This window comes from Nycticebus coucang, chromosome 7 (assembly GCF_027406575.1).
Source record: "Nycticebus coucang isolate mNycCou1 chromosome 7, mNycCou1.pri, whole genome shotgun sequence".
NCBI classification, from domain to species: Eukaryota; Metazoa; Chordata; class Mammalia; order Primates; family Lorisidae; genus Nycticebus; species Nycticebus coucang.
In genome coordinates this window covers 66,025,627-66,313,984 of record NC_069786.1, presented here as the reverse complement: position 1 = coordinate 66,313,984, position 288,358 = coordinate 66,025,627, and the positions used below count along the sequence as shown (strand labels likewise).

Here is a 288,358-nt window from a genome sequence, read left to right as displayed (position 1 = left end):
GTTAGAGTTTCTCTTATAAATTGAGGTGCATTCTGGTTGGGTGCATAGATATTAATAATTGAGATCTCATCATATTGAGTATTACCCTTAACAAATATGAAGTGACCATTCTTGTCCTTCCTTACTTTTGTTGGTTTAAAGCCTATTGTATCTGCAAATAAAATTGCAACACCTGCTTTTTTCTGATTACCATTTGCCTGAAATATGGATGACCATCCTTTCACCCTGAGTCTGTATTTGTCTTTTAAGTTAAGATGTGACTCTTGTATGCAACAAATATCTGGTCTGAGTTTTATATCCAATCAGCTAACCTATGCCTCTTTAGAGGACAGTTTAAGCCGTTCACATTAATGGAGAATATTGATAAGTGTGGTGAAGTTTTGGGTATTGAGTTTTTCAAAAGTCCAGTGGCCATTTTTAATCCTTTCGCCAGTGTGGAAATTGGAGTTTGATCCGAAGTTTCTGAGTGAGTTTACTTTTGTGATATAGGATTGGGTTGGTCATTATGGAAGATAGGTCTGAGAATATCCTGAAGAGCTGGTTTTGTTATGGCAAATTTCTTCAACATATGAATGTCATTAAAGTATTTAATTTCTCCATCATAAATGAAACTCAGTTTAGCTGGATACAAGATCCGGGGTTGAAAGTTATTTTGCTTTAGGAGATTAAAAGTTGGTGACCACCCTCTTCTGGCTTGAAAAGTTTCAGCAGAGAGATCTGCAGTCATTCTAATATTCTTCCCTTTGAAGGTAATGGTTTTCTTTCTCCTGGCAGCTTTGAGGATTTTTTCCTTCATATTAACTTTAGTGAAGTTAATTATGATATGCCTGGGGGATGTCTTATTGGGGTTGAGTCGTGCTGGGGTTCTGAAGCTGTCTGCTATCTGAATTTCAGAATCTCTAGGCATGTCTGGAAAATTCTCTTTCATAATTTCATGCAGAAGGGCCTCTGTGCCCAGCGAGGCCACTTCATCTGTTTCTGGAACCCCTATGATTCGGATATTCGCCTTCTTTGAATTATCCCAGAGCTCTCGAAGAGAGTGATCCGTTTTTGCTCTCCATTTCTCTTCCTCTTTGAGAGTTTGGGAGCATTCAAAGGTTTTATCTTCGATGTCAGAAATCCTTTCTTCTGCTTGCTCCATTCTGTTGCTGAGGGATTCTACTGTATTTTTCATATCTTTGAGGGCTGCAAATTCTTGCTTCAGTGTGTCTAAGTCTTTGGTGGTTTTGTCTTTAAATTCGTTAAATTCTTGAGACAGCTTTTGAATTTCTCCTCGAATTCCTAATTCCACTTTGTTAATCTTGTCTGCAATCCAAATTCTGAATTCGATTTCTGACATCTCAGCCAGTTGTTTATGAATGGGATCTTCAATTGCATCTGCCATATCTTTCCTTGGGGGGGGTTGATCTATTCTGGTTATTCATGTTACCAGAGTTTTTCTGCTGATTCCGCCCCATGGTTGTTTTACTCCCTCTGATTTTTTCCCCTGGAGCTTTGTCGAGGGCCCATACAGTGTTGTGGCCTGAGAAACTGGGGCCCTGTCTGGAGTGGTGGGGCTAAGTGGTTCTGTCTTATTTTCAGCTGGTTTCTGTTCCACCCTAGTGAAACAGATACTTTGGATTGAAGTCTCAGCTGTGGAGAAATATCAGCAATTAAGTCACCCCGCCCCCCCACCGGCAAACAATTGGAGAAGAAAAATCAAACCTTCACCGTGCACCCAGGGCACCACCTGATTTGTCCTCAGGCAATTGGTTCAGTTCAAAAAGGTCCAAATCAATTGTTTCAGTCTGCACCTGTCTCGGGTGAGAGAGTTTAAGAGGTCTCTGGGAACTGGATCACAGGGGTCTGGTGACTACTCTGGTGTGGCTTGCTCCAGTGCTGCGTGGAGTCAGGAGAAGCCACCCAACCAATAAATCAGTCTGGGAAGATTGCTGCCTCCTTCACCACCTTGCACCACTTCACATCCAGTCACTGATAGCCCTGCAGTTGGCTGACCCAGTTGCCTGTAGTGAATCGGTACTCCAGGAGTTTGTACCTGCCTGAATCACAAGGAAGTCTGCCAGGCCGCTGCGCTCTGCCTCTCTCCAGCAGGAGGAGGTGAGGCCTGACAACCTCGGGCACTTGATGAAGGTTGAGGGGTTTTCACTCAGGTCCAGTCTCGCCCCTGATTAATGTTACTGACAGAACAGAAGAGAACAACTCTGCAGTTCCCCTGCAGAAGAGAAGCTGAATTGAGCTCCAAATCAGCTTGTCTTTGCTCCTGTATTGTCTATAGGCTGACGATCCCCTGATGGCCAGGTGCATCTTAGGTTTAGTAAAGCGGACCTCTGGGTCAGCCCCACCCTGGGAGTTTCCCTGGTTTGCAAGCTGGAGTTGCCTCAGGCAAACTCAGAGTCTCTGGTTGCCCAGGGAGACAGGGGGTGTGGCTTCAGAATATCCGGTAGTGAGCCATATTGCTAGCAAAAGAGGGCCGCTGCCCCATGGCTCAGGCAACGGCCGCTCCAGTGTAGCTCCCCTCCAGCCAACTGTCCTCTCTCCACTCCCGTACCCCAGAGTCTGCACCGACAGGCTGCAGCCCAGCACTGTCTACACCCCTCAAACAATCGCCCAAGAGTCCGAACCCCTGGGGGACAGGCCTCCAGACCTTGGAGCGACAGCAGAGGGGAGTGCGGGGAGCGCTGGGAGCCTGGGGCTGCGGGCAGAGAACACACAGAGCTTCACACAGTTTTATGCCTGGCCATATTGTCACCAAAAGACGGCTGTCACACTGTGCCTCAGGGAACTGCCACTCTGGTGCAGTCCCGTCTCCGCCAACCGACCAGGACTGGCCTCCAGACCCCAGCGTGAGCGAAGGGGAGCGCTGGGAGCTCAGAACTCCAGGTAGAGACTATATGCAGTTTATACAGTTTTATGCCTGGCAGGAGGATGCCGTGGCACCCTAGTAGGGGAAGTAGGTCCAGTTTTTAGGGGGTCTCTCCCGTGGAGTGTAGTGGGAGGACCTTTGAACTCTGACCGGTTGTTTGTGGGGCACTCTGAGCCATTCCCATGGAGGAGGAGACTCCCGTCGGCTTGGTGATGGATTTTGTACCTTTTGTTTGTATCCTTGTGGTCGCAGCTCGCCTCAGCGGGGTTGACGTGCGTTCTACAACCTTCTCTCTTAGTGCAGCTCAAATCCACCAGGTTACTTGCTGAATTTTTATCCTTTAACTCTCCTTCTGGATGGGAGCCTCTGTGGAAAGCTGGCTTCAGTCAGCCATCTTGTCTCCTCCCCTCCACATATCTTATTTTGAAGTAAAAAACAAAATGGGAACAAATACAAACACACCGCCTCATGTGGCCCACGGGCTGCAGTTTGAGGACCCCTGCTCTAGATTCTGTATTGTTAAATATTACTACAGGCTGTACATTTTTTTAATGACAGGAGAAGTAAAGATTTCCCCTATTCATCCTATCTGGACAGACTATTTCCCTTTATTTCCCTCTTGTGTCCTGTGTCTCTAGGCACATAGGAGCTACTGAAGAAATATTTATTGGCTGAGTGAATAAAAGAATGGATGGATGGATGGACGGACGGACAGATGGATGGACAGAAAAATTCTCTGCACTGTTGCCTCCCAGGGCACCTTCCCAGCTTGCCAGAGAACCCTCACAGTGCTTCTTGGCAGCTCTTCTTTGGGGACCTATCAAAGGGGCATCTCTTAAGCCTATTGGAGGTTCATACTATAGAATTTAATAATGAATACTCTTTTGTTTGCTTCCTTGCTTTGTTTTGCAGAAGAGCTGGCTCCCTGGGTCCTGAGTAGATTTCTCAGTGACTGGTTGGACAGCTTTGTGTTTCCAGCACAGCTTAGTTCTATCAGGCCCCTTGGCATCCATTCGGTCCTGGAACGGCTGTGCAGTTTGGGGTCTAGACAAGCAGTTCAAGTGGTTCCTCAGAAACAAAGTTGTGGCTTATTCCTCTTTTTCATAAGCTGTGGAATTTTGTGGTCTTTTTAAAAAGCCTTGCCTGTTGCTGGCTCCACTCTAGAGGGTATGCTCCCTTAGATGTTCTGGGAGGCTTCTGCCCGCTGAGAACCCTACAAAGACAAGAGCTGACCTCAGTGTGGGGAGCCAGGGGCTCGGCCTCCCAGAACAAAGCCAAGCTTCACTGGTGTGACTCAGTGGCTCTAACTTCCCCAACGTCCCAAGCCCTCTAATCTGTTTCTCTCTGTCCTGAAGCAGAGCCAAGCTTCTGGGAACAGTTTCCAGTCTCTACGGCACCCTCTAATTGACATTTCTTTTTCTCTGCTTTTCTCTGCTCCAGTTCCATCTACATCTTCCTAATCACAGCTTTAGCAGCCTCAGATCTGATCCTGCCCCTTACGCAGCATACCCAAGAGAGAGCTTCAGGCCAAGGGAAGATGGGTTTACAGTCATGAGAAACAAAGGACCTTTCCTAGAATGAAAAGAGGACACATTTATAATGCATAATTCATGGCTCAGGAAAGGTGCTCGTGCAGTAGATGCTGCTAAGCTATTTGCATAGACCTAAAGTGACTCCCTATTAGCTGCTTATCTGTTGTGAGGGAGAAAAGAAAAACAGAAGTAACCAAACAATGGAAAAATTGCACGATACTTTGACCAGCTGATCAAAATAAGCCTCATTTCTGCAAAACAGATGACATAACTGGCTCCTGATGTGATATCTTGGACAGAACACACATCACCTGGACAGTATTTGGACTGAGATTGCACAACCTCAGTATAAACATGAGGAAACATCAGATAAACACACACAGAGGAATATGCTATTCAAACAAAAAATGTGGTGCCCTACTCACTTTGGCAGCGCTAAAATTGGTGTGATAAGAGAAGATTAACTTTGCCCCTGCACAAAGATGACACAAATACATAAAGAACAAAATAAGGCATGGTGTGGGCTGATGGGGATCAACACCCTAAAGGCCAGATCAAAGGGAGCAAAAGAGGCATAACAAGTGCAAGGCCTGGCCCTGTGCTGATCCTGTGCTGAAGGTGAAAACATGCTATACAGACGAGTACTAAGCTAATTAACAGAAGAGCATATGGAGGGTAGGTTAGATACAGTACTTTGTCAAGCATTATGCTTTTGTATTAGGATATCCCTCTTAGGGAATACACACTGAGCCTTGTAGGAGGAGTAAAGGACCGTGAAGCATGTAACTCACCCTCAAATGGTCAGAAATGAATTACATCATAGATATGTGGATGTGGACCAAGTGAGAAACACACAAATAATAAAAGTGGAGTAAAATGATGATGATATAAGTGTTCAGTGTCCTATTTTTATTGTTGCAAATTTTTTGTAACTTTGAAGTTATTGTTGAAATAAAAAGTTCAAAAATATAGCTGCAGTTATGCCATTTCTCATGTATTCTTCAAGTCTGAACCTTCTGAACCAGGGCAAAGATGCTAGGAGGCCATACCTCTGTGAAGCTTATAAAGTGCCATGAGCTGAGGAGTAGTTTGAACTTGCCCATAATCTGAAGCCAATGCTCCACCACAGCAACCATTCTGGGGCCGTTGGAGGCCCTCAGACTAAGGAGGGCGGAAAACAGGGTTAGAGCATGAAAATAAATAAGCTTGGCCCAGGCTCAGTTTTGCCCAACACCAGGTCAGGACAAGGGATTTAGAGGATGAACTCCAGACATGACCCCATCCCAAATCCAGTTCAGAAAACAAATGATGCCCCGCTGTAATCACTTCAGTTCATAAACTCATTTATTGACCTGAGTTTGAACACTTAGTTAATGGAACAGACTTCAGACACAGCAGAAAATTCTCCAAAAATATTTTGTAATGGGCGGTATATTATAAGGTGTCTCTGTCTTTTGGAAAGGATGGAAGACGATAGCCTGCCTTTTGCCTGAGAAATCATGCGGATTAGTGGCAAAGCTTGGCTAATGGGGCCTTTTGTGAACACTCTCCCTAAATAAGAAACCTTCAACTTTTCACAAAAACTCAATCCCATTGTGCTGCTGATTCCTAATATTTCTAAGTAAATGCTTAGCCTTGGGACTTTCGCAGTCAAATAACCCAAATCAAACCCAGCTGCTCTGTTTTGGGAAAAATTTGTTTTGTTTCAATCTACTGGAAAAAACTTTTTGAATCAGTTTGGAATCACCATAAGCAAACACTGGCCGTAGCTTAGTCTGCAGCAAGTTTCATGGGCCTGGGGTTAGAGAGGTGTTTATTCCATTGGGGCTGAAATGGCATATTGATGTGCTCAAACAGTAAATGATGGCATGTTTCAGAGTTCACAGTTCGCAGGAAGCAGGCTATTCCCCTGACCCCAAGTTGACTGCCACACGTAGAAACAGGGTCCGTGTTCGTGTCTCAGACAGTGGAGACAAAGGTCAAGGAAGCCAGTTTCCTACCCTGCATCGACTTGAAAGGAGGCAAAAATCCCTCAGGAGGGGAAGAGGAATTTGAGGTGTGGGATACCCCAGTGATGACAGGGTCACCCTCCTGCAGGAGGCCATTTGAAGAGAGAGTGAAACAGACCCGTAGCTGCTAATGGGACGTTAGAGGGGTGGGCAACTAGGCATGGCAGAAATCTTGAGAGGAACCCCAAAATGATGACACACAAAATCAATTGGAGGAACTGCTCCAGCAGAATCACCAGTGACCTTGAAGGGGGTGTCTGAAATATTCTACTTCATCGTCCTTTCTTCACAGTTCCTCCTTATCAAGGCCCTTCACAGAACAACTCTTGGAAATACAAGGTCAAAATGGAACTTTGGAACGCTGGGTGCCTTTGGATTCCTTTTGCAATACTAAATGGCATTGACATGCCTCCTAGCTGAGCCTGAGCTCTTCCCTTATTTTACATTCACCAGTTCCACTGGCTCTTTCCAGAAACCTTGAAAAGAAATGGTTGTCTGCCCCATAGAGGCTTGGGACATTCTGGGTCACCAGTCTGTGCTGATTGAGGAATGGAAAAAATCCTTCACTTATTTTAGTAAAGACACCATTTAACTTAAAAACAACAACAACAACAAAAAACATTTGGTAGAAAACTTTAAGAGGATAACACAAGGAGGGAAAGAAATGGTTTCAGGACATAAGGACAATAAAATTGTAATGGAAGTGTTTGGGGAAAGGTAGAAACCAGCAGACCCCAGTCTTTCCCTCTTCTCCACCTGGCCTACAACATCCTGGCCAAAACCTTCTTTTAAAATCCTTCGGCATCTCCATTCTCCCATTTCACTGTTAGCATAGGTGCCTCCCCTGTAGCAAATAAGCTTATGTAGGGGCCTCAGTCACCACATGAAAGACTACACAGGCCATTATAGGTCCTTGCCTAGGCACAGAAGAAAGCAGTGCCTCACGTCTCAATGACCGTGGTTCTCAAATTGTATGCATGAGAATCAGCTGGGGGACTTGAGGAAGGGTGTCATATTCCCAGGCTCCTCTTACAGATTCAGGAGATCTCGGGTAGGGCTCAGGCAACTCCAATGCAGGTATTAAGAAGACACTTCTGAAAGACTGTAGGGCTGTATCAACACAATAGCAAAGTCTTAGAGAACTGGAACCAACTCCTAAAAGGAGTTCCCTCCACTTCTGTAGACTGGAAAGGAGTTATCCCCAGGACCTGGACACTCAAAGGTCCACCAGGTTCAGTCCTCCCCAAGGAGAACACTCTGTGAGTCTGTGTTGCCCACAACAGCTCCTGCTTTTTTCCAAAGATCATGAGGGAACAAGATTCCACAGCCTGCAAAATCATTGCAGCGTTTATTGCCCTTCAGTTAAGAAGTTTTTCCTAAAACATTTAATCAATTATCTCCTTGCAAGACTCATCAACTCTTGCTCTATTCTCTGTGGAGATGGAACAATAGGAAGTTACTGTGAGATTTCTAACCTTTTATTGAATCACAGAATTTAGAGTCTCTTTTGGCAAGTTTGCAGATATTATCAGGCACCACCCCCATGTTTTGCCTATGAAAATGCTTGTCCCATGATACGCACATATTCAGTGGGTTTTACTTTTCAGTACCTGCAAATCATCTGAGGGAGGCTGTGTAGCAGGTAGGTAGTTGGCTACCTGCTACAGGGCCTCATACTGTGCACTTTTTAGTCTACTGTCTTACCTTAATTTGGGGGTAGAGATGGAAGCATCTTCTTAGCCTTCTCTTTTCCACAATACATATACACATGAACTCCTTTATGATTCTTCCAAAAAGCTATGTTTTCCATTCCTGTAATTATCTTGCTTTACCAAATAAAATCACAAGATGACTAGTTAAATTTGAATTTAAGATAAATAATAATTGTTAGCAAATATTCCCCTAGAATCTTGGCAGTTTATAAACATTTATATGTTATAAATATTATTGGGGAATATTTATAAAGTATAAAAATTAATATTTTTTACACTAAAAAATTGTTTATTTGAAATTCAAAGTTAACAGGATATCCCATATTTAATATGACAACACTCATTTTAAAACATTCTAAAAGGGTATCAATTAAAACTCAATATAGGGTGGCACCTGTGGCTCAGTGAGTAGGGCGCCGGTTCAAACCCAGCCCCGGCCAAAAAAAAACTCAATATAAACAACATATCTTTGGAAGTTCCTCCTACTCACTAAGGAAACTCCCACCTCATGATCTTTATAATTGAAGCTGCCTTTACTAGAATGTTCTCCCCCCAAAAGTAGCCTGATCCCTCACTTCAGGTCAGTACTCAAATTTTTATTTATTAAGGAGGTGTTTCTTGGCTATCTCATAGAAACCCCACTGTCACTTTTCAACTTCTTGCTCTAAGTTTTCTTTCAGCACTTATTGCCATTTGACCGAGTATATATTTAACTATTGTATATTCTATCTCTTCCCTTAAAGTAGAATAAAGCCTGCATGACATAGGCACCTGACTATACTCACTGCTGTATCTCTAGCATGCAGGCATATAATAAGCCCATCTATTAGTTATGCTGCATAGAAAATAACCCAAAGTTTAGTGGCTTAAACAGCAGTCCTTTATCATTAATTATTAAAATTATTAATATCTCTTACTGTTCCTTTGGTCAGGAATTCAAGAGTTGCTTGGTTGGGCAGTTCCGGCCAAAGATCTCTCATTAGGTTTCAGCTGGATGTTGGCTGGGTTGCAGACTTCAGAAGACTTACTTGTTCAGGGCTGGAGGATCTCCTTCCATGGTGGCTCACTCATACGACCAGAAGACAATGCTGGCTCTTGGCAGCAGGATTTAGTTAGCTCCTTTCCAAGCCAGACTCTTCACAGGGCTACCATGATGCTTATGTGATGCAACCTTCACAGTCACACATTGTCCCTATGTTTTGGTCACATAGGCTGGCAATAATTTAATTTTGGAATTTTCTATTGCTGCATAACAAAATACTACAAAATCAGTAGCATAAAACCACACAAATCTATTATCTCACAGTTTTATAAGTCAGAGGTCTGGACAGAACTCACCTGGTTCTCTTTTCAGGATCTCAGAAGACTGAAAATGGAAATAAATATTCATAAACAGAAAATAAATACTAAACTTATGGACCTAAATATGAACATATTAATAAGTACATTAAAGATAATGGTATCAAGATACCAGTTAAAAGGTAAAGGTTGTGGGAATTAATTTTTTTAATGCCCCAACTACCTCTAAGAAGCTCACTTCAAATATTATATATAAACAAAGTAAAAAAAATGAAACAAACATACTACATACACATTTTTTTTAAAAAGCTGAGTGTAGGCCTGGCACTGTGGCTCACACCTGTAATCCTAGCACTTGGGAGGCCGAGGCAGTTGATTGCCTGAGCTCATGAGTTAAAGACCAGCCTGAACAAGAATGAGACCCTGTCTCTAAAAAATAGCCAGGCACTGTGGTGGGCACCTGTGGAGGCCGAGGCAAAAGGATCACTTGAACCCAAGAGTTTGAGGTTACTGTGAGCCATGATGCCATTGCCCTCTACCCAAAGCAAGTGAGACTCTGCCTCAAAAAAAAAAAAATAGTTGAGTGGGAGCCAGGTATGGTGATTACAACTGTTCCCAGGACTTTGGGAGGCCAAGGCAAGAAGATAACTTAAGCTCAGGAGTTAGAGACCAGCCCACCAATATAGTGAGATCCTATCTCTACAAGAAAAAAAAAGAAAAACATTAAAAATTAGCCTGGCCTGGCACACACCTGTAGTCCTTGCTACTTTGGATACTCGGGAGACTGAGGTGGGAGGATCACTGGAGCCCAAGAGTTCAAGGTTGCAATGAGCTAGGACCAGGCCACTGTACTCCAGTCTGGGCAACAGAGTGTCTCAAAAAAACAGAAAAAGAAAAAGAACCTGTCTCAAAAAAAGAAAAAGAACAACCCTACCCCCAACACCTCCCTAAGTGGCTATATTAATAACAGGCAAAGAAAATGACCAGGTATAAAGTGGAACATTCAACCATGATACAATGGTCATTTCACCAAGAAGACATAATAATCTTATATGTGTAGGCACCTAGCAATGGAGCTTCAAAGATGAAGAAAAAAGTAACAGAACTGAAAGGAGAAATATATAAACCCACAGTTATAGTTGGAGATTTCACACTCTTTGCTCAGTAATTAAAAGAAGTAGCACACAAAAAATCAGGAAGGTCATAAGAACTGAACAGCTGAACAGCCAACATATCTCGCTGAAATTTTTAGAATACTCCACCCAACGATAGCAGAATTATTTTCAAGTACATATAGAACATGCACCAAGACAAACGATATTTTAGGCCATAAGGTAAATTTTAACAAATTTAAAATAATTGAAATTATACAATATATAATTTCAGCGTCTCAGTCCCAGCCTTTGGGCAGCTCAGTCACTAAATTACTCAGCCAAGATCTCCCAGTGGATCCCGGCGCTGCAACACGCAGGGGCAGCTCTCCCATAGTAACTATGCAAGCATAATGGAATTAAACTAGAAATCTGACTATAATGGAATTAAACTAGAAATCAACAACTGAAAGAGAAATTAGTAAAATCTCCAATAGTAAATGCTTATGTTAGAAAAGAAGAAAAATAGCAAACCAATAAACTGAGCTTTATCTTAAAGAAACTAGAAAAAGAAGAGTAAAATAAACCCAAAGGAAGGAGAAGGAAGGAAATAATAAAGAGTATAAATTGATAAAATTGAAAGCAAAAACGCAATATGGAAAATCAATGAAATTAAAAGCTAGTCCTTTGAAAATAACAATAAAATTTGCAAAATCTTGACCGAACTAAGATGGTGGCTGAGTAGCAGCGTCTATGCAGTCGGGTTTAGTGAGAGGGGGAGAGAAGACTCCAGGCATCTCTGGCCGGTGGGTTTTGCCCAGAGGCTTCCCTTTGGTGACACAGGAAGCCAGTGAGAGACTTCTAGACCCCACAAGGAGGACAGAATCGGCGGAAAACTGGCAAGTGGTGCGAACGTTTGTTCGGTTGGAGGCTGCCCGCAGCTCTAACCATTGCAACAGCAAGACTGTAAGCAGGAAAAGCTTTACCTGTGGGCTGTTCTGGTTTTCTTGGACTTGGGCTCTGGATTGAACTGCCTTGGGAGACCTTGGGCAGGTGTGCAGATGACTTTGGGCGTTGTCTGGGGCTCTGGACTGAGCTGCTGAGCCGGAGGGGAGCTAATATTGTTCAGCTGTGGGCTGCTTGCATAGTTACTATGGGAGAGCTGCCCCTGCGTGTTGCAGCGCCAGGATCCACTGGGAGATCTTGGCTGAGTAATTTAGTGACTGAGCTGCCCAAAGGCTGGGACTGAGACACTGAGGAAGTGCAGAGATCCAAGTGTTTGGCAGATTAACAGCCTTGACCCTCAGGGACATAGAGGGAGTCTGGATTTGGCGCATTGGATAAGCAGGCAGCCACACCAAAAGAGATTCCAGCGATAAGTGCTCTCCTTGGAAAGCTTCTGCTTGAGCAAAGTTTATAGTTTGGAGTGGCTTTTAAGTGGGCTGAGGAGACTTTTGGGCTCCCAAGCCTGCAGGGTCTGAGAGACCAGCAGAGGCCTCCAGTCTCCATCTTGAACAGCTGTTATTCATATTGCTATCAACATCTCATACTTCAGAAGATCACCTGTTGCCCGGACAATATTCAGCAGGATATATTTACTGTTTGATTGTTTGGTTTGGGGTATTGTTTTTTGTTTTTGTTTTTGTTTTCTTCTTCTTAATTTCAACATTTTTCCTTGACATTTTTTTTTCCTTTTTGCTCTTCTTTCTCCCTTTTTTTCACTATTCTAGTTTAAATACAATCTTCCATTTTTGCCTTCTTTAACAATGAGAATTTTATTTTTTGTCAGTGCTTCTGCCCCTATTATTTGTGTGGGGGGGTTTCTCCAATTTTATCCCATAAGGGTTTTTGCTTATTTGTTTTGGTTTGATTTATAGTATTTTTGTCTTTCCTCTATACCTGGTGGAGGTGGAGTACTGTGTCTGATCAGGCTGGCAAAGAGCTGTTGACCTCGAGGGAACCACCCATCCCAGAACCCCCAGGAGTTGGGGGTTTTTAAGGTCGGGTCACAGTACCCTACTATACACCTATATTACTCCCATTTCCTTCTTTCGGTGCCTTTCTTCTTCTTGTCAATATTTCCTTTTATTCACCCCCTCTTCTTTCTCTTTTTTTCTTTCTGTTTAAAATCTTTTTTCCTTTCTTGCTCTTCAATCTTCTTATCCTTCTGGTCCTGTACCAAAAGGATTCATTAAAACTTTAGGCCAAAGAGCAAGAAGAAGTGAAAGGAAAATTAGGATAAGGAAACAGATACAAGAAAATACTCATGAAGAAGAATCAGCAGAAAAATCCTGGCAACATGAAATACCAGTCCAGAGTAACCCCTTCTAGGGATCGTGAGGTAGCCACAGCAGAGGACTCCTCCTATAAAGAAATGTTAGAAATGACAGAAGGGGAATTTTAAAATACAGATGAAAACAATGAAGGAAATTGTTGAGAAAGTGGAAAATAACCAAAAGGAAATCCAAAAACAGAATCAAATAAGAGATGAAAAATATGAGGAAAATAGAAAGGATATAGCAGAGCTGAAGGAACTAAAGCAGTCAATTAGAGAACTTAAGGATGCAATACAAAGTATCAACAACAGATTAGATAATACAGAAGAAAGAATCTCAGAGGTAGAGGATAAAGCTCTTAAGATAACTCAGATAGTTAAAGAGGCAGAAAAGAAGAGAGAGAAAGCAGAATGTTCACTGGCAGAATTATGGGACTCTATGAAGCGTTCAAATATATGAGTTATAGTTATCCCGGAGGGGGAAGAAGAATGCCCCAGAAGAATGGAAGCCATTCTAGAGAATATTATAAATGAAAACTTCCCAAATATCACCAAAGATTTTGAGATACTCCTTTCAGAGGAATATCAGTCCCTTAGTCACCTCAACTCAAATAGAGCTTCTCCAAGACACATTGTGATGAAACTATCTAAAGTCAGGACAAAAGAAAAGATTTTGCAAACTGCCAGAGTAAGCACCAACTGACCTACAGGGGCAAATCTATCAGGGTGACCACAGACTTCTCTAAGGAAACTTTTTAAGCCAGAAGACAATGGTCATCTACCTTTAATCTATTTAAACAGAACAATTTCCAACCCCGAATTCTATATCCCACTAAGTTAAGCTTTAAAATTGATGGAGAAATCAAATCTTTTATTGATATGCAAACATTGAGGAAATTTGCCACAACAAGACCAGCTTTACAGGAAATACTTCAACCTGTTCTACATGCTGACCATCACAATGGACTTTCAGCAAAGTAAACATCCAGAAATTAAAGGACAGAACCTAGTTTCCACAATGATGCAAAAGACAAAACTAAGCAATAGACTTTTACAAAATAAGCTGAATAGCTCACTACCACACTTATCAATTATCTCAATAAATGTCAATGGCTTGAATTCCCCACTGAAAAGGTATAAATTGGCTGATTGGATTAAAAAACACAAGCCATCCATTTGCTGTCAGCAGGAAACACACCTCACATCAAAAGACAAATTAAGACTCAGAGTTAACGGTTGGCAGTCAATTTTTCAGGCAAACAGAATTCAGAAGAAGAGAGGAGTTGCAAGCTTATTTTCAGATCCATGTGGATTTAAAGCAACCAAAGTCAAAAAAGACAATGATGGTCACTTCATATTGGTCAAGGGAAAAATACAACAAGAAGACATTTTAATTCCAAATATTTATGCACCCAATTTAAATGCTCCCAGATTCTTGAAACAGACCTTGCTTAGTCTGAGCAATATGATATCCTATAACACCATAATAACAGGGGACTTTAACACCCCTCTCTCAGAGCTGGACAGATCCTCTAAACATAAATTAAAGATATTAGAGATTTAAATGAGACCCTAGAACAACTGGTATATAGAATACTCCATCCCAAAGATAAAGAATATACATTCTTCTCATCGTCCCATGGAACAGTCTCCAAAATTGATCATATCTTAGGACACAAAACAAACCTCAACAGAATCAATAGAATTTAAATTCTACCTTGCATCTTCTCAGATCACAAGGCACTAAAGGTGAAACTCAACTCCAACAAAAATGTTCAACCTCACACAAAGGCATGGAAGTTAAACAACCTTCTGCTGAATGACAGTTGGGTGCAGGAAGAAATAAAAAAGGAAATCATTAACTTCCTTAAGCATAACAACAATGAAGATACAAGCTACCAAAACCTATGGGATACTGCAAAAGCAGTCCTGAGAGGAAAACTTATTGCTTTAGAAGTCTACATTCGAAAAACAGAAAGAGAGCCTATCAACAAACTCACAAGCCATCTGATGGAACTGGGAAAAGAAGAAAAATCTAAGCCTAAACCCAGTAGAAGAAAAGAAATATCAAAATTAAATCAGAGATTAATGAAATTGAAAACAAAAGAATCATTCAGAAAATTAATGAAATAAGGAGTTGGTTTATTGAAAAAAATAAATAAAATAGATAAACCTTTGGCCAGTCTAACTAGAAATTAAAAAGTAAAATCTCTAGTAACCTCAATCAGAAATGATAAAGGGGAAATAACAACAGATGCCACAGAGATACAAGAGATTATCTCTGGATACTACCAGAAAATTTATGCCCAGAAATTTGACAATGTGAAGGAAATGGATCAATATTTGGAATCACACCCTCTCCCTATACTTAGCCCAGATGAAATAGATCTCCTGAACAGACCAATTTCAAGCACTGAGGTCAAAGAAACAATAAAAAATCTCCCAACAAAAAAATGCCCTGGTCTGGATGGCTTCACACCAGAATTTTATCAAACCTTCAAAGAAGAGCTTATTCCTATACTGCAGAAATTATTCCAAAAGATTGAGGAGGAAGGAATCTTCCCCAACACGTTCTATGAAGCAGACATCACCCTGATACCAAAACCAGGAAAAGACCCATCTAAACAGGAGAATTTCATACCAATTTCACTAATGAACATAGATGCAAAAATTCTCAACAAAATCTTAGCCAATAGATTATGGCTTATCATCAAAAAAATCATACATTATGATCAAATAGGTTTCATCCCAGGGATGCAAGCCTGGTTTAATATACACAAGTCTATAAATGTTATTCACCATATTAACAGAAGTAAAACCAAAGACTATATGATCCTCTCAATAGATGCAGAAAAAGCATTGATAAAATCCAGCATCTTTTTCTAATTAGAACACTGAGGAGTATAGGCATAGGTGGCACATTTCTTAAACTGATTGAAACTATCTATGACAAACCCACAGCTAATATTTTACTGAATGGAATAAAACTGAAAGCTTTTCCTCTTAGAATTGGAACCAGACAAGGTTGTCCTCTGTCACCTTTACTATTCAACATAGTGCTGGAAGTTCTAGCCAACGCAATTAGACAAGACAAGGAAACAAAGGGCATGCAAATGGGAGCAGAGGAGGTCAAACTCTCCCTCTTTGCTGATGACATGATCTTATACTTAGAGAACCCTAAAGACTCAACCACAAGACTCTTGGAAGTCATTAAAAAATACAGTAATGTCTCATGATATAAAATCAATGTCCATGAGTCAGTTGCTTTTGTATATGCCAACAACAGCCAAGATGAGAGGTTAATTAAAGACACAACTCCCTTCACCATAGCCCCAAAGAAAATGAAATACTTAGGAATATACTTAACAAAAGAGGTGAAGGACCTCTATAAAGAAAATTATGAAACCTTAAGAAAGGAAATAGCAGAGGACTTTAACAAATGGAAGAACATACCATGCTTATGGCTGGGAAGAATCAACATTGTTAAAATGTCTATACTTCCCAGAACAATTTACCAATTCAATGCCATCCCTATTAAAATACCAACATCCTATTTTCAAGACTTGGAAAAAATGATTCTGCATTTTGTATGGAACCAGAAAAAACCCCGTATAGCTAAGGCAGTTCTTAGTAATAATAAAAATAAAGCCAGGGGTATCACCATACCAGATTTTAGGCTGTACTACAAGGCCATAGTTGTCAAGACACCATGGTACTGGCACAAAAACAGAGACATAGACATTTGGAATCGAATAGAAAACCAGGAAATGAAACCAGCAACTTATAGCCACCTAATCTTCAATAAACCTAACAAGAACATCCACTGGGGTGAAGACTACCTCTTCAATAAATGGTGCTGGGAGAACTGGATATCCATATGTAAAAGACTGAAACTGGACTCACACCTTTCTCCACTCACAAAAATTGATCCCAGATGGATAAAGGACTTAAATTTAAGGCATGAAACAATACAAATCCTCAAAGAAAGAATAGGAAAAACACTGGAAGATATCAGCCTGGGGAAAGACTTTATGAGGAAGACTGCCATGGCAATTGCAACAACACCACAAATAAACAAATGGGATTTAATTACATTGAAAAGCTTCTATACAGCCAAGGAGACAACTAAAACAAACAGACAACCTACCCAATGGGAAAGGATATTTGCATATTTTGAATCAGACAAAAGGTTAGTAAGTAGGATCTATACAGAACTTCAATTAATCCACAAGAAAAAAGCCAATAATCCCACACATCAATGGGGAAGGGAGATGAAAAGAACCTTCTCTAAAGAAGACAGATGAATGGCTAGCAAACACGTGAAAAAATACTCTTCATCCCTAATTATTAGAGAAATGCAGATTAAAACCACCCCGAGATATCATCTAACCCCAGCAAGAATGGCCTATATCACAAAATCTCAAAACTGCAAATGCAGGTACAGATGTGGAGAGAAAGGAACACTTTTACACTGCTGGTGGGACTGCAAACTAGTACAACCTTTCTGGAAGGAAGTATAGAGAAACCTCAAAGAACTCAACATAGACCTCCCATTTGATCCTGCAATCCCATTACTGGGCGTCTATCCAGAAGGAAAAAAAGCCTTTTAATATAAAGATACTTGTACTAGGCTGTTTATTGCAGCCCAATTTACAATCGATAAAATGTGGAAACAGCCTAAATGCCCTTCAACCCAGGAATGGATTGGTAAGCTGTGGTATATGTACACCATGGAATATTATTCAGCTATTTTAAAAAATGGAGATTTTGCAGCGTTTATACTAACCTGGATGGAGGTGGAACACATTATCCTTAGTGAAGCACCACAGGAATGGAGAAGTATACACCCTATATATTCAACTTTGATATGAGGACAATTAATGACAATCAATGACATGGTGGGGCATGGGGGAAGGGGAGAGCAGACAGAGAAAGATGGAGGGGGTGAGGGTAAGGAAAAGAAAAAAAAGAAGAAAGAAAACAGTGACTAATTCTCACATAAATTGGATTAGATTTTGACTAAAGTACATTACTTAAACATTAATTTTTACTTCGACTTGTTAATATGTTGTTTAGGATACAGGATACTTCATCCTCATCTAGAAGTGAATTATGTTTGTAATTTCCCCTTTATAATAATACATTTTTTCTAATTTTAATATCAGGTGTATCCAAATTAAGTAGAATGATTTTAAAGTATTTCTTCTTTTTCTATTGTCTATAAGATTTGGCATGATCTATTTTTTTAAATTATCTTTTATCTTTATAAATATGAGTTGTCTATTTTTCGATACTTTGGGAAAAAAATAAGAAAGTAGTTAATTGGTGACTCCATACTGAACCTCAGAGTCAAAGTATTCTATAATAGACATACTCTTATTTGACCATGTGAATGGTACTTTCTTTGCATTACTATTATTATTATTGCTTAATACTTTGTTGCAGCAATCATCTGATTTCTTTTCTGAATGTATTTGTCTTCGTTTGTTCTTTGTGAGGTTTTTGTTTCTGGTCCCTATCTTAAACATTGTTATTGTTGTTAAAGTTTAGGCCTTTTTAATTTTGTGAAGGCAAAAAGTGGAAGCCTAATGAATACATGTATATGTGACAAAAAATTTTGCAAAATCTTGGAAGAGTAAAAAGAAAATAGGGAAAGACACAAATTCCCATATTAGGAATGAGAGGATGCCACTAGGGATTCCATATGTGTTAATAGAATAAAAAGTGAATAAGTAAATAAAATGAACTAATTCCTCAAAACCCTCAAACTAAAATTCACTTTGAATGGAACAAATAACCTATATTGTCCTAAAACTCTAAATAAATTGACTTCATAGTTAAAAATATCTGAAACAGGATCTTGAGGCCCAGATTGCTTCACTAGTAAATTCTACCTAACCTTTAAAGAAGAAATAATGTTAATCTCATTTTATGAGGTCAGTATTACCCTGATAGCAAAACCTGACAAAAACAGAACAAGAAAACTACAATCATTATCCCTCCCAAACATAAATGCAAGGCCCAAGCATGGTGGGCTCATCCCTATAATCCCAGCAATTTGAGAGGTCGAGCTGGGAGATGGCTTGAAGCCGAAAGCTGGAGACAAAGCCTGGGCAACATAGTGAAATCCATCTCTACAAATTTTTTTTTCAAAAATGCAAAACTTCTCAAGTATTTCAAATATCAGTTAATAGGATGCAGCATCATAAAAAATAATATTAGTACACTATCACCAAGTGGGTTGATCTAGGAATGCAAGGCTGATTTCAATAATCAATCAACATAATCCATCCTATCAAAGGTCTCAAGAGAGTATCTATTGATACAGAAAGAATTTGACAAATTCAACATCTATCCATGATTGGAATTCTCAGCAAACTAAAAGTAAAAGGGAACTTCCTCAACCTGGGAAAGAACCACCACAAAAAATCCTACAGCTCACGTTATACTTAGTGGTGAAAGACCGGCCAGTTTCCTCCTAAGACTGGGAACAAGGGAAGGATCTGCTCTCACCACTCTTGTTCAAGATCATACTGGACACTCTCATCAGGCAAGATAAAGTAATAAAAGTCATACAAATTAGAAAGAAACAAAAAAAACCGTCCCTATTCACAGATGACATAATTATCTACATTTTAAATCTCAAGAAGGCTATAAAAAAAATTCTCCTTGAAATAATAAGCAAGTTGATTTTTACATACTAGTGGTGAACAATTGAAACCTAAGATTTTTTTAAAATACAATTTACATAATGAAATCTCAGATAAATCTAATATTTAGCCTTAGATTGTTTTTTAAATTCCTACTATACTAAGGCATAGTTCTAAACTAAAAAAGTTCTAAAGTTCAAAAAGATAAAACTAAACTAGGGTATTAAAAGACAGGAAAGTGGTCATCTCTGGAGAGGAGAAAGGGTATAGCTTTTGGGATAAGTTGCGGGGGACTTCTGATGTTTCTGCTAGTATTTTATTTTTGACTTGGGCAATGATATATTTAATTTGTAATAATTCACCAAAGCAAATAATTATAAATTGTATACTCTCTGAAACTTTGATGCACATCAAAAAAATTTTTTTTGGCTGGGCACATAGCTCACACCTGTAATCCCTGCACTTTAGGAGGTTGGGGTAGGAGGATTGGTTGAGGCCAGGAGTTTGAGACCAGTCTGAGGGAGATCCTGCCTCTACAAGAAAAATGGAAAAATTATTTTGGAATGCTGGTGCACACCTGTAGTTCCAGCTACCCAAGAGCCTGAGGCAGGAGGATCTTTTGAGCTCAAGAGTTTGAGGTTGCTGTGAACTATGATCAGTCCACTGCACTCTAACCCCAGGCTACAGAAAGAGACCCTGTCTCAAAAAAATATTTTAATAATGATAAACATAAAAGAAAATATCAGTGCTATTGTGTCATGAAACATTTGAAACTGCATTTTAAAATCACAGTTTGCATTTGGCATTAACCAATTAAACACTAGCAGAATAATCTGAAAAATGTCATTTAACTTTACCTAATTTACAAGTATCATTAGATCGCTATAACATCTTTTTGTTTCATAAAATTTGCACCAACCTCACTCATATTTTCCTCAGCATTATTGCCTATCACTGGCAACAACTGTTGTCACTCTGGCTAACACCAATTGTCCTTACAAAGAATTGAGGGTTCTTTTCATTCAGGGAGTAGTGGTCTAGCGTCAAAGAGCTGGGATAATCACCTATCTGTCCAAGGTCTATCTTTTATTTTGTTAGTTTTTTCAGCATTCCCAATTCCTTTATTTTTCTTCTTGTCCTCCTTTGCTCCCAGAAAAATGACCTTAAAACGACCCTAGATGTTAATATATTCTTTAACATTACATAGAGCTTTTATGTGTATAAATTTTTTACTTACATACAAGGCTTGTGCTATAGATCTTTTTTTTTTTTTTTTGGCCAGGGCTGGGTTTGAACCCACCACCTCAGGCATATGGGACTGGCACCCTAACCCTTGAGCCACAGGCACCGCCCTGTGCTATAGATCTTATTCTTTCTCTCCTGACACCACGTTTTTGAACGGTTATCTCTGTTGCTATTTGCACCTCTATTTCCGACAGCTGCAGTTTACTCAGTGTGTGCCTACTATTTTTTGTTTTTTTTTTGTTTGTTTGTTTGTTTGTTTGTTTGCAGTTTTTGGCTGGGGCTGGGTTTGAACCCGCTACCTCCGGCATATGGGGCCGGCACCCTATTCCTTTGAGTCACAGGCGCTGCCCCCTACTACTTTTTTAAATCTATCTTTTCCTTTTGTGATGAATAACAAAAAATACTGCAAAGAATATTCTCTCACCTATTCCCCTGTGTAAAAGGTTTATTTGGCCTATATGTGTGCATCCACGACTGGGACAGTGGGGCATTCAGGATGTAGATTTGTCCTTGCTAGGAACTGGCAGATGCTCCCCCAGAGTCTCTCATGCTCTTTGTCTGGACTCCCCTGATTGATCCCCTGATTGTTAGTGAGGTTGAGCATTTCTTGCATAGATATAATAATAATGTAGATTTTTAGTTCTGCGAATTGGCCCATTTATTAATACATCCTTTACCCATTTAGGTTTGCAGGTACTTTTTACTGACTTAACCAAGTCCCCCCCCAAAGCACAAACTATTAACAACTGATAAATTTAACATCAAAACTAAATATTTCTCTTGCATGAATGACACGATAGGCAAACTTCAAAGCAAACAGAAAGATAACCAAATGAGGGGAGATATTTGCAGCAACTATAACATCAAGGGAATTAATTCCTTATTCTACCTTAATTAATCCTCCCAACAACCCCAGGAGGCACTGCCACTGTAATCCTCATTTTATAGGCGAGAAAACTAAGACCAGAGAGGCTAAATAACTTACCTAAGATCAAATAACTAATTAGCAGATGGAAGACAGATTTAAACCCAGATTTAGCTGATGTGAAAGTTTATGCTCATAACGACTGCCCTCTACCTCCTACAGATTGAAAAGAACAGTCCTCCACTCGCCCTCTTTCTCTTGCGTCTTTTGCTCCCTTTTCCCTTTGACAAGGTCTGTACCTGTCAGTGATATCAATGTCTCTAACCCTGGGGCATTTATAGTTTTACACAGTTTTACATTTATAGGATAGCCATGTGTGGTTCATACTATAATTGCTAATTACCTTTTACAAGTAAATTAATGTTTCACCAAGTACAGTATAACCCCCTTTGTACATGGATATTTTACTTATTTTTATTCCTATGAGAACCACCTCCAGAGGGTCTTAAACTTAAAGCCCTCAATAAACTTTAAAATAAAATAAATATGTAAAACATTTCTATATTCCTCTATCCCATTTCCTGTCATCAGTTTCCACAGAGAATAGAAGACAGAAATGCTTGATATTTCTTTTAGGAATGCTGCCTGTTTTCATTTGGTCTTTGTCATAAATATTAGTGAGGTTCTCTCTCTCTCTCTCTCTCTCTCTCTCTCTCTCTCTCTCTCTCTCTCTCTCTCTCTCTCTCTCTCTCTCTCTCTCTCTCTCTGTCTCTCTCTTTTATATGGCTAATTTAAACAGTTACAGTTGAAAGATTTGAAAGATTTAGTGCCATATTGGATTGGACCATTCACTGGATGAACCATCTTAGGAAAGTTCTGCTATTGTTTTAGTTTTTCTTATTGGTAAAATGTAGAAGATTATATTCTTTGAGGTCTTTTGGACAGAAAAACACAAGAACATAGAACCTAAGTAAATAGGGCATATGGCTGAATAACAAAAATAAAAGCCCCTCTATGATAGTCATTGTTAAACCCCTAGACTAATGAATCTTTATTCTGTAAATCTATAGATGTGAACTTATGTAGGTATATCTTCTCTGCCATTATCTTTCTATCTTTTTCACAATGGTGGCATAAGTATACTGGTGGGAGGCAGAGTAGCACCAGCTTCAGAAGTAAACCACTAAAAAAAAAAAAAAAAGAAAGAAATCACTTAGAGCTGGAAACAAGCAGCGACTGAAAAAAAGAAAAATAAACCTTCACTGGCTGATGGTTAAACATGATTAAGGGATATTGAGAAAGGCTCCAACAAATCAAAAACAAGGAGAGATGGACTGTGGAGAATCACTTGGCTTTTTAAAAAAAAGCTTTTTATTAAAAATAATTATAGATTTATAGAAATTTCCAAAGATAGTACAGAGAGCTCCCTATACCCTTCACTATGATTATGAAAGATATTTGCATCTTATATAGTCACAGTGCAACATGAAAACTAGGAAACTGACATTAGTGGAATACGGATGTGCAGTTTGGTGTCATTTTATCACGTGTGGACTGTGGCACTGCTGCAATCAAATGGAGGCTATTCCAAATCACCACAAAGATCTCCCTTGTGCTAGTCAGAGAGAGTGTGCTTTCAAGGAAGATAACAGTAAGTCGAGGGTGAGTTCAAAGCCCAGTCTGTACTCACATACAAGGGCTGCTGAGTGAGAGAAAAGTCAAAAGGAGACAACTTCCTGAACTACCACTAAGCCAAACTCCCCAGCATATCAGAACCTCTCACAATTGTCAATGGTCCTGCTACATTGCCCCCAAATCTTTTGCCTAACCTTCCTTATCTCCTGCCCCACGTCCCCACCAACTTGCCCCATTTGCTTACTCTCTGGTCTCTTGTTCACTAAGAGACCCACTCCTCTAACCAGTACCCCCACCGAAGTATTACACCATAGTGACCATATCCCACATTTCCTTTTAATGGAGGTATTCCCAAGACTGTCTTCTGCTCTCTCTCATTGTTTCTTACCCCACAGTCTCGTGGAAATCATTCCACGGTAAATTGTCTCTAGCTGCAGACAATTTGCTGTCAGTAGCTGCACATGTTATGTAATTAGCACTCTAGACCTATCACAGACTAATATCTAATGAAAATGCTCCCCTTCCATGTTCTCCGTTATGGCAAACAGAACCACTGTCCTCTTAATCACCCAGTGTAGAAGTCTCCATCACTCTCGATTGTCCCATATCCCTTACTTCCAACATCCAACAGATTGGGCTTTTAAGTATCTATTTGCAGTTTCCTAGTTTTTTCCTCACTTCTCTTAGATCCTGATTATTTATTCCACAGCCCACTAAAATAATTTAATTCCTCCCTTACAATGCCACAGCATTCTTTTCCTCAAAACTCAAAATGGACACATCACTCTCCTGCTCAAACACCCAAAATAGCTCTTTGCTTATAAGTTGCGATTCCTTCTTATAGCATCTAAGGACCACCATTTCTTAGATACAGTGTGTGCTCAGAGCCAACCTGCCTCGGGCCACCTGCTGCTTCCTCAGCCTGGAAGTCTCCTTCACCTTTCACCTGTTCAATGTGCATCCTTCAAGGCCACTTTCAAAGGCCATCTTCTTTGTTGAGCCTTTCTTAATCATCTAGATGAAATTAGCCTTTCTTGGTCTTCCTAGCACATGTCATTCTAACAACCAATTAAGTTTGTCTGAAAATAGAGTACATTTACATTTCTAACAACGTAGCCACCTTAGTCATTTTTGATGTAGCAAAATATTGTAAGACAATGGGTTGTAGAGTTGAAACAGGGTTTAAATTTCAATTCCTTTACTATGTGATCTTGTGTCTATTAGCCTTTTTGAGTTTAATTTGTTCACTATAAAATAGGTGAAATAACGTCTGTTCAACAGGGATGCTGTAGGTATCAAACAACATAATGTGGATAAAATATCAACTGCAATGTCTTCTTACTTGCAGCATGTACCCAGAAAATATTAGCTCAATTTTTCACTTTTTATCATCCCTAATACCTATAGCAAGGATTGTTTCTGAGACAGTCTCACTCTCTTGCCCTAGGTAGAATGCTGTGGTGTCATAGCTCACAAAGCAATCCTTCTGCCTCAGCCTCCCAAGTAGCTGAGATAGGCATGTGCCACTATGCCCAGCTAGTTTTTTTCTATTTTTAATAGAAACAGGATCTTGCTCTTGCTCAGACATGTCTTGAACTCCTGAGCACAAGCAATCCTCCCACCTCAGCCTCCCAGAGTGCTAGGATTACAGGCGTGAGCCACTACACCCAGCCTATAGCAAGGCTTTGTAAACAATAAGCTCTTAGAAAATGTTTTTTGGATAAAACTGATAATATTAATGGGAGAAAATTATATCAGAAGAATCTAAGGAATTATAGCTAGAGTTACAAAGTGGTGGAAAAGATCAGGAGAAAATTCTAGAAGAAAGGGAAGATTGAGCTTTAAAGGGAAACAATTTAAAAATAGGGATTCCTGGAAATGGGGTTAATATTAATAGTAATTAAAAAATCAACTTTACTTTGGGGCATCTACTCAAATTGTGTCAATATTCTCAAATACTCAACTCTTCTTTTCTTTCTTCTCTTCCTTTCTCTTTCTTCCTTTTTTTTTTCTTTTTTTTCTTTCTTTACTTTCTTTCTTTCCGTCCCTCCCTCCTTCCCTCTCTCCCTTCCTTCCTTTTCTTTCTTCTTTCTTTCAATAGAATTTCACTCTATTGCCCAGGCTAGAGACAGTGGTGTCATCATAGTTCACTGCAATCTCAATCTCCTGAGCTCAAGGGATCCCTCTGCCTCAGCCTTCCAACTAGCCAGGCCTATAGGCATGCACCACCACACCCAGCTAATTTTTGAAGTTTTTGTAGAGAAAAGGGTCTTGCTATGTTGTCCAGGCTGATCTTGAACTCCTGGGCTCAAATGAACCTCCTGCTTCAGCTTCCCAAAATGCTGGGATTACAAACATGAGCCACTGTACCTGGCCATGTTTTCATCTTTCTATCTTGTCAGAAATGCTGCACAGGACATTTTACTAAATTCTCTTGACTTACCCATTTCACAAAGCAATAAGAACAAGAGCTGTCACAAATGCTTTTCTCAATCATATGGATAATCAGCTTACAAACTTAGCCTTCTTCCCCCACCAACCCAGGATCTTGATTTAGATCTCTCTCTACTACAGCACTGGAGTTGGTGATGGAGTTGATGAAAAGAATTATGAGATAGGCTAGGCGCCTGTGGCTCAAGTGGCTAAGGCGCCAGCCACAAACACCTGAGCTAGTGGGTTTGAATCCAGCCTGGGCCCACCAAACAACAATGATGGCTGCAACCAAAAAATAGCCAGGCATTGTGTCGGATGCCTGTAGTCCCAACTACTTGGGAGGTGGAGGCAGGAGAATCACTTGAGCCAGGAGTTGGAGGTTGCTGTAAGCTGTAATGCCACAGCTATACCCAGGGCTATAGCTTGAGGCTCTGTCTCAAAAAAAAAGAAAGTATTATGAGATAGTTGAGATATGGAAAGTGTACTTCAGTCATAGGATAAATATCTTTGCATTGTAAAAATTCCACCAACTATCAGATGAAATATCAGTGGGCTTATAACACAGGGGTGAGAAATGCCTAAAGGTATGTAAGACAGGAGACCCTTCTGCTAGCTACCATGAAGCCTGAGGGTTTGCTTTTATTTTTCTCTATAAAATCAAATCAGTATTCCCAAGCACCAAAAAGGATAAAAGACATAGAAAAACTCCTTATGAACAGAGGTTATTACAGGTAATAGGTTAGTGTACCTGTTCCAACTTATATACAAATTCAACTTAAGAATAAGCTACAGAACTGATCTCATTTGTAACCCAGGGACTGCCTATATTTAGCCATTCTAGTGGTCTTTTGGGAGACAAGAGTTACTGTATACTAAAAATATCATAGATGAGAAAAATAGGTATTTATTTTATAAATAATTGTGGTAAATTACAGAGAAAGTAATTTATTTGAAGCAGCTATTTCTTTAAATAATCAAGAACATTAAGGAGAAATTGCTTGACTATAATGTCTTTCCAGGTAAGAAACAAATCTGTGTAGATTTGGTGGTGATGAGATCATCTCCACATAATCATTCATCATGGGTATCTTCTTTTGAAAAACTAAAGCAAAGAACACTGATCTGAAGAAATATAAAGGTCATTGAAAAAATTATAATCTGAAAGAACCAAAATGTCATATAAGAAAAGAGAATACTGGAGATAAATTTACATAATTATGATTCTTTTAAAGTATCCACATTATATAGCTAGTTTGGATAACATAAAAACATTAATGACAGGGGGAGCTGGATAATCTTTCTGAGGGTCCCATATGTACTCATCAAAGAAGTGTATGTCTTTTCCTTCCTTATTAATCTGCCTTGCAAAAGCCTTAGCTTGCTGCACTAGTAAAGTACCGCCATTGTTGGACCTCCCAGATACAGCAGTTCAGGGTTAACTCACCAGGGCTCTTAGAAAAGAATTTGGGCAAGAGAACTAAAAAAAAAAACAAGGTCAGAGTTGAGTTCCTACAGCTACCTCCAGGAATCTTGGGCTCTGCTAACTGTGTTTGATCAACCTAATCCTGCCGGCAGCCATAAGTACAAGCAGCAGTGAGACTGAAAACCAGAAAGACCTTACCTGTGAACTGTTTCAGTGTTTTTGGAGTAGGCCTTCAGTTGAACTGCCTTGGGGAGAGCTTGAGCAGGATTGTGGAAAACTTTGGGCACTGTCTAAGGCCCCAGACTGAGCCGCTGACCCAGATGGAGCTAATAGTGTTTAGCTGTGGGCTGCAGGGAGCCATTGTGACAGAAGTGCCCTGGCAATCTCCACCCTCAGGGTCACAGAGCAAGGATCGGCAGGAGCTAGTAACCTAGAGGACTGAGCTTCCTTGCAGCCTTGGCCCTCAGGAGCAGAGTGAGACTGGTTTTGGCACACTGGAGCCTCGGGCTGTTGCCCTGGGTAGAGTGCTGTGGCATCACAGCTCATAGCAACCTCAAACTCCTGGGTTTGGCAGTGCCTGGACCTCCATAAGAGCTGCGCCACAACCCCTGATCCACGACCCTCACCTGCTGGGCCTCCACATGCCCTGACCAGGAACTGTGGGATGCGCGCAACCCTGCATCCTCCCTCCTGTACCCTCCCTGCCTCCACACTGGCCCACTCATCTGGCCAGGGACTGGTAGCCATGTGCCCTCCGGAGCCCTCCCTGTCTCTGTGCAGAGCCCTTCTCCTGGCCAGAGACTGCTGGAGCCTTGGGCTCTCTTTGCCAAAGTCACTGGGCACCAGGCACTCCCAGAACCATGCGCATCACCTCCCACACTCTTGCTGGATCAGGGTGTGTCACACTCCAGAGCTGCTTCCACATACAGAACTCCCTGGCTGGGGAATCCCCAGAGAAACTACACAGGGTCACTCCCTACAAAGATCCAGCAACAATAGATTGATCCTACTGGGGTCTAATCTTGGAAAGACATATCCCCAACTCTGAGGATGGTCAGAGGCAATGGTGAAAAATAATCATGAGGCGAAATCAACAGAAAAACTCTGGCAATATGAACAATCAGAGTAGATCAACTCCCCCAAGTATCAATGGGGCAGACACAGCACAAGATCCCATGCACAAATAAATAGCTGAGATGTCAGAAATCAAATTCAGACTCTGGATACCAAATAAGATCAAATTAGAATTCCAAGCAGTAACCCAAAAGATATCTCAAGAATTCGACAAATTCAAAGACCAAATGGCCAAAGATTTTGACACATTGACATGAGAATTTGCAGCCCTCAAAGATCTGAGAAACACAGTAGAATCCCTCAGTAACAGAATGGAGCAAGCAGAAGAAAGGATTTCTGACATTGAAGACAAAGCTTTCGAACGCTCCCAAACTCTCAAAGAGGAAGAGAAATGGAGGGCAAAAACAGATCACTCTCTCAGAGAGCTGTAAGATAATTTGAAGAAAATCAATATTCATCTTATAGGGATCCCTGAAAGCGACGAAGTGGCTTCAAAAGGCACAGAGTCTCTTCTCCATGAGATTATGAAGGAGAACGTTCCAGACATGCCAAGAGATTCTGAAATTCAGATAGCAGACAGTTTCAGAACTCCAGCAGGGCACAACCCAAACAAGACATCCCCCAGACACATCATAATCAATTTCACTAAAGTTAATACAAAGGAGAAAATTTTGAAAGCAACCACACGAAAGAAAACCATCACCTACAAGGGGAAGAATATTAGAATAACTGCAGATCTCTCTGCTGAAATCTTTCAAGCTAGAAGAGGATGGTCATCGACTTTTAATCTCCTAAAACAAAATAACTTTCAACCCAGGATCCTGTACCCAGCTAAACTGAGTTTTATTTATGATGGAGAAATTAAATACTTCAATGACATTCACATGTTGAAGAAATTTGCCATAACTAAACTAGCTCTCTAGAATATTCTCAGACCTATCCTCCATAAAGACCAGCGTAATCCTCCACCACAAAAGTAAACCCACCCAGAGAATTTTGATCAAATTCCAACTTCCACAGTCGCAAAAGGATTAAAAATGGCCACTGGACTCTCGAAAGGCTTATCAATATTCTCAATTGATGTGAATGGTTTAAATTGTCCTCTAAAGAGGCACAGGTTGGCAGACTGTATACAAAAACTCAAGCCAGATATCTGCTGCATACAGGAATCACATCTTACATTAAAAGACAAATATAGACTCAAGGTGAAGGGATGGTCGTCTATACTCCAGGCAAATAGAAAGCAGAAAAAAGCAGGCATTGCAATCCTATACACAGACGCAATAGGCTTTACACCAACCAAAATAAGGAAGGATAAGGATGGACACTTCATATTTGTTAAAGGTAATACTCAATATGATGAGATTTCAATTATTAATATTTATACACCCAACCACAATGCACCTCAATTTATAACAGAAACTCAAACAGACATTAGCGACTGGATTTCCTCCAGTTCCATAGTAGTTGGAGATTTTAACACCCCTTTAGCAGTGCTGGATAGATCCTCCAAAAAGAAGCTAAACAAAGAAATTTTAGATTTAAACTTAAACATTCAACATCAGGACATAACAGACATCTAAAGAACATTTCATCCCAACAAAACTGAATACACATACTTTTCATCAGCCCATGGAACATACTCCAAAATTGACCACATCCTAGGCCACAACTCTAACCTCAGCAAATTTTAAAAACTAGAAATTATTCCTCACATCTTCTCAGACCATCATGGAATAAAAGTTGAACTCAATAACAACAGGAACCTGCATACCCATACAAAAACATGGAAGCTAAACAACCTTATGCTGAAAGATAGAAGGGTTATAGATGAGATTAAGAAGGAAATCACCGGGGCGGCGCCTGTGGCTCAGTCGGTAAGGCGCCAGCCCCATATACCGAGGGTGGCGGGTTCAAACCCAGCCCCAGCTAAACTGCAACCAAAAAATAGCCGGGCGTTGTGGCGGGCGCCTGTAGTCCGAGCTACTCGGGAGGCTGAAGCAGGAGAATCGCCTAAGCCCAGGAGTTGGAGGTTGCTGTGAGCTGTGTGATGCCACGGCACTCTACCGAGGGCAATAAAGTGAAACTCTGTCTCTACAAAAAAAAAAAAAAGAAGGAAATCACCAAATTTTTGGAACAAAACAACAATCAAGACACGAATTACCAGAACCTCTGGGATACTGCAAAGGCAGTCCTAAGAGGGAAATTTATAGCACTGCAAGTCTTCCTCAAGAAAAAGGAAAGAGAGGAAGTTAATAACTTAATGGGACATCTCAAGCAACTGGAGAAGGAAGTACACTCCAACCTCAAACCCAGCACAAGAAAAGAAATATCCAAACTCAGAGCAGAATTAAATGAAATTGAAAACAAAAGAATTATACAACAGATCAATAAATCCAAAAGTTAGTTTTTTGAAAAGATCAATAAAATAGATAAAACTTTGGCCAACCTAATCAGGAAAAAAAGAGTAAAATCTCTAATTTCATCAATCAGAAATGGTAATGATGTATTAACAACAGACCCCTTAGAAATTCAAAAAATCCTTAATGAATACTACAAGAAACTCTACTCTCAGAAATATAAAAAATCTGAAAGAAATTGACCAATACCTGGAAGTACATCACCTACCAAGACTTAGCCAGAATGAAATGGAAATGTTGAACAGGCCTATGTCAAGTTCTGAAATAGCATCAACTATACAAAATCTCCCTAAAAAGAAAAGCCCAGGACCAGATGGCTATACGTCACAATTCTACCAAACCTTTAAAGAAGAACTAGTACCTATATTACTAAACCTTTTCCAAAATATACAAAAAGAAGGAATATTACCAACACATTCTGTGAAGCAAACATCACCTTGATCCCTAAACCAGAGAAAGACCCAACAAGAAAAGAAAATTATAGACCAATACCATTAATGAATATTGATGCCAAAATAATAAGATCCTAACAAACAGAATCCAACAACACATCAAAAAAATTATACAGCATGACCAAGTGGGATTTATCACAGGGTCTCAAGGCTGGTTCAATATATGTAAATCTATAAATGTAATTCAGCACACAAACAAACTAAAAAATAAGGACCATATGATTCTTTCAATTGATGCAGAAAAAGCTTTTGATAATATCCAGCATCCTTCATGATTAGAACACTTAAGAAAATTGGTATAGAAGGGACATTTCTTAAACTAATAGAGGCCATCTACAGCAAACACACAGCCAATATCGTATTGAATGGAATTAAATTGAAATCATTTCCACTTAGATCAGGAACTAGGCAAGGTTGCCCATTGTCTCCATTGCTCTTTAACATTGTAATGGAAGTTTTAGCCATTGCAATTAGGGAAGAAAAGGCGATCAAGTGTATCCACAGATCAGAAGAGATCAAACATTCACTCTTCACAGATGATATGATTTTATATCTGGAAAACACAAGGGATTCTACTACAAAACTTTTAGAAGTGATCAAGGAATACAGCAATCTCTCAGGCTACAAAATCAACACCCATAAATCTGTAGCCTTTATATATACCAACAATAACCAAGCCAAAAAAATAGTCAAGGACTCCATTCCTTTCACAGTAGTACCAAAGAAGATGAAATATTTGGGAGTATATCTAACAAAGGTCATGAAAGATCTCTACAAAGAGAACTATGAAACTTTAAGAAAAGAAATAGCTGAAGATGTTAACAAATGGAAAAACATACCATGCTCATGGCTGGGAAGAATCAACATTGTTAAAATGTCTATACTACCCAAAACAATATATAATTTTAATGCAGTTCCTATTAAAGATCCATTGTCATATTTTAAAGATCTTGAAAAAATAATACTTCATTTTATATGGAATCAGAAAAAAACTTGAATAGCCAAAACATTACTCAGTAATAAAAACACAGCAGGAGGAATCATGCTACCAGACCTGAGACTGTACTATAAATCAATAGTGATCAAAACAGCATGGTATTGGCACATAAACAGAGAAGTAGATGTGTAGAACAGAATAGAGAACCAAGAGATGAATCCAGCTACTTACTGTTATTTAATCTTTGACAAGCCAATTAAAAACATTCAGTGGGGAAAAGATTCCCTATTTAACAGATGGTGCTGGGTGAACTGGCTGGCAACCTGTAGAAGATTGAAACTGGACCCACTCCTTTCACCATTAACTAAGATAGACTCTCACTGGATAAAAGATTTAAACTTAAGACATAAAACTATAAAAATACTTGAAGAAAGTGCAGGGAAAACTCTTGAAGGAATCAGCCTGGGTGAATATTTTATGAGGAGGACTCCCCAGGAAATTGAAGCAGTATCAAAAATACATTACTGGGACCTGATGAAACTAAAAAGCTTCTGCACAGCCAAAAACATAGTAAGTAAAACAAGCAGACAGCCCTCAGAATGGGAGAAGATATTTGCAGGTTATACCTCTGATAAAGGTTTTATAACAGAGAACTCAAACATATTAGCAAGAAAAGAACAAGTGATCCCATCTCAGGGTGGGCAAAAGACTTGAAGAGAAACTTCTATAAAGACAGACACACAATCTACAGACACATGAAGAAAATCTCATCATCCTTAATCATCAGAGAAATGCAAATCAAAACTACTTTGAGATATCATCTAACTCCAATAAGACTAGCCCACATAACAAAATCCCATAACCAGAGATATTGGCATGGATGTGGAGAAAAGGGCACACTTCTATACTGCTGGTGGGAATGCACACTAATACATTCCTTCTGGAAGGATGTTTGGAGAATACTTAGAAATCTAAAAATAGACCTGCCATTCGATCCTATAATTCCTTTACTAGGTTTATACCCAGAAAACCAAAAATCACAATATAACAAAGACATCTGTACCAGAATGTTTATTGCAGTACAATTCATAATCGCTAAGTCATGGAAAAAGCCCAAGTGCCCATCGACCCACGAATGGACTAGCAAATTGTGGTACATGTATACCATGGAATATTATGCAGCCTTAAAGAAAGATGGAGACTTCACCTCTTTCATGTATACATGGATGGAGCTGGAACATATTCTTCTTAGCAAAGTATCTCAGGAATGGAAGAAAAAGTATCCAATGTACTCAGCCCTACTATGAAGCTAAAGTATAGCTTTCACATGAAGGCTATAACACAACTATAGCACAAGACTATGAGGAAAGGGCCAAGGAAGGGGAAGGGAGGGGAAAGGTTAGAGTGGAGGGAGGATAATGGGTGGGGCCACACCTACCGTGCATCTTAGAATGGGTACAGGTGAAATTTACTAAAGGCAGAATACAAATGTCTACATACAATAACTAAGAAAATGCCATGAAGGCTATGTTGAACAGTTTGATGAGAATATTTCAGATTGTATATGAAACCAGCACATTGTACCCCTTGATTGCACTAATGTACACAGCTATGATTTAACAATAAAAAAATAAATTAATTAATTAAAAAAAGAAACATTAATGACAAATGGCTAGAAAAGAACTATAATTTATTTTTTAAGGAAAAATAGAGTATCTGGGACAATATAATAAAATAAAATAATATCAGAGTAAAATATTTGACCTTGAAAATCTACAAACACTTTAGGCCAGAAGCATTTCATTTCATTTCATCCAAATTTTCTTTTTTTTTTTTGCAGTTTTTGTCCACGGCTGGGTTTGAACCAGCCACCTCCAGCATATGGGGCCAGTGTTCTATTCCTTTGAGCCACAGGCGCCGCCCACATCCAAATTTTCTTATCGACATTTAGTATCTGTGTTACTGGTCTCAAACCAAAGAATGTATTCACGGACCATGAGTAAACAAAAGGTTAGATTTTATTATAGTAAGAGGAAAGAAAACAAAGCCCTCGGCACAGCAGATGGGGTCCCAAGCAGGTTGCTTCTTTTGGTTCTTTGTCTAGGAGTTTTTAAGCTTTGATGTTCTCCTGGTTATTGGTAGCACACTCTGGTTAGCTCTTTCAAATTAAAATGGCTGGTGGTTAATGGCTCCCTGTTCACACCATTGGGCTTCCTTCACCCAGTACCCTTGGGGTCTTTCTTCCTAGTCTGTCCCACCCAGGGGCAACTGTTGACTAATGGCTGTGTAGGGGACACACTGTGGCAGTTATGAAACTTCCTGCGTGGGATTTTCCAGGCCTATTGGCTCTGCCCCACCCCTCTCCTGACCATCCTTCTCCAGGGTCTATTTCTCTACCCCTGCCTAAAAACCTTTTGACTCCTATCACCTGCTTGTATATACTTTACTTACAACTCTCATAATCCTTTTAGAAAAAATATTTTACTTACCCTTGACATTTGCTCTTTTACATTTAATGTCTATAATCCCTTGGGGTTTTATTTTAATGATTAGTTTTCCTTAGCACACTTTGAAAACAGAAATATAAAGTGATTTCATGTATTGATATACATTATAAAAATTTACATGTATTAAAATTTTGTTGAGACAGTCTCTCTAGAAAAGTCTCTTTAAAAATATAACCATAATTATTTTAGATACATGTTGCATGACTGGAGACACAAACGAACAGCAGCTTTGCCGTGGGTATAAACTCGCTCCTATAATTATTAAGTCAAGAAACAGACTACACAGCATGGGATGGTGTGTAACAAAATTCTTTATTCAGGGTTTTTTTTTTTATTGTTAAATCATAGCTGTGTACATTAGTGCAATCACCTGTACCCATTCTAAGATGCACCATAGATGTGGCCCCACGGATTACCCTCCCTCCACCAAAACCTCCCCCCCTCTTTTTTGATTTTATACCTTTCTAGTCACATACACACTTATCTATCATCTGTTAGTTTCACCATTACCTCATTTTACCTATCTGAAATTAACTTGAAAGGAAATATCCTGTTACCATATCAACACAATCACTTTTGCAGTAAACATCGTCTTCTAGACACTGACTAATCTCTGGGCAGGTATCTAAATAAAGATCACAAAGAAGAAAGTAGCCACAGGGGAACAGTGTTAATGGAAGAGTATCTTCAAGCGTTCACTCAGCTTACTCAGTATGAAGTAACGACTGTGCTTTTTCCTCAGGGCAGAGCACCTATAGACCTCTGACAATATGTTATTAACATACGTCAATCCTCTGGCCTCTATCTCTGAGGAAGGGTGGCATGCCCTTTGATCTCAGGCTTCACTGGGCACACAGCTTCAGAGAATGGGCTTGTGGAATTTTTAACTCCAGGCAAGCCAACTCTGTGTGTGTTCCAGGGGTACCAGGTGCCTTAAGCCTCTGGAAAAATAGCAAGCCATTTTAAACTCACACTGAGTTCACTTTGTGTGCTTGATGTAGGATATGTTTATTTCTAAATATTATCTTACAGATGTATCTTTTATAAACAGCATATGTTGGTTTTCTATTTAATCTAGTCAGATATCCTCTATCTTTTAAGGACTTCAAGACCATTTGCAATTTAATGTAATCAAATTGAAAGATTTTTTTTAAAAAATTACTGTTGGTAATTTTTCTAAGGTATAATAATCTTTTTTCATTAAATATGTATGTAGCATCTCCATGTATCAGGTGGAGTAAAAACAACATGGCCAAGAAGGTAAGTAGCAGTCTCTTGTCCTGCAGAGCTTAAATCCAAGCCAACTTCTTTATTTTTTTCTCTTGAAGAATCTCCAGATCTCCCGAGTTCAGACCACTATTTTTCATTATGCAAATATCATGCATTTGTAAATAGAACCAAATATTTTATAAGTTTACTGTAGAGACTGTCAGCTGTTACGGAAATCTTCTTCACATGTTGATTTCTTGGTTCTGGTTCATCATTCCAGAGGACCCAGCTGTTCTGGATCTTCACAAGTATCTTTCCACATATTACACCTATCTTCACAACAACCTTATTATCACCATTACACAGATAAGGAAATTGATTTCAGTGAGACCGATTTTCCCACAATCACATAGCCATTTAGTGGTGGGCTGAATTTGAAACCAGATCTATTTGTCTCTTTTTTTTTTTTTTTTTGCAGTTTTTGGCCAGGGCTGGGTTTGAACCTCTGGCATATGGGGCCGGTGCCCTACTCCTTTGAGCCACAGGCGCTGCCCAATACTTCATTCTTCTTATAGCTGGATAATGTTCCATTGCATGGATATACCAATTTTGTTTATTCATTGGTTGATGGACATTTTTTACTAGTATGACCAATGCTGTCATAAAAAAACATTGTACACAAATTTTTGTGTAAACATGTATTTTTTATCCTCTTAGATATTCAGCCAGGAATGGAACTGCAGGGTCATGTGGGCATTTATGTTTAATTTTTTAAAGCACGTTATCATTTTACATTCCACCAGCAATATATGAGGATTCCAATTTCTCTACATCCTCTTCAACACTTATTGTACTTGTTTTTCTTTTTAGACGGAGTCTTGCTTTGTCACTCTAGTAGAGTGCAGTGGCGTCATCTTAGCTTACATCAAGTTCAAACTCCTGGGCTCATCCTCCTGAGTAGCTGGGACTATGGTTGCATGCCACAATGCCTGGTTAATTTTTCTATTTTTAATAGAGATGGGTCTCATTCTTGTTCAGGCTGGTCTCAAACTCCTGAGCTCAGCAATGCTTCTTCCTTGGCCTCCCAGAATGCTAGGATTATAGGCATGAGCTATCACACCTTACCCCACATTTTTTTTTAATTAAAAAGCCATCCTAGTGGGTGTGAAGTGGTATTACATTGTGGTTTTGTCATGCATTTCCCTAATGACTAATGATATTGAACATCTTATTTGCCATTTGTGTATCTTCTTCAGAGAAAAATATTCAAGTTCTTTGCCTAGTTTTTAATTGGGTTGTCTTTTTGTTGTTGATATGAATTCTTTGTATATTGTGAACATTAAAATCATTATCAGACATATGATTTGGAAATTCTCCCATTTTGTAGGCTATCTTTTCACTTTCTTGATAGTGTCCTTTGAAGCACAAAAGTTTTAAATTTTGAAAGTCCAGTTTATTCTATTTTTCAAAGGGTGAGGAGTTGCTTGTGCTTTAGATATTACATCTAGGAAATGATTGCCTGATTTTCTTTCTTTTTTTTTTTTTTTTAAGACAGAGTCTTGCTGTGTTGCATAGGCTTGAGTGTTATGACATCATGATAACTCACTTCAACTTCAAACTCTTGGGCTCAAGTGATCCTCCTGTCTCAGTCTCCTGAGAAGCTGGGACTGTAGGCATGTATTACTATGCATGCCACCACACTTGGCTAATTTTCTATTTTTTGTATAGGTCTTCCTGTTGCCCGAGCTGGTCTCAAGTTCCTGACATCCCAAAGTGCTATGATTACAGACATAAGCTACCACACCCAGTCTATTCTCTTATAAGTATAGCATTAACCTTTACCTTCTTCTGAGATAATGCAAGAACTTTGTAACATTTCAATTCCACTTAGCCCTGTTAGCTTGTGTTCTCTTGTTGTCACTCATGTACAAACTAAAATCCCATATAATGCATTATCCTATTCATTTTATGCAATAAATATTCATTTAGTCACTCTTACATATTTAACACAATTTTTTTTTTCCATTTCCTGCTGAAATTCAAGCAAATTCCTACTAGGGCTTATTTTCTTTCTGCATGAACAATTCTCTTTGGATTTTCCTTCCTTACAGATGATATTCTGCTGTTAAATTCTCTCCATTTTAACATCATTTTGTTGTCACCATTGAAGAAAATTTGTTGTGTAGAAGATCTCTAGTTAGGAGTTATTTCTTTCAACATTTTGAATATATTTTTTAGGCATGAAACAAAGTTTATTGAGAAAGATTGGTTTACAGAGTAAGAGCAATGTAAGAGACTTACAGGGCAAAACATGGCACCACAGACAGTGATAGGCCACTATTGTTTTGACCAAAAAAAGGCTTTGCACATTCTTTTCTACTGCTTTCTTAAGACAAAAGATTTTTAAGGTAATCCAATCATTTTCCACTGAGCAGTATTTTTTTTCTTTTTTCTTTTTTTTTTTTGGTGGTGGTTGTTTTTTACAGTTTCACTATGATGTGTCTAGGTATGGATTCCTTTCTATTTATCCACTTGGAATCTATCTAACTTCTTGAACTTCTGCCTCAATGCTATTCATCACTTCAGAAAATTGTCAGCCATTACCTCTTCCAGCATTGTCCCTGCCGCATTTTTACTCCTCTTTCTGGGGCTCTAATTACAAGTGTGTTTGATATTCTCACGGTGTCCTATATGTTTTTTATTCATTTTCTGTCTTTTGGCCTTTGTGCTCTATTTTAGATAGCTCCTCCTGATTTCCAATCCAGTCTTACCAAGTCTTTCTTTAGCCATATCTCATCTGATATCCAACAGCTTCATTGAGTTCTTAATTTTGGTTATTTTTTCAGTATTAGAATTTCTAGTTAGTTCCTTTTAAAATTAAAAATATAACAAAATATGTCATATAGCCATAGTATCTTGAGTCCCTGTGATCTGTTTCTATTATTTTTCTATTGATTCTGGCTTTTATATGTTATCTCATCATATTCTTTCACATTATTTGAATTACTTTCAGAAATAATTTGAGAATTTAGATAATGTTGTCATCCTCCTGAGAGGGTATTTCTTTCTTTCTGCTAGGTACTGGAAAGCACTAGAAGTCCATGACCAAGACTTGAGTTTGTTTTAGAGCTGGAGTACAATTAATACCTTCACTTCATCAGTCTTGTTAAAGTTTCCCCCACTTTACATGTGGTTAGATGAAGACAATCTTTTAGTAGATTTTCTCTAGAAAGGCTCACATTTGCATACTTAAAACTATTTTTCTATGCTTGATACTTGAAGACAGCATGACTTTAAAATAAAGTCATTGGGCTACAATTTCTACCCCACTAATAGAATGACAGAACTTCTGCACAGTTTTGTTTTGGTTTGCATGTAGTTTGTGAAAAGTCTGACAGTCTAATTCTCTTGCTTTTCTCAGTTATTTGATCCTTTTTGCCTGTAGGGCCTGAGAAATTTCATCTTCATAGTTGGATAATTTTTCTAATATATGTCTTGAAGTAGACTACTGAGGGTCAATTTTCCTTGTAATCTGTGGGCTCTTTCAATATGAACTCAGGTCTTCTTTTGAGGAAAGTTTTCTTAGATTATAGCTCGTTTTTAAAAACATTCAATTTTTGAATAAATTGTAAATCTATAGCAGAATGACATGAATAATGCAAAGACTTCCTGTATATCCCTCACTCTGCTTTCCCTATTAACTCACATAACCATAGCACAATTATCAAAATCAGGAACTAACATTACTTTAACACTAGCATCTTAACAGACTTTATTTGAATTGTGTCAGTTTTCTCACTAATATCAATTTTTGGTGTCAGGATCTTGTTCAAGATTCCATATTGTATTTAGGTATTTCCTCCTGGTCCCCAATTCTGTAACATTCTTCAGTTTTCCACATCTTTCATCTTGACACTTTTTGAAGAGTACTGGTAAGCTATCTTGTAGAAATGTCCTTTAGTTGGGTTTGTCTGATATTTTTACATAATTGCAATGAAGATATGTAACTTTTGCAGTTATATTACAAAAACAAAGTATACTTCTCAGTTATCATATTAAGGGGTTCATGCAACTTTCACTGATGATTAACCTCAATCACTTTGTTAAGGGAAATTTGAGTTTTCTCTACTATATTTACTACTTTTCCCTTTGTAATTAATACATATCTTAAAGGATATAATTTGACACTATGCAAATCCTGGCTTCTCAACTTTTGGCCACTCATTTGTTTTTTTTTTTTCTTTTTTATCCTCACACTGTTTATACTTTTTTTATTGTTAAATCATAGCTGTGTACATTAGTGCAATCAAGGGGTACAATGTGGTTTCATATACAATCTAAAATATTCTCATCAAACTGTTCAAGGTAGCCTTCATGGCATTTTGTTAGTTATTATATGTAGACATTTGTATTCTGCATTTAGTAGGTTTCACCTATACCCATTCGAAGATGTACCGTAGGTGTGGCCCCACCATTGTCCTTCCTCCACTCTAACCTCCCCCCTCCCTTCCCTTCCCTTGGCCCTTTCCCCATATTCTTGTCCTATAGTTGGATTATACCCTTCATATGAAAGCTATAAATTAGCTTCATAGTAGGGCTGAGTATATTGAATACTTTTTCTTCCATTCCTGAGATACTTTGCTGAGAAGAATATGTTCCAGCTCTATCCATGTAAACATGAAAGAGGTAAAGTCTCCATCTTTCTTTAAGGCTGCATAATATTCCATGGTATACATGTACCACAATTTGCTAGTCCATTCATGGGTCAATGGACACTTGGGCTTCTTCCATGACTTAGCAATTATGAATTGGGCTGCAATAAACATTCTGGTACAGATGTCTTTGTTATATTGTGATTTTTGGTCTTATAGGTATAAACCTAGTAAAGGAATTATAGGATCGAATGGCAGGTCTATTTTTAGATCGCTAAGTAGTCGCCAAACATCCTTCCAGAAGGAACGTATTAGTGTGCATTCCCACCAGCAGTGTAGAAGTGTGCCCTTTTCTCCACATCCACGCCAACATCTCTGGTTTTGGGATTTTGTTATGTGGGCTACTCTTACTGGGGTTAGGTGATATCTCAAAGTAGTTTTGATTTGCATTTCTCTGATGATTAAGGATGATGAGCTTTTCTTCATGTGTCCGTAGATTGTGTGTCTGTCTTTAGAGAAGTTTCTCTTCAAGTCCCTTGCCCACCCTGAGATGGGATCACTTGTTCTTTTCTTGCTAATATGTTTGAGTTCTCTGTGGATTCTGGTTATAAAACCTTTATCAGAGGTATAACCTGCAAATATCTTCTCCCATTCTGAGGGCTGTCTGCTTGTTTTACTTACTATGTTTTTGGCTGTGCAGAAGCTTTTTAGTTTCATCAGGTCCCAGTAATGTATTTTTGATACTGCTTCAATTGCCTGGGAAGTCCTCCTCATAAAATATTCACCCAGGCTGATTCCTTCAAGAGTTTTCCCTGCACTTTCTTCAAGAATTTTTATAGTTTCATGTCTTAAGTTTAAATCTTTTATCCAGTGAGAGTCTATCTTAGTTAATGGTGAAAGGAGTGGGTCCAGTTTCAATCTTCTACAGGTTGCCAGCCAGTTCACCCAGCAACATTTGTTAAATAGGGAATCTTTTCCCCACTGAATGTTTTTAATTGGCTTGTCAAAGATCAAATAACAGTAAGTAGCTGGATTCATCTCTTGGGTCTCTATTCTGTTCCAGATAACTACTTCTCTGTTTTTATGCACTTCCATGCAATACCATGCTGTTTGATCACTACCAATTTATAGTACAGTCTCGGGTCTGGTATCATGATTCCTCCTGCTTTGTTTTTATTGCTGAGTAATGTTTTGGCTATTTGAGGTTTTTTTCTGATTCCATATAAAATGAAGTATTTTTTCAAGATCTTTAAAATATGACAATGGAGCTTTAATACTAATTGCATTAAAATTACATATTGCTTTGGGGAGTACAGACATTTTAACAATGTTGATTCTTCCCAGCCATGAGCATGGTATGTTTTTCCATTTGTTAACATCTTCAGCTACTTCTTTTTGTAATGTTTCATAGTTCTCTTTATAGAGATCTTTCACATCCTTTGTTAGATAAACTTCCAAATATTTCATCTTCTTTGGCACTACTGTGAAAGGAATAGAGTCCTCGACTGTTTTTTCGGCTATTGTTGGTATATATAAAGGCTACAGATTTATGGGTATTGATTTTGTAGCCTGAGACATTGCTGTATTCCTTGATCACTTCTAAAAGTTTTGTAGTAGAATCCCTAGTGTTTTCCAGATATACGATCATGTCATCTGCAAAGAGTGAAAGTTTGATCTCTTCTGGCCCTATGTGCATACCCTTGATCACCTTTTCTTCCCTAATTGCAACAGCTAAAACTTCCATTACAATGTTAACGAGCAATGGAGACAATGGGCAACCTTGCCTGGTTCCTGATCTAAGTGGAAATGATTTCAATTTAACTCCATTCAATACGATATTGGCTGTGGGTTTGCTGTAGATGGCCTCTATTAGTTTAAGAAATGTCCCTTCTATACCAATTTTCTTTAGTGTTCTGATCATGAAGGGATGCTGGATATTATCAAAAGCTTTTCTGCATCTATTGGGAGAATCGTATGGTCTTTATTTTTTAGTTTATGTGCTGAATTACATTTATAGATTTACATATATTGAACCAGCCTTGAGACCCTGGGATAAATCCCACTTGGTCATGCTGTATAATTTTTTTGATGTGTTGTTGGATTCTGTTTGTTAGGGTCTTATTGAGTATTTTTGCATCAATATTCATTAATGATATTGGTCTATAATTTTCTTTTCTTGTCGGGTCTTTCCCTGGTTTAGGGATCAAGGTGATGTTTGCTTCATAGAATGTGTTGGGTAGTATTCCTTCCTTTTGTATATTTTGGAAGAGGTTTAGTAATATAGGTACTAGTTCTTCTTTAAAGGTTTGGTAGAATTGTGACGTATAGCCATCTGGTCCTGGGCTTTTCTTTTTAGGGAGATTTTGTATAGTTGATGATATTTTAGAACTTGATACAGACCTGTTCAACATTTCCACTTCATTCTGGCTAAGTCTTGGTAGGTGGCGTGCTTCCAAGTATTGGTCAATTTCTTTCAGATTTTCATATTTCAGAGAGTAGAGTTTCTTGTAATATTCATTAAGGATTTTTTGAATTTTTGAGGTGTCTATTATTTCATCATTACCATTTCTGATTGATGAAATTAGAGATTTTACTCTCTTTTTCCTGGTTAGGTTGGCCAAAGGTTTATCTATTTTATTGATCTTTTCAAAATACCAACTTTTGGATTTATTATCTGTTGTATAATTCTTTTGTTTTCAATTTCATTTAATTCTGCTCTGATTTTTGGTTATTTTTTTTCTTCTGCTGGATTTGGGGTTGGAATGTTCTTCCTTCTCCAGTTGCTTGAGATGTCCCATTAAGTTATTAACTTCCTCTCTTTCCATTTTCTTGAGGAAGGCTTGCAGTGCTATAAATTTCCCTCTTAGGACTGCCTTTGCAGTATCCCAGAGGTTCTGATAATTTGTGTTTTGTTTTGTTCCAAAAATTTGGTGATTTCCTTCTTAATCTCGTGTATAACCCATCTATCCTAAAGCATAAGGTTATTTAGCTTCCATGTTTTTGTATAGGTATTCAGATTTCTGTTGCTATCGAGTTCAACTGTTATTCCATTATGGTCTGCGAAGGTGCAAGGAATAATTTCTATTTTTTTTTTTTTTATTTGCTGAGGTTAGATTTGTGGACTAGGATGTGGTCTATTTTGGAGTATGTTCCATGGGCTGATAAAAGAACATGTATTCAGTTTTATTGGGATGAAATGTTCTGTAGATGTCTTTTAAGTCCAGATGTTGAATGGTTAAGTTTAAATCTAAAATTTCTTTGCTTAGCTTCTTTTTGGAGGATCTATCCAGCACTGCTAACGGGGCGTTTTTTGTTTTTGTTTTTGTTTGGCTGGGGCTGGGTTTGAACCCGCCACCTCTGGCATATGGGGCTGGCGCCCTACTCCTTTGAGCCACAGGCACTGCCCACTCATTTGGCATTTTAAGATTTCTTCACTAAAATGGGCTCCTAATGATCCCTACCTCCTATGATTTAGGACCCTCTCCTCCCACAGTGTCCCTGGGTTGGTATGTTTGGCCGAATTAATATGTCATTTCCAAAATCAGGCTATAAAAGACACCAGTGCTCTCATTATAGGCATACTTTCTGGCATGTTCTGTCAATACCCTTCCCTTTCTTGAATTACTTGTATGTAAAATCAATTGCTATTGTTTTTAGCAGCCCTATGAAAAGTCCTACATAGCAAGATATTGACATCCCTGGCCAACAGCCACATGTAGATTCTCCAGCCCCAGTCAAGCCTCTGATGACTGCTGCCCTGGCTACCAACTTATATGCAGCTTTTAAAAGACCCAGAACCACACGGATAAGCTCTTACAGGATTCCTAATCCACAGAAACTATGAAGTAATGTAATTACTATAAGTATGTAAGTAATTTATGGCACTAAATTTTAGGGTAACTCATTACACAGCAATAGAAAACCAATACTGTCTGAATCACATAATCTGCTATTACTGGAAAATAGAAATGTCTGTGTTCATTTAATCACCACATTAGCCACCGTCTCCATTGCACAGATGAGAAACCAAAGTGTGGCAGATTTTGAATCAGCCATTAAAAAGCTATTTACAACCCTTTTTTCCCCCTTATATTCTTCCAGCACAGAGGCTCAAAAGCTAAAATACTCACTTCCCAGATTTCTTATATTTAGTGGTGGCCACCTAAAATTATTGACTAATGAGATGTACGTAAGAGTGTGTTGGAAAAGGACTTCTGCTACTGAGCAAAGGACAAAGCCTTAGGAAAAGGCTTTTGGCCTATTTGTCTTTATCCTGCCTGGAAAACAAAGTTAGCTACTCTCATCCTCCAGGCAGCCTGGAGATTAGCAGCCTTCTTGCAAGAAGATGGTAAGTCCTATAATCTAAGGATGTGGAAAAGAGAAATAGGATCCTAGATCCATGATTCCCTTGAGCACCTGACCCTTCTGGTATGTCTGCCTTCAGACTTCCTTTTGCCCAAAACTAATAAACCCTTTACTTCTACAATCTATTGCTTAGTCAGGTTTTCTGTTGCCTGAAACAGGGTACCTTCCCAACTAATATAACAATGTAAAAGGAGAGGTAACTCAAATCCAGGTCTGCTGACTTCCAGCCCTAGACACAGATGGTAATGATACCACCTGAATAAACACTAAATCAAACTGGACAGTTCTGATGCAGACATGGCCAGGTGTCCTGCAGATAGTAGTCCTGGCCATGCTAGAAGAGCTCGAAAACTGTGTTTTACTTGTCCACTTTACCGTCAAAGTTTTCTACTTACTCACCTCCAGGAGCTATATTATGCTTCTGCTCCTACCACTTCACCAAAACTGCCCTCATCAAGGATACCAGTTGCTTCCTCTGTCACAAAATCTAGTAACTGCCTTTCCCATTTTCCTCCCTTCCTAGCTACCGCCCTTCTTATCAATCTTATCCTTTGGCTCGCCATCTTCTGCTTGTCCTCTGAAGATGCTACCACAGGCCCTCTTATTCCTGGATGATATCCATTCCCTTAAATTACAATTTGTAGGTGATGACGCCCCAGTCTAGAACTTCTTCCAAAACTTCATCCTGAATGCCTACCCTTCAAATCCATCAAATCACATACCTTCACGCTCAACATGAAAAAGTCTGTACACATCACTCTCAACTTTATACCTGATCCTTCTGTACTGCTTCCTAACTCATGAAGTAACGCTACCAACCATGAGGCCAGAAGTGGTTTCTCTCACTGCCATAGTATAAGCTATCTTCATTTCTTCTCTGTCTACTGAATTACCCTCCTCAATGGCTTTTCCAAATCTGCCTGTTCTTTTCCTCTCACATCAAGAGTTGGCAAACTACAGCTTATAAATTAAGGTTGATTAGGATAGAGACATGTTCATTCATATGCCTTTGTTGCTTTTGCATTACAATGGCAGAGTTGAATAGCTGTAACAGAAACCATCTGGTCCTTTTCTAGAAAAGGTATGTTGACCTCTGCTCTAAACTGAGGCCACAACCAAAGGCCATAAAGACCAAAATCCACAATGGTTCAGGAAGCTGTGATCTGATTCCCACCTTCTGTATCATCTCTTGTTACACTCCCTGTTTTCTATGCTTTGACCATACTGCACTTCAGTTTCCTGAGTTCAACTGTGCTGTACTTCTTCAGTTTCTTGAGTGCAACTATCTTAATCTAATTTCAGGGTCTGTCTGCTGCATCTTTTAGGCAACCCAACCCAACTCTCCTCCATTCCCGCCTTCACTTAACTCACCTCTACTCTATTCTCATGTTTCACCTTAAACATCCTTAAACATAGGCTTCCATTAACTTCTCCAAATTAAATTAGTCCACTAGTGCTCACAGCCTACTTTGCTGATAACATTCAGCTGACCTATAATCATATCACCAGTTTTGTTTTCCACAAGACCAGTGATTTTCAACAGGTGTGCCATGAGAGGATCTTAGGTTGTGCTGTGAAATTTTTTAAGATTAATTAATTTTCTTTTTTTTTTTTTTTTTTTTTGTAGAGACAGAGTCTCACTGTACCGCCCTCAGGTAGAGTGCCGTGGCGTCACACGGCTCACAGCAACCTCTAACTCTTGGGCTTACGCGATTCTCTTGCCTCAGCCTCCCAAGCAGCTGGGACTACAGGCGCCCGCCACAACGTCCAGCTATTTTTTTGTTGCAGTTTGGCTGGGGCTGGGTTTGAACCCGCCACCCTCAGCATATGGGGCCAGCGCCCTACTCACTGAGCCACAGGTGCCGCCCAAGATTAATTAATTTTCAAAAAAAGTTCAAAGCAAAGTATATTCACTTTTTTACTTTATCTTTTGATCAACATAAGTGTGCTACAGAAGTTTAACTATAGGTTCAAGTGTGCTGTGAGATACAAAAGACTGAAAATACTGCACTAACCCATAAGCAGACATCTTGTCTTTATTTCTTCTCTGTTCTCTCTCTGAGCATATGTCTAAACTTTTACCACTTGGGTAAGCCCCAAGATATGCTAGACCTGTTCATATAATGCTCCTCTGTCACCAAGAGGGAATCAGATATAAATCCTCTTACTTTGCTCCAGACCTATTTTCTTTTCTCTTCCATCTTTTCTTTCTCCTTAAGCCAAAACCTGTATCTGTGCTCTTGACCCCACTCTTCCTGGTCTTGCGCTCTGCCTCATCAGTTTGGTATTGTCACATCTTTCATTAATTTAACTCATAAAGGCAGATTAACACAAAGTAACTGCACTTATTCATTATGTTGCATAGATGAGTCATAATCATTCCATCACTAGCCGACTACTATATGCTAAGACAGCAGGTAATAGCTCTTCCATATTTGATATCCCTGATGAAGAGGGAGCTTGAAGCATCATAAATAAAGAAGTGATGTTGTCATCCTGTCCACTCCAGCTCCTTTGAACTAAGTAGTGCTTAATATTGTCTTCCCAGATCATAAGGCAAGGAAAGAACTATGGGCTGTGAGTGGGAATGAGAAACAGTCACAAGTTGTCCTCTCTCCCTCAAAAGTCAACTATCAGGGATACCCATCAGTAAATGAACCTTGCCATGGTGATTTGATTCTAGTGGTTAAAATCAGGCTTTCTGTTTTTGTTTTGAGACAGAATCTAACTCTGTTACCTTGGGTTGAATGCCATTGTTTACAGAAAACTCAAACTCTTGGGCTCAAGACAAACTCTTGACTCAGCCTCCTAAGTAGCTGGGACTACAGGCACCAGCCACAAAGCTTGGCTAATTTTTCTGTTTTTTCAGTAGAGTTGGGGTCTTGCTCTTGTGCAGGCTGGTCTGAAACTCCTGAGGTCAGGTGATCTACCCACTTCAGCTTCCTAGGGAGCTAGGATTACAGATGTGAGCCATCTGGCCTGGCCAAAATCAGGCTTTCTGTTTTCTTTTTTCCCAATATGACCTCTAAATAAAAGCCAACAGAGAATCTTAAGCCTCATATCCTCCCATACTATTGTTACCTCTGAGTTTTCTTTTTTTTTTTTTAAATTTATTAATAGTTTATTTATCACTCATATTCATAGCTCAGGAACACGGGTCAGTGACAAACGTCTATGTTAATCAGCCCAAAGAAATTCTTTATATTCCAAAATTACTTTACGCTCTGAAAGACACCAGCCTTCCTCATCTCCTCAAAATATTTCACAGAATCATAATTTCTGTAGAAATCTGCATATGCCTTCTTTCTTGGTTCAGCCACAGCATACTTATAGAAAGCTGCAACCCCCAGGGATACAACAAATGCTCCAACAATGTGAATCCGCAGGCGCCTGGCCAAGAGGCCACGCATCTGAGGTTTGGCCAAAGCACTGGAAGCCATGGTAGTCACTGTTCTTGATGGGTATGCCAACCTGAACGCGTCCTTCCCGGCTGAGGGACGCACTACCTCTGAGTTTTCAATGTCTTTTCTAAGTCACAGAAATCAATAAATAATACAATACAGAAAACAGAAGGAAAATGAATGGAATGGAACGGCTGGCTGATAAATGGCTGGTGAGCTTCAGGACTGAGGGAGAGAGGGGTAAAGGTGAGGACTGTCAATTCAAACAAGACCACAATTTAAAATAAATATCATAAAGCACTTTTCAATTTTTTAAGTCTAGCTAGAAACTTTCAGAAAAGAGCAGAGACCATAGCAGTATTTCTCAGATGTACACAACCATTTCCTTCTCCCCCTAACAAAAAACACACGCTTAACAACTGCTTTGCATGAGTTATGAGACAAAGACAGAAAAACAAGAACTAGCTCTGCAAATAAAATGCAACGAAAACTCCTTAGACCTATTTTACCTTAAAGCAACTACTACTTGTAGTTTGATCTTTTAGCCATGCTCATTAATACATATTACTGTTAATATCTTTGAAAAAAAACATGTAAGCATTAAAACATTTTAAGGACCTTTCACAATCCAAATGACGGTAGGTTTTTATTAACATATCTTACAATGTTGATTATTCTTAGTTTTGTAATTTCTGCTTAATTATAAAGATTGATTTAGCTTCTACAGTAATGTACTGTATTTAAATGATCATTCATACAAGATATCACACCAGTACATTTTTTTTAATAATATACACACATCACTCTAACTTAGACCTGTAATTTTTAAAAGTGGGTTTATAAATGGGACTTATAAAAGTTATGGGAAAAAATTAAAGTTCTAGTTTAGCAGCATGCATGTATGTATTCAAGTACATTTTTCAACCAAGTGCTTTTTTAAAATTTACTGGTGACTAATTCACCAATATCAAAATAAACACTATCAAATATCCGAATTTTAAAGTTAAGGCTAATATTTTCACTTCACATCCATATGCACAACCATAAAACATTCCATTTTAAATAAGTAGTAACCAAAGTCTGAATACATTGTATCATGTGTATATATAACATCAGAATTTCATACTGTAGAATTACTCAAGTTCATGAATCCTTTAACAGTATTTACTAGAGATGTAAATTAGCATTTTGCTCTTCAACCACACTTATAAATGGTCTGGTGTTCATAATGATCAATGCAAAAAATATGACAGGCTGAAATTAGGATACAATATTTAAAAAAGTAGCAATGTGTTGGAAAGGACAGCTATTTAGTGGAACAGAATCATTCTAGTCTTACAGAAAGTTATCTTAATAATTTGGAAATGTATATAAAAATAGCAAGCTATTTCCAGGTATTTTATTGTAGACCTATAGGTAATTTTTTGACTTTTTGAACATATTTGAATATGTACTGCTCTGTTTTCCCTACTTTAATGCAAGGCCATCATTTAATGTTCACTTTCATATTCTGTAATATGTTATTACAAAAATTTTTAGAACACAGGTCTGATGTTATTTTTACATTTTTCATTAGATTTTTTAAAGTTTATTTTTACATGTAAAAATGTAATTTTATATAACAAGCCATGGAAGTCCAAAGTACCAGGAATTGCTTGATAGCACTATACATGAAATAATCATCAAATTACTGAATCATCTGGGGAAAAAAAATCTTGGTAGAAATATATAACATGCTTTTCTATAATCTTCCTTCCCTACTTAAAAAAGTGGGTTTTAGCTTAATCATTCCAATTCTTACTGATTATAACCCTGCAAAGACAAATTGCTTTTCACAGCAGATTCTGAGAAGAACGCAGATGCATAGGTCATTCATGAGGCCATCACCACTGAGCTTTTTTCCCCCTTTTAGGAAACTAAGCTGAAATAGCAGTGATTACACTGCACAAATGCAGTATAGATGAACCTCTTGAACTGACAATAAAGTTCAAAAACTTATGGTGCATTTGTAGGGAAGTCTGAGCATTTCTAAACCAGTCATCAACAAAAACTTGGTTGTTAATAAAAGGTGGGCATGCACAAAATCCGTCTTGAGTATGTTCTTAAATCTTTTGATTTTATAGATAAATCTATTTTTTACCACTTTAGTAATTCATTCAATTGAAATGGCCAAGTTTTTATTTTTAAGGACTCCCCACCAATACATAAACACCCCCCCCCAAATGTACTCTACTATATTAACAGCAGCTATCTACTTATTTTACAGCTATTTCAATTATTTACCTGGGGAGAACATTTATGAAATTCCTGAGAATGAATTAAGTTTTCAGCAAAGCTTTAAACTTTTAACATATTCTTCACAATAAGAAAAATTTTACAGTTCTACTATTAGACCAACTTTTACTATACAATATTTCACAAAAATCATGTTTTACACTTTTTTCTAATTACATACAGCAAAATTCTCAAATCAACACAAGAATGAAAGAGGAAAAAAGATGCATTATGCTTAGTAGATCAGAGAGAGGCAGTAAAACGTCAAATAAATCACACCCACTTTAAGTATCAATGAATAGCTGATATGCATTTTGGGGGGAATCACTTCCGAATGATTTTGTGAACAAGTTGTGCTTATTAATTGTGCACTTAAAAAAAAATGACCACTATGGAATAATTTAACTTGTTATTTGTTAAGTTCTCCATATACTTAAAAAAAAATTATTATACCATTAACGTGATTACCAAGCACCTAATTTTGGAAAGGCTTCATCATGTATTTTTTTCTTTTTCTCCCTCAGTAAAAGCACTAATCCCCCAAATTAAATTAAAGCTTATTGTTGACAAAATAAATTCTTAATGAAAATGATGATATAATGCAATGCTGAGGTGGTGAATCACAGCCCATTGTAATGTGGACCCCATCTTTTATTGATGTGATCAAAAGTATGAGAAATCCACTGTTGCTCAAGAACTTTGTATCTTTCCTTACAAATGTAGAGAGGTTTGCCTCGCCTAGAATAAAAAGAAAAAGAAGTATTAAAAATAACAATACTAAGAAGATTCCATAAGCATTTCTTTTCTTAATAGATTCTTTGTGGCAAAAATCTCACATCCCCCTATTGTTAAGTTGTAGCTGGGTTATAGGTTTATGAAGCGAGTGTATGATGCCCCATGATCATATCAATGTATACAGTTATGATTTAATAAAAAATAAATAAATAAATAAAAAATCTCACAGAATAATTTGGTTTACTTCATATTTTCTCAGGATGTTGATAGGAAGACTATCTCAAAAACTCAGAATTAATGACTACTAGAACTTCTTAATATTAAAAAATTTATAATTACAAAGCCAGGAATGACACTGGTTTTTTACTCACCAAACTTCAGTAAAACACCTGGATATATACATTTATAACGAACCTGAGATCCCGGTCTTCCTCTCCATGAGCATCCAAATACACAGAACCCCACAGGCAGAAGCGATGACCTCTTATGATGATAATTACTGATGCATTGATCAAAAGGAAAATTCCTGTTCCAGCACCACAGTTCTGAGAATGCTAAAAAGTCAAAAATATGTCAATGAACTTCATCATCAAAGGAGCTTTATAACAAAATCAAGAATGTCTTCATTAAATTCCTTCTTTAAATTTCTAATGTGATTACATCTAAGTTAAACTTACAACCCTATCCCCAATACTTTAATATTAATAGATTAGGAGGGATTTGGGTAAGGATTAACTAGGAAAGCAATTAAGAGCCAACCTAATTCAGAGGCTCACATCTCGAACAGCACAGAAGACTGTTGTGTTACAGCACATTTAAAAGTATGTAACATGAAAGGTCAGTAGGAGAAAGAAGAACTGTACTTAACAAACTTTAGTCACATCAAGCCTCAACAGACTTTTTTTTAAACCCTTCTACTGGATTAAAAATAACAAAAGCAAAAACAAAACACAATCCCTAGATGTACTATATATTTAATTCAAAGAGAAGTTGAATTTGAAGAGATGGCATTGTATATATACTACATTTCCATGTAATAAGAGATGCTGAGTTTTCACAAACTTTATATTATTTATTATTGCTTACCAATACGCATTCACAGTAACTTTGTTGCTTGCAGCAAAGTCCTTTCAGGCACACAAAAGTACCACAAACAAGGCAAACAGCAGGATCTTTAGGAACCTTGGTGCAGACACTACAGGTTTTTCTATGGTAGTACTGAAAAATGGTGTTGTAATTCTCAGGCAACTGTAGTAGGTGGGGTAATTTCCATCTTGACTCTTGGATAAGCAAGGCCTAAAACATTGTCCAAAAATATTCATTAGGCCAATGTATTTTTAGTTGCTAACCAAAAATAATAATTTTTAAAAGGACTTTTTTTGTAAGAAAGGAACATGTGCCAAAAATGTGACATTTTCTTTACTAATGTTCCTCTCGTTTCCATTTTATAAATGACTAAAATAGTACATCAGTAATTATCATTCTCTATTTTAATGTTTTGAATTGCAGTATGTTATACTTTTTAAAATTAATCACTGTAAAAAATTTAAACTTGTTATTACTTAAAAAAAATATTAACTATCATTAAACATGCAGGTTAGATAAGTATTTATCACTTTACAAAAGTTTTAATACAAAAGTTTTAACAAATTATACATTTTTAAAAACCAAGTTTTAACCTTTATCAGATAAATAACATATTAGCCTTTTCTTTAGAGAAGATCATGATTATAAATTATTCTTATCTTAATACTATTTTAATACTTTCTAATTTATAATCTCCTTCCTAGAATACTATGTACAATTTGTTACACCTGAAGCTGTTAAGATCTTTTGTATTCATAAATATTGGGCTACAATTCTTGTCATAAATTCCTTGTTATAAGTGTGAAACAAATGTCAAATTAGTTCAATATCTGCAATCTGCAGTTATATAAAAATATTAGTAATAGCACTAACTTTTTCTAGCTGCAACTCCATTCACACTTAAAATAAATAAAATGTAGTGTAATGTGTCAAACGGTCTATGAAACTAGTGTATGGTGCCTCATGATCATATTAATGTACACAGCTATGCTTTAATTAAAAAAAAAAATGTAGTGTAAATTTATTCTCTTAAGATACTGAAAAAACAACAGGCAATTTATAGAGTGATATTTCATATTATCTACAGCCAGTAATGATACATCTAAATCAATATAGTAAAAATGCCCATAAGTGCTAGGGCTTATTGTTTACCAGTGAGTTCATAAGGACAAGAACAATACATAGGTTTACAATATGCTATTTGCCAGGACTCAGTGGCAAACCCTGGACCTCAGAGATGGCATAGTCTGTAAAGGAGTTGATTACATTAGAAACCGTCCATCAATGGGAAGGGAAAAGATTTGGTTGTATATTACCCAGAAGCCCACACAACACTGCCTCTAATCAAAGAATTTCCTTCATAAAGCAAGATGTAAAGCAAAAGGCTCTGTCTAAAGAATCCACTGATCTTAACACATACTCAAATCATCTGGAAAAATTAAGTGGTTTTTTAAATAATGACCTACTAAATTGATTTTTTATCAGTGCCATAAAATTTATGAAATTCATAAAATTTAGGAATTGGTAGAGCAGTGGTTCTCAACCTTCCTAATGCCACGACCCTTTAATATAGTTCCTCATGTTGTGGTGACCCCCAACCATAAAATTATTTTCATTGCTACTTCATAACTGTAATTTTGCTACTGTTATGAATTATAATGTAAATATCTGATATGCAGAATGGTCTTAGCCGACCCCCTGTGAAAGGGTCGTTCAACCCCCAAAGGGGTTGCGACCCACAGGTTGAGAACTGCTATAGAGGATACCAGCTGGAAGAAAACACCTACAGAGTGAAGTAATATGCTCCTACAGAATGAGGTATATGCTGTAAACCACCACCAGGATATATGGGTGATCTTTCTGAAGGCTGGAACACATAGGATATGGGATAAATGGGTGAAAAGTGCTTGAGGTACCGCTCATGATTACACCTAAAAGTATAGTTTTAAATTTCTGCTTGACCGCTACGTGGACTCTCCTGTGGTTTTAGTACCTAAGGAAGTTGTGTATTATTCTCTATTGGGGGATATAATAATAGCTCCACTGAATGGAAACTAAATGCCATCTGACCCTTCTAGGTTCCTCATACCACTAGGAGAACAAAGTGGGATGCTTACAGCTTTGTCTCAACAGACTGACCCTGACTATCAAGAAGAGTACAAATACTGCTATTTAATTGGTAGCTGTATTTTGAAACTTAGAGAACCATCCCCCTAGCATGTACTAAGCTTGATAAGCAAAAATTTAACCCAAGACTATTACATCCTTATATAAGTAAGCCAAGACCTATCACCAGAAGATTAGCCCTCTCTGAACAAAGGGTCACATCCTTGGTCAAATAAATCCAATCAGTTGAGGTGCTGGAAAGAAGAAAGTCATATATATTTAATTGTTATAAGCTGTAGCTTTAAGACTACTTGCAAATCTTCTTGCTTATCATGGCATATATTTTTACAATATTTTCCTTCTCTTTTCCTTTCTCTTACTATTAAATTCAGGGTAAGAAGGTACCAAATAAAATCTTCCAGATCATCTATGTATGAGTACAAAACATCAGAGAAACAACAGACATCTCCCAGAGCTTCTGGATGCTGGGAAGCCTGACCATATAACATCTTTAGCAATTTGAGAAAGGCAGCGGCAGATGAGTGAAACTGAATAAAGATGGAAAGGCAAGCAAGATGGTGACAATCCTTGAATGCCATGCAAGGTGTCCATATCTTCTTCTGTAGGCAGTGGGGCATCATCACAGGTATTTAACTGGAAGCATGTTCCTATTTGAACTATATATTCTAGTTACTACTCTCCTAATGATTCAAGTTCAAAACCTTAAAGTCGTGTATCTCTAGTTACCAAGTCCTATGTATTTTTCCCAAGTGTCTCTTGCATTAGTTACTTTCTACGTTCTAGTATCAGAAAATTAGTCCAGATTTTTTTTTTTTTACCACCTAAACAATCTCTGGCTTCCTTTTATCTTTACTTTACTAAGAAGCTACCAGAATTACCTCCCTAAAACACTACTTTCATTGTATTATTCCATTTCTCAAAAACTGTAATTCTACTTACAGAAAAAAGTCTTAAGCTCTCAACTGTGGCATACACAACTACTCACTGCTTTCTCTACACTAGCCTCCAAACCACTCATTTCCAACACAAACCCTTTTACCAGCTGATCGAGCAGCAAAGGCCCAGCAAATTTTAAAGTTAAAGACATGACCTTTTAGATCTGCTAGTCCAAATCATTTTTTTTTAATGTGAGCCAGTTCTCCTTCAAATAAGAATACAATTCCATATCTACTTTTTTTTTTTTTTTTGAGATAGAGTCTCAAGCTGTTGCCCTGGGTAGAGCGCCATGGCATCACAGCTCCCAGCAACCTTATACTCTTGGGCTTAAGCGATTCTCTTGCCTCAGCCTCCCAAGTAGCTGGGACTATAGGCGCCCGCCACAACACCCAGCTATTTTTTTTGTTGTTGTTGCAGTTGTTATTGTTGTTTTACTGGCCCAGGCCAGGTTTGAACCCCCCAGCCTCGGTGAATGTCACCAGTGCCCTACCCCAATTCCATATCTACTTTAAAATTCCTTAGTATCTTCCAAGCCTAATGCAATGATTATTTAAAAGTCAAAAAAATCTGTGACCCAAAACAAACTAAAAGTAACAGCTAATACCTTTATTTTTGCTTTTTGCTTTTATACTTATATGTGAAATTTACATAAGTAAACAACTTTTTCAACTTAATCAGTTTAATAAATGCTTCCAAGAACAGATGACATGTAATAAAAATTCTTCATTATTCCCTTACCTATTAGCATATCGCCATTGTGGCAAGTGAGTACGACTCTCTTTACATACCTTTCCTTGTTCTGAATGTCTTTCAGTAAATGACTTTATCTCACAACACCACTGAGTTATAATATCAAATGCTGGAACTGGCCAATCCAGACAAGAGGCACTGATGAATGGATGTTCTGTTTGGTAAAACGTTGGCAGAAGTCCCAAGCAGCTGGCAAGAACTGAAAATTCTTCTTCTTCCTTTAGACATGAAATAGAAAATTTTCAAGATATTTCATCAAGAATATTTCCTATTACAGATATTTTAAGTGTCATCTTCGCCAATTATTTTGGGACAATAAAAACTTTCTTAACTGAGTCAAGTGAAAAATAGTAAAGATAGTAGAAGATGCAAAGAAGAGAGAAAACGGTTCCTAGCTATTTTATCTAAATATCCCCCAAGTATTTCTCTTTGAAATTTATGAGTCATAGCCTCTATTTTTTAATTTATTCTTAAAATAGAGTTACCACATATCTGATGAATACATTCTACAGACCCCAGCTACTCTTTGAAAACAAATGTTAATTTGGAGCAAAAAGAAAGTTGCTTTTGGTTAAAAACACATAGGCTGTCACTGTGGATTAAGAACAACAGTGAAAAGATTGAATTCCAAAAGGCAGTGTTAAATAGTTTCCCTGGACTTTGAATGAGTATGAAACGAGTGGAGTTTAAAAAAAAAAACTTTGAGAGATCTAGGAGTTGGGCAATCTGAAGCGCTATTCGCTAACAGAATAACCAGAGGTATCAGGGTCCAAGGACTCATATTCTAAAAGCTGAATTTTAAGAAAGTGCGTTAGTCTTACAAGCATGAAAATATATCCTCCAATCCTTCTTTATTTAACTGAAAGACCATGTAGGAAGCTATCTCCTTTGTCTGCTGGATCAATTCCTGTTATCCTCCAAGTTCCCCAAGGAAGACTCCCCAAGGAAGCCTTCCCTGACTCCATTTAAAGAAACCTCAGACCACAAGCTCTATTCGGATAAAAGTAATCCTTCCATACCTTGTAAACTTCTAATTTTGTGCTTATATTTTCTATTAATAACTTTAAAAATAAGTTAGACCTCACGAGAAGACTGTGAGAGTTCCCTGTACGTAAGGACCTTGTCTTTCCAGTGCTTGCACATAGTAGATGTTCAATAAAACGTTTGCAAAACTGAACTAATTATGCACATTTAAGTACAAAATTCTGAAATATGGTTCAAAGTAAAGATGAACAAACAAAAGTACAGGCAGGCTGAAAAAGACATTAATTTTAAATTCTTGAATTGAGGCTACAAATCCTCCATTTATACAGCTATACCAAGAAGGCATTTTTAAAACAACTGAGGTATAATTCACAATATAGTAACTAAAAATACATTATTATATATGATATATAAAATATATATGTAAAATATATCATATATAATGATTAATAATATACCTTTATTGAGGTATAATTTACAAACCATTCCCATTAACCATATTGGGTAAATGTATAGTCATGCAACCACCACCTCTATCTACCTACCTACCTATCTACCTATTTTAGAGATGAAGTCTTGTTGTATTGTCCAGGTGAAGTTCAGTGCTTAATCATTGCTCACTGCAGCCTTGAACTCCTGGATTCAAATGATCTTCCTACCTCAGCCTCCCAAAGTACTGGGATTATAGATGTTGGCCACTGTTCCCTGGCCCACCATAAAAAAATTTCAGAACAATTCTATCACCCCTCAAAATCTGCATGTGCCCCTAAGCAGTCAATATTGGTCCTTAATTATGGCCCCAAGCAAACCCCCAGGTTCTTTCTGCCACTGTAACAGGTTTTGGGTGTGTGAACATTTTATATAAATGAAATCATGCAGTAGGTAATCTTTTGTGCCTGGCCTCTTTCACTTGGCATAGTATTTTGAGATTCGTTCATGTTACTGTGTTTATTAGCATCGCATTCCTTTTAATTGTGGAGTAAAATTCACTGTATGTTTGTTCCCATTTTGTTCAAGCATTTACCTGTTGATGGCTATTTCTAGTTTTTGGTTATTAAGAATTAAGCTGTTATGAACATTCATTTTTAAGTCTGTATGAGGACATATGTTTTCATTTCTTTTGAATGAAGTCCTGGTTTGTATTCTAAGCATGTGCTTAATTTTTAAAAAAAAACTGCCAAACTTTTTCCAAATTGTCTATACCATTTTGCAGTCCTACAAGTAAAGAATGAGAATTTACATATTCCAAATCTTCATCAACACTTGGTATTATCACTTGTGATATTAACGTGTAATGAATAATAATATTGAGTCTCTTTTCTTCTGTTTATCGACTTTTCACACATATTCCTTTGAGAAATGTCTATTCAAACTTTTTGCCCACTTTTGTGTTAGGTTTTTTGTTTTCTTATTATTGAGTTAAGAGAGATTTGGTATATTCTGAATATCAGTCCTTTGTCAAATACTTAAAAAAAATTAGATATAATTCATATACTATAAATGCTACCCTTTTAAAGTATACAAATCAACGTTTTTAGTATATTCACAAAATTGTGTGACCACTGCCACTCATTTCAAAATATGTTCATCACACCTAATGTAAATGAAATTATTTTCTTAATTTGAATTTCAGATTGCTCATAGCTAGTATATGGAAATACTTCAGGCTTCAAAGACCATAAATATGATGAATGTCTTAATTTCTACATCAAATTCTATGGAATCTAATGGCAGATAATGTTAGGACCATAATCCTATAAGCAGAGTTTGGGTTTACTTACTTTCTCGTTTCCTACCTTGTCACTATTTTGCCTACTTCCCACTGACCCACAGTTTCATGAAATTGGTTAAACCAGTAATAATTCATTCATCCATATTTTAATACAATTGGCTACCAATCAAATATTTTGCTGCTATAAATACTGTCTTATCTGACCAATGTAACTTTTATCTTATTAATTTTTTTAGAGACAGGGACTCATTCTGTTGCCTAAGCTGGAGTGGAGAAGCATAATGACAGCTCACTGTAGACTCAAACTCCTGGGCTCAAGCAATCCTCCTGCTTGAGCCTCCTGTGTAGCTAGAACTAAAGGTGTACATCACCATACCTACTAAATCCTTTCGAAGAATATTTAAAGCAAATGGTGTTAATGATACAATTATCAGTAAGACTGAATACTATGATCCTATTTAAGAATTAGACACGGCACCTGCAGAGCCTGTTCGCGTCGACTGACCAGAGTCCTTGAATTCTCCGCTCCAATCCCATCCGACCTTCCCCCATTGCAGCTTTCTATTGTTTGAAAACTCTAAGAATAATGTCCCTGCATCAGTTTTTACTAGAGCCAATCACCTGTCATGCCTGGAACAGGGATCGTACCCAAATTGCCCTTAGCCCCAATAATCACGAAGTGCACATCTATAAGAAAAACGGGAGCCAGTGGATAAAAGCTCATGAACTCAAGGAGCACAACAGACACATCACAGGTATTGACTGGGCTCCCAAAAGCGACCACATCGTCACTTGTGGGGCAGACGGCAATGCCTATGTCTGGAGTCAGAAAGATGGTGTCTGGAAGCCAACCCTGGTGATCCTGAGAATTAACTGTGCAGCCACTTTTGTGAAGTGGTCCCCCTTAGAGAAAAATTTGCTGTGGGAAGTGGAGCACGACTCATTTCTGTTTGTTACTTCGAGTCTGAAAATGACTGGTGGGTAAGCAAACACATTAAAAAGCCGATTCGCTCTACAGTCCTTAGCTTGGATTGGCATCCCAACAATGTTTTGCTCGCAGCAGGATCATGTGACTTCAAACGCAGAGTGTTTTCTGCCTATATTAAAGAAGTGGATCAAAAGCCAGCCAGTACACCCTGGGGCAGCAAGATGCCTTTTGGTCAGCTGATGTCAGAGTTTGGGGGCAGTGGCACAGGTGGCTGGGTCCATGGGGTCAGCTTCTCCGCCAGTGGGAGCCGCCTGGCCTGGGTCAGTCATGACAGCACGGTGTCTGTTGCTGATGCTTCAAAAAGTGTACAGGTCTCAACTCTGAAAACAGAGTTCCTACCACTCCTGAGTGTGTCATTTGTCTCGGAGAATAGCGCTGTGGCTGCTGGTCATGACTGCTGCCCAATGCTCTTTAACTACGATGACCGTGGCTGCTTGACCTTTGTGTCCAAGTTAGACATTCCAAAACAGAGCATCCAGCGCAGCATGTCTGCTATGGAACGTTTCCACAACATGGACAAGAGGGCCACGACTGAGGACCACAGTACAGCCCTGGAGACGCTGCACCAGAATAGCATCACTCAAGTATCTATTTATGAGGTAGACAAGCAAGATTGTCGCAAATTTTGACCTACTGGCATTGATGGAGCCATGACAATTTGGGATTTCAAGACCTTAGAATCTTCTATCCAGGGCCTCCGGATAATGTGAAGCTGAGTGAGCTCTGCCATCCAGCACGACAAACAGTGGCTGACCGCAGCTCTGCCACTGGATGGAGAGGAAAGCCAGCCCCAAGGAACACTGAACACACATATCGTGCAAATATTGTGTGGTTTTGTTTGAGTATAAAATTGGTGAAAGTATTGGTTTTTTTAAAACAGCAGTGATTTTTTTTTTTTTTTTTGGGCTATTTCATTCCATTCTTGACCAAAGCTTCTCCTTAAGTAGTTATTATGGAGAACTGTCATACTAACTTAAAGGAAAGGGTGAGGGAGATATGTAAATTTGTCCAGTAGAAAATTAAATTAAAATACTGAATATGGTTTTGGAAAAAAAAAAAAAATTAGACACATATGTTCCCCGATCTAATCTAAAACTGCTCAAATATCCAACATTGGTATTTTTTTCTTTTTTGAGATAGGGTCTCACTCTGTTGCCCCAGGCTAGAGTACCATGGGATCAGCCTAGCTCACAGCAACCTCAAACTCCTGGGTTCAAGCAATTCTTTAGTCTCAGCCTCCCGAATACCTAGGACTACAGGCACCCACTACAATACCTAGCTGATTTTTCTATTTTTAGTAGAGACGGGGGTCTCACTCTTGCTCAGGCTGATCTTGAACTCCTGAGCTCAAGTGATCTTCCTGCCCTGTCCTCCCAGAGTGCAAGGATTATAGGTGTGAGCCATTGCACCCAGCCCAACATTAGTAACACTGTCATAAAAATGGGTGGATGCTAACTAACACAGAAATAACAAAAATATTAAAAACCTGTAAATACTCTAAATATTTATTCCTTTAAGTGGGACTAACATATACTGAATACATACTGAAATGGCACATATGTAATAGAGAGATAGAAGTTTTACAGTATATACCAATATATTTCAAAAAATAGCTAGTAGTAAAAATGATGCTCCCTACTCTCTACCCCAAATTATACCTGGCAGCTAGGCAAATCTTCCCCAAAAAGGTGGTGCTGAAGAAGGCTGGTGATTCTGAGGAAAGGTAAGCAGAAGTCCTGTAAGTATTTTTCCATGGATTCAGGAGACCAAGCAATAGGAGTAACCTAAAGTTAAAAAAGAAAATTCAAACAATTCATTCTATAATAAACATAGTATAAAAAATTATATTCACGATGGCAACAAAATTTAATTTTTTTAACTAAGTGACCATCACAGCAGATTTTAGCAAAAGCATTATTACCATTGCACATTCTTGAGATCCTTCTTCATGGTATAACTTTCCTTTAGATAGTTCATTTATCACAAAGCTCAATAATACTTCATAAGACTTTTCTGCATCACATGTATTCTGGGAAAAAAAAATATATTAGTGACACTGGTCACTGAAAAATTATAAAATATTATACCGGAAATAATACTCTTCAATGAGTAGAATATAATTGTGATTATTTTATTTTTAAGCATATGAACTTCAATTTTTCAAAATCTGAGTAAAATCATACACCTCTGGATTTACAATGGAACTAGGAGGTTAAAGCTATTCAAATACAGGTAGCGCCTGTGGCTCAGTGAGTAAGGTGCCAGCCCCATATGCTAAGGTAGCGGGTTCAAACCCGGCCCTGGCCAAACTGCAACCAAAAAATAGCCGGGCGTTGTGGCAGGCACCTATAGTCCCAGCTACTCGGGAGGCTGAGGCAAGAGAATCGCCTAAGCCCAAGAGCTGGAGGTTGCTGTGAGCTGTGACGCCACGGAACTCTACCGAGGGCGACAAAATGAAATTGTGTTTCTAAAATTAAAAAAAAAAAAGCTATTCAAATACTTCTTTAAAAGGTAGCATATAAATTCCATAATTAAATGTAAAAGAACAAATATAAATCATGCCTTTTGACCCAGTAATTCCCACTTATGGGAATTCTTCCTAAAGATATGATCCAAAAGAAAAAAAACAGTTATACATACAAAACATTCATTGAAGCACTATAATAGGAAAACAAACAAGAACAAAAAAAAAAAAAACAAAAAAAAGACTATTACCTAAATTATGCAATATCAGTTCAAAAGAATAATTTGTAAGCAGTGAATATGACAAATTTGAGTGGAAAATATGCAGAAAATATTTACAATGTTAAAAATGCCAAATAAATACGTAGATAATCACTACAGTGGTATAACATATGCATGTAATGAAAGAAAATATGGACCACAATGTTTTTCTTTTACAATGTCCCTCAAATTCCTTGAAGAGAATTTGTTAAAATAATTTACTGCAAAAATAAAATATGATAATATATTTATTACAGAATGAACAAACAATTGCTTTAAGTAATAATCCACACCTTAATCTCAGTGACTACTTCCATTTTTATAAGAAAGGAAAATAATTGCTATTTGTAAATTCAAGTTTACATCAATAAAATCTTTAAACACAAAGAAATGAACCTGTTTTTATATTCTCTGAAATATCAGAGGAAAAGCATAACATACAAATTACAATAAAATATAAATTGGGATAAAGTCATAACTGCTATCATGCCATTTACTCTGCTCATTATCTACAGCTTAAAAATGCTAAAATATAAGAACTGAATAAACATTAAGGAATATAAATTTATGCTAAACTATTAAGGGATCAATATTCCTGGACTACTTGTCATTTGATGGTACTCAAATTCATTTCTTCATTCATGTTATTTTGCTCTTTTCAACTAGCCTGTAAATTCCAAAATGTCAGGAACTATGCTTTCTATTTTCCATATATCCTTCTGCATAACAAAAATCTGAGCAATAAATACCTACTGACTAATTGATATGATTTACTGTGGTAACAGTGAAGTTTTTGACCTTGAAACCTGTCTGGATGTTCTTCTTTAGATAATCAATTGTTTGTATTATCTTTAAATTATTCCTCTGCTTTCTGCCACATTCACTCAGCTATGTAGCATGATGCCCTGATTTTAAACTATACAAAGTCTCTGACTCTGCTACTGCTCCCATTATATCCTGTGACTTTCTCTCCTCTTGCCTATATATAATCAACAGCATGATCACTTGCTAGATGTGATGACCTGTAGGTTACATCTGATTTACAAGAATCAATCTCCTTAAATATCAAAACAAAAATATCTTTTTTAAAAAATTTAATCAAATTACTTCTTAAATAGGTCAAATTCCCTTAAACTCAAAATGTAGAAGACTCAAAAGAAAATATTACTCAAGATTTGCTACTTATTAATCAATGTGGTATGTTTAAGGCTCTCTAAATATACAATCTAGCCTAAAAGCTTCCCAATTTCAGTATACTCTTCTGAGTAAAAGATTCATAGAGTATAACAACAGAAAATTATTTGAAAGAATAGTACTTTATATTTAGATCACCTAAATAAGGTAGTGAGTGATAATCAGCTTTTAAATCATTACTATCAAATACATTTTAGGCACTTCTTACACATGGCAAGTTCTATACCAGATCAGAAAGTTAAATATAATCTAATGTTCACTGCTTTATACTGAAAACTCTTCTCTCACCAGAAAAGTTGGATGGGATAAAAATAGCTTAATTTCACACACACAGAAAAAATAGGAAAGCATATTTTATACAGGCAACCTACAAATAAATGAAAGAGGAGGCTCGTGAAGCTTAGAAAAGAGGATTTTTGAGACAATGGATAAAAGACTTAGAATCAAGATCAGAAGGACCCTAAGGGAGAGGTGGCAAAGTATGGGGATTAAATAAATGAAAAGGATCAACACTTGAGAGATGCAAGAGAGTCTATGTCAGGTGGAATGCTTTGTCTAAATTAGAGTGCTTTTTAAACATTTTGGGTGAGAGCCCTTTTCAAATATTTTAGTGCTATTATCCACCCAGCAAATAAAACAAAACAAAATCTATCCAAAGACCCCAGATTAAGAAATTCTAGTATAAAGACTCAGCAGAAATTCCGACCAAAAGAGCAGAAATTAGCCCCAACTGTAATAATGATTTTTTTTCAGCAGAACTAAACCTCTATCAAATTAACTCTAATACCCCTTTAGAGATGTGTGTGTGTGTGTGTATACATATATCATACCTATATTTTTATTATCCTCAGCCAAATTAAATCTGGAAAAAAATAAATTTTCATTAGAATTATCATACTTAAGCATAAGGAACCATAGAGATAGAATGAAAAAAATGAAGAAAGGAAGAGAAGAAGGAAGGAAGAGGGTGAGAATAGGAAAGATGAAAAGGAAGAAGTGAGGAAAAAAGAAGAATGAATGGTGCAGAAACCTAAGTTATTACAGAGGTCACAGAGGTATATTTCTTGCCTTTTTTTTTTTTTTAAGACAGTCTTGCTCTGCCACCTGGGCTAGAGTGCCATGGTGCTGTCAGACTGCTGTCAGCCTAGCTCAAACTCCTATGCTCAAGCAATCCTCCTGTTTCAACTTCCTGAGTAGCTGGGACTACAGGCACCTGCCACAATGCCTGGCTAATTTTCTGTTTTAGTAGAGACGGGGTCTTGCTTTGCTAAGCTGGTCTTAAACTCCTGAGCTCAAGGGATTCTCCCATTTCAGCCTCCCAGACACAGTGGTATATTTCTAATTAATGTTCTGATAAGAATATGCCTCATATTAAGTGTTTTATTAAGTGTTGTTAAAAATAGCTAACAATTACAAAATTGAGAAAAAACCTAGCAGAAAAGTTACCTAAATTGCATCACATTCCTTCCATCATAGACTGACAATTATCTAATTTTTTGTCATTAAGTTTTCATTTTAGTAAACACTCCAAAGAATAGATTAGACCCAAATTATACTGGTAAATGTTTTAATGTATAATTTTTCATGATGAGATAGCTTACTAATCATGATTTGAGTATTTATTTTTATTTATTTATTTATTTTTTGGAGACAAGAGTCTCACTCTGTCACCCTCGGTAGAGTACCATGGCATCATAGCTCACAGCAACCTCAAATTCCTGGACTCAACCAATCCTCCTGCCTCAGCCTCCTGAGTAGCTGGGACTATAAGCATGCACTACTACGCCTGGAAAGTTTTTCTATTTTTTGTAGAGATGGGGGTCTTACTCTTGCTCAGGCTAGTCTTGAACTCCTGAGCTCAAACAATCCACCCACATCTGCCTCCCAAAAGATGTCAGGCCTGAGCCACTGTACCCACCCTCAAAATCTGGTTCTTTGAAAAGATCAACAAAACGATAAACCTTTGGCTAAACTGATCAAAAGAAAAAAGAAATTACTAGAATAAAATGGAGATTTTTACTACCAACCTTACAGAAACGAAAACTACTATAAAGAAATAGTGTGAATAACTAAATACTAACCAATTAGATAACTTAGATGAAATGGACAAATTCTAAGGAAGACACAAAATACCAAATCTGACTCAACAAGGAATAGAAATGATGTGAATAGAGCTACTATGGTATGAATGTATCCCCCGCAGTTCATGTATTGGAAACTTAATCTCCAATCCAACAGCATTTAGAAGTAAGATCTCTAAGAGATGCTGTGGTATCTGTGTACCACGGAATACTACTCAGCTATTAAAAAAAATGGAGACTTTACATCCTTCGTATTAACCTGGATGGAAGTGGAAGACATTAATCTTAGTAAAGCATCACAAGAATGGAGAAGCATGAATCCTATGTACTCAATTTTGATATGAGGACAATTAATGACAATTAAGGTCATGGGAGGGGGAGGAAAAACAGAGAGAGGGAAGAAGGGAGGGGGGTGGAGCCTTGGTGTGTGCCACACCTTCTGGGGGCAAGACATGACTGCAAGAGGGACTTTACCTAACAAATGCAATTAGTGTAACCTGGCTTATTGTACCCTCAATGAATCCCCAACAATAAAAAAAAGAAAAGCCCTCATGAATGGATTATGCCATAACTTTGGGAGTAGATTAGTTATCTCTAGTTAGTTCCTGATAAAACAGAATGAATTTAGACTCTTCCTCCCTCCCTTCTTTTTTTCCTCTTCTGTCTCTTTTCTCCCTTTTACACACACACACACACACACACACACACACACGTGCGCGCGCACATCCTACACTCTCTCATTCTCTCACCCTTCTACCACAGGATGACAAAGCACAATGACCTTTGCCAGATTCAAGGCCCTCCATCTCGGGCTCCCCGGCCTTCAGAACTGTAAGAAATAAATATTATTTTAAAACAATAAAAAATTAAAAAGACAGATATAGATGGCTTCCTTGTGCAAGGAAAACATTTTTAATTATTTTAAGCCTGTAAGTACTCCATTTTCAATTATAATACTATTAACTTGATTTTGTCTTTAAAACACCTACTCTTATTCACTCATATCTTTAACTTAAATGAGTGCATCAAACTATTAAATGACAAATTCAGAAGAGACAAACCTTTTTGAGAGTCCCCATATGTTTCCAAGCTGACCTATCTTCCTCACTGCATTTAACTGAAAGTGCCGCAAGAGCCTGTGTGTACAGGAGGGTAAAAAGTACCTTCACAATGCATGTGAAGTGATCTACAAGAGAAAAACATCATTATTTCTTTGAAATCTAGACATTTTGTACTCAAGATAACGTCACAAATATATGCTTTTCCTTGCATATATAACTTTTTAAGCAGTTAATAAAATGAAATTATAATGTGTACAATTATATTTCTGCCTAACATCTGAAATTACGAAAGCAAATTTCATCTATTCATCCACAGAATATGTAAGAAAGTGGAAAGAGTGCTCTCTTTTAGAAGACCAGAGTGCTAATGCCACGCAAGTTTGGAATAGCTATGGAATGGCAGATCCCTTTACTGGGCTTCAAGCGCTCCATAACAATGCTTGAAAGTCTCAGTGCTTAAAACCAACATATCATCTACCTCTACTATGATGTGGATCTTATAAAGTAAAAAAAAAGAAAAAAAAAATCTTAATATTTAGGTTACTTTTTAGGTTTCAAAATGCAATGCTATAGCAATATAAAACAGCAGTAACAATACGGAAAGTGTCTGGCAGCTTCTAAGATATATTAGATTCTTAAATGGAAGCTCTAATAATCATAATTAATTTTTATTTATTTATTTTTTTTAGAGACAGAGTCTCACTTTGTCACCCTTGGTAGAGTGCTGTGGCGTCACAGCTCACAGCAACCTCCAGCTCTTGGGCTTAGGCGATTCTCTTGCCTCAGCCTCCTAAGTAGCTGGGACTACAGGTGCCCGCCACAATGCCCAGCTATTTTTTTGTTGCAGTTTGGCCAGGGGACGGGTTCAAACCTACCACCCTCAGTATATGGGGCCAGTGCCCTACTCACTGAGCAACAGGCACCACCCCATAATTAACATTTATATTTACCTAATAACCCAGAAAATTTCTTTGAGTGTCTCATTCAATCCTCAAAACAGTCTCAAGTGTTCAACTGAGCTTCAGAGGACAATGTTTGTGCCTTTAAACCTAATAAGCACCCAGATCTAAATTTGAATCCATACAGATCATTTTTCTTCAGGCTCAGCATTATATTATGCTCCTCGCCTAGTAAATGGATTTACCATTTATTCAGGTTTTTTTATGATTATTACTTTTTTTTATTTTCACATATACATGTGTTCATTAGGCTTCCACTTTTTGCCTTCACAAAATTAAAAAGGCTTAAACTTTAATAACAATAACAATGTTTAACACAGGGACCAGAAACGAAAACCTCACAAAGAACGAACGAAGACAAATACATTCAGACCATTTATTCGGTTTCTGGAATAAGAACTTGTGGACATCTTGATACTTTCTTCTTTCTCCCCACATTAAAATAATCACTAAGTTCCATCAATTCTACTTTCTAGATATCTCTCAAGCCAATTCCAGTACCCTGGACCAGATTTCCATCTTGCCTATACCTAAAATCCCAGAGGAAGTGGTTGTGATGAGGACCCCAAAGACCACTTCCAGGCTTAATGATTCATTAGAAGGACTCATGAGACTCAGTTCAGAGTCATACTCATGGCTATCATGACTTATGACAGTAGAAGGATATAAGTTAAAATCAGCAAGGGAAAAAGGCACAGTGGGTGAAGTCCAAAGGAAACTTACAGAGTCTTCTCCCCAGTAGAGTCACACAGGATGTGCTTAACTCCACAACCAACAAGCTGTGACAGCATGTGTGAAATGTGCACCAGAGAATCTCATTAGAGACTGGGGGTGCAAGGTTTTTACCGGGGTCATGGAAGCACTCTCTGCCTGGAACATACCCAAATTTCAGACTCCCAGAAGGAAAGCAGATGTGTTCAACATAACCACATTATTTGTACAAATACTTCAGGCATAATGAGCCACTCTTTTAAGTTGTGGGAATGATACAGGCCCTCCAAAAATCCAAGTTCCAGATGCCAGTCATAGTTCAACCTTGTAAGCAGGTCTTTAAAAGGACAGCAGACAGGCCTTCTAGGTTAATTCTTTTCTGTACAGTAGTTCATCTACATCATCTCTTAGTCCCCTGCAATCTACTTTATTACAGCTGAATGATCTTCCCTTCCCCAGCTTTACTGAGGTTATGATTGACAAAATTGTGTACATTGAAGGTACACAATGTGATGAATTGATATATAAGTATACATTGTGAAATGACTGCCATGATCAAGCTAATTAATACATCACTTCACAGAGTTACCTTTGTTTCTGTGTGGATGCAGAGAATACGTAAGATTTATTTTCTTAGCAATTTCTGAAAGTGTACAGTAGAGTACACTAATACTAACTATACGGTAGTTATACAGTATTATTGACTATGGTCATTACATTGTACATTAGATCTCCACAACTTATTCACCTTACAACTGAAAGTTTGTACTTTTTGACCAACATTTCCCATTTTTCCCACCTCCCTAACACCTGATAACCACCCTTCTACTTCTCTGTTTCAACTTGCTTAGATTCTGTATCCAAGTATGATTACACAGTATTCATCTCCCTGTGACTGGCTTATTTATTTCACTTAGCGTAATGTCCTCCAGGTTTATCCGTGTTGTTGCAAATGGTAAGATTTCCTTCTTTTTTAAGACTAAATAATATTCCATTACACTTATATATCACATTTTCCTTATCCATTCATCCAATGACAGATGCTTAGTTTGTTTCTATATCTTGGCTATCATGAATAAAGCTGCAATGAACATAGGAGTTTATTAACAGTGATTTTATTTCCTTTGGATAAACATCCAAAAGTGAGAATGATTGATCCTATGGTAGTTCTACAGTTTCAGAATGGCTTGAGCTAAAGAAGAGCATAAAGATAGAGAGAATGGGACAAATTATAGAAATATTTAGATAATAGAAATTATAGGATTTAGCAGACCTTTGTAGGTAAACTGCAATGGTATCATCTCATTGTACAAAGGGTAGATGGTAGTAGCACCGACCAAAATGGGAAACAGAAGAAGAAAACAGCCTTGGGCAAGAAGAAAATTAACTTAATGTTATACATACGAAGTCTGAGGCATCTGGAACTCATTAGGGAGTTAGTTGTGAGCTAACTAACAGATTTGGGAATCATCAAAGAATAGATGTAGTTGACACTATGAGAAAGAGGATAAAATTGAGAAAGAAGGGAACATGAATTAAAGAATAATTAAAAGAATGGTGAAAGAAAGAGGCAAAGGAAAAAGAGCCTGAAAATGAGTAGAAAAAGAGACAGGAGAACCAAGAAAGGATGGTGTCATCAAAGTCAAGCAAAGAATATGTCATCATTTTTAATAGGATGATAAAAATTATAGAATTCGTTTACTAATTACAAACAAAAAGATCCTAACCAAGAAGCCATTTATATTGCTTAAAACCACCACTTGCATATAGCTTCTTCTCAGTGCAAACTATTGTTTTTATTAAAGAGAAGTAACACACTAAAAGAAATGATAGTTAGTACATTTTAGCTTTTCACTGTAGAAAAGTACTAATTTTGGTTGTTAGCAATTTTTCTGTCTTGATTATCATCATTTTAAAATACAGTTAGCTCTCCATAACCCTGGGTTCCTCATCTGTGGATTCAACCAACCATGGATCAAAAAAATATTTGGAAAAAAAGTGGATGGTTGTGTCTGTATTGAACAAGTATAGACTTTTTTCTTCTCATTTTAGCCTAAAAAATACAGTATATCAACTATTTACCTAACATTTACATGGTATTAGATATTCCACATAATCTAGAGATGATTTAAAGCACACAGGAGGATATGGATAAGCTATATGAAAATACTTTACCATTTTATATAAGGGACTTGAGTATCCATGGATTTCGGTATCCATGTGTGTGGTCCTGGAGCCAATCCCCCACAGATACTAAAGATAACTATACTTAAAGTAGCAGTTTAAAATCGCAACTTAAGCTTAAGCTCTCACATTCACTTGTTAACATTTAACATTTATTTATTTTTAGAATGCTTGCCATGTGTGAAACCTGTATCTTAGAAAAAAATAGACTCACTCATATAATGTTTATATTAGGCCAACAGCCCTTCAAATGCAATTGTCAAAATTTAAAAAGAAGAAAAAGGATTAGACATCTATTCTATATTAAAGGTTCAAAAACAAAAAACTACTATCAAAATACCTGAGGTTAAACAAAGAACAATCAATACTTAACTTGAAACGCCTTAGAAGCAAACAGACTGCAGTTTCTTTAGGACAAGGTAGAGTACACATAAAACAATAAAACCCCTAGGGAAGAGCTCACCAGTAAACAGAACCTAATCTGGAGATGGTATCAGACATTTTATTCTTTTCCCAAAATTATCATGAAAGACTTTTGTAAAAATATATGCTAGTCCACCACTTCCATAAAGCACTTTGCACATACTACATACAAACATCAGATCTTCTTACTCTTTCCTTTTATGATCGATCTAGAGTTACTAACAACAAATGCTCTGACTTTCTCCGAAAAGTCTAGCCTACACTAAAAATCACCTTGTGATGTGCTTTTCTGTGTGCTAAACTCAAATCTATTTTCTTTTTGACGAGTAAAGAATCCAAACAATTTAATCAGACTTCATTTGCCCTAAACAACATAAAACCGATAAAAGATCCTAAGTCCATTTAGTAAAGAGGAAGGTAGTTAATACTGTTCCTTTCGGTAAACTTCAGGCAACGGAATTTTAGGTCTAATAAATTGCCTTTATTCTCGAAGAACATATAAGATCTAAAGAGTCAAATAAAAATAACAGTATTCTTAAATGTCAAAATAGAAAATTAGCAATTTACCTGAAAATAAGACTGTTGGATTTTTAACACATCCATTCTATCCCACAATATTACTGAGCATATTATGTTTTAGGTAAGCACTAGCAATTCATATAAGATGATGCTAGCCCTGGAGTAACTGATAGTCTAGAGATGGAGATTAAAGAAAATCTATTATGACAACAAGACAAGTATCAGAACTATGGACAGGTTATTATAGCAAAGGGAAGAAGGAAATCCAAGAGAAAGGCTTGCAGGAAAGAGTAACACTTACAGTAAAAGACCACCAGGAATAATTAAGTAAAGAATGGAGAAATGGCAAACATTTAAACGCACTCACAACTCTATCTTAAAAACAAATAAAAAAAAAAAGTGGCGCCTGTGGCTCAACGGAGTAGAGCGCCAGCCCCATATGCCAGAGATGGTGGGTTCAAACCCAGCCCCCGCCAAAAACTGAAAAAAAATAAATAAAAAATTAAAAAAAAAAAAAACAACCTTTGAATTATAGTATTCCTCCCTTATCAACGGGGGATATATTCTAAGACTCCCAGTAGATATCTGAAACTTTGGAAAGTACTTTGTACCCAGGTTTGAAACTTTATGGGTCTACCTATACTAGATTTTCTTCCACTTCTGCCACTCCTGAAATAGCAAGACTAACCCCTCCTCTTCCTCCTCCTCCTCTGCCTACTCAACATAAAGATTTATGAGGATAAAGACTTTTATGAGGATCTATTTCCACTAAATGAATAACAAATATATTTTCCTTATGATTTTCATAATATTTTCTTTTCTCTCGCTTACTTTAATGTAAGATTATAGCATATAATACACATAACATACAAAACACGTGTCAAGTGACGGCTTATGTAATAGTAGGCTATTAGAAGTTAAGCTTTGGGGGAGTCAATACTTGCATGTGGATTTTCACTGAGCATGGGGTGAGGGGAGAATGGTGCCCTCAACCCTAACACTGTGCAAGGGCCACCTGTAAATACATAGCTATGATAAAATCTAATTTAGAAATTAGGCAGTAAGAAATTAACACTAACTAAAAATAAAATAAAAACAATTATCACAATAGACTGCATATGAGTTACGTGACTATGTTCTCTCTTTCAAAATATCTCAATATTATATTACACTGTGTGTCAGGGGCTGCTCCGGACACACCCCAGACTTGCCAACATGGCGCTGTGAGGAAGTGTTTCCTCTCCACTTGAGTGGTAAACAACTGTAAGGAAGTTCTCCTTATTGGCCCTGAGGGCGCATGCTGTGCTCGTGGCTTGAGTCTGCTCCACTGTATTGTGAATGAGCTGTGCATGCCCTGTGCACATGTACTGTTCTGTGATTGGTTCCGCTACAGCGTAAGAGTGGTAGGAGAGGGAGGGGAGAAAGAGAGAAGAAGAAGAAGCTACCCGGGTAGAGAGATCGCTATTGGTTCTCCGAGCTGTTCTGCAATAAAGTGCCTTTGAAACCCTGGTTGGTGTCCTCGTCTCTGCTGGTCGGCGGCACTGCGACACCGACAACTGTGGGCATAACTTTTGCTGTTAGAGAATTTGAGATATGATAGAAATTTCTTTTCCTTCTTCTTAATTTCACAAATGGAAGATTCATTCTTTTCTTTTTTCTTTTTAGAGACAGAGTCTCGCTCTGTCACCCACGTTAGAGTGCAGTACCCATAGTTCACTGCAGCCTCCAATTCCGGGGCTCAAATGATCTCTTGCCTCAGTCCCCCAGGTATCTAGGACAGTGGTTCTCAACCTGTGGGTCGTGACCCCTTTTTAACAATGAAAATACATAGTGGCGTTAGGAAGGTTGAGAACCACTCATCTAGGACTACAGGCGTCTGCCACCACAATTGACTCATGTTTTTATTTTAACTTTTTGTAGAAATAGGGTCCATATATCTTTCCAAAATGAATGTAATAATTGGCATTCCCACCAGCAGTGCAAAAGTGTTCCCTTTTCTCCACATCCACGCCAACTGATTTAATAAAAAAAAAAAAAAAAAATTAATAAAAAAAGAAACAGGGTCATCACTATGTCACTCAGGCTGGTTTTGAACTCCTGTCCTCAAGAGATCTCTTGTCTCAGCCTCTCAAAAGTTCTGGGATTACAGGAGTGAGCCACTGCAACTGGTCACCTTACCATAGATTGTAGTAACCTCAGCACGTGATTTTTTTTCTTTCCTTATTAAGTCAAGAACTTTCACCTTTTTCATTTAAAGGAAGAACTTCACAGTTTCTCTTTGGCATATCCAAATAACAGGTATCAACTAGTCTTATGTTTTGGGGCCATTAGTAAGTAAAATAAGAAGGAATTAAACACAAGCACTGTGATATCATAACAGTAGATCTGGTACCCAGACAGCTATTAAGTGACCAACGGGCAAGTAGTATATACAATGGACATTCACTGGATGGAATGATTTACTTCCAGGGCAGAACAGGGCATGAGATTTCATCATGCTACTCAGAATGGCATGTCGGTTGACAGTTATAAATTGTTTATTTCTGGAATTTTTGATTTAATGTTTTCAGATTGAAGTTGACCACAGGTAAATAAAACCATGAAAAATGAAATTACAGAGAAGGTGGACTACTGTACTTCAATGCACAGCTTCTGTTCTCTCCCCCATTCACTCTTGGCAGTTCTTGCTGCTTCTATTCTCACCTTGTTTCTCATCCCACGGTAACCCGCTGATTCTGTAACTGCAAAAGAACTTTCTACTACCATTCCTTATTATAGAATTATTCTTTGTCTACAGCCAGGAGTCCACCGGAGAAGATAAATAATTAAACTTTAGAGGTCAAAATCCTTTGAAAATATGGCAAGAGCAATGTAATTTAGAAAAAAATGTGCATATACATATAAAATTTTTTCTATATCATTTTGGAAGATTGATGGATTCCCTAAAGCCTACTATGAACTCTGGAACCACAGATTTAAAAGACCCTTGGTCTGAAGACACTATCAGGGTCCTATCAACAGGACACAAGCCATCCTGAAGCGAACCGTTATTATTCTAATATGGAATTGAAAGACATCATGTATGTCAAAAATCCATGAATTCATAAAAATGCTACAAAACAAAAAAGCAATTACCTTTGAAGAAGGCTTAAAAGGAGGACATTTTTCTGAAAAATGGTAAATTTAAAAAATCAAGCACATAACCTACCTTTCTTATATCAACTCTACCAAGGTGTAAACTAATAGGAAAAATTGGAAAAATTTCTCTTCATAAGATTTCCACTTAACAAATTAAGGAATAAATCTATGGAATCACCAAGAGCCTCTCATGTCACACAAAGAAAGACATGTGGAAATCATGTCTCCTAATTAAAAAAAAAAAAAAAAAAACTCTAAAGGAAAAAAGACCCAGATTCTTCAACAAATAAAATATAAGAGGGAAGGGAAAGGGAGGCAAACCCATAGACTTAAGAGAGATTTAACAATCAAATCCAATGTAGGCTTTGTTTGAATTCTGAGTGAAACTACTATAAAAAATCACATACAAGAAGCAACTATGGAAATCTGAACTCTGGGTATTTAACTGTTCTAAGGCATAACTACCCATTTTTAAGTGTTCAAAGTATTATGGTTATATTTGCTAAAAGAATCTTTATCTTTTAAAGATACATGCTGAAGACGCTATATAGGATATCTGAGATTTGCTTCAAAATCACTACAGGTGGGAGGAAGGAAGGAGTTAGGTGAGGATATAAATAAAGCAAGATTGACCATGAGTTGAAAATTGGTAGGTACATGGGTTTCATTAAACTCTGCTCTTTACTGTTAAATATCTTTGAAATATTCTAAAATACAGTTTATTTTTAAAGCTGTTGGTTTGTAATAAAGCAAAACTGAGATTTTTCTCAGTTTTCTTCTTAAAGCTAATGAAAAATAATAAACAGCCTTCTATCTTTCTTCCATAGGTCCTGTGTAAGGAATCTCAGAAGCAGAGGACAGTCTATAATCATTAGTACCAGATGCTCCAGAGACTCCAGGAGTCTCTGTCCCATAAAGCATGGTTAAGAATAGATCTGTGAAGCTCCCCCAAAACAGCAACCTGGTCCAAACCTGAGCAACTGACTCTTCCTAAAAAAGATGATTATTTTAGGTTTATATGCAGAAGGTTCAAAAAGAAGACAGAATTTTAGCCAAAGAGATACAACTATAAGTTTTGTGTGGATCTTCTAAAAGAAGATCTTCTACTTTTTTAATTTCAGATTACTATAAGGGAAGAAACAATTAGGTTACACAGTATTTGCATTGGTTTGGTAAAGTCCAAGTTGTAGTAGCGCCCTTCACCCAGGAGGTGTGCCATATACCCTTAAACTGTGCCCGTTAGGTGAAAGCTTACCAATCCCCCTCCTTCCTCCTGTCTGGAGTCACTGCCCCCACTCCCCCTCTACTAAGAGGTCTTCTTTAAAAAGAGGGTGAAGTTCCTCTATCAACTATCATTCTGCCACCTTAAACCAGATTATGATGATTAGAACTTTAGCAGCTACCTTGGCACAGGAAGATGACAGCCATACCATTAGGAATCTGGTATGGTCAGGCTCCTTCTCCATCCTCATGGCTCTGTCACGTCCCACTCAGTTTGGGAGCATTTGCATGTGAGAAGTATTTTATTTGGCTCACACACTTTTAAAAACAAATGTAAAATCCTAAATGTTACCAGAAAATTGCAGCTTTCCAGCTTCTCTTGAGTGTAAAAGAACTCACATAGTTTCATAGAAACCAAGAATCTAGAAACCAAAAAGATAAGTTTCCTGTCTGTGATGGACAGAGGTAGTCACAGGTCAAAGGGCAAATCTCGGTGGAGAGGTAATACTATAGATAAGGCTTCTTAAAAGCTACCCTCCATTTTTAGAATTTAAAATGTATTTAAAAAAAAAACAGTAATCTGATGTGGTGGTTGACAAAAGTGCACCTGGCCTGCCTACTTTCACACTTCTTTCTATATAAAAGAAAAATAAACTTCTATCTTACTTAAGCTATTGTGCTATTTTTGCTTTCTTCTCTGTCATAGATACCCAAACCTGATCCTAAGTTATAAACATCCCTTCCCCTCGAACATGTAGAACTAAACACCTAAAGAAAGTGAAGAATTCAGAAGTTATTTTCAAGGCCAGTGACATGACAGGTGTTACAATAAATAAGGTACAATAATATAAGAGACCAAAGAAAACAAAAACTTTTCTTCAATATATTTAATTTGAGCTTCTGACGAGAAAATTGGTGCAAAAATGTCTTTTAACCTAAAAACAGTGCTAACCTTAAGAGGTTAAGAGGAGTAGGTTTCTGAATCAACATATTTTTCAGATAACAGCATATAACATTCTAATATATATAGTTTTCCTCCCTCTTCTTTTCTTTTCCAATAACCAATAGTTAAAATACATATTTTTACAATCAAAACAGACATGATAAAGACAACCGTTAACTTTCACATCAACAGAGAGTGAAAAAAACTTATATTAATAAGTCTTGCCTCCCCTAATTTGCAACTCCCCACCTACTAAAAAAAGCTGTGTGAACCCAAAGCAATATACAATTTTAATGCAATCCCTATTAAAGCTCCACTGTCATACTTTAAAGATCTTGAAAAAAAATAATACTTCGTTTTATATGGAATCAGAAAAAACCTCGAATAGCCAAGACATTACTCAGAAATAAAAACAAAGCAGGAGGAATCACGCTACCGGACCTCAGACTATATTATAAATCGATAGTGATCAAAACAGCATGGTACTGGCACAAAAACAGAGAGGTAGATGTATGGAACAGAATAGAGAACCAAGAGATGAACCCAGCTACTTACCATTATTTGATCTTTGACAAGCCAATTAAAAACATTCAGTGGGGAAAAGATTCCCTATTTAACAAATGGTGCTGGGTGAACTGGCTGGCAACCTGTAGAAGACTGAAAGTGGACCCACACCTTTCACCATTAACTAAGATAGACACTCACTGGATTAAAGATTTAAACTTAAGACATGAAACTAGAAAAATACTAGAAGAAAGTGCAGGAAAAACTCTTGAAGAAATCGGTCTGGGAGAGTATTTTATGAGGAGGATCCCCTGGGCAATTGAAGCAGCTTCAAAAATACACTACTGGGACCTGATCAAACTAAAAAGCTTCTGCACAGCCAAGAACACAGTAAGTAAAGCAAGCAGACAGCCCTCAGAATGGGAGAAGATATTTGCAGGTTATGTCTCCAACAAAGGTTTAATAACCAGAATCCACAGAGAACTCAAACATATAAGCAAGAAAAGAACAAGTGATCCCATCGCAGGCTGGGCAAGGGACTTAAAGAGAAACTTCTCTGAAGAAGATAGGCACACAGCCTACAGACATATGAAAAAATGCTCATCATCTTTAATCGTCAGAGAAATGCAAATCAAAACTACTTTGAGATATCATCTAACTCTAGTAAGATTAGCCCACATCACAAATCCCAAGACCAGAGATGTTGGTGTGGATGTGGAGAAAAGGGAACACTTCTACACTGCTGGTGGGAATGCAAATTAATACATTCCTTTTGGAAAGATGTTTGGAGAACACTTAGAGATCTAAAAATAGACCTGCCGTTCAATCCTATAATTCCTCTACTAGGTATATATCCAGAAGACCAAAAATCACATTATAACAAAGATATTTGTATCAGAATGTTTATTGCAGCCCAATTCATAATTGCTAAATCATGGAAAAAGCCCGAGTGCCCATCAATCCATGAATGGATTAATAAATTGTGGTATATGTACACCATGGAATATTATGCAGCCTTAAAGAAAGATGGAGACTTCACCTCTTTCATGTTTATATGGGTAGAGCTGGTACATATTCTTCTTAGTAAAGTATCTTAAGAATGGAAGAAAAAGTATCCAATGTACTCAGTCCTACTATGAAACTAATTCATGGCTTTCATATGAAAGCTATAACCCAGTGACAACCTAAGAATATGGCGAAGGGGGAGAGGGAGTTGAGGGAGGGGGGAAGGATGGGCAGAGGGAGGGTGATTGGTGGAATTACACCTATGGTGCATCTTACAAGGGTACATGTGAAACTTAGTAAATGTAGAATATAAATGTCTTAACACAGTAACTGGTGGCGCCTGTGGCTCAGTGAGTAGGGTGCCGACCCCATATGCCAAAGGTGGCGGGTTCAGGCCCAGCCCCGGCCAAACTGCAACAAAAAAATAGCCGGGCATTGTGGCAGGCGCCTGTAGTCCCAGCTGCTTGGGAGGCTGAGGCAAGAGAATCACATAAGCCCAAGAGTTAGACGTTGCTGTGAGCCGTGTGACGCCACGGCACTCTACCTGAGGGCGGTACAGTGAGACTCTGACTCTACAAAAAAAAAAAAAACAAAAAAACACAGTAACTAAGAAAATGCCAGGAAAGCTATGTTAACCAGTGTGATGAAAATATGTCAAATGGTCTATAAAACCAGTGTATGGTGCCCCATGATCGCATTAATGTACACAGCTATGATTTAATAATAAAATAAAATAAAAAGCTGTGTGAGGAAAATTATTGACATAATTAAGCTCCGAACTTTCCAGCAGTTAAAGGTCTTTATTCTCAATGTGTTAAAATATTTAATAAAGAATGGCAATTCTTTTTTGTCTAGCCCTAAATTCTATAAGGAATTCATCACTACAATGACAGTGAACAAAATATCACACAATGTGTTTGATAGCAGCCCTATAATCCAATCTCTAAATAATCCAAGATGGAATTACTGTGAAATTTTAAGAAATAGTTCGAAGCAAAGTTTTTAAGGGCAATGCTAACACACGTTAATTTAATGACTGCTAAGTACTTAGCTATCTGATTCCGCAAGGGTAAAGTCCATGTTTTATGCATTCTTATATCTCCACACAGAGATATGGCAAAGAAGCACAGCAACCTGGCACATAGAAGGTATTCATTAAATACTTCTTGAACTGAATCAGCCAATGAATTCACAACTAAGTAGTAAATAAACATTTGCTTATTAAATTTGCCTGCCAAAAACACTTTTTAAATGATATTACTTTAAGGCATGTTTACCAACAATATTATAAATTTTTATGAAGATGTTTTCCTGAATTTATTCTATTCATTTAACCATTATTAAATTAAGTAGAACACAACTCTCTTGACTCATTTTAGAAAAAAAATTATAGAATCTGTTTCCACCAAATTAAATTTACTTGGTTCAATTAATTCAGTGTCTTACATCCCCCTTTCAGCATTAACTTCACCTTCTGTTGAAAGCTAGAGCCAACAGTTAATTTCTAACAAGAAGGATAATATATCCACTATGGCTCTCAGTTACACACTGGTATAACAGGTCCTTTACATTTAACTAAACTATTTTTCTCTTCAGATTAAATATTGGCTATAGAAATAATATTCCTTCTATATATCATTTGAACTTTGCAGGTTTATGTAATAACTAGAGTCATAAGTAAAAGGCATATTTAAGTAAGATATTTAAATATTTTAAAGACATTACAAAACAAAAATTTTTTTTTAATATTTCAAAATTTAAGGCTGGGCATGGTGGTTCGTGTCTACAATCCCAGTACTTTGGCAGGCTGAAACAGGAGGAGACTTTGAGCCCAGGAGTTTGAGATCAGCCTGGGAAACAGAGCAAGATTCTGCTTCTATAAAATTTAAAAATTAGTTGTGCAGTGAGTATACACCTGTAGTCCCATCCACACAGGATGAGGGGAGGATCACGTAAGCCCAGGAGTTTCAGGCTGTAGTGAGCTATGATTGTACCACTGTACTGCAGCCCAGACAACAGAAAGACCCTGACTCTTAAAAAAAATTTTTTAATTTTAAAAATAAAGTAAAAAAATTTAATACTACTAGTATCAATAGAAGAGCACAATTAGAATTAAATTGGAATGATTGCTAATAATTTCCTGTTCCCCTAAATTAAGGAAAACTAACCAAAGTAACAAAAAACCTAAAGAATTTGAAATTAATTTTGTAAATAGATTAATTTTAAGAAAGGTTTGGATTTTAAAGTCTGCAAACAAAAATGATTAAATTTACTGATAAAGTTAACCTCCCCAAAAAGTAACATAAAAAATAGCTTGTTTGGGCAGCGTCTATGGCTCAAAGGAGTAGGGCACCGGCCCCATATGCCAGAGGTGGCGGGTTCAAACCCAGCCCTGGCCAAAAACTGTAAAAAAAAAGAAAAAAGAAATAAAATAGCTTGTTTGACAGTAAAATACAGAATTACCTAAAGAAGTTAAACAGAATTACCCTATGATCCAGCAATTCCACTTCTAGCTATATATTAAAAATAACTAGAAACATGTTTTCGAACAAAAACATATATGTGAATGTTCATCACAGCACTAGTCACAATAGCCAAAAGGTAAAAATAACCCAAACATCCATTAACTAATGAATGGATAAACAAAATGTACTATATTCATACAAGGAATATTACTCAGCAATCAAGGGAAATGAAATACTAATACATGATACAACATGGATGAACCTTGAAAACACCGTGCTAAGAGGTCTGGATACAAAGTCTAAATAGTGTATAATTCTGTTAATATGAAATAAACAGTATATGAAAGCCATAAAGACAGAAAGCAGATTAGTCATTTCCAGGGGTTGCGAGAAAGAGTGAATTATTTAATGGGCACAGAGTTTCCTTTGGGGCTGATAAAAATGCCCTGGAACTATATAATGGTGCTGGATGTACAGCACTGTGACAGTACTAAAACGCCACTTCAGACAATGGTTTCTTTTCAGATTGTATAAATCCTTCACCTTTAACTAAATGCTGCTACAGTCGCACACTTTAAAATTGTTTAAATAGTAAATTTTATGTTATAGGAATACATTAAAAACATTAATTCAAAATTCACAGTACTAATATAACATAAACAAAATTATCATAATTTGCCTATACTTAAAATAAATGACCACTCTATACTTTTACTAAAAGAGTGAGTTGAAGTATAAACCAAGTATGCCCACATCTGTTCATTCTACTGTAACTTATAATAGCAAAACAAAAAACTAATTTCCCAATATAGAAAATATTACTTATCTGATAGTATATTTTAAATGTCTTCAAGTGAAGACTAAAAAGACTATGCAGCAATAAATATCACAATGTTATGACACTAATTTAAAATGATAGGATGTTACATTTTTGAATACCTCTATGATTTCTACTTTATGTATTAAATATGTACACATGTAGATAGAATAAAGGCATAAAGGCTAAATATACTATTTTTCAATTTTTCATTTTATTATCACTTCAATTTCTTTTTAAACAAAGGTTTTCAGTCTTTTCCCCAATGTCTTTGTATGGTTGACTAAAAAACAGAAAGAAATTATTCTCACAAGAATTTTTTAAAAACAATTTTGTTTCATTATCATCTTCATAGGTAGTATTATTTACTAGTAATAGAAAAAAATGTTATTTACTACAAGACTGACTGCTATATTTTTCCCTATAATCTCTAGACCATCCATAATATATAGTATTTAAGAATCCAAACTATGAAAACAGACCTTTGTGTAAGGGTTGTGGCATCATTAAGATCTGGATGAGCAAGAGAGATGTTACATCATGATAAAGAATTGGAACTTCAGGCTGCTGTTCTTCATTTCCCAGCCTAAAAGAAAAATGCACAGTCACTTCTGATAGTATTGTATATCTTTTCCTTTTAATTTATTTTATATTTTACATATATTTCTATGGAACAGAAATAAAATTTTTTATAAACAACTGAGAAATCTCTAAAGAAAAATTAGGGGTCATATTTTTTGCCTAAAAATATAATCTTTTAGACTCATGTATTTCTTTGATTCCTTCTAATAGGAAAAAAATGACAGGAAATTTAAGTTTTATAAAGAAAACAACTGGGATACATTAACTTGAATATGAGTCTCTTTGATTTCTGAGATTACAAGAAATTAAATGAAGCATTAAATAGAACACAAGAGAATTAGTTTCACTACAAATGATGTGGCTCATAGGACACTTATAATCACAAACTTAGCACTAAAGAAATAAATGGTCATATTATAAGAAAGGATAGGTACACTTCCTAAATCAAGTCACACCAATAAAGGCACAGTTAACACTTTTTTTAAAGTTGTTTCAGATTTATAAGTAACATAAAATTCAAATAAAATCTGTAACATTTGCAAAATTTCAAAAAAGGTAACCAAAGCAGAACTTAAAATTCACTACAAAAGACAAAATAGCAAATCTTAGGAATGTGTATGTCATACAGCAGAGCTTACTTCGAAAGAATTTTTAAAAACCTTTTAGGAGGGGAAGAGCAGAAAGAGGGAAGGAGAGAGCAGGGTGTGGCCTTGGTGTGTGCCACGACTTTCGGGGGCAAGACACGATTGCAAGAGGGACTTTACCTAACAAATGCAATCAGTGTAACCTGGTTCTGTACCCTCAATGAATCCCCAACAATTAAAAAAAAAAAACTTAAAATAAAAAAAATTAAAAAAATAAACCTTTTAGGGTTTAGACCATACATTTAATTTTTAACATCACAGAATAAAAGTAAATCTTAAGTTTCTAGACTTGGATAAGTTCTGAAGCTATACTTTAGATTTAAGATAAGCAAAAATTGCTCAACTCTTTTATTAGGCTCTATCATTCAATAAATATTTACTGATTACTTGCTATATGCTAGGCATTGAACGCATTGGTGAGTAAATTAATCCCGGCTGCTGTGAAGCTTTTAACTGCTAGAGGAAGATAGTTCTTTGAATTTCTACATTTTCTACAGATATAAATTAATATACTTGCCTTTCTCTCGAAGGCTAACTCCCCATTCATGTATGACTCCCAATATTTAATGTCGTTCAAGTCTCCCAGGGGTGGGGAACCTGTAGCCTTAAGGCCACATGTGGTATTCTAGGTCCTTAAATGTGGCCTTTTGACTGAATCCAAATTTTACAGAACAAATCCTTTCATTAAAAGGCGTGTAACAGAAGAGGAAGATTTTCTTTTCCTCTTTTGGTGCTTAAAAAGGAACAATCTTGAAATCAAAGGATCACAGGTTCCCCACCCCAAGTCAGACTTCTCTCCTTTCTTTATACGTCCAAATCGAAAATTCTTTTAAAAAAAAATTGGGGGCGGTGCCTGTGGCTCAAGGAGTAGGGCTCCAGCCCCATATACCAGAGGGGGTGGGTTCAAACTTGGCCCTGGCCAAAATCTGCAAAAAAAAAAAAAGAAAGAAAGAAAGAAAATTGGGGCTTAAAAAAATAGGAGGAGCACCATTTCTACTTTAAAACCTCTCACAGAAATGGATTTCCACATATTCAACAATTATCTCCTAGTTATACAATTTACCAGACATTTTTAATCCTTATCTTACTACCCTTTGCCTTGACTTCAGATATGGCGGAACATTACAGTCTTGAAAATTCTTTTGGCTTTTTGAAACGCTCTCCCAGGTTCCCTTCTACCTCTCCAATTACTCCACTTTAGTCTTTTTTAGTCTTTTTTTTTTTTTTTTTGGAGACAAGAGTCTCAAGCCATCACCCAGGGTAGAGTGCCGTGGCATCATAGCTCACAGCAAAGGAGCTTTGTTCCCTCTTTGTTTCCCCTACAGTTGTTTCCCAAGATTCCAATTCTCCCTTTCTTTTCACACTAAGGACTCTTTCAAAGAATAGCTCCTAATCCATGACTTCGCCAGCTACATATCAATATGTGGGTATGCCCAGCCATGACCCTCTTAAACTCCGTATCTGAATACACATTATCTCTACTTGTTTATCCAGCAGGCTGTTCAACTTCAACATCAGATCATAGATGAGACAGGCATTCTAAGTATGAAAACAACAGGGGAAAAAAGAAATCTAAGGTCTGATTGATTTGGTTGGCTACATGAAAATTAAAAACTTCAATATGTCAAGAAAAGTAATGACAAAATTAAAAGGCAAATGTATTTTGGAAAAGTGTTTGAACTATGAAAAAATAAGATTTAATATTTTAGACCATAAAACATTCAAATAATTAAAAAAACTAAGATATCGACAGAAATTCAATATACCATTCACAAAAAGTATATGCAAATAGGTAATACATTTAAAATTATTACTATTTCTATCAAATTTCTATTACTTTTTTCCTATCATATTAGCAAAAAATATTTAAATGATGGCACTTTGGGGGGGGTATGAATTTTTTTCCTGATAATAATAAGAAAACAATCTGGCACTTGCTAAGTAAGATAAAAACAGCCATTCTAAAGATTCACAGAAATGGATCTTACCTATAAATTTCCAAATTTATGTGGAAAGGCAAAATGGTTGGCATATAATCAGAAAGAATGAATGAAATGTTGCAACTCTCTGTAGAAGAGAACCACAGATTTTGACTTCACAGATTAATACCATCATTATGATAACTATCTTCTAAATGCTTAATATTTTAAAAACAGATAATTGTTCCTACTGAGATCAGGACCAAAGCAAAGATGTCTCCTTTTTATACTGGAAGAATTAACTAATGCAATATTCCTAAGGAAATAAAAGGCATGCTGATCAGGAGGGAAGAAATAAACCTATCTTTGTTCATGGATTACATGATCATCTGTGCAGAAAATCCAAAAGAAGTAACAGAAAAAAAAAAAAATTCCTAGAACTTGTAAGTGATTACAACAAGGTTGCAGGATACAAAGTTAATATATAAAAGACAATCAATTTCTTATATATTGGCAATGAACAAGTAGACTTAGAAAATAAACACAAATACTATTTAAGTCAGCACTCTGAAAATGCATACTTAGGAATAAATCTAGCAAACTATGTACAAGATCTATATGAGAAAAGGTACAAAGCCCTGATAAATGAAATCAAAAAACTAAATAAATGAAGAAACATGTCATGTTAATAAGTAAGGAGGCGCAATACAGATCTATTTGATCTATAGATTCATGCAATCCCAAGCAAAATCCCAGCAAGTTATTTTGGGGATACTGACAAAGTGATTCTGAAATTTATATGAAGGGGCTAAATACTCAGAAAAGCCATCACAGTACTAAAGAACAAAATTGTAGGACTGAGACTATCTGACTTCAATACTTACTCTACAGTAATGACGAAACTATGGTATCGGCAAAAGAATAGACAAATAGATCAATGGTACAGAACAGAGAGCCCAGAAAGAGACCAACATAAATACCGTCAACTGACTTTGAAAAAGGAATAAAAGCAAAACAATGGAAAAAAGACTGTCTTTTTGAGAAATGGTTTTGGAACAATCAAACATCCACGTGCAAAACAATGAATCCATCTTACACCCTTCACAAAAATTAACTCGAGGGCGGCACCTGTGGCTCAGTCAGTAAGGTGCCGGCCCCATATACCAAGGGTGGCGGGTTCAAACCCGGCCCCGGCCAAACTGCAACCAAAAAATAGCCGGGCGTTGTGGTGGGCGCCTGTAGTCCCAGCTACTCTGGAGGCTGAGGCAGGAGAATCGCCTAAGCCTAGGAGTTGGAGGTTGCTGTGAGCCGTGTGAGGCCACGGCACTCTACCCGAGGGCCATAAAGTGAGACTCTGTCTCTACAAAAAAAAAAAAAAAAAAAAATTAACTCGAAATGGAAGACAGACCTAAATGTAAAATACAAAAGTTTTATTATGAAACTCTCAGAAGATAACATAAAAGAAAACCTAGATGAACTTGGGCATGGTGATGACTTTTTAGATGCAAAAGCAAAGGAATGATCCATGAAAGGTACAGATGTTAAGCTGGATATCATTAAAATTTATAACTTCTCCTCTGCAAAAGACGATGCTAAGATAATGAAAAGACCAGTCAACAGAATGAGGGAAAATATTTGCAGAAGACACATCTGATAAAGGACTGTTATCCAAAATATACAAATAACTCTTAAAACTCAACAATAGGAAAACAATTCAATTATAAAATGGTCCGCAGCAAAAAAAAAAAAAAAAAAAATGGTCCACAGCATTAACAGACACATCATTAACAGACACATCACAAAAGAAGATATACAAATGCTTGGTCAGTATATAAAAAGATATTCCTTGTCACATGTTATCAGGGAAATGCAAATTAAAACAATGATATACCACCATATTCCCATCAGAATGGCCAAAATCTAGAACACTGGCAGTACCAAATGTTGGCAAAGACGTGGAACAACAGGAACTCTCATTCATTTCTGGTAGAAATGTAAAATGGTACACTACTTTGGAAGATAGTTTGGTTTCTTATAAAACTAAGCATACTTTTACTATATGATACAGCAATCTTAGTATATACCCCCAAACACTGAAAACTTAGGTCCACAAAAAAACTGCCCATGGATATTTATAGAAGCTTTACTCATAACTGCCAAAACTTAGAAGCAACCCAAATGTCCTCCAATAAATGAAGGGATAAATTATGGTACATCCAAACAATGGACTATTATTCAGCACTAAAAAGAAATGAGCTATCAAGCCACAAAAAGACATAGAAGAATGTTAAGAGCAAATTACTAAGTGAAAGAAGTCAATCTGAAAAGCTATATACTCTGTAATTCTAAATATATGACATTCTGGAACAGACAAAATTATGGAAAGAATAAAAAGATCAGTGGTTGCTAGGGGTTGTAGAAGGGAAAAAAGAATAGGCAGAGCACAGAGGCTTTTTAGGGCAGTGAAAATACTCTGTATAATACTATAATGGTGGATACTTGCCACTATACCATTGTCCAAACCTATAGAATATTCAACACCAAGAGTGAGCTACACTAAGGTGAACTACAAACTTCAGGTGATTTTGATGTGTTGAAGTAGGTTCCTCAGTTGTAACAAATGTCCCACTCTGGTGGTGGATGTTGGTAACATAGTAAGCTATGAAAAGTGTAGGAACAGGGGTATATGGGAAATCTCTATACTTTTCTCTTAATTTTGCTGTAAATCTAAAAGTGTTCCAAAACCCCCCAAATCTTTAAAAGAATAATTATTTCTACTTCTTAAGTTTTTAAATAGTCTTTCAAATCCAGATTATAAAAATTATATGCTACTATTAAGTCTACAGATGATAAGAGGATATGGGTAGAATAGATTAAATAGGAAAAATACTCCTATTTCTTAAAATCGAAGTGATTATCAATGAAACAAAATTAAGCATAAATAAAGGAAATAATTTTAATTTGACAAAAAGTAAGTATGAATGAAAAACCTATCATTAGATATAGGCATACTTTATATTGGAAAACTGTTACAGTAAGAAAACAGAAAAAGGTATTTCAATTTAAAAGATCTAATAGGTACATATGAAATATAGATGACATATTATAATCAACTCTAATATAATTTAATGAACTAATGAATAATAAAAATGAGCACAAATATGGGAAGGAAAATGAAACAGATTTTGTTGATTTTTCTGCTACCCTAGTACTAGAAAAGGAAGCATACAGTAAGAGTTAAAACGTAGGTTCTGAAATCAGAAACATTTGGATTCAGATTCCAGCTCTATTCCTCAGCTGCTGTGCCACCTAAAAAACATGTTAATTAACTTCTCAGAATCTTCATATATAAAAATGGGGATAACAACAGAACATAGACTATACAGTTACTATGATAATTAAATGAGACTGTATATGCAAAGCACAAAAATGCCTAGCATAAACTACTGGAAAAGTGTTCACAGCATTTACTACTATCCAAATGTACTTTAATCTTAGGGTGTGAAATGAACAAAATTCAGCGATCAATATAATGGAAAGCATAATATTTGTCACTACTTTAAATTTTCAATTAATCAATGCTAGGCCTAGAAATTTTGTTTGCTGAACAGTCTCTACAAAAAATTTTAAAAGTAATCAAGTGTGGTGGAATGTTCCTGGGTCCCAGCTATTTGGGAGGCTGTAGCATAAGGCTCACTTTAGTCTAGGAGTTTGAGGTTGCAGTGAGACAATGCTAGTAGCTTGGGCAACAAAGCAAAAAAAAAGAGAGAGAGTGAGAGAGAAAGCTAAGGACATGAATAGACATATTTCAAAAGAAGATAAGAAAACAGCAAATAAGCATATGAAACTCAACATCATTGATCATCAGAGAAATGTTAAGTTAAAACCCCAATGGGATATCATCATACACCAATCAGAACGGTTATTATTTTCTTGTTGTTTGTTTTGAGACAGAATCTCACCCTGTTGTCCAGGCTAGAGTACCCTTATAATAGCTTAGCTCACAGCAATCTCAAACTCCTGGGTTCAAGCAATCTTCCTGCTTCACCCTCCTGTATAGTTACAGGCACCCACCACACACCCGGCTAATTTTTCTATTTTAATAGTGTTGGGGTTTTGCTCTGGCTCAGGTCAGTCTCAGCCTCCTGAGCTCAAGTGATCCTCCTGCCTTGGCCTCCCAGAGTGCTAGGATTACAGTCATGACCCACCACACCCAGCCCAGAATGATTCTTTTTAAAAAGACCAAAAAAAAAAAAAAACAAAACAAAACCAGGTGTTGGCTAGGATGTGGAAAAAAGGGAACTCTTATATACGGTTGGTAGAAATGTAAATTAGTACAGCATTTATGAAAAAAAATAAATAAATAAAAATTTTAAAAAATAAAGAAAAAAGGCGTCTGGCTCCCGCTCTCACAGCCATTGCAGTACATTGAGCTCCATAGAGACAGCGCCGGGGCAAGTGAGAGCCGGACGGGCACTGGGCAACTCTGTGCCTCGCTGAGGAAAAATAACTAAACATGGGCAAAGGAGATCCTAAGAAGCCGAGAGGCAAAATGTCATCATAGGCATTCTTTGTGCAAACTTGTCTGGAGGAGCACAAGAAGAAGCACCCAGATGCTTCAGTCAACTTCTCAGAGTTTTCTAAGAAGTGCTCAGAGAGGTGGAAGACCATGTCTGCTAAAGAGAAAGGAAAATTTGAAGATATGGCAAAGGCGGACAAGGCCCATTATGAAAGAGAAATGAAAACCTATATCCCTCCTAAAGGGGAAACAAAAAAGAAGTTCAAGGATCCCAATGCACCCAAGAGGCCTCCTTCGGCCTTTTTCTTGTTCTGTTCTGAGTATCGCCCAAAAATCAAAGGAGAACATCCCGGCCTATCCATCGGTGATGTTGCAAAGAAGCTGGGGGAGATGTGGAATAACACTGCTGCGGATGACAAGCAGCCTTATGAAAAGAAGGCTGCAAAGCTGAAGGAAAAATACGAAAAGGATATTGCTGCATACCGAGCTAAAGGAAAGCCTGATGCAGCGAAAAAGGGAGTCGTCAAGGCTGAAAAAAGCAAGAAAAAGAAGGAAGAGGAGGAAGATGAGGAAGACGAAGAGGATGAAGAGGAGGAGGAAGATGAAGAAGATGAAGATGAAGAAGAAGATGATGATGATGAATAAGTTGGTTCTAGCGCAGTTTTTTTTTCTTGTCTATAAAGCATTTAACCTCCCTGTACACAACTCACTCCTTTTAAAGAAAAAAATTGAAATGTAAGGCTGTGTAAGATTTGTTTTTAAACTGTACAGTGTCTTTTTTTGTATAGTTAACACACTACCGAATGTGTCTTTAGATAGCCCTGTCCTGGTGGTATTTCAATAGCCACTAACCTTGCCTGGTACAGTATGGGGGTTGTAAATTGGCATGGAAATTTAAAGCAGGTTCTTGTTGGTGCACAGCACAAATTAGTTATATATGGGGATGGTAGTTTTTTCATCTTCAGTTGTCTCTGATGCAGCTTATATGAAATAATTGTTGTTCTGTTAACTGAATACCACTCTGTAATTGCAAAAAAAAGTTGCAGCTGTTTTGTTGACATTCTGAATGCTTCTAAGTAAATACAATTTTTTTAAAAAAAAAAAAAAAAAAAAAAAAGAAAAACACCATAGAGATTTCTCAAAGAACTAAAACTAGAACTGCTATATGATCCAGCAATCTCACTACTGGTTATCAACCCAAAGAAAATTCTTTTTTTTTTTTAGTTGTTGGGGATTCATTGAAAGAACAAAGAACCTAGCCGGGCGTTGTGGCGGGCGCCTGTAGTCCCAGCTACTCGGGAGGCTGAGGCAAGAGAATCGCTTAAGCCCAGGAGTTGGAGGTTGCTGTGAGCTGTGTGAGGCCACGGCACTCTACCAAGGGCCATAAAGTGAGACTCTGTCTCTACAAAAATAAATAAATAAATAAATAAAAATGAAAGAACAAAGAACCAGGTTGCATTGATTGCATTTGTTAGGTAAAGTCTCTCTTTTAGTTGTGTCCAGCCCCCCAAAGGTGTGTCACACACTGTGACACCCCCACCAGCTCCCTCCTTCCCTCTCTCTGGTCTCCCCTTCCCCCACCCCTCACCGTGCTCTTAATTGTCTTCATCTCAGAATTGAGTACATAGGATTCTTGATTCTCCATTCTTGTGATGCTTTACTAAGAATAAAGCATCCCACTTCTTTATTAAAGAATAAAGCGTTCCACTTCTATCCAGGTAAGAAATCAGTATATTAAAATTTGCACTGGTATGTTTATCGCAGCAATATTCACATAGCAAATATATGGAATCAACTCAAGTGTCCATCAGCAGAGGACTAGACAAAGAAAAACGTGGTACATTCACACAATGGAATACTATTCATCCATAAGAAAGAATGAACAAGTGCAGACACAACTACTACAGGGACCTTACCTAACAAACACAAACATTACTTAATCATTTGTACCCTCAAATTAATCTGAAATTTAAAAATATAAAATAAAATAAAAATGAAGTAATTTTTTGGCAGCAACATGGATGAAACTGGAGGCCACATTATCTTCCATAAAACAATTCAAACATGGACATACAAATATTGCAAGTTTTCATTTGTAAGTGGTAGCTATATAGTATATACACATAGACGTATTGAAAGATAGACAATGGAAACTCAATGGGTGGGTTAGAGGGAGGTAAATAATGGAAGATTGCTTGGTGGTTACATTGTATGTTGCTCCAAAGAAAGATGTACTGAAGGGGCTGTGACTTCACCACAGTGCAATATATCAATGTAGTAAAACTGCATTTGTTCCCATGAGTATACAAATAAAAAATAAATTAAAGAAAATAACCATTTGTCTAACCTAATCACCCCTTTTCATGCTAGACCTTAATAACAGGGTAAATCAGATTCAGCAAATTTTTTTCATAAAGGATCAAGTAATAAATATTTTCAGCTTTGTGGACAAAAAAAATTAAACTTTGCAATCTTACGTTTAAATTAGAAATATCAATAAGAACTCACAATCATTTTCTCTTTTAAAATAAGTATTTCCTAACTGTGTCCACTGAAATGGGCTATAAGCAATGGCAACCCAGTAACTATGTATACCCTCTAGTGTCCACACTGTGGTCTCTAAATACCATTTGCCATTAAAAAGAACTACACGGATAGCAGGGCATTGTGGCGGGCACCTGTAGTCCCAGCTACTTAGGAGGCTGAGGGAAGACAATGGCTTAAGCCCAAGAGTTTGAGGTTTTTGTGAGCTGTGATGCCACAGCACTCTACCAAGAGCAACAAAGTGAGACTCTGTCTCAAAAAAAAAAAAAAAAGAACTACATGAAGAGATAGTTGATTTCACATACATACTTGGGTAAATCTATTGTATGAGAAAATAAGGATATTATTAAAGACTACTTGATTCATGTCGAAAAGTACAACAGTCAACTCATAAGAATTCTCACTAACCAAAAGAAAACGATTTGTATTGAAAACATCAAATATATAAAAATCCTTATCATCATAAAATAAGCAAACAACCGCTATTGGTCACCACTGGAAGCTAGGGCATCATCTCACTACTTTGAAAATTCATAAATTAGAAAAGAATCAAGAATTCATCCTCCCAAACTTTCAGGGTTAACAAAAGTTGATATCAGAAAGTTCTTTTGTTCTGAGACAGGATCTCACTCTGTCACCCAGGCAGAGTGCAGCAGCATCATCATAGCTCCCACCGCAACTTCAAACTCCTGGGCTCAAGCAACCCTCCTACCTTAGCCTCCAAAGTAGCTAAGATTCTAGGTGTATGCCACCATGCTCAGCTAATTTTTCCATTTTTTGTAGAGACAGGATCTCATTCTTGTTCAGATTGGTCTTGAACTCCTGACTTCAAGTGATTCTCCTGCCTCAGTCTCCCGAAGTGCTAGGATTACAGGCATGAGCCACTGCATCCAGCCAATATGGGTAAGTTCTTTATAGAAACATTCCTAATAAAAAGGAAGGTGAATTCATCTGTGAATTCATCTCTTCTAACTAGGTAACCTTTATTAAAAATCACTATTTTATAGCACCAATGAAAATAATGGATTTAGGATTAAATATGGATTTAATAATGGATTTTCACCATTAAGTGAAAGACTGATGGGGAACTTTATAATGGAGGAATCAGAGTCAGGCTACCAGAGCCCACTAATCAACTCTGACATAAAAGAAGGATGGATGAGAGGAAGCTGCCTGGTGGATAAATGTACATTGCTTCAGTGGTATATAGGTACTGAAGGCCCTGACAAATAAACAATGCAGCAAAACTGCACTTGTGCTCCATGAATATACACAAATAAAAAAATGGGAAATTAAAAAAAGAGGGACAACCAGCCACTACTTGAAAATTTCATCTGCATAAAAATCAATGAGAGTGGTAGAAATTTTTATGCAATTTACAGAGTATCATGGTAAACTGTTTTTAATTTTTATAACATATTTCTCTTTCATGAAGAAAATGCAAAAAAATCTTATATTCATTTAGAAATTTCAATCCTATTTTTAGACTTATCAACTATTTTTCAAAAGGAGTTTTAATGATTTTAGTCTTTCAATAATACTCACTGTGAATTCATCTCTTCTAACTGGGTGAGCTTTCTCCAGGGATTATACTCAGAGTCAATACTGTAAAGCCGCATGTGCAAGGCTAATACATGAAACAGCTGATCTGAATAAATTGAAGAACAGGTAATTAGAAAATTCACACAATTCTTCCAGAGAAAAATGCAGACAGAATTTCTACTGATTTCATAAGGAAATCTGTTTCCTATCCCGATTATTAAAATTCACCCATTTTAAGTCCCAATTATTCCACTCTCTCTTTTAAGGTAAACTCTGAAATATATACCAAAATAATTCCTACTAGAATACGAACTGTCCTTATGCTCAATCTTAATACAGGAATCGTTTGTCTTTCTCAGCCCTTGTCACATACCTACTTTTGACTTTATGCTGCAACCTCCCAACCTGTACTTCCCACTGTTGTGGTCTCCTCCTAACCAAAAATTACCTTTATCTCCAATTCCGTTCCCTGGGCAATATGGACAATAATATCCTAATAAATCACTGTTAGATAAAGTTCCTTCTTTACCTACATTTTGTTTAGACTGAGTAGTAAATGCATCATCTTTTGATTCAATATAAAGAAAAAATAACTGAAGTATTATTTACAAGTACTATTCCAGATATTTTAATTTCTTCTATCTGAATTATAACAATAATCTACCAATCTTAGCTTTTAACAAAATTCTGCTCATGACATTTAGAACAAAAGTTTTTGTTTAAAATTGTTCAGGAAAAAGGCCTAAGTTTTCCTTTTGCATCAGATGTCTCCTTTTTGGGGTATAAATGACAAGAAATGGAATAAATTATTCTGTCACAAATATTCAAATATATTTGCAAATCATAAGTCATATTCTTCACAAATGCAAACAATGTAACCTAATCATTGTACCCTTATATAAATCTGAAATAAAAAAGAAAAAAGAAAACACTAACAATTAAATGATATACACTATCTATTGTGAGACACACTTCAAATAAATAGTCTTTTTAAAAAAGTCATATTCCAGGGCCGTGCCTATGGCTCAAGGAGTAGGGCACCTGACCCATATGCCGGAGGTAGCGGGTTCAAACCCAGCCCCGGCCAAAAACCACAAAAAAAAAAAAAAAAAAAAAAAGTCATATTCCAGAAAGTGAGATAACAGTTCTTGACATATGATAGAATTCTTTTTTTTTTTTTTTTTTTGGATTTTGGCCAGGGCTAGGTTTGAACCCGCCACCTCTGGCATATGGGACCGGCGCCCTACTCCTGGAGCCACAGGCGCCGCCCATAATTGAATTCTTAAATCCAGAAAAAAATGAGCTGAATGACACAAACCTATTGTCACTTATTCTCTAAATCAAAACAGTCAAAACTAAACCAGATTTTGTTTCTCTGTGCAACAGACTTAGAAATTAATTTCATTTTATGACTCATTTACCCACGATCCATCAATGTAACTCTTGTGTGAGATGGGGTGGAGTGATGTGTGGTGTGTATGTGTATTTTTGTGTAAGCAGGGAGTAGTAGTTTGGGGAAGCTGTGGTAAAACGTGAGTGCAATGATTTGAGCAAAATAAATGTGCATTCTGTGGGGTAGGGTAAAGATGTACATTTCTGTCAAATTTCAATCTGATCTCTCTATAACAGAAGAAGAATCTAAATATTCTGTTTCATCTCCTACTTATAAACTGATGCATAGTCTCTCTTAAAATTTCTTCATCCTATTAATGGCTAATAGCAGCTGAGTTACTTATGTTCCAAGCACTGTTACATCAATTATCTCAACCAATTTTCACAAAAAGTCTACTAGAAAGGTAATATTATTATCCCCACTTTTGAGACAAATAAGTTTCTCAAATTTCCATGAAACCTGGTTCCATGGATAAAACGGAGAAAAAGGAAGTTTTAGCAGAGGAATAATATAATGAGAACATACATACTGGTAAATTTTATTTTATTTCAATTCAATTACACATAAGAGATTAAATTTACCTAGTACCTACTTTATAATAAGTGTTTTAATGACTAAAACCTGTAAGCATTTAAAAAACTAAATTCTTCTAGCAGAAAAATATTAAGATTATCTCAAGTTTCAAGGTGGAAGTTTTGTGTTCTTTTTACAGAGGTGTTAAGTGGATCAAAGAGCTCTTTTTAACGTCTTTCAAAATGAAGGTCAATCATCTTTGTTTGCCCAAGTTAAATCAAAAGCACAGAAATTGCAGATGGTACTAATTTGTTTGGCATTGAAACCATGGTCAACACAGAAAATAATGTTACAATTACTCTACTTTCCTAGCCGCTACCACAAATAAGGAATTTCAAAATGTTAGAAAACTTTTTTTTTGTATATATATAGTGTGTGTGTGTGTGTGTGTGTGTACATGTACTCTTTTTTTTTATTGTTAAATCATGGCCATGTATATTAGTGCAATCAAGGGGTACAATGTGCTGGTTTCATACACAATCTGAAATATTCTCATCAAACTGTTCAACGTAGCCTTCATGGCAATTTCTTAGTTATTGTATGTAGATATTTGTATTCTGTCTTAAGTAAGTTTCGCCTGTATCCATTCTAAGATGCACCGTAGGTGTGGCCCCACCCATTACCCTCCCTTCACCCTAACCTCCCTCCTCCTTTGGCCTTTCTTCATAGTCTTGTGCTATAGTTGGGTTATAGCCTTCGTGTGAAAGCTATAATTTAGCTTCATAGTAGGGCTAAGTACATTGGATACTTTGTTCTTCCATTCCTGAGATACTTTGCTAAGAAGAATATGTTCCAGCTCCATCCATGTAAACACGAAAGAGGTAAAGTCTCCATCTTTCTTTAAGGCTGCATAATATTCCATGGTGTACATGTACCACAATTTGCTACTCCATTCGTGAGTCGATGGGCACTTAGGCTTTTCCATGACTTAGCAATTATGAATTGGGCTGCAATAAACATGCTGGTACAGATGTCTTTGTTATATTGTGATTCATCTTCTTCTATCTCATCATTCTACAGATGAGAAAATTGGCCAGAGAAAGACATTCCTTTACAGGTCACTCTAATAATTATCGGGAAAACTAAGAACAGAATTCAAGAATTGCTGCCACTTAGTTATTTCTACCATCCCAGTTCTCCTTGGAGTTTTTATGAGTAAAAGAAAAGCATAAAATTCCTTTATTCACTCACACACACGCACCCTTTCCTATTTCATAAAAACTGAGATTATAATCTTGAGTCATCTTCTAAAACTATTATTATTTTTTTTTTTTGTAGAGACAGAGTCTCACTTTATGGCCCTTGGTAGAGTGCCATGGCATCACACAGCTCACAGCAACCCCCAACTCCTGGGCTTAAGCGATTCTCTTGCCTCAGCCTCCCGAGTAGCTGGGACTATAGGCGCCCACCACAACGCCCGGCTATTTTTTGGTTGCAGTTCAGCCGGGGCCAGGTTTGAACCCGCCACCCTCGGTATATGGGACTGGCGCCTTACCAACTGAGCCACAGGCGCCGCCATCTTCTAAAACTATTAATACAATATACCACAAGATTTCATATTAGCTTAACTATCAATAGAAACCAAAACAGAACCAAAAATAACACATCTAATGAGGCCTATCTACCTTTCAATAAAACCCTGAAAATCGTAGATAACTTCAACAAAAACAGGAAATTGACTAAATAACCATTAATACGTTTATGTTAATAACTGTGTCTTCCAACTTTAGTTTTATCAGTAAGAAGGAACTCTAGTAGTCATTTAGCTGCAAGAATACTTCTCATCCCAAATGCTGAGATGCAGGAGGAGGACAACTGTGATCATTATCAAAAAGCTACCAATCAAAAAAATGCATCACAAACCAGCTACACATGACATCTGAAAGTTGAAAAATAATTACATCAAGAAAGGATACTACTACAATTTTTAGTAACAATAGCAGAAAAGGAATAGCTAATTAACTCCTTTTCTGGTATAACACGTTTTAGAACTCCAACGTTTAGGCCACATTTACAAAGGGTTTGGAAATGAGAAACCTCATCAAGTTTATTCACAGGTGTGCTGTGATTTCAACTTACATATAGAAGGCACCAGTGCCTAGTAGGAAAGTCTTGGATAGAATCCAAGCTCTGTACTTGTTATGTGTCCTTAAATTACCTAACTTTAGTCTTATTTTCTGTAAAATGGATATAATACCGCCTTTCTGGGCTATTATATAGTAATAGTAGGTATAGTAATTACATACATTTGTAGTATGTATACAAGGTATGATTGCATACATGCTAAATCACACATGGTTTCTAAAAATAAATTTCAAATATGAAATAAGGTTAATATTTGCAAACTTGAGGTTTTAGAACTAAAATTAGAGATGATAAATCAGAAACATACAGTTTCTACATCAAATAGTAACAAAATGCTTAACCCTTTCTCCTTTCTTTAATTTTTGGTACCACTCTCACCTGGTTTTCTCTCAGTTCCTTCTCAATTACTTTCATGTGTTCTTTTGTATCTACCTAACCTTATTACAAGGTGGCATTTTCCCACAAGAAAGGAAAAGGATCTTTCCTTAGTCCTCTTTCTCTCTCATTCCACACGTACTTCTTCACTCAAGTCTTTGTCTCCCACTTCTACCTGTAAGTTTACAATTCACAAGGTTTCTAGTACTTCAGATGTTCACAGCACCTCACCATCCCTACATCAAATTAACTTGATTATACAGCCCAATGCAGCTCCAATTTTCCTTTTACCATCCCTATTTGAGTGATTGACACCACTGCCCATGTTAGGAGTCATCTCCCACATCCTTGCCCTCCATATCCAGCTGATCACCAAACCTATAGGTTCTGCCTCCTATGATCCATCCTATTTTGCTCCACTCTGCTACTACATTATTTTTCACCTGGATTATTCAAAAGAATGCCTTTTGTTTCTCTCCTTCCAATCCCTCTAAACAATTCTATTCTATTCACATTCAAATCTATTCACATTAACTCATAATTGGTGAACCAATCAAAGACTAGGCATAAGAAGTCCTTCATAAATTAGTAAGTTAGCCACTATCTTCTTTTTTCAGGCTTATTTCATACCTTCCTTCCTCTCTTTCCCTTCTCAATTGTCATGTTGTCTCTCATCCTAGAATAAGACTTACTTGTCTTACTCAATTCATATTTAATGAGGCAGTTCACATACTCCTCTGTAAGGTTTTCTCTGATAGCTCAAGAAGATGATTATTCCTGGCTTTATGCATTCTCTATAACTTATTAACTTTACTTTAGTACTTCTTAAGCAGTCTTGTAATTGTTTTTCACGTTTTCCTCTATTAGATGATGAGAGATCTCCGAAGAAGACAATTGCATCTTTATAACTTTGTATTTCGTAGGCTAACACAGTGCTTAATTGGTAATAGGATTTTTAAAAGTAGGCTGAATATTATATTCATATAATATTTACACAACTATAATCCTATGGAAAAATCATATAAGCATAAAATCCATGATGGTTTATACTTTTCCCTTTCTAACATAATGACACATGGGTTCATTATATAGTGATTAAGAAGCAGGTCAATTAATCAGCCCTACTTCCACTGCCTCAAAAGAGACTGACCTCTCAATTCCAACTGTTAAAGCAGTGCTTGACCTGCTTGCTCCTAGAATCTTCTTTCCCATGCTGGTTGCTACAAAAATTCACCTGGGACAAAGAATTCTATTTTCTGCAATTCCTGAGTCAAATTCCTTACAAACAACTGTGACAAGTCAAAGGTATAACATGCTTAATCACAAGACAGAAACCTTTTATGTGTTTCTCAGAAATTGAGAAAACATTGAAACTTGATTTATATTCAGAAAAACCTATTATTTAATAAGAACTCTTAGTTGGAACAAAAAAAGTAAGATTTAATAATCCCATCTGTCTTACCAACATTAAGGTAAGATTATTTTATTTTAAAAACTATAAAATACAAAGTGAGACTCTGTCTCAAAAAAACTATAAAGTAAAACTGTAACTCCAAATTTATTGTATAATTAAGAGTTTTACATGTTCTGTGAACACTATAGACACCCCACGCACATATACACTATCATTATGCCAATTCTCATGACTTTGGGAATACCCAAATAAAGAAACCAAAGTAAGGAAATAGCTCTGACCACCCTTTGTAGGGTTAATGTAATAGGTATGAGAGTATACACCTCTCAAAGCAGAGCCAGCTTCCCCTGCTTCCTCTGTATATCTCTGAGAAATCAGCCACGAAGAGTTAGTCTGGGAACACCTCTAAGAAGGGAATATCTGCAGAAGAAAGGCGCTGCCCCACCTTAAGGCAAGTAAGATCACAGGACCACCCACCCCCCCACCATTCCCCCACACACACCCTGACAGTGAAAATGATTATCTATGGTACTTAGTTCCTGGAAGCTCCAAATTATAAATGTTGAAAAGCCTAGTTACCTAAGTCATGAATCATAGGATCTTTGGAAAGACCTTAACGAAGAGTTAAAGCCACTCCTTTAATTCAAATTTCATGCCACATTCTTATTCCTCTATCTCAGAACTCCTGAAATTAATAATATATTTTGTCTCCCAACAGAAAAACTTTATGATGAGAATAAATCCTATGCCATCCTCCTAACCTCATCTCCTAACAGATCAACAGAATGTTCAAGTGCTTTTTAAAAAAGGCTGCAATGGTCCCTCAAATTCACATGTTAAAATCCTAACTCCCAAGTTGAGGATATGTATATTAGGAGATACAGCCTTTGGAAGGAGATTATGTCATGAAAGTGGAGCCTTCATGAATGGGAATAGCGCCCTTGTAAAAGAGACCCCAGAGAGACCTCCTGCCCCTTCCACCATGTGAGGTGATAGTCAGAAGAAAGCTATGCATAAGGAAGCAGGTCCTCACCAGATATGAAATTCGCTGGCAGCTTGATCTTAGACTTGTAGCCTCTAGAGCTGTGAGAAATACATTATCTATTGTGGATAAGCCATCTAGTCCATGGTGTTTTGTTACGGTAGCCTGATTTGATTAAGAAAAAAAAAAATCAAGCTAAAAATTTCTCTATTCACTTAACCCACACCCCACTTGATAATGACAGTGTTGAAGCAGAAGAAATAATAATGTAGAAGTTTACAATGATGAAGACTTGAACACATATTACAAAATTAAATTCTTACAACAGTCTTCTGGTCAGATATTAGGAAGAACAGAAACCACAAGGGTAAATAACTTGCCCTAAACCTACGGTCCCCACCCAATCCTCAGGCTATTGACTGTGACCTGTTAGGAACCAGCTGCACAGCATCACAGCCTGAGCTCCATGTCCTGTCCCATCCCCACCCCCATCCACCCATGTCAGTCTCTGGTGCCAAAAAGGCACCCGTGGATTCATAGGAACAGGGACGCATAGCAGGAGGTAGGCACCAAGCAAGCAGATATAGCCGCTCCCCATCTACTCACATTACCGCCTGAGCTGTGCCTCCTTCCCCCTTCCCTATCTCCCTCCACAGGAAAACTGTCTTCTATGAAACCAGTCCCTGGTGCCAAAGAGGTTGGGGATCTGCTCTAAATTATCTTCCCACTAGTAAAGGTGGAATCAGGATTAAAACCCAAGTATTTTGTCCTAAATCTCGCTCTCTATCTCATCTATACTGTCCTGCCTCTTAAGAGCACCATCCTTTAAAAGGCTTACCAAAGACCCTCACCTATCCCAAAGGTACTCCTTCTCACTGACAGTGTTCAAGGAGAGAATAAATGATCAGAAGAGTAGGCAGAATATGCCTGAGTTAGATAACATTTAAACTGCGTGACTTCTCAAATAACATTTAGCTAAAGACTCTGATTTCACTTACTTGACTATGTCACTCACAACCTTTACTTTCTTATGTATGCATTATTTAAAATGAAGAGCAAAATAAAAAAGAAAATACCAAAATTTTCTCTGTAGAAAGCATCAAAAGAACAAAAACCAAGCCTTGCTGTTTTCTATAGCATATAATTGTATATTTCTAAAAGTTGTTAGAGTGTAACTCCTATTTACTCCAGCTATTTAACTTTCATAATGAATGCTGACTATGCTAATTAACAGACAGTATAAAGCCTCAAATTTGCAAATAACAAAGAGTTAACAACCATGAACATTTTTGGGGGGACACAGATCATCCAGTTTAACCCAATTTTATTTTTTATTTTTTTTGCTTAAAATATTTGTATTTTTAATTATTATGGGAACATAATAATAGTTGTATATCTTGATAGGGTACATGTGATGTTTTGATTCAATGGAAATTAATCAAATTAGAGAATCCATCACCTCAGGCATTTAACATTTGTGTCAGGAAAATTCCAATTCTACTCTTTTATTTTTTTTTTTTTTCAGTTTTTTTGTTTTTTTATTGTTGGGGATTCATTGAGGGTACAATAAGCCAGGTTACACTGATTGCAATTGTTAGGTAACCAATTCTACTCTTCATTATTTTAAAGCACATCATAACTTATTATTGGTTATGTTCACTTTTTTGTTCTACCAAATACTGTTCATTCTATAAGGTCTAACAATAAAGTTCATGAACTTGCCACCATGCACTTACTATTTTGGTAGTACTATACAAACAACTAGGTAAGGTTTCATAACCTTGCCATAGCAGAGTCTTAATTAACACAGAGTCTTGCTGTGTTAATGTCGACATGTGGCAGTGTCTTACTGCATGGCATTCATTATTGTACTACTTTTTATGTGTCATCTTGAATTAGAGCAATGAACAAACATTAAATTTCTTGTTAAACTTGGCAAGAGTGGAAGTGAAAGCAGGAACATGCATGTCTAAGTTTATGGGGATAATGCCATGAAGAAAATGGCAGCATATAGAGAGGGAAGGAGGGAGGGGGATAGGGGGTCTCAGTGTGTGACACACCTTTTGGGGGCAAGATACAATTATAATAGGAACTTTACCTAACAAATGCAATCTGTGTTACCTGGTTTCTTATACCCTCAATGAATCCCCAACAATAAAAAAAAGGGAAAGAAAGAAAATGGCAGCATGCAACTGCATTAAACATTTTTCTGAGAGGAGAGAAAGTGCCACTGATGAAGAGAGATCAGGGCAACCTACAAGGAGCTGAACTGACAAAAACATGGAAAAAATGTGTCAAATTGTACATAGAAATCATCAGCTGACTGTAAGAAAGAAGCACAGCAAACCAAGTAAACATCCATAGAGAAACAGGAAAATCTTAACTGAAAATCTTGGCATAAGAAAGGTGTGGCCCTTCCATCACAACAACACATCAGCTCACATAGCACTGTCTGTGAGGGAGTTTTTAGCCAGTAAACAAATTAACTATATTGAAACAACCTGCTTACTCACCTGATCTGGTCCCCAATGACTTTTCTTTACCCACAAATAAATATTGAAAGGAAGACATTTCGATGACATTCAAGACATCAAGGGTAATATGACAGTAGCTCTGATTGCCCTTCCAAAGAAAGAGTTCCAAAATTGTTTAGAACAGGGAGTAGGCATTGGTGTTGGTGTATATCTTCCCAAAGGGAGTACTTTGAAGTTGACTATAGTGAAATTCAGTAATGAGGTATGTAACACTTATTCTAGGATTAGTTCATAAACTTAATTGTCAGTTTATTTTTTTGCACCCATTAAGCATTCCCACTTTATCCCCACTGCCTTCCCAGCCTCTGGAGACTGTCATTCTACTGTCTATCTCCACGAGATCAATTGTTTTTAATATTTAGCTCCCACCTGAGTAAGAACAGATGAGATTTATCTTTCTATGCTTGGTTTATTTCATTTAACATTATGTTCTCTGGATCCATCTATGTTGTTGCAAATGGCAGGATTTCATTCTTTCTATGGCTATTTAATGTTCCATTGTGTACATGTACCACTTCACCCACTGGCAGAGACTTGGATTGATTCTATCTTGACTATTATAAACATGTAGATATCTTTTTGATATACTGAATTCCCACCCTTTGGATAACTCAGCAGAGGGACTGCTGGATTATACGGCAGTCCCATTTTTAGTTTTTTGAGGAACCTCCATACTGTTTCCCATAGTGGTTGCACTAATTTACACTCCTTCCAACAGTATACAAGTAACCCAGTAATGTCACAGATAAGAAAATTGAAGCCAAATGCATAAAATGTCTTGCTTAAGCATGTTTATGATTCCTAGTTTGATATTGTTTTTTCTACAACCAATACATCTTTCATATTGACCTTAAATACACTATGAGACTCAAGTAACTTGCTTCCCAAAACAGAAAACATTTCCCAATACCATGCAATCAGCTTTTAACAACCAAATGTGATAGAAACCACTAGTCTTAGGAAGCAATTTCTGTATTTTTGTATTATTTTATTTGATTATAATTATAATTCAACAGTAAAATTGTCCTCCCTTTTTTGTGGTAACAAAAAAGAACAGAACAAAAGTTGTGATTGAAACTACTTGTAGAATTCATAATATTTACATTTGAAAAAGACCTTAGTAAGTAATGTCAGAAGACCAGACTACTTAAAAGTACTTCTGTGAAAACTCATCACTTATTCAATAGTATCTTTATGCAGCTTTACTTCAGGGAATAATTAATGTCAAAATAATTTCCTATAATTTTATATTCACCAAAAATTCGTTCTGTGAGCAACTAAAAGCATTTTAGGTGGCCTGCATAGATCTAAGCTGGGCTGCTTACTGTGAACAACAAACACAGGTGGAAGTTATTCACTATCATGACTGGGCATCATTTTCTTGACAAGATCATAGATTATATCAAAATTAAATCAGAACTTCTTAAATGAAAACGTCAAAACAAGAGTTTGCCTTAGCCTCTCTTAACTAAAGATTTTTAATCACTCTATAAAATCATGAAATTCATTTGAGACATGAAATGTGTGGGGCTTCTCAGTTAAAATATAGTTACAAGCAGAATGTCTCAAATGTCTCAACAAAGATATGAAGAAAATGTTGTTCAACCTAAAGGTAAATAATTTTATATTATCCTACAATATTAATACTTTATCAAATGATACTGATGGTTTCAATAATTTCTACTTGAAAAATACACTAAGGTATCATGGCAGAAAAGTACTGAAAGCATGTGAACGTCACTAGAACCTAGGGAGTTATATATTTACTTTTAAATTACTTAAATGAAGAAATTAACAGAGTAACTTTCATAATATATTTTTCTTAACAAAAAATAAGGCCTTCAATTTTTATGTCTTCTTTGTCCTACACATGTTGGTGGTACTTACCAGTATACTTACCAATTAGTAAAAAACTCTAAAACTCGCCTATCTTTAAAAGTTTTACTCAAATGCCATATCTACCAAAAGCTTTACTAGAAGAGATAAGATCAGAAACCTCCAAATTTCCTAGAACTTCATCCATAGCCTCTTTAGAATTTAACACTTTCTATCTTAACAATAAATTAGCAAGAATCAGTCTCATCTACTGAACACCAGGTCTTAAATGCCTGATCTTCCCTGGCACATAAGGAGGAGGTCCAAGAACTCTGACCCAAAAATCAGGTCCAGTGCTATACGAGGGAGCTGACGCAGATGGCTCACAGTAAGAGCAAGAGGGAACTGGCCAACCAACTGGTAAGGAATAAGGAGAACTAATTGGTATCAAGGGGGAAAGGATTGAGGACTTGAGAAAATGTCTGAAGGGGTGGCCCAAAACAAAAATAAGGATTTGCAGTGAAAGATTTGACCAAAAAAAAAAAAAAAAACAGACAAGATAAACAGGAGGGTCAGCATGGCAGAGACTGGAAAAGATCCCAAGGCAACAGTGTACAGTAAGATGTCTCTGATTAAGCACATGGGCAAAAGATCTTAAAGGTTCTGCATCCTTTGACATACCGAAGAGCAGGGAATAGGTCTGCTTAAAAAATTGAATGTAGAGTCAGAAGAGCTGGACTCAAGAACAAGCGCTGACATTTTCTAATTGTATGACTAGCAAAGCAATCACTCTGAACTTCAATTTCCTTCCTTCGATTTCCATGAAAAAAACATCTATTTCACATGGTCATTCTAAAGAAAAAATAATTTATGTGAAAGCACTTTATAAACTTTAAAACTACAAATGTAAGGTATTATTAAAATAGCACAGAATGCTCCTATGTAACTAATTTTGGTCAATTTTTACTGTGGAAAATTTCCCAGACACATATTTAGAACGGAAGTTTTATTTTGATTGAACACTTTACCTCAACTTTACCTCAACTACTTAAAAATTTGCTTAAAGATGTAATGTATTCAATGGCATTGTTCCACTTCAATTTTATTGATTTGTCCATATATATTTGGCCATTAACATTTTCTGCTTTCAATACTGTAAGATAAAATGATCTTTTCCTCCTCCCTACTGTGTGTGTGTGTGTATGTCTGTGTGTGCCTACAATTACACTGTATAACAATTATTACTCAATTCTTTCTAGACAAAAATGGTTAAAATCTTTCCCAAATAAATAAACCTTCAATTTCATCAAGAAGCCCTGATGAACAGTATTCCAGTTGAGTGGTATTTCTTAAAACGATTAAAATAAAGGTTCTCTTATCATGTGCTTAATCAGTGTAACATTTTCTCACTCATTCTCCCCAAAGATATGAAGGGAAAACACTTTAAGAATAATTTAAAAAAATAAAAATAAAAATAATTTAAAAGGCACTAACAGCAATAAATGGGAAAAAGAAGGAGTCACTAGAAAAAAGACGAAATTTTTTGCAAAAGAATGCCACTGAAATTACACTGGAATTTAGGAAATAATGAGATATTTGCTCCAAAATATTACCAATTTAAGTCCTAGTGTTCAACTTAAAATAGTTTTGAATTAGACTTGAATAAGTAACAAATACATAAAAAGTTCATACACTTATAAGAGAGTGGGATTTTATGCAACATACAATATATTCTGTTTACATTACTTGTAGGGTTGCTTTTATTAAGATAAATAAGATATAAGCAACTGAATAATAATAAAGCATATAAAAACAATATTAACTTATATTTAAGATAAACTTTGTCATGCCCTTTCCCATACTGGCACAGAAAACATACTCTCTTATTCACTACAGGGGAAAAAAGAAAACAAAAGTCTGGAAATACCTATCAATTTAACAATTTAAATTAAAACTGAGTCTGATAACTGCCGTGCTTGCCACTAGAACTTTGTTACTATTTTCAGGATTCTGGATAAATTCATCATTTACAAGTCTCTGGATAAATTTAAGTGCCTCAAAGAAAAAATGAAGTAGATTTTTTAAACATAAAACAGAAATCCCTGTATGAAACACTTTCTAATACAATAGTTTCTAGAATATTATCAGCCAATGCCAAACATGAATTAAGAATAAATTAACAAGAAAGAATAAATTATATAACTGAAATAACATCTACTAATTCAAATAGATTAGAAACTAAAATTCCTGTGTTAACTTTCACTTTAAAATATACTACTAAAACACTGAGTATAAGTAGTTTAAATATATGTATCAAGATGTCAATGTGTACTAAGTACTTGCTAAAAAATAACTTCCTGGGCTGCCTGTGGCTCAGAGGGTAGGGCGCCGGCCCCATATGCCAGAGGTTGTGGGTTCAAACCCAGCCCTGGCCAAAAAAAAAGAAACCTAATTGTTTGTACCATTATTAATCTGGGGAAAAAAAAGAAAAAAAATAACTTCCTAAACCTTGGGTTCTCGGAATCAAAGGACAATCCCAAATAAAATATCAAATCAGATACAACTTATGAAAATTTTTTAAATAAGTTGAAATTTTAGTCTGTATTTCTATGTTAGAAATTTTAAGATGTTTTTGGTCATTCCTTTGCTTTAAAATCAATCCAAAATTAAGAGACAATGTTTTGAAGTTATTTAAAAAATAACATGTATTGATGGTTTTTAATAATTACTATTATTTTAATATTTAAGAAAATGTATTTCTTTTTCAAAAGAATACATTATGTGTTTTAAACAGGTTTTACTCCCTACGCCAATCACATTAGGTAACATTCAACTCCAGTGATGTGGGACCAATAATTAGCTATATTGTGACATTAACTAGTATTACTCCTAGTGCTCACGTTAATTCTCTAAACGACGACTAAACAGTGATAGCATCTAAACCATGCTCAAAAAACTGACTTTAAGTTTCAAATTGCTCTTTTCCCTAATGTACCTCCACAAAATAGTATTGAAGGCACAGTGTATGATACATGGTACACCTCCTGGGTGAGGGGCACAACTACAACAGGGGCTTTAATCTAACAAATACAAACAAGGTAAACTACTCATTTGTACTCTCATATTAATCTCCAAAAAGAAGCACTGAAAGATCATGCTTAGAATTTAAAGTATATGTATATATATAAATAAAAGCAAATATCTACATCAAAATATAGCATAAATATCATTTATTAATAGCAACAACATAACAGAAATCCATAGGCAACATGACCTGTCTGTACAGAAAGATTTTCTAAATTAGCTGAATATAAAAATTCTTCAAAAGAATTTAAATTTTAGGACAAGTTTTTTATCGCTGAGAATAAAATGGTGTTTTACTTTTGAAATATACAAACCTGACCAATTAGTATGACATTCATTTACTGAACAATCATAGCCTAGAAAGAGATATGCACATGATTCTTTTAAATATAAGATATTGAAGTATATATAACATAAACAGAATTTGAAAATACACCAAAAGACCCTTTTGCCTGTATATGCTTTCAAAAATAACATAAACAAAAACTTCTTTTGAAATGTAGCACTATTTAGTACTTACTTAAACAAGATCTCTTGCCAGCTGTGCTTGCACCACCTGAACATAAATTGCCTCCTCGATGAATCAATTCAAGTTCCAAATTGGTCCTGTAAGTAATGTATTTATAATATGGCTTAGTCGCTAGGCTAAAGCGATTCTTTTCATTTGCTTTATTGACATGTCTGAATCAACCTAAATAATAAAGTTCTTCAGCTTTATTAATTTCAAAAGTACAGTTTATATGGTATCAGTAATAATATTTTATCTGGTATTTAAGAAATTTAACAACCAGATTATCCATCCTTAACTTATATGTTCATATTTACACACATTATGGCTTTATTATCGTAAAGTCCCAACTGTTGGCATATGTTAAAAACTAGGCCTTAAGGGAAAAAGCTGCAACATGTTTCATGAACCTGCATAAAAATCTGATGAAAGAATTTGTACTCCAACTGTCAGCCACTGGGTAGGTATTTACTGCCATGTGAAACACAAGGGCATACCAATTTTTCTATCAGAGAAATGATTATCACTCACTGAAGCTTAGATGGCTTCCGGAAATCAATATTAAGAAACAAAATCCCTAATGTTAAAGTAGCTATAAAAAATACACATAAGGAAGAGCAGTCTCTTTTAGACTTCTAAAATTATAATTTTATTAAAATACATTGTATAACTTGACATGGCTAAACATCAGTATTATCACATAGATCTGAAATTGGAAGGTATTTAGCAGGGATTAGCTTACATAAAAAGCAATAAATTACAATTAGACACTTCAAAAATCAAATTATATAGAACCTAAAGATTTACTCAAAAATAGTAAAACAAAAAATCAATTATGCCAAAATAATAATAAATGAGAGATTTAATTTCTTCAGTAGTTACTAATAAACTTAAATATACCTTTATTTTTTACAACCCAAACTGAATTAACTACTTTACACCCAAGATATGCATTTGACACTAACAGTGAAATATCCTCCCTTAAAAAAAAAAAAAAAAATGGCAGTTTCAAGCTTACTTTTTGCAAGTGAACTCAAGAAATACTATTATCCTATTTCATTTAAAACAAACATTATTAATTGGTTTGGTTGTATTTTGAACACAGAATGTTTTGAAAGGATATTTTCATGTATTTACTTATAAATAACGAACTGTTAAAATACTAATATTCCTATTAGTTATTCATATATTTATTATAAATAACAAACCATTAAAATAGTAATATTCGTAAGTCTGTACATTTGCCATCCATTTCTAAAGGAATGCTTTAATTCTCTCTACTGGGCCTGGGAGGAGAGAGGGGGAGCAATTTAACATTGATAATGTTCCTGCTCAGAGCTCCATCTGGTTGCTGCTGATAAGGGCATCTGTGTGACAAGGGAATTTTCCACCCTTCAGGCGATTTGCATTGCTCACTGAACTTCTAAAAACCTACCAGCAAGGAAGCAGGGACAAGGATTTCATATTAGTGGACAGAAAGCAAGCGGAGACCAGCATGTGTTCCTTCATCAAGGGAATATAAATGAGATCAATACATTTTGTTTTCACAAATCTTCCGTTGCCTAATCTGTAGAAAAAAATTAATGGCTATATTCTCTTATGAAAACTAAGATTTCCTAGATAGCACTGTAAAGAGAGCTAACCAGAAACATGAACAATTCTTACAAATGAATGTCAGAACCAAAATGTCAACATTTCACCATATTTGAAAAATTATTCATTAAAATATAAATATAAGAACAATTGTGTTTATTTAATTACCAGACATGAAACTTCACAGGATGACAAACATATTATTAGGAATTTCATTTCAAAGAATACTTAGGGGAAAAAATAATAAATCTAAATAATTATTTCATATTAGAGTCAGATGATCTCTTACATAACATTTTTTCTGGGTTAAAAAACAAAAACTGCCTAACCAAAGGGTTACTGTGTAATATTAATAGTATCTAGGGTTTTAATAATTTTTTTAGATTTTACTATTAATTTTTTCTTTTCTTTTTAAGATGGAGTTTTGCTATGTTACCCAGGCTAGATTTGAACTCCTGGCTCATGCAATCTTCCTGCCTCAGCCCTCAGAGTAGCTGGGATTACAGGCTATATGCCACCCTGCCCAGCAATATCTAAGATTTTAAAAATCAATATAGCCCTAACTCTTAACTTTTCCCATTTCATTCAAATGAAAATTGATCCTTTGAAAATTACTAGAGTATAAAACAAACAAATGGTTCATGTGTCCCATATCTATCTTTCCTCACTGTTGAAAATTACAACACACTATTCCCTACCATCATCTTCCCAAATGGATGATGCAAAAATACATTTCAACTCTACTCTTTTTACTTTCTTTTTTATTCTTTTGGCCAGGGCTGGGCTTGAACCCGCCACCCCTGGTATACGGGGCCGGTGCCCTACTCCTTGAGCCACAGGCACCACCCGGATGATGCAAAAATAAAGATAAGCCAGAAGTAGGAGTTTTGAGTTTTTTTGTTTTTTTTTTTTTTCCTTTGAGACCGAGCCTCAAGCTGTCGCCCTGGGTAGAGTGCCATGGCATCACAGCCCACAGCAACCTCCAACTGCTGAGCTTAAGCGATTCTCCTGCCTCAATCTCCTGAGTAGCTGGGACTACAGGCACCTGCCACTATGCCCAGCCATTTTTTGGTTGTAGTTGTCATTGTTCAGCAGGCCCGGGCCCAGATTCAAACCTGCTAACTCTGGTGTATGTGGCTGACACCCTAGCCGCTTGAGCTACAGGTGCCACCCAAGTTTTTTGTTCTTAAAGAAAAGTGGACTTTCCTATATTTTGTAAAATAGTAAAAGTAAAAGTTAGTTTGAAAGAGAAAATACATTTGAAGGAACCATGAGAAAAGACTGCTTAATGCCCATCATGGTGGCCACCTAGAAATATGGATATATCTATATAAAAACGCCTCTTACTATGCTCCAATTTCTTTTTACGTGACCAAAGTCTGCTCTCCCCTCAATCCTCCTTTGACACTAACTTCTAATTTTAGAGCTATAATTTGAAAAAGAAACATGTATATGTACACACAGACACTCACATACACACTGGTATAGCAGAAAGGGCAAAAGCTCTGGAAAAAAATCTGGGTTAAAGGCCTGCCTAAGCCTACTACTTACCAGTTGAGCAATTTTCTCAATTTCTCCAAGGAAAACTTTATTTTTATCGATTCTACAGCCTGTTTATATAAGATGTAACTCAAGTTCTGACTTCTCCAAAAAGCTATCCCGGGACAAGAAAGAAGGACTTCTGAATACTTTATATTTCAATTCACTCATTTTCCATTTTGAAGTTTAACAGCACTTTTTTATACAACTTTTTTTTTTTTTTTTTTTTTTTTTGTAGAGACAGAGTCTCACTTTATGGCCCTCGGTAGAGTGCCATGGCATCACACAGCTCACAGCAACCTCCAACTCCTGGGCTTAAGCGATTCTCTTGCCTCAGCCTCCCAAGTAGCTGGGACTACAGGCGCCCGCCACAACGCCCAGCTATTTTTTGCTTGCAGTTCAGCCGGGGCCGGGTTTGAACCTGCCACCCTCGGCATATGGGGCCGGCGCCCTACCAACTGAGCCGCAGGTGCCGCCCTTTATACAACATTTTTAAGAACAAATTATGTCCTGTTTTATATAGATTGATGTGTATTAGTTTTTCCATCTGAATCATAAATTCCTGGAGATCAGGCACCATTTCATATATAGCTTCCAAATCCTCAATGATAATTATTATTATTTTTGTGGGGGGAGGGGAAGACAGAATCTCAAGCTGTCGCCCTGGGTAGAGTGCCATGGCATCACAGCTTACAGCAACCTCAAACTCTTGGACGTAAGTGATTCTCTTGCCTCAGCCTCCCAAGTAGCTAGGACTAAAGGTGTCCCCCACAACGCCACAACAGTTGTCATTGTTGTTTAGCTGGCCCAGGCCCGGTTGGAACCTGCCAGCTGTGGCTGACACCATAACCACTGCGCTACGAGTGCCGAGTCCAGCGATAACTATTAATGTGCTAAACAAAAAAAAAAAAAAAAAGAATTCATGGGAACTAACAAACTCTTTGGTTTGCTATGTCACCAATTATAAGATTCTCTTTATTCCCTTCAGTTTCTTTTCTATTTTCTTTTTTTTTTTTTTTTTTTTTTTTGCTGACCTTTTCTGTTCCTTTAAACCCATCAGTGAACCCAGTAAAACATAAAATAAAATAAAAAACAAGAATTGTTTTAGGAAAGCATTTTTACTTTTTAAAAGGATTCATAATTTGGTGTTTTAGTAAGTATGTTTTTATTTTGAACACAATTAGTTTACAGAGTCTAGGTTTATAATGTTTCATCTTGTTTCCATTTTTCTCAAGCCAAGTGTTACCCACAAATATTTCTGGTCCAAAAATCCTTAAGAAAAAAATCAATTAATTGAAATTCATGTTATCCATTGTTTCAAGAAAGAAATAATAAATTTTTTGAAGTTTTCTTCTCCAAAATTAACTTTTCATTTGAATGACTGATACTGGGAATAGAATGGAAATTTTAGAAATACATTAATACTTGGATGTAGCTATTTTGATTAATTTAAAACTTAATTTAATTAAGATTTTATTTTATTCTATTCTATTCTATTCTATTTTCAGATAGGGACTTATTCTGTTGCCCAGGCTAGAATGCTAGGTGTCAGCATAGCTCACAGCAACTTCAACTCCTAGGTTCAAGCAAACTCCTGCCCCAGCCTCCCAAGTGCTAGAACTACAAGTACCTGCAACAATGCCCAGCTATTTTTTTTTTTCTATTTTTGGTAGAGATGGAGTCTCGCTCTTGCTCAGGCTGGTCAAGCAATCCTCCCACCTCAGCCTCCCAGAGTACTAGAATTACAGGCACAAGCCATAGTGCTTCCCTCAGAAAAACTTCCAAGGCTTCACCATGCAAATAAAATTAAAAGCAAAAAGATATGTACTGCCCTATAACATAACAAAAAAACCCTCCAAAACCCACCAGAAATACTTTGTTTTTAAATATCAAAAGTATAAGCTCCCTGAAGAACAAATAAAATTACTCACCCAGCTGGGAGAAATTCAACTCTGAGAAACTAGGGTTTATCTCACTCAAAATACTAATACAAAATGCAAATAAATATGACAGTTCTAATAAAGTATACATTTAAGAATCATTACATTTTATTCAAAAGTTAAATAATTCAAAGTTTATTGCTAAAATTTTTGCTTAGATATCTAAATACCATTAAAGATTTTAATGCTCACCTTTTAGGAATAAATATTTCTGTAATCTTAAGTATTTAGGAAATAAGTTGTATGTTAGGCATACAATAAATATAAAGACCTGAGAAAATTATATCCCATTAAAACAGGAAATAATACACTTTTTTTCCTTTAATTCATGTTTTACTCATTTGTGAGTCACCTTGTTTTTTGTTTTTCTTTTCTTTTCTTTTTAATGACTAAGTAAAACTTAAGAGAAGGTGTACAACCTCACTGGGAGAAAAATGTCCTAGGTAATTCCAATCAAAGGATAGTAAGTTTTTAAAGTTTTACATACTTTCACTTTCAGAATCATTATTTTATTGCTTTTTTACAGTTTATCATGAGGGATCTGAAAAGAATGAGAGGAGGGAATATGTTTTCTATTTCTCTACTTACATCCTTAATAAAGCATTCCATATCTGTCCCTACTCCTGCTTCTCTAAAAAACAGAAAACCGATATGTATTGATCCAAATGATCCCCTATGATCACTACAATCTGTATTCTATAATTTATTTATATGTAATATTTAAATCAAGAAATGGAAAAAAATTAGGAAATAGGAGTCTAAAACTTCTACCTTATATTTAAATCAAATTATTAAATTTATCATACTACAGGAAAATTCCATGTACCAATCATTTCCATTTCAATCAGAATTTTCTAAGGTCAACAACATTAATAAAATCAATCCATAAATAGATGAGCAACATTTAAGTGTGCTTGTATGTATAAATATATATAGCATGAATGAATTTGGTATACATCCAATCTAATGCTATAATCACAATATTGTACAGAAGTTCTGTAAAACCCTGTAACTCTGGCAAAATTGAACTATACGTATTCAGTTTTCACATAAAGTGCCTTTTATTACAAGAATGTAGTAATTGTTAACGCTCTAGGAATAAAATATTAAATTAACTGTTATATCTTCATCTAAAGCATTCTGGATAAACAAAAACAATAGTCAAGGAATATACAATCTAGAAAGTTCCTTTCCAATCCATCAGATCCTTTTACATCAACCCATGTCCAGCATTTGCATTCTTAGTACCCTCTGCTCCAGGAGTGGGGCAGAGAGAACAGCCATAATGAACTATATGCATAATGGGTCCTATAAAAGTCAAACGCAGGAGGGATAATAATTGAAAAAACACCAGCTCTTAACTCAAGAGATGTGAATTCTAGTCCTACTCTACCACTAACTGGCTGCATGACTTCAAGTCTCATTATCTCTCTAAACCTTACCTATACTATACCACCTGGACAAAATATGAAGTATGCTTCCAGAGATATTGGGGCTACAATATCAGTTTTGACAGAAGGTATTTACAAGTTTCTAATTGTGTCCCCTATTTTCTTTTTTTATGGTTCTCCATATACACTCAATTAAGTTCCCTAAGATTCCTATTTGGAAATATTCTTTAGGTATTGAACACAATCAATTAGACTAATCTTTCCCAGTGTGAAAGATGAGAAACACGTATTTCTGTTTCCTTGAGTCCCCTACTCACTACAAATAGAGGTTTAGAACATGCCTGATCTCTTACCTCCTCTCCATATCTGATTTTCTAAACTACTTGTAGTCTTCTAGGATATTACTAGATCTTTCACTATAAAACAAACAAAATTCTTCTACTTCTTACAGTTCTTATTTTTCCATAAATCAAAATGGTTAACAAACTATAATGCTTTAGTTCTCAGTATTACCATTTTTGACAAGTCTCCATATGTAATACTCACATGCTCTGAGGTATCTATCTGCCCAAAATATTAATAACATACTTTCCCCCACATGTCCTATAATGTGTAATATAACATTTACCCAAATAGTTCATTATAATAAAAACTCTTCAGGAAATAAAGGAAAGCTGCACATGTATAGTCCTCCTACGAGATACTAAAACTAGCCATAATTTCAACCAACATTAAAAATATACATTCTTTCTTTAAATAAATGTAAATGGCCATAAAGACTTATCAAGCAATAAAACTATTAATAAGTAAATGCCAAAGTATATTCTATATATACTTACCTTGCAACAGAGTACATAAAGAGAAAATCATTGTCTGGTGAGCCTGGGGTCTTGCTATAGTCTCTGTATTTCTTCTGAGTAGTATTTTTTATATCTTTCATTACGGATTCCATTTCTTTACTTAAGTTGGTTTCAGACTATAAAAAATAAAAACATACATATAAAGTTCATATTCAATTTATTTGATAATAGTATAAAACTAGAATGTTTATCACATAAACACATAGAAAATTAAAGTCTAAAAGTCAAAACAAATATAACATTATCCACTATAAATATACTTAGTACACAAAGATAAAACCAATCAAAAAATACTTTCTTTCTCTTATAAAGTGATATTTTATTTACCAAAAAAAAAAAAAAAATCACAGATTCTAAAATTAGTCTTCACTTGAAAAAGGCAACTGCAAGGTAATGAATCTTTCTAGATTTAAAGTGTACATTTCTGTTTCAAAATTCAAATATTCATAATTTTCATACATCTGTGACATAAACCAGAGGTCATACAAAGTCATACACTGTACATTGTAAATGTACAATGAAGGTAAAATAGTTTAAAATTTTAAATCAAATAAATCCTACTTGATGAGATAAAAGATTTGTTCACTTACACCAAACCCCACACTAAAAGTAGATTGGCTTATTGTGAATGGTTCAATCAATTACACAATACTTAATCTCTCTAATACATAAATAAATGTGTGTATGTAAATCTATCTTAATCCTAATACACTTAATGTATATAATTTTTAAATTATCAGATTGTGCCTTATATCGCCAGGTTTATTTTACACACACACAGACACATATATAGCTTGTCTGTTTCACTTTGCTTTTAAATATTTGAACATCTTAGAAGAGCCTAACCATATCTAAGCATGTTGGAGTTCTTGATCTGTACATAAAAGTAGTATTAAAACTATAACAATTTAGGTTAAGAATATTGCCCTTTAGGTATAGGGCTGAAACAAAAAAGTACAGCTTTTGATAATAATTTGTTCTATTACTTTCACTTAATCACAAAGAGAAAAACCTCTAAAAGCAATTTCTATTAAATGTATAAATGTCCAGAGAAATTTATAAACTGTTGGTAAACTGAATGAAAATGAAAGCTGAAAACCAGAATGGAGTTAACCAGGGTATTTCTGCCTTACACTGATGCTTACTGGGAAAGCTCCCGGTCGTCCCTGCAGCTCCTCCACTTCCTTCATGAGATCTTGTATGTTTCTGTGGCTAGGACGTTGCCAAAGGTTATTTTCAATATTGCTTCCAGGATAACAAGGAAGAACACTATTAGCAAATTGCCTACAGAGGGGACATGTGAATTCTCCTTTGTCCACTGAAAAGCCCTGAAGAACCTGGTCATTCTAAAAGATGAAAGAAACATACAGATGTATGATGCACACATTTAAAGAAAACAAAAATTACACCACCACATTTTATTTTTTTATACATTTTATAGAAAATGAATGAATTACACCAAAAAAGACATCCCTAATGTATCTCATAAAGAAAGTCTCAAATTATTTAACTGTTGAAGTTTACCAAATCACTTTTTACATCATAGCAATTACGTAACACTTGACCTCACCAATGAACTGAGTATTTCAGTTTTTTCTCAGTATGGAACATTCAGATAAAGATATAATCAATATGAGACATGGATTTAAGATAAAGAATAACTCAAAAAGGAGGCCACATTAAAGTGGATCATGGTCCTCTCACCTTGGCCATATTTTCTTAATCTTGGATGTGGAATCAATAAGTGACTACTAAAAAGATTATCCCAGTGCCACGTTCTTTCATATACAATAGATAGCTTTTGAGAGTAAATTAAGCCTTGAGAAAGTGACACTTCTAAGATGTCTAACCACTGCACACAACTGACTGGACAACCGATTTCATACTCATTTCACTGTATGTTGTTGTACGTTGTTGTATCTCAAGTACTTTAAAAGAACTGAATTTTATTTTTTTACTTTTTGACATTCATTTTTTAAGTCCTTAAAAATGTAAAAACATATCTTCTTCATTTCAAGCCTTAAAAGACTTACAAACTCCCATCATGTGCCATATCTGTGCCAGGTAATGAAGAGTTAAGATACATTTTCTCTTATTAATGTACTCACAATTTAAAAGCAAAATTAGACAAATAAGTTATAGTTTGATATATGCAACAAAAGAGGAGGCTTCCCAGAGAAGGAGACTGTGAGCTAAAGTTTTAGGATACACATAAAGATTGTACAAGGTTAGAGCAAGGGTCCTAGTCACCAGAAGAACATTCTGTATTAAGCTTCCCTACAGGCTTATTTAATTCCAAAGAAGAATGCTATGTCCTCTTCCTTGCTGAAGCCTCCCCAGAAACCCTTTCAACTCCTCCTCCCATATACCTCATACCTCATTATCCTCATCTCCAGTGCTGGCCTGAAATCATTGCTCCTGCATTCTCTTGTCTTCCTTCCTTTTCACTATCACCCCATGCACTCAACCACTGAAGACTTTGGTGCCTAGATTAGTTTTCTTCATCACTCCAAGTTGCTATCCTCCTACGCAACTTCAGTGTACATGTGAACCATCAATCTTATACTTAGTCCCTCAGCTCCTTGACCTCATCAATTCTTATAGCTTTGATGTCCACTCTACTCCAGTATCTGTTATCGTGACCATACTCTTGTCCCGTAATGAAATGGCCCAAAATTGTTCCATCTGTGAAAACATTAAATTCAAACACCTTACATTCTATCAACTCCTATCTCCTTTAATCCCTTTTCCTCCCAGTTCATCAGGCCTCTCCTATACACCATGTCTACACACCACAATCTATTACTTCAAAAATCCTTGGTAATACTTCTACCATTCTTATCTAAAAAAACCTGTGTACAAAATTATACAATGTGCCTTCTCCAATTCTGCACTCAAAATGAGAGCTATCAGGAAAAAATACCTTCTTGCTACAAACTATTTCCAACCTCAACTGAGCCCTGAATATTGCCTGGCAATCTTTCTCCAACATCCTAGGAAGCACTCTCTCACCTAATTCCAAAGTTGTTTTTCAAACTACCTCCTCATTTGTCAAGTCCCTCAACTACCTCACCCCTGCTCCTTTTAATCTAAGACTAGAGAGAGCCTTTAATGGGTTCATCTAAAGAATTTCTAAGAATAGAAAAGTAGCCAATGTTGTACCCTCAATGAATCCCCAACAATAAAAAAAAAAAAAAGAAAAGTAGCCAATGTACACAATGGTAATATGAAACCAACAGATAAACAACTTTACCCCCACATAAAAAAAAAAACAAAATTAAATTCATGGGGGGTAGGTAGGAGGGAGGAAAAGGGGAGAAGAAAGGGGTATTGATAAGCTCTCATCTAATGGGCACAACGTAAGGTATACAGCATACCCTCTGGGTAAAAGGCTCAACTCTACCAAACAAAAGCAAACTATGTAACCTAATCATTTGTACCTTAATATGAATCTGAAATAAAAAAAAAAAAAAAAAAAAGAATCTATATAAAGTCCAAATTCTTTAAATGGACCCCACAAGGCCTTTTATAATTTAACTCCTAACACAGTAAACTGAAGATACAGACAAAAAAAGAGTTATCTACTGATAGATGGATTGAGGCCTTTGAGGTGCTGAGTAGAAAAGAACACTAGAGTACAGAGAAAAAAGTTATTCCTGAACAGAAGGAACCTCAAAGAGTAGGAAGGAAGGATTAATTGGAATGTGGAATCATTTATCAAGAAATAGAAAAACAAGGCAGGGAAGCCAAGGGAGTATGTGACAGGAGATACTGTTTTCTTGGTGACTTGGGAAGAGACAAAGGAATAAAAGGAAACAGATACTGGGTTTAGGGGAAGAGCCTAGGATAGGGCAGGCAAAGGTCTGGAATAGCTGCTGAAAAGAACAGGAGAGGGAACTGATCAAAGACAGGTAAAAGAATTGATAGGCAGTATTTACAGCCCAAGAACCTAGTCTAAGTCTACAAATTTGTGGTAACAGTTCACTAGATTTTATGATTAATCTGCCAAAGGAAGCAGATTAAATGAGAGCAGAATGGGCACAGTACAGGAAAGTGAGGCTAGGAAAGAGCGAATACACTAGGAAAAATGCAAAGGAGTTAAAGGACTAGAGATCTAGAGATCTTGATGCCAGACGCAAAACACATTAACGGGAGTGAAAATAAGAGAATGTGTAGAATAATTACATAATAAGATGATGTGGTAGCATATTAAAGCTTACTATTTTAGAACAAGAGTAGCAAAATCTAAACTGTAGCCATGGAATTCAGTTGCTAAAGCAAAGTAAAAAAAAGAAAATCCCTCAAGTTGAAGAGAACAAGGAGGCTGGATCATTTATATGGTAATCAAAATCAGTCAAAATGATAAGCTATAATTTAAATGTATAAATTGTAAAAAAGATTAACTCCTCAAAAGATATATACTATTTGGAAATTTTTTTCAGTCAACTTACCCGTAATGATTCCATGTAAGATTTATGACAATCTATATGCAATGTGTGGCCACAGGTTTGTACATAAACACCTCCTTCCCAGCCAATTGAGACTGCTAAGAGACATGAACTCTTCAAAAACAAAAGACAAATACAATTAATTTTTAAAAAGTACAAACATTTAAATATATCCACATAAACCTCTGCATGATTTCATATTATTATGTTAATGTGGAGTTTCTATTTTTGTGATATAAACCAACTAGACAGCCCTGAAGCTGTCTAAAACTGGCACATCATAAAGTTTTTTAGTTCCCAATATCTATGCTCATAATCAAAAAGAACAAATATTATGAACTAGCATTTCTCCATCCCATAAAATGTAAGTTTTCAATACTATACTATAGTCTGTGTAAACCACACTATTGTTGATTACTTAAACTGTTCTATACAGTACTTAATCTCACTGTGATCTGACATTAACGTCTTAAAATGCATACTTCCCTGGCTTTCCCTAATGCTACTACCTCTTGGCTTTCCTCCTAATCTCTGTTTTTCTTAGGCCTCTTTCCAAGACTCTTCTTTTTTCACCTGCCCCTTCAATGTTTATATTCCTCCAAGTTCTATTCTCAGTGCTACTCTCTCTCACTAAAACTATTCTCTTGCACAATATAATTAGCTATTTCAACTACTGTGGCAGCCTAGATCTCTTGCCTGAGTATTTAATACAAATACTCAGCTGCCAACCAGAATTCTCCACTTTAATGCTCCTCAGATAACACAAATCAGTGTCAAAAACAGCTTGTTGTCTTCCTCTGGGTTTAAAACTCCACAATCTATTTAAGTCACTAAGTGAAGAGTCATTCTATATTACATCCTTATCTTCATATTATAATCTTAGTTCCTTAACCACATGGATTCTATCTCCTAATAACTCATGATTTTGGCCTCCCTTCTTTATTCCCACTATAACATTCTGTAATTTCTTTTTTTTTTTTTTTTTTGCCGGGGCCGGGTTTGAACCCACCACCTCCAGAATATGGGGCCTGTGCCTTGCTCACTGAGCCACAGGCGCCACCCATAACATTCAAGTCTACATTGCCTGGAGTACGGAGAGGGGTTCTGAAACAGTTTAACTGGTCTCTTTTACTCCAATTTCTTCTATGATTTACCTATCTATTCATGAAAACAACCCAAAATATATGTCTCAATATTTACAAGGGTTTAATATAATAAAGAAGGGACTCAAGCTATGTAAGCAAACTACATACCCTTTTGAAATTTCTTTTAAAAAGTAACACTTTTATCTCCTCCTTCTCTTCCACCTTCAACTTCTCTTTCTCTGCCAATTCCTCCCTCTCAACCTGTATACAGGTGTAAGACTTTTCCTCTTAAAATCTCTTTCTTGGAATTTTAACTATTTGACCTCTGTCAAATGACATTTAGACCTGAACCTGAATTCACCCTCTAAAATCTATAGTAAATAGATGGGCAGGCCAGAGTGATATGAGGAACAAGATCTAACATGAGTGATAGTAGATGATGAATGATTTGAGAGCCATCAAATAAGCATATTCTTACATACTCAAAAAACTAATAAACCTTTAAATTTATTTTTTATGTTGGAAATTTATACATTACAACGTAAGATGACCAAATGGTCTTTAAATAATAGCAAACACAGTTCCAACATTAAATCACAACTCTTCATGAGTATCTGACAGTTGAAAATACTATATTGCATGTAGAAAATGACTTCCCAGCAAATTTGAAGATGTGCAATAGCACAAATCAGATATTCACAGCAGGTGAGCAAGTTTCTATTGTTACAAATCAGAACAACAACAGGAGGCCTGCTCATTTCTGTTTTATGCTTTGGAGATGCTTGATATAGAAGCAGATTTGGGTATTAGACCATTTTAGAATGGCTGGTAGTCAGTTAATAAGCAAACTGCTCTCTGGCACTGTTCTATAAAAATGTAATATCATTATTTTTAATAAACAAGTTAGCCTTTAAAACTGAAAATAATGTTTTCTATATAACTGTTAGATATCCTACTTGAGTTTACTAGAGTCAAAAAAGGTGGTAAAACACTAATATAAAACTAATTTTTTAGGAAGACTTTACCTATGTGCCTACTTCCCACTGTACTAAGTACTTGGCAATGAATCTTCATAATCTCAATATTTATTAAAACCTCAAATAGTAGTTATCCCTTTTCACAAGAGAGAAAAAAACTTTACCAAGACCACTAAGCTGTAAGTGATAGAGCTCAAGTTCAAACTCAAGTCTATTTCACTCCAATGGCTCATGTTTTTTCCTTCTACCATGTTGTTATCTCCCACATAGAATACTGCTGGCTTCTACAGTGAATGTACTGTGTTATATAACAAAAATGACATAGATCAACTCTGTAAAATGCACACAACTGATATGAAAAGTGCAAAATTTACACAGTTTAATTCTATGATCAGTATCAGTATTCACTGATAGTTATTCTTACGCTCTCTACAGTTGGTTCTGACTACTGAACTCTGGTAGTCTTAGTAATATAGTAAGAAATCCAATAAGCATCTACAGCACATATACCATGTTTTAGCCCCTGAGAGGGCTATAAAACCAACATAAGTAAAGGTAGATCTCCAGACGGATAAAGTCCAGGGAATATGCCATCTATACATAAAGTAAACATTATGAAAGTACACAAAAGTAATGATATAGGATAAAATATCCCACAATCACTATCAGAAACACAACAGAGTCTAATCCAATTCAGATTTTAGTTCAGAGCCTTTCTATAAAAAGGCTTTTTCTAGAAATGACTAACTACTAAAAAAGAGATACTCCATCTTTTCTTTCCTTTATTAAATTTCTCCTTGCTTCAAAATTATTATGCTCTTAAGTCTTAATTATATCTTGAATAAATGAAAAAAAAGTCTATTTTGTTCTGGGTTTCATCTTAACCCATTTACTCTAAATTAGTTCAAACTGATAAATTAAAGCCAGGATGATGACAAGAAAATAAAATCTAAATAATGTAGCAAATTTCTGCAAAAACAGAACATTATTTTATGATTTTCTTTTAAAAGAAAACATTTATTGGTCTCATCAATAGGGTAACATATGTACCCTACAAAAAATTCAAAGAAGCAATGAGGAATAAAGAAAAAAGTGTGAAATCTGGGTGTGTGCATGTATACATGCATCAGTACACACATTTGGCGGTTGCTTTTATAAAATAGCCATAATTTCATTTTAAGCCTCTGAAAATATATGGAGGCATGGCACTCATTACCTAACCAAGGTGCCTTATAAGGTGAGTCCTCCTAAATGGGCTAGCCTGAATATTAAAAACAACAGTTTACATTTATATTGACTTGTATTACATGCAAAGTGATCTAAAGGAACTTCTAACCTGTGGGTTACTGTCAGAAAGACCATTATCAACCCTATTGTATAAATGAGTAACCTGAGTTTTACAGTGTTTAAGGGATTTGGTCAAGCTCACATTCCTCAGAAATGGCAGAATCAGGACCAGACCCTAGTTTTTCTTGTTAAGATTCTACAGGATGACTCCCCTAATTAGAGCCATCAGCTCCTCAAAAAGCAACCACAGACCATCTCCTTAGTCCAAAGGAGTAATTCTACTCCTGGCTCTTACCACCACTACCTCAGTGACTGTTACTCTAATTAAGTATTCTGTCTTCTACCTATCCTACCAGTTTCTTCCATTTAAACCAGTGGATTTACAGGCAAGGAAGAAGTTCTATTTGGAAATCTATCCAGACATCTATCATCTGGATTACCTCATAAAGCTAACTAAAAATAATGCTTTATTAGTATTTTAAATATTTTTTTTTTTTTTTTTTGGAGACAGAGCCTCAAGCTGTCGCCCTGGGTAGAGTGCCATGGCATCACAGCTCACAGCAACCTCAAACTCCTCGGCTCAAGCGATTCTCCCGCCTCTGCCTCCCAAGTAGCTGGGACTACAGGGGCCCACCACAATGCCTGGCTGTTTTTTGTTGCAGCCATCATTGTTGTTTGGGGGGCCCAGGCTGGATTTGAACCGGCCAGCTCAGGTGTATGTGGCTGGCGCCTTAGCCACTTGAGCCACAGGCGCCGAGCCTGTATTTTAAATATTTTAAGCTGCTATCAAATGTTTACTTAATTCAAGACATAGTATATTCAAAACAGTGTAAGAGAAAGGAAATCTCAGTGGATAATCTACTCAAGAAACATCAAATGTGATTCAGAAATTTTTTAAAGTTAACAACACTGCTCCTATTAAGTGAAAAACTTTATCTTCAGAGCCTTGAGACATTTCTGAGTAATAGAGCCCCTCTAGATGCAAAAATTTGAAAAAAAAAAAACTACCAAGCTCAAAAGAAGTCATAGAAGACAAGAATCAAATCTACCCCTACTTTACATTTTAAAAGTATTATGGTGAAATTTTATTGTGTATCTTTAAATGAAAGTAAACAGAGGCAAAAATCTTCTAGAAATATTCTTATTATATCTAAATATTTTCATAGAGTTAACACAGTAAATTCTTCCTTAATGTCATCCTTAATAGGTTCTGGGAAACAGTAACGTTAAGCAAAACAATGTATTAATAAAACCAATTTTACCCTCGTCTAATTGATATAAACAAGAGTTAAGTTCCTACAGCATAATCGTGGGTATAAAAACATCAAAGGGTGGCGCGTGTAGCTCAAAGGAGTAGGGTGCCAGCCTGAGATGCCGGAGATGGTGGGTTCAAATCCAGCCCCAGCCAAAAACAAACAAACAAACAAACAAAAAAAAAAAACAAAAATCACTAACGTTCTAAATAGAGATCTAAAACACTCCTAATATGAAACACTGAAATGGATGTGAACTATATACACATTTTTAAAGGATTAATAAAAACAAGGAAGATAATTATCTAATTTTTGGTGAATCCATGAATGATGGTGGTAATAGTGGTGGTGGGTTAAATCAAGGAATAAACACTTGCAAAGAGAAAACTGTAAGGAACACCTACCCCTAGGCAGTCCGAAACCAAACAGTAACGAATATGCAGGCTCACTTTTGTACCAGATTGTTTAGTGTCATGCACTTGTCTGATTATTGTACTCTTCAAGAATTTTTATTTTATAATAATTTGTATTCATTAATTCATTAATTTAGTAACCCACTTATTCAAGTTCAGGGTCACAGGTGGCCAGAGCCTATCCTGGCAGCGCAGGGTGCCAGATGGGAACCAACCATTGGGGTGGTTTTGTGACAATTTAGACACATCAATTAACCTAATGTGAACATCTTGGGCATGTGGGAGGAAACCAAAGAAAACCCACAGAGACACGGGGCGAAGCAGCAAACTCCACACAGACAGTAGTAATGCTGGTCAGGACTCGATTCTTTTTCTCATCAGTGTTGCAAGCAAACAACATTGAAGGAGACCACAATTTTTAAGAATCTGCTAAACTCAATGTTCTACTGAACTGAATATGTATACTACATAAAAAAATTTAAAACATTATTATCTGACATTTTAATTTATTAACAGTCTTCCATTTCTTTACTATCCACGTATCAATTTTTGTTTTTCTAAGAAGCTTCCAGATTTAAAATCAGAATGCCATTTTTGGTAGAAGAAAAATATCTAATACAAAGCTCAAGAGGGAAATAATCATCAATTTTGCAGACAAAAATAGTATTCAACAGAGAACTTACATCCTTAAAATAACGCTGTAATAACGAAAGCCTCACATCATGAACTGCTGCACATGTATCCCAAGGGTAAATCTGCTCCTCTTCAGTGATTGGCAGTTTTTTTGGCTCAACACTGTCACGGCACTGCCCCAAAACTACATTAACAGAGATGGAAGAACACTAAATAAAACCAAACTAATCAACAAAGACTTGATTCACCAAGAAAAGCTGAGTTATTATAAGCTATACTAACATTTCCACTATTAGAACATTTTTAAAGATCCCCTCAAAAAAATGATATTCTAATTTTCTTCTGCAGAGTAAATAAAACTTCAAATATGCCAATATTTGCTTTTTAAAATAGAACTAAAATGTGAGTATGAACTCATGATAGATGGATGATGTTAGTTTGGGGTTTGTCATATATAGCCTTTATTATTCTGAGGTACAGCTAGTGTACAAAATTGTTAAAGGGGATTAAATGAAGTAACAAATCAAAGAAACTTTAAAAATATAAAATAATGAACAAATAAAGGCTTAAAATAACAAGAACATAAGTTTCATTAGTGTAGGGATTTTGCTTTATTTGGTTTCTTACTAGAATAGTGCCTGGTACCTACGTGTTCAATAAATATTTGTGAAATAAATTAATGAATAAAATAAATGACTAGTATATGGTGAAAAAGTTAAATGTCAAGGATCAATAATCTAGTAAACTTTTCTAAGACTAGTAGGGGCACAAAAGGAGCTATAAAAGTAGTCAGTATCCTCCCTCCCCCGCTACATTTCCAAACCAGGCATTTCTGGTTTTGACAGCTCTAGACTAAGTCAAGCAACACTATACTTGATCTCAGGGGAGTTTCTAATATTCAATGATTTCAGGGAGCAAGCACCCTTAAAAAAATCCTCTGGAGAAATAAGTAATAATTTTACTTTCTCTTTGCTTCACACATACTCCCATTGAAAACAGATTAAATTCACTTGAGTCTAGATTGTGTAAAAGTCATCCCTGCCTCAAAATACATCAATATGGGAAAGGATAGAATGCATTCAGAAAAATCCTTTGAGACAGCACCTCAAGCTGTTGCCCTGAGTAGAGTGTCATGGCATCACAGCTCACAGCAACCACCAACTCCTGGGCTCAAGCAATTCTCTTGCTTCCACCTCTCAAGTAGCTGAGACCACAGGTGCCTACTACAATGCCCGGCTATTTTTTGGTTGCAGCTGTCATTGTTGTTTGGCAGGCCTGGGCTGGATTTGAACCTGCCAGGTCAGGTGTATGTGGCTGGCACCTTAGCCATTTGAGCCACAGGCGCCAAGCCAAATCCTTCAAATTTTTAAAATATTTTCTAAACTATAAATTGGCAAACACATCAATCCACATTTGTTTCAAGAATTACTGCTTGCACTGGCTCTAGAAATAAGGGTATGCAACACAATAGACTTCAATAAAAGAAAAGAACAACAGAAAAGAAATAAGGCACAGGTGCCTGAATATACCTTATGTAAAGTAATTAAAATATTTAAACTGACAATACTTACAGGCTTAAGAAGCTTACAGATTTTAGAACAATTAAAATACCAAAAATGGGATGGCGCTTGTGGCTCAAAGGAGTAGGGCGCCAACCCCATATGCCAGAGGTGGCAGGTTCAAACCCAGCCCTGGCCAAAAACTGCAAACAAACAAAAAAAAATACCAAGAATGAACTCAGTTATTGGCCACCTAGTAATGGTGATACACCATCATAATTTAAAGAAAAAATAAGTAATAAAGTAATAAGATCTCTCTATTAAGGACTTCTTCTAGCACTCATTGCCAGAACCAGATAAAGAATCTCTGCTATTTGAATCTAAATTAATCCTTGGTATAAAGATTTATAGTTATAAATAGACAAAGATATAACTTTCATTTAATATGTTTATTAATCTGTTGTATATAATTTAGCTTAAAAATGTTCCCATGGAAAAATTAATTTTACCTGAGGATGCTTGTAACAGTACAACCAATCCTGTAGGTCGGTCTTCAGAAGAGGGGCCACTCTGTCCACAAATAACACAGTCATACACTGCCTCAGAAACTTGTGGTTCTGCTGTGGTAATCTCCATAGGAATATCATTCTCAGGAGAATCTGAGGGGGGAAAGTTACATCTCTTAATTCTCATGGAGAAAAATCTGGCTTCAATAAAAACGTACGGAAAAAAATAAGTTCAAAAATTTTCAGCTTCAATATCAATAAAGTATACAGTAATTAAATTATGGGAAAAATTACCTTAGTATAATTTTTACTCAAAATTAGGCCCAAAAATGCAATAACTTTATATAATGAAAGATTTTAAATAGCATATGGTTAAATGTACATGTAATATGTCATTCACCTATAAAACTGATACCAAAACTTTAGAAGCAAAGACATTTTTATCAAAAAAGAAATTTTTTTTTAAAGTAACATTTTAAAGGAAATAAGGGAGCTTGTTTTAATTTTCTTTGAGGCATCTAAGAGGGAAATTTACAACAGCATGATATTGGGGGGAAATGGTAGTGTTTACTAGACCATAAAAAAGGACAAAACTGTCTTCCTTATTTTTAATTTTAATATTCAAAAATAATAGTTACCAATATGTTTATTTATATAAAGAATTCATTTAAAAATGATTATATAATATACAGTAGAACCTCTAGTAAGATGACCACCCAAGAAACTGTAACAAACTGGTCAACAGATAGACGTGGTGAACATAAGGAAGTAGGCCTACTGTACTGACAATGTATATGAGGTGTATGTCTGGGCTATGAAAATTAGGTCAATTTAAGGAGGTGGTCAACTATGGAGGATCTACCATATTAATAAGGAAGACCTACTATAGAAATAATAAAATGTGTTATATGTATTCTATGGAATACTATTAAGACAGAGAAAAAGATAGTGACCTATGCATCTTTTGTAATAACCTAGATGTAATTAGGGACCATTCTCCCCAGGGAAGTACCAAAAGAATGAAAAAATAAACACCACGTATACTCACTCAATACTAAATTGGAACTAGTTAATCAACACCTATGTGTTCACAGGAAAGGAAAACTCAATGAAATTGTTTGGGTGGGAGAAGGAAAAGGGTAAATTTCCACCTAATCGGTACTTTGAATGGGTTCATTATACACTTTCTGGGTGAGGGGCACACCGATAATTTCTGACTTAAAATTTATAAAAGCAAACTACATGTAACCAAAACATACGTACCCCCATAGTATACTGAAATAAACTTTAAAAAATAAAGAAAATAACAGTAATCTGCTAATGTATAATGTTATGAATAGTAAGAATAAAATATAGTCAATTATGATTTGTAGATAAAGACACTTAAATTCATAAAGATCAGTGATGCTGCCTATAATGGGGAAAAAAAAAAAAAAAAAACATGTGGAGGGAACTATGAAAGACCATGGAAGCAGAAGTGCTTTAATGAGATATTTAAAAGATGGAGGCATATGGGCTCGGCACCTGTGGCTCAAGCAGCTAAGGTGTCAACCACATACACTTGAGCTGGCAGGTTCGAATCTAGCCCAGGCCCGCCAAACAACAATGACGGCTGCAACCAAAAAATAGTCGGGCATTGTAGCCAGCACCAGTAGTCCCACCTACTTGGAAGGCGGAGATAAGAGAATTGCTTGAGCCCAGGAGTTGGGGGTTGCTATGAGCTATGATGCCACAGCACTCTACCCAGGGTGACAGCTTGAGGCTCTGTCTCAAAAAAATAAAGAAAGAAGGAATAAACGTACATCTTTATTAATAGTGACAGGAAAATGGAACCTAAAAGAGAACTTTGAATAATGTCTAGTATTAATGGAAATAAAAATAAACCAATAAAGAAATTAGCAAAAATCCATCTATACATGAATAGAATCAGAACCACAAACCATAATGTCTACTAATATAAAAATAGTTGGTCAGAGTGTGGAGCAAGATGGAGAACTAGAGACATCTCCTTAGCAGCCACTTGTGGTGAGACAGGGAAGAAAGGGCTCCCGCTATCTCTGGCTAGAGAATCCTGCCAAGCAGTATCATTCCAGGAGCACAGTGCAGTAGGGGACTCCAAGAGCCAATAAGGAGGTCAGGAGCTATGGAAAACAGGCACAGAAGGTAAGTGCCTGGGCACTGACAGAGGCCATCCAGCACCACAGAGGAAAGCTAGAGACAGGAAAGGCTGATTCTGCAGTTTTTTGTTTTTTAACTGGACTGGTTCCTGGAGCTTCCTTGCAAGGTTTTAAGCCATCAACTGAACTTGAACAGTCAGGATTAAATCTAGTCAGGATTAAATCACTGAGTGGGGAAGACCTCCTATTGGCTTGGCTACTAGCAGGGCGCCACCACCATGGGAGGGCCAGTCTACAGGGTCCTACTGCATGGTGAGCTCTGACACACCTGCTGAGCTCAGGCAGGCATCCTTGGGTGAGTTGAACTGCTCCTGCACTCCCAGGAAAGCCACTTTGTGGCCAGGGGATATTGTTTGGAAGGTCAAGGCATGCCTCTTAAGAAATCTGGCAAGAGCTTCAGGATCCCAATCCTACAGACAAGGAATGTTAGTGAAATTACTACGCTGTGATTGAGGGCAAATTAATCAGGAAGATGGAACTGCATATCCTTGGCAACTCAAGAGGGGCTTCCAGAACCCATCTCATATAGCAGAAGTGTGTTTTGTATATCCTAACACCACAGCAGAACCTGGTGTCCAGGAAGTATATTGCAATATATATGTTTTTTTCCTCTTTTTTCAATTTTTTCTCATACTTGTTTTTCTCCTTATTATTATTGGGGTTTTTTGTTTGTTAGTTGGTTGGTTTGGTTTGGTTTGGTTGTATTTTTATTTTTTCATTTTTACTTTCTTCAAGAGGAAGGGCTCGATAGCAGCTATGGTTTTCAGCTCCCTTTACTCGTTCTTTTTTATTTCTCTCCTTTTTTCCCTTTTCTGTAATTTTTCATCTATCCTACAGAAATTTCTGATATAAAAACTAAGATATCCCCCTTTTATCTTATATATTTTATTTTTAATTTCCCTTATCTATTTTTATTATTTCTTTTCTTTTTTGATCTGCTTTATTATATTTTATTTTATATTTTATTTATGAAACAGAGCTTTACTCCAAGGTCTGAGCTAGGGTATCACAGCATTGGTCTGGCTCAAGAAGTCTTGAGCCCTGGTCTAGGGGATCCTTCTAGCTTTGGCCTTTGGAAAGATGGTATTGGTAGGTTACCACTGTGTCATACTGCTGATTTAATTCTGTATTTGACAGAAATAGGGGTCTTGCTTTTGCCCAAGCTGATAAGGAGCTGATGACTTTGAGAGATCCACCCAACCCAAACCTCAGAGTCCTGCAATTGTGAGTGTGGGTCAAAGTACCATACCAAAACCTACCATTTCTCCTCTCTCTTTTCTCTTTCTGTCATTCTTCTCTCCTTTTCTTCAATTTCTTCCTTTCACCCTTCCTTTTTTTTTGCTTCGCTTTTTCTTTCCTTTCTCCCTTCTCACTCTTTACCCTTCTCTTACTTTTGGCCCTATACCAAAAGGATACTTCAAAACCTAAGCACAGCTACAAGGTAATTTAAAGTGAAGGGGAAAATAACAGGAAAAAGTAAGGGAAGGAAGTGAACAAGAGGAAAACACTTGAGGAGAAACCAACATAACAATTCTGGCAACATGAAAACTCAGAACAGAGTAACACACTAGCTACTGCAGAATACTCTGCCTAAATAAAGACTCTGCATAAAGAAAGACTCTGCATAAAGAAATGATGAAAATGAAAGAAAGGAAATTTAAAATATGAATAATTTTAAAAGTGAAGAGAATTGAAGAGAAAGTAGAAAAAAATCAAAAGGAAATTCAAAAACAGAACCAAATAATGGATGCAAGATATGAAGAATTTTAAAAGGATATAGCAGAGCTTAAGAAATTGAAGGAGTCGGGGGCGGCGCCTGTGGCTCAGTCGGTGGGGCGCAGGCCCCATATACCGAGGGTGGCGGGTTCAAGCCCGGCCCCGGCCAAACTGCAACCAAAAAATAGCCGGGCGTTGTGGCGGGCGCCTGTAGTCCCACCTACTTGGGAGGCTGAGGCAAGAGAATCGCTTAAGCCCAGGAGTTGGAGGTTGCTGTGAGCTGTGTGAGGCCACAGCACTCTGCCGAGGGCCATAAAGTGAGACTCTGTCTCTACAAAAAAAAAAAAGAAATTGAAGGAGTCAATCATGGAACTTAAGGATGCAGTAGAAAGCATCAATAACAGGTTAAACCATGGAGAAGAAATAACCTCCGAACTAGAAGATAAAGCTCTTGCACTAACCCAAGCATTTGAAGAGACAGAAGAGAAGAGAAAAACAGCAGAGTAATCACTTAGAGAACTCTGGAACATCACAAAGCATTCAAACATGCAAATTATGGGTATCTCTGATGGTAAAAAAGAATAACACAAAGGACTGGAAACCTACTGGAGGATATCATAAATGAAAACCTCCCAAACATCACCAAAGATTGTGACACACTCCTTCTGGGGGTATATCAAACCCCAGAAACTCTCTAATATAGAGCATCTCCAAGACACAGTGTAATGAACCTGTCCAAAGTCAAGATAAAAATGAAAATTCTGAATGCAGCCAGGAGTAAACACCAATTGACCTACAGGACCAGATCCATCAGGTGACAGCAGACATCTCAGCTGAAACTTTCCAATTTGTATCCTGCTAAACTAAGCTTCAAATTCAATGGGAAAACCAAATTTTTTACTGTCATGCAAATATTGAAGAAATTTGACACAAGAACAAACTATACAGGAAATACTTAGACTTATTCTACACACTGACCATCACAATGAATTACCAGCAAAGTAAACCCTCAGAAACTAAAGGACATAACTTAGCTTCCACAGTGGCACAAGGAATACAACAGACTTTCACAAAATAAGATGAATAGAACTCTACCACATTTATCAATTCTCAATAAATGTACATAGCTTAAATTCCCAACTGAATAGGCACAGGTTGTCTGATTGGATAAAAAAGCACAAGGGATCTACATGCTTTCTCTAGGAAACACACATAAACTTGAAGGATAAAACAAGATTTCAGGGTGAAGGGTTGGAAAACAGTATTTCAAGAAAACAGAGATCAGAAGATAGGAGGGGTCACAATCTTATTTTCAGATACAAGTGAATCTAAAGCAACTAAAGTTAAGAAAGACCAAGATGATCATTTCATGTTTGTCAAGGGAACAATACAAGAAGACATTTCAATTCTACATATTTATGCACCCAACTTAAATGCTCCCAGATTTATAAAACAGAACTTAATTAGTCTGAGCAATTGATATCCTATAAAACCATAATAGCTGAAAACTTTAACAACCCTGTGACGGAACTGGACAGATACAACAAGAACCAAGCCAAAAAAAGTCAAGGACTCTATTCCTTTCACAGTAGTGCCAAAGAAGATGAAATATTTGGAAGTATACCTAACAAAAGACGTGAAGGATCTCTACAAAGAGAACTATGAAACTTTAAGAAAAGAAGTACCTGAAGATGTTAACAAATGGAAAAACATACTATGCTCATGGCTGGGAAGAATCAACATTGTTAAAATGTCTATACTACCCAAAGCAATATATAATTTTAATGCAATTCCTATTAAAGCTCCATTGTCATATTTTAAAGACCTTGAAAAAATAATACTTCGTTTTATATGGAATCAGAAAAAACCTCAAATAGCTAAAACATTACTCAGAAATAAAAACGAAGCAGGAGGAATCATGCTAACAGACCTGAGACTGTACTATAAATCGATAGTGATCAATTGATAGCACGGTAGAAAACAGAGAAGTAGATGTCTGGAACAGAATAGAGAACCAAGAGATGAATCCAGCTACTTACCGTTATTTGATCTTTGACAAGCCAATTAAAAACATTCAGGGGGGAAAAGATTCCCTATTTAACAAATGGTGCTGAGTGAACTGGATGGCAATCTGTAAAAGACTGAAACTGGGCCCAGACCTTTCACCATTAACTAAGATAGACTCTCACTGGATAAAAGATTTAAACTTAAGACATGAAACTATAAAAATACTTGAAGAAAGTGCAGGGAAAACTCTTGAAGGAATCGGCCTGGGTGAATATTTTATGAGTAGTACTCCCCAGGCAATTGAAGCAGTATCAAAAATACGCAATGTGAACTGATCAAACTAAAAAGTTTCTGCACAGCCAAGAACATAGTAAGTAAAGCGAGCAGACAGCCCTCAGAATGGGAGAAAATATTTGCAGGTTATACCTCTGATAAAGGTTTAATAACCAGAATCCACAGAGAACTCAAACATATTAGCAAGAAAAGAACAAGTGATCCCATCTCGGGGTGGGCAAAGGACTTGAAGAGAAACTTTTCTAAAGAAGACAGATGCAAGATCTACAGACACATGAAAAAAAGCTCATCATCCTTAATCATCAGAGAAATACAAATCAAAACTACTTTGAGATATCACCTATAACCCCAGTAAGAGTAGCCCACATAACAAAATCCCAAAACCAGAGATGTTGGCGTGGATGTGGAGGAAAGGGCACACGTCTATACTGCCGGTGGGAATGCACACTAACACGTTCCTTCTTGAAGGATGTTTGGAGAATACTTAGGGACCTAAAAATAGACCTGCCATTTGATCCTATAATTCCTTTACTAGGTTTATACCCAGAAGATCAAAAATCACAATATAACAAAGACATCTGTACCAGAATGCTTATTGCAGCCCAATTACAATTGCTAAGTCATGAAAGAAGCCCAAGTGCCCATCGACCCACGAATGGACTAGCAAATTGTGGTACATGTATACCATGGAATATTATGCAGCCTTAAAGAAAGATGGAGACTTTACCTCTTTCATGTTTACATGGATGGAGCTGGAACATATTCTTCTTAGCAAAGTATCTCAGGAATGGAAAAAAAAGTATCCAATGTACTCAGCCCTATTATGAAGCTAATTTATAACTTTCACATGAAGACTATAACCCAACTATAGCACAAGAATATGGGGAAAGGGCCAAGGAAGGAGAAGGGGGGGGGAGGTTAGGGGGGAGGGAAGGTAATGGGTGGGGCCACACCTACGGTGCTTCTTAGAATAGGTACAGGTGAAACTTACTAAATGCAGAATACAAGTGTCTACATACAATAACTAAGAAAATGCCATGAAGGGTACATTGAAGTTTGATGAGAATATTTCAGATTGTATATGAAACCAGCACATTGTACCCCTTAATTGCACTAATGTACACAGTTATGATTTAACAATAAAAAAAAAAGATAGAGTTTATTTCCCCACTCCTTGAATGTCAGCTGGCCTAGACTTGCTCTAACCAGGGAATGTGACAAAAATAACAGTATTCCATTCCAACACTAAGCCTCAAGTGATCTTGCAAGCTTCTCTCTCCTGCTTCTTCTCAATTCCACCATCTCCAAGTAGGCTAGCCGGCTACAGAAAAAGATAAATTATGCCACCAGCTCAGGCCAGTCCCAACTTAACCAATCAGCAGATCACAGAACCATGAATGAGTACATGAGTTGGTAAGTGATGAGATCAGCTAAGCCACCTGTAGAAAAGTTTGTTTCAAATCAGAACAATGGAACCCCAAAATAAGAAGTGGTGGTGGTTGTTTTAAATTACTAAATTTTAGTGTGGTTTTTAACATAACAATTGCTAACTGATACAATGATTCTACTGCATGTCAATTATAATATGGAACCTTCCAAAAGAATTAAAATACTCTACCTTACCAAGATGTGAGTCATGAAGGCTAATATTTTAAACGGTAAAGGTGATTCCATTCAGAATATCTTTGAGCTTAAAATATTAAAAAATCATTTTCCTAAAGGAGCCTTTTAATATCTACTTACTTTACAACAACTAATCTTTGTATCATAAGTTTCAGTATTCATAAATATTACAATTCTGCTTCAAAAGTTTACATAGTTATATAAAATTTCTTATTCTAATGTTGGTTAAAATTACTTAAACCTTATTTTACAAATAAAATTCATATTTAATTACAAAATAGCCTTTGTCTTTACTTTGAAATGTCATATTGAAGAATTCATTGGATTAATTTAAACTAAGCATTATATTTATAAAACAAACAGAAAGCTTCTTTGCATATGTTTTGCTTTCATGATAGTGGATTTTTGTGGTTGAATGGAAGAGAAAAGGTCAAATAAAATACATTTTTGTTTGAAAGGGAGAAAACAACTGCAAAACACAAGTGGCACAGGATTGTGGTCTGCAGCCCAATAGTAGACACAGAGAATTTTCTTTATTGCATAAATTGATCCAAAAATTTAAGTGTTTTATTTGTTTTTAAGAACACACAGGGAGCCTTGGGCTGTTGCCCTGGGTAGAGTGTCCTGACGTCACAGCTCATAGCAACCTCAAACTCCTGGGCTTGGCACTGCCCAGACCTCCATAAGAGCTGTGCAGCGACCCCCGACCGGTGACCCGCACCCACCGGGCCTCCGTATTCCCTGACCAGGAACTGCGGGAGCCACGCAACGCTGCGTCCTCCCTTCTGTGTCCTCCCAGCTTTAACACTAGCCTGTTCATCTGGACAGGGACTCTGGTAGCTGTGTGCCCTTTGGAGCCCTCCCTGCCTCTGCACAGAGCTCTTCTCCTGGCCAGAGACTGCTGGAGCCTTGGGCTCTCTGTGCCAAAGTCGCTGGGCGCCTGGCACTCCCTGAACCGTGCACACCACCCCCAGCCCTGTTGCTGGATCCGGGTGTGTCACAAACCGGAGCTGCTTCCACAGCCAGAACTCCCTAGCTAGAGCAGCCCCAGAGGAACTATACAGGGTCACTCCCTACAAAGATCCAGCAACAATAGAGTGATCCTGCTGGGGTCTAATCTTGGAGAGACACCTCCCCAACTCTGACGATAGCCAGAGGCAACGGTGAAAAACAATCATGAGGCGAAATCAACAGAAAAACTCTGGCAATATGAATAATCAGAGTAGATCAACTCCCCGAAGGATCCATGGGGCAGAAACAGCACAAGACCCCATGCCCAAACAAATAGCTGAGATGTCAGAAATTGAATTCAGGATCTGGATAGCAAGTAAGATCGAATTAGAATTCCAAAAGTTATCTCAAGAATTCAACGGATTCAAAGACCAAATGACCAAAGAATTCAACACATTGAGACAAGAAGTTGCATCCCTCAAAGATCTGAGAAACACAGTAGAATCCCTCAGTAACAGAATAGAGCAAGCGGAAGAAAGGATTTCTGACACTGAAGACAAAGCTTTCGAACGCTCCTAAACCCTCAAAGAAGAAGAGAAATGGAGAGCAAAAACAGACCACTCTCTCAGAGAGCTCTCGGATAATTTGAAGAAAACCAATATCCGTCTTATACGGATCCACGAAAGTGACAAAGTGGCTTCACAAGGCACAGAGTCTCTTCTCCATGAGATTATGAAGGAGAACTATCCAGACATGCCAAGAGTTTCCGAAATTCAGATAGCAGACAGTTTCAGAACTCCAGCACAACTCAACCCAAATGAGACATCCCCCAGACACATCATAATCAATTTCACTAAAGTTAATATGAAGGAGAAAATTCTGAAAGCTGCCAGACGAAAGAAAACCATCACCTACAAGGGGAAGAATATCAGAATAACTGCAGATCTCTCTGCTGAAACCTTTCAAGCTAGAAGAGGATGGTCATCGACTTTTAATCTCCTAAAACAAAATAACTTTCAACCCAGGATCCTGTACCCAGCTAAATTGAGCTTCATTTATGACGGAGAAATTAAATACTTCAACGACATTCACATGTTGAAGAAATTTGCCACAACTAAACCAGCTCTCCAGGACATTCTCAGACCTATCCTCCATAAAGACCAGCATAATTCTCCACCACAAAAGTAAACCCACCCAAAAAATTTTTGATCAAATTTCAATTTCCACAGTCGCAAAAGGATTAAAAATGTCCACCAGTCTCTCGAAAGCCTTATCAATACTCTCAATTAATGTGAATGGTTTAAATTGTCCTCTAAAGAGGCATAGGTTGGGCGGACTGGATACAAAAACTCAAGCCAGATATCTGCTGCATACAAGAATCACATCTTACATTAAAAGACAGATACAGACTCAAGGTGAAGGGATGGTCATCTATATTCCAGGCAAATGGAAAGCAGAAAAAAGCAGGCATTGCACCTGTTCGCAGATGCAGTAGGCTTTAAAGCAACCAAAATAATTAAGGATAAGGATGGACACTTCATATTTGTTAAAGGTAATACTCAATATGATGAGATCTCAATTATTAATATTTATGCACCCAACCACAATGCACCTCAATTTATAAGAGAAACTCTAACAAACATGAGCAACTCGATTTTCTCCACTTCCAAGTAGTTGGAGATTTTAACACCCCTTTAGCAGTCCTGGATAGATCCTCCAAAAAGAAGCTAAACAAAGAAATTTTAGATTTAAACTCAACCATTCAACATCTGGACTTAACAGACATCTACAGAACATTTCATACCAACAAAACTGAATACACATTCTTCTCATCAGCCCATGGAACATACTCCAAAATTGACCACATCCTAGGCCACAAATCTAACCTCAGCAAATTTAAAAAAATAGAAATTATTCCTTGCATCTTCTCAGACCATCATGGAATAAAAGTTGAACTAAATAACAACAGGAACCTGCATACCCATACAAAAACACGGAAGCTAAACAACCTTATGCTGAAGGATACATGGGTGATAAACGAGATTAAGAAGGAAATCACCAAATTTTTGGAACAAAACAACAATCAAGACACGAATTACCAGAACCTCTGGGATACTGCAAAGGCAGTCCTAAGAGGGAAATTTATAGCACTGCAAGCCTTCCTCAAGAAAACGGAAAGAGAGGAAGTCAATAACTTAATGGAACATCTCAAGCAACTAGAGAAAGACGAACACTTCAACCCCAAACGCAGCAGAAGAAAAGAAATAACCAAAATCAGAGCAGAATTAAATGAAATTGAAAACAAAAGAATTATATCAAAGATCAATAAATCCCAAAGCTGGTTTTTTGAAAAGATCAATAAAATAGATAAACCTTTGGCCAACCAAACCAGGAAAAAAAGAGTAAAATCTCTAATTTCATCAATCAGAAATGGTAATGATGAAATAACAACAGACCCCTCAGAAATTCAAAAAATCCTTAAGGAATACTACAAGAAACTCTACACTCACAAATATGAAAATCTGAAAGAAATCGATCAATACTTGGAAGAACGCCACCTACCATGACTTAGCCAGAACAAAGTGGAAATGTTGAACAGGCCTATATCAAGTTCTGGAATAGCATCAACTATACAAAACCTCCCTAAAAAGAAAAGCCCAGGACCAGATGGCTTTACGTCAGAATTCTACCAAACATTTAAAGAAGAACTAGTACCTATACTACTAAACCTCTTCCAAAATATAGAAAAAGAAGGAATATTACCCAGCACATTCTACAAAACAAACATCACCTTGATCCCCAAACCAGGGAAAGACCCAACAAGAAAACTATAGACCAATATCACTAATGAATATAGATGCTAAAATACTCAATAAGATCCTAACAAACAGAATCCAGCAACATATCAAAAAAATTATACACCATGACCAAGTCGGATTTATCCCAGGGTCTCAAGGCTGGTTCAATATACATAAATCTATAAATGTAATTCAACACATAAACAAACTTAAAAATAAAGACCATATGATTCTTTCAATTGATGCGGAAAAAGCTTTTGATAATATCCAGCATCCCTTCATGATCAGAGCACTTAAGAAAATTGGTATAGAAGGGACATTTCTTAAACTAATAGAGGTCATCTACAGCAAACCCACAGCCAATATCGTATTGAATGGAGTTAAACTGAAATCATTTCCACTTAGATCAGGAACCAGGCAAGGTTTCCCATTGTCTCCATTGCTCTTTAACATTGTAATGGAAGTTTTAGCCATTGCAATTAGGGAAGAAAAGGCGATTAAGGGTATTCACATAGGGTCAGAACAGATCAAACTTTCACTCTTCGCAGATGATATGATCGTATATCTGGAAAACACTAGGGATTCTACTACAAAACTTTTAGAAGTGATCAAGGAATATAGCAATGTCTCAGGCTACAAAATCAACACCCATAAATCCGTAGCCTTTGTATATACCAACAATAACCAAGCTGAACAAACAGTCAAGGACTCTATTCCTTTCACAGTAGTGCCAAAGAAGATGAAATATTTGGGAGTATACCTAACAAAGGACGTGAAAGATCTCTACAAAGAGAACTATAAAACTCTAAGAAAAGAAATAGCCGAAGATGTTAACAGATGGAAAAACATACCATGCTCATGGCTGGGAAGAATCAACATTGTTAAAATGTCCATACTGCCCAAAGCAATATATAATTTTAATGCAATTCCTATTAAAGCTCCATTGTCATATTTTAAAGATCTTGAAAAAATAATACTTCATTTTATATGGAATCAGAAAAAACCTCAAATAGCCAAAACATTACTGAGCAATAAAAATAAAGCAGGAGGAATCATGCTACCAGACCTGAAACTGTACTATAAATCAATAGTGATCAAAACAGCATGGTACTAGCACAAAAGCAGAGAATTAGATGCCTGGAACAGAATAGAGAACCAAGAGATGGATCCAGCTACTTACCGTTATTTGATCTTTGACAAGCCAATTAAAAACATTCAGTGGGGAAAAGATTCCCTATTTAACAAATGGTGCTGGGTAAACTGGCTGGCAACCTGTAGAAGATTGAAACTGGGCCCACACCTTTCACCATTAACTAAGATAGACTCTCACTGGATAAAAGATTTAAACTTAAGACAAGAAACTATAAAAATACTTGAAGAAAGTGCAGGGAAAATTCTTGAAGGAATCAGCCTGGGTGAATATTTTATGAGGAGGACTCCCCAGGCAATTGAAGCAGTATCAATAATACACTACTGGGACCTGATCAAACTAAAAAGCTTCTGCACAGCCAAGAACATAGTAAGTAAAGCGAGCAGACAGCCCTCAGAATGGGAGAAAATATTTGCAGGTTATACCTCCGATAAAGGTCTAATAACCAGAATCCACAGAGAACTCAAACGTATTAACAAGAAAAGAACACGAGACCCCATCTCAGGGTGGGCAAGGGACTTGAAGAGAAACTTCTCTAAAGAAGACAGACGCACAATCTACAAACACATGAAAAAAAGCTCATCATCCTTAATCATCAGAGAAATGCAAATCAAAACTACTCTGAGATATCACCTAACCCCAGTAAGAGTAGCTCACATAACAAAATCCCAAAACCAGAAATGTTGGCGTGGATGTGGAGGGAAGGGCACACTTCTACACTGCTGGTGGGAATGCCCACTAATACGTTCCTTCTGGAAGGATGTTTGGAGAATACTTAGAGACCTAAAAATAGACCTGCCATTCGATCCTATAATTCCTTTACTAGGTTTATACCCAGAAGACCAAAAGTCACAATATAACAAAGACATCTGTACCAGAATGTTTATTGCAGCCCAATTCATAATTGCTAAGTCATGGAAGAAGCCCAAGTGCCCATCGACCCACGAATGGACTAGCAAATTGTGGTACATGTATACCATGGAATACTATGCAGCCTTAAGGAAAGATGGAGACTTTACCTCTTTCATGTTTACATGGATGGAGCCAGAACATAGTCTTCTTCGCAAAGTATCTCAGGAATGGAAGAAAAAGGCCAAGGAAGGGGAAGGGAGAGGGGAGGTTTCTGTGGAGGGAGGGTAATGGGTGGGGCCACATCTATGGTGCATCTTAGAATGGGTATAGGCGATTGCACTAATGTACACAGCTATGATTTAACAATAAAAAAAAAAAGAAAAAGTTTATCTAACACAGTCTACATTCAAATTTGCTTAATTGTCCCAATAGTGTGACTTAAGAATTTTTTTGTTGGATAGAGAAACCAAACCTTCAAGTATATGGATGATATTATTTGCCATGTTTTTTAGACCCTCTTATTTTAGAAGTAGAATAATCCCCCTTTTTGGGTGGTACCTATGGCTCAGTGAGTAGGGCGCCGGCCCCATATACCGAGGGTGGTGGGTTCGAACCCAGCCCCAGCCAAACTGCAACAAAAAATAGCCAGGCATTGTGGCAGGCGCCTGTAGTTCTGGCCACTCGGGAGGCTCAGGCAAGAGAATCGCCTAAGCGCAAGAGCTGGAGGTTGCTAGGAGCTTGATGCCATGGCACTCTACCGAGAGACTGTATCTTAAAGAAAAAAAAAATTTTTTTTTGTCTTACTTGACGTAGACATTTTAGAAACGTTCAAGCAGTTGTTTTATATAATAAAATGTCTGACACTTTAAAAAAAAAAAAAAAAAAGAACACACAATATAGCTTAATTTTAAAATATAACTGAGAGCCAGCCATGGTGGCTCACACGTGTAATCCTAGCGCTCTGAGAAGCCAAGGTGGGTGGAATAGGTGAACTCAGGAGTTCCAGGCCAGTCTGAGCAAGAGTGAAAGCCTGTCTCTAAAAACAGCCGGATGTTGTGGCCGGCACCTGTAGTCCCAGCTACTTGGGAGGCTGAGGCAAAGAGGATAGCTTGAGCCCAAGAGTTTGAAGTTGTTGTGAACTGTAACACCACAGCACTCTACCCAGGGCAACAAAGTGAGACTCTGTCTAAATACACACACACACACACACACACACACACACACACACACACACACACACACTGAGAAGTACTTGCTGCTACCCTACTGGGTAAGTTACTATTCATAAACTAAGTACAGTATTAGAATTCACTGTTTTCTGCTAAGTCTGATTTCCCTGACACAACTGGCAATATTATAAAACTCTCACTGCACAATATCATTAATTTTGGTAAGGATGTACAGTACTGTCTCAAACTGGTCATCATTTTTATTACTGTCATTCTTGCTTTCCTCCTATTTTTACTTGATATTTTCTTTCTTTGCCTTTTTTAAAATAATCTCATTTGAGAATAGTTTTTAAATTGCAGGAAAGTTTTGAAGCAACTACAGAGAATTCCTATATACTCCATACCCAGTTTCCCCTTACATCTAACATTAGCATGGTATGATTATTACAATTAATAAACTAATATTGACATGTTATTGATCATTACTGATACAATTTTGATACATTAACTAAAGGCTCTATTTTCTTCAGATTTCCTTAGTTTTTACCTACTGTCTTTTCCTATTCTACAATACTATATTACATTTACTTGTCATGTCTCCTTAGGCTCCTCTTAGCTGTGACAGTTTCTCAGACTTCCCTTGCTTCCTTGTTTTGATGACCCTGAAAGTTTTGAGGGATACTGTTCAGGTATTTTGTATAATATTCCACAACTGTAGTTTGTCTAGTGTTTTTCTCATGATTAGTATGAGGTTATGGATGTTAGAGAGAAAGACCAGAGAGTAAAGTACCATTCTTATCACACAGTACCAACGTGACTTGATGTTCACCTTGACCACCTGGTTGAGATAGTGTTTGCCAAGTTTCTCTACTGCTGAGTTACTCCTTTCCCCCTTTTCACACAGTACTTTTTGGGAATAATTCACTACATGCAGCTGCACTTTAGGAGTGGGAAGTTATATTATACCTCCTTAAGGATAGAGTGTCTACCACAAGGAAGGTGTCTATTAATTTCTTTCTTCTTTCTCTCTCACACTGTATCCCTTTGAATTCATGAATATTTATTTTATACCTAGGGTTATAACTAATACTACTTTATTTTGTTCCTCAAATTATTCCCACTTTGACCTCTGGGAGCTCTTTCAGTGGCTCCTGTGCCTTTTTCACATAGACCCCACAAACTCACATTGTGGAAGGGGTTCTTATTTGTTCTTTTTTGAGCACTCTCTCATTTCTGACACTATGAGATACACCAGATTCACCTTGCATAGTCCCTGCCCAATTCTAGAAATCAACAATTTCTCCAAGGACCCTGTTTCGTTCTTTTTGTAGGGAGGGGGGAATTGTGTTATAATAAAAAACACAAGCCAAAACTTATATTTGAAAGAATGAGAATGTACCTTCACAATAAAAATAAGACAAGAAGTGTCTAAGTGAAATGTCAGAGATGTCAACTTAGTTCTCATGGAAATCAGACATTTCATACTTAATAACCTAATAGGAACAATAGCAAATGGGTGTGCTTGTTTCTACTTGAACATCATGGCCTCTATGCCCTCTCAGCTGACAGAAAAAGGAGATACATATCTACAAATTAACTCATGTATATGCACATATGTATAAATATTTATACACAAATAGTTCCATCTTTGTATTTATCTAAACATGAGATCACACTGTTATCTCCAACTCTAACCCATTATCACAGGAATCATTCTAGCCTTCTCCCCTTGCTTATCTATAACTTCTTATTTCAACAGTGACAAACCCAGCTCCCATCATCTGCCATTCATTTACTCAATTGTTCAATCTCAATCTCATACGTGTGGTAGTTTCACAACTGTTAACCCATACTGCCATGGAGAACACTTACCCTCATTTACGCAATTGTTCAGTCTCGATGTCATACGTATGATAGTTTCAGAACTTCTAACCCACACTGCCATGGAGAACACGTACCATCATTTATTCAATGTTCTGTCTCAATCTCATAGGTATGGTAGTTTTAGAACTGTTAACTCACACTGCCATGAAGAATACTTACCAACTGCTTATGTGTGGTTCCTTTTGCCTTTAGTCTTCAGACTCTAGTCATTTCGAAAGTTACTTTGTCAGCACCATTTCCAGAACCTTTTGAGTGAGGTTATTTCATATACTTGTAATAGAGTTAGATTCTCTTGTCATAGCCTTTATTCCATCCTGGGATCCCCCAACCACCTAAATGATTTTTTTAAATTTACATACATTAAGACTCATTTTTTCTGCTACAGAGTTCTAAGGGGGTTAACAAGTACATGGTTTTATGTATCCAACTTCACCATATTGTACAGAATAATTTCACTTGTCTCCTGTATTTCACCTATTTACCAGTGCCTCAATCCTGGCAACAACTATCTATTCACTGTCTCTAGTTCTGCATTCTTCAGAATGTCATACAACTAGAAATACATAGCATGCAACCTTTTCATACTAGTTACTTTCACTAAGCAATGTGTATTCATGATTCATCCATTTCTTTGTATGTCTTAATAGTTCATTCCTTATTGTTGAATTGTATTCCTTTGTATGAATGTACCATAGTTTTGTCTATCCATTCATCTATTGAAGGACATCTTGGCTGCTTCCAATTTTAAGCAATTATCAATAAAGCTGCTATAAGCATTCATATGCAGATTATTGTGTGAATGTAAGTGGCTGCCCCATTTTGCATTCCCACCAATGAGTGAGAATTCTCATTGCTCTGCATGCTCATGAATAATCAATAGTATTGGATTTCTGGGTTTCTACAAAGCTGCGTAGTAGTATCTCACTATTATTTAACTTGCATTTCCCTGATGACAAATGGTACTCATCATCTTTTGACATACTTATTTGCCTTTCATACATCTTCTTTATTAAGGTATCTATTCAGATCTTTTGTTCATCTTTTTAATTAAGCTTTGTTTTCTTATTGAATTTTTCATATATTTTGGACACCAGTTTTTTATCACATGTGTTTTACAAATATTTTCTCTCTGTCTCTGTCTTATCATTTCATTCTCTTAACAGTGCATTGTGCCCAATGTTAAATCAATGCTCATGGCTAAGATAAGCAGCTGCATAGTCCAGGACTGGCTGACATAGTACCCCACATCCCGGGGAAACAAAGCAGTGGCTACGACATCCTATTCTATAGGCCAAACAACTCTAATATCCTGCTGCTGTTCCTGGAGCTGGACTATCACCTTAGTGTCTAAGCTTCTGAGGCAACGTTCTCCAAGGAGTGAAATCATCACTGTACTGCTCTACACCCCTGGGCCAAATCACATCTGTGCCCAGCCATTCTGATGTACCTGCTGTCAATGCCTCACAGAGCTGGGGGTGCTACCAACCCCACCATCCCAGGGTCAGAGTAACCACTACACAGAGCCTCATCCCCAGGGACCTGGTTAGCACTAAGAGTTATTAGCTCAAGACTCCCAAATTGCAGCTGTAGCCTACATGCAGGGCTCAAATCTCAGAAGTCTCTCTTCTTTCCCAAGTCAAGCCAGAGCTATGCCCTGTCCCCCAACAGTAGTAGAACCACAGCTACAACACAACCTCCTGGACCCAAGCTGCCAGGAGGTACCTCAGAGTTGCAGATCCTGGATCTGTGAGCAACCTGTATCCAATCCTGCCACAGACAGCAAATCTGTACCCCCAATTACCCAGGTACCACAATAGATTCATGAGACCATGCTAGGACTCCAGTCCAATGGCCACTCTAAGTACCTAATCTGGAACCCAGTGCCACTGCAGCTATTTACAGGCCATGTCAGACCTTATACCCTTATGTAAGAGGAATTCCCTTGGCTAAGTCTCACCACTATGGAAAAGAAATGAAAGTAAGAGGACTCCAAAAGCCCTTGCCACAGAGAAAATTAACAACCTACACCACCACTGTCATGATCACAAACTTCTACAACCTAGGCCACTGAGATGGCCAAAGTTATTCCTGATATAGAACATAGTCAAAAACACTGAATGGAGGCTATACTACTACACCTACTTGGAAACATAGTCACTATACTCTTCCCCAACTGATATGCTAAGACCCAAATACAGATGAAAGCCTTTCTCTACAAAAGCCATTCTAGACAGTTTGGAAGATGTAATTATGCCACCAGACACATGGACATCAGTGCAGAAGAACAAACATGCAAACACAAGGAAATATGACACCACGAAAGGAACGTAACTCTTTACAAACAAACCCCAATGAAAGGAAACTGCCAGAAAAAAAATTCAAAATAATGATCTGAAAAAAATTCAATGAGGTAAAAGAAAATACAGATAGACAATTCAACAAAATCAGGGAAGTTATTTACAAAATAGATAAGAAAGTCAAAGAATTATATATCATAAAAAAAAACCTATAGCTTAAAAATGCAATTAATAAAATAAGAAGTACAATAGAGCACTTTAATGCCACTCTTGATCAAACAAAAGAAAGAATCTATAAACATGAAGTGAACCATGGAAATAAATTCATGTATTTATAGCCAACTGTTCTACTGTTTTTAATAAAGGCATCAAGAACATTCAGTGGGGAAAGTCTCTTCAGTAAGTGATGCTGAGAAAACTGGATATCTATATGCAGAAAAATGAAAACAGATCTCTATCTCCCACCATATATAAAACTCTAATCGGAATAGATTAAAGACATAAATGTAAGACCTGAAAATACGAAACTACTAGAAAAATACACTGGGGAAACAATTTAGAAACACTGATCTGAGCCAAGAATTTTTCAGATAAGACCCCAAAAGCACAAATAAACAAATGGAATTACATCAAGGCAAAAAGCTTCTGCATGGCAAAGGAAACAATCAACAAGGTAAAGGGAAAACCTACTGAATGGAGAAAATATTTAGCAACTATCCGTCTGTCAAAGGACATATCTGAATATTTAAAGAACTCAATAACAGAAAAACAAATACAAATCTGAATAAACATTTCTCAAAAGAAGACATACAAATGTCCAGTAGATATTTGAAAACATGCTCAACATCACTTACTATCCGAGAAATGCAAATCAAAACTACGAGATATCATTTCACCCCAGTTAAAATGGCTTATATCAAAAAGAAAAAAAATCACACATGCTGACAAGGATGTGAGGAAAGAGAGAAATCTAGCACATGGTTGGAATGTAAACACAGAAACACTACAGAAAATAGTACAAAGGTTCCTCAAAATCTAAAAATGATCTACCTATGATCCAGCAATTCCAATGCTAACTATATATCCAAAAGAAAAAAAAATAGTATATCAAAGGGATAGCTGCATGCCTGTATTTACTATTATCACCACAGTGCAGATATCAATCTAAGTTTATGGATAAAGAAAATGTGGTGTACAATGGAATATTATTAATATTAATATTATTATTATTCCAACATAAAAAAGAATGAAATCCTGTCATTTACAGTAACATAGATGGAACTGGAAGTCATTAAGTTAAGTGAAATAAGCCAGAGACAGAAAGACAAACCTCACACATTGTCACCCTTATGTAGAAACTAAAAAAGTTAATATCATGAACATAAAGAATAAAATGATGGGCAGCGCCTGTGGCTCAGTTGGTAAGGCGCGGGCCCCATATACCGAGGGTGGTGGGTTCAAACCAGGCCCTGGCTGAACTGCAACCAAAAAATAGCTGGGCGTTGTGGCGGGCGCCTGTAGTCCCAGCTACTCGGGAGGCTGAGGCAAGAGAATGGCTTAAGCCCAGGAGTTGGAGGTTGCTGTGAGCTTTGTGATGCCATGGCACTCTACCGAGGGCCATAAAGTGAGACTCTGTCTCTACAAAAAAAAAAAAGAATAAAATGATATTAGAGGCTAGGGAGTATTAGAGAGGGGGATGAAGAAAGGTTGGTTAATGCATACAAGTACACAGTTAGAAAAAACAAGTTCCAGTGTAGGGTGACTACAGTTAATAATAATTTATAATATTTCAAAACAGCTGAAAGAGAAGATCTGAAATGTTCCTAACACAAATGATAAATATTTGATGTGATGGACATCCTAATTAACTTGATCTGATCATCACTATATGCATGTATCAAAATATCACATGTGCCCCATAAATATGCACAATTATGTATTGATAAAAATGTAATTTTTTAATTTTAAAATGAATAATATTTCTATACAATGCATGGTGGGATCTCTTGGACGAAAAATACAATGCAGAGAAAGTATACATATGTAACCATTTACCTAAGAAGGAGATGCTGCAGATATAAATATTTTATATGCCAATATAATATGCATATATTTATATCCCCAGCCCCTTTTTTATGTAAATGGCAGTATACAAAACAAATACATATCTATTTGCTTACACTGCTCTAAATAAAAAGATAAATCACAAATTGAACTATATTATTAAATAACAAAACAACTCCCTCCAGAACTAACAAGAATAAAAGTCAATCAAATCTTAACATGTGCCAGCTCTGGTTTGGACTGCCCCACTTTGCAAAAAAATCTTAGTGAATGGGGGACCCTGGACAAATGATATTTCTACCTATCCAGTATCTACTGTCTCTTTTGCTAACAGCAGGCCTCAATTTTTATGTAATACAACCACTGCCTCACTTACCCTTCTCAATTCATGTGATTTGGACGAAGTTGACTCTATCACCAGGTGAGACGCATCAAAGATTTTTGCTGTAGCTTTTGAAAAAAGTATTCTTTTCATTGTATTTTTAATAAATAAATAAAGTTTTCCCAAACATGCTGAATATCACTTCCATCTTGTGACTGAATCAACTGACCAATCAATCACCAGGTGTATTAATTCTTACCTTACAACTGTTCTCCTATCTATCCCTTCCTATCCACAGGCTACCAACTTGGATGAGATGGGAGATGGGAGGCTGTACTCTCTTTAATTTCTTCCAAATATGAAAAAATAATAAAGACCTGGCAAAATCTGTTGATTAATGGCCCAGGCTCCTCTACTTACTTCTACATAACCTCAAATTACTTAATCTCTCTAAGCCTATGCATCTTTACCTTGGTTAATACCACCTATCTCACAGGTGTGTTAGGACATATAAACTGATAAACTGAACATGTTATCACAGCACCGGGTACACAGTTAACATGCAAAAATACATATCATCATCATCGCCCAAATTCGTACTCTTAGACCCAGATCAAAAATACAGGAAATTTTGTGTATACAATGTTTATAAAATTAAAATTAGGGGGGAAAAAATCCCCACTGGGGGCTTTGGAATATATTCCTCATGGATACTGAAGAACTACTATATACGTTGTTTACATTTTTACAACACAGGTAAGAAATCAGGCAAAAAAAATGAATTTGACAAATAAAGCAGAGGATCAGACTAAGATCACATTTTATTAATACTAATGCTATATAGTACCTTAAGTACATGTCTTGCTTCATTATGTTAAGAATACTACAGTACAGGCTCAGCACCTGTGGCTCAAGTGGCTAAGGCGTCAGCCACATACACCTGAGCTGGCAGGTTCAAATCCAGCCCGGGCCTGCCGAACAACAATGATGGCTGCAACCAAAAAATAGCCAGGCTTTGTGGCGGGCACCTATAGTCCCAGTTACTTGGGAGGCTGAGGCAAGAGAATCACTTGAGCCCAGGAGTTGGAGGTTGCTGTGAGCTGTGATGCTATGGCACTCTACCCAGGGCAACAGCTTGAAGCTCTGTCTCAAAAAAAAAAAAAGAATACTACAATACAAAATGTCACACACAAATAAAGTAAAAAGTCACCAGAGAGAGGGCAACATGAGATTTTGTAAGTTTTACCTCAGGTAATGGATAAAAATGGCATCTCAAACGGGTTTTTTTAGAGTCATATCTCTATGGAAAAGGATTGAGTTATAAATTAAGGGAATGGAGAATCAGTATGATCCAGAATCACACTGATGTAGCCATAGCTAGCACAGATAAACTAAGTACTTATAAATCTTTATTGCCTCACCTGTCACCACTGAAGCATGCAAGAGCTAGGACTAGTCTAGGAGAAAGCAGAGCCCATTATTCTGATGGCTTTTATGAACAGTCTGGGTCTGCCAGCAATGATGCTTGCTTACTACCTCAAATATTCTTCCCATGACCTGGCTACTGCCAAAAAAAGGTCAAACCTTTCAAAAGTAGTAAGATTTCGGAGGGGGCATCAATAACTTTGCAGACTAATGACATTCCAATCCATGATCTCGACAGTAACAGGGCTCTGCGTACTGCTTACCAATCTATTATCAGGGTTTTTTTGACCAGCATCTCCTACTCTCCCCAGTCACTATCCCAAACTTCAGGACATATTCTTTTCTGGCAACAGAACTCATCCTTTACTTCACTCTGAAAACTAAACCAATAAAGACTGATTGGCCTGAACCCCCCATTTCTCTTACACTCAGTGGACCGTCCTTCTACTTCCATTCACTCTTTCCTCTTCCCCTCTACTCTCTCCTCAAGGGAATGAAGGAGCCATTCTCCTATACAATGCAACCACCCAGTCTCCCCTGGGTATTCTAGTTAATCAATTCCTAAAAAAAAAAAAAAAAAAACACTTTTGTTTAATCTCACTTGAGAGTGAGAAGCATCAGATAAAAACTATTTCTTAAAAGTATTAGCTAAGCCTTTTTCTTAGTTCTTAAAATCACAAACTGACACAAATGAACCAAACTGTACTTCAAACTAGTTGAATCACCTCACAAAAAAAGGACTGCTTGTAAGTGACTTCAAAACATAGAACTTTGTCTATGTATCTTTAGTAGGATGCTTTAAAGAACAAAATGATACATAAATAATTTAAATTTCTTAAACTTAATAATTTTAATGTTTAACAAACATTGAGTTTGATATTTTGAAGGAAGTTTATTTTGTAGGAAAATAATTTTCTTAGGTATGATATACTGTGGTTGTGCAGAACACTTAGCCCTAGGGCATGTATGCTGGAATATTTAGGATTAAAGTCTGCAACTGAATATCTATAACTTAATTCATTCATTATAAAGAGAAAAAGAAAAAGCAAGCGTCAACAAGGTGATGGGTTTTCAGTATACTATTCTTTCAGCTTTTTTAAATGTTTTAAATTTTTCATAAGAAAAATAGCATGTGTGAAATTATCTCATTTTGGTAAAAATTGCATTTATATGCATATATACTTAGAAAAATGTTTATAAGGATATATCTTACGTTAAAAAATATGGTAGTAAAAATAAAATACTATTTCTTTTTTTTTCATAATAGAGATGGAATCTCAATTATGTTGCCCAGGCTGACCTCAAATTTTAATGCTCAAGTAATCCTCCCACTTTAGCCTTTCAAGTACTTGTGACTACAAGCTCGCATCTACACACCTCATTTAATTTCTTATTTTTTATCATTCATGTTTTCTAAGTTTCTACAATAAAGACGTAATGCTTTCTAATAATAAAAATTTTAACTTTATACATTATAATAATGTTATTAGGTATCTAATTCAAGATTACAGACTGGACACATGCCTTTGTCTTTCATTCCTTCTATAATATGAATTGAAATAAAAATAGAGAAATACATAAAGAAATATTCCTACAAGAATATAAAAAGGGATGGTGTGGTAGAAGAGAATTTCACCAACAAATAAGAGCTAGCAATAAAATGTCTGAAAGATCAGAGATGGAGACATGCTGATGGACAAAAGAAAGCAGTAAAAGCTGTGGCCAGTTATGGGCAATAAGAAAGTCAGAGAAAGGGAAGCATTCATCTATCTATTCATCAGAGTGTCAAGTCTGGGCTCAGAATCAGCCAGTAAGGCAGAGGACAGGAGACGTAAGTATGAAGTGACTCTGTAAACAGAATAATTATTTTAAGGAATATATATATAGATGTCACTGCCTAGCACCCAAATTCCTTCTTCAACCCTGATTGAACAGAGCACTTAGGTGGCCTTTTACCTCACAGAAAAAAACAAACAAACAAAACTTGACTATTTTTATCCAAAGACACTGAACAAACTGCTTGGAAAGCACTAGGGCTTCTAATGTGAGTGTTAGCATTTGAGGGTTCAGCCATAGAGTAGTCTGCTGTCCTCCACACTTAATCCAAGTCTGACAGTAAACATGCCTTACCCTTATGCAAAGATTGGAGACAATTACTAAAACTAAACCCTTTTGCACCTCAGTGAAATAAATGTACCATCAGCATCCAGACAATCAGCTCTCCAACACAATCAAGGATCATCAGACAGATCAGAAAAATTAGCAACATGAAAGACCAAAAAAAATTTAAAAAGCAATTCAGAAGAATAAGGATAATTCAGCCAAAGACACAAAACATAAAACAAAATACTTCAAACTATTCAAAAAGATTTTATAGAAATTTTATAAAGGAAGAATAAGATACTGAAGAGAGAAAATCTCTGTGTATATAATAAAGCCAAAAGAAAAAACATAGAAGACAAAAAAGACATAAAAAATAACTAATGAAAGATCAATTAGGAGAAGCAAGATTTAACTATGAATACCAAAAAAGAGAATAAAATACAAGAGAGAAAAATATTGTTGTGTAACAAATTACCCCAAAGCTCAGTGGCTTAAACACTTATTATATTACCTCAAATAGTTTGTGAGGGTCAGACATCTGACATCTGGAAGCTTCTTAGCTGTATTTCTGGCTCAGGATTTCTCCTGAAACTGCTATCAAACTATCAGCCAGCTGCAGCATTTTAAGATTTGCTTGGTACAGAGAGTTTCACATCCAAGCTCACTCACATGAGTATTGACTATTGACAAAAGGCCTCAATTCCTTATTCACATGGGCCTCTCCACAAGGCTGCTCATGACATGAGAGCTGGCTTTCCTTAAAGTGAGTAATCTAAGACAGAGGAAGCAAAAAAGACAGAAGCTATGTGTTTTTTCATAACCTGATATGATAAATGACATATCATCATTTATGCCATTTTCTACTGGTCACACAAACCAATTCTGATGCAGTGTGGGAAAAAGACTACACAGGGGAAAAATGCCAGAAGGCAGGGATCATTGAAGACCATTTCATTGGATAACTGTACCAGTTATCAAAGAAATCATAAGAAAAATTTTCTCATAGCTTCAGAGATAGAAATCTTCAAATTGAAAATGATCATTACTAAAAAGAATGTAAAAAGATCCTCACAGATACAAATGATAAAATTTCAGATCTCTAAGGAGTAGACAATCATGAAAGTGTCAGGGGAAAGGGAAAAAATGCTCACCTGCAAAAGTGTAAGAATCAGATTACCCTCAGACTTCTCATCAAAAAAATGGACACTATTATTAGAGGGACTTTACCCAGCAAATGCAAGCAGTGTAACCTGGCTCTTTGTACCCTCAATGATTCCCCAACAATGAAAAAAAAAGAATGGCAAAAGACAAGAGAAAAATGACTTCAATTGTGACAGAAAATACTTATCAGCCTGGAATTCTATATCCATTCAAATGAACAATCAAGCATGGGGGACTAATCAAGAACCAGGCAGTTTAGACTTCAAATAAGTATTATTAAAAATATACTAAAAGGCCAGGCACAGTGACTCACACCTACAATCCTAGCACTCTGGAAGGCTGAGGAGAGTGGACTGCTTGAACTCAAGAGTTCGAGACCAGACTGAACAAGGGGAGAACTTGTCTCTACTAAAAACAAAAAAACTAGCCAGGCATTGTGGTGGATGCCTATAGTCCCAGCTACTCGGGAGACAAAGTGAGACTCTGTCTCAAAAAAAAAAAAAAAAAAAAAAAGTCATACTAATGCAAATATTGTTCATTGTTCTTAAAGAGTCAACCTTTGGATAAAAGACATTGTAGTGGCCACAAAATAAAATGCCAGCAACCTTGACAATGTAAAAGTAAACAACTACGTGATAAAAGGCAGAAAGTAAAGAAAAGGCAAGAAAAAATGGGAAAGGTAAGGGTGATTATTAGTTCATTTTATAAGGAGCCTCAAGATACTGACTACTAGAGACACATAAATAAAACATATTATAATTATACTAAATATGTAGAAAACACAAATTATCAATTTTTGGAAAGAAGAAGAAATGGAGAAAGGGAAAGTACTGTCAATGAACTAAATCCTCATCTTTCATATGAGAAAGTCAACTGATGCTAAGTAAATCCCATAAAGAGAATTTAAGTACAGAGTGAGTATAACTTATCTGAAATGCTTGGGATCGGGAGTGTTTTAAATTTCACATTTTTTTTGTTTGGGGATATTTACATATACATGATGACATACCTTGAGGATGGGACCCAAGTCTACACACAAAATCCATTTATGTTTCATACATACCTTACAGAAACAGGGTCTCATTCTCTCACCCAGGCTGGAGTGCAATGGTGCAATCATTCCTCACTGCAGCCTAGTAATCCTCCCAGTAACCCTCTCACCTTGGCCTCCCTTAGCTGCGACTACAGGCACTTAGCACCATACACAGCTAATATATATATTTTATATATTTTTTGTAGAGACAGGGTATTGCTATGTGGCTCTGTCTAGCCTAGAACTCCTGGCCTCAAGCATTCTAGCCTAGAATTCCCAGCCTCCCATTATTCGGGGATACAGGCATGAGCCCCACACCTGGACTTGACTATCCTAACTTGACTATCCTATCCTAAATTCCTAACCCCAGGTGATAGGCCAAATGCCTAGGAATTTACACTTGAGGCATCATATCAGTGCTCAAAAAGTTTCAGGTTTTGGAAAATTTTAAATTTCAGATTTTGACATTAGGGATGCAACCTATATTCTGTATATAATCAAAGTTGTATGCTGAACATAAACTACACTGTTGATGGTTTAGAAGACATTAGGGTAAATTTGAACCAATCACCTCTCTGCACTTCTTCTGGACATTGATCTGAATGCATATATTTGTATGTATTTTAACTAAATGTATGAATTTAGCTTATTTTCTTTTAATAATTTTGTCTAAAAGAAAAATAAAAGGAAAAATTTACTGTAATGAAAAATAGGGAAGGGAATATCCTGATTAAACGAAGAGTGAGATGGAGATTTCTCCAGTATGTATAAAAGGTTGCTTATAGCAACCTGTCATATTACAGGAACATGAGATCCTCTTTCATCATATAAATCCTAATGCTAATCCTAATGAAGTGAGAAGTATACCTGACTTTAAGAAACACTGAAGGAGTGGCAGAAAGAGGAGGCACTAAAAATATTGGAAAACTATTTTAAGGATCTCGGGATAATTTTACAGGAAAATATCAAAATAAGTAAAGGGATATTGATGAACCTCACAAATATATGAAATAGCTTAATAGAAGGGAACAAAGGGAATGTACTATACTGCTACCATCAGGAATAATCTCCTAACAACTATAGCTACTTAACAATAAAATAGGCTGCCTATAATAAAAGTCTGATTTTTCACCACTTTATTGTTTAAATAAAGACTAGAAATCATCTGTCTGTCTGTTTAATCAAAACTGTCTGTGGTTGATTGGACAAGATCATCCTAATTCTAAACTAAAAAATTTTGACTTACCAACATCCATTGCGGTTTCCATGAAGCTTTTCTGCCGTGAAGCAAACTCTGCGAGCAATTTCTGCTGTCTCTCTCTAGCCTTTTGTCGCCTAAACAGAAATAAAGTTTTAAGTACCAGATGTGCTTAAGACTTATCTACTATCTTTCAGGAGTATATAATATATGGAAAGCCCCCACACAGAATTGAGAACAATCTATTTTCTATATTATACATTAAGTTGTCCTTAAAAGAAGTCTACTGCTTTAAAAAGGTTTCAAATTTACTAACAGATAAAAATAAAAGTTAAGATTTACTTTAAGTGTGAAATAAGAATTAAGATAAGGCGGCACCTGTGGCTCAGTGGGTAGGGCACTGGTCCCATATACCGCGGGTGGTGGGTTCAAACCCGGCCCCACCCAAACTGCAACAAAAAATAGCCGGGCATTGTGGTGGATACCTGTAGTCCCAGCTACTCAGGAGGCTGAGGCAAGAGAATCACCTAAGCCCAAGAGCTGAAGGTTGCTGTGAGCTGTGACCCACAGCACTCTACCGAAGGCAATAAAGTGAGACTCTCTTAAAAAAAAAAGAAAAAAGAATTAAGATAGACAGAAAATCTAGATTTCCAGCATAATCTCCTAAGTATAGACTTAGGAGAGTCTATACTAGAACAAGAGTCATTTTTCAGCAAGGAACTAACAATTTAACATTTATTTACTTATTTATTTGGAAACAGTCATTTTTCAGAGTCATTTTTCAGCAAGGAACAATTTAACATTTATTTACTTACTTATTTATTTAGAAACAGTCTCATTTTTGTCACCCTCAGTAGAGTGTTATGGTGTCACAGCTCACAGCAACCTCAAACCCTTGGGTTAAAGTGATTCTCTTGCTTCAGCCTCCAGAGCAGCTGGGATTACAGGTGCCTGCCACAATGCCTGGCTAATTTTAGAGGCAGAGCCTCACTCTTGCTCAGGCTGGTCTCACATTCCTGAGCTCAGGCAATCCATCCACCTCAGCCCCCCAGAATGCTAGGATTACAGGCATGAGCCACTGGGCCCAGCCATTAACTCCTATTTAATAGTAAATTAGTTGCTAGAAGAAACGATGATGCTCAGTTATAAACAAAATCTAAAACATAAGAACAGTCAGATTTACTGTTACCCTAAGAATAGGTCTCTCCTATTAGAGAATGAGTAGAAGGCAATACACTTCCCAGTTGCTACAAGGAGATACTTCAAGTTTGGTTTATTTTGTATAACATAAAAGAAACTGATGAGTCTCAAACACAAGATAAAAAATAAAACTATATTCTCTTTCTAAGCATAAATATATCTTTGGATTAATTCACTACTTTCTTTATATTATTTATCCCTATCTACTTCCAAAGAATATTTTTAATTTGAGACTGGTTGCCACAAAAGAAAAAAAAAAAGCCCACCAAAACAACAATACCATATATAAGAAAAAGAAAATAAAAGCAAACCATTAAAAAAAGAACACAAGCTTCCCCAGATTATGCAAAGCTAACAACACTAGTGAGCGTAAAGTTTTACTCCCACTCAGAGAAGGTTAAAATAATAATTTAAATAAGAGAAGAAAGAGAAAGAAAAAGGTTCCGAGGTAAGTTATATATTAACTTATTGACTGACACAAATTTTTTACTTGAACAAAACTCAAAGAGGAAGTGATCCCAGCCCATTCACAAAGTATATATGAAAACATAATGGACTATACAGCAGTTTCTTTAATGACGATTTAAGTTGAAGCATTATTAAACTAAGAGTCTACATAACCATTTTTATGGAAAACCTCAAAGTATTCTTCTATTAATCTGATATGATTCAAGGATAGAATATATAGAATTTAGAAGAACAGAATGTCAACAGTAATTTTTAGATTATTCATACACTGCTCCCATCAAATTAGCAGGATAATCAGGAACAACTATAAAGTCTGGTTCTACAGTACACCTTACCATAAGAAATGACATATTTTTGCCAATAATGTTCAAAAGACTTCTAATGTTTCTTCTCTAATACTTATAGATAATTTAGGATCCACATAAAAAAATTTATTTTATAACAAAAACTCTTTCATATTGTTTTGAAGCAAAAATATTATTATCCAGGTTGATAACTCATTTCATTCATCAAACTTACCTCTAAATAACATTGGCCATTTCAAAAATTAAATCTACCCCTCCCCTCTCTTTCCTTCCTGAACATGAAGGGTGGCAACACTGGCCTAATACAAGGTATCAGGATCCATCAGCCAGGCACATGAAGGCATTTGTATGGTAAAAGATTATAAGAAATTCATTACATATAAGGAAATTAACCAAAAAAAGCATATTGAGGATTATGAGTACTAAGTTTCTCATATGGGAGTAGTGAGTTATAGAGAGAAAGCAAGAATGGCTCATGTGTCAGACTGGAAGTAGAAGTACCAGAATGAACTCATAGTTTTCAGTACATATAGATAGCTACAAAATAAATAAAAATTTCTCCCCTCCCCCTAACACCCTCCAACCAAATAAAGACATACACACAACTTTCCCTAGCTCTGTCTACTAAGAAGGCCAGAAAACCGCTATGTCTCAGTAGAATAAGTACACGGATTGTGCTTGGTCATCCTCAGTAGAGTACCAGGGCGTCACAGCTCAGAGCACCCTCAAACTCCTAAGCTCCAATGATCCTCTTACCTCAGCCTCCCAAAGTAGCTGGTACTACAGGCGCCCGCCACAATGCCTGGCTATTTTTTTAGAGATGGGGGTCTCACTCTGGCTCAGGCTGGTCTCGAACTTGTGAGCTCAGGCAATCCACCTTCCTCAGCCTCCCAAGCACTGGGATTACAGGCATGAGCTACCGCACCCAGCTGGATTGTGCTTTCTAATACCATTCTCCACTGAAAGCAATCAAGACTCCCTGGAGGAATGGCTGACTCTAAGTACAAGATGAACCTGGAACATCTGACAGCCCCAGGAAGTAAAATATATACAAAAAAGGATGAATGTGTAAGTAAAATACATTTTAAAAAAAGTACAAAAAAGGATGAGTATATGACTTGGGGTCTACCATACTCAATACTAACATGAAGCCAGTAGACAATCTAATACATGCCCACATAAGAAAAAAACTCAATTCAAGTTGGGAGAAGGGAAAACAAAGGAAGGGAGAAGAGCAGGAGGGAAGGGGACTGGGGTGCTCCCACTTAATGGGCACAATGTAAGGGTATAGGGCACACATCTTGGGTACAGGACAAAACTACAAGAGAGACTCTACCTAACAAATACAAACATTGTAACTTAGTTATTCATACTATCACATTAACCTGAAATTAAAAAAAAAAAAAACTTGGGTCTCAGGATTTAATCATACTTAAATACAATGTTAATTTTCTAATTTTGATAATTAAACCGTGGTTATGTTAGAAAAAGCCCTTATTTCTAGAAAGCACACTAAAGTATTTTAGGGTGAAGGAGCATCAGCAACTTATCTCTGAAATAACTCTGAAATGGTTCAGGAAGTTCTTGGTACTATCTTTACTTCAAAATAAAAATTTTTTAAAAATTAAATTGATCCTCAATGGAAGGATTAATAGAAGAAATAGAAACAAAACAAAAATGTGCTACAGATGCTCAAAGCATTCTAAGAGATCTCCAAAAATGCAACATCACCACTGTCGAATACATGTTTGGTCTCCTATATCACTATTTCGTGAATGTATAAGTTTTGGTATGCTTCTTTAAGTGATGCCACTCTCCAGCTCATCTTTAAATATGTACATTTTAGAATAGAACTGTTCATAACAGTATAACAAATACCTAAATATCTCATGTTTAAATGGCTGTCTTATTAAATTCATATTACTTTTTTAAATAACAAATCCACAAACATAAGAAAATCTCAAATGTAACTAGTATTAAAATGTATTTTTATACCAACTTTTTATAATACCAGAAATGGAATGTCACTATTGTGAATTTTGTCTTAATCTAGGTTATTCCTCTTCTAAAATTGGGTATAAATGTAAACAAAGACCATTAACAAAAGATATAAACAAGTTCTGGCAGATTCAGTACAACTCAGAAATTTTGCATTACCATCCCAGAGGCAAAAATACTGAAGTTGCATTTCATTATAACCATCTAAGGTTTCTTGTTTATATCTTATTTTCTATAAAGTTAATCTATTATGAAAGTGATGGCAAGTTTGTCTATAGGTGAAGTATTTGAAAATGAAGCCTCTTGAAGTGTTTATAAACTGTTCTGCTTTCATTATGAAACAATGTAAAATCCAACCCAGAAAAAAGACAAATGTGAGAAGCACAGTAAGATTCAAACAGATTCATCTTAATCCTTAGCTGTGTGCTGCAAAATTAGTTTCAAGTCTTTGTCAATACCATCACTCCCAAAAGAAAACAAAATCTATCATAAGGAAAGCTTTCAAAATGTTTATAATATTAGTTATCAGAAGAGCATTACAGACTCTTGTAAAAACAGCATCTAAACTATGTCCCGTAGAATCACATTTATTATTAGTAATAATTACAGAATACTCTTAACCAAACAAAGTAGACTTTGATTCCCTGAATAGTCATCTTACTTTAAATATATATACTTTTTTGGGTTTTTTTTTTCTTAGACTAGAAAGAGAGAATGGAAAGGATACGCTACTACACAACCAGAAAGACCACTAATTTAGAAGTTAACAAAAAATAAAAATTTTACCTCATTTTCAACTTTCTGTTTTTACCAGTAGACTTACAAAATTCTAGGCTGTTACTAACTCAAACTTAATGAATTTTCATCCAAATTATACGTTAGCTCTATCTGGAGGCTGTGGCTCACACCTATAATTCCAGTACTTTAGGAGGTCAAGGCAAGAGGACTGCTTGAGCTCAGGAGTTCGTGACAAGCCTAGACAACATAGCGAGACCTGGTGTCTACAAAAAATAGAAACATCAGCCAGGCACCTTGGTGTGCACCCTATAGTAAGGCAAGAGATTGCTTGAGCCCAGAAGTTTTAGACTACAATAGCACCACTGCACTCCAAACTCTGTGATGTAGTGAGACCCTGTCTCAAATAAATAAATAAATAAATAAATACAGGTTTTTTTAATGAAGATTATTTTTTTAATTTTTACATATACATATGTTTATTAAGTTTCCATTTTTTGCCTTCACAAAATTAAAGAGGCTTAAACTTTAATAACAATAACAATATTTAAGATAAAGACTAGAAACAAAAACCTCATAAAGAATGAGTGAACATAAATACATTCAGAAAAGAAATCAGAGAATTGCTGCATCGAAACATTAAGCAATAATAATAATAATGCAAAGAAAGTAACATTCACATTGTCAAATAAGAGTATGTTTATTATAGAATGCTTTGACTCTGAGATTCAGTATGATTCAGTATGGAGTCATCAGTTAACCTATTATTTTTTTAAAGTCTCAAAAAATAGACAACTAATATTTATAAATAAAAGTAAAAGATAATTTCAAAAAACAGATCATGCCAAATCTTATAGACAATAGAAAAAGAAGAAATACTTCAAAATCATTCTACCTGATCTAATAATAACTGTTAGTTTTTTATAACACTCATCTGTAAATGCCTGTGAAAAAAAAGGAACACTCTTAACTTCTTAATTTACTATAGGCCTTCACGTATACTTTTGATATAAATTATCCACAAAAATCTTCTAATTATATCAAAGATGTGAAGTACAATTATATATGTAACTAATTTGCCCTTGTACAATTACCAAAGGATAATTTCTTAACTCACAAATCAGACTAGGCAATCTTATCTGAACTAGTATGGTACTTAACAATTTTGACAAGTCTCTCTCTGCCTTTCTGAACTTCCTCTTCTCCTGCTTTCTCTAAAGCCACTCACCTGTTTCTTCTACTCCACTTTAGCCATCCCTTTCCAGTCGCTTTTGTAGGTACTCCTTCCTCAATTGTTCCCTTTAATGTTTTTCCTTTAAGTTCTATACTAAGTCTTTTCACCTTCCTCCTGTACACACTCTGCCATATACAAGGCTTGTGCTATTAGCTATACGCTCAAATCTGTAACTCTAAGAATTCTCCCCTAAGTCTCAAACTCTACATCTAACTAGGCTTCTTTACCTGGATGCCCTCCTTTAACTCAGTAGTGTTCACAGTTGAACATATCAATTTTATCACTGAAGCTAAGCCCCTTTCTATACTCCCTTATCTTGGTAAAAGGAGTATAATTCAAGTCAGAAATATGGGAACCATTCTTGACTTCACCCTCATCTCCTATATCAACAACTAAAATTCTGAAATCCTTTTTCTTAATGTCTGGGTCTTTTAACTTCATGTGCATTCATTAGAAGGTATGTTGTTTGTTGTTTTTTGTTTTTTGAGACAGAGTCTCACTTTGTTACCCTTGGTAGAGTACCATGGCATCATAGCTCACAGCAACCTCAAACTCTTTGACTCAAAGCAATTCTCTTGCCTCAGCCTCCCTGGCAGCTGGGACTACAGGCACCTGCCACAACTGCCAGCTAGTTTTTTCTATTTTAGTAAAGTTAGGGTCTTGCTCAGGTTAGCCTCAAACTCCTGAGCTCAGGTGATCCACCTTGCCTCGGCCCTGCTAGGATTATAGGCGGGAGCCACCACACCCAGCCAAGAAGGTATGTTGTTGTTTTTTTTATAAACACTAAACCATTTCCAAGAGTTATGCTGAGTTTCAACCTCTTGAAACTGACTTTGTCATGTTTATGAGAACAGTGCAGGCAATATTGAAAAGGCTGTTGGGAAACAGCGGGTAACAATGCACAGTAATACAACTCTCTGGCAAACAATGTGCAGTAAGAAGCGCATGTATGTGTTCATAGCCCTTGACCCACAAATTCCACTTAACATCATAAAAATCATTTATCTTAGAATAAAAAAAATCAACCCAAGAAAAAGACTCAAAAGATGGGGGGGGGGGTTCCTAAATGTTATAATTTAACAACAAATTAAAAATAACTTAAAGGTACAAAAGCAAGAGGCATAAGTTAGAATGTGTTTTAAAACATTACTTTGTAGATAACTAGCAATCACATACTGATAAAGATTTAAATAAAACAAAAAGAACTAAAGCAGTTAGTTTTTATTTTCAGAAATATTTAAAATTTTTTCCATTCTCATTTAAGGTTGGATAATAGTTTTTGAAAAGAATGAGAGAATTATTAAATCCCCAAAGCAGTAACAGCAGTAGCAATTTTTACAAAAGAGCCTAGAGAGTTGGGCAGTGCCTGTGGCTCAGTCGGTAAGGTGCCGGCCCCATATACTGAGGGTGGCGTCAAACCCGGCCCCGGCCAAACCGCAACAAAAATAGCTGGGCGTTGTGGCGGGCGCCTGTAGTCCCAGCTACTCGGGAGGCTGAGGCAAGAGAATCGCTTCAGCCCAGGAGTTGGAGGTTGCTGTGAGCTGTGTGATGCCATGGCACTCTACCGAGGGCCATAAAGTGAAACTCTGTCTCTACAAAAAAAAAAAAAAAAAAAAGAGCCTAGAGAGTTAAGATAGTAATGTTTTCTTTTCTTTTGAGATGGGGTCTTGCTCTGTTGCCCAAGCTGAAACGCAGTGGCACAATCATAGCTCACTATGACCTCAAACTACTGGTCTCAAGTAATCCTCCTAACTCAGCCTCCCTAGCAACTAGGACTATGGGCACCTGCCACCACATCTGGCTAATTTTTTTATTCTTCGTAGAGAGGGAGCCTTGCTATATCACCCAGGCTAGTCTCACCTCCTCAGTCTCCAAAGTAGGTAGGACTACAGATGGGTACATGGCATCCTGTCCCAAACGTAGTGATTAAATGTTGGGGTCAAAAACTCTCATCTTGTCTCCCCCAATGAATTCATCATAGTATATGCACAAGCACTAGCCATGCTTTTATCTTACAAGCTAATCAGCTAAGACTACTGCCATTAAACATCTAGGTGATTTAGTCTTCAATGACCAAAAAGGAGAAAATACCAGATCATCAACTGTACCACAGGTTTAAAACATTAAAAAATAAAAATTACCTTTCTTCTTTGTCCAGTGTTTTCTTCTCTGCTGCAGTGATTTTTTTGGGTGGTACCGGAGGGGTCACTTTTCTACATATCTCTTCAATGATGCGTTTGTTCATTCTGCTTTGTAATGCAGCTTTTAATAAAATTCTTTCTACAGCAGTTATGCCATCTCCATGACTGTATTTAGGAATCTCTGGTTGGATTAAAATTTCTATGTCATCAAGCCAAGGAGGATAGTAGGAATTTTGTTTCCCTGAGAGTTTGTGATGAAGTTTAATTAGCAAAGACAATATGCTTTCTTTAATTTCCAAAATGGTTGTAGTTAACTGTGGAGCTGAACCAGAAGAAGACCATTTATTTGATGTTTTGGGACGAACCACTTGATTTGCTTCACTGCTACTGCGATTGATGATCTCCTGAAATTTCTTTCTGCGTTGTGCTACTAAACTGAAAACTTGAGCTGTACCAGAATTCTACCATTTAAAAAAAAGAAAAATCAAGAGAAGTTACTTAATAATTTTTAAAACATATTAATACTACATTTTCAAAAGGAATGCTCAAAGTTTACCCAAACATTTATTCAGTAAATCTGTCCTTTCACTCTCTCAAATATACTTAGGCCCGTTCAGTCTGGAAATAGTAACGAGGAAAATCATATTTCTCAATCTCCTGAGCCTATCTGTCTGAGAAAATAGAATTAAGTAGCATCTACAGTCATATTGAAGATGACTGTAGTACAGTCATAAACTACATTTCTCATCAGTTTAAAGGTAGAAAAGCTGTTCTATTCAACATTTATCAAGTACACAATACTCTTTACTAATTTTTGAAAGACTGCTACAATTTCCAGTGGAAAAAAATACAAATTAACTTTTTAAAAATTTTTGAAGTAGATGAATCTGAAATGGTAATTAATTTTACTGTTAAGGAGCTTCAAAGTTTGAAAATTACTTCTAACATAAATGTTCAAAGTTACTAAAGGAAAATATAAGAAAGAAAAATCAAGTTAATCTGTTTCATATTTTACTATCACTGTGATTTGTTATTTGAACAAAAATTTTTTTAACTAAATGTTTTCTCATCAATTTATCTTCTAAATAGCCTAAAGTACCCAAACTGCATTAGGGCTCTTAGAAATCACCTTTTAATTAAGATATGAGTGAGTTTAATGGATTTCCTTAATTGTTTTAAAGTGAATATAGAAAGGATGCCCCAATATCAGTTAGGCTTTTTATGAGTCTAAGTATAGTACACAATATTTCTTCATACCCAAGCTGTTTTCTAAAGTACTCTCTACCAGCATTAGAGGAAAAACCCTTTTACAGAGGTTCCAATATTTTAATTAAAACAGTATAGAGCATTCTGAGTAAAAATATGTCAAAGACAATAGACTCTACTATGAGAAATGCCTGATTCAATGTTCTCTACTCACAAAAATTCGGGTTGTGAAGATCAGACGTGCTTAAGTTTAGTTATGTGGCATACTATTTCAAGATAATTCTACCTTTCAAAAGTTAAAAAATTAATTAATTAACCTACATGCAATGAGAAAGCTAATTTTCAAAATGAGTCCAAATATACAACATATACTGTTTAAAGACATTTAGGGGCTTATTTTATCACAGTTAATTAATTGCCACAGAACCAAAAAAAAAAATTATTTTTAAATGAGCATGCTTCCAGTTATAAAATTGACTTTGATTTAAAAAGTATCCGAGTCATTTTTAAAATGTTAGTAATACAGCTGCGATGCTAAATACAAACAGACCTAATGTGCCATCTATAATTGGTCCAAATACATCTAATACTAATAAGAACAAACCACTATCAAACACTCAGCATTATTTTTTTAAGTTCAATAACATGAATTTTCTTTAATACTAAGTTTAAATACTTTACAAAAAAGACACATAAATTATTAAAGAAACAATTTTTAAAATTTAACAATATTAAACACACATACACACACAAATACTTCTAAGTGATTTTTTTCTCCCATTTCCAGTTAAAGACATGTTGCTAGTTAATGCAAATATCATACACATCTACCTCTCTTTGAAGAACTTTAGGCCGTCGTGAACTCTGGCAGATTAAAGGAAAGAGACTAGTAAGGCAGAAGTTGCTTAGATACATCACAAAAAATAAAAGATAATTTACCCTCAATGAATACCAAACAATAAAAAAAAATTAATTTAATTTTCAAAAGTAAAATAAAATAGACTAACTTGTGTATTTTAAATTGCACACGAACTTTATGAACACCCTCTATGTGTACAAACATCTGTGACATGATAATAAAGTTTTTCTGCTGATCGCAAAATCCCAAGACCAAAGATGTTGGCATGGATGTGGAGAAAAGAGAACACTTCTACACTGCTGGTGGGAATGTAAATTAATACATTCCTTTTGGAAAGATGCTTGGAGAACACTTAGAGATCTAAAAATAAATCTGCCATTCAATCCTATAATTCCTCTACTAGGTATATACCCAGAAGACCAAAAATCACATTATAACTAAGATATTTGTACCAGAATGTTTATTGCAGCCCAATTCATAATTGCTAAGTCATGGAAAAAGCCCAAGTGCCCATCGATCCACGAATGGATTAATAAATTGTGGTATATGTACACCATGGAATATTATGCAGCCTTAAAGAAAGATGGAGACTTTACTTCTTTCATGTTTACATGGACGGAACTGGAACATATTCTTCTTAGTAAAGTATCTCAAGAATAGAAGAAGAAGTATCCAATGTACTCAGTCCTACTATGAAACTAATTTATGGCTTTCATATGAAAGCTATAAACCAGTTATCATCTAAGAATATGGGGAAGGGGAAGGGGGAGAGGGAGGGGAGAGAGAGGGGAGGATGGATGGAGGGAAGGAGACTGGTGGGATTACACCTATGGTGCATCTTACAAGGGTACATGTGGAACTTAGTAAGTGTAGAATATAAATGTCCTAACACAATAACTAAGAAAATACCAGGAATGCTATGTTAACCAGTGTGATGAAAATATGTCAAATGGTCTATGAAACCAGTGTATGGTGCCCCATGAGCGCATTAATGTACACAGCTATGATTTAACTTAAAAAAAAAAAAAAAAGATTTTCTGCTGAACAAAAAAAGATAATTTAAAATTTTCTACAACCACATTATATTTTTTGATATCACAAGATAATTTAAACAGTATGTCCCAACACAACATAAAGCTTTTCCTTCTCACTCTTATACTTACTTGTAAAGACCCCAAGCTATCGGAGCTAGTACTTGCAGGTGAGTCTCTCTTCACTTCAGGAGCAGTGTCTGGAACTCTCACTCTGACATAGTTTATAAAATGTCGCATGTTCGACACCAAGTTACTGCCAGGAAACCAACTATCATGACAATGTTCTGGTCCACCCACTAATGTCTACAACATAAAAATAATGAATATCAAACCATGTCATGTCATGTCTAAGGTACAATGGAGGTGTAAACAAGCCCAAATAATAATCCATTGCCTGTCATATTCCTGACTTCCTTATAGCTTCATCCACAAATCAGAAAGAAAATAAATTTAAAAAACCAAACAGAAACACAAAATACAAAAATAAGTTTCTCAACAGTAATATGGAAAAGTCCAATTGAATCAGTTAAATGTCTCCTGAAAAATACTTTTCTTTCAAAAAAGTCTGAAAAAATTCAAGCAAAAGTATGACCTCATCTTGGAGGAATCTTAAAGACCTTTTAATACCTATTAAAGAATATATCTTGACATAACCTGAACTACCAAAGAACTTGCTGAGATGATTGTTGTTGTTTTTTAATTTGTTTGTTTGTTGTCCTTTTTATGCTGTGTTGTATTTTGTCTTTTTTCTAGGGAGGAGATAAAAAGAACTTTTTGGCTCGACACCTATAGCTCAGTGGTTAGGGCACTGGCCATATGCACCAGGGCTGCTGGGTTCAAACCCAGCCAGGGCCTGCTAAACAATGACAACAATAACACAAAAATAGCCGGTGTTTGCAGCAGGTGCCTGTAGTCCCAGCGACTCGGAAGGCTGAGGCATGAGAATTGCTTAAGCCCAAGAGTTTGCAGTCACTGTGAGCTGTGCCACCACAGCACTCTACTGAGGGCAACACAGTGAGACTCTGTCTCCAGGGGTTGAGGGGAAGAGGGAGCCTAACACATTTGTAAAAATTAATTTGTAATAACAATTGCTTTTATTTTAATGACACACATTAACAACTGGTATTCTTAAGTACTTTAAACATTCTTTTACATTAACAACATTCATTCCATTACCTTAAAATCCTTACACAAAGAATTTGCTACTCAAAAATAATCTCTATTCAAATTATTAGAATTTCTAGACTGAAGTCCTAACTTAATAATTATTTACCAGTAATCAATCAGTGACAGTGATGCAAAAGCTGTTTAGATATCAGAAGAAAAAAAGATAAAGTTACCTGCAGTCACTTTACTTTTTAGTGCAAACAAAAATGCACTACTTTTCTTAGATTAATTTTTATGACATAAACTATAAATTCAATAATCATATAATCAGAGTTTAATACATGACTAAAAGCTCTAAAAGACCATATTTGAAGATCAAAAAAGTCTTTTAACATGACATAATCAGCAAAGTTATGACATGTCTGGCATGGCAACGACTAGCTAGGGCCAGGTAGGGGCTACCCCCAATCTAAAAATTTTAAAATATAAGAAGCTGCCTTTCTACTTACCTCTTCATCTGATTCCTCTTCAGCAGAATTTTCAAGTCCTAATTCAATCAGATATAAAACCATGCAGAGTACATGTTCTGACAGATTTTGATGATCCATCAAAATCTTTAAAAAGGGAAGAAAATGCCTCATAATTATTTGTCAACAAAATGTATTTAATTTAAAAATCAAAAAGCATTTTAATGTTATAGATGAAAATAACAATCAAATATATAAAAATCAGATATGTAAGTAAAGCTATACCTTGGGGAAAAGACAACCTATCATTAGGTTTTCTCTAAAGATAACATAATACTTTAAGTAATACCTAAAATATCAGCTTACAGATTTTTTACAGGTTAACACATCAAATAACCCACTAATACCATTAACATAAATAATACCAAGGCCGGGTGCTGTGGCTCACGCCTGTAATCCCAGAACTCTGGGAGGCCAAGGCAGGCGGATCACTTGAGCTCAGGAATTCAAGACCAGCCTGAGTAATAGCAAGACCCAGTCTCTAAAAATAGGTGGGCATTGTGGTGAATGCCTGTAGTCCCAGCTACTCAGGAGGCTGAGGCAAGAGAATCACTTGAGCCCAAGAGTTTGAGGTTGCTGTGAGCTGTGACACCATGGCACTATTCAGAGCAACAAAGTGAGACTCTGTCTCAAAAAAAAAAAAACATAAATATACCAGTATCTAGTAAAATAATTAATAAGAATATTTTACATCATAATTTGCAGACATTTTTCTGACAAAAGATATCAGATGAATAAGATTAGATAACATAATTTATGCAAGTGTGCCTGGGAGTACAATACATGTTCATGGAACATTAATGTTCTTAAAATTTGTCTCTAAAATTAAAGCCCTGAGCATTTTCTGTGGCTGTATACATGTATATATGTCAGTGTGTGATTTATACGGATGAGAAAGGAAGAAGAGATGCAAGCAGTTAGTAAAGAGGCTTCTCAGAGGAAAATTCAATAAATCTGACCTTATATTATATGGCTTACACAATGAAGTCTTTTTTTTTTTAATTTTTTTTTTTTATTGTTGTTGGGGATACACAATGAAGTCTTACACACCTTACACAGGATTTCAGAGCTACCTACAGCAATCACGCCGTCAGACCAGAAGATACCTAAAATACCACAAGAAAAAGGTGGCCTGGCAGCTATCATCCTGTTGTAAGAACATTATCTGGCCAAATGACGAAAGGGAGACAAGGCAGAGGCTCTGTATGGAGTGGCAATTTCAGCAGTGGGTAAGACAGCAGAGAGTAAAAAAGAGGACAAGCTAAGCTGAACCTCCCAAAAACTGCCCAAAGGGCTGAAGAGACAGGGAAAGGAGGACTTAGCCACTTCAGATGTAATCTATTGTGACTAAAGAATCTTTCAATTTACTCATTCTAATTTTTTTCATCTACTGAGATGGCTTTTCCACTCATCTGTTGTGTGCCACAGAAGAGCATAGGCTTTCAAAATCTTTTAAAAACCTTAAGTTTAACACAAGTTCTGTCTATACTTCTTTGACCTTGATCAACAGACTGCAGCCTTAGTTTTCTCATTTCTAAAACTGGAATGATAATCCAAATTGTTGTGAGGATTAAATAAGTTGGTATCTATTGTTTGCTGGGTATAGGATTTAGCAATTGGTGTTCAACAAATAGTGTAAGTGGGTATTGCCAATGGTGTGACAAGCAGGAAGACACTGAAGGCTGAAGTCATCCTTTCTGATCCAGTTTTTTACAGAAAGAGAATCAAGGCTCAGCCACACACCAGCTAGTGTAAACAACGCCAGAATACAAACCACAGACTCCCTGGCCATCACCTATCATTACTAAGACTACTGACAATGTATTGCCAGCTAAATTCAAATAAATTTTGAATTGAAATCCTATAGCATTACAGCTCTAACTTAAAAAATAGGGAGGAACAAATCCTCTTGTAAGGTACTACAAGGAAAAAGAATAAACTAAAAATGATTTTTTTCCAGGGAGTTTTATTTTAACACATTCTGTAATGTTAAATATGGCAAGGGATAAAAGTGATTTCCTGGGCGGTGCCGGTGGCTCAAGGAGTAGGGCACCGATCCCATATGCCAGAGGTGGTGGGTTCAAACCCAGCCCCGGCCAAAAAAAAAAAAAAAAGTGATTTCCTGAAATTGATTTTTAGAAAGTTGACTTGCCAATGCAATGTCAATTAGAAAACTGTTTTTGGGGGTGGCGCCTGTGGCTCAGTGAGTAGGGCGCCGGCCCCATATGCCGAGGGTGGTGGGTTCAAACCCAGCCCCAGCCAAACTGCAACAACAACAACAAAAAAATAGCCGGGCATTGTGGCAGGCGCCTGTAGTCCCAGCTGCTCGGGAGGCTGAGGCAAGAGAATCGCGTAAGCCCAAGAGTTAGAGGTTGCTGTGAGCTGTGTGATGCCACGGCACTCTACCTGAGGGTGGTATGTGAGACTCTGTCTCTACAAAAAAAAAATAAATAAATAAAATAAGAAAACTGTTTTTGGTTGGTTTTTAGAGTCAGAGTCTCACTCTATCACCCAGGCTGAAGTGCAGCGGCCTCATCACAGCTCACTATAACCTCAGATTGCTGGGGTGAAGCAATCTTCCTGCCTCAGCCCCCCGCGTAGCTATAACTACAGGCATGCACCATTATGCTTGGCTAATTCTTCTAGTTTTTGTAGAGACAGAAGTCTTCTTGCTCAGGCTATTCTAGAACTCCTTGCCTCAAGTGATCCTCTTGCCTTGGCCTCCCAGTGCCAGCCAATGTTTTGAGAAATAGTTTTGCCCTGTCACCCAGGTTGAAGTATAGTGGTATAATCATAGCTCACTACAGCCTCACCTCCCCGGCTTCAGTAATCCTCCCACCTCAGCCTCCTGAGTAGCTGGGACTACAGACTTATGTCAATATGCCCAGCTAATTTTTAAATGTTTCCTAAAGAAAAGAGTCTTGCTATATTGTCCAACTAATCCAGAATTCCTGGCCTCAAGCAATCCTCCTGCCATGGCCTTCCAAACACTGAGATTACAGGTGGCAGACTTCACACCTGGCCCTAGAAAAGAATTTTTAATTATTATTATTATTGTTAAAGTCAAGAAAGCTATTATAAAGTTGAGATTTTTAAAATACTTTTATGATAGGACGGCACCTGTGGCTCAGTGGGTAGGGCGCCGGCCCCATATACCGAGGGTGGCGGGTTCAAACCCGGCCCCAGCCAAATTGCAACCAAAAAATACCGGGCGTTGTGGTGGGCGCCTGTAGTCCCAGCTACTCGGGAGGCTGAGGCAAGAGAATCGCTTAAGCCCAGGAGTTGGAGGTTGCTGTGAGCTGTGTGAGGGCCATACCAAGGGCCATAAAGTGAGACTCTGTCTCTACAAAACAAAAATAAATATATTTTTATGATAGCTGTGAAGCAACTAACATGTTGCCTTTTTATTCTTCATAAAATCTACTTTTACATTAAGCAATGAAAAAGTTGAAAAATACAACTTGAAAATAACTTGTATAAGTTATCTGCAATAAAGCTTCCAGAATTTTCATGAATTACTTGTTACTAATAACAGCACTCACCTTCACCATATGAACTAGTTATTAACCTCTAAAACTCAATTCTCTATCTCAGAAAAGGGGAACAATAACTGAACTTATACTAATAAAGATTTTTGCTAGAATTAAATAAAATAGTGCCTACAAGTATATATAAAGCATCTCAAACAAAATCTAGCACTAAGTAAACATTCAAAGAAGTTCCATTATTTGTAAAATAAATACAAACATCTTTCTAGCTTACTAGCTTTCTAGCTTTCTAGTAAGAAAAGCTATTCTATAGTTTCTGATAAAAAAGCACTTTAAATTATTTACTGAATAATCCTTTAAGAAATAATGAACGCCTGTAATCCCAGCACTGTGGGAGGCTGAGGAGGGAGAATCGCTTGAGCTCAGGAGTTCGAGACTCGCCTGAGCGACAGTGAGACCCCGACTCGTGAAAAAAATGGAAAAACCCAGCCGGGCGCCGCGGCGAGCGCCTGTAATCCCAGCGGCTTCCGGAGGCTGAGGCAGCGGGGTGCCTGCAGCCCGAGTCTGAGGTTGTGGTGAGCTACCACGCCCACTGCACTCTGCTCAGGGGCATAGGGTGGGACCCTGTCTCAACAAAAAAAAAAAAAAAAAAAAGTGAAGAAATAAAGAAATAATGAAAATAAACCTTTCAAGGTGTTTTTTGAGGCACTTGCCTAAAACCTTAACAGAAATAACTTTTGCAAGTAAAATTACAAACTGGCTATGGCTGGGGTTTAAAGGAAGGGAAGGAGAGAAATCTAAAAGTATTTATTGCATTACAACATCAGGAAAAAACTAAAATGTCTACTTAATGTATATTTCCTTAAATAATTAAAAAATATTTATATAGTAATTGGAAATTTGCATGATAAATATGTTTTTCCAAATTTCTTACAATTTTTTTTTTTTTAAGACAGAGTCTCATTATGTCACCCTCAGTAGAGTGCTGTGGTGTCACAACTAATAGCAATCTCAAACTCTTGGGCTCAAGAGATTCTCTTGCCTCAGCCTCCCAAGTAGCTGAGACTACAGGTGCCCACCACAATGCCTGGATATTTTTTTATTGCAGTTGTCATTGTTGTTTAGCTGGCCCAGAACAGGTTCGAACCTATCAACCTACATGTAAGCGGCTGGCACCATAACCACTGTGCTATGGGCACCGAGACAAATTTCTTCTAATTTTTAATTTTTTCAATTCTTATTAGGAAGAGGAACAATAGGTTTTCTTTGTACCTGATCACTAACATTTATGTGTATAGTTATTTTAGAGATGTTTATAGTTATTTTAGTTAATGAGTATAGTTTCTTTATCTTTCATCTTTTATCCAGGTTAGATCACAAAAATCCCTGTTTTATATATCTATATACTACATAATATTATGATACATACGATTTGGAGTACACAATTAATCTTCATCAAATAAATTAGTTGTATGTAAAAAGATCCAAGAATAAAATAAATTCTAGGTAACAGACAGTAAAAGCATCATCTTTTGAGTTCCTAAGATCTTTATCAAAAAGATTTTTGGGGGTGGTGCCTGTGGCTCAAAGCAGTAGGGCACCGGCCCCATATGCCCGAGGTGGCAGGTTCAAACCCAGCCCCGGCCAAAAACCTGCAAAAAAAAAAAACAAAACAAAACAAAAAGAATTTTTGGCCAGGCATGGTGGCTCATGTCTGTAATCCCAGCACTTTGGAAGGCCAAGGTGAGAGGATCACTTAAGGTCAAAAGTTCGAGACTAGTCTGAGTAGTCTCAGTAGGGAGACTGTCTCTACTTAAAACTAGAAAACACTAACTGGATATTGTGGCATGCATCTGTAGTCCTGCACCTGGGAGGGTGAGGCAGGAGGATCACTTAAGCCCAGGAGTTTGAGGTTACAATGAGCTATAATGAGGTCAATGCACTCTCACCCATGCAACAGAGCAAGACCCTCTCTCAAAAAATAAAAATAAAGGGCGGCGCCTGTGGCTCAGTGAGTAGGGCGCCAGCCCCATATGCCGAGGGTGGCGGGTTCAAACCCAGCCCCGGCCAAACTGCAACCAAAAAATAGCCGGGCGTTGTGGCGGGCGCCTGTAGTCCCAGCTGCTCGGGAGGCTGAGGCAGGAGAATCGCGTAAGCCCAAGAGTTAAGAGGTTGCTGTGAGCCGTGTGACGCCACGGCACTCTACCCGAGGGCGGTACAGTGAGACTCTGTCTCTACAAAAAAAAAAAATAAATAAAAAAAAAAATAAAAATAAAAATAAATTATGTGATGCTGCCACATAGAAATTCCACCCAAATCCTTCCATGTTACATTCCTGATCAAAGGAAACATTCCTGAAAAAAGGCAACAGAACCACCTCAATCTAAGGGTCATTGAGCTACCTATACAGCCGCCATTTCAGTAGGTTCTGAGGTTGTTCAGTCCCTGACTACATTCTATCCCTCCAATAGTTCTAAAACATTTCGCTTCTTATTCTACAGAAGCCATAAATAAATATTCCCTTCCACACCTGGATAAGATAAAAAGTTTCTCACAAAAAATGGTATAGCTATTACATTATTTTTAACTTGGATTTCAAACACATGTGATTATAACCTATCCTCATACATCTTAAATACATAAATACACTTTGCTTTATAAGTGGTACTTTTATGTAAATATTATCCTTTGGCACTTTCATTTGAAAATTATGAAAACAAATTCTAATCTACGTCTTTCTATTCAAATTACTACTGTACCTTGTAAAGCAGAGTGAATAGCACAATGTGTAAAGTTTTACAGTGCAAAAGTCTCATAAGACCTTTATAGCTAGGATGGAGTGATGTCCTTTTCTTATAGGGTGGCCAGGGATTTCCAGGGAATTTTCCACTCTGTTTTAAACTGAAAAAAAATACAACAAAACTAAAATTAGGTGGTAGACTCAAAATTAAGCTTTGGTTTAAATAGCAACTTATAGATATTAGTTTCTGTCACATTTTCTATGCAGTATTTTTTTTTTTTTTTTTTTTTTTGCAATTCTGGCCGGGGCCTGGGTTCGAACCTGCCACCTCCAGTATATGCGGCTAGTGCCCTACTCCTTTAGCCACAAGTGCCACCAAATGCAGTACTATTTTTAAATCAAATTGTTCAAAATGCCAAACAGATACCTATTCTCTATACAATGAATATTACTATTTCCTTTCTTATTAGATAAAGTTGAGTAGAAAAAGCTCAGCTGAAAACTAAAAAGAAGTATGAACTTTAAAATGCTAACAAAAAGTACAGAAAGAATACAAAGTACTCAGAAAAGAAATTTCCAGCTCTAATAATTTAGCAAAATAGATAACCTGAAAATTCTCCCATTACCAATGGCTGAAAATGCTGGATAAAATATAAAATATCTTTTGAATGCATTCTTGACCACATAAAAAAGAAAATGGAGTTCTAAGTATCAGGAAAAAAGAAGGCATTAACAAGAACTAACACTGTGTCAATGGTCTTGGGCAGGCAGGTCACGAGGTGCTGGGTTCATACAAGGCTCAGATGAAACTGAGATCCCACGTAAAGCTGAGACCACTGAAAGGCTTTACCCTAATGAAAGGGTAACCCAAAGGGAGAAATAAGAAGTTTATCTGTCCCTTCTCGGGTGGCTCCCCAGAATGATAATAATTATGCACTTCCTTATCTGCAGGGGACACATTCCAAGACCCCAGTGGATGCCCAAAATCGCAAATAATACCAAAGGCTATATACACTATGATTTTCCTATACATACATACCTACAATAAAGTTTAATTTATAAATTTGGCACAGTAAGAGATTAACGAGAATAGCTAATAATAAAGTAGGACAATTATCACAATATACTGTAATAAAAGTTAGGTGAATATAGATTCTCAAAATATGTTGTGTAGGCTCAGTGCCTGTAGCACAGTGGTTACAGCACCAGCCAGATACACCTAAGGTGGCAGGTTCGAGCCTGGCCTGGGCCAGCTAACCAACAATGACAACTGCAACAAAAAATAGCGGGGCATTGTGGCGGGCACCTGTGGTCCCAGCTGCCTGGGAGTCTGAGACAAGAGAATCGCTTGAGCCCAAGAATTTGAGGTTGCTGTGAGCTGTAACACCATGGCACTCTACCGAGGGTGACATGGTGAGACTGCCTCAAAAAAGAAAAAATATGTTGTGTAAAATGTATTTCGAGTTAAAACAAAAAGGAAAAAAAGAATCTTATTTTAGTCTCCCCTTTATCCACAGTTTCACTTTCTGCAGTTTGAATTATCTACAGTTAATTGTAGTCCAAAAATACTAAATGGAAAATTCCAGAAATAAACAATTCTGGAATAAATTAAGTTTTAAATTGCACTCGTTTAGGGTACTGTTATAATTGTTCTATTTTATTAATAGCTATTATTGCCAATCTCTTATTGTGTCTGAATTACAAATTAAAGTTTATCATAGGTACACAGGCATAGGAAAAAACACAGTACATACACCTATAGGATTTGACATTATCTGAGGTGTTAGCATCACACTGATCATCTTAAAACATCCTCCAAGGTGAGGGAAACTACTATACTTTATTCACTCTTTCCTTGTGGTGATGATGATAAAATGTCTGTGTGATAAGATGATGTTAGGTGAATGCTGTAGGTGTTATGACTTAGCATTACGGACTACTGATCTTCTTATGGTATGTCAGAAAGGATCAACTGCTTCAGATGTTTCCAGATCATCGGGCCATGACAATGTTGATGACTGGATGTCAGAAGCAGACAATGTCCTTAACTAATGAGCGAGGAGCATATACAGCTCAGAACACTGGACAAAGGAATGGTTCACCTCCCAGGTAGAACGGACCAGGATGACATGGGATTTTATCACAACACTAGAATGACGTGCAATTTAAAACTTACGAATAATATATTTTTGGAATCTTCCATTTAATATTTTTGGACAGCAGTTGACTGTAGGTAACTGAAACTATGGAAAGCCAAACTGCAGGTGGCAGATGGAGGACCAGTATTTTAGCAGACTCAGAACACAATACGCAAAATTTGAGAGATTTACACAGAGAAATTGACAAACGCACAACAGTATTAAAGGATATTAACATATTTCTATCAGAGAACACAAGAAAAACAAATTGGTACGATTTTTAACAACGCAATTAAGAAGCAATAGGGCAAGGGCGGCGCCTGTGGCTCAGTGAGTAGGGCGCCGGCCCCATATGCCGAGGGTGGCGGGTTCAAACCCAGCCCCGGCCAAACTGCAACAAAAAAATAGTCGGGTGCTGTGGCGGGCGCCTGTAGTCCCAGCTACTTGGGAGGCTGAGGCAAGAGAATCGCTTAAGCCCAGGAGCTGGAGGTTGCTGTGAGCTGTGTGATGCCACGGCACTCTACCAAGGGCCATAAAGTGAGACTCTGTCTCTACAAAAAAAAGAAAAAAAAAAAAAGAAGCAATAGGGCAAATACAAATAAAGAACATCCAGCAATTAGAGAATAGACATGATTTTTCAGTGCACTGAGAACATATAAAAATTGACTAGTAGCAGGATTCAGAGTAAATCTCAAGTATCAAAAGAATATACGGACCATAATCATTTGTTACATGGAAAACAAAACTAGAAACCAACTTTAAAAGATAACTAAAAACTCCCAACATGTAGACATTTTAAATTTCTATGCTCTTAGAAATTCAGAGGTCATTAAAAATCATAAAAAAAATTTTTAATTTAGAATCTAAACTATATAGGAAAAAATGTAGGATACAACTAAAGCAATACTTAGAAGGAAATACATAGCTTTAAATGCATACATGTCTTTTAAAATATCTAAACCTAAGAATCTAAATTATGATTAACAATATTTTATTATATATTTCAGTGTATTAACAGTTAATACTCTCAACACAAAGAAAAAATAAATATATTGAGGTAATGCATATCCCAATTACCCTGTTTGATCATCATGTGTACCTTAAACATAAATAAAATTAGGATACATCAACTTAAAAATTACAAGGAAAAAAACTAAAGCAAAATCTGTAACAATAAAAATGTAAAAGGAGTAATTAAAAATGAAAACCAAATAAACTAAATAACAAATAAGCATCCAAGAAAAGGAATAAGGAAAATCCAAACTAAACTGAAAGAAGATAATAAATAATAAAGGGAAAAAAGAATAAAACAGCAAACAAGGGGTGGGATGGGATAAAAACAACAAAATCCAATAGTTGGTTCTTAGAAAAAATAGTAAAACTAATAATCCTCTGATATGACTGATCAAGGATAAGAAACAGCAAAGACAAATAAGAACAAAAAGGCAGATAAGATTTTCTAATCATTGAGTATATACTAAAATTAGAACATTTCTTAGAAAAAATATAACTTAGTAATTTCTCTCAAGGAAAAATAAAAAGCCTAAGCAGGGCTACAAACATTTTAAAAAGAAAGTAGTAGTAAGTTACCAAGAAGAAAGAAAAGAAACTGACTCCACCTGAGTCAGGGAGGGAGGGAGTAAGGGAGCTACAATAAGGATTGGATGAAAACTGCCTCTCTATAGCTGTAACAGAATTCTAGCTGCAGACTCATCTCTGGAGAGGGTAAAACAGCAAGTATAATTAAGGGTATGAGGACAGGAGATTAAAATCATCATATGCATATCTGATTCAGAGACTGTAAGGTCTTGTCTCCTGTTCAGTTCACAGAATAATGGCAGCTAGACCATTACCTCCTGGGCAATATCTGAAGATACTTCTCTGAACAATCTGACCCAACCAAAGAAAAGATCTAACAAGACTAAAATAAAGGTTTCTACATTAAAGTTTAGAATCTACACACTCTATCTACATACTCGGATTCCTAATAACAAACAGAATTATAAGACTTCTAAGGAGTGCCTCTAACAAAGAAGTTAAAGCCTGAACAATAAAAAGTGCATCTTAGAGGAAAACAGATACTAGATATTACGTAGATGGGGGTGGGGTGGGGGGTGGGGGTGAGGGTTTCTTTAAAATTAAAAAAAAAAAAAAACCATCATTAACCTACCAGAGAAAAGAGCAACATGGATGATTCTTGAAGAAGATGTCACAAAATTGCATTTTTTTAAAATAATTTCTATATAATACCACAATGACAACATAAAAGTAAAATTATCAAAATGATCCCAATAGCCATGATGGAATATTTTAACTATTCTATTTCATTTAGCTTAGAAAATCAATTTTTAGTTTTATTTTGTTTCTTTGTTTGCTTTAAGCACTAACCCCTAAATATGCAGCACCTAGATTAATAAAGTGTTGCAAAATACAGATCATATATTTATTCAAGGCAGCAAGTAATACATCATTTTGACTGCTCTTTTCAAAAGTATTAATGGAATAATGCAAATGAAATGCTACATGACAGCAAAATTTTTTAAGTGACTCAAACTGACACCTAATTATTGACCAGTTTGAGACAAAAATGATACATAATAAACTCATACATCATACATTCAAACATGGGGCAGCAGCCATTAACCTTCAAAATGGAAGATTGCAAGCAACAGAAATACGAGAAATTATATAATAAAAAATTAACTTTCCAGTTGAATATCAAATAGCCACTGTATAAAATCAGCTTTATTCTTTGGAAATGGCCTAGACCACAGTTCCAACACTACCATTAACATATTTCACTGATCTTCTCTGGACTACATTATCCTCACGTATGTGCATAAAATATAATACTGAATAGAATGAATGGTTTTCCACCTACAGGTTTGCTTTTATTTTGTTGTTGTCTTATTTTTGTTTTCTTTTTAAGAGCTGAACTGCCCACTAAGGGGCATTTGGAAGGGAATGAGGGAAACAGGATGAGCTGCTTCTACTCTCTGAGGCCTTCTCTTGCTATTGCCCAAACTCCTCTTCCAGTGATGGCCCAGGAGGCACTGCTACAGAACCTGGACTAGCTCTTGAAGGCCTTTTTCAACATCTAAACATAACATAAAGCAAATGGCTTATTTTCACGTAACTCTCAGAACAAAAATGAAAAGAAATTCATTTTTCATTCATTTAACAAATACTTACTGGTTGCCTACAAAGTTCCTGACAACGAGCTAGATTATGAGGACACAATAGTTTTTTTTTTTTTTTTTTTTTTGTAGAGACAGAGTCTCTCTTTATGGCCCTCGGTAGAGTGCCGTGGCCTCACACAGCTCACAGCAACCTCCAATTCCTGGGCTGAAGCGATTCTCTTGCCTCAGCCTCCCAAGTAGGATACAATAGTTTTAATTTGTCCAATCATTTTCAAATGAAAGGTTTGTCAAAAATGCCTTTTTATTGTTTTCTTGCAGATAAAAAAGGATAATACCAGGCGGCACCTGTGGCTCAAAGAGGTGGGGTGCTGGCCCCATATACCGAGGTGATGGGTTCAAACCCAGCCCCAGCCAAAAACTCCAAAAAAAAAAAGATACCACCCAGTATAATCAGGTAAGCCACTTTTTGCCCCTTAAAACTAAAAAAAAAAAAAAAAAAAAAAAATGAAAATGATGAATAATCAATGAATCCTACAGTTTAGGGTAACCTTCCCACTTCTCTAATAAGAACTGACAGAGTCAACTATACAGTCTAATATACAACAAATAAAATATACTACATAAAGAATACAGATAGATGCTATTATTTCATATACAAAGTAAACGTCACACTTTATGGGGGCAAGACATGATTGCAAGAGGGACTTTACCTAACAATTGCAATCAGTGTAACTGGCTTATTGTACCCTCAATGAATCCCCAACAATAAAAAAAAAAAAAAAAAAAAAAATTTTAAGTTTTACACAGTAACCAACACATTTCTACATAGATATGAGATTTATTTTAAGTACATAAAATGTTATCGGATGAATCATTTGTACACAAAATTTCAAAGATTAATTTTAAAAAATTTAAAGGTTTTCATCTAAAGCTAAAGAGTATATTCATATGCCATCTATCATTACTGCTTTACTTGAGTAAACATTTCTTCTAAAACATTTTTAAACTGCTAAGAAATATCACAGCACCTCAGAAATATTTCTAAGAAACTATAAAGAAATCATACAGGAACTTAAAAGTCAAATTGAGGAAACGAAAGAATTAAGAAATACAGAACAAAATAGAAAAGCAAAAAAAAAAAAAAAGACAAAAAACAGCTCTGGGGATAAGATTTTATACAACTATATGAAGTAGTTATAAATCAAAATATGATATAGATTTAAACTGACACAAAATAGATTTGAAAACAAATACTTGCAAAGAGAAAAGGTGTTCTTATATGTCAGCATGGATCTAAACCAGATTAACCAACCTAGGCAATAATGACATTTGGGGAAACATAAATTTTACTTGAGAGGGCAGCAGACTTGGCCTTTATCATAAACAGATGTCTATAACAACCCTACCAGTCTTCAGACAATGCCAAAAATTGTCCCTAGAGGAGAACCACTGCTCTAAACAAAAAATAAAACTGTTCCAAGCTACATGAAAAGTCTGCTAAGTGAAAAATAAAAGAAACAATTCAATTTTTTTAACAGTACCTGGCATATAACAAGCACTCAATAAATGTATGTTGTTAAATAAAATTTCTCCTCTAAAATTCTTTACATTAATTATTTAATGAATCCTTGAAAGCTCTGAAAATTTTTGCCAAATTTCAGTCCAAATTTCTATCAGTTACAAAGTAAAAGAGAAGAATAAAATTGACTATATATTTAATTCTTACATAATCAAAATGACGAAACACCACCACCACCCTGAAAAAAAGGCAAAGCCACTTAAGACAACAATGTTTATAAAGTCTGCATTAGTTTTTCCAGGTAATGCTTCCTACCATTCATTTTTTTCAAATTTTCAACATTTATTTATTCAACAAATATATTCTGAATGTCTACTATGTGCCAGCACTTAGGTACTGAGATGTAAAAGAGAGAGACAAAACTCTCTTCCTATAAGCAGCTAAAAGTTTAACAAAAGCCTAACAGTAATCAAAGTATTTCAAAATCACATGAAAAGCATAAAAAGAGATGGCTAAGAGAGCAGAGAAAGAGAATCTCAGACCATATCTCCCCAAAGATTTAGAGAAAACAGGGAGAGATCCTGACAGCTGAGCTGGGTGGTTTTTTGTTTGTTTGTTTGTTTTTAAGTTGTTTTGTTTTGTTTGAGGGCAGGGAGTGCATGTTAAAATTCCACATAACAAACTTTCTTCAGATATCTGTGATGGACCTTCAACTCAACGTGCATCTACTACTGCAATGCCTCAGCAAAAGAAAAGTTTCAATTTCACCCAATATCTATAATTACATTGATATCACCTGGATAGTTTCTCACAATCAAAGACATTTCTTTCTTTTAAAATTTGTTTTTAAAATGTTTAAATTAAGCTTTAGAAAAGCACAAATAAAGACAATATGCTATGATTTTCAACAATATAAGTTAACAACTAAGATTTTAAAGAGGTGGAAAATACATTTAAAAATAGTCCACAACTTGGGCGGCGCCTGTGGCTCAGCGGGTAGGGCGCCGGTCCCATATGCCGGAGGTGGCGGGTTCAAACCCAGCCCCGGCCAAATTAAAAAAAAATAGTCCACAACTTAACAATAACAAAAAATCAAATTCATTTAAAAATATATCCTTCAAAACTTTTAATTTCTGCAGTCTTCAACATTATAAACTACTTTGTTAAATGCTTACAAGTAAAATTCATTTTGCTTTGGCTATTTTCTCAGTTGTCAAGAACAAAACAATATTTTCACACTTTTTAATAGACACCCATCACCATTTCTCATGTCACGCAATTTTATTCTCTTACTTTGTGCCTCCTCTACTGGTTCAAAAATAGAACAACACAAAACCAAGCCTTTAATTCCATTGATCAAAATGCAACTAAATAAGTCTCTATTTTTTGATTTAGAGATCACGTTCCGTAAAAATTATTTCTATCAGATTAACATCAAATTTTGGACAAAGATCTGGAGAATATAAATCTCAGCCAGATTATTTTTTTAAACCTTTAAATATTACTTTCGACTCTAAAGATTCAGAGTATACTTTAACAAGAGCATATCAGACTTGCGTTGTAATTGAAGTTTTTCTACATAAATACAAAACATTCCATGATGGAAGTAATCAACTTGATAGGACTTACAATGCAGTGTATCTGTCCATTGCAGACTGTACATCTCTACGATAAACTGTTCGAAGAATGACCATGACAGGGTCAAACTCCTGATCCCAAACTTCAGCTATTATTCAAAAGAAAGTAGAAACAGAATATTCATGTCTAAGGAATAAAGTCAATCTTTAATGATGCATTAAATTTGTTAAATACATTTTAAATTTAAAAGATGGAATAGTTTAATTTGATTACAGTATTTGCCATACTGAGTCTGATGTCATGACATTTTCTAAGTCGAAAATCAAAAAATTTCATCTTCAGAAACATTCTCTTAATGTCAGCGAACAATAGTGAGCAAAAGTCTTTTAATATAATAATGTTTCATCAGAAAAGTTTACTTCATTGTGGTTCTTTGTAAGGTGCCAATTAGAAACTAAGAAACACCTTTAAAAGTATTCAAAGGTAAAAACATAAAAACTAGATTAACAAAATTAATGAGTTGTTAATTTTCAAGAATCTCATTTTATAAATCTTTTTTGTTTATAAAAGATTTTCTGCTTCTCAGGCGGTGCCTGTGGCTCAGTGAGTAGAGCACCAGCCCCACATAACAAGGGTGGCAGGTTCAAACCCAGTTCTGGCCAAACTGCGACAAAAAATAGCTGGGCGTTGTGGTGGGGGCCTATAGTCCCAGCTGAGGCTGAGGCAAGAGAATCACCTAAGCCCAAGAGATGGAGGTTGCTGTGAACTGTGACACCACCGTACTCTACCAAGGGTGACAAAGTGAGACTCTGCCTCTAAAAAAAAAAGTTAAGAAAAAAGATTTTCTGCTTCTCTGCTAAAATTGATCATTGGTCTCCTTACCTTCTCCATGTTAGGAACAACTATCCTACGTGTGATATGTGTATAACTGGTGGTACAAAAGATAATTTTAAGTATTACATATATAAAGCTTTTTATTTTAATAATTACATAATTTTTAATGTGTATTAGAAAATTGTAAGTTGCAAAAAAAACATGATACTTCGCTAATAATCATGCTTAGGAAGAGGTGAAAGTTTTGTTTTTGTTTTTTGTTTTAGAGACAGAGTTTCACTTTGCCGCCCTCCGTAGAGTGTCATAGCATCACAGCTCACAGCAATCTCCAGCTCTTGGGCTTAGGCAAGTCTCTTGCCTCAGCCTCCCAGGGAGCTGGGACTACAGGCGCCCACTACAACACCCGGCTATTTTTTTGTTGCAATTTGGCCGGGGCCAGGTTTGAACCCACCACCCTCGGTATATGGGGCCAGCGCCCTATTCACTGAGCCGTAGGTGCCACCCTATTTTGTTTTGTTTTGTTTTTTAAATTAACACATTTAAGAAAATACTGGACCAGACACATTGGTTCATGCCTGTAATCCCAGCACTTTGAGAGGCCAGATTGCTTGAGGCCAGGAATTCAAGACCAACGTGGGCAACAGAGCAAGATTTCTTCTCTACAAAGAAATAGAAAAATCAGCCAGACATGGTGGCACACACTGGTAGTCCCAGCTACTCTCCAGGGGTCCTCAAACTACGGCCCACGGGCCACATGAGACGGTGTAATTGTATTTGTTCCCGTTTTGTTTTTTTACTTCAAAATAAGATATGTGCAGTGTGCATAGGAATTTGTTCATAGTTGTTTGTTTTTTTAACTATAGTCCAGCCCTCCAACTGTCGGAGGGACAGTGAACTGGCCCCCTATTTAAAAAGTTTGAGCACCTCTGCTGCTAGACTAAGGCAAGAGGATTCCATAAACTTAGAAGTTTAAGACTGAAGACAACTGTGATGAAACTACTGCACTCCAGCCTTGGTGAAAGAGTGAGACCCTATCTCTAAAAGAAAAAGAATAGAAAATACTAAAATACTAAGCATATATTTAGACGTAGCAAAAGTCTAAAAGGTAAGCTGAGAAGAATAACTTTAGAAACCATTGCCTTAAGAGTATCTCTTTCCGGGCAGTGCCTGAGGCTCAGTCAGTAGGGCGCTGGCCCCATATACCGAGGGTGGCGGCCCCGGCCAAACTGCAACCAAAAAATAGCCAGGCGTTGTGGCGGGCGCCTGTAGTCCCAGCTACTTGGGAGGCTGAGGCAGGAGAATCGCTTAAGCCCAGGAGTTGGAGGTTGCTGTGAGCTGTGTGAGGCCACGGCACTCTACCGAGGGCCATAAAGTGAGACTCTGTCTCTACAAAAAAAAAAAAAAAAAAGAGTATCTCTTTCCTAGATTTTTTTTCTCCTTTCATTCTCTCTAGCAAAATTCTTAATATTTGAAAACATAATAAGAAGTGTAAACCACCCCTTACATATTCCCTATAAATTCAACTTTCTTGTGCAAGAAACTGTCAACAATTGTACCTATTTTCACATAACAGCATACTCATCTTGAAATATCATAAATATGACTTTAAATCCTTCAGACAGTCTTTCACAAAGGCCTTATTTTTTCTATTATCATGTATAGTCCTTCACTTTAACGATCATTATTTTGTACAATTAAAATGCCAATGTTTTTATTAAAATTGTAGAAGGTTAACAATAGAAGAAAATTTGATGATTAATTAGTCCAATGGGCTTCAGTGTTTCATGGAGCTGAATGTCCACCCAGGTATAACAGGGGCCACTATGGGACAAACAGATGGAAGAACAGAGGAGAGTAGGCCAGCTTTTATTGACTTTGTATTAAAAAATCACTTAAGGCGGGCGGCGCCTGTGGCTCAGTCAGTAAGGCGCCGGCCCCATATACCGAGGGTGGCGGGTTCAAACCCGGCCCCGGCCAAACTGCAACCAAAAAATAGCCAGGCGTTGTGGCGGGCGCCTGTGGTCCCAGCTGCTTGGGAGGCTGAGGCAAAATAATCACTTAAGCCCAGGAGTTGGAGGTTGCTGTGAGCTGTGTGACACCACGGCAGTCTACCGAGGGCCATAGAGTGAGACTCTGTCTCTACAAAAAAAATAAATAAATAAAATAAAATAAAAAAATCACTTAAGGCTTAGTTCTCTGAAACCAAAAGCTTGTGTCAATCACTTTTTAAAAATGTAAAAAACATTCATCTATTCCAATTCTCTCACTTTACAGATAAGAAGCCAAATCCAAAGATAAAAACCTAATTATCCAAAGCATAACTAGCTAATACAATTCAGTAGTGTATGTGAATGTGACACTCAATTACTTGGTTCTAATCTCCAACGCCCAGTATTCCATCTCAGTGTCTCAATCTCTACTGTTTACAACAATCACCTACAGAGCTTGTTTAAAAAGTAGATTCCCAGATTCCATCCACAAATTCTGATGAGAGCAGAAAGAGAAGAGACACAAAAACTTGCATTTTTGGTAAGTACCACAAATGAGTCAGATAGAGGTAGCTCCCATATCACATTTTAATAAACACTGCACTGTACCAGAATACAACTCTATTCCGAAGTTCATTTGAATTTTATAACAAAGTGTTCTCTGCAATAAAGAAATACTGTACTTTTCCTTTAATAAAATACACTTCAATCAGAGATGCTGGATTGTTCTTGCTACTTGTAAACTCCCTGAAAAACTCTAAAGGCTTTTCTGCTGTGTTTCACAAAATACAGCACTATGCATGCTATTGACAACTTTGAAATGGGCACTGGACTTTTCATTTAGACAATGAGTGTTTAGAGAGTCAAGAAGCATGTGACTGCTAACTGCTACTCCAAACTTTTAACATAGGTAAGTGAAAATCTGGTAATTAAAAGAAAAACTCTGGATAAAAAATTCACTAGTTCTGGCTATCATCAAGCATATCATCATGAATCTAAGGGAAAATCTTAGAAAACCAAACATCCACTTAAAGAAAAGATTCCCATGCATTCACGGAGGTTCAAAATATAAGTACTATTAGCATTCTACACAGACTTTAAACTATTCTTAGTTAAAATTTGGTAGTGAGAACTGTTTCAAAATCAAATTCTGAAAGCAAATGCATTTAAAATGTTCTCAAATATATATTTTGTTTTATAATTTCAGATTCATGTATGGTAAAATCAAGTAGAATTCATAAAAATTCATAAAAATCAAGTAGAATTCATACATAAAATTACTTTTATAATTTAGAGTCATCTAAGAAGCTTTATTATTACATAAAACCACAGATACATAAAGAAATGGAAACAGTATCACTGCTTACCATTAAAAACATACATGAGAAAGCTGAGATAAAATCAAAGTTCATTGAATAAAAGGTAAATATTTTCTCTCAGTACACACAAAGTCACCTTCAGAAAATTGATATTTGAAAAGAGTATATTTATGTATATAAACGTACCTTTGGGAGTATACATGCCTTGTTGCATAGAACCTCCAGGTTCAAAAACAGGAGCCTTAAAATCAGCTACAGCTGATAAAACTGATTCAAAGCTGTAACTACCTGGAATAATGCCACTTTTGGGATTAGGATTTTCTGGAATATGATGTATGGGTCAAGAAAAAAAACATTAATGGCAAAAAGCCAGTTTCATAGGCTTTAGAAGGTACTCTATGATTTACCTATAAAAACCACAGACATAGTAATTGGCTGTAATATCTAAAGGTGGCCACAAGAGGGCTATATCATACAACAGTTTGATAATAACTTTTAATTGTGATTCTTTAAAATTTTATAATCTAGGACCCTACTAATTGTATACTGTAGTAGCTCCTAGGTATATTTCTAAAACAAATTCATCAAATTTCAGAAAATGAGGGGAAAAGGTTTTTTAATTGATCTTCAATTTCATCATTTTGTAAATAATGTTATACCTTTCATTTAAAAAAAAGAATATGCTAAAAATTAGCCATGATTTTTATAAGCAAATATTATTTTAAAAAAAAAACACAAAATTAAATCCCCAAAGATGTCTGATGCAGGGGTTCACACCTGTAATACCACTTTGGGAGGCCAAACTGGGAGGATCACTTGAGGCCAGGAGTTTAAAACCAGCCTGGGCAACATAGCGAGATCCCCATCTCTATAAAAAATAATTTTTTAATTATCTGAGTGTAGTGGCACATGCCTGTGTTCCCAGCTACTTAGCAGGCTAAGGCAGGAGGATCACTTGAGGCCAGGATCTTATGGCTGCAGTAATGATCATGTCATTGCACTCCTGCCTGGGCAACAGAGCAAGACCCCACCTCTTAAAAAAAAAAAAAAAAGAAGAAAGATTAGTATATCCCCAAAGAAAAAGATGCTAAGCAAGATTGAGCAAAGAAGGAAAGCAGCAAACCACAAAAGATTCTCTCTCTCCCATTTGTTTTCACATTTAAGGGACAAAATGTGTCTGCTGTATAACATCAATGATACACAGTCTATAATGACAAAAGAAAACCATCAGACAATATCAAATTGATGCTGCTTATAAAAATCTTCACCGTTGTCAAACAGGCATTCTAATAGAAGTTATTTCACGAAACCCAGAATTTCAGCCATTTCTTCCAAACACAGTCATAAGATACACATACTGAATTTAGTCATATATTTTCATCACAACATAAGACAGCAAGAGTTGAGGGCACTGGAACACACCTATAGTTCCAACTACTCAGGAGGCTAAAAAGGGAGGATCACTTGAGCCTAGACATTTGAGGCTAGCTTAGGCAACACAGTGAGCCCTTGTCTATTAAAAAAAAAAAAAAAAACAAATGTAGAATATAACTGTCTTAACACAATAACTAAGAAAATGCCAGGAAGGCTACATTAACCAGTTTGATGAAAATATTTCAAATTGTATATAAAACCAGTGCATGGTGCCCCATGATTGCATTAATGTGCACAGCTATGATTTAATAAAAAAATTAAAAAAACAAATGAAACACAAAAATAAAAACCATGATAATCATTGCCTAAAATTTCATTAACTAAAAATAAGGTTCCCACTGTACATTGTCCTATACGAAGAACTACAGTCCCCAGTTTGGAGACAGTAATTTATAAACTTGGGAATTCTTTAAAATTGCATTCTAACAATAATTCCACAGAACGTTTACCTGTTAATAACAATTGTGAACCATGAATCACAGCTTGGCTACACAGATAAGGTAAACCTAGCTGCCTTTTACAAAAAGTACAGCTTCCTTTCACTAATGCTGTCCTAGAAGGTTAGAACTTAGGGTGCCCAAAGCCATTGGTCCTGAGGTCTACCTTAAAGTCTAAGGAGAACACCCAAGAAATAATAGGAGGTAAAAAACCTATTACTAGCTCTGAACATATACTAAACAATTGGGAGTTCTTTTTTTATTATTTTTAAACTTCAAAAACATTTTTAATCAAAAAAACTGATATACCTTTAATTCATAAAAAAGCATTACTTTAGATCCTGCAAGTAACAGAAAGTTAAACTTAATAAAAGGATATGAGGTCCAGCAACGAACTATGGGTCCTGTCATTCATACACAGCTGAGCGACCATCTCTGCCCTGAGAATCTCATCATCAGACATTCCTAAAATTATTAAAAACACAATTAATAAATCTGAGTATATACATAAATTATAAAGAAACAACTTACCACATATTTTATTAAGCTGTTTTACCAAATATGAGATGCTTCAAATTAAAAAGTAAAGGAGCAATGCCTCAAATATAACTGCAGGTTATTAATTATGAAATTTCCGATTTCAAATCAAAAGTTTAGTTTATTGTATCTCAAACAAGAAGCAGTATAATTAAAGTATGTGCCTAAACTATCGAGACATCTGATAGTTTTGCCATCTGAACAGTAGCTTGTTTATGCCAACAGCAAAGAAGCCTAGAAAGCGAGTGTTGATGAAATTGCAAAAGGCATATTCCACAGCTGGTTGAGAATTGAATAATTTTCCTTGCAAGAAGTGGTCCAAAACCTAAAAGAAGTAGTGACCAGTTGGTGCAAGGTCTGGTGAATACAGTGGATAACAGAGTTTCTAAGTCCAACTTCTATAGTTTGAGTATCATTGTTTGTGCAACATGTGATATTGGAATTTTTTTTCTTCAGGAAGATTGGCCTGTCTGTACTGAACCGCTCTGACCTGCTTACTCACATGCATCCTCATTTCATCCAACTGATTACAGCAGATACCTGCTATCATCAACTGACCAGGTTTCATGAAGCTGTAGTCGATAATACTAGCACTCAACCATCAAACAAATACCATTTAGCTTTTTCTTATGAATGTTCGGTTTTGGACTATGTTTCAGCACTTTATCTTTATCCAACCATTGTGGCAAACACTTGTGATTGTTAAAAGGAATCCATTTTTCTTTTTTTTTTTTTTTCTTTTTCTTTCTGAAACAGAGTCTCACTCGGCTACCCCAGGATAGAGTGCCATGGGTTCAAGCGATCCTCCTGAGTAGCTAGGACTACAGTGGCCTGCCACAATGCCTGGCTAGTTTTTAGAGATGGGGTCTTGCTCATGCTTAGGCTAGTCTCAAACTCCTGAGATCATGCAATCCACCAGCCTTGGCTTCCAGAGTACAAGGATTACAGGCCATGCCATTACAGGCCGTTTTTCATCACACGTAATAATAACATGGTGTAGAAATGGCTACATTTCTTGCAAATAAAGGCAAGCTTCAAGATAATGTCTCTTCGAACACTGATTTAATTCGTGTGTAACCCATCTATCCAGCTTTTTTATCTTGCTGATTTGTTTCAAATAGTCCAATATTGTTGGAATAGTTAACATCAAGCCTTGCTGCTAATTCAGGCATAAGTTGAGATGGATTTGCTACCACGACAGCTTTCAGCTCATCATAATCCACACTAGTCTCACGTCAACTGCATAGCTCATTTTCAAGATTAAAATCACCAGAAGAAAACTTCTCAAACCACAGATGTACTGTGTGTTCATTAGTCAAATCCTTCCCAAATCGTTTGTTGATATTTCGAGCTGTCTACACTGCACTGGTTCCGCAACAGAACAGATGTTTTTCTTTTTTTTTTAACCAGAATCTCAGTATGTCACCTTCAGTAGACTGCTGTGGCATCACAGCTCATAGCAGCCTCAAACTCTTGGGCTTAAGCAATTCTCTTGCCTCAGCCTCCCAAGCAGCTGGGACTACAGATGCCCGCCACAACGCCCGGCTATTTTTGTTGCAGTTGTTATTGTTGTTTAGCAGTCCCAGGCTGGGTTCAAACCCTCCAGCCTTGGTGTATGTGGCTGGCATCATAATCACTGTGCTATGGCACAGAGCTGACAGAACAGATATTTGAAAGTAATGTAAACGTTTTAACTTATCCATGGTTTCACAAAAATTGCTCTAAAAAAATTTTGTAAGATAATCACACTATGTACCTTCACAATAAAAGAAGTGCAAGGAGAAATGTCAGAGATATCAACTGTCAAACTAAATATTTACAGAAATCGGACATTACTTGCTGTTTGCCAAGCAAAGTACTTGTTAAAGGATATTCTAAAAGGTATATCAATTGTATAATGTATCAAGAGTTGAAAACAATGTTTAAATATATACACCTCTTTTCCTTTTTTCAATAAGCCAGTTAATACCACCAGGGAGAGCAAAGGAAAGGGAGAAGTACAGTTAATACCTAAGTATTAGTATCAGTGGGTTTTACCTAAATGTAAACGAAGACTCAAAAGAATCACAAGAAAAGTGAGAGCGCCTTCTAACATAGATCTCTCATGCTCTGCATCAAGTACTGTATTTTGATGTTGTGACGCCATTGTCAACAAATCCACTACCTTAAATCTATAAGAAGAAATATTTGAGACAGATTTTTAGAGGTTAAAACAAAATTAACTTAAATCTCAAACACTTTCTAATACCTGTCTTAAAATTATGCTTACCTTTCAAAAACAGATGAAATAAAATAATCTGGGTCAAGTCTAGAAGCACAAACCTTTGAAAGAAAAGAAAATGCTTCAATATTCAGTTTTACCTATTCTTCTATTAATAATGTTCTTTATTTTCTATATCATATGATGCTTTGACATCTTGGGGGCGATCGTAAGGACCCCATGAGAGACTGCCCTTCTCAGAGCCAGCTGATTCCTAAACATAGTAAACAACTTACTTGAGAACAGGCCACTTGTGCAAGCCAACCACCATGTTTATCTAACTCACACACATAAACCCAGTTATTTCCCCTGACCTAAAATAACCCAGGGCCAACTATCATAAAGTGAGGTATAACCCCTAAGCCACAAAGCCTGCCAGAATTATCCAGCTAGCCAATTCTGCTTTGCCCTGCCTTTCCTGCAGAAATCCAAAAAAAGGCCCACATAGACTCACCCCTCATTCCTTTCTCCCTGACTAAAACCCTAGAGCAGAGGTTCTCAACCTGTGGGTCGCGACCCACTGGAACTGTATTAAAGGGCCGCAGCATTAGGAAGGTTGAGAACCACTGTCCTAGGGCTTCCCTTGTGGCCCTATGTGGTACAGCACATCCCTCTTCTCTTGGGGATTAAATAATGAATTCTTTCAATGGCACTGGCCTTTCCATGTTATCAATCAGTTACTTCTACAAATTAAAATCCCATGGGCTCAAATAGCAGACACTGCTAAAATACAACATTTGCATTATCACGTTGGGTTACCTGTAACAGGTAAATGTCAGGATCGATCATGGAATTACAGAAATGAGATTGTACATAGGTCATGGCTTGTCCTTTGATTTGCAGACCATTTCTTACCCACATATTGCTGTGGATTTCAGCAAGACTTGCCTAATAAAATGAAAAATAGGTGGACAAATAATAAATCATTAAATTCAATCTTTATAAAATTGTACTATACTAAACAACTATTTCAAAATATTTTATGGCTTAATCATAGTATGAGAGCCTAACATTCTGTCCAATGTTAAAAGATATTCAGTCCAAATATATACTTTTACATTTTTTAAATAATGATTATGCTATTTTTATATAGCCACTTTTTTTAGAGTTTATACATGAGTTAGTTTTCCATGATATACTGGATACATCATAATAATTTTTACTGAAACCTTTCATGAGAAATCAATGCTTATATTTCACTCTATGTCTCCCTCCAAAAAAAAAAAAAAATGAAACACATAATAAAGAAACACTGACATACATATGTTTAAAGAAACATACTGGAATAAGCACAAAATAAAGATAATCATTCAAAATCAATGAATACAATCCACATCTTTTATTCACCCTAACTTAATCTTCAATCTAAGCTCATTTTCTAAATAATTGGAAGTAAAAAAGGCTGGGTTTAGAGTAAGTTTTCTTACTCCTTTAGTATTTTAATTTTCCATGTATTTATATATACTATCAACTAAAACTAAGTAATTATAACTTTATCTCTTACTTTTTCCTAACCCCCAGAGTTAAAGACCAATAGTAATTAACAAATCTAAAATTGCTATTAAAAACAAATTGAAGTTCATGTCTCTCTAATGTCTACAAAATTATAGTGTCAGAACTAAAATAAATCACAGTGCTCATACAAACTAATTCTTCTCTCTTCTTTCTCTTCTCACTTTATAGATGAGAAAACTGAGAATCCAGAAGGTGAATCACCCTAAGCCATGTGGAAAATAAAATAGTAGCACCAAGTCTAAAATCTTTTGGGTCTCCTGACTCTCAAAACAGTGTTACAGCATGTTAAAACTCCCATATAACAAAAAAAAAAACAAAACGCTAAATGTATGTAATCTCATAAAAATATGAGAACCCAATTTTTTTTATAAAAGGGGCTTTCAAACATTTTAGCCCCATCTTCCTTTCTCCCACTCCTTCCTCTCTCTCTCTTTTCTCTCATCCTACCCTCTACCCTCTCTCTTACATAAAATAAATTTATACTTTTATATTCTAAAAAAGAAAAAATATTTATTAAAATAACAATGATAAAAAACAAAGGAAGACTCATTTAACCAATAATTCAATTCAAAACTTAAAAAAAAAAAAAAAAAAACTTTTTAAAAGCCTGAATACATACTTGAATTTGGAGTGGGTGAATCATTAGTTTCATTAACATTTCTTGATCTGGTAAAACAGAATCCAAATCTAATTCTTGACATTTCACAGCCTAAAAATTATGATAAAAGAAGTTACTAATTCAATGCTCATTTCCCAAAACTTAAAAAGAAAAAACAGAACAGAATTATTTAAAGACAGTCTCACCTTACTCAAAAACATAGCATAGTAACGATGTAGCGGCAGATGAAAAGTGACTTGGTTGGGTGCTGGCTAGAATAAACAAACAAGATCCACAAATCAAAGAATGTTTTACAAAAGTTCTAAGATGGCTTTAAATGTTCAAACCACATTCTCACCTGGACTTTTTTTTTATCCAAACTTGACATTTTAGAAGATACGCCTTTTAAAAAGGTCACTATAGTTAAAACTATTCCATTTTGAACACCGAAGTAAAAGATCCTTGAAGGTAAGAATTATACAGTAATCATCTTTGAATCCAGAGGCACCAGGCACAGATTAATATTTCCTAAACCTAATTAAGCTAAAGCAAATAACCACTATAGAAAAAAGGAATAAAATAGATTTCCCACCACCATAGACCAGTTGGGACTGGTCAAACACATGTATATGATAATATGAAGATAGTAATAAGAATAATGATCACAGCTAACATTCACTGAGCACTTAGACTACATGCCAGTCACTATGCTAAGCATTTTATTCACATTACCTCATTTAATTCTCAGAAAAACCTTATGGTATAGGAAGTACAGTAGAACCTCTGTTAGTTGACCACTCAAGTGACATAACACACTGGTCAACACACAGAGGAGGCTAGCACAGAGAACTACGACTACTGTACTGATAGGTACACATGGTGCAATTTACGGAGGTGATCAATGTACGTAGGTGGTCACCTATGGACTGTATTAATATTCTCATTCTACAAAGAGGGAAATACAAGGTCAGAAAACTGAAGTAACTTCCTAAAATTCAAAATTACTGAGCTGAGGAGCTAGTCTGAACTCCACTTTTATATTCAAAGTGGTAAAAAGACTGACCACAGACCTAAACTAAAGTAGAGATGTAAGGCATTCTTAGATTCCTTCACCAGCTAGATGAGATGCTTCCCATATGAGTGCCAAACATGCTAGCCTCTATAACAAAACTTAGTAACTCTATGTCAATGACCTCAGGCATCCTTATGGATATTACAAAGATTGTATTCTAAATCTGTAAGTCTCAGGCTGGGCACAGTGGCTCACACCTGTTATCCCAACACTCTGGGAGGCCAAGCCGGGTGGACTGCTTGAGCTCACAGGTTTGAGACCAGCCTAAGCCAGAGCAAGACCTCGTCTCTACCTGGGAATGTGGCAGGCACCTGTAGTCCCCACTACTTGGGAGGCTAAGGCAAGAGAATCAGTTAAGCCCAAGAGTTTGAGGTTGCTGTGAGCTATGATGTCACAGCGCTCTACTGAGGGCAACAAAGTAAGACTGTCTAAAAAATAAAAAAATAATAATAATAAAATAAAATGAAATAAATCTGTAAATCCCATGAATCACAATGTCACTACAGGGCAAAAGTATACCACAGTTGTTCTTAAACAGATAAGAAAAATTAAAAAGGTATTATGTGTTTTTAAATCTTGTATAAGGCCAGGCATGGTGCCTCACACCTGTAATTCTAGAACTCTTGAGAGGCTGAGGCAGGTGGATTGTTTGAGCTCAGGAGTTCAAGACCAGCCTAAGTAAGAGTGAGACCCCTTCTCTACTAAAAATAGAAAACTAGGCAGACGTCATGGTGGGTACCTGTAGTCTCAGCTACTCGGGAGGCTGAGACAAGAGGATCACTTGAGCCCAAGAGTTTGAGGTTGCTGTAAGCTAAAATGATGCCACAGCACTCCATCCACAGTGACAGAGTGAGACTCTGTCTCAGGGGGGAAAAAAAAAAATGGTTTCATAGGTTTTTAGTAAATATTTTCCTGTTAAAATTTTTTTATCCAGAACATTCAGATAATTATGCTAACGTGGTATCATTACAGAGCAGGGGGCCCCAACCATGTTAGTACAAGGGACTAATTTCATGTAAGACAATTTTTCCAAGAGGGGGGAAGTGGGGGATATGACAGAAGGTGGTACTCAGACAGTGATGCTGAGTGACCAGTTCCTAACAGGCCATAGCCCAGAAGTTGGGGGCCACAGCTATAAAGGGTCACCACCTCCTATATAATTATTTTTTTCAAAACCAATATGAAAATAACATCCTCCGTAACATGAAAAGGCTATAAATATTTTTTCTAATAAATAAAAATCTCCTATTCATAAAAAGGGAAAATTCTGACACACACTGCAATATGAACACATCCTGAGGATATTAACTAAGTGAAATAAGCCGTTCCCAAAAAGGTAATTAATTACTGCATGATGCACTTTTATGAGCTATCCAGAGTAGTCAAATTCATATAGACAAAGCATGAGTGTCTAAAAAATAAAAAACTGAACTCCAATTTTACATTCGATGACGGTTGCCAGAAGCTAGGGGAGAGGGAAATGAGCAGTAGCTATTTAATGAGTATGGAGGTTTAGTTTTCAAGACTAAAAGACTTATGGAGAATTGCTGCACAATAACAACAATATACTTAACACTGTTGAATTATATACTTAAAAATGGGTAAGCTAGTAAATTTTATGTTTTATATACATTTTACCACAGTTACAACTAAAATTTAAAAACATCTGTCCTTGGCTCAGCACCCATAGCTCAGTGGTTAGAGTGGAGGCCACATACACACAGGTTGGGGGGTTCAAACCCAGCCCAGGCCTGCTAAACAACAATGACAACTACAACAACAACAACAAATAGCTGGGCGTTGTGGCAGGTGCCTATAGTCCCAGCTACTTGGGAGGCTGAGGCAAGAGAATCACTGAAGTCCAAGAGTTTGAGGTTGCTATGAGCTGTGACACCACGGCACTCTACCGAGCGTGATATAGTGAGACTCTGTTTCAAAAAATAAAAATAAAGGCCAGGCGTGGTGGCTCACACCTGTAGTTCCAGCGCTGTGGGAGGCCGAGGCGTGTGGATTGTCTGAGCTCAGAGGTTCAAGATCAGTATGAGCAGCAGTGAGCCAGAGTAAGACCCCATCTCTACTAACAATATCAAAAACAGCCAGCACCGCAGGAGAAAGAAGAAAATCAACAAAAAAGGAGTATTTCAAAAAAAGAATGAACAAGCACACTGAAATTAAAAATAAAAATAAAAAAAATCTGTCCTCCATTACTGTAATCATTTTAGTAACATATTCTACCCAAACTAGCTAAGTAAGAATCTCCCTCAACTTCTTTTGAAGGCATGTAGCATGGTGATTAAGAACAGACACTTAAGAGCTAGATTGCATGAGTTCAAATCCTGGATCTACTATCCTACAGCTATAAACTAAGTTACTGAAACTCTCTGTGCCTAAGTTGTCTGACCTGAAAATAGGGGTAACAGTAGGATGGCTATTAGGAATAAGTAAAACAACACACAATACCCAACACATATTGCTATTAACTACTAAGCCACAGACTCTACCTATCTTTCAGGTCTTTAGCAAATCCTAAACTCATTATATTCTTTGGTAGTGCTAAACTCCATACTCCCTCCTTGTCTAATGTCACAGATTGGCCACTTGAAAAACTCTTCTTTTTTCACTACTTCTATATATACTTGTGGTCACTAGATTCCAGTCTCTGCTTTCTACACTTTTCACATTATAGGTGATTTTATCCAGGTGCACATCTTCAACTGCTAACTCAAGCCAGGTTAAGTTCCAAATCTCAGTAGAAATCGCCAGGGTCCCACCCCAGGGGCAGGGTCCTTTAAGACCTGTGAAACTGGAGGCGATGGACTGAAGAAAAGTTAAGTTAAAAGCGGTGACAGAAAGAGAGACAGGACATGCCGAACAGCGGTGACAGAAAGAGAGACAGGACATGCAGAACCTTTTCAAAGGTGGGAAACACAGGGGACCACCGCTAACTTGTGAGATTCTAAAAAATGGCCCTGCATGTTTGTTCCACTCAGCTTTTATTGAAGGCTATTATCTCGTTTAGCCCAGAGGGTAAGCTGAGGAAGGGAACAAAAATGTCAGCAGTTTTCTCTGAGTAAGCATGTTAGTTTTTATTCTATTTATAACCATTAACTTTAAAGGTCTAAGCAGCCTTAAGAGATCCAAAACCTGAGCCTTGTGTGGGGGCAACCTCCGGTCTGTGGTCACACACAGAACTTCCCTGGGGCGGGGGGCGGTGTTAAATGCCTATAGTTCTCTGTGGAACAGACACCCTGACAGTGTAAGGCTCCCCTAAAAAATCAGTAGAGCAGAAAAATTTCCCTCTGATCTCCACCCAGAGGTGTCTTCTTCTGTGATAAGGGGGTGCAAGCCCTCCTGCCCATGTCTCAGGGCTTGAGCTGATCTCTGCCCTGGCCATAATACAGATCCCCACAATGGGTATTTGTTTTGACTGCTGACTGGGCAGGGGACGGCCTGGTTAATGTTCCATCCTAGGCCTTGCACACAGCTTCCTTCTATGGCCATTACTTCTTCAGAGTGTTTACAGACCTAGCAGGGGTGTTTGCAAGCTGTATCCCTTACAGGCCAGGCTTCTAGTAAAAGCAGGAACTGCTCAGATAAGTAATTTAGCTGCTGGTTTAAAAGAAAGCTAGCTAAACTATTTTTATTCCGCCTTGCTCAACTGTTTTGCCCTTTCTCTGGGGGTGTTTTCCTTTAAAAAATCTCACTTCTAAACTCCAAATCTTACATTCAAGTATCTACTGAATTGAACTGCTGCTGGGATAGGAAAAAAAAAGTATCTACTGAACATCAACTTAATATCCCATAGGGACCACAAATACAGTGTGCCCAAACCAAACTCAGCATCTTTGCCCTAAAACTCAATGTTTCTTCCCTAGATAACCAGTAATTTAAACACAAAACAAAGACTCCTTCCTTCTCACAAACCTCCTAGATTCAATGAAAGACCAAATTAAGTTTATTTGATTCTTTAAGTATCTCTTAAATCTTTCTTCTCCCTTTCTACACTGCACCTAAATAACCTTAGCTCAGGCCCTCAACATTTAGCACTTAGATTTTACTGCTAGCTTCTGCTTTTATTATTACCCTCTATAAGACACCTTTTGTGGTGTCTGCTAGCTCATAACCCTCCCATCTTCTCCAAACATGACCCCTCTGCTTCCTGGCACCCCAATCACACACATAGGGATTAAGACCTTACAGTCAAGTTTATAGCAGCCAATCTTAATGGAATCAGGACCAGGGTGTCCTAACTTAACCTGAGCAATGAGTTTCTCCCTCCCTCTTAAAAATCGGGAGCTGGGATTCAGATACGTTCCCAGATAGTCTTGGAGTATGCCTGCAATAGTAACGTTAGGCAACTATAAGAATGCAACAGTTTTCCCCACTCACAAAAATTGATTCGAGATGGATAAAAGACTTAAATTTAAGGCATGAAACAATAAAAATCCTCCAAGAAAGTATAGGAAAAACACTAGAAGATATTGGCCTGGGGAAAGACTTCATGAAGAAGACTGCCATGGCAATTGCAACAACACAAATAAACAAATGGGACTTCATTAAACTGAAAAGCTTCTGTACAGCTCAGGAGACAATAACCAAAGCAAAGAGACAACCTACACAATGGGAAAGGATATTTGCATATTTTCAATCAGACAAAAGCTTGATAACTAGGATCTATAGAGAACTCAAATTAATCTACATGAAAAAAGCCAACAATCCCATATATCAATGGGCAAGAGACATGAATAGAACCTTTTCTAAAGAAGACAGAGGAATGGCTAACAAACACATGAAAAAATGTTCATCATCCCTATATATTAGAGAAATGCAAATCAAAACCACTCTGAGATACCATCTAACCCCAGTGAGAATGGCCCACATCACAAAATCTCAAAACTGCAGATGCTGGCGTGGATGTGGAGAGAAGGGAACACTTTTACACTGCTGGTGGGACTGCAAACTAGTACAACCTTTCTGGAAGGAAGTATGGAGAAACCTCAAAGCACTCAACCTAGACCTCCCATTTGATCCTGCAATCCCATTACTGGGCATCTACCCAGAAGGAAAAAAATCCTCTTATCATAAGGACACTTGTACTAGACTATTTATTGCAGCTCAATTTACAATCGCCAAAATGTGGAAACAGCCTAAATGCCCACCAACCCAGGAATGGATTAACAAGCTGTGGTATATGTATACCATGGAATACTATTCAGCCATTAAAAAAAAATGGAGACTTTACATCCTTCGTATTAACCTGGATGGAAGTGGAAGACATTATTCTTAGTAAAGCATCACAAGAATGGAGAAGCATGAATCCTAGGTACTCAATTTTGATATGAGGACAATTAATGACAAGGTTATGGGTGGGAGAAAAAACAGAGAGAGGGAAGGAGAGGGGGCGGGGCCTTGGTGTGTGCCACACCTTCTGGGGGCAAGACTTGATTGCAAGAGGGACTTTACCTAACAAATGCAATCAGTGTAACCTAGCTTATTGTAACCTCAATGAATCCCCAACAATAAAAAAAAAAAGAATGCAACATTTCACCATATGGGCAAAGATATACAGAAAAAAGAAGCAAAAATGAGCAAATATATAGAGCAAAGCAAAGCGAAGAGACAGGAGTTCCTACTCAGCCTTCCAGTCCATTCCAAATCCTTATATATTCATAATAAACTACCCTTCCTTTAACTTACAATGCCTTATTCTCCACCTTGACTAACATATTTTCTCCTTATTTAAACCTTTATATGCTGCCAGAAGGTGGCCGTCCTAAAACATTAATTTAATCTTTAACTTCTTACACTCACAATCTTTTAGTGACTCTCTATGGCTTTAATCTCTTGATAACTTCCCAACTCCTCAGAAGACAGGGCTTACCTTTCCAGTCTCATCTCCTATCACATAGGCTGAAGCCATGGCCCTTTAGCCTGGGGCAACAGAGTAAGACTCTATCTCCCCCCACCACACACACACAAATATATATAAAATAAAATTGTTAAAACTCTATCCAGGGTCCTGTAGCTAGCTGGAGCATGGCACAGCCCCATTTACACTCAAATTCCCCTGCTTTAAAGCTCTTTCCACTGCCAATAACCAGCATAGTTGAAACCACTACCAGACAAGAAATTGAGAGATGTGGGCTCTGGACCCAGAACTACCAATAATTTGCTACATAACTACAAGTGTGTTGTTTAATATCTCTGCAAAAGATAAGTACAGATTTCTACTGTATAACTACAAAAAGGGGATAGGAGGACAATGAAAAATTTTGAACACTATATAAAAATATAAATATACATAAAAACATATATATATTTTATATATATTTGTGTTTGATTCCTTAAATTCTGAACTTATTTCTCTTCTTCTAAAAATCAATTTAAATTCTTTGCAACATTCTATATCTCCCTAGAAATATTTCTGTGTGAGAACATACATATAATTTCCTTGAGTTCAGCAGCTCTGTATAGCATTCATGATCCTGTCATTAACTCCACTCTTTTTTTTGAGAGCAACATTGTATTTCTATCCATTAACAGGTGGAGGAAAGGACAACAATCTTGTACATACACCTTGTAAGACATCTCAAAAAAACGGAGACTACATTTCTAACTCCAGCTTTTTAAAATTCATGTGATTGGTCATGATAAGGTAAAGATCATGTAGTACAACATATGAAAATTATATGTAAAACTTAAAAATACAAGTACCATGCTTACTGTAGGGTCTGGTACTATATAAGTGCTCAATACTTACTAGCTATATTAATGGAAGAAAGATTAAATATGACTGCCTCTTATACCTTCTTCATATAAAAAGAAAGCACAGTGAGCTACTAAATGAATTGTACTTTTCATAGATAGATGAAACTAAAAAGACTCTTAATAGTAGGCTAAAAAATTACAAACATTTAAAAGAGTCTCCAGTAAGTTTATTTTGTGAACTTTTATGCACAGGTGACCTTTAGACAAAATGGGTTTGAACTGGATGGACCCACGTAAGGACCTGTGGCTCAAAGGAGTAGGGTGCTGGCCCCATATGCCAGAGGTGGCGGGTTCAAACCCAGCCCTGGCCAAAAACTGCAAAAAAAAAAAAAAGGACTTTTTTTTTCAAGCAAACACAGATCTGTATTCACAGGATATGAAAACCCACTCACACCTGTGCAGAGAACCAAATTTTCACTTATGTAGGTTACAGCCCTGAGGGACTTGATCATGCACAGATTCTGGTATTCACATGCAACCCTGGAACCAATCCCCCCTTGAATACTAAAGGAAAATTGTTAATTTTATATTCATGGTTAAAATGTTAAAAGGAGAAAAACTTTCATATACACACCATTTTGAACACTGAACTATTTATCAATTTAATATGAATTCAGATATACTTTACACTGCAACAGCCCGTAAGTTCAACTGTATTCTTGCCATTCCACCCCAGCTGTTGCTGAGCCAAATGGTTCAAGATACACATACACATCTTTTGTAAAGTAAATAAATCTTTATAAGATAAATAACAAATCTCAATGGAACTCTTTATATCCTTTACTTCTTTTCTGAAATGATATTCAAATTAATTAGGCAACAATCTCTATGTATCAAAGAGTTAATGTGTGTGAAAACTCAAGTAATTCTTGATGGCAATAGTTTTCTTAATTCATCTAAGTGGAGTGTGAAAGGCCAAAAGGAAAAAAAAAACACTTGAAATTATCAAAACAAAAAAGATATGAAAAGTATATTTAACAATGTGGAAGGAAATTTTCATAATAAGGGATTCTGTTGAAAATAGTGATATTCAAAGAAACAGCTTTTGACTCACTGCCAAAATTTATATTTTTCTCAATTAAATTTGTGTCGGAAGATACATTAATTCTTTGAAGTCAAAATAAGAGGCTTGACAATTTAATTTCTATTAAGTGCTTATTTGAATATACAAAAGTATCAAATATAAACAGTAGTTTAGCAAGAAAATAAACTGACAAATAATTATTCAACTAGTACTAATAATTACTATACACAAATAATAAGAAAATATTGTTGTAAGACTTTATACAATTGAATTCAATCCTATTACTATTTTTTTTTTTAGACAGAGTCTCAAAGCTGTTGCCCTGAGTACAGTGCCGTGGCATCACAGCTCACAGCAACCTCAAACTCTTGGGCTTAAGCGATTCTCTTGCCTCAGCCTCCCAGATAGCTGGGACTACAGGCGCCCACCACAGCGCCCGGCTATTTATTTTTTTGTTGCAGTTGTCACTGTTGTTTTAGCAGGCCCGGGCTGGGTTCAAACCCTCCAGCCTGGGTGTATGCAGCTGGTGCCATAACCGCTGGGCTACAGGCGCCCTAATTCATTACTATTATACTTCCTTCTTCTTCAGTATTAGGGGGCCCACATTATCTCCTGTCAATTCGTTGTGTTTGTTATGTGAACCACCACAGGCAGGAAACGTCTTAGAACGCCAACACCTACAATAAGCTGCTTTAGTAAGACACAAATCTTCAATGTTTATTTCATTCACCACTTTTGGATTTTCCTTTTGTATTTTACGATTAATCAAGCTATCCTTTTGTTGTTTTTTCTTCGGAAGGAATGGACGAACCGCAAGGTAGCCAAGTAGTGCAAGTACACCAAGGAAAGGTAGTAACCGAAGCCATTGTGAAACTGTAAGCCTGGCGAACCCGGTAGTGCTCTGGGGGACTGGGAGCCGCTTAAGATACGCGGGCAGCTGCACCTCCACGATGCGGGAGACGCTCTCCAGCACCATCCTGGCTGGCGGTGTCCGCTCCTCTCCCAGGCCCCCTCCGCTGGCCGGCCACGCTGCCGCGCCTGCGCCGAGAGCGGAAGCAGCCCTAACTCCACTCTTGATTCTAACCATGTGTTAATTTCATATCATTTGCTACATAACTCTGTGTATAATTTTCCCCCACTTCAATCTTCCTGTTGTCTTAGTCCTGCTACCATTTCAATAATAATTCCCAAAGTTTCAAACAGCAACGAGAACCATGTTGAGAAAAGCTCCTGCTGAGGGATTAATCTTAGATGAGGCAAAGAAGGACTAAAGCAGGTTGAAAGTAGGACAGAGCTGTGTGGAGGCTGGAGAATGTATGCTCTGAAGACTGACTCATTTCCATTTATAAACAAATTTTAAATTTAAAGACCAAAGACAACTGGTCTGAAAAATCAAGGTGATTTGTTGAAGGTAGAATCAGAATGCAAATGGACAAGATCTAGGTTGAAGGCTAAGTGCCACGGTACTCCAGCATGGACAACAGACTGAGACTGACTCAGAAAAAAAACAACGGGCAGCACCTGTGGCTCAAAGGAGTAGGGCGCTGACTCCATATGCCAGAGGTGGCGGGTTCAAACCCAGCCCTGGCCAAAAAAAAAAAAAAAAAAAAAAAAAACAACAAGAAAAATAGCCAGAGCAAAATGGCATGAACCTTCAAAAAGACAAAAAGCCTGGTGTGGGAGGTCAAAGCACAAATAAAGTGATAAGGCCTTCTTCAAAGAAGGGTAGTTCAAAGTGGGGAATCAGAGCCCAAGGCAGATGAGGAAGGTATATACATATGAAGAAAAAGGTAACAAGATGAGGACTCGAACTCAAAGCAGGGAGAAGGGGACATCCCTACAGGGAAAGAGGCAACAGAGATGACAAACTGGTAACATATAAAAATACATAAATACAAATATATAAATATAAAAATTTTTTCTAACTAAGTAAATATATCAATAACGGTGAAAGTCAGCTTTCTCCCTGTTGAAGAAAACTAGAGTAAGTCCTATGGTGTTATCTTGGAATTAAACATGTAAATTTGAATTTATAGACTTGACTATATAGAGACAGAAAAATGAATGCAGCAATATGTATATGTACATGCATATAAATCCTCTGTTAGTGAACAGAGGCCTGTAAGCAGTGACGACCCAACAGCAATGCACCTAGCACCCAAATCTTTCTAAATACACTAAAAGTGACTTTAGGGATCCATAAAGAAATGACTGATTCTAGGAATGGAATGGGAAAACTATAAAGGTAAGCCTGTTAGGCCAGAAAACAAGGATGTACTCACAGAATGATGGGACAAGCAAAAGGACACAGAAACCAGCTTGAAGGGGCTTTTACTGGCCAAATCTGAAACAATTTGAGCATTAAATAATAATAGTGATGGCTTATCACCCACTGAATAAAATAGAAATTATGAATTCCTACAGATAAAAATAAATAAATACAATAATCTCAGCACTTTGGGAGGCTGAGGTAGGAGGATCACTTGAGGCCAGGAGTTCAAGACCAGCATGGTAAACATAGTTAGACCTTGTCTCTACAGAAAAAGAAAAAGAAAACTTAGCCAGGCAAGGCAGCATATGGCTGTAGCCCTAGCTACTTGAGAAACTAAAACAGGAGGATTGCCTGAGCCCAGGAGCTGTGACCATGCCACTGCATTCTAAGCCAAAGTGGCAGAGTGAGACACTGTCTCAAAAAATAAATGAATACTGGATGAGAAAACAGATACATTTGTATAACTTCAAAGTATATCTTTGCAATATGTAATATTAATTGCAATAAGAAAAAGGGTAACTGTCACGGTGAAGAGATGTGGGCTCTGGACCCAGAAATACCAGGTGCCAAGTGACCAAAGGTAACATCATCAATAACAGAATAAATACAAATCACAAACCACCAGGTAAGATGCAATGAGAAGACTACATCACTTCTATAATATTCCTGAAAAAGATATATAATCTGAACTTAATCATGAGGGAAATCCAAAGTGAGTGAAATTCTATAAAATAATTCATCTATACTCTTCAAAATGTCACTGTCTGAAAAAGCAGAGTAAGACTGAGAAACTGTTCCAGAAGGAGACTAGAGAGATAACAAAATACAACATGCGATTTTTTCTACAAAGAACATCATTGGATTAGATGGTAATAATAGATTTGTGTAGTGATATTATGATTATAGAAGACAATGTCCTTGTTGGTAGGAAATACATACTGAAGTATTTGGGGGACAATAGAGCAACAACTTAACTCACAAATAATTCAAGAAAGGAAACTTCTTTATATATCCAACTTCTCAATAAATCTGTGATTGTGCCAAATATACACACACACAGAGCAAGAATTCTACTGGATGTCCCAAAGATCACCTCTAAAGTCGCTATACACAGGGAAACTAGGAAATTGTGCCTTAATATACTTTTATTTACAAAATATTCATTATGAAATTTTACAAAGAGTTCCCAACATGTAGAGAATATTTAGTAAATATTTTTGGTGATGGATGAATATTTTATAAATAAAGGTACATAGAGCTACAATTTCCCATTTTCCCTATGTATGATGACTTTAAGGGTGACCACTTGTATATGCCCAGTGTTCAGAAATCAGATAGAAGGGTAGGGTCAAGTTGTCTAAACCATGTTTTTCCTTCTGCATGTGGCATATTCTGATCCTACTTCATAAGAGGAACACAAGGAGCTTCTGATGGTAAACTTGGCTAACAAAAGCAACCATTTGGACTAGGAGCAGTGGCTCACGGCTGTAATCCTAACACTCTGAGAGGCTACGGCGGGTGGATTGTTTGAGCTCCGAGTTCGGTACCAGCCTGAGCAAAAAGCAAGACCCCCATTTCTACTAACAAGTGAAAAACTGAGGCAAGAGGATTGCTTGAGTCCAAGAGTTGGAGGTTGCTGTGAACTATGACGCCACGGCAATCTACCAGGGTAGATTGAGACTAGATTTTTGAGACTCTGTCTCAAAAAAAATAGATAGATAGATAGAAAGAAAGAAGCAACCATTTGTTGGTTGACATACATTAGCAAGTCCTGTGCCAATTCTTCTAAGTCCATTATTAATAACAATCACCTTTGTTCAAGCTCATCTTTTCCTACATATCCTGAAAAGAAGAACGATACCCATTAATAAAGTTGTGATAACCCCTCCATTAATCTCTCCTCACATTTGCACATTTATACATATTCAACTGAAACTAATTTTCAGTCCTGAGAAATAATGAAACATACACACTTAGTAACAGAGAAATTATGCCACTCTTCTCTAGAAAATAGCACACATTAGTACACTCTAGAATCTCCTAAATGTCAAAGAACAGGCCTCCCTTTTCAATTTCTTTGTTTAAGCCTAATATTATGTTCACTCTGATTTCTTTCTCTATCACACAAAAAGATTTTCAGTCTTTTTAGCATTAAGCGGGATCTAATATATCTTTTCTTAAATGCATTTGCATATATTAAAAATATACATACCTCATCTACAAAGTTAATAGCATCAAACCAATCTTGAAGTGCTTCAAGGCAGTACCTAACAACATTTCGGGTATATTCTTGAGTTTCCTAAAATAATAAATATAGGTAAATTTTATAGTAAATAAACATGTATATTTTCAACATCAACTTATAGAACATAACAATAATTATATGCACTACATATATAATGCAAAATGATTTCAAGATGACCACTATATCTGCCATTTCAAGAAATCATTCCTTAATAAACAACCAATAACAAATATGAAAATCAAAGAACACAATAACACAATATACTTCCTTTTACATATTTCTAAAAGCAAATGAAAGCTGAAATAGATTTTAAGTAGAATTAAATCAAGTTCCATTTCAAGAAACCCCCAAAGTATTATAAATTCCCTAATGTTATTGTTTAATGGGTACAGAGTTTCTTTTGGGCTGATAGAAAAGTATTGGAAATGGATATTAGTGATGGTTGTACAACATTGTGAATGCACTTAATGTCACTGAATTGAACACCTAAAAATGGTTAAAGGGGCAAATTTTACATTATGTATATTTTACACAGTAAAAAAGGGAAGGCAGAACATATGAGTACCGTATAAATATCTTTGCTTAAAACCAAATTTGGAAGAAGAAAAAATTCATGTGCCTAAAAGGAGATCTACATAAATAACCAGACCTGTCAGGAATGTGAAACTGTTAAGACTATATGTAACAAAGTTGTGAATCATGTGCATTTAGAGAACAGCTCAACTAATGAAGAAAATATAAATCTGCTTAGAGAAACACATACATTTAAAGATAAATGGAAGACAGCCCCATAATAACCTACGAGGAAGAGTAAGATTTACTGTCCTATTTCCCTTTTCTTTTTTTTTTTTAAGAATAAAATAGACTGAGATGATCAAATAGTTGTTTGTTTGTTTTTTTGTGACAGAACCTCAAGCTGTCTCCCTGGGTAGAGTGCTGTAGCATCATAGCTCACAGCTCACAGCAACCTCCAACTGCTGGGCTCAAGCTAGTCTCCTGCCTCCTCCTCCCAAGTAGCTGGGATTACAGGCACCTGCCACTACGCCTGGCTATTTTTTGGTTGCAGCAGTCATTGTTGTTTGGCGGCCCGGGCCAGATTCGAACCCACCGGCTCAAGTGTATGTGGCTGGCACCTTAGCAGCTTGAGCTACAGGCACCGAGCCAAGGTCAAATAGTTTTAAATGAATTGACTAACTCATCCAAGTAGAAAGAAGCTGAGCCAAGACAAGAATCCAGGTCTTTAAAACATTTCCACTATAAAATCTTTTCCAGCATGCTTCTTGGCTCAGGCTAACAGGCTGGACTTCTTAGGGTCCATATATCAAAATCTTAGTCAAGTTTTTAATTTAATAGAGTCAAGGGATTCCATTTTTCTGGACTGCCCAAGGTTTCTGGATACCCAATCAACCAATGCTTGCATGATACAATATATCAACAGCTGGAAGTTTTGTGAAATTTACACAGATTTTGTGCTTAGAATCTTAGAATTATAAACTTTACTGAAGACTCTCCTACCCCTTAAAAGAAAAGAAGCATTATACAACTGTTAGTGGGTAAAATAAAAAAATTAATAATGAATGTGAAGAATTACTATTAATAGTTCTTTGAAACTTATAATAATTCCAAAGACTATTCACAATAGGGGCAGTCTGTGAAGATCTGATAATACAGATGAATTCCAACATGTCTAAGAAAATAATTACCCTGGGCGGCCCCTGTGGCTCAAGGAGTAGGGCGCCGGTCCCATATGCCGGAGGTGGTGGGTTCAAACCCAGCCCCGGCCAAATTAAAAAAAAAAAAAAAAAAAAAAGAAAATAATTACCCACTGGTCAGCTTTCACAAAGCTGAATTCAATTTGAAACAGAATTAAACATTGTACATTGTATATAAGTAAATAAACCTGTTTTCACAAACCTTTTCCTTACATAATTTTTTTTTCTTTTTTTGAGACAGCGCCTCAAGCTGTTGCCTGGGTAGAGTGCTGTAGCATCATAGCTCACAGCAACCTCCAACTCCTGGGCTCAAGCAATTTTCTTGTCTCCGCCTCCCAAGTAGCTGGGACAACAGGCACCTGCCAAAATGCCTGGCTATTTTTTTGGTTGCAGCCATCATTGTTGTTTGGCAGGCCCAGGCTGGATTCGAACCCTCCAGCTCAGGTGTATATGATATGGCTAGCACCTTAGCCACTTGAGCCACAGGTGCCGAGCCTACATAATTATTTTTTACAGAAAATACAGGAATTAACAAAATATTTCCAACATACCCTAACTTTACAATGTGATAAGAGCCCCCACATTGGCTGAGCACAGGCCTCAAGTTCAGCAGCAAAGGCAGCATAGTAGGTTTGAGACTCAAATTCCACATGTTCGTTTAGTTCTCGCTTGTTTAAATTCATACCTTGCAAAAATTAAAGCAGACATTCAGATTAAAAATCAAGTAAAACATTTCCCAGTCACAAATATGCACATAAATCCATAAATGGCATAATACATACAGAAATAAGTAAATTATTTAAAATGATCTAGTCTTTTTAGAATGTTTTTATAAACTACAAACACCTTGTGATTTGTCTCTTCCATAACAAATGTAATACCTTTAAATAAGAAAATCAAAACAATTTTAATTGATGTTAGCTGAAATTTTTACAAAAGTGTTATGTATCATTAATGGAGCATAGATTTCACATTTCTAGATTAATGTTTTAAGATGATCAAAAACTTACACACCTGTTTCCTTTTTAATAATTTGACATTTTCCAATTCTGTTTTCACAATTTATTAAAGTACTTACAAATAACAATTATTTCAAATAATGAGACATTTATGTGTATGAATAGATGTACTATTAAATTTTAATCAGTATTTAATAGTTTAGCAACAGGCATACTATAAACCAAAAAAAAAAATTAACAGAAAGGGTAAAAATTCATACCTTGAAAGAAAGATACAAAGTTCATCCATGTAACTAACAAACCATGATCCTCCAAAAATCTCTTAGCAACACTTTGATGAGAAAGAATATTAATAAAATCACTAACAAGAGGCCAGTAAGTGTTATTCTTCAGCAATGCTTCTCCACAGTTTACTACCACATGTAAACTATTTTCTTCATCTAAAAAAGACACATAGCCCAAAATTAAATACATAAGTTTTTTAAAAAACTTAACCAATGACATGGATTATTGTACACTTTAAAACCAGGAGACACCTAAATTCAAACCCCAGCCTACCATTTAATACCTAATATGGTTTTAGGCATGTTATTTAGACTCTCTGAATCAATTTCCTGGTCTATAAAATGAAAAATAAAAAGATGTATATTAAGGTAATTAAATGGAGCATTAAAAATGCATTTAGCAGATTATAATAGTAATTATTACTACATATGCAATATATTACATGATACTAATCTATTTTATAAAACCTTATTTTCTTGATTCTAATAACAATACGATATTTTCAGTTCTGATAGTTAAAACATCTTTATGCCTCATTCCATCTGATGAAATATGTAAGATTTTGAAATGATATATTTGCTTTCTTCTATCCAAAGAATATGTAAATACGATTTTTAGCAAACAGTATTTCAAAGATAAAAGAAGAAAAAAATACACATAAACTTCCTAAGCCTTTAAAAATAAAAAAAAAAGGCTGAAAAACATTGCTGGGGGAAAAATTGGGCTTGCACAAAATCTTTATCATCAAAAATTTGCTCTGTTGGCCAGGTGCAGTGGATCAGGCCTATAATTCTATCACTCTGGGAGGCCTAGAAAGGAGGATCCCTTGGACTCAGGATTTCAAGACTAGCCTGAGCAAGAGCGAGATGCCATCTCTACTAAAAATAGAAAAGGTAACTGGGTGTTGTGGCAGTCTAAAGCAGGAGGATCGCTTGAACTTAGAAGTTTGAAGTTGCTATGAGATAGGCTAAAGCCACATTACTCTAACCTGGGCAACAGAGTAAGATTCTGTCTCCAAAGAAAAAAGAAAACAATAGCTCTCTTAATCTATTCCAATTTAACTGATTCACTGGACTAAGGAGATCTTTGTTCTCATTATAAAACATACTATTACCAGCTCAGTGCCCATAGCACAGAGTCTATAGTTACAGCACCAGCCACATACACCAATGCTGGCAGGTTCAAACTGGGCCTCGGCCAGCTAAACAACATTTGCAACAAAAAAAAAAAAAGCTGGGCGTTGTGGCAGGCACCTGTAGTCCCAGCTACTTGGGAGGCTGAGGCAAGAGAATCACTTAAGCTCAAGAGTTTGAGGTTGCTATGAGCTGTGGCGCCACGGCACTCTACCGAAAGCGACATAAGAAGACTCTGTCTCAAAAAAATTAAAATAAAAAAATAAAATAAAATAAAAAAATACTACCCTGTTCCCCCAAAAATAAGACATCCTCCAAAAATAAGACCTACTTACAGGAAAGATAAGACGTCCCCTGAAAATAAGACCTAGAGCATCTTTGGGAGCACACCTTAAAATAAGACACTGTCTTATTTTCGGGGAAACGGGGTATTACCATAAAACCTGAAATGTTCAAGATTAGTAGCGTATTCCCTAGCACACAAACTAAAGTACATGGTTTAGTACTTTTTGGTACTAAAAAACCCAACTCATTTTTTGGTTTTTCTCATGCTCATTGTTCTTTTTATAATTATAAAAAGGAAATCTAAAGTATCTGAACTAATGAAATATGAATGTATAAAGAGAGATATTACAGAAACTGGACCAAATGCTTTTGAAAGACAATAAAAGTAAGGTCTAGAGAATCACATGAGCCCAAGAATTCGAGGCTGCAATGAGTTATGATTGTGTTACCACACTCCAGCCTGGGCAACAGAGAGAGATCCCATCTATTTTTTTAAAAAAAGTACCAGGGGGGCGGTACTCCTGTGGCTCAAGGAGTAGGGCGCTGGTCCCATATGCCGGAGGTGGTGGGTTCAAACCCATCCCCGGCCAAAGAAAACACACACACAAAAAAAAATGGATGGCGCCTGTGGCTCAAAGGAGTAGGGCCCCAGCCCCATATGCCAAAGGTGGTGGGTTCAAGCCCAGCCCCGGCCAAAAACTGGAAAAAAAAAAAAAAAAAAGTACCAGGGAAAAAGCTTAAAAACCTTTGGGCAGGAAAAAAAAATCATAAAAGCCTGTATTTCACACTCAGATTACTTCACAAAGATCTTTATAATCTAGCTCTACTTTAAGTAGACTAAACCGAGAATTCACAGATAATATTTTACAGATATGATATATATAAGAAGGATAAGCGAGAACTCCAATCAAAGAAACCATATTCTGAAAGTGCATTACTCAAAATTAGAAGATTAAAGAATGAACAACACTTTTCTGTGTTTTAAATTGAAACAAAATGTTTAAAGCGTATACTTTTTTTTTTTTTTTTTTTTTTTTTGCAGTTTCTGACTGGGGCTGGGCTTGAACTCACCACCTCTGACACATGGGGCCAGCGCCCTACTTCTTTGAGCCACAGGCGCCACCCTACATATCATTTTTTAAATGATTCCTCACTTAAACCAACTTAATCAATTAACTGCCTACCTGTCAAACTCATCAGTGAGGAGGACCTCTACTGTATATCCACATGTTAAATTTAGGTTTCAGCCCTAATTATTTTACACAACTCTTAAGTTTAACAATAACAAGTATCTCAATGGATAAGAAAGGATACAACTCAATGAAGAAATAAGGGTGAGGGCACCTTTTACACATTACCCACATCTGAGATTCTGAAACGCAGCCCCCAACCAACAACTACTGCCACTGTAAGCTGGTAAGTCACTGGTATTAAAGGCACTGAGTGATGTTGGGATTATTTTTAATCAAAAATTGAGAATCATTGTTCTATTAATATTTCATTGAAACCAGAAGATCAGTAAGCAGAATATAATTAATAAATCACTATTTTCCTGCCACTGCTTTAAATATTACTGTTCTTGTGGAAAAACACCATGGAATCTTAAATGGAATAAAATGATTAGGACTTCTACGTTTACATAAATTGGTACTTTCCACAATACAGATATAAACAGCAATGACTCCGTATTAAATGAAATTCACTCATCAATAATTCCTGAACACCTACTGAGGGTGAGGTATTCAACTAAGCTCTGAAAAAAAAAGTAGTAAATAAATCAAGACTTACATGGTCTCTCTCTACTGAAATTAATATCTAAAACGTGTGATATGGACTGTAATTTGGGAAAAGTACGGGGAGTAAGAAGAACAAATAAAGCTAGCCTACAACTCAAGAAAAGATTCTCCTGAGGAAGTGATGTTTAAACTAGGACCTATAAAATACAGTAGGAATTAAGATTAGCCAGATAAACTAGGGACGGGGAGCAAATGTCATTCTGGGTAACAGAAAGCAGTATGTATGAAAAGGCTGGCATTACTCAGGCAAAGAATGAAATGGTACAAATGAGACTAGAGGGCCTTATAAAGCAGCGTCAGGAGTTTAGTGTTCACATGATGAGAATGGCAAGCCACTGCAAAGGTTTTGAGGGAGGGAACATAATCAGATGGGTAGTGTTAAGAGTGACTGTAGGAAGTTGGTAATAAATAGAGATCAGAATTCCAGAGACGGCAGGCAATGTCTGGAACTAGAGTAGTGGCATGAAGAAGCAGAGATGAAAGAGAGTGGCTATGTAAAGAAATTTACATGATAGAGTGGTGATGTCTCTTATATCTTCAAGGAGTAAAAGCAAGTCAAAGATAACTCCCAGATTTTTAGGTTGGGCAACTGTTTTCTTGTTCTGTTTTGAGATGGAGTCCAACTCTATCATGCTGGGTAGAATACAGTGGTATCATTGTAGCTCAGTGCAACCTCAAACTCCTGGGCTCAAGTAACCCTCTTGCCTCAGCTTCCCAAGTATCTGGGACTACAGGCACACACCAGGATGGCCAGCTAATCTTTCTATTTTTAGCAAATACTATGTCTTGCTTGTGCTCAGGTTGATCTCAAACTCCCGAACTTAAGCAATCCACCCACTTCAGCTTCCCAGAGTGCTAGAATTACAGGCATGCACCACCATGCCTGGCCCAGGCAACTGTTTCCAGGGGTCCTCAAACTGCAGTCCGCGGGCCACATGAGGCGGTGTGATTGTATTTGTTCCCGTTTTGTTTTTTTACTTCAAAATATGTGCAGTGTGCACAGGAATTTGTTCATAGTTTGTTTGTTTTTTTAAAACTATGGTCCAGCCCTCCAACGGTCTGAGGGACAATGAATTGGCCCCCTGTTTAAAAAGTTTGAGGACGCCTGGTTTAGACGGTGGTATCAAAATACACGCTTACATACACACAGGATAATGAAAAAGAAGCCAGATTGAAGATGAGTTTTTATTGTTGACATTGTGTATTTGAAGGTTAGTAGACATCCAAAGAATAGAGTTCAATAAGTAGTTTGATATGTAGGGCAAAAGAGCAATCTGGGATTACTAGCACCTACAGACATGCAACACATGGTTTTAAATTCCATTTCACACAGACTGTTTTCTAAAACAAAGTCTAAAATTTCAGAGGCATGTAAAATTATAAGTTCTTTGGAATCACAAAGCAGTATGCTGTGGAAATGAATATAACAAAAGACTAAATAAAAGGTAGAGAACATACATATACTACTAGAAAGTTTTTTCCTTTTAGTGTTCAACTATTGCTATGGCCATGTGAATTCTCATTTTATCTCCTATATTTACTAACATTATAGATTAAATTTTAAAATACTATCTAACAATAATCTAAATCAAGGCTAGAAAAAAGCTATTAAAAAATAAAGAGAAAATTGTAATATTTATGGCTAGTTATAAGTAGCTTGATCTACTTAAAACTCAGTTTAATACTCTTGAAGTAAAAAATGGAGATAGCCAGGCATTATGGTGGGCGCCTGTAGTCCCAGGTACTTGGGAGGTGGAGGCAGGAGACTCGCTCGAGCCCAGGAGTTGGAGGTTGCTGTGAGCTGTGATGCCATTGCACTCTACCCAGGGCGACAGCTTAAGGCTCTATCTCAAAAAAAAAAAAAAAAAACCCACAGATCATTGACTTTGACTCCCTAAGCCACAGTTGCTTCATCTATATAACAGAGACAACAATATCTACTTCAAATAATTATTGATGGCTAAATGCAAGAATATGTGTAAAGTACTAAGAAAAGAGCCTGGCATACAGTGAGTGCTCAAAAGATGGTAGCTATCATAACTGGACAGCTATTATTATATATAAGGAATTATGCCCTGCACTGAGCATACACACATTATCAGAACATGGTGTCTATGAGAGTAGACAGACCAGTGTAACAAGAAAATAGGAACTGATATGCCCAAGGAGACAACAGTGAAACAAGGCAAGGCTCAACTACAAGGCTCTCCTCAAAGAATGAAAGTTCTAAGAGTTAATGTGAGACATTAATCAATATGTGTTGCTATTTTTAAAGTTCAGCTCTAGGTGCCAACAAGTGAAGATGCAATACTATCAGGGTAGGCCTGCCTGGCTGTGTTCTGGTTAAAAACAAGGGTCCTGACATCAGGAGACACGAAATCTTTCTTGAATCTGTCAGTGACTAGCTGTATAAGTATGGCAAATGACTTAACTTTCCTAAGCCTCAGGATACTATCTTTAAAGCTAGGCTAGTAATGAAGCTAATCTCAGAGAGCTATTCAAAAGCTTAACTGAGATAACATATGCATAGTATTCAATAGTGTACCTGATACATATTCAAATAATAATAAATTATTTAAGTAAATATTCAAATCATAATAAATTATTTAAGGAAGATAAAGTTAAGGTGAAAGATCACAAGGAAATGAGAACAAGAAGAGAATCAGAAATATTGTCAGGTTGAGGTTATGACAAAAAAATAAGTACATGGCCAGGCATGGTGGCTCACCCCTATAATCCCAGCACTCTGGGAGGCTAAGGTGGGTGGATCACCTGAGCTCACTGAGGTCGAGACTAGCCTAAGCCAGAGTGAGACCCTGCCTCTAAACATAGCCGGTGTTGTGGCGGGTGCCTGTGGTTCCAGCTACTTGGGAGGCTGAGACCAGAGAACCGCTTGAATCCAAGAGTTTGAGGTTCCTGTGACCTATGACACCACAGCACTCTACTGAGGGTGACAAAGTAAAACTCTGTCTCAGGTTGGCGCCTGTAGTTCAAGCGGCTAGAGCGCCAGCCACATACACCTGAGCTGGCAGGTTTAAATTCAGCCCGGCCCACCAAACAATGACAATTAGAACTTTAAAATAGCCAGGCATTGTGGCGGATGCCTGTAGTCCCAGGTACTTGGGAGAATGAGGCAAGAGAATCTCTTAAGCCCAAGAGTCTGAGGTTGCTGTGAGCCGTGACGCCATGACACTCTACCCACGGCAACGGCTTGAGACTATCTCAAAAAAAAAAAAAAAAAAAAACTCTGTCTCAAAAATAAAAGAACATGCCTAACAAGGAAATAGCTAAACTGTGGTAGAGTCATGTATTAAAACCTACAATTATTAAAATGTATGTTTTTGAAATGTATGCTATTAACATTTCTTAAAGTATGTATTTATATACACATCTATACAGATATATGTATACGTATGGTCATATCACACAAAAAAAGATGGAAAAATACAGCAAAGTATTAACAGTTATCTGTGAAAGACAAAACTACAGAGTGTCCCAAAAGCACCATGGATAGGTAAAATGGGAGACTGAAGCTAGAAGTACCTTTATTTACAAAATACTCACAAAATATTCTCTATATGTTGGCCAATTCTTTCTACACACACACACACTTACATGAAGTATTGTCTCTCACCCATGGCCTATACGGTCCAAGACATCTATTGCTATGTGAGTGTGTTAATTTTCCCATGTATGAAAACTTTTGGAACGCCCTAAATAAGTGATTTTAACTTTTACTTTAAATTTCACTAGAAATTTTCAAAAATTTCTTTAACAAAATACATATTAGTTTTACAGTACAGTTTTTTTAAGCACACACCTTTTTATGGCTTGTTACACAAAGTATATTAATAGTAGAACTAGTGAATATAACTATGAGTTACCTTGTAGCTCACTTTTAATAAGGCAACTTTCCATCATGTATAATAGCACAGTGACCATAATATCCAGCAGCTGACATTCTTCTGTTACCTGTCTGGCTAGCTCCTCATTGCTGAACAACTGAACACTAATATGCACAATTCTGTTAGACATTGTGTCTGATTCATGACTTTTCTTCAGTGTTTTCATAATGAAAGCATAATGCTGAACAAAAGTTTTTGTAAAAGCAACCTGTAGAAAATTTTAAATGGGAGGAAAAACACACATTAGTTTAACTTTGAATTTCAGACATTTTTCAATATATTCATATTTTTAAGCTATTTCTAGTTTGTGATAATGTCCAAAGTAACTGAAAAATTATTCTCAATAATGAGAGTAGTCTTTCCCTTTTTTGGAATACTGGAAAGATATCTGACAACCTAAAAAATTTCAATAGGCATTTTAAATTATTAAAGATTTAAACCAATTACAAATACTGTAGTTTAAGAATATAAAACTATACTTTGTTCATAAATATATCAATTTACTAAGATCAAAGTATATGTCTTTGTTTTATGCTACTTTCTTTAACAATAAAATCATAAGTCCCAGCTACAAACCATCACAGAGGATTTAATATAACAAAATGAGTTAATGTGATTACTTCAAAACCAATACCTTCTCCTACTTGATCTGAAAGCTGACCATTAAGCTGACTAAGGCCTCTGCAGTCCTACTTCCATTTCCTCTTCTTTCCTGTCTCACACGTACACTTCGTCTGTTGCTTTTTTAGCAGATACAAAGACACACAAAACAATGGCACTCTTAAAGTGTCACTCTTAACCCATACCCTAAGAACCATAGTATGGTTTATTTTCTTTTCACACCCAGCTGTGTCACTTTACCATAACCATATGGTGGTAGCAGGCAGGTTCAGTTCCTCTGGGACTAAATACTTTAGCTACCTACATGGGTTAATAACTGTTCTTTCTTTAATGACTGTGGCCAGCAACTACTCACTCCTTGTTTTTCACCTGCCTAATCCCACAATTTAAATTCAGTTGCAATGTTTTAAACCTGTATTATATTAATATTGGTTTTCAAGATATTTTAAGTTGTATTGTTTCCTCCTTTTTTCAGACTGCTTCTTATTCTTTTCCTAGTGAGGTATAATTCACAAGGGGCTGCATTTTTTTTTTTTTTTTAGAGACAGAGTCTCACTTTATCGCCCTTAGTAGAGTGCCATAGCATCACAGTTCACAGCAATCTTCAACTCCTGGGCTTAGGCGATTCTCTTGCCTCACCCTCCCACGTAGCTGGTACAGGCACCTGCCACAATACTCGGCTATTTTTGGTTGTTGTTGTTGTAGTTTGGCATACAGGGTCCGCACTCTACCCACTGAGCCACAGGCGCCACCCGGGGCTGCCTTTTTTTATAAAGTTTCTTATAACTATGGCTGGATGTTTTACTCCAGTCTTCCAAAAAGGGTTACCTTATTTCTTAGAGTCACTTCTAAAGCCATGTGGTCATTAACTGAAGACCGTTTTACATGAATGCTGATACAAATTAAAACCCAAGTAGGCTTCATTGCATGTCACCCCATGAATGTTGACAATAGAAGGAATAGTGTAGTCTTGCCCATAGTGTAGTCACTACTAGGCTGAAAAATAGGGGAAGAAACTTACTCTTTTTCTACGCATTAATCAGAAAAACTTACAACTAGTGCTGAGTTTCCTTGTTGATCTCAACAGACAAAGGAAGCTAATAGTGTTAACTCGGATTGAAGAAATTATCTGAATCTTGGTTTGTGTAGATTTACAATCTCCATGCAATATTAACTAAATCAGATAACTTTTACAATACCACACATATACATAAGCTTCTACCCACATACACCTTCCACGTTCATTAGTTACTATACTTTGTAAATTGGCAATGAAACATTACAATGTTTTCTTGGGCCAATTTTACAAATGTAAACAGTACAGCAGGTGTAATTTTTCTGAGGCAAACCAAAGGTAAATTTCTCAAAGTGCTTACTGCCTTCTTTAGCACCATTTGATGAAGGCTCTTTTATATACTTGTAGATAAAAATAAACCAGGTCAGCACAGTGACTCACACCTATAATCCCACCACTTTGGGAGGGCAAGGCACGAGCATCACTTGAGACCAGGAGTTCAAGGCCAGCCTGAGCAACATAAAAAGACCCTGTCTCTACAAAACAACAATTTAAAAATAAGCCAAGTGTGGTGGTGTGTGCCTGTAAGTCCCAGCAAATTGGGAGGCTCGGGCAGGAAGATCATTTAAGCTCTGAAGTTCAAGACTGCAGTAAGGTACCATTGCAGCATTGTACTACAGTATGGGTAACAGAGTGAGACTAAGTCCCTAAAATAATAAATAAACCAGACTGCAAATACTGTTTTTTAATTTTAAACCATGTACCAAACTTTTGGTACAAATTGTGTAGGCTAAGTTAAACTTAAATTACATTCTATTAACCAATATTAAGTGTACTTTTCTAAGTATAGTTATGTTTAGATGAATTTTTAAAAGCAAACAAGCAAATAAATGCAACTGACCCCATTAAACATTCTGACAGCAAACTTTACCTCACGTTCAGAGGATTTAGCACAATTTCTAACTACATTATTTATGTCTGCACTTGTATTTTTTTTTTTATTTTAGACAAAGTCTCCCTATGTTGTGCTCAGTAGAGTGCTGTTGACTCACAGCTCACAGCAACCTCAAACTCCAGGGCTTAAGCGATTATCTTGCCTCAGCCTCCCAAGTAGCTGGAACTACAGGACCTGCCACAACGCCCAGACGTTTTTTTGTTGCAGTTGTCATTGTTGATTTTAGCTGGCCCTGGGTGGGTTGGAACTCACCAGCCTTGGTGTATGTGGCTGACGCCCTACCCACTGAGCAACAGGCACCGCCTGCACTTGTATTTTTAACGTTTGCCCTTAGCATTCCTTCTAACCACATTCCAAGTAGAATTTCCTCAGGTATCCTGCTGAGGGTTGCTGTTCTGCCACAATGCTAATATACATGCTTTAGGGAAGTCTGCACTAGCAAAAGACGCAGTGCACGCTCATTCATAGTGTTACATCAATCCTCAGCCAAGAAATATATCAGAAAAATGTTAGTAGTGAAGAAGCAAAGAAAGAAAGCAAAGTTCAGAAAGCAAGGAGAAAATATAGAAAAACTATAGACACCTTATACTCTTGATCTGGAAGCATGTTGAGTAAGAAAGTTACCATCTTCTGGGGGAATTCATACTTGATAGTCCAAAACAACAGTTCTTCTAGGAAGCTTTTATGTTTTAAAACATCCATTATGGACTGATCTGCATAAGAAAATGAGAATTTGTCACTCAATGATTTAAGTTGCTCATCTCATTTAAAATTACTATAATTAATAACCTATCAACCACAAAAAACATATCTAAAAAATGAGGAAATTGCTTTCAATAATGTAATAATATTGATAAGAAGTTAGGTTTCTATAACATTTTAATATAAAGCAGTTATTAGAAAAATAAGTACTTGTCCTTAAACATAAGCCATTTACCTAAAATAACTGCTAAGGTTCAAAAAATTATAGAGAAATATTTATGGTTCTTAATTTAAAACAGTAGTAATAATTTTAAGCTAAAAATAAGTATTCAAGGACATAATAAAGTCCAAAGTTATCTAAATTTTTAATTTCTAGAAAGAAGAACAGAAATCTTTACAGGATTTAGTAATTTATCCATTTCTTCAAAATTATCCTTCATAAATGAGATATTAACTTCACCTGAGAAAATTATTAATACATTGCTTACTCTAATATATGGAAGAGTTTCCTTTTTTCTGGTAAGAATACACAAGAAAAAAGAAAGTTTTACATCTGCTTACTTCTGCTGGGTTTAAGATGCCATCTCCATAAAAAGAGGAAACGATAAATGGATATCCCTTCTTTTTTTTCCCCAGATAAATATGAAGGTACATCCGATTAGGTTACATTGTTTGCACTTGTAAGGTTAGAGTCCTTTCTGCATAAGGAGCAGAGCATTATCTTCTAGGAACCCTATTTCTAAGGCCAAGTGACACTCTTTGAGGGCTAGTCTGTCTCATGCAAAGCTCTGCATCCTTGCCACACTTAGTCAACATAAGGTATCAATAGGTATATGATAAATAAGATATTTTGAATATTTTAGCTATTTTTCTCTCACTGTCTGTTTTTCCTGAAAAGGAACTAGAAAATTCTATTAATCCTTGTCAGAGGAAATCATCTTGAGCTACTGCTCTAAATCTTCAGCTCTATTCAAGGACATCAAACAGACATAGGAAGTATCAACTATGAATGAACACTACTTAAGCAGAGGCTAGATTTAGATGATAGATCAGGAAAAAACACAGGTCAAAATAGTCAGAAACAACATCACAGTTCAAGACATCTTTACCCGGTAAACTTGTAGAGTTTTTTCAATTAACTCTACCCCAGTTGCACAGTTTTTCTATTGCTGAATAGTGTGTTAAACCATATTTCCACAGATAGTGGTCTAAAAGAGTTTAGCTCCATATGACATCACTCTCTTGATTTTTTTATAAAACATACTGAGTTTACCAAGGCTTGAATTAAGTCTTCTTAGATAAATTTAACCTAGTATTTTGTATTAAGTATTAAGGGAAAAAAATAACACTAAATGAACCCACTGACAGATTTAAGGCCAACAAGTAGTAGAAATGTAAGAATTATAATTAAAAATTAGAATATAATCCATAGCATACTGCAATACTTAATTTAATTCTGACAATTCACTTAATATAACCATGACTGAAAATTTCAGACTACCAAAATAAAAACCTTAAGAAGTACTTTTTTTTTATTCTATTTAGAGTCTTATTTTGTTGCCCCGGTAGAGTGACGTAGCATCATAGCTCACAGCAACCTCAAAATCTTGAGCTTAAGTGATTCTCTTACCTCAGCCTCCCAAGTAGCTGGGACTACAGGCACCCGCCAAAATGCCCACCTATTTTTTGGTTGTGGTTGTCATTGTTGTTTGGCAGGCCTGGGCTAGATTCGAACCCACCAGCTCTGGTGTATGTGGCTGGCGCCCTAGCTGCTGAGCCACAGGTGCCGAGCCTTCATTTTTATTTTTAAAATAAGTAATATTAGTCTGCTAAGATTTTAAACCACAAGTTATATGATTTACGTGTAATGTTAGGGGAATGTGGTTAGGAATATTTCTATTAGTTAAGTTTGACTAACTTTAAATCTTATCATGACTTTTAACAATGCCTAAACTACCTTGGGTCAAATTGTCTTTTTGTGTTTTGTTTTGTTTTTTAAGAGAGTCTTACTTTGTCGCCCTCGGTAGAGTGCCATGGCATCACAGCTCACAGCAACCTCAAACTCCTGGGCCTAAGCAATTCTCTTGCCTCAGCCCCCCCAAGTAACTGGGACTACAGGCACCGGCCACAACACCCAGCTAGTTTTAGAGACAAGGTCTTGCTCCAGCTTAGGCTGGTCTCGAACTTGTGAGCTCAAGCAATCCACCTGCCTCGGCTTTCCAGAGTACAAGGATTACAGGAGTGAGCCACCGTGCCCGGCCCCATAAGTCAAATTGTAAAAAGAGATTTTTGAAGGATCACTATGCATGACTGAAATAAAGGTTTTTATTAGACAGTAGAGTTCAAGCTCTGCCACTCGTTAGCTTAATAATCTTAGTCACCCAGCGATAGCCCTCTTAAGTCTCAGTTTCTTCATTCTTAAAATTTAGGTTTTGAGAATAAGCAGTGATGAATTTAAAATAGTGCCTGACTTCTAACTCATCATTACATATTTTATTTTCAGCTCCCTTTCAAACTGTTGAACCAAATTCTTACAAAAACTAAACCACTCCCTGACCTTTAGGTATCTTGAAAAGCAAGCTACTTGTGAAGATATCTGGAGTCCTAATTTAAAAAGATATTTCTTCCACATATAAACTTAAGGCAAAAATGATAAGTGATCAAGTCTTAAATTTCTACCTCTTACTACTAGAAGAAGGAAGAGAAGGCACTCAATCCAAACTCACAGGTGGAAATAAAACTTAAGTCTAAAGTATCTTCAGTGTATATGACCAGGCTGAAGGAAAACAATGACCTCTTACACCCTGACAGATATTTTTAGGGGCACCCCTAAAGCTTAAACACAATGACTCAGGCAAATACACATACAGCTCTAGAAGTTAAAGAGCCAATTAGTCATATAGGTTTCTAAATTTCTTCAGGCATCAAAGGCTTTCTCAACATGTGTGCATGTCTGCATCCTAGAATGCAGATCGAATTTCATAACCTGTGCTAGCAGCCCACAAGCAAAGTGCAACAGCATAACAAGAACAAACATAGAAAAGGAGCCTGTGTGTTCTACCTTTCCAGTCAATCCTAGATATTCCACAAGATACAGCAAATCAGCAGCAGAAGTAAGAAGTTTCTTTTCATCAAAATAATATTTTAACCCCTGGACACTCTAACATACCATGCTAGCCCAGAAAAAGAACCACATTAAAATTTGGAAATCAGGCCAGATGCCATGACTCATGCCTATAATCCTAGCACTCGGGGAGGCTGAGACAGTTGGATTGCTTGATCTCAGGAGTTTGAGATCAGCCTGAACAAGAGCAAAAACCTGTCTCTAAAAAACAGCCAGGCATTGTGCCTGGCTGGTGCCTGTAGTCCCAGCTACTCTGGAGGCTAAGGCAGGAGGATAATACTTAAGACCTATGATGCCATGGCACTCTACCCAAGGGTGACCAAATGAGACTCTGCCTCAAAAAAAATATTTTTTTGGAAATCCATGGCAAAAATCCAAAGCGCAAGTAATCTAAAAAACCCTTTTAGTGGTTAAAAGCTTAGGATCTGGGATTTGAATCAAGAATCTACCTTCAAGATCTATGATCTCTAACATGCCTCCATTACCCTATCCATAAAATGGTAATAATAATAATAAAACCTGCTTCATACAACTACTTTGAGAATTAAATGAATGAATATATGTGAGCCTCGGAGCCTGTAGCTCAGCAGCTAGGGTGTCAGCCACATACACCGGAGCTGGTGGGTTGGAATCCAGCCTGGGCCTACCAAACAACAATGACAATTACAACCAGAAAAAAAAAAAAAAAAAAATAGCAGGGTGTTGTGGCAGGCGCCTGTGGTCTCAGCTACTCAGGAGGCTGTAGTAAGAGAACCACTTAAGCCCAAGAGTTTGAGGTTGCTGTGAGCTGTGACACCCCGGCACTCTACCAAGAGCAATATAGTGAGACTCTGTCTCAAAAAAAAAAAGGTTTGGGGCCCGTAGCACAGTGGTTATGGCACCAGCCACATACACCAAAGGTGGCGGGTTCGAACCCAGCCCCAGCTAGCTAACTACCACTGACACCTGCAACAAGAAATAGCCGGGCATTGTGGCCAGTGCCTGTAGTCCCAGCTACTTGGGAGGCTAAGGCAAAAGAATTGCTTGAGTTTGAAGTTGCTGTGAGCTGTGACACACTCTACCAAGGGCAACATAGTAAAACTCTGTCTCAAAAAAAAATTGAATGCATGTGAAATGTTTAGCACATAAAAAAGATTCAATAAATATTACTCATTATTATTACCAATCTATTCCCTCACTACAGACATACCTACTTTCTCCTTTAAGTATGAGTCCTTACCGACCCCTCACTATATGTTAAGGGCTTATCAGTTCATTTCCATTGTGTCTGTCTCTCTGCCCTGCTTCTTCTTTTTGCACTCTTCCAATTATATAACTCAGATTATAAAAGGATATAAACCAAAATAAAACTTCACACAAAAATACTGGATCTAAATCAAATTATCAATGAAAAGACCTCCTTTTTGGGGGGAAAAATGAAAAAGGACATTTTATGATGAAAACAATGAATAAAGTATCAATAGTAAAGATCTTACTTATTTTTGGAGGTCACCACAACCAACCGCTTAACAACACTTTCTCCATCATTAGATATATCTAATAACATAACTCTCTCTTCAGTTTTGATGTCAATATGGCTAGCCCATAAAGTATTATTAGTGATTTAGCATTGTTAAAAGCATTTTATTCAGGGAAAAACAAAAAAAACAGATAAATACCTTTGGTGCTGCTGCTTAGTTTTACTCTCTTTCTCTTGCCCAGACCTTGACTTCCATCCTGATCATCCTGAAGAAAAACCAAATTAGCATTATATATAGTCATAGTCATAAATGTGACATTTTATATAAAATATGTATACATGTGCGGGCGGCGCCTGTGGCTCAAGGAGTAGGGCACCGGTCCCATATGCCAAAGGTGGCGGGTTCAAACCTAGCCCCGGCCAAAAACCACAAAAAAAAAATGTATACATGTGCTTTAAATTATGTTAAACATATGTGTATGCTTTCATACTATTAATCAATACATTTTACTTCTTATATATTTGCTGTAATAAAATATCTTTTTAATGCTGCTAATCTTGCTTTGAAAATATAGTGACATAAGCCAGGCACGGTGGCTCATGCCTATAATCCTAGAACTCTGGGAGGCTGAGGAAGGTGGATTGCTTGATCTCAGAAGTTTGAGACCAGCATGAGCAATAGTGAGACCCCATCGCTACTTAAAATAAAAAACTGAGGCAAAAAGATCACTTGAGCCCAAGATTTTGAGGTTGCTGTGTGCTATAACACCATGAAAAAGTGAAAAAAAAAATAAAGAAAATATAGCGAAATATCCCTAGTATTAAAATACAAGAACTCTTAAACTTAATCTATACTTCTAATGGAAGAGTCTTAAAAGGCCCAAAAGGTCAAATAGAAGTTTTTCTGATCTTATAAACATAACATCAAATGCACAAAAAGGGAAAGTAGGAGAGATTATCCTAGGAAGGCAAGAAAGAAAGGAAGAGGACAAAGCAATGAATAAAGGAAAGGCTTTAAAGTGCCTCTAAGACAAATAAAATGAGTTCAAGAAATCAAATTCTAAAACATAAGCACAAGATTCTAGAAATTGTGGAGTTGAGAGTTAAAAAATAATAATAAAGACAAATTATATAATATGCGTAGGTAAGGCTAAGGGTCCACCGCTTGGGGATGAAGCCCTAGCACAAGTACTCATTGCTGATTTTCTTAAAATACTGCTAAAAGGCTCCAGCTGCCTTCCCAACAATGTTCAGGGATTTTTTTCCTCCACAGCTGAAAGTTATGATTCTACTCCACTATCCCAGCTCTCCAAAACCAAGGAATTCTGCATATGAATCAACAACTCCCATGTAATAGAAGCTGTAATACTGACATCTTTTCCCTATTTTTCAAACATGTGTGAGCTGCTCAGTATTATAAAGACATGAGTGGCAGTATTTTGATAGATGGTCAGTCAGTTGTACTAACAATGGTGTTGACGGCACATTAGAACTATAATATAAACTCCCAGATACTTTCTCAATTAGAGACCATCAAATCTCCAAAGTAGGAAAGTAGCATCAGCTTCATGCTGCACCTCTATTTACTGATATAGCTTCCTTGGCCCAAGCATAATAGCCTTAAATTCAGAATTCTTCCAACTTCAACATCAGTCCTCAGGGCCATTCTCTGAAGTTTTCCAAAGCTACCACTTAGCTCATTCAGCATTTGCTGAGCACATAGATATGCCCTCCCTGTTAACTTCTACCTTTACCAGGCCTCTATGTACCTTACAGTCAAACTACAGTCTCCTCCTTCTCTGCCACCTTCTCCTTGCCTCTGGAAAAATTCATCAGAAAAGAGTTTGGAGCTTTAAAAGAAAGGAAACATGGGAGGCCAAAGCAAGTGGATCACCTGAGCTCATGAGTTCAAGATCAGCCTGTGCCAGAGCAAGATTGCAGTTGTGGTGGGGACCTGTAGTCCCAGCTACTTGGGAGGCTAAGGCAAGGGGATCACTCGAGCCCAAGAGTTTGAGGTTGCTGTGAGCTATGATGCCATAGCACTCTACCAAGGACAACAAAGTGACACTCAGTCCCAAAAAATAAATAAAGATAAAAGAAAGGAAACAGACACAAAACTGTTAAATCACGTTATAATGCACAGGGAGTTCAGAAGTTTGAGATTTCAGCTAAGGGTCACTCTGACCTGTTTGCTCAGATCTAAAAGAAAAGACAAACTTGGGAAAATATGTCATGTCCCAAGTTACAATTACTAGGATAATTTCAAATATAAACTTCCTATAAAAAGAGTATCCTTGATCAAGTGATGGTCATGGCAATATGAAGTTCTATAAATTTCCTGGCCTTAGAGTCTTAAGGAAAAGTAGACTTAGCCAAGTAAAGGAGGGGAAAGGCATTCCAAGAAGAGAAGATAGCATGAGCAAAGGCACAAAGACGAAAGCTTAATTAAAATTTATACCTCCAAAAATAAAATTAATTTTCTTTAGCTATTCATTTATAAAAAGCATCTCTGACTTTTTTTTTTTAATAATCTTATTTTTACTTCAAGTTTTGGCAAATTCGTTTTAACTGTTCATTTGAATTTTATCTTGAAAAAAGGCAAGAATATTCAGAGCATATCTACACAGCACCTTATTTTAATTAGCTAAGTGATTATTTCTGAATTATATAAGAATATGCAGAAAAAAACTAGAAATAAACAAAATTAATAAACATTGGTCATCTCTGGATAGTAGGATAGTAGGGATGAAGGAAAATACTTCCTTTTTTATGCTTTCTTCTTCTTCAATATTTCCACAATGGATGTACGTATTATCATAGGTTCAGAAGAGGAAAGTGTGTTTTAAATGATTTTATTTGTATTATTGGTTAGGTACCTCAAAATCACAAAGATTAGTGATGTTCACTGCACACAGACAAATGGACACTGCTTATAGTAATGGCCCTAGAAAACATACTCATTCTTTGAATATGTTATCTTTTTTTTGAAAAGTTATCTTTACCTAAAAGATGCTATTCCCTCTAAGAAATTCTTAGTCAGAAAAAATAAAAATAAAAATAAATAAATAAATAATTAATTAAAAAAAGAAAGAAATTCTTAGGTCCACTTAGATATAATACTAGAAATAATTTTCTTTTCAATTGGATTATCTAATAGTTATATATTTAAACAAAAAAATAAATGTAAATGTAAAATACTTCATGTTAAGACATACACTTTTCTTTTTTGGTTCAATGCAACATAAACAACATTTTCTGCTCTTATTTCATATGTGCTACACAAAAACAGAATAAGTAGTAACAGCATAAAGATGGCATGTGTATAAATAGCACTGCTAGTATACAATGTTCTTTTACTCTAGGGATAGTGGGGACAAATATCTACTACTACAATAAAATTAACTATAGTATATATCATCATCCAAATAAAACTCTGCAAATAGAAATTTTGCTGTTATAGTTTTAAATGTTTCTTCATTTTTAAAATGAAGCAGTTGGATTAGATTACATCTAGAGTCTCTTTCCATTTTAAATTCTAATTTAAAATATTTTTTAAATGTTTACAATGCCTTCTCTATAGTAGTAACTAAGATGTCACTGTTATCTTCTTCTCATCTTATTTTCCTTTACATATAATTTCTTTTTTTTGAGTCAGAGTCTCACTGTGTCACCCTCAGGAGAGTGCTGTGGCGTCACAGCTCACAGCAACCTCCAACTCTTGGACTTAAACGATTCTCTTGCCTCAGCCTCCCAAGTACCTGGGACTACAGGTGCCTGCCACAGCGCCCAGGTATTTTTTGTTGTTGTTGTTCTTGTAGTTGTCATTGTTGTTTTGGCAGGCCCAAGCTGTGTTCGAACCCGCCAGCTCTGATGTACGTGGCTGGCACCCTAGCCGCTGAGGTACAGGCGCCAAACCTATATACAATTTCTTAAATTACAAGAATAAACCGGCGGCGCCTGTGGCTCAAAGTGGTAGGGCGCCGGTCCCATATGCCGAAGGTGGCAGGTTCAAACCCAGCCCCAGCCAAAACCCACAAAAAAAAAAAAAAAAAAAATTACAAGAATAAAAAGAATTTGCTTGATAATCCCATTGGCCTATAGAGCAAGGGTACAGAAACTCTAATTCTTAAACTCTACTTAATTTCAAATATAAATACTAAAATAGGCTATCTGTGCCTACAGTTGCAATAAAATACAGTATGGTTTTAAAAGCCTTAATTTTTAAGTCATATAAAATAGATATTTGCTCAAGAACATCTAAGTGTTCTTACTCTATCACACTCTTCCTATCCTTTTCATTTCTTCATCTATTTTCTCCTTAATCTATTCCATTCTTTACTAATTCTTGCATTTTTTTTTTTTTTTGTAGAGACAGAGTCTCACTTTATGGCCCTCGGTAGAGTGCCGTGGCCTCACACAGCTCACAGCAACCTCCAACTCCTGGGCTTAAGCGATTCTCTTGCCCCAGCCTCCCGAGTAGCTGGGACTACAGGCGCCCGCCACAACGGCTATTTTTTGGTTGCAGTTTGGCCGGGGCCAGGTTTGAACCCGACACCCTCAGTATATGGGGCTGGTGCCTTACCGACTGAGCCATAGGCGCCGCCCTCTAATTCTTGCATTTTTAATCATTTTAAGTAATATACAGGATGGCCATAAAGTTCCATGTACAGTTTTAAATTGCACATTATTTTAAACTGCACATGAACTTTATGGCCACCCTGTATATATACTTATTAGATTTCCACTTCAGTTTAATCTTCACATGACTGTAGCTGCTTAAGCCAACAATTAACTTAAGGGCATCAGATAACCCAAGTGAGAAGTATCCAGCTGTCCTCCCAAATTCCTAAGTCATAAAATTATGAGCAAAATAAAATGATAATTTTAAGACACACAGTTTTGGACAAATTTGCTGCACAGCAATAATAAGAACAGTGGTTCATTCACTTTATAGAAAGAATACCAGACCGGCAGGTAAGAGACCCAATATTCAATTTCAGTGCTACTCAGGGGTGTCCAACCCTTTTTTTTTTTTCTGGCACATACCAGAAGAAGATCTGTCTTGGATCTTAAAATGGAAAGGACACAGAACAACCAAAACAATCTTGAAAATGAGCAAAATTGGAGGACTCATACTTCTGATCTGAAATCTTAGCAAAACACGATAGTAATCAAAACAACAACTAGAAATCAATTATTCTTTTTAAATTTTATATTGACATAAGGGTACAAACAATTGGGTTACACTGTTTGCATTTGTTAGATAGAGTCCAAGTTGTGTTTGGATCCTTCACACAGGTATGTCATATACCCCTGCACTGTGCCCACTAGGTGAGAACACACCAAATCCCCTCCCCTCCTTCCTTTCTTCTACTACCCTGTTCCCTGTTCCTGGAAAAAAAAATAAGAAAAAAAAAAAAAAAATAGTTGTCTTGGGCCACACATTAAATACACAAATACTAAGGAAAGCTTATTAGCAAAAGAAAAGTCCATACATACTTTTGCTATTATCCAACACCACAGATAAGCTGAAAATGTCTTCACAAAATCAGCAAGGGTCTGCTGGCCACAGGTTGGACACCCCTGATTACAAGATGGTATTTACCAGCCTAAAACAGTCAGTCAATTGTATGGATTTCAGCTTCCTCATCCATACATAAAAGGACAATATGAATTTTCCTTTTTTTTTTTTCTTTTTTGCAGTTTTTGGCCAGGGATGGGTTTGTATGGAATTCAGCTTCCTCATCCATACATAAAAGGACAATATGAATTTTACTTTTGTTTTTGCAGTTTTGGGCCAGGGATGGGTTTGAACCCACCATCTCCGGCATATGGGGTCGGTGCCCTACTCCTTTGAGCCACAGGCGCTGCCCAGACAATATGAACATTAAAGTCCCTTTTAGCTCTAGCATTCATAATGTTTATACCCTCTGAAATGCCTCGTACTAATTTTCATTTTTGCTTTTGCTATATCACATGACTTCTATTTGTGACTCAAGACTTGATAGTAAGTTCAAAACTACAACCCAAAGACTTTGTAGTAAACATAACAAAACATAACTGAATATACATTTTATATTAAAAATTATGACTACAATCTGAAAATCAAAATTGTCTTGACTTTTATCACTAACACCTTTCTATGACTGGTCCTGAATAAAGGTCTCATCTTTAAACTTCTCTATACTCTTTACCTTAAATATGTATGTGTGTGACTTTTAAAATCAGAAACAAATATAATCTATTAAAGTTTTTTTTTTTTTTTTTTTGTAGAGACAGAGTTTCACTTTATTGCCCTCAGTAGAGTGCCGTGGCGTCACACAGCTCACAGCAACCTCCAACTCCTGGGCTTAGGCGATTCTCCTGCCTCAGCCTCCGGAGTAGCTGGGACTACAGGCGCCCACCACAACGCCCGGCTTTTTTTTGGTTGCAGTTTGGCCGGGGCTGGGTTTGAACCCGCCACCCTCGGTATATGGGGCCGGCGCCCTGCTCACTGAGCCACAGGCACAGCCCATAATCTATTAAAGTTTTCAATACAGGCCAGGCGCAGTAGCTCATGCCTATAATCCTAATACTTGGAAGGCAAAGGTGGGTAGATTGCCTGAGCTCACAGGTTCCAGACCAGCCTGAGCCAGAGGGAGACTTCGTCTCTAAAAATAGCAGGGCATTGTGGTGGGTGCCTGTAGTTCCAGCTACTTGCGGGGCTGAGACCAGAGAATCACTTGAGCCCAAGAGTTTGAGGTTGCTATGAGTTATGATGCCACAACATATCTATCAAGGGCAACAAAATGAGGCTCTGTCTCCAAAAACAATGAAAAAATTAAATTAAATTAAATTTACGATATAAGCCAGGCACAGTGGCTTGTATCTGTAATCCTAACACTCTGGGAGGCCGACGCGGGTGGATTGCTTGAGTTCAGAAGTTCACTAACAGCCTGAGGAAGAGTAAGACCTTGTCTCTACTGAAAATAGAAAAAAAAATTAGCTAGGCATGGTGGCACACACCTCTAGTACCACCTACTCAGGAGGGTGAGGCAATAAAAACACTTGAGCCCAAGAGTTTGAGGTTGCTGAGAGTCTCCAGCACTCTAGCCTGAGGCAACAGAGAGAGACTCTCAAAAAGGAAAAAAGTAACATACACATAGCAATCCCACATTTTAGAGAAATATTTACAGATCTGCACAAAAAGAAAAAATATAGTATCTTAAAATGAAAAATTAGAAATTAAGAAAATGAACAGATAAACTCTACCATATTCATATTTGAGACTACTACACAACAGATGGAAAGAAGAAAATACAAGGATAGATTTACACAACATACCACAGAGTAAATAAAAGCAAGCCACAAATAGTATAATATTTATTTATTCAAACACACTGTACATTTTTATAAACACAGTTATTTAACTACATAGAAATGAATCTGTCAGGGACTTATTTAAATCCAAACTATTAACGGGAGATACCCAGAGAAGGAGCCAGCATTAGAGAGATTAGAGAGGAGACTTTTGTTTTATCTGAATTGTCCAGCAAACAACACAATGTATTTGCACATTACTTAGGTAATCTTTTAATTAAATCTGTACAGATAAATTTCACGACCTTTAAACCATGCTTTAGTAAACTATTCCCTCTACAAAGATCAGCAAAAATTTCTGTAACATGATCTATAATAGCTCAAAATTCAAATACTTAAAATTCCTTCTACTCATAAAGCAATAGGTAGAAAATGTTTATCAAAAATCAAATTCACAACTGGTCCATGATAGGGAATTTATATATGTCATTTAATTTTGACATTACAATTATAACCATGTTTTCATGAAGAAACTGGTATTCAGAAGTTAAATAAGGGGTCAGGCACAGAGGCTCACACCTGTAATCCCAGCATTCTGGAAGGCCGAGGTGGGCCGATCACCTGAGCTCAGAGGTTCGAGACCAGCTTGAAAGCTAAGCAAGACCCTGTCTCTAAAAATAGCCAGGCACTGCAGTGGGTACCTATAGCCCTAGCTACTTGGGAGGCTGAGGCAAGAGAATCACTTGAGCCCAAGAGTCTAAGGTTGCTGTGAGCTATGACATCATAGCACTCTACCGGGGGGGGCAACAATGTAAGACTATGTCTCAAAAAAAAAAGAAAGAAAGAAAGAAAAAAAGAAGAAGAAAAATCAGCCAGGCATAGTGGCACATGCCTGTAGTCTCAGCCTATAATCCCAGCTACTTGGGAGGCTGAGGCAGTCACTTAAGCCCAGGAGTTTAAGGTTGCTGTGAGCTATGATGCATAACACTCCAGACAAGAGAGTAAGACTCTGTCTCCAACAATTAAAAAAAGAAGTTAAAATAGCCGGGCGTTGTGGCAGGCGCCTGTCGTCCCAGCTACTCAGGAGGCTGAAGCAAGAGAATCGCTTAAGCCCAGGAGTTGGAGGTTGCTGTGAGCTGTGTGAGGCCACGGCACTCTACCGAGGGCCATAAAGTGAGACTCTGTCTCTACAAAAAAAAAAAGTCAAATAAGATGGTAAAAAAGCATAGAGAGGGCGACGCCTGTGGCTCAGTGGGTAGGGTGTTGGCCCCATATACAGAGGGTGGCAGGTTCAAACCCAGCCCTGGCCAAACTGCAACAACAAAAAAAAAAAATAGCCAGGCTTTGTGGCAGGTGCCTGTAGTCCCAGCTACTCGGGAGGCTGAGACAAGAGAATCGCCTAAACCCTGGAGTTGGAGGTGCTGTGAGCTGAGACACCAAGGCAATAAAATGAGACTCTGTCTCTACAAAAAAAAAAGCATAGAGATAACATCAGCCAAGATTCAAACTTAGGTCTGCCTGACTCTAAAATTCAAATTATTTCCAGTATATATATGATACCCCCTTGGGAGTACCTGAAGAATTAACCGTATAGTAAAAGGAAATAAAATTATATTTCTAATGTTTCCTTTATAGAAAAACTAAATGGACATCCCATCAATCCACTTCCTCCTAAACAACTGTACTTCAAATTCTCAAGTTTTCAGATGCCCAAATGATTCCATTTTTCTTACTGGAAAATGTGATAAATACATAAACTATTAAAAGTATTTTAAATAGACTAAAAGTTTAATTATAAATTATGATTTAAAGGCAAAAGAGACAGGCTCAACGCCTGTAGCTCAGCAGCTAGGGCGCCAGCCACATACATGGGAGCTGGCGGGTTCAAATCCAGCCCGGGCCTGCCAAACAACAATGACAACTACAACCAAAAAATGGCTGGGCATTGTGGTGGGCACCTGTAGTCCCAGCTACTTGGCAGGCTGAGGCAAAAGAATCACTTAAGCCCAAGAGTTTGAGGTTGCTGTGAGCTGTGACGGAACGCCACGGCACTCTACCCCAGGGTGCCACAGTGAGACTCTGTCTCAAAAAAAAAAATAAAAATTAAAAATTAAAGGCAAAAGACTCTAAAGTACCTTTAAATCCAGAGGATGCCAAAAAAATGTACACATATTTTAAGAAAGAAAAAAACTGTATTGTAATTAGAATATTCAAGTCATATTTGACTTCTGCAACAAGAGATACAAAATACAACATAAAAGACAACAAATGTTATGAGTATATATTGAGTATTACAATTTTAATACAGTTTTTCTTTCTTTTCTTAAAATGTGTATACAGTTTTGGCACCCTATGTATATAAATATACATCACATGCTCTAAAAGTAAGTCTTCTCAGCAGCTACTATGACAAAAATAGTATATTATGAGACCAGGGACTGAAATTAAGTATTTTCAAATCACTATGAAAAAGTATTTACCACAATATTCACACTGAGACACAATCATAATTAAGGAACAAATGATCACATGAAACATTACACAAAGAAGTTGCAGAAACACAGAATCTAAGAGGAAAGAATGCACAAAACAGAAGAGAGGATCTAAAAAGGGCAGAGTAGAATCAATAGAAAAGCAAAAGGGGTATATGGAAAAGCTGAGACACATGCCCTAGGAGCCCAAATTGAAATGCAGGTAGTCTAATTCCATATCAAATTCCTTAGCAGCATACTGAAACACCTCTCCAATGTGATGAAAACACTTTATAATTCCCTAAAGTGAGACTGCCCAAAATCATGTATTTTATGGGAGCCTTTGGAGAGGGGAAATATACTACTATAAAATTATAAGGCATTAAATCAATTATAAGACTTAGATAACAGAAATCATCTTTTCAAAAGGAGTATATTTGGCTAAGTTCATACTATATTATCAACTCAAAATAGATCTCCAAAAGAAAATAGATATGTATGTTTAAATTGTAATTCTGTGGCTAGATGCAGTGGTTAACGCCTATAATCCTGGCTCTCTGGAAGGCCAAGGCAGGTGGATTGCTTGAGCTCAGGAGTTCAGAAACCTGACCAAGAGCAAGAAACTCGGGCAGCACCTGTGGCTCAGTGAGTAGGGTGCCGGCCCCATATGCCGAGGGTGGCAGGTTCAAACCCGGCCCCAGCCAAACTGCAACAAAAAAATAGTCGGGCGTTGTGGCGGGCGCCTGTAGTCCCAGCTGCTCCGGAGGCTGAGGCAAGAGAATCGCATAAGCCCAAGAGTTAGAGGTTGCTGTGAGCCGTGTGAGGCCACAGCACTCTACCTGAGGGCGGTACAGTGAGACTCTGTCTCTACAAAAAAAAAAAAAAAAAAAAAGAGCAAGAAACTCTATTAAATAGGAAAAAACTGGCCAGCACAGTGGCTCACATCTGTAATCCTTGCACTATGGGAGGCCAAGGCAGGTGGATTGCTTGAGCTCACAAGTTCAAGACTAGCCTGAGCAAGAGTGAGATCCTGTCTCTCCTAAAAAATGAAAATCTGAAGCAAGAGAATTACTTAAGCACAAGAATTTGAGGTGGCAGTGAGTTTTATAAGGCCCTGGCACTCTACCAAGGGCAACAAAGTGAGACTCTTGTCTCAAAAAAGGAAAAAGAAAAAAAAAAAAAGAAGGAAAAAGAAAAAAACTAGCCAGGCATGGTGACAAGCACCTGTAGTCCCAGCTACTTGGGAGGCTGAGGCAAAGGATGGCTTAAGCCCAAGAGTTTGAGATTGCTGTGAGCTATGATGATGCCAGGGCACTCTTCTGAGGGTGACAGAGTGAGACTATGTCTCAACAAAAAAAAAAAAAACTAAATAAATAAAAAATAAAATAAAATCTGTGTCTTTTAAAATAAATAAATATAATTTTCTAGATTTTAATCATTAAATGTATTATTAGACAGAAATATAATTCAAATTTTGTAAGCATCAAGAACACCAATATAAGGCGGTGCCTATAGTTCAGTGGGTAGGGCGCTGGCCACATACACCGAGGCTGGCAGGTTCGAACGTGGGCCAGACCAGCTGAACAACAATGACAATTGCAACAACAACAAAAAAATAGCCTGGCGTTTTTTGTGGCAGGTAACTGTAGTCCCAGCTACTAGGGAGTCTGAGGCAAGAGAATCGCTTAAGCCCAAGAGTTTGAGGTTGCTGTGATGCCACAGCACTCTACCAAAATGACATAATGAAACTGTCTCCAAAAAAAGAACACCAATATAAGTAACAAAGAGATTTTTCTTTCATAAATTACATACTAATAAAATATAAAAATGTAATAAAGGATTTATTAGAAGTAATTATTATTAATAAAGACCATAAAAACAGAAATTCCAAACTGATGGTCTATTTCCCACTTCATTCCTTTAATAATCCTTGATACATAAAGTATAACTTTATTATGAGGTTAGAAAAGTCATTACATTTCATTTCTTTCAATAAATTAGACAAATTTTTTTAACAATTTTTCATTGCACATATGACAACTATCTGGGGATACCTTCTGAGGAGAAATTTCTGTCACCCACTGTTTTTTGTTTCTTTTTTGCTAACAGAGACACTGTTCTTGCATTATCTCCCACTTTTAAAATTGTGAAAAGAAAAATGAATTATAAGAAAGAAGCAAAAATTTAGTTGTAGTCCTTGTTCTCTCACTAAGTAACAGTGTGATGTAGACTTCCTTCAGAAGCCACTATGGGCTTCAGTATTCTTGTTCTTGTCTTTAGAATGAGAAACTTAAATTAGATAATACCCACAAATCTGTATATTGCTAGAACTCCTAAAATTTTTAAACTTTTAAATCTCACCTCATCTGAAGAATCTACTTGTCCCAGTGTTCCTGTTGCACCTGCAAAACCTTTAGAGGAGAGAAAAAAAAGTTGTCCTTCAAGGTTGTCATATAGTGCTTTACTTTAAAATTATTTTTGAGACATACAAGTATTAATACAAAAAAGCTAAAGTCTGTTACAACAGGAGACCTCTTTTTACCGGTTACCTTGGCAAAGTTCAATCTTTATGTTGAGTAAGTTTAGACCTAATAAGATGATACTTCAATAGGAAATCTCCATTAAAACCCAGATGTAAATATAGTAATTACAAATGGTATTTCAAAAGGATCTCTTTATCTAGTTTTAAACCATGTTTTACTTAAACACTGTGCTAGTAAAGTTTGAGACTACTCTTGAGTAGCAACTGTTATATTTCGATGAGTTAGAACCAAACCTTAATATACTAACCAAATTCCATGTAAAGGAAAATGCATTCTCTAGCCAGTCTATTCTTTCTTGCCCCTAAATTTTTACCATTTTTCCTACTTTTCTTACAAAGAATGACATTGTGTTAGCTCAAAATAAATTTCTGGTAAAGTTTGAGGAGCTTTTTATTTTAATACAGCAAAGTTAGTGATGTTCAAATTAAATATTTAGACAAACCTTGAACTGCCAGAGTACTAGTACCAGCAGATGGCTCCTGCATACCATATACAAGTTTATCCTCAGGATATGTAAGTCCAGAGCTCTTCAAAGCTATGAGGTACTTTTCATGACTTTTCTTTGCACAAGCATTTTCTCCATGACCTAACATTTAAAATAAACTTAAAATCAGTAAAAAACAAACAAACAAAAAAAAACATTTCATTCAAAAACTAATTACAAACATTTCACTAATATGTATAAATAAAATTGGTGAATATTTTCTAATGAAGGGAGAACCTAGAATGAATAATATAAAATTTTTGTGCTTATGTTTGGCATTATCAATCCTAGAATGCATAGCATGTTTATGAAAACAATGAAATCTACTAATTAAGCATCTAAAATATCCAACGGAATATATGCAAGGCAAAGGGGTGCAAACATTAATAAGGCATGATTCTAGCCTTCAAGGAACTTGAAAATTAGAGGTAAAGAAACACAAAAAAGCTAAGTCTGTTACAACAGGCAGATAACACAGTAGATGATAATTACACAGCAGACTTCACCAACTGATTTGAGAATATGCACTCTCATAACACTAAGCATTCAGACATATATCTAAAGCATGGTACTGAGAAAAAAAGGCTTCCTGGAGAAGATAATACCTGACTGGGATTTTCAAATATTATAAATGAAATTACTTTTATTTCCTGTTTTACTGAGCTTTTTATTATCACATTTAAGAAATAAAAGCATACTTTCTGTAGAAGTACCAGTTAAGACTAATTTATTCCCCAAAATATTGAAAAGTTTAAGTTCTGTAATTAAACAATCCTAGAACTTTCATTACAGAATTTCAGCTTACTAACTATTGAGTTTTTTCTTTTATTTTTTAATACACTCTGGAACATAGGATAATAAAGAAAAACATATTGATCACTAAGAGCTCTATAAGAAAAATTATTCTCTATAGGAAAGCCAAATTACCATGGCATATGCCACCTCTTAGGTAAAATTATATATTTTAGATGAAGCTCTCAATCACTCTGATTATATAAATATACAGAAGAATTTTAATATTTGCTAAGCTTTTCTGTTTCCTTTCTTTGCTGGCCTCAATAATTGAAATAGAGGCCAGACACAGTGGCTCATGCCTGTAATCCTAGCACTCTGGGAAGCCATGCAGGTAGATTGCTTGAGCTCAGGAGTTCAAGACCAGCCTAAACAAAAGCAAGACCCCTGTCACTATTAAAAATAGAAAAATTAGCCGGGCGTTGGGGTGGCCCCTATAGTTTCACCTATTCAGGAGGGTGAGGCAGGAGGATCACTTGAACCCAAGAGTTGAGGATGCTGTGAGCTAGGCTGATGCCACGGCACTCTACCTTGGGACAACAAAATGAAACTAAATCTCAGAAAAAAAAACACCAACCAAGCCATGTATTGATCTCAATGATAGATGAAATTTTTGTAATATGTCTTAATAACAAAAATACACTTCATCAATCTTTCCCAACCCTGAGAAAAATGAATGTATAATCACCATTTATGTAAGTGAAGAAACGAAGGCTTAGCAAGATAAGATAGCTAGCCAGTGAGTATGCAATCACAGTAGAATTGAAGCTAGACTGCAACAAAGTTATACTTTTGATTCAAAACCTAATTTGATTTCCATTGCTAAAAGTAAGCTAACAATTATTTAATTTCAAGAAAAAAGTATTAAAAAGAACTGTACAAATAAAAGAGGACAATTACCACAAATCATGCTAAGATATACATTCTTATAATGACTAAGAACAACCCACTTGTTTTCTTTCCCAACAGTTGATAGCTTCTGAATAAAGGACCATTTTCTAGTTTGAAGAAATAATGGACACCCATGTAGGAACTTCACTGCTCTCTGGCTTCTTCATCAAAACTCAAATACATGCTAACATCATCTTTATCCTAGACCACTGGACTTGAGCTGCTTTTCTTGCCCCAACCAATCTATTACTGGCAAAAACAAGTCATCTTTTTAAAACACACATCTGATCATATTACTTTTAAGCTTGAAAATTATTTCCCACTTTATCAAAAATAAGATAAAATCTTACAAGGCCCATGAAGAGGACCTACCTAGGCCAGCCACAGTGGCTCACACATGTAATCCTAACACTCTGGAAGGCCGAGGTGGTGGGACTGCTTGCGCTCAGAAGTTTGAGACCAGCCTGAGCAAGAGTGAGACCCAGTCTCTAAAAATAGCCGGGCATTGTGGTGGGCACCTATAGTCTCAACTACTCGGGAGGCTGAGGCAAGAGGATTACTTGAGCCCAAGAGTTTGAGGTTGCTGTGAGCTATGACGTAGGGTACTCTACCAAGGGCAGCAAAGTGAGACTCTGTCTCAAAAATTTTTAAAAAGACAACCTACCTGATACGGATCTAGCCTAATAGGGTAACTTTATTATTTTTTTCCTGTTATTATTTCTTTTCCACCTGTAAGTCAGGGGTAGCCTTATGTGTGTCACTATCCCTCTAAATTCATTTCATTTCAACTAGCCTTTTTAATTTCTTATTTAAAATATAAATAAATAAGCTCAATCCCACCTATTAATATTCCTGCATGCTGGTCCCTTTGCCTGGAATTTGTATTTATCCTATCTGAAAGTTTAATAAGCACCACAGACATATAAATCTACACTTTTTACCACATCTGTGGGACTTATAATTCTTCAAATGCTTTAGGACTCCAATGGCAACTTAGATTATTATCTGATTCTAATAGGTCCCTGCAGCTCTGTTGTATTTTCTTCAATCGATTTTCTCTGTTCTCCAAACTGGATAATCTGCTGATATGTCTTCAAATTCACTGGCCCTTTTATCCTCTCCAATTTGCTACTATATTCATCCAGGGAATTTTTCTATTCCATTATTATACTTTACTATAACTGTCAGTTCTAAAATTTCAATTTGATCCTTTTTGCTTACATTTATTTGCTAAAATTCCTTATATCCCTTCACTCACTACATTTTCTTTTAATTCCTTGAATATATTTTCCTTTAATTTCTTCAGCATATTTATGTTTTTTTGATGTGGGCCATTCTTTTATTTTTGTTTTTATTAAATCATAGCTGTGTATGTTATTTACTTGCATGCCCACTAGTTTTTATCATATACTGAATGTCTTAATGATATAGAAGATTCTGGATTGTTATCTTCCTCTAAGAAGATTAATTTTTATTACAGAAGCAAGTTCAATTATAGGCTGATCAAATAGAACACATGAAGGCTTGGTTTTACACTGTGTAAAGGACGGATCTGTGGAAAGCCTAAGGTACTCAAAAGAGCCTCTAAATTGACAAGAATCACCTCCAAACTCTGTCTCTTACAGATACTGTCAGTGTTATAGGCGTCGTTAAGGCTAACCTAGGGCAGACCTTACTCTATGGTTTGGTAGTCTAATGTCTCAGATGCCTAGGGTATTAGTATCAGTATGTGACTCTGGTTGGGGTGAAAACTCCAATGTCTCCCAACACTGCTTAACCTCTCTTGATATCTCTGTTCCACTTTTAACCCCGCAGCAGTCACTCTCTAAGCAGCCTTAGATAGCCTCATCCTGTATATGTGTAGCTTCATCTTAAGCAACTCCAAGAACTTTCAGGGATCCCCCACAAGTCTGTCTCTCCACATTTCAGCATTCTGCCTCAAAGAGTACAGAATTTCCTCAAAGAGTACAGAACTGCTTCAAATGCCTTCAACTGCAACCTCTGCAGCCTTAACTCAGTGGGACCACCATCCACCATACTCTGCTTCAATGCCAGCTTGCTCTACTACAGTTAGGAAATTGTCCCCAGTCAGAGAGCCAAAGCAATCATGGAACTCACTTCATGCTTTTCCTTTCCCTCAGACATGCTTATGCTGCCTACTGTCCAATACTTAAAATTAGCTATCTTAGCCAGGTTGGGTTGCTCACCCCTGTAATCCTAGCACTGTGAGAGGCTAAAGCAGGAAGATCACCAGAGTTCAGGAGTTCGAGACCAGCTTGAATGGGAGTGAGACCCCATCTCCACTAAAAACAGAAAAACTAGCCAGGCATTGTGGCAGGCACCTGTAGGCCAGCTACTTGGGAGACTGAGGCAAGAGGATCACTCAATCCCAAGAGTTTGAGACTGCTGTGAGCTATGATATCATAGCACTCTATCCAAGATGACAGACTGAGACTCCATCTCAAAAAAGAAAAACTATCTCACCTTTTGTTCAGTTTTATGTTGTTTATGAAACAAGGGCTAGTCCAGTATCCAGAAGCAGAAGACATCTTCTACTAGAAACCTAACCTACTCCATAACCACTCAACTCCACTCACCCTCTAGTTAACTGACTTTCTCTCAACCATTAGATTTTACTTTAAATAGCACTATCTCAGTAAAGCTTTGCCACCTCCCCTCCCAGTGAAATCAGGTCTCACTTTTATAAGCACTTGCTCTATACTGACTACAGTTTATAAATCGTTTAGGAGTTTTATTAAAGTAACCTCATTCACTAGACCATAAGCTTTCTAAGGGCAAGGACAGGGTTACTTAGTTGACTATTACCATCTTTAACCCATGTCCTAGTGTCTACTATAGAGCCAAGCATACAGTGGGTGCTTAATAAATATCTGTTGAAAAACGAAATATGTTACATAAGACTATCTCTAAATAACATATGGTAAACAACACACATGAAAATTTTGCCACTCTCTGGGGCGGCACCTGTGGCTCAAGGAGTAGGGCACCAGTCCCATATGCTGGAGGTGGCGGGTTCAAACCCACCCCCAGCCAAAAACCACAAAAAAAAAAAAAAAAAAAGAAAGAAAATTTTGTCACTCTAAAGAAATATGATGAACTTCAATGTTCAAAACATGTTTCATGAGCCAGAAAAATGAACACTTCTTAAAATACTTACAACAAGATTTTTAAATAATTGATATATTTAATGTACTATAAATTTGAGCAACTAAAGGTGTAGAAATTAGTTTGTATAAGAGTATACCAGGCATGGGTTTATAACTTAAACTCTCTATTATTATAAAATCCTAGGCCATATACCCCAAAAGTTTGGAATATAACAAATGAAGACTTAGAAGTGATTGTTCTTACTGTTTAAAGAAGGAGAAATAGGGTGGCGCATGTGGCTCAATGCAGTAGGGCACCAGCCCCATATGCCAGAGGTGGCGGGTTCAAACCCAGCGCCAGCCAAAGACCACAAAAAAAAAAAAAAAAAAATTTTTCTGGGGCTCAGTTTCCTCCTCCATAAAATAAGAAGTTCTGGTAATTACTTCCAGCTTTAGCTGTCTATGAAAAAAATCTATATTTTACTTTTAAATTCTAAAATATACAATTTCCTATAATTACAGTAAAATAATTTTAAATTTCTTCTAACATAACTCACCAGAAGTCAGATCTTTGTAGTTTTGTTGGTTTGTTAAAACCTGAGTAAGAACAGATCGCATTGCTCCTCCCATTTTAGTTAAGTCTTCTAAAAATGAAATTTGAGGTTCCAAAAGCTGAAGAACTTTGTTAAGGTCTTTTTCTGATGGTACATCAGCTGCTAAAAAAGAAAAATAACAAAAAATCATTACCAATAATTTTTGTTATAATACGTTGTTAAGAATAGTAGTATCTTATTCTTTAATATTTATAATGACTTAGAGTATCTTATAATCAATAAGTCTAATATAAGAACTCTGTTTAGAAATTTTGTATCTGGGTGGTGCCTGTGGCTCAGTGAGTAGGGTGCCGGCCCCATATGCCGAGGGTGGCGGGTTCAAACCCAGCCCCAGCCAAACTGCAACAAAAAAATAGCTGGGTGTTGTGGCAGGCGCCTGTAGTCCCAGCTGCTTGGGAGGCTGAGGCAAGAGAATCACTTAAGCCCAAGAGTTAGAAGTTGCTGTGAGCCGTGTGACGTCATGGCACTCTACCCGAGGATGGTACAGTGAGACCTGTCTGTACAAAAAAAAAAAAAAAAAGAAAGAAAGAAATTTGGTATCTACTCAGCACTCAGCCTAGGACAGACTTGCTCAGGGATTTAGTCCTCTGAAAAAAAGTAGATAGGAAAAAGAGATGATCTCCTAAGTTATTAAACACTTAATTTGTATAAGCAGCATTCAATCTGAAAGTCCTATACTTCCACATATATAAATGTAATCATAAGATCATTTCAAAATAAGATAGTATTTAAGATTGTGCCCTATAATAAAACAAGACTTCAAATATATTAAGAGTATCATAGGGTGGCGCCTGTGGCTCAACAGAGTGGGGCGCTGGCCCCATATGCCGGAGGTGGTGGGTTCAAACCCAGCCCTGGCCAAAAAAAAAAAAGAGTATCATAAGGGCGGTGCCTGTGGCTCAGTGAGTAGGGCGCGGGCCCCATATGCCGAGGGTGGTGGGTTCAAACCCAGCCCCGGCCAAACTGCAACAAAAAAAATAGCCGGGCATTGTGGCGGGCGCCTGTAGTCCCAGCTGCTCGGGAGGCTGAGGCAAGAGAATCGCGTAAGCCCAAGAGTTAGAGGTTGCTGTGAGCCATGTGACGCCACGCCTGTCTACCGGAGGGCGGTACAGTGAGACTCTCTCTCTACAAAAAAAAGAGTATCATAACAATAGTAGGGCAGGGTGGCGCCTGTGGCTCAAGGAGTAGGGCGCTGGTCCCATATGCCGGAGGTGGCGGGTTCAAACCCAGCCCCGGCCAAAAACCAAAAAAAAAAAAAAAGAATAGTAGGGCAAAATTATGTCAGCTCTTAAATTTAAACCTGTATAAAAAATAATCCATTCCCTATAATATTCCAAAAATACAAACGCACATTACCTGAAGGGCAAAAGCAACTAAAATGAAAGATGATTTTTCATAAATATGAAAAATTTTATTTTAAAAAAATACCAGGCAAAACATGCCTAATAGAGATGAAGAGAGAGACAGGGAACTTAAGATAGCAGCTGAGAAAGAATATTAAAGATGTAAAGAAGAGATGTTTTAGAGAGGTCTAAAAGGAAGGACATGAACAGACAGACTTAGAGCTTAGACATAACTGGTCCAAAAAAAAAGAATACCTGTAATGGAACTAACAGTGGGACTCTGTGCCCCAGAAAAAGGGACATCAATTTCACTCATTATTTGTTCAGCATCTAAATCCTTACTTTCTCAATGGAAAGCTAATACTATAAATTATTTGTCTTTATATTTTCTCCCAGAGACTCATATTGTAATAGTAGATGCTTAATTAATGTTTGTTCTTGGTTTTCAAGGGCTCTGATATGAACTCTAACACTGGTCTAAGGATGGTTGGGTGAAATAAACAGAACTCAAAGGAAATGTGAAACCATAAGATCTCTCAGCTTCCATTACCTTGGATTAGATGATTCCAAGTCCTCTCTTTAATTTTAAAGTGGTTTCTATAGAAAATGATGCAAATTTTTTTGCACAAATTAATCCTGAGAAGTGGTAATAAAAAGAAGAAAATTTCGTGAACCCACATTCATGAGCTCATCTTTAGACAAAAATCCATTCATTCTTTCATATTTTCAGAGAATATCATTATCAAAGCTATGTTTTACATAATTTACCTTTGATAACTGAATATTGTCAAAGAAAAAATAAAAATAATATACTTTTGTGTTAATTATTCTTCAATTAAATTAATGATAAAACTTTAAAGTTTTCATAACAAATGATACTAAAATAGGATACTTGTAGTACAAAATGTAAATTCTCAGAAAGTGTGCTATTTCTGAGAAATAATACAGAAGGCATCTTCAATAACTCAGCTGGTATCTGGTACCTTCATTCCAAACAGATAGTTTTTGAAACTAACTCTGAGAGAAGTACTTAACAAAAGTGTACAAAAGTGTATATTTTCCTTAAAATGTACAAATAAGAAAGTATAATGGCTTGCTCATAATAAAGATACAAGAAATGATGAAGATGTAGGCGGTGCCCGTAGCTCAGTGGGTAAGGCACCGGCCACATACACCAAGGCAGGCGGGTTTAAACCCAGCCCAGGCCAGCTAAAAATAGCTGGGCATTGTGGCAAGCGCCTGTAGTCCCAGCTACTTGGGAGGCAGAGGCAAGAGAATCACTTAAGCCTAAGTGTTTAAGGTTGCTGTGAGCTATGTCACCACAGCACTCTACCCAGGGGAACAGCTTGAGACTCTGTTTCAAAAAAAAAAAAAAGAAATGATGAAGATGTTATATAATAGTCCTTTACACTTCAAGGAAAGAGATAGAAGACAAAAATGTGTGCCATAGCTTTAAACTGAATATGAGATTATTTATTTAGAAAGGTAAAAATTATCAGAAAAAGTTAATAAATTCAAGTCCTACTTACTTCATAAATTGTAATGTATAATTCACAATGTCATGATGAGAACTTGGATATCTAAACCTAAACGTTTAATAAAATGAAGTAATAGAGTGCTAAAACATATATGTATACATTTTAAGAACGGAAAAAACTGTATTAAATTTATAATATTCAAGTCACATTTGACTTCTGCAATTATAAGAGATGCTCGATGTGACTTGTATTCATCTTTTGTTAATGGTATATAATGAATATTACAATTTTTTTTTTTTTTTAGACAGAGTCTTACTTTGTCACCCTGGGTAGAGTGCCATAGCATCACAGATCACAACAACCTCCAGCTCTTGGGCTTAGGTGATTCTCTTGCCTCAGCCTCCCAAGTAGCTGGGACTATAGGCGCCCGCCACAATGCCCGGCTATTTTTCATTGCAGTTTGGCTGGGGATGGGTTCGAACCCGCCGCACTCAGTATATGGGGCCGGCACCCAACTCACTGACCACAGGCGTTGCCCTGAGTATTACAATTTTAATACAGTCTTATCCTTTCCTAAAATATTTTTGGTACCCTGTGTATTATTCAAGATTTTGACTAAATCTTTTTTTTTTTTTTTTTGTAGAGACAGAGTTTCACTTTATCGCCCTTGGTAGAGTGCCGTGGCGTCACACAGCTCACAGTAACCTCCAACTCCTAGACTTAGGCGATTCTCCTGCCTCAGCCTCCCAAGTAGCTGGGACTACAGGCGCCTGCCACAACGCCCGGCTATTTTTTTGTTGCAGTTTGGCCGGTGCCAGGTTTGAACCCGCCACCCTCGGTATATGGGGCCGGCGCCCTGCTCACTGAGCCACAGGCGCCGCCCTTGACTAAATCTTAAAAGGTAAAAATGCTTATCATTTTTCTCTTTTTAGATGATGCTTACATCCATTAATTTTACCAATAATGTGCAAGTGAGAAATTTGATCCTAAATTTTTATATAATATCTATTAAGAGGAATAAAAATATAAATAGACCTCTACCAAAAAAAGATTGGTAAAACAGTTTATCTTCTTTAAATTCTAAGTTAAATGCAAACAACTTCCAGGCCTTCTCAATTCTATCATAGTATTACTTTATCTCATAAAATGATTATTTTCTCATCTGCAAAAGGTCAAATAAGTTTGATCGAAAACATCTATGACTCCAAAGGCAGAAAGCACCCTACTATGACTACTACAAGGTTATCTGTAAGGTTATAATTTATTTTTAGCATGTTTTTATGCAGTCTCTGTATTTGACATGTATAGTCATCTATTTAAAATGTTAAGCAAAAAAACAATATCTGAAAAAAATTCACCTTGTTATTAATGCTAAATTTGGGGAATTAGGAACTTAAAACGGGTACTAATACTAAGTGGATTAAAACATACCTGGTTCATTATAGCCTTCTCTTAAGTACTGAATAAGACAAAAAATAAATCTTGGAAGAACAAATTCAGACATCATCAATAAGTCTTTGGGGACACAGGGAATATTTGAACTTGATTTAATTTGATGCCTTTTGCAAAACCTGTAATATGAAAAAGAAAAAAAATTAACAGTGATGTCTATTCAGCCAATAATATATTAATACTTCTGTTTCTAATATTCATAATCAGAATGCAGGCTAATACATCAAAGCCAATAAAATCTTCCTTTATGATTTTACGGTATCAAGGTAAAATAATATAATTGTAATCAGTCTTTAAATCAAAAATGGTACTCAGGGATCTTTTGCCTAATAAATGACCACACTAGTTAGATTCCAACTAGAGCTCCCCAAAACCAAAAAAAAGGAAAAAAAATCTCATTATGGAATTTATAATTTTTTAACTGAAGTGTATTACTTTCAAGTACGACCTTATTACTTCCACTCTTTATAAACCAGAAAGTACAAATTAATCATTTTCAAGGAATTTACATTTTTCATGCCTTAAAACTATTTCTAATTTACTGCTTTAATGAGTGGTTAAGTGATATAAAGACATGTACTTAAAGTTTCTTCAAAAGTTTATATAGACTTAAGTGTATACATTCCTTTTAATCTTATACTCATTTTAAAGTATAATTGCTATATTTGAGCAAAAATGAAGTATTCTATACTTATAATCCAAATAACCAAAAATAAGTTATCTGTGACCAAACACAAAATCACATTAAATACATAAAATGCCTAGAAATTAATAGGAAGGGTGGAGAAACCATTTTACCTGAAAAATACGAAAGATGTGAATAGAGAAAAACTACATTCCTAAAGGGAAATAATTGATTTTATATCGATTAATAGATATACCTATATTTTTTTTTTAAAGGCAGTTCTCTAAAACTTAATGCCATTAAATTTAAACTGCAATGGGATTAATCACAAACTAATTCTAAAGTTCAAATGGAAAAGCATTTGTGTGACAAACATTAGTTAAACTTGAAAAAAAAGATCAATGATAATGAACTGGACCTTAAAACATGGTACAAAACAATTTTAATTGAAACTCTGCGGTAATGTGATAAAATTTTTTTTATTTATTTTTCTTTTTTGGTAGAGACAGAGTCTCACTTTACCGCCCTCAGTAGAGTGCCATGAGGTCACAGGACTCACAGCAACCTCCAGCTCTTGGGCTTCCGCGATTCTCCTGCCTCAGCCCCCCTGCCTCAGCTGGGACTACAGGCACCTGCCACAACGCCCAGCTATTTTTTTGCTGCAGTTCGGCCGGGGCTAGGTTTGAACCCGCCACCCTTGGTATATGGGGCCGGCGCCCTACTCACTGAGCCACAGGCACCACCTGTATTGTGATAAAATTAATGGACCACAATTAAGTCCAGAAAAAGAATATGTAAATTTGTAGATTTAATAAATGATAAATGTGGAGAGAGAGAAAAATTTTAATAAATTGCTTTAGGACAAAATTGATTACCTAAATGCAGAATATAAGTTTAATTCCTACTTTATATTACATACAAAATATATTCCCATGTACATTAAAAATCAAATGGGAGGAAAGGAACCTAGAAGAAAATTAACTTTTCTCCCATGTTATCTCAGAGCCCAGAATGTCTAATTAAGATTTAAAACCAAAAGTCACAAAAGAAAAAAAAAAACATAAATCAAAAGCTTTTATGCAAAAGACAATAACTGGTAAATATTTACAATATATAAAACAGCAAAAAGATTAATATCTATAATTATAAACTCTCAAAAATCAATGAGAAAAAATTCAATATATAAATCAAGCAAGGTCATGAAAGATTCACAAGGAAGTACTGAATAGGCCAGTCGAGATTGCTCACACCTGTGTTCCTATCACTCTGAGAGGCCAAGGACAGTGGATTACTTGAGTTCAGGAGTTCAAGACCAGCCTGAGCAAGAATGAGACCCCATCTCCAAAACAATAGCCCAGCTGGGGCAGCGCCTGTGGCTCAGTCAGTAAGGCGCCAGCCCCATATACCGAGGGTGACGGGTTCAAACCCGGCCCCGGCCAAACTGCAACCAAAAAACAGCCAGGCGTTGTGGCGGGCGCCTGTAGTCCCAGCTACGCGGGAGGCTGAGGCAAGAGAATCGCTTAAGCCCAGGAGTTGGAGGTTGCTGTGAGCTGTGTGAGGCCACGGCACTCTACCGAGGGCCATAAAGTGAGACCCTGTCTCTACAAAAAAAAAAAAAAATAGCCCAGCATTGTTGTGGGCACCTGTAGTCCCACCTAGTCCGGAGAATGAGGTGAGAGAACCTCTTGAGCCCAAGAGTTTGAGGTTGCTGTCAGCTCTGATGCCATAGCACTCTACTGAGGGTGACAGAATGAGACTCTGTCTCTGTCTCTAAAAACAAAAAAAAAAAAGACGTACTGAATAGCCAATAAACATATGAAAAGATGCTCCAATTCTCTAATAATTAAAGCAATACATTTTATTAAAACAAAAAATGAATAACTGAAAAATGACCATTTTGAGTATCTAATGAAATAACTGATCCATGCAATGGAGCCATTAAAAGAAACCTTGATCTCGCTGGGCGCGGTGTCTCACACCTGTAATCCCAGCACTGTGGGAGGCTGAGGAGGGAGAATCACTTCAGCTCAGGAGTTCGTGACTCAGCGGAGCGACAGTGAGACCCCAACTCATGAAAAAAATGGAAAAACCCAGCCGGCGAGCGGCTTCCGGAGGCTGAGGCAGCGGGTACCCGCAGCCCAAGTCTGAGGTTGTGGTGAGCTACCACACCCACTGCACTCTGCTCAGGGGCACAGGGTGGGACCCTGTCTCAACAACAAAGAAAAAGAAACCTTGATCTCAGGCGGTGCCTGTGGCTTAGTATATGGCCCCATATATGGAGGGTGGCAGGTTCAAACCCGACCCGGCCAAACTGCAACAAAAAAATAGCCAGGCGTTGTGGCAGGCACCTGTAGTCTCAGCTACTCAGGAGGTTGAGGCAAGAGAATCACCTAACCCCAGGAGTTGAAGGTTGCTGTGAGCTGTGTGACGCCACAGCACTCTACCGAGGGTGATAAAGTGAGACTCTGTCTCTATAAAAAAAAAAAAAAAGAAAGAAAGAAAGAAACCTTGATCTCCATGGAGAGATCAGAATATTACATCTTTATCAATCTCAGTATCACCAGAAGTGAGAAAAAGAGACACTATGATATGTGATAAGTACACAGCACCATTTATGAAGTATCCTTATCAAATAAGTTAAACCTGAATAACACCACGGACTACTTTCCATTTACAAGAAGTAATGGGAGATAAAGGAACAAGTTAAATCTGTGACCCCCAACCACCTCTTAGGCACCAGGTCCCAGAGCATCACCACCTGACCTCTGCCACCTGTTCCATCCACCCCACCTGGCCCAGCCTCTGTGGAAAAACTGTATTTCCCTGGTGCCAAAAAGGTTCCAGGCTGCACAGCAGGAGGTGAGCAGCAGGCAAGCAAGCAGAAGCTGCAAACCTTCATTTGTGTTTACAGCCACTCCCCATTGTTTACATCACTGCCTGAGCTATGCCTCCCATCCCATCCCATTACTGCTTTCCATGGAAAAACTGTCTTCTATGAAATCTGTCTCTAGTGACAAAAATATCAAGGACCACTTAGGTAAATGACAAATCAGGAATGTGAGATGTCATAGAGGACAACTGACCCAGTTTCTGCAACCTGTCAGTAGGAGGGTGGAAAGGCTAGAAGGGCTATTCCAAGTTAAAAGAGGCTTCAGAGACCTAATAATCATGTGTAATGTGTAAACCAATTCTTTTTTTTTTTTTTTTTTTTTTTGTAGAGACAGAGTCTCACTTTATGGCCCTTGGGTAGAGTGCCGTGGCATCACACAGCTCACAGCAACCTCCAGCTCCTGGGCTTAAGTGATTCTCTTGCCTCAGTCTCCCGAGTAGCTGGGACTACAGGCGCCCGCCACAATGCCTGGCTATTTTTTTTTTTTTGGTTGCAATTCAGCCGGGGCTGGGTTTGAACCCACCACCCTCGGTATATGAGGCCGGCACCTTACCGACTGAGCCACAGGCGCCGCCCTGTAAACCAATTCTAACAGACCAACTCCAAAAGGCATTTTTTTAGACACCCAGGGAAATTAGATTACAAACCAGGTACTAGTTCATTAATTTTATTAGGTATGAGCCAGGCTCGGTGGCTCACGCCTGTAATCCTAGCTCTCAGGGAGGCAAAGGTGGGTAGATTGCCTGAGCTCATGAGTTCCAGACCAGCCTGAGCAAGAGCGAAATCCCATCTCTAAAAAAACAGCCAGGCGTTGTGGCGGGAGCTTGTAATCCCAGCTACTCTGGAGGCTGTGGCAAGAGTATCTTGAGCTCAAGAGTTTGAGGTTGTTCTGAGCTATGACAGCACACCACTCTACCCAGAGTGACAGAGTGAAACTCTGTATCCAAAAGAAAAAAAATTATTAGGTATGATAATGCCATTGTAATAATGTAAGAAAACGTCCATGGTTATGTCATGATATTGAGGAATTATTTTGTGTGGGTATGACAGTAACACCATTGTGATTATCATTGAAAAATGAAGTCCTTGTCTTTTACATACTCTCTCTCTTAGAGAGGGAGAGAAGAGCAGGGAGTGGGGAGGACAGAAAAAAATATTTAAAGATGAATATGAATGCTACAATATATGGGACTTGTTTCAAAATAATCTGGTGGGATGAAGGGGAGTAGGTGGGAGTATACCAAGATAACAAGACCAACTATGAATTACTAGTTGTTGAAACTGGGAGTTGGATACACAGAGCTTCATTATGCTCATTAAGCAGAATGCGGGCCAGCAGCAAAGGCAACAAACTAATCCTTTCTGATTTTCAAGGTACTGATTTAAGTTTGTCTTTAAGTCAAAAATTGTACCAAGGGAGTTTTTCTCCTAATAAAAGACCTAGTTGAGTTCATTGTGGTCGATGCTTTTATATATGTTTGAAATTTTCTGTACTAAAAAAAAAATAAAAGGTTTTTAAAAGAAAATATCCATTTTTTTCTCTCTCTCTTTTCTTTTTTGCAGTTTTTTGGCCGGGGCTGGGTTTGAACCCGCCACCTCTGGCATACGGGGCCAGCACCCTACTCCTTTGAGCCACAGGTGCCGCCCTAGAAAATATCCATTTTTTTTTTTTTTTTTGTGGTTTTTGGCTGGGGCTAGGTTTGAACCTGCCACCTCCGGCATATGGGGCCAGCGCTCTACTCCTTGAGCCACAGGCGCCACCCGAAAATATCCATATTTTTAAAAGATGAATCCTGCCGAGCACAGTGGCTCATGCCTGTAAAGCACTTGGGAGGCCAAGGTGGATGGATTGCTTAAGCTGAGGAGTTTGAGACTAGCCTGCGCCAGAGTGAGACCTCATCTCTAAAAATAGCCAGGCATTGTGGCAGGTCCCTGAAGTCCCAGCTACCTGGGAGGCTGATGCAAGATAATCGCATGAGCCCAAGAGTTTGAGGTTGCTGTGAGCTATGATGCTACAGCACTCTATCAAGACCAACAAAGTGAGACTCTGACTCAAAAAATATAAAAAAAATGAATGAATCCTAAAGCACATCAGGGTAAAATGACATGATTTCAGGGATTTGCTAAAAAGACAAAAAATGGGCACTTGAAGAAAATGTGGAAAATCTTAAAATTGATGAGTCTAGGTGATGCGTATATAAAGGTTATATGTTCTATTTACCTTGCTATATATTAAAAAATTTTCATAATGTAAAAAGGTTTCTCATTTTTCAGAATAGGAAAGATTTACTTCACTAATTCACTGTTGAAAACGTGTTCAAACACTTTTGTTATTATACACATGGAAGTGTAAACACAAGCAACCTCAGACTCCTGGACTCAAGTAATCCTTCCTGCCTCACCTGCCTGAGCAGCTGGGACTACAGGCTCCCATCACAATGCCAGGCTAATTATTTCTATTTTTAGTAAAGACAGGTCTATTAAAATCATAACACTACCTTTGCATTTCTATTAATATGTCCAGGAACTTATTCTAAAGAAAAACTCCTAAATTTGCAAAAATATATTTACAAAGACGTTCAGGGTGGCGCCTGTGGTTCAAAGGAATAGGGTACTGGCCCCATATACAGGAGGTGGCAGGTTCATACCCGGCTCCAGCCAAAAACTGCAAAAAAAAAATTATCCCCCCCCCAAAAAAGATGTTCGTTGTACCACGGCATACAATACAAAATAATCAGACAACTCGAGTTCATTAATAAAAGAAAAGTTAATAACACTATGGCAGATCCACACAATACTTTGAGTTTGTTGGTCAAAATAAGATAGATCAACAAGCACTAAAGTACAACCATATCTAAGACAAGTTAAATAAGAAAAGAATTGCATAGTAGGATATGCTGTCTTTTATAAATAGAATTTTTGACAAGGGAAAGAAAATGTTAATGTAAGAAGAAAAGTATTTTGAGTAATGTGTACCAAATTTAGTGCAAATTAACTGGGAATGGGCAAATAATGGTCACGTAAGGCATATGCTTGCACTCTTCTGCATTAATTTTACTTGTAATGTTTGAATTTTGTATAACAAACTTATGTACAACTTAGTAGTCAAAGGGAGTAGTAGCCAGGCCTGGTAGCTCACACCTTTAATCCTAGTATTCTGGGAGGCCAAGGACCCCTTGAGCTCAAGAGTCTGAGCCCAACCTGAGCAACAGTAAGACCTGTCTTTATTAAAAATAGAAAAAAATTAAAAAAAATTAAAAATAAATAAAAAAATAGAAAAAATTAGGGCGGCGCCTGTGGTTCAGTGAGTAGGGCGCCGGCCCCATATGCCGAGGGTGGCAGGTTCAAACCCAGCCCCAGCCAAACTGCAACAAAAAAATAGCCGGGCGTTGTGGCGGGTGCCTGTAGTCCCAGCTGCTCGGGAGTCTGAGGCAAGAGAATCGCATAAGCCCAAAAGTTAGAGGTTGCTGTGAGCCGTGTGACGCCACGGCACTCTACCCGAGGGCGGTACAGTGAGACTCTGTCTCTACAAAAAAAAAAATAATAATAGAAAAAATTAGCCTGCCATTGTGTCAGGGGCCTGTAGTTCCAGCAACTCTGGGAGGTGAGGCAGGAAAGATCACTTGAGCCCAGGAGTTTGAGGTTGCTTGTGAGCTAGGCTGACACCATGGCACACTAGCATGGGTAGTATAGTGAGACTCTTCTCTTAAAAAAAAAAATAGTGCTTCACAATTTCAAAGTATTATTTATTCTTGGCTGGGTGCCTATAGCTCAGCGGCTAAGGCGCCAGCCACATACATCAGAGCTGGTGGGATCAATCAAACCCAGCCTGGGCCTGCCAAACAACAATGACAACTACAACCAAAAAATAGCCAGGCGTTGTGGTGGGTACCTGTAATCCCAGCTACTTGGGAGGCTTAGGCAAGAGAATCACTTGAGCCCAAGAGTTTGAGGTTACTGTGAGCTATGACACCACATCACTCTATCAAGAGCAACAAAGTGAGACTCAGTCTTAAAAAAAAGATGTATTTAAGTTAAAACTAAAAACATAAAAAGATTTGCCATGCAAAATCTATCTGACTCAAGAATGTCTCACCAACCCATATAAACAACCACCTAACAATGCCTAATTTAAAAATTAAGAAATGGGCGGCGCCTGTGGCTCAGTGAGTCGGGCGCCAGCCCCATATGCCGAGGGTGGCGGGTTCAAACCCAGCCCCGGCCAAACTGCAACAAAAAAATAGCCGGGCATTGTGGCGGGCGCCTGTAGTCCCAGCTGCTCGGGAGGCTGAGGCAAGAGAATCGCGTAAGCCCAAGAGTTAGAGGTTGCTGTGAGCCGTGTGACGCCATGGCACTCTACCCGAGGGCGGTACAGTGAGACCCTGTCTCTATAAAAAAAAAAAAAAATTAAGAAATGACATTTCATGTTTTCAAGAAAACCCTACTCACGAAAGCAGATGAGGGCAGACTTCTAACAGGAGTGGGCCTCATGCCTCCCGTAATACTTCCTTGAGAGAGTTTCCAAGAGAATCAAAATGGGGCCAGGCAAACTCCCTGAGTAAGGAAGAACTGAAAGTCTAGGAAAATTAATGCAGCTACATTTCAAGGAACAGAATACTAAAAAAAAAAGAATTTCACAGAGAAATAACTCCAGAAATGTACACAGAGTGCCCCTGAATATTCAAGTATTCACCAGAGTCCTGAGTGTGAGGCACATAAGTATGAGGAAACTACTCACAGCCAGAAATAAAAACACCTGAAAGGATTAGAAAACAGTACACACTCACAAACAGAATTGAAAATTGTGTCTGATCCCATCATCCAGACTGGCAAAACTCATAATTTGTAAGGCAGATGACTCAGGAGTATCTTTCCTCAGCAGTGGAGAATAATTAATGCTAGACTGAGCACTTCTTGCTCATAAAAGCAAGACCTAAGAAGATCAAACTGTTTCAAGAAGATTAACTGCAGCCTGGTGCCATGGCTCACACCTGTAATCCCAACACCCTAGGATTACAGATGGAGGCAGGTGGATCTCCTGAGCTGACCAGTTCGAGACCAGCCTGAGCTAGAGCAAGACCCCATCTCTAACAGCCACACGTTGTGGTGAGCGCCTGTAGTCCCAGCTACTCAGGAGGATGAGACAAGAGAATCTCTTGAGCCCAAGAGTTGGATGTTGCTGGGAGCTATGATGCCAGAGCACTCTGTCGGGGATGACAAAGTGAAATTCTATCTAAAAAAAAAAAAAGAAAAAGAAAGAAAAAAGAAAAAGAAAATTAACTTCACACCAAAGTTCAAAAATACTCATAACACACCAAAATACCAAGCAGTTAGCAAGGCAAAATTCAAAATGTCAGGCATCCAATGTCTGGAATACGAAGAAGCAGGACAACACAACTTACAATGAGTAGAATAATCAACTGAAACTGACGCAGAACTAACACACGTTAGAATTAGCAGACAAGAACACTAAAAATTGTTATAATGGTATTCCACAGTTCAAAAATTAAAGAGAGATATGGATACAAAAAAACGGAAAATTGTTGTAGCAACAAAAAAATAAATGAGACCTAATCGAGCTAAAAAGCTTTTGCACAGCTATAACCAGAATCTACAAAGAACTCAAGCAAATCAATAAGAAAAGAGCAAACAACCCCATTAATCCTTGGGCAACAGACATGCAGAGAACCTTTTCCCAAGAAGACAGATGAATGGCAACAAACATGCTCATTGTCCCCAATCACCAGAGAAAGATGGAGACACAAAGGCAGTGCAGAGATATAAATATCGTCTCCATTTAAAATTGGTTGCAGTTCTTACATCAGCCTCTCTGCACCTCCAGGAATTACTGCCCTTTTCTATTGGTCCTGGATTATTTTTATCTTTTTCTCTTGGTCACTGCTTACCTAGGTTACCTCATACCACTTTCTTTTCCTTCTTTTGGGAGAGCTGCTGTGTGATAAAATGTTCCTAAGGCCCTCCAGACTTACTGTTCAGCAGGTCAGGCTTTCCTCTCATCCCCCCTTGAAGCCCCTTTTTTAGTGTCCCTTCTCAAAGCATCAATGAGCTATGTTTCAAGCAACCTACTATAAGTCACCAAAAGTGTGAAAGTATGAAAGGTAGAAAAGTATATGAAGAAATAATGTTCACATTTAGTGAAAATTATAAACTCAGAAACCTAAGAAGCTCAAGAAATCCAAGGAAGATGAAGAAAAACTACACCGAGACACATCATAACCAAATTGTTAAGAACATAGATAAAGATCTGAAAAGCAACCACAGAAAAAGACATGTTAAGTACAGAGAAAAAAAATCGTATATATGAAACACTACTGGCTCATGTAGAAGCAAGCTGACATAAGACCCCCAAATTAAAATAAAATATATATGAGTCTCAAAAGGGGGGAATGAGAGAGGATACCCAGAAAAAATAAGGTCTAAGAGAACAGGGGTCTTCTCAAGGAGACCCCAAGGTTACAGCAGCAAGGTAACTCAGCTCTTAGGAATTTGTAAAAACTTAGCTTCCTGGGATTTGGAGGCTGACACTTGCTTCTGCTTCTGTGAAAGTCTGTGTTTCTATAAAAGCCAGAGCCCACTTTTCCAGCTTGCTTCAAACTGACCAATGAGAAAGGTACCCATGGGCTGGAACTTTTTGACTGGGGATAAAAAGGAAAGACTGAGCCAGTTGGGGAGCACAGCCGTTTTGAATTCTTCTGTGTCATCACTCTTGACGGCTGAAATAAAGCCTTTCCTCTTCTAATCACAGTGTTTGGGTGCTCTTTCTTTCCACTGGGCCTCATCTTCCTGCAACAACAGGCTAGATGCAGTGGCTCACACCTATAATCCTAGCTCTTCTGGAGGCCAAGAGTTCAGGACCGGTGTGAGCAAAATCCAGAACCACACTGAAAGCACACATAGTGAGAATAAGATGGAGTTAGTCAGGCTAGGGCCAAAACAACACAGCTGGTCTACTTGGTTTAGGTCCTAAGTGACCTTTACCTCCTGTCTTCCATTCTTATTGTTTTGTAAATTTAGTCCCCACCCTACAGATGCCTAACTTTAGTAGTTTAGGTGGATTGATTTAGGAGATTAACTTTTGAATTGGAGTGTTGTAACAGAGTTATGCTGATTATTATTTAAAATAAGAGTTAATAAGGTTTTTGCCATATTAATTTTTATGGATAAAACCATGATTTTGGAAATGAAAGAACAGAATGGTCTTAGAGAGGCTACTGTCACTGTTATCCAGAATTGCTGGCCTTTGACGAAGTTTGGTGGACCTAGCCCTATCTCTGCGTACTAGCTGACAGTGACAGGGAGCCAGACCCTCTTCGACCAGTAACACCACTTCTACAAAAAATAGAGAAGTTACCTATGCATGGTGGTGTACACCTACAATCCCCAGTCTCAGCTACACAGGAGGCTGCAGTGGGAGCCTAGCCCAGGATTCTGAGATTGCAGTGGCTATGATGACACCACTGCACTCTAGCCTGGGTGATGGACTAAGACCTTATCTCAAAAAAATAAATAAAAGAAAACTACAGCACAATATCCCTTTTGAAGACAAATAAAAAAAAATCCTCATAACAAAATAATAGCAACTTAAATCCACATATAAAAAGGATAACAAGGCGGTGGCCGTAGCTCAGTGGGTAGGGTGCCAGCCACATACACCAAGGCTGGCGGGTTCGAACCCAGCCCAGGCCAGCTAAAAACAACAATAACAACACTGTCATTGATTGCAACAACAACAAAAAAATAACCATTGTGGCAGCTACTTGGGTGGCTGAGGCAAGAGAATCGCTTACACCCAACAAGAGTTTGAGGTTGCTATGAGCAATGACACCATGGCACTCTACCCAGGGCAACAGCTTGAGACTCTGTCTCCAAAAAAAAAAAAGGATAACTATTACATCATAACCAAGTGGTATGTATCCCAGGAAAGCAAGACTGGTTCAATATGCAAAAATTATTACATGCAATTTACCATATCAATAGATTAAAAAAGAAAATCATAATACACATATTATCTCTGCAGATGCAAAAAAATCTGACAAAATACAATTTTAAAAAAACCTCAGTAAACTAAGAATACAGAAGAGAGGGCGGCGCCTCTGGCTCAGTCGGTAAGGCGCCGGCCCCATATACCAAGGGTGGTCGGTTCAAACCCGGCCCCAGCTGAACTGCAACCAAAAAAAAAACTAGCCGGGCGTTGTGGCGGGCACCTGTAGTCCCAACTACTCGGGAGGCTGAGGCAAGAGGATCGCTTAAGCCCAGGAGTTGGAGGTTGCTATGAGCTGTGTGATGCCATGGCACTCTACTGAGGGCGATAAAGTGAGACTCTGTCTCTACACAAAAAAAAAAAGAATACAGAAGAGAAAATCCTTAATCTGATAAACAACATCTCTGACAAACTCACAATTAATATCATATATAATAAAAGACTGGTACTAGCTTTAGCAGCACATATACTAAAATCAGTATGATATAGAGAAGATTAGCATAGCCCCTGCACAAGGATGATATGCTAATTCATGAAGTGTTTCATATTTCAAAATAACAATAAATTAATAATAATAATAATAAAAGACTGAATTCCCTAAATCAGGAATAAGACAAGGATGCCCACACTTACCACTTTTCCTCAACATTGCACTGTTCTGGCCAGTGCAATCAGGCAAGAAAAAAAATAAAAGGTACAAAGATTTGAAAGGGGCTGGGTGCCAACAGCTCAGTTGTTAGGGTGCCAACCACATGCTCTGGGGCTGGTGGGTTCAAACCCGGCTGGGGCCCGCTAAACAAAAACAAAAACAAAAACAAAAATAGCCAGGCATTGTTGCGGGCACCTGTAGTCCCAGCTACTACTGAGGCTGAAGCAAGAGAATCATTTGAGCCCAAGAGTTGGAGGTTGCTGTGAGTTATGACACCATGGCACTCTACCCAGTGAGACTCTGAAGGAAAAAAAAAAAAAAAAAAAGATTTGAAAGGAAGAAATAAAACTACCTTTATTCTTAATCGACATGCTCATCTACAGAGAAAAATCCAATGAAATTTACAAAAATTTCAGCTGTGTGACTTTGATCATACTGCTTTCCTGAGAGTCTATTCTACTGATATAGATAATATCATTAATATCTAGGGCTTATTACAATGTTAAATGAAATATATATAAATTCCTGATATATAACAAACACCCTATAATAAGGGAATCTACAGATTAACTACTAGGAGAAACTTCAGAAGGTTACCTGCTCAACATACAAAATTCAATTTGAAAAATTTATTAAATATAAAATATTGGCAAAAATCAATATTAATAAGCAATTAGAAAGAATAATTTTTTTTTTTTGAGACAGAGTCTCACTATGTCACCCTGGATAGAGTGCCGTGCTGACACAGCTCACAGCAACCTCAAACTCTTAGGCTTAAGAGATTCTCTTGCCTCAGCCTCCCAAGTAGCTAGGACTACAGGCACCCGCCACAACGCCCGGCTATTTTTTTGTCGCAGTTATCTAGTTGCTCCGGCAGGGTTCAAACCCACCACCCTTGGTGTATGTGGCTGGCATGGCAACCACTGGGCTAGGGGCACCAACCCCAGAAAGAATAATTTTTTTTTTTTTTTTTTTTTTGTAGAGACAGAGTCTCACTTTATGGCCCTCAGTAGAGTATCATGGCATCACACAGCTCACAGCAACCTCCAACTCCTGGGCTTAAGCGATTCTCTTGCCTCAGCCTCCCAAGTAGCTGGGACTACAGGTGTCCGCCACAATGCCCGGCTCAGAAAAAATAATTTTTAAAATGATACCACGTTGGGCGGTGCCTGTGGCTCAGCAGGTAGGGCGCCGGTCCCATATGCCGGAGGTGGCGGGTTCAAACCCAGCCCCGGCCAAAAAAAAAAAAAAATGATACCACTTAGGCTGAGCATAGAGGCTCACATCTATAATCCCATCGCTTCAGGTGGCCAAGGTGGGTAGATCACCTGAGCTCAGGAATTCAAGACCAGACTGAGCAAGAGCGAGACCCCCATCTCTACTAAAAAACAAAAAAACTAGCCGGGCATTGTGGCAGGCACCTGTAGTCCCAGCTACTTGGGAAGCTGAGGCAAGAGGATGGCTCAAACCCAGGCATTTCAGGCTGCCATGAGCTATGATGACGCCATGGCACTCTATACTCTCAAACAGTATATAGCAACCAGATTGGAATGCTGGTTGGAGTGGACTTACCATAGGTTTGGTGACTGGCAAGGCAGCTATACTGAGAAGGTTTTGGCAGCCAGGGGGCTCCCACTGTGGGAAGGTCGGGAGAAGGTTTTAGCAGGTGCCTAAAGCACAGCCATCTTAACTCCGCCTGCCAAGATCAGAATTCCACTATTGGGACATGCTGAGGGACTCCCACACCCCACGGGAACTGGAGTCAGGGGGCACTGTGAGACCTGGCCCTGAAGGATTCTTGTGAGCTTTAAGATCCCAACCCAGAAGGGGTTCCCATATGAATCAAAGTACTATTTTTTCAAGATCTTTAAAGTATGACATTGGTACTTTGATGGGTATTGCATTAAATCTATAGATTGCTGTAAGTAGTACAGAAATTTTGACAATGTTGGTTCTTCCCAACCATGGGCATGGTATGTTCTTCCATTTGTTGACATCTTCTGCTATTTCCTTTCTTAGAGTTTCATAATTCTCTTTATAGAGATCTTTCACTTCTTTTGTTAGATATATTCCCAGGTATTTCATCTTCTTCGGTGCTACTGTAAAAGGAATTTTTGTTCTCAGCTTGACAATTGTTGGCATATACTAAGGCTACTAATTTGTGGGTATTGATTTTGTAACCTGAGACCCTGCTATATTCCTTAATCACTTCTAAGAGCTTTGTAGTTGAGTCCCTGAGGTTTTCCAGGTGTAAGATCATGTCATCTACAAACAGAGAGAGTGTGACCTCCTCTGCCCCCATTTGGATTCCAATTCCTTTGGATTCCTTCTCTTGCCTGACTGTGATGGCTAGGAATTTCAACACTATGTTAAACAGCAGTGGAGACAGTGGGCATCATTGTCTGGTTCCAGATTTGGTAGGAATGCTTTCAGTTTTACTCCATTCAATATGATACTGGCTGTGGATTTGCTGTAGATGGCCTCTAACAGCTTAAGGAATGTTCCTCCTAAGCCTATTTTCTTGAGTGTTTATCATGAAAGGATGCTGGATATTGTCAAAAGCCTTTGCTGCATCAACTGAAAGAATCATAATGGTCTTTGTGTTTGATTCTATTTATGTGGTGTTTTAAATTTATAGATTCGCAAATGTTGAACCAAACCTGTGTCTCTGGGATAAAACCCACCTGATCATGGTGTCTAACCTTTTTATTGTGTTGTTATATTCTGTTTGCTAATATCTTGTTTAATATTTTTGCATCGATATTCACTAATGATATGGGTCTATATTTTTTTTTGTTGGGTCCTTTCCTGGTTTGGGGGATCAGGGTGATATTTGCTTCATAGAAAGTGTTGGGGGGGATTCCTTCTTTCTCTATATTTTGGAAAAGTTTATGCATTATAGGAACTAATTCTTCTTTGCAGATTTGATAGAATTCTGGTGTGAAACCATCTGGTCCAAGGCTTTTCTTTTTGGGAAGATTTTGTATAATTGATGTTATTTCAGTACTTGATATTGGTCTATTCAAGATTTCTAAATCCACCTTCAAAATCCTTAAACAAAACAATTTTCAGCCCAGAATTTTGTAGCCTGCTAAGCTAAGCTCCAAAATTAATGGAGAAATCAAATCTTTTGCAGCTATCTAAGCTCAGAGGAAATTCACCACAAGAAGACCAGCACTACAGGAAATAATTAGACCTATTCGCAACACTGAACACAACAATGGACCACCAACAAACACCCAGAAACTAAAAGTCAAAACATAGCTTCTGCAATGGTGCAAAGGATAAGAAAAAAATTAAATAAATTAAATAAAATGATGTCATTTACAGTATAAACAAAAATGATCAGTTATTCAGGACACAAAAAGATATACAAAACCTTAACAGAGGAAATTACTTTATTGAATAAAAAACAACTTACATTATCTTTATGAATAGGCAAATTTTTTTTTTGTTTTTTGTTTTTTGAGACAAAGCCTCAAGCTGTCGCCCTGGATAAAGTGCCATGGCATTACAGCTCACAGCAATCTCCAACTCCTGGGCTTAAGCGATTCTCCTGCCTCAGCCTCCCAAGTAGCTGGGACGACAGATGCCCGCCACAATGCCTGGCTATTTTTTGGTTGCAGCCGTCATTGTTGTTTGGCGGGCCCGGGCTGGATTCAAACCTGCCAGCTCAGGTGTATGTGGCTAGCGCCTTAGCCATTTGAGCCACGAGGATACAGGAAAACGGTCCTTATCAGACACCAAATACCAGCACCTTCCTCTTGGACTTCCAAGCCTGTAGTCTGGAAGAAATAGATTTCTGTTCTTGATAAATTTTTCAATCTTAGGTATTTTATTATACCAGCCAAAACAGACTAAAACAGATGGTAATTTATGTGTTCTACTATAAAATAATTCACTGCCTGATTAAACTGTAGTTTACTAAGCTCATTGTTTCCAATTTCTGCCTGTTTCAGTGTTACAGTAAATACCTGTTTTCATTTGTTTTGTGTTATTATAAAGGAATGCCTTGGGTGGCACCTGTGGCTCAGTGAGTAGGGCGCCAGCCCCATATACCAAGGGTGGTGGGTTCAAACCCGCCCCGGCCAAATTGCAACAAAAAAATAGCCAGGCGTAGCACCTGTAGTCCCAGCTACTCAGGAGGCTGAGGCAAAGGAATTGCCTAAGCCCAGGAGTTGAAGGTTGCTGTGAGCTATGATGTTACGGCACTCTACACCAAGGGCAATAAAGTGAGACTCAGTTCTCTAAATAAATAAATAAATAAATAAAGGAATGCCTGAGACTGGGTAATTGTTAAAGAAAAATAGTTTTGTTGGCTCACAATTCTGATGTCTGGGAAAGCTGAAGATTGGCCTTCTGGTGAGGGCCTCAGGCAGTCCACTCATGACACAGTCAATAGAAAGCCAGCAAGTGAAGAGATCACACAACAAGAGAGGAAGCAAGAAAGACAGGGAGGGGTGCCAGGCTCTTCTTAATAATTAGCTCTTACAGGGACTAATAGAGAACTTACTAATAGACAGACGGCATTCATCTATTCATAAGAATCATCCCCACAAACCAAACACCTCCCATTATGTTCCATCACCAACACTGGGGATCATATTTCAACATACGATTTGGAGAGGACAAATATTCAAACTACAGAAATATCCTTGTACATGCAATTTAATGTGATTCCAATAAATATCTAACAGAAGTTTTTCATTTGACAAGTTGACCCCAAAATTCAAATGAATGAGTTAGGGACCAAGAATAGTCAAAATTGTTTTGAAGAGTAATAGTAAGAAAATTCTGCCATATCAAAATCTATTACTGTTATATTAATTAAAGTCATATGATATTGTTGCAACAGACATATCAATACATTAGAGCACTTAGGACACAAATAGGAGTCGGGATATGGCAGAGGTGGCAGCACAGATCAACAGGGAAAAAAGTGACAGTTCAATAAATGGTGCTATTATAACTGGATCTTCATATTGAAATGATAAAATTAGGGTGGTGCCTGTGGCTCAGTGAGTAAGGCACCGGCCCCATATACCACAGGTGGTGGGTTCAAACCTGACCTCGGCAAAAAAAAAAAAAAAAAAAAGAAATGATAAAATTAGATCTCAATCTCATACTGTGTGTAAAAATAAATTCCAGATGGACAAAACACCTAAATGTAAAATGTAAAACCTTAAATCTTTTAGAAAAAAAAAGATAAGCATATTTTTTAAAACAGTGAAGGCTTGGCGCGGTGGCTCACCCGCCTAGCACTCTGGGAGGCCAAAGCAGGTGGATTGCCTGAGCTCACAAGTTCCAGACCAGCCTGACCCAGAGCAAGACCTCGTCTCTAAAAATAGCCAGGCATTGTGGCGGGTACCTGTAGTCCCAGCTACTTGGGAAGCTGAGGCAAGAGAACCACTTAAGCCCAAGAGTGTGAGGTTGGGCTCAGAGCCCATAGCACCATGGGTTATGGCGCCAGCCACATACACCAAGGATGGCGAGTTCAATCCCAGCCCAGGCCAGCTAAACAACAATGACAATTGCAACAACAATAAAAAAAGATTTTGAGGTTGCTGTGAGCTGCAACACCACAACACTCTACTGAGGACAACGAAGTGAGACACTGGCTCAAAAAAAAAACACACACACAGTGAAGATTTCTTTAAAAAGACACAAATACTACAAACTGTAGGAAAAAATACTACATTTTTAATGTAAAAACCTTTACTACTCATTATGTACTTTAAGATAAAAAGACAAGCAAAAGACCGGAAGATGACATTAGGAATCTATATAACCAAGGATCAGTATCTAGAATATATGTATATAGCATCCTTAAAACCCAAAAAGATTTTTTTTTAGAAAACAGGCAAAGAATATGAACCAAAATTCCACAAATAAAGAAGCTCAAACAGCCCAAAAACATATGAGAATATATTCAACTTTACTAACAGTAAAGTACAAATTTCGAAAAAGTGTTTATATCCATCAGATTGGAGAAACATAAATTTACATACATAACACCACATTTTGGTAAGCAAAAAAAAACAAGAACTCAAATTCCTAGTGGCAATATAATTGGAAGTAAACTGTATCCAATATAGCAGGACAGTTCTTAACTATCTATAATAGCAATGCTGAAAGCAACACTTATCTATAACAGCAACACCCTACAGCCCACCAATTGCCCTCAGAGGTATCTATCCTAAGAAATTCATGACCATCTTTACAAAGATACTCATGCAAGATGTTCATTGCAACCCTTTGGAAGCAATGAAAAGTGTTAAAAAAAAAAAAAAAATGTTCCCTCAGGGCGGCGCCTGTGGCTCAGTTGGTAAGGCGCTGGCCCCATATACAGAGGGTGGCGGGTTCAAACCCAGCCCCAGCTGAACTGCAACCAAAGAATAGCTGGGCGTTGTGGTGGGCGCCTGTAGTCCCAGCTACTCGGGAGGCTGAGGCAAGAGAATTGCTTAAGCCCAGGAGTTGGAGGTTGCTGTGAGCTGTGTGATGCCATGGCACTCTACCGAGGGTGATAAAGTGAGACTCTGTCTCTTAAAAAAAAAAAAAAGAAACCTAAAAAAAAAAAAAAATGTTCCCTCAGCAAAGAAATAGATAAGCAACCTATGGTTTAGTCATAATACAGAATACTTAAGAGTACAGGCAGTCCCTGGGTTATAAACAAGATAGGCTCTATAGATTTGTTCTTAAGTTGAAATTATATGTAAGTTGGAACAGGTGCATTTGTCTATTACCTATAATTTCCTCCATTTGTAAATGTGACTCACACATCAGTCAGATGTTTTTAACTCAGAGATTCACTATAATAGTAAGTGCAAATCAGACATTTATAATTCAGGGACTGTCTGTAGTTAGAAATGAATGAACCAGTCCATATTAGCAACATGGTAAGCAAAAAAGGCAAACTGCAAAAGAATTCATACAATATAAAATTAAGTAAAATTTTAACACTTAAAAAAAAAGCAAGGTGGCGCCTGTGGCTCAAAGGAATAGGGCGCCAGCCCCATATGCCGGAGGTGGCGGGTTCAAACCCAGCCCCAGCCAAAAACTGCAAAAAAAAAAAAAAAGCACATACATAGTCTAACAATTAAGTTCACAAACTTGGCCAGACGTGATGGCTCACACCTGTAATCCTAGCACTCTGGGTAGGTAGACTGTCCTGAACTCAGAGGTTAGAGACCAGCCTGAGCCAGAATGAGACCCCGTCTCTACAAAAAAAAGTGCCGGGCATTGTGGTGGGCACCTATAGTCCCAGCTACTTGGGAGGGTGAGGCAAGGGAATCGCTTAAGCCCAAGAATTTGAGGTTGCTGTGAGCTATGATGCCACAGCTCTCTGAAGGGCCACAAAGTGAAAACTCTGTCTCAATTTAAAAAAAAAAAAAAATTCGCAAACTCATCCTTGAAAGTGTTACATACCTCACTGCTGAATATCACTGTGTTCACGTTGGGAAGCTATGCTCTGACCTAGTCAACCCTTCAAAGCAATTTTGGAACTCTTTTTCCGAATGGCCACTAGAGCTTTTGTAATATTACCCTAGATGTCCTGAATGTCATCAAAATGTCTTCCTTTCAATATTTTCTTTGTCTTCAGGTAAAGAAAAAAGGACAGTGATCCAATACAGTTATTTGTTTACTGGCTAAAACATCCCTCACAGACAGTGCCATGTGAGTTGGTGCATTGTCATGATGCAAGAGTCATGAATTGTTGGCAAAAAGCTCAGGTCATTTTCATCTAACTTTTTCATGCAGCCTTTTCAACATTTCCATAGTAAATTTGGTTAACTGTTTGTCCAGCTGCTATAAATATTCATAATGGGGGCGGTGCCTGTGGCTCAGTTGGTAAGGCACCGGCCCCATATACCAAGGGTGGCGGGTTCAAACCTGGCCCCAGCTGAACTGCAACCAAAAAATAGCCGGGCGTTGTGGCGGGCGCCTGTAGTCCCAGCTACTCGGGAGGCTGAGGCAAGAGAATCGCTTAAGCCCAGGAGTTGGAGGTTGCTGTGAGCTGTATGATGCCATGGCACTCTACAAAGGGCCATAAAGTGAAACTCTGTCTCTACAAAAAAAAAAAATATTCATAATGAACAATGTCTCTGGCTCAGTACCTGTAGCTCAGTGGCTAGAGCACCAGCCATGTACACGGGAGCTGATGGGTTCAAATCCAGCCAGGGTCTGCCAAAAAACAATGACACCTACAACCAAAAAATAGCTGGGCGTTGTGGCAGGTGCCTGTAGTCCTAGCTACTTGGGAGGCTGAGGCAAGAGAATAGCTTAAGCCCATGAGTTTGAGGTTGCTGTGAGCTGTGACGCCATAGCACTCTACCCAGGGTGACGGCTTAAGATTCTGTCTTAAAAAAAAAAAAATTGACCAATCTCAGCTCGACACCTGTAGCATAGTGGTTACAGCGCCAGCCCCATACACCAAGGCTGACATATTTGAATCCAGCCCAGGCCAGCTAAAACAACAATGACAACTGCAACAAAAAATAGCCAGGCATTTGGGTGGGTGCCTGTAATCCCAGCTACTGGGAGGCTGAGATAAGAAGATCACATGAGCCCAGGAGTTTGAGGTTGCTGTGAGCTGTGATATAATAGCACTCTAACCTCGGGCAACAGAAAGTGAGACTTTGTCTAAAATTAGAAAAAAAAAAAAAAGATTTTCCTGTTTCTCTATTGATGTTTACTTGGTCTGCTATGCTTGTCACAGTCAGCCAATGATCTTCATGCACAATTCAATAAATTTTTATAAGGTTTTTGTCAGTTCCTCTCATTACTAGGCACCCTGACCTCTCTTTATCAATGACACTTTCTCTCCCTTCGGAAAAACATTTTATCTAGGGCGGCGCCTGTGGCTCAGTCGGTAGGGCGCCGGCCCCATATACCGAGGGTGGCGGGTTCAAACCCGGCCCCGGCCAAACTGCAACCAAAAAATAGCCGGGCGTTGTGGCGGGCGCCTGTAGTCCCAGCTACTTGGGAGGCTGAGGCAAGAGAATCGCTTAAGCCCAGGAGTTGGAGGTTGCTGTGAGCTGTGTGAGGCCACGGCACTCTACCGAGGGCCATAAAGTGAGACTCTGTCTCTACAAAAAAAAAAAAAAAAAAAACATTTTATCTATTTGTACACTACTATTTTCTTCATGGCATTATGCACATAAACTTGGACTAACACTTCCCTATTTCACTTGCACTCTTGCCAAGTTTAACAAGAAATATATTCGTTCATTGCTTTAATTCAAGCTCCAATATTCTCGCAACAGCACATAAAAACATCCCACAACACACATCCACAGGAACACACCTGTGATACACTGATATACAAAGGTTACTGAATTGTTTATACAACTACAACATAGGAAGTTAACTGTCAGATTTCATATACTAGGGGTACAAGAAAATGTATACACATTTTAAGCAATCTAGCTGAAAGTGAAATTGATCATTCCCAAAAAGTATACCAAGTAAAATAGATATGCATACCATGTCTAGAAATACTTGACCAGACCAGGAATGGTAGCTTCAATTCAACTTCAAAAAGTAATACATAAATAACATCTCTTAAAATGCATATATAGGGTGGCGCCTGTGGCTCAGTGAGTAGGGCGCCGGCCCCATATACCGAGGGTGGCGGGTTCAAACCCAGCCCCAGCTGAACTGCAATCAAAAAATAGCTGGGCGTTCTGGCGCCTGTAATCCCAGCTGCTTGGGAGGCTGAGGCAGGAGAATCGCGGAAGCCCAAGAGCTAGAGGTTGCTTTGAGTCCTGTGACATCATGGCACTCTACTGAAGGCGGTAAAGTGAGACTCTGTCTCTACAAAAAAAAAAAAAATGCATATATACAGTTTTGGGGCATCCTCTGTATATCATTTCAATGCAATAAAAGTGTAAGAACATACATAGGATCGGTGCCCGTAGCACAGTGGTTACAGTGCCGGCCACATACACTGAAGCTGGCGGGTTCAAACTTGGCCCAGGCCTGCTGAACAACAATGACAACTACAATAAAAAAATAGCCGAGCATTGTGGCAGGTGCCTGTAGTCCCAGCTGCTTGGGAGGCTGAAGCAAGAGAATCGCTTAAGCCCAAGAGTTTGAGGTTGCTGTGAGCTGTGACATCATTGCACTCTACCAAGGGCAACATACTAATAAGATTTTGTCTCAAAAAAAAAAAAAAAAAAGCATAGATATGGCACTGAAATTCCAAGATAATGGTAACCTCGGAGGAGGGGAAGAAGAAGGCTGAGCTTTCTTTATGGACTATGGATCAAGCCTTTAGATCAAATTATTGGTTTGCAGAACATGTTAAACTGTTAAACATCACAGAGATCCGATCAGTAAAACCGAAAATGTGGGCTTCTTCAACTAATAAATTACAGAGAAGAAAAAGGGAAAGGGACTATAAATTAAAAGATATTTAAGACACTTAACAACCAAGTACAATATGAAGACCTTGTCTGGATCTTGATTCTAACAAATCAAGCCTAAGAAATCATTTACGAGACAATTAAAAAAAATCTGAACACTTACTGGATATTGAAGCATTAAGAAATAATTGTAAGGCTCAGCGCTTATAGCACAAGCACAATGGTTACGGTGCCAGCCATAAACACCCAGGCTGGCAGGTTCAAACCCAATCCGGGCCAGCTAAAACAACAATGACAACTGCAACAACAAAATAACCAGGCATTGTGGCAGGCGCCTGTAGTCCCAGATACTTGTGAGGCTGAGGCAAGAGAATCGCTTAAGCGCAAGAGTTCGAGGTTGCTGTGAGCTCTGATCCCACAGCACTCTACCAAGGGCGAGAGAAAGAGAGAAAGTAAGAAAGGTGGGCGGCGCCTGTCGCTCAGTCAGTAAGGCGCCGGCCCCATATACCGAGGGTGACGGGTTCAAACCCGGCCCCGGCCAAACTGCAACCAAAAAATAGCCGGGCGTTGTGGCGGGCGCCTGTAGTCCCAGCTACTCGGGAGTCTGAGGCAAGAGAATCACTTAAGCCCAGGAGTTGGAGGTTGCTGTGAGCTGTGTGAGGCCACAGCACTCTACTGAGGGCCATAAAGTGAGACTCCGTCTCTACAAAAAAAAAAAGAAAGAAAGAAAGGTAAGTATTTCAAGTGTAGTAATGGTACTACTGTGGGGTACTATGGGTTTTTTTCTTTTGGGGGATAAGAGGGTCATTTTTGTTTTAGAGACAAGGTCTCATCATGTTGCCCAAGTTGGAGTACAGTGTCTAATTCACAGCCATGATCACTGCACACTCCCAAACTCAGCAATATTCCTGTCTCAGCCTCCAGAGTAGCTGGGACTATAGTCATGACTGGCTTGTATTAGGGAGAGTTGGGGGGTTTTGTTTGTCTTGTTTTTTTGAGTCAAAGTATCACTCCGTAGCCCTAGGGAGAGTGCCATGGTCATCATCACAACGCACAGCAACCTCAGACTCCTGGATTCAAGCCATCCTCTGGCCTCAGCTTTCCACGTGAGGCTGGGGCTATAGGCATGCTCAGCTGGTTTTTCTATTTTCAGAGTGAGCAGGGTCTCACCCTTGCTCAGGCTGGTCTCAAACTCCTGAACTCAAGCAATCCACCAACCATGGCCTCCCAAAGTGCTAGGATTACAGGAATGAGCCAGAGCCACTTGTGGCTAGCCAACTAACTTATTTTTTAATTGTAGTTAAATATACATAAAATTTACCACTAAAGCTTGGCTTGGTGCCTGTAGCTCAGCAGTTAGGGTGCCGGCCACATACACCGGGGCTGGCAGGTTCAAACCCAGTCCAGGCCTGCCAAACAACAATGACAACTACAACAACGAACAAAAAAAATAGCCAGGTGTTGTGGCAGGCACCTGTAGTCCCAGCTAAATTGGAAGCTGAGACAAGAAAATCGCTTAAGCCCTATGATTTAGTGGCATTAAGCATACTCACCTTGTTATACAATCATCTCCACTATCCATCTCAAGAACTTTTTTATCTTCCCAAACTGAAACTCTATACCCATTAAATAGAGTATAGGATCTATAGAATAAATAGAGTATAGGATCACATGACCTTACTGTCCCACTTTCCCCTTGTTCGAGCCCCGGTTATCACTATAGTACTTTTTGTCTCTATGAATTTGACTATTCCAGGTAATCCAGGTACTTCTTATAAATGGAAGTATACAATACTTGTCCTTTTGTGACTGTATTGTCCTTTTGTGACTTGCTTATTTCACTTGTCTTCAAGGTTTATCCATGTTGTAGCATGTATCAGAATTTCATTCCTTTTTAAGGCTAAATATTCCCTCATATGTATACACTACATTTTGTTTATCCATTCATCCAGCAATGGACATTTGAGTTATGTTTTAAAGTTTACATATCTTTACTGAGACGCATAATCAAATATTTGTAAGCTAAATTATAAGATGTCTGACATTTGCTGCAAAATATTCCAAGCTGGGAAAAAAGAAAAAGGGGGGTTGGGGGGTTGGTAGTCGGGGAGGAGAAGTGGTAATAGATGTTTTTTACTTATGAGATCAGCAACACTGATAACACCATATATATTGGCCAGGATGTGGGGAAACATACTCTTTCATACATTGTTAGTGAGAGTGTAAATTAATTTATTTGGAGGGCTCTATCAAAGTTTAAAATGTCCATTTCCTTCAACAGAGATAAAACCTCTAGGAAACTTATCCTCACACATATACACAAAGAAGTATATACAAAGACACTGACTACAACAGTGTTTACAAGAGCCCAAGACTAAAAATAATTTAGATGTCTATCAGTAAAGAAATGACTAAATAAATTATGGCACGATACAGAAATATAACAATGCAATAGAGTACTATTTAACCTTAAAAAAGAAAACAAGGCTCAGCGCCCAAAGCACAGTGGTTACAGCGCTAGCCACATACCTTGAAGCTGGTGGGTTTGAACTCAGCCTGGGCCAGCTAAACAACAATGACAACTGCAACGACAACAACAAAAAAATAGCCAGGCATTGTGGTGGGCGCCTGTAGTCCCAGCTACTTGGGAAGCTGAGGTGAAAGAATCGCTTAAGCCCAGGAGTTTGAGGTTGCTGTGAGCTGTGATGATGCCACAGCACTCTACCGAGAGCAACATAGTGAGACTCTGTCTCAAAAAAAGAAAGAAAAAGAAAATGACTATGCCTATAATCCCAGCACTTCGGGAGGCCAAGGTGAGAGGATCATTTGAGGCCAGGAGTTCAAGACCCACTTGGGTAAAAAAAAAAAAATTGAATAAAAGAGAAAATGGAACAGTTCTATGTGTACTATTATGAGACATGTCCATAAATACGTTTAGGGAAAAGAGGAAAGTACTGAAGAGAATGATACTATTCAACCATACACTCACTGTTTATATTTCTGGCACTGTCACAGATCAAATAACCTAAATATCTTACAAAACAAAACATCTAAAAAGGCTGGATAATGAGGTTTCTGGTCCTTATCTTAAACATTGTTATTGTTATTTTTAAGCCTTTTCAATTTTGTGAAGGCAAAAAGTAGAAACCTATTAAACACATGTATATGTAAAAAAAAAAAAAAAAAAAAGGCTGGATAGGCGGCGCCTGTAGCTCAAGGAGTAGGGCGCTGGTCCCATATGCTGGAGGTGGCAGGTTCAAACCTAGCCCCGGCCAAAAACCAAAAAAACAAAAGAAAAAAAAAAAGGCTGAATAAGTAATAAGTAACTAACACCTTTCAAATGTGTAACTAAGCTTAAAAGAAAGGGAAATCTCTCACTGAGGAGTAAGCTAGGGCAAGGAATCTTTACTTTTACCTTATCTACGTTTTTTCTTTTTTTGACAGAGTCTCAGTTCTGTTGCCCAATGCAGTGGGCTCATCACAGCTCACAGCAACCTCAAACTCCTGGGCTCAAGTGATCCTACTGCCTCAAGCCTCCAAGGTAGCTGGGACTATAGGCACACACCACATACCTAGCTAATTTCTCTACTTTTGGAGAGATGGGGGTCTTGCTCTTGCTGGTCTTGAACTCCTGGCCTTGAGTGATCCTCCCACCTCAACCTCTGAAAGTGGTAGGATTACACAGGCATAAGCTACCACACTCAGCCCCTTATCTACTTATTTTTATGTTACAACCAATAGGTATTACTTTTGAAATTAGAAAAAAAAACTTATCCCTTGAAGCATTCTGAGAAAAACTGCTTTGGATTTAAAAATCAATGCCACCTCTTGAATAACTAAATCAATGTAATCTTACGGCAACTTGTAGGTAATAGCAACCACTATTTTTATCCAATTTCTTCTGACCACCTACAAAATGCAGGAGAGTGCGCTGGCCTCAAAATAGCTCAAAATAGCAAAATGAGTTCCCTATTTCTAAAGAAACTTAGAACTGTAAGGAAGAATAAGCAAAGAGGCAAAAACATCTATAAGACCGAACAGACCATAAAAAATAGTCACTCTCTACATCAAAATTTGAGAACTAAATGTTTAAAGTCCCAACCTCTGGTTAGTGCCCCAGCAGAGCCCAAACCAGTCACATATTACAGCTGACCCTTGAACAACACCAGTTTAAACTGCATGGGCCTGCTTAAAAGTAGATTACTTTTCAACCAAACTTGGATTACAAATATAGTATTTGCCAGATGTAAAACCCGAATACATGAAGGGTCAACTTTTCATACATGTGAGTGCCTCAGGGCTAACTGGAGAACTTAAGTATATGTAGATTTTTTATTGATAAATGGCGGAGGGGGTGGGGGAGGGGGTGCGCGCTAGGTGGTCTGGGAACCAATCCCCCATGCATAGTGACAGACAACTATATTTTAGGTTTCCCATGGGATGTTATTTTGTTTTGTTTCATTTTGTTTTGAGTTCATTCACCAATCAACCATTTGTGACAATGATTACATTTATTCACTAGTGATAAAACTATTTTGCTATACATACAATTATTAATAGAGTAGAGTTTCCATAGACTTTGAGAGCTCCTCCCACAAATGAATCCTCAATTGTTTTCCTCCTTTGGTTTGTGTATCTGGTAATATTGCCACAGTCATTCTATCGCCTGTGGCTCAGTCGGTAAGACGCCGGCCCCATATACCGAGGGCGGCGGGTTCAAACCCGGCCCCGGCCAAACTGCAACTAAAAAATAGCCGGGCGTTGTGGCGGACACCTGTAGTCCCAGCTGCTCGGGAGGCTGAGGCAAGAGAATCGCTTAAGCCCAGGAGTTGGAGGTTGCTGTGAGCTGTGTGAGGCCACGGCACTCTACCGAGGGCCATAAAGTGAGACTCTGTCTCTACAAAAAAAAAAATAAAAATAAAAATAAATAAAAAAAATGCTACTAAGTTAAAAATAACTGAATCTTCCCTGTATTTCTTTAATTACAATTTTGAAAGTTAAATATTAATAGTTGTAGCTCAGCGCCTGTAGCTCAGAGGCTAGGACACCAGCTACATACACCAGGGCTGGTGGGTTCAAACCCAGCCCAGGTCTGCCAAACAGTAATTGACCACTACAACCAAAAAATAGCCAGGTGTCGTAGTGGGTGTCTGTAGTCCTAGCTACTTAGGGGGCTGAGGCACAAGAATCACTTGAGCCCCAGAGTTTAAGGTTGCTGTGAGCTGTGATGTCATGGCACTCTACCAAGGGCGACAAAGTGAGACTCTGTCTCAAAAAGAAAAAGAAAAAATCATCTGTCTCAAAAAAATATATATATAATATATATATAAATAGTTGTAAGGAATACAAGATTCTTCCCCATCTCCAATCACACAACATCCTACAACATCCTACAACATCCAAAATAGTCAGACACTTGTGGGACTTCTTTTTACTATGAACACAAAGAAAAATGGAATCCTTCCTCTAAAACTAATGGAATTTACAAACTTTTATGGCAGCTGGAATAACAAACCCCCAAATCAACACACGTTCAATGTTTAGTAACCTATAGGGACTTTTTAAGATACCAAAAACTGAGAAAAATTAAATATATTCTGTCTCTGTCACAGTAGTCTCATTTTGCCTACCAGAATCACTTCTAAATTATTTTTTTTGTTTGTTTTTTTTTGTTTTCAGTTCAAACTCATTTCCCTTTTATTAAAGACCAAGTTACCAGCTCGGCGCCTGTGGCTCAAGCGGCTAAGGCGCTAGCTACATACACTTGAGCTGGCGGGTTCAAATCCAGCCTGGGCTCGCCAAACAACAATGACAACTACAACCAAAAAATAGCCGGGTGTTGTGGTGGGCACCTGTAGTCCCAGCTACTTGGGAGGCAGAGGCAGGAGAATCACTTGAGCCCAGGAATTAGAGGTTGCTGTGAGCTGTGATGCCATAGAACTCTATCCAGGGTGGCAGCTTGAGGCTCTGTCTCAAAAAATAAAAAAATTTAAAAAATGATGGAAAAAAAAGACCAAGTTACCATTATGGTTTGGTATTCAATAAAGGAAAACTTGTTTGAATAAGGTAATATGTTATCATCAGGATTTCCAGGTGACTGTTTACAATCAAGTAGTAGTATCATTAAATCCTTAGGAAGCCCCTCCATGGGGTTTACATTTTGTCAAAGCCCAGTTCCCCTGGAGTGGAGATTCCCAATTCATTTAAAGTCGGTCTAAGATCCTGGATGACATAGGGGTAGATTTCCTTATGAGGTCCTGCTTTGTCCTTGACAACCTCTAGGTTGCGAACTGCAGTAGCAAAATCTTTTAATCATCTGCATGCCCGCAAAGCAGCATCAATGATTTTGGGTTCTGGAATCAAATCATAACCAAGTGTGTTCATCCCTTTCCGTAATTCCCAGGCAACTATATCTGGCTTGTTGAAGTATGTCACCAGCGAGCATCAAACTCTTCACCTGTCTCATGTGACCCAGGAGAATAGCAGCGAATTGACTGGATAGCGGCAGTGGGGCCGGGGGATGGGGCAGGGTGGGGAGGCCTCGAGGGCCGGCCCAGGAGGCTGCAGCTACAGTGCAGCGGCGGAGAGCGGTGCCCAGCATGACAGCGACAGTAGTGACTTCTAAATTGTTGATGATTTCCAGTTCTAAAATGGTTCCAGAGGGACTTCAACAAATGCAATCAGTGTAACCTAATTCTTTGTGCTCTCAATGAATCCCAAACAATAAAAAATATATTTTTTTAATTACTAGAATTAAAAATTATTCTCAGGTAAAAAAATAAATAAAATAAAAAGGTTCCAGGGCGGCGCCTGTGGCTCAGTGAATAGGGCACCGGCCCCATATGCCAAGGGTGGCAGGTTCGAACCCAGCCCCAGCCAAACTGCAACAAAAATAATAGCCGGGCGTTGTGGTGGGCACCTATAGTCCCAGCTGCTTGGGAGGCTGAGGCAAGAGAATCGTGTAAGCCCAAGAGTTAGAGGGTGCTGTGAGCTGTGTGACGTCATGGCACTCTACCCCAGGGTGGTACAGTGAGACTCTGTCTCTACAAAAAAAAAAAAAAAAAGGTTCCAGAGTCAGCCTTTTAGCCTGCATTGTTCTCCAACATCGCCTATGTCTCATGAGGCAATAAAGGCATTGTGTAGCCCAGAAAAATTATTCTACCCAACACAAGGAGTTGTAAAAATTTCAGAATAATCATATCACCACAATATTGTTTAATGTCAATCTTGCCCTTCATGAAATCAGACTTGGCCAACTGCTGACACATAAAGGGAAACAGCTCTCCATTTCAGTTAGAAATAGTATGAAATCTTTAAATACTATGTATCAACTCATAAAGGGTACCACACTGGGAGAGTTAAGTTATCTATGAGATGTCAGTAAAAATTATGAGATTAGGATGTCATGAGATTAGCATGTTGATTATCTATAGCCTGGATATCCCAAACCTGTCTAAGTACCTTCAAAGAAACTCACTAAAATATTTCTGCTCCTGCACTGAAGCACTGAGATCAGAGTTGTGTCTCATCTACAACAACTTGATAATTACCACTGTGTTCCAAAAATCAAGGAAGAATTAATATTATAGCCTACTTTTATGTTCTTTGGAAAGGAAAAATGACCTGGCTGCTTGTACTGTTTGTACCCTCACATTAACCTGAAATTAAAAAAAAAAAAAAAAAGCTCAGTGCCTGTAGCTCAGCCGCTAGGGCGCCAGCCACATACACTGGAGCTGGCAGGTTCAAACCCAGCCCAGGCCTGCCAAACAATGACAACTACCACAAAAATATAGCTGGGCACTGTGGCGGGCACCTGTAGTCCCAGCTACTTGGGAGGCTGAGGCAAGAGAATTTACTTAAGCCCAAGAGTTTGAGGTTGCTGTGAGCTATGAATCTAAGGCACTCTACTGAGGGCAACATAGCAAGACTGTGTCTCAAAAAAAATAAAGTAAACATGTCTAAGTATCAGTAAAGGATTGCTCCAACTCTATGTTTTAGTGCTTTTCTTAAGTTTAAAAAAAAAAAAAAAAAAAGTTGGGCGGCGCCTGTGGCTCAGTGGATAGGGCACCAGCCACATACACAGAGGGTTCAAACCAGGCCCCAGCAAGCTAAAACAACAATGACAACTGCAACAATAACAACAACAAAAATAGCCGGGCATTGTGGTGGGCACCTGAAATCCCAGCTACTAGGGAGGCTGAGGCAAGAGAACAGCTTAAGCCCAAGAGTTTGAGTTGTGATGCCACGCACTCTACCAAGGGCGACAAAGCGAAACTGTGTCTCCAAAAAACAAAAAAAAGGACCTAATAAGAAAGATATTTAAGGGCACCTGTAGTCCCAGCTACTCAGGAGGCTGAGACAAGAGAATCACCTAAACCCAGGAGTTCGAGGTTGCTGTGAGCTGTGTGACGTCACGGCACTCTACCGAGGGCCATAAAGTGAGACTCTGTCTCTACAAAAAAAAAAAAAAAAAAGGAAAGAAAAAACACCAGGCCTGTGGCTGTAATCCTAGTCCGCGGAGGGAGGATCCCTTGATCTTAGAAGTTCAAGACTAGCCTGGACCAGCCTGAACCAGCCTGAGCAAGAGTAAGATCCTGTCTCTACTAAAAATAGAGAAATTAGTTAGGCATTATGGCAGGCATCTGTAGTCACAGCTCTCCAGAAGGCTCATGAGGCAGGAGGACTGCTTTGAATCCAGGAGTTTGTGAGCCAGGCTGAGGAACCCTAGCCTGGTCAACACAGAGACTCTGTCTCTACCCACCCACACATCCACACACACAGACACACACAATGCTACTTAGTAGAGAGAAGTAGTTGAGCAGTCAGGCTCTGGAGCCAGCATGCCTAGTTTACTAACTATGTGATCTTGAGCAAGTTGTTTTTAGCTACATAACCCCCCCCCCACTTTCCTCTTCTGTACAATGGGAATCGCAACAATAACAATCTCACAGTTGTTGAAGGCAGTAAAGAATTTGACTGTTTTTAACAAAATAGATGGATAAAAATCAAAAGTTTTGATAACACTCTCTCGATGAGGCTGTTGAGAGACAAGCAGTCTCATACACTACTTAGTACTAAGCCTTATGGAATGTAATTTGGATGTGTCACTTTAGAGAATTTATCCCATTGATACTCCTGTACAGGTGGGAAAAGACAGGTATAGTAGGATTTCTATTTCATACTAGAAACCCAAATGCCCATCAAAAGAGATGATTAAATCTCTTTTGTCAAGAATGCCAAATTCCCCCAACAATAAAAAAAAAAAAGAAGAATGCCAAATTCATGGCATGGAACACTATGTAGTAACTCTTAAAAAACAGAATGAGGTAGGCAGCGGCTGTGGCTCAGTGGGTAGGGTGCTGGTCCCATATACTGAGGGTGGCGGGTTCGAACCCAGCCCCAGCCCCAGCCAAACTGCAACAAAAAAATAGCCGGGCATTGTGGTGGGTGCCTGTAGTCCCAGCTACTCAGGAGGGTGAGGCAAGAGAATCGCCTAAGCCCAAGAGCTGGAGGTTGCTGTGAACTGTGTTGCCACAGCACTCTACCAAGGGCGATAGAGTGAGACTCTATCTCTACTAAAAAAAAAAAAAAAAAAAATAGAATGAGGACACTTAATTTAGTGACAAGAAAAGACATCTAAGATAAGTAAAAAATGTAAGATGTATAAAAGAGCAAGTTACCCTTTGCATAAAAAGAGACTGAAAAACAAGGAAACATAATCATCTTTGATTATTTTGCACTAAGAGAAATTACTGACAATGGCAAGGAACTACACAGACAGGAGACCGGATGGGAGGGAAAATTCAAACTGCATATATACATATATATTTTTTGCCTATATAAATATTTAACCTATTCAAATATTAAATTTTTAAAGTATTTTTAAAGTGTTAGGGATACAGTTCAAGAGCTTAAATGTTAGCTGCAATTACTATGTTGCTGTTGTTAGCAAGCTTAAAATACCTCCTTTCTGAAGCCTTTTTTAAAGTGCCTGGACACAGAAGCTTCCTCTCCCTCCTCTCACCCCCAAACTATTATTTAAGAAATTTATGACTTTCTACTCCAGTGTAAGTGGATCCAATGTCTCATTCATTTTTAATATCCCACGAGCCTAATTTGTACAAAGTATTTACTTTTTGGAGTAACAGTAACCTACAATTTTTCTGAAGAAGAAAAGTGTGATAATTTCCAAAAAGATTATATTCTATCATTAATTGTAAGACCTGAAAATTGAAAAAGCTGAATAACTGGATTTGCTAGTGATCTTCTAATTTCTGCCCAGCCCAAATCCTCCCCCAACTCCTTACCACTTTTTTTTTCAGGATTGTCCCTGACATTGACATTACATTCCAAGCCAAGACCCTGCCACCTCTCTGTAACTCACTGCAAACTCTGAAATGTTGTCTTTTCTCGTAAGTCCCAACACTTGATCCATCGCTCCTGTCAAAAATGGATGCACTTAAAATTGCACTTGTCACCTTTTAGAGAAATGCTCACATATTGATCAGTGAACAAAGCGCCCATAACTGGAGAAGACCTAGCACTTGATGCCTAATTCCTTCAGTGTTTTGTTTGTTCTTCTAGTATGGAGGGTATTCTGTAAAGTTACAGAATACCTGCTCAGTAGCCCAATTCTAGATGTCATTCCAGCACACCGAATACTCCACTGACAGCTCAACAGTCACTTTTCATACAGGCTCCTCCCCATCCCTCCTCCTTCAACCCCCATCAGCTTAAGAGTTCTTTCCTTCATACTGGCAGACACACTTAAACAGTTCAGAAGCCCTTCTCCCCTTGCGTCCTTCCCAGCAATGGCAAGACCACCTCCCCAACTCTCATCATCTCGCGACCCAATTCCGTCCCCAATATCACCCCGCTCCCCGCGAATCCAAATCACAACCTAAGTCTCTTCCAAAGAACTAGGCAGCTGTGCAGCCTTTCCCAACAAGTACACAATTGACAGCTTGACGCCAGATTCCCCAAATACCCTTTCCTGCTCCTTCCCCTCCTACTCCAAACACTGGTTCTTTTCTCACTGTCATTCACCCACCCTGGCTTCCCCGAAAATTCACAGCCCCGTTCCCTAAACATGCTCACTGCTCTCCCGTCTCCCCACCCCCTTCCACCGCTGACAGCTCAGTCACCTCCATCCCCTTGTGGCTGCAACCTCCTCCACACTCTTCCCTTGACAGTTCAGGGTCGGCTCCTAGTCCCCTAGCCTTGGCTGCTCCCGCCCCAGGGTCGCTCACCAGGGGGTAGGAATCAACTCACCCACTCTCCCGCATCACATTGCTGTCCCCACAGTCACAGGCCCCCCCGGCCTGGCTGCGGAACATATTGAAGTCGTGCCCGGTGTGGTCGCCTTGGTGGAAGCACTCGGCGCACAGGGACATGCAGGGGGAGATGCCGCAGGTCCGGCAGCGGTAGGCCACGAAGTTGGCTGTCCACACCAGGCCGCAGAGCGCCGCGGGGTCGTAGGCCCGCACCGCAGCGCAGAACTCGTCATAGCCGCCGCCGCCGGCCAAAAGGCACTTACACCACTCCAGGGCCTCCTCCTCGGCCGCCCCCGGACCGCCCCCGCCGCCGGCCGCCGCCTCCTCGCCGCCAGCAGCCGCGACCAGCGGCCGCTCGGCGCTCAGCACCCGCTCCAGCAGCGCCCGCAGCTCCTCAGCACCTGCCCGGTTGTCTGGCCGGCTGAGGGCCGCCTTCAGGTGAGCGGCAGTGGCCGCCTTGTCTAGGGCCAGTCCCGACGCGGGGAGTTCCTGCTGGGACGACTGCTGGCCCCCGACGGCCGCTGCGGCCGCCGCCGCCATGATGAGAGCTCAGAATTTGGAGAGTCCAGGGCCGGCGGCTCCTCCGGGAGGGTGCGGGAATTTGCTGCGATTGCTCGGCCCGCCCAACTCTCGCGATACTCTGGAGCTGCCGCGCACCTCCGCCTGCGTCCCCGCCCCTGCACACGCCCCCCGCGGGCGGCGGCGCCTTCTCCCGCAGCTCTTGCCTAGGCTTCGCCTCAGTCCCTTCCCCCAAACCCCACCTTGGCTTTCAACTTTCAAAGTTGAGAGCTGCTGAGATAAGGGGTTCACCTTAAGGAAAATCTTTAATAAGGACTACTTTTTCTTTATTTGCAATAGGCTACAGGAATTATACACAGGATCTTTCAGATGTGTTTTAGGCATTTGCATTTCGTTTGAGATGTAAATTTCTGTTGTTATCAGAGTCTACTATTATTGCAGCAGCAGTCTAATTTTTCCCCCTGCTTCGTCTTAACTCTCACACTATTGCCAGGATAATCTTCTAAAGTACTTCCTTTCTGTCATTCTCCTGTTCAAAATCTTTAGAAAAAAAAGCATACTCCTTAGATCTTTACTTAACCCACCCAACAGGTACATTGCATGGGTATATGACACACTATCTGGGTGTACGACTTACCTATGAATCGTACATTAACCTTACAAATGCAAACTATGGAATCTGTACCTCCCCACACACACACATTAATCGGAAATTTAAAGAAAAAATCATCAGGGCGGCGCCAGTGGATCAAAGGAGTGGGGCGCCTTCCCCATACACCGGAGGTGGCAGGTTCAAACCCAGCCCCGGCCAAAAACTGCAAAAAAAAAAAAAAAAATCTTCAAGGCCAGGCTCAGTGGCTCACGCCTGTAATCCCAGCACTCCGGGAAGCCGAGGCGGATGGATTGTCTGAGCTCACTGGTTCAAGATCAACCTGAGCCAGAGTGAGACTCTATCTCTTAAAATAGCCGGGCATTATGGTAGGCACCTGTACTTGGGAGGCTGAGGCAAGAGAATCGCTTGACCCCCAAGAGTTTGAGGTTGCTGTGAACTATGACACCACCAAAAAAAAAAAAAAAAAAAACTTCGGGCGGCGCCTGTGGCTCAGTCGGTAAGGCGCCGGCCCCATATACCGAGGGTGGTGGGTTCAAACCCGGCCCCGGCCAAACTACAACCAAAAAATAGCCGGGCGTTGTGGCGGGCGCCTGTAGTCCCAGCTACTCGGGAGGCTGAGGCAAGAGAATCGCTTAAGCCCAGGAGTTGGAGGTTGCTGTGAGCCATGTGACGCCACGGCACTCTACCGAGGGCCATAAAGTGAGACTCTGTCTCTACAAAAAAAAAAAAAAAAACTTCACTCAAAACCCACCATAATCATAAATCTCCGGACATTGCCTTATATTTATATTATATTCTCATCCTTATCTCCTGAGGGTATTCCAAGTTTGCCATATAGAAAAAAATAGCAATAGGCCTGTTTTCTTTTTTTTTTGGCCGGGGCTGGGTTTGAACCCGCCACCTCTGGCATATGGGACCGGCGCCCTACCCGCTGAGCCACAGGCGCCGCCCAATAGTCCTGTTTTCTGAAGATGTTTTATCATGTCCTGCCTGGATCTTTATTGTTCCTAGTTCTTATTCTAGGACAGCCCACACACTCACCCTCACATCCTATTCTAGCCACCTCTACCCAAGTAATTTCCTCACTTTAAGAAAAAAAAAGACCTAGTGAAATGGCTGGAGGCTGAGGTGGGGGAATTGCTTGACCCTGGGAGTTGGAGGATGTGGTGAGCTGTGATCATGCCATTACACTGCAGCCTTGGCAACAGAGCAAGACCCTATCTCTAAAAAAGAAGAGAGAGAAAAAAAAAAAGGCTCAAGGCAAATTAAATTTGATGATATCATCGCCTTGACTTGTAAAACTCCTATCCCAACCTAATTACTAATGGTAAATTTCTTTTGTTTATTGCCGATTAACATAAGGACACATATGATTAAGTTACATTGTTTGTGTTTATTAGGAAAATTTGCGTTCCAGTCCTTCATCCAGATGGGCCAAATACTCCTACATTGTACCTGTTAGGTAGAAACTTACCGAACCCCTTTCCTCTCTTCCTCCTCCCCACTACTTGAATTTTTTTGTTTTTTCTGAGACAGAGTCTCACTTTGTCGCCCTCAGTAGAGTACTATGGCATCATAGCTCACAGCAACCTCAAACTTTTGGGCTCAAGATATCCTTTTGTCTCAGCTTCCCTAGTAGCTGTGATGACAGGCGCCAGACACAATGCCTGTCTATTTTTTAGAGACAGGGGTCTCTCTCTCTTACCTCAAACCTGTGAGCTCAGGGCAGTCCACCCACCTCAGCCTCCCAGAATGCTCAGATTACAGGTGTGAGCCACCAGGCCCGGCCACTACTTGAATTTGTTTTTTTTCTCATGTGTAAACCTTTTGTGGTTCATCTACTAGTTTCAAATTAGTATTTAGTACATGGGCTGCTTGTTTTTCCACTCTTGATGTACTTTACTAAGGAGAATGTTCTTCAACTCCATCCAAGTAAATACAAAAGATATAAAATCTCCATTGTTTTTATGGTGAATGGCATTCCACGGTATACATATGCCACAGTTTATTAATCTATCCATGGGTTGATGAGCACTTGGGCTGTTTCCATATCTTTTTTTTTTTTTTTTTTGTAGAGACAGAGTCTCCCTGTACCGCCCTCGGGTAGAGTGCCGTGGCGTCACACGGCTCACAGCAACCTCTAACTCTTAGGCTTACGCGATTCTCTTGCCTCAGCCTCCCGAGTAGCTGGGACTACAGGCGCCCGCCACAGCGCCCGCCTATTTTTTTGTTGCGGTTTGGCCGGGGCCGGGTTTGAACCCGCCACCCTCGGTATATGGGGCTGGCGCCCTACTCACTGAGCCACAGGCGCCGCCCTGTTTCCATATCCTTAATATTATGAATTAAGGTCCTATTAACATTTGAGTTCAGGGCGGCACCTATGGCTCAGACGGTAAGGCGCCGGCCCCATATACCAAGGGTGGCAGGTTCAAACCCAGCCCCGGCCGAACTGCAACCAAAAAATAGCCGGGTATTGTGGCGGGCGACTGTAATCCCAGCTACTCAGGAGGCTGAGGCAGGAGTAATCGCTTAAGCCCAGGAGTTGGAGGTTGCTGTGAGCTGTATGATGCCATGGCACTCTACCAAGGGCCATAAAGTGAGACTCTGTCTCTACAAAAAAAAAAAAAAAAAAATTTGAGTTCAAATGTCCTTATGGTAAACTCCTGCAATCCCATTACTGCATAGATGCCTATTATGGAATTATAGGATCAAATGGAAGGTCTACTTTTGGCTCTTTGAGGATTCTCCATACTTCTTTCCCAAAAGGCTGTATTAGTTTGCAATCTCACCAATAGTATATACATGTTCTGTTTTCTCTACACACAACAGCATCTGCAGCTTTGGGACTTTGTGATGTGGTCTGTTCTTACTGGGGTTAGGCAATATGTCAAGGTAGATTTGAGTTCCATTTCTCTGACTAATGGTAACTTTCTTTTTTAAAGAAAAAGTAAAGAATGATTAAGAATAAGTCATCTTCGGGCGGTGCCTGTGGCTCAGCGGGTAGGGCGTCGGTCCCATATGCCGGAGGTGGCAGGTTCAAACCCAGCCCTGGCCAAATTAAAAAAAAAAAAAAAAATAAGTCATCTTCATCATTGTTCATGAATGTTCAAATATTTGTCTGATTATTGCTGTTAAATGGAACATAATTAGAATATGTAGTGCTTCTTCAATATTAGTATGTGCCAGCTTTGTTTTTTTTTTTTTTTTTTGTAGAGACAGAGTCTCACTGTACCGCCCTCGGGTAGAGTGCCGTGGCTTCACACGGCTCACAGCAACCTCTTAACTCTTGGGCTTACGCGATTCTCTTGCCTCAGCCTCCCGAACAGCTGGGACTACAGGCGCCCGCCACAACCCCCGGCTATTTTTTGGTTGCAGTTTGGCCGGGGCTGGGTTTGAACCCGCCACCCTCGGCATATGGGACTGGCGCCCTACTCACTGAGCCACAGGCGCCGCCCTTTTTTTTTTTTTTGAGACAGAACTTCAAGCTGTTGCCCTGGGTAGAGTGCTGTGGCATCATAGCTCACAGCAACCTCCAACTCCTGGGCTCAAGAGATTCTCTTGCCTCTGCCTCCCAAGTAGCTATAGACCATAGGCGCCCGCCACAACGCCTGGCTACTTTTTGGTTGCAGCCATCGTTGTTTGGCGGGCCCGGGGTGGATACGACCCTGCCAGCTCACGTGTATGTGGCTGGCACCTTAGCCACTTGAGCCACAGGTGCCAGCTCTTTATATGGTATTTCTTCTAATGCCTTCAATAATCCTATGAAGTAGGTACTATTAGAGAAACTAAAACTTAAGGAGGTGATTTTTTTTTTTTGCCCCAAAACACACAGCAGGCAATTAAGTAAGCTGTGATTAGAACCCAGATGTGATTTCAAAGCCTTTATCTTTCTACCAAACCACTGTTGTCCAAAATTGCCTGATCCTGGGAATCACCTGAAACTGTACTTACAAAAACAAAAACAGTTTTCCACGCCTAATCTCAGATCTAAGAAATCAAAATCTCTAGAGTTAGGCCAGGTATAGTGGCTTACATCTATAATCCTAGTACTCTGGGAGGCTTAGGCAGGTGGATTGCTTGAGCTCAGGAGTTCAAGAACAGCCTGAGCAAAAGCAAGACTCCCATCTCTACTAAAAATAGAAAAACTAGCCCAATGTTGTGGTAAGCACCTGTAATCCCAGCTACTTGGGAAGCTGAGGCAAGAAGATTGCTCAACCCCAAGAGTTTGAGGTTGCTATGATGTCACCACACTCTACTATCCAGGGCAACAGAGTGAGACTCTGTCTCAAAAAAAGAGAAAAAAACTCCAGAGTTTATTCTGCCCTAGGTGAAAAAATATGAATTTCAAAGGAGATCATTATTAAAGATCCAAAAATGAAAATCTATAGCTTAATAACTTTCCCATAGCTGGATGTTTTGTGCAAATAACTTAGTAACACATAACAGAAAACAACCAAGAATTTAAAAACTGTAGGAAAAGCAACCCAAAGAAGGAGAACAAGAGTGTTTTGAGGGCAGTGCCTATGGCTCAGTGGGTAGGGCACTGCCCCATACACCGAGGGTGGCGGGTTCAAACCTGGCCCTGGCAAAATTGCAACAAAAGATAGCTGGCCATGGTGACAGGGGCCTGTAGTCCCAGGTACTCAAGAGGCTGAGGCAAGAGAATCGCTTAAGCCCAGGAGTTAGAGGTTGCTGAGAGCTGTGTGACACCAAGGCACTCTACCAAGGGTGATAAAGTGAGACTCTGTCTCTACAAAAAAAAAAAAAAAAGTGTTTTCAATGAAAAACTTAGTAATATAAATGAATTAAATATAATTAAAACATGTTATGTTACATGTCCTGGACTTCTTTTTTTTCCTTTGTGGTTTTTGGCTGGGGCTGGGTTTGAACCCACCACCTCCGGCATATGGGACCGGCACCCTACTCCTTGAGCCACAGGTGCCACCCTGTCCTGGACTTCTTAATTAGTTAAATATTTCACAATCATCATTTAAAAGTGATAAGTTAAAGTTTGTTCAATAATTATCTTTATGAATCACCAATTGTAAACCAATAAAAATCCAGGAATAGGGTGGCGCCTGTGGCTCAGTGAGTAGGGCGCCAGCCCCATATGCCGAGGGTGGCGGGTTCGGACCCAGCCCCTGCCAAACTCCAACAGAAAAATAGCCGGGCGTTGTGGCCAGCGCCTATAGTCTCAGCTGCTTGGGAGGCTGAGGCAAGAGAATCGCGTAAGCCCAAGAGTTAGAGGTTGCTGTGAGGCGTGTGACGCCATGGCACTCTACCCGAGGGCGGTACAGTGAGACTCTGTCTCTACAAAAAAAAAAAAATCCAGGAACATCTTCAAACTATGGGAGAATTAGCATGTATTTACTGATTACAGTGTCTATGAGTTAAGGCAGTCCTTTTTCTCCAGGATTGCTTTCCTGTGAAGATCAAGAACATTTGCTCTGCCTTTTCACATTTCTGCAGTGGTCTTCACACACTCAGAAATTTCTACAAATTTCACA

General features: G+C 37.5%; 2 protein-coding genes, 1 non-coding gene and 2 pseudogenes across 9 annotated transcripts; 2 read left to right on the top strand and 3 right to left on the bottom strand.

Annotated features, from left to right (window-relative positions):
- Positions 1-48,657: 48,657 nt before the first annotated feature.
- Positions 48,658-282,282, bottom strand: UBR3 (ubiquitin protein ligase E3 component n-recognin 3). 7 transcript variants are annotated; one of them, XM_053597855.1, is made up of 40 exons: positions 281,718-282,282; positions 247,896-248,035; positions 243,587-243,745; positions 238,198-238,341; positions 237,574-237,623; positions 225,642-225,708; positions 220,740-220,870; positions 217,546-217,774; positions 210,423-210,602; positions 209,755-209,888; positions 207,459-207,545; positions 194,317-194,382; positions 194,132-194,221; positions 192,757-192,885; positions 192,007-192,059; positions 191,775-191,908; positions 189,580-189,665; positions 187,516-187,657; positions 183,240-183,336; positions 174,833-174,974; positions 168,568-168,672; positions 167,081-167,254; positions 163,853-164,313; positions 155,820-155,908; positions 127,551-127,700; positions 125,593-125,726; positions 119,898-120,008; positions 116,580-116,792; positions 115,426-115,562; positions 109,559-109,690; positions 108,136-108,221; positions 93,364-93,466; positions 82,093-82,196; positions 66,722-66,846; positions 61,583-61,690; positions 61,320-61,445; positions 55,996-56,175; positions 52,145-52,354; positions 51,473-51,612; positions 48,658-51,061 (listed from the first exon to the last, which is right to left on the bottom strand). In XM_053597855.1, exons 1-40 carry the CDS (start codon positions 282,257-282,259, stop codon positions 50,944-50,946), a joined length of 5,808 nt encoding a protein of 1,935 aa, XP_053453830.1. In that variant the 5' UTR covers positions 282,260-282,282; the 3' UTR covers positions 48,658-50,943. The 7 variants fall into 7 exon arrangements, 6 of the variants coding, with proteins under 6 accessions (XP_053453830.1, XP_053453832.1, XP_053453831.1 ...); XM_053597857.1 differs by having other exon boundaries at positions 116,592-116,792; XM_053597856.1 differs by having other exon boundaries at positions 243,587-243,742.
- On the top strand, positions 59,196-60,670 carry LOC128590538 (actin-related protein 2/3 complex subunit 1A-like; annotated as a pseudogene).
- LOC128590541 (CDGSH iron-sulfur domain-containing protein 2-like) lies at positions 203,338-204,004 on the bottom strand. The gene has a single exon (XM_053597876.1). It carries the CDS (start codon positions 203,948-203,950, stop codon positions 203,543-203,545), a length of 408 nt encoding a protein of 135 aa, XP_053453851.1. The 5' UTR covers positions 203,951-204,004; the 3' UTR covers positions 203,338-203,542.
- On the top strand, positions 259,879-259,985 carry LOC128590987 (U6 spliceosomal RNA). Its single transcript, XR_008381443.1, has one exon. It is a non-coding gene; the product is annotated as a U6 spliceosomal RNA (small nuclear RNA).
- LOC128590540 (cytochrome c oxidase subunit 5A, mitochondrial-like) lies at positions 276,512-277,047 on the bottom strand (annotated as a pseudogene).
- Positions 282,283-288,358: the final 6,076 nt, after the last annotated feature.

Coding starts and splice junctions, on each gene's coding strand:
- LOC128590541 (XM_053597876.1), bottom strand. CDS start 203,950: ATGGTGCTGGAGAGCGTCTCCCGCATCGTGGAGGTGCAGCTGCCCGCG.
- UBR3 (XM_053597855.1), bottom strand. CDS start 282,259: ATGGCGGCGGCGGCCGCAGCGGCCGTCGGGGGCCAGCAGTCGTCCCAG. Junction 209,889..210,422: donor CTTTGTATCTTTCTTTCAAG/GTATGAATTTTT, acceptor AATTTTTGCAAG/GTATGAATTTAAACAAGCGA. Junction 168,673..174,832: donor TATTCACTCTGCTTTACAAG/GTACAGTAGTAA, acceptor CCCTTTTTAAAG/ATTTTGATGGATCATCAAAA.